General features: G+C 43.3%; 3 protein-coding genes across 5 annotated transcripts; 1 reads left to right on the top strand and 2 right to left on the bottom strand.

The window, feature by feature from the left end:
* The first annotated feature begins 5,203 nt into the window (after nt 1-5,203).
* TCERG1 (transcription elongation regulator 1) lies at nt 5,204-86,525 on the top strand. 3 transcript variants are annotated; one of them, XM_033926918.1, is made up of 22 exons: nt 5,204-5,472; nt 10,779-10,936; nt 12,600-12,825; nt 18,451-18,681; nt 22,629-23,358; nt 29,777-30,010; nt 38,036-38,098; nt 39,474-39,704; nt 41,381-41,496; nt 44,164-44,252; nt 46,303-46,463; nt 54,049-54,115; nt 56,267-56,402; nt 57,438-57,527; nt 61,484-61,602; nt 62,959-63,109; nt 77,306-77,470; nt 78,422-78,604; nt 79,699-79,878; nt 82,347-82,430; nt 85,055-85,155; nt 85,379-86,525. In XM_033926918.1, exons 3-22 carry the CDS (start codon nt 12,601-12,603, stop codon nt 85,578-85,580), a joined length of 3,558 nt encoding a protein of 1,185 aa, XP_033782809.1. In that variant the 5' UTR covers nt 5,204-5,472; nt 10,779-10,936; nt 12,600; the 3' UTR covers nt 85,581-86,525. The 3 variants fall into 3 exon arrangements, with proteins under 3 accessions (XP_033782809.1, XP_033782810.1, XP_033782808.1); XM_033926919.1 differs by having other exon boundaries at nt 10,776-10,936; XM_033926917.1 differs by lacking the exon at nt 10,779-10,936.
* A 5,644-nt stretch (nt 86,526-92,169) lies between these two features.
* On the bottom strand, nt 92,170-93,444 carry GPR151 (G protein-coupled receptor 151). The gene has a single exon (XM_033926948.1). The coding sequence runs from the start codon at nt 93,442-93,444 to the stop codon at nt 92,170-92,172; it is 1,275 nt and encodes a 424-aa protein (XP_033782839.1).
* Nucleotides 93,445-117,803: 24,359 nt separating this feature from the next.
* Nucleotides 117,804-247,142, bottom strand: PPP2R2B (protein phosphatase 2 regulatory subunit Bbeta). Its single transcript, XM_033926831.1, has 9 exons — nt 246,894-247,142; nt 172,202-172,299; nt 165,150-165,315; nt 162,516-162,628; nt 139,572-139,749; nt 135,233-135,397; nt 124,688-124,857; nt 121,402-121,493; nt 117,804-119,181 (listed from the first exon to the last, which is right to left on the bottom strand). Exons 1-9 carry the CDS (start codon nt 246,961-246,963, stop codon nt 118,902-118,904), a joined length of 1,332 nt encoding a protein of 443 aa, XP_033782722.1. The 5' UTR covers nt 246,964-247,142; the 3' UTR covers nt 117,804-118,901.
* Nucleotides 247,143-248,123: the final 981 nt, after the last annotated feature.

The following is a 248,123-nucleotide window of genomic DNA, read 5'->3' as shown; positions in this document are numbered from 1 at the left end:
TACTTTGTATTATATATTTACTTGTCTACCGCTTAGAAAATTTGATAAGCGGAATATCAAATTTTAATAAATCTTGGAAATTTATACATGCCGATGTGTGCTTCACTTCCTGGTCTCTCGTATGCGCAAGACCACAAAACCCCTCTGTGCATGCACCAGGCATGTTCCTTCCCCTTAACTTCCCAATGCTCAACACGAACAGCATGCGTATAATTTCCATGCCATTCATTTTGAGCTTTGGGAAGTTTTTTTTTCCCTGTGTTGTGGTATTTTCCAGCATTGATCCCTATAGAGCTGGAGTTCTAAGCATTTCCCTATAAATGTTGATAACGAAGAAAGTAATTCCAGAGGAAAGATGCTGAAATGAATAAATCAGAAGAACAAGGAGTTCTTGTGGGATAGTAGGGTTTGAGATGAATCTTATGACTTAATACTAGAACTTGCAATGGGAAGGCAGTGCTCTGGTAAGAAAAGATGGGTTACGAGATCAAACAATTTGCAGCGGTGAAGTACGTTAATGGCCATATTGTGAGCAAACTGTAGTCTTGACAGAGCAAGAAAACAAGTGACCTTATAGTGTGCCTGTATACAATGAGGCAGCAGCAAATTACACATATAAACAAGCTCAAGTTGACCTTTTTTTTTTGGGGGGGGGGGAGAGGAACCAGGATTGCATCTGCCTGGTCATCCTAAGGAGATATAGGGCTCCTTTTATTAAGTTGCGATAGTGTTTTTAGCATGCGCAGAATTGCCACACATGTTAACCCTTTCAGGACCATAAGGATCGTAGGCCAATTTTTGTGGTTTTGACGACATTTTTATGGTAAAAAGGGCTTGCAGATGCCAAAAAATTGATTTTTTTTGTGAAATATCATTATTTTTTAAAAAAAAAAAAATCACACTTCTGGCTTATGGACAGTGTGGCAAGTGAATCTTCTCGTCAATCTGGCAACGACGCTAATGAATGAATGTCGGAACCAGTTTGTTTACATAAAGGCATTATCATATGGAATCCGTACATATCAAATTTAGAACTGTAGACTATCCCAATCAAAATTTATAGGATTTTAAAGTTATGGGACAAATATGTCCCTTGGTCCTGAAAGAGTTAAACCCATGCTACGCAGCTAGAACTAATGCCAGCTCAATGTTGGCGTTAGCATCTAGCGCACGGGGAAATTTAGCAAGCGCTACAACCGCTATCGCAGCTTAGTAAAAGGAGCCCATAGTGCAAGAAGGAAGAAAACAGAGGCAGGACATGTTGCCTGTTTAAAGAGAGCGAGATTAAAAATAAAACAAAGGAGGTCTTAAGGAGAAGACAAAGAAACAATATTTGCAGTCACGCTAAATTTCAATCATTGAAACAAAGACATCGTGGAGAGTCGATATCCAAGATGAAGGCTTTATTTAAACAAATAAATAAGCCACATAAAAATGTCCCTGTGGCTTATTTATTTGTTTAAATAAAGCCTTCATCTTGGACATCAACTCTCCACGATTTCTTTGTTTCAATGATATTACTCTCGGTGGAGGGACCAGGGTTGTTCTGTGAAATTTCAATCATTGTTCATCAACTCACAGAAATAGAAAATGATCATGGATTAAGACCCTACCAAGTCCATCCATACCAACTACCATGCTCTACAATCCCTTCCTTTCCCTCGGAGATCCTCTGTGCTTGACCATGCTTTCTTAAATTTGGAGACAAACCAACGAGAAGCAAAAGAAGTGACCCAAGTTTCCACAGGGAAAAAAACAGAAAAACCAAATGAAACTGTGGAAACAACCAACGTTCAAAATCTTCATTTCTGCAAGCCGACGTGCAGCAGTGCCGTCTTTTCTCCACATTTGGCTAGCTACATCATTGGAGGAAGGTGTCTCACCGAAACACGGCCCGTGTTGGGTCCGCTCTATACAAATGTGGACAGTGTTTTTAGTGCAGGGCTGCCCAAGTCCGGTCCTCAAGATCTACTGGCAGGCCAGGTTTTCAGGATATCCATAATGAATATGCATGAGAGAGATTTGCCTGCACTGCCTTCTTGGTATGCAAATCTCTCTCTCATGCATATTCATTGTGGGTATCCTGAAAACCTGGCCTGCCAGTAGATCTCAAGAACTGGACTCGGGCAGCCCTGCTTTAGTGTTTTGAATAAATAAACAAAGATTTTGAACATTGGCTATTTCCACAGTTTCATCTTGTTTTCGCCATTCTTGAATTTGAATACAATCCTCACCTGTTCCACCTCTGCTGGGAAAAAGTTTCACATCTGCAACCACTCTATCCATAGCAAAATATTTCCTTACTCTTGAGTCTATCCCAGGGGTCTCAAAGTCCCTCCTTGAGGGCCGCAATCCAGTCGGGTTTTCAGGATTTCCCCAATGAATATGCATGAGATCTATGTGCATGCACCGCTTTCAATGCATATTCATTGGGGAAACCCTGAAAACCCGACTGGATTGTGGCCCTCAAGGAGGGACTTTGAGATCCCTGGTCTATCCTCTTTCATCTTCATCTTACAATCTCTCATTATAACATTTATGTAGTTTTGCAAGGACGGTAGTTAATTGTTATTACTATCTGCTCTCCGGTACCTTTCTTCCAAAATAAACATATTGAGATCTTTAAGTCTGTCCACATATACTTGTATGATGAAGACCGCTGACCATTTTAGTAGACACTCTAGACCAGGGGTAGGCAATTCCGGTCCTCGAGAGCCAGAAGCAGGTCAGATTTTCAGGATATTCACAATAAATATGCATGAGATAGATTTGCATCTCAAGGAGGCAATGCATGAAAATCCATCTCATACATATTCATTGCCTCTTCTATTTAAGAAGCTATTATAACACTAAAATTATAATTTAATTTTTTTTATTATACCATCTTCACTTCAACATTCTTATACTTAAAAACACACAAGCACTAATACACTTATTACTCATTAAAGGAGCCCTCCCCCCAGTACCATTCACCCTAAAGTCAAAATGCTCTTTATAAAATCAATTTCTCCTTAGCGGCTTCAACACTGAACTTACCATCCTCAGTTACAAAATCTCCATGATCTTTCTAAATTTACCAGCCGTTACTCCATATAGTCAATTACTTCTTGTGTTATCCTGAAAACCTGACCTGCCTGTGGCTCTCGAGGACCGGAATTGTCTACCCTTGCTCTAGACTGACTACATCCTGTTTACATCGTTTTAAAGGTACAGTCTCCAGAATTGTATGCCATATGAGGTCTCAGAGTAGAGAATGACAGGGGGACAAATTTGTCCTTGTCTCTGTGGGATCTATCTCCATCCCTGTGTGGTCCCCGCATGATCCCTGCAAGCTGTGTCCTCATCTGCACAAGCCTTGAACACTTATGATTTTAAAGTGTTTGAAGATTGTGCAGATGAGGACACAGCTTGCAGGGATGGGGCAGAACTCATGGGGACAGGATGGAGACTGACATGGGGACAAATTTGTCCCTGAGAGATCTTTATCTCAGAAACTTCATAAAGGCAGCGTTACCTCCTTTTTCCTACCGGGCATTCCTTTCTGTGTATCCAAAGCATCCTTCTGGCATTTGGTGTCTCACTTTTTCCACCTGTTTAGCAACCTTATGGTCATCAGATATTAACATCACCAGATACTGCTTTTTTTCACACTCTATTGAGAGAAGAGAAAGCACTGCAAACATCCATTTTCATTTTTTATTTGAATTTCATGAATTGGAGTTTTAGCTCCTAAAATCTCACAGTAACATATCTGGCATGTCATGTTAACAGTATTAAGAAAATTCGGGGAAAAGTAGCTGTATCTGTTGTGCAGCAAGAGGATCCCCTACTGTTCAACCAGAGAATTGCAAATGCAATATTACATAAATTAAAGAGCGACAGGTCTGGTATAGAGGAAAATGCTCTCATGCCCCTTCCATAAATGAATTTATTTAAAACATTTATCAACCGCCTATTCCTAGGCGGCATTACAGAAGTAACATACACAAAATACAACAGGCAAGACTTATACAGACATCTTGAATTACAGATGAATAATTACATCTTAGGTAGCCTTAATTAAATAGATCCTCACAGTACAATACACTTGTAGGTTAATAAAAGGAGTGTGAATTGTATATGGATGTGGACATAGCGACCCTGGTGGAATATAAGCCATGCAGCAGCATTCTGAATGGATTGAAGGGGAGAGAGGTTGTTGAGCGGGAGGCCAGTGAGAAGCATATTGCAATAGTCTAGGGCGGTGAAAGGTGATGAGGGAGTGGATAAGGGTTTTTGTAGCATGCTCAGGTAGGAAGGCCAGATTTTTGTGATGTTATAGAGAAAGAAGCAACAGGTTCTGGTGGTCTGTTGGACTTGCGCAGAGGAGAGAGAAGAGTCCAAGATGACATCAAGGTTGCGAGCTGATGAGACAGGGAAGATGAGAGAATTATCCACTGAGATAGAGAGTGGGAGGAGAGATGTAGGTTTGAGCGGAAGGATAAGTAGTTCAGTCTTGTAGACTTCAATCATATCTCCCCTCAGCCTTCTCTTTTCCAAGCTGAAGAGCCCTAACCGTTTTAGTCTTTCCTCATATATGAGAGGAGTTTCATTCCCTTTACCATCTTGGTCGCTCTTTTTTGAACTTTTCTAGCGCCACTATATCTTTCTTGAGATAAGGAGACCAGAACTGAACGCAATACTCCAGATGAGGTTGCACCATGGAGCGATACAGGGGCATTATAACATTCTTAGTCTTGTTAACCATTCCTTTTTTTAAATAATTCCTAGCATCCTATTTGCTTTTTTGGCTGCCGCCACACATTGGGCGGAACATTTCATCGTATTGTCTATGATGACACTCAGATCCTTTTCTTGGGCGCTAATCCCCAAGGTGGACCCTAGCATCCGGTAACTGTGATTCAGGTTATTGTTCCCAATGTGCATCACTTTGCATTTGTCCACAGTAAATTCTCAAATTAAGGAAAACTGAACATGCATGTGCAAACACCTGTCATGCAAACCTAATGAACACATACGTACAAACCCTCAAGTTGAGGATAACTGAACATGCATGTCCAAACCCTGAAATTAAGAAAAAAAAATGGACGTGTGTGCAGAGAAGCCAAAGAAAGCAGCACGATGAGAACGTCACATCAGCTCCTCCTACCAAAGAGCCTCATAAGCCCGTCCCTCCTCCCAGACGTCTCTTCGCCGCCCCGGAAGCACTCCTACTTCAGCCCCCACAGGGCGCCTGCCCGACCCCACGTCCCCCAACCAATCACGCGGGCCCCTCGCGACCCTCTCCCCCCAGCCAATCAGAAGACGGCATCCGTCGAGCGCCCTGGCCGGGCGGAATGACTGACGCCGCTCTCGCCCAATGGGCTTCGGGGTCCGGCAGCCCGCGCTGTGGGCGGGACTTGGCGTCGTGACTGTTCCCGTAATGGCGGAGAGGGGGGATGCTGAGTCGGAGCGCTACAATAACGAGCTGAGGTGAGCGAGGCCCTGGAGTCCCCCGAGCGACGGGGGAGGGGGAGGGGGAGGGGCGGCGGAGGAGGCCGGAGCCAAGGCGGGGAGGGACGGGGGGGAATCCCTGCCGCCGCTGCGGCCTGCGGTTCCGGGCTCCCCCCCCCCTCCCCCGAGTCCCTTCCGCCCGCTCTGCCGAACTTCGGCCCTGGGGATTCCAGCCGCCGAGTCTCGCGCCTGGCTCGAGCCCCTCCAGCCGCTCGTTGGGGCTTCGGCGTGGCCTCCCTGCTCTAGGTGGGGGAGGGCGCTCACCTTTGACCCCCCCCAGCAGGAGGGGAGGGGTGGCCTAGCGCTGCCTGAGTGCCATCTACTGTACACAGCGCTGTACAGGGTGCCGGGGTAGGGGTTACGGTTGGCTAGAGGGTGAGTAAGGTTATCAGTTGAGTCCCTCCCCCCCCCAAAAAAAAATACCCTCGGGAGGGGAGGGGCTGCCTTAGCACCCCCGAGGCCTCGAGTTCCATCTACTGTACACAGCGCTGTACAGAGTCACAGAGGAGACACGTGGGGTGCTTAAATTGCTGGCTAGAGGGGGAATAAGGTTATGAGTTGACTCCCCCCCCCAATAAAGAAGCCCCAGGAGGGGAGGGGTGGCCTAACGCTGCTTGAGTTCCATCTACTGTACACAGCGCTGTACAGGGTGCCGGGGTAGGGGGTTATATTTGGCTAGAGGGGTGAGCAGTGGGGGAGTAAGGTTATGAGTTGACCCCCCCAAAAAAAAATACCCCTAGGAGGGGAGGGGCTGCCTTAGCTCCCCCGAGGCTGCGAGTTCCATTTATTGTACACAGCGCTGTACAGAGTCACAGAGGAGACAGGCGGGGTGCTTAAATTGCTTGCTAGAGGGGTGAGCAGAGGAGGAGTAAGGTTATGAGTTGACTCTCCCCCCCAAAAAAAAAAAAAAACCCCAGGAGGGGAGGGGCTGCCTTAGCTCCCCCGAGACTGAGTTTCATCTTCAGCACTACACAGCGGTGCAGAGTCACAGAGGATGCCGGGTAGGGGCTACAGTTAAATGGCTGGCTAGAGTTGACCCCACTTCACCCCTAAACAGGAGGGGAAGAGTGGTCTAGTGGGTGGAGCTCCCGCCTCAGCTCCATGAGGTTCGGAGTTTTGATCCCAGTCTGTGATTTGGGGCATGTCGCCCGCTGAACCCCTCCATTGCCCCAGGTGCCACGGTTAGACTGGAAGCCCATTGTGACAGTGAAATCGTTTATATGCTGCTATTGCCAACAAATAGTTCTTAATGGATTACATGCATAGAAATCAATTCAACTAAGATATGCATAAGTGACAAGACTTTATCCCATTATTAAATATTAAGATTAAATTTCGGAAACAAAAAATAAAGTTTGAAGCACTTTTTAAGTATTTGAATTGGCAGGATTGAATATACAGAAGCAGCCTGATAAGGAAAAGAGATGGTAAACAATCTTTTAGATACAATTCCTCTTAAACTTGGAAATTGTAATTTTAAAGTTTTACAAACATTCTAATATTGTCCTAGCAATGGGCTGCAAATTAAAATTGTTCATATATTGTGGGGTCAATCCACATAGGGGTCCTTTTACTAAAACGGCTAGCACGCCTTAGTAAAAGGATCCCTAATGTTTTAAATGCCAGTGCGCTAATATTTAGCATGCCCTAAAACGGCTAGTGCGCCTTAAGGACCCCCTAATGTTTTAAACGCCAAACAGCACTACTTAAACATGACTCTAGCCTCGATTTGCAACCAGTGTATAGCTATATATGATAGGGAAAATACCTAAGAGTATCTGATAACTATTCAATGTATTGTAAACAGCTTTCTGTGAATTTCTTCATAAAAAGGCAATTCATAAATCTCTTAAAATAATAGAGGGCTTGTTTTCAGCTTGGATAGCTGTTGTCTAGTTACCTGGGCAAATTCCACAGAAAACTGGCTTCATGTTCTTTTCTCTCCCTTTATAGAAGTTTGTGTTGCTTCTTTCACTTGCTAAGCAGTATGACTTTTAAATGTGTTTACGTTTCTACCCCGATAAGTTTCTACCCGATAAGTCTAGGTTAGTGATGTTTCTCATATTTCATGTGACTTCTCCCCTCTTATTAGCTGTTCCCAGGGTTGGGGAGCACTAAGCTCCCTTTTTATTTCATTTATTTAAAAAATTATATGCTGCATTATCTCAAGTCATGTTAAGGGGCATATAACAAAATACATATGAAACATGTATTTACACAACAGAAATATACAAACAAAACATCAAAAATATACTCACATTTCTTAACCTTCATCCCACCTATTGCAAAATAAAGAAATGCTATTTAAAGTACCTTTTGAACATGTTAGCATGTACCAGATACACACTCAAACAATACAGGAATCCCTTGAAATGTAAAATAATCAGTTCCGTGTTACAGACCAGGTACAGCAAGTACTGCCTGCAGCCTTTACCTTTGTTGACCATGGAAATTTCCAATTGCTTGGGACCAGCAACCAAGGACTCTTTCAAATGCACTGGACCATCTTCCAGCAGCAATATTTATATAATGTAAAACTATTTTGGTAAAATCACAAAATAGCGGTATATCAAACGCATGACTCTTACCCCTTAATATCATTAATCCAAACTTCAACTTATCAGCCAGTGTAGCCGTATCTGCACAGCTCATCAATTATTCATCATTCCATTATTGATTATAATTCATGTATTTAGATTTGATTTCCTGCTGTTGGCTATTAGCAAGACCATGTTTACGCTATCATTTACTAGTTCCTGTTCTCAATGAATTTTTGGCATTGTGAATGGGACTGTGCCTTTAACTTGCATGTGTGTGTTTAAAAACAATCGCTTGCCTTTCTAAAGGTACCTCAAGAAGAGTTACAAATTGTCTCACTAAGTAGATTATTTCTCCAGAGGGTGGGAGAGAGGGAAGGGATTTTGCATTTAACTTATACCTTCTTCAGTAGTAGCTTAAGGCAAGTTACGTTCAGGTACAGTAGGTATTTTCCTGTCCCCAGAGTGCTTACAGACTGTACCTGAGACAGTGGAGAGTTAAGTGATTTGTCTAAGATCACAAGAAACCATAGTGGGATACAATCTAAGGCAGTAGTTCCCAACCCTGTCCTGGAGGACCACCATCCAGTCAGGTTTTTAGGATAACCCAAATGAATATGCATGGGGCAGATTTGCATGCCTGTCACCTCCATTATATGCAAAACTCTCATGCATATTCATTAGGACTATCCCAAAAACCCAACTGGCTGGTAGTCCTCCAGGACAGGGTTGGGAACCACTGCTCTAAGGGTTAGGTAGAAGACATTACAGCTTGCCTAAATGCCTAATAGGTTAATGCATTATGGGCTCCTTTTATGAAGCTGCGTTAGCGGCTTTATCGCATGCAACTTTTTAGCGTGCGCTAACCCCCGCACTAGCTGAAAAACTACTGTCTGCTCAAGAGGAGGCAGTAGCGGCTAGCGCAGCTGGCAAATTAGCATGCGCTATTACACGCATTAAACCGCTAACGCGGCTTCATAAAAGGAGCCTTATGTAAGGCTGGTCCTGCCTTATACAGTGGGATTTGTTTACTAATAATATGCTGCATTGGTATGTGCATTGCTAACACAGTAGCATACTTGTAAATCTAGCTGGAGAATGACATGGGGACAAATTTTCCCCCGTCCCCGCAGAAATTCAATTTCCCCATTCCATCCCCGCAAGTTTTGTCACTGTACCATCCCCAATCCTATAAGCTCTGCCTTAACCACACAAGCCTCAAACACTTCTGATTTTCAAGTGTTTGAGGCTTGTGCAGATGAGGACAGAGCTTGCAGGAATGGGATAGGGACAGGAAAAGAACTTGCGGGGACGGGATGGGAAAATGAGTTCCTGGAGGGACGGGGAAAAATTTGTCCCTGTGTCATTCTCTAAATCTAGCCCTAAGTTTGGATTTCAGAAAGTGACATGACTTGCCCAAGGTCAGAGGGAATGGGGTTTGAATCATAGTGCTCATCTCATGGCTTTAACCACCAGACCATTTGGAATTAATATTTAGTTGATGGTAATAAGTTTTGTTTCAAAAATCACATTAGAGCTATTAGAAAATCATACTATCATCCATAATATGTACTAGCTGCCTATTACTGAAGATGATGTTTTCCACATCTTTATTGCTAGAATGTATGATGCTGTGTGTTCAAAACAATAGTACCAGCTTTTTTTTAATCAATTTTAAAAAATCATGATTACAGATAAACTCCTCAAGCTGCCTTCAGTGACACAGTGCTTAGGAATCCCTGGCATTCTCTTCTTTGGTATAGTACTGCTGTTTTGAGCTGAGATACCCAATGCTTGGTTTCCACCCTTTTTGCATTGGGGAACTTCTTGTTTCCAACGCACCTGAGAGGGCATTCCAGGCATTCACTACCCACTCCTTAAAGAAATACTGGATTTTCCTGGTTTTGCTCTTGATTCTTCCTCCCTCCTTGTAGCTTCATATCATGTTCCATAACTTCCTTTTCTTTGAAAGGGGTTTGTTTCTTGTGCATTAAAATGTTTCAGGTATTTATCTGGCTATCATGTGTTTTAATGTTTATGCATATTAGGAGGGCAAATGCTGTGTTTTCATATAGTAGAGTTTGGTTTTTTTTTTAATGGCAAACAATTCTTTGTAGAAATAGTTACCTTTAAAGGCCAGGTGATTCTAAAAGGAGGAGCTGATGGTGTCCTTACGATAATTATTTATTTTAAGAACTAGGCGGCTTCCAGTAAGCATACAAAGTATTACATATACTGTACAAAACTGCAAAAATTTTCATCTAAAATAATACATAAATACCATTATATGATTGTATATTTTTTGTTAAAGCTTGTGATTTCAGATGACAGTTGGAAATTAGATTTCAGTCAATGCATTGTAATTGGGAAATGCCTTTTTAAAAAAAATATTTTGCTTTCACAGCTGAAGAGGTTAAAACTGTCAGCTTCAGTAGCTAGACATGGGTAAACTGAATTCTGGACAGATTGTTCGTTGCTCAATCTTGGATCCTTAAAGCATAGCAGTGTGGCAATTGTGCTTTCTATAGAACCTTTATAGTACAGTACTCTGATATGTAGAGCAGTGATTCCCAACACTTTACTGTTTGATATCCACTCATACTTGGGCATAATTGCAGAAATCAAACACTTTTGATCTCAACTCCTGATGTATTGAAACAATTTAAACCTGTTTTTGTTGTCTTTCATTTTTATTGGACTTCAACTTGTGATCCGCTTGCAAATCTTTCCTGTGTCATGAACAAGCAGAGAAGCACTGCTTTGGTGCCTTTAGAAGTGCTCTTAGACATTGTGGAAGCAGCCTCAAGAGCTTACGATTGCTCGTTGTATCTCCCCTTCACCCTTAATTGATAGGAGAAGATGGCTCATGGTTAGTTGTTCAGCATTGGACCTTCACAGATACACAGGTACATAGTAGAATTCCCTTTCCCGAGAGAATTTCTTGGTTGTCCCACAGAATTGGTGTGGTGGATGGGTGCAAAGGCCAATAACGTCCTCACACTTCTCATCTGCTTCCTTCCCCCTCAGCCAACTAGCCCCACCCACTTTGTTTTGCTGCTGGCAGTCGGTCCTACACCACCTTTGGAGCAGCACCACATTGCTCTTAGGGGGTTTAGGCAGTGTGGTGCCTTTACATTCATGCCAGTCTTGGAGAGACCATGATAGTTGTGGCAAACTGGAGGACATAGTTTCGGGCTGAGTGATTTGTTGCTTTGTATTTGAGCCATTTTTGTTCTCATAGATTTTAACTTTGCAATCTGGGATACATGAAAAGAGCTCTGAGCTGGCAGCAGTATTGACCTCTTAGGGCCAGATTCTATAAACGGTGCTGAGTGGCGTGGTTATCAATCAAAAAAACAGGACCGTTTATAGAATCACACCAAGTGGCAGATTTAGGTGATGCTAGGCGTCCTAGACATAAGCGCCACTCCATTAGGGCAGCTTCTCACTCACGTAATTTGGTGGTACCTATGTCAGACACCTAACAGTGCCTAAGTCAACCATGCCTATTCTCCGCCCATATCCATGCCTACTTCTTAACATTGTCAGGCATCCTAAGAGTTTGGCGCTGACCTCTTAAATTGCTTAATGTTTGGTTTTTTTGATTGGCTGAAAACCGGCGTAGTCAATTACCAAGCAGATTAAGCCAATTAAAAAATAAAAATTAGGCGCGGATCTTGAACTTGGGCATTGCCAGGCAGCTGCAATTAGGGTGCTTAGCAGTGCCTAATGTAAGTGCCTTTTGTAGATTCTGGCCCTTACTGCTTCTGGCATTTTGGGAAACAGCTGCAGACGACAGATGTGTAGTCATTTGAAACAGCATAGGACATATTTTCAAAATGGGACAGTAGAAAAAATATCTTGTCATTTGGGGTATTTTTTTGTTGTTAGTAGCGCATACTATTTCTACCTTGCATGGTCTATTTATAAAAATAGTGTGTGATAATAAACAAAAAGGATACCTGAAATAAAGCGCTTATTAATTCAAAACTAAGTAAACGGGAAAACATCCACCAGATGATACAAAAATTGAAACACAAACTTTCCCAGTTTACACCTCTTCTATATGGACACTTGACACTTATTGGATTGTCAAACTAGTCCCTGAAATAATGTTCTGAAAAAAAAATAATTTTTTCAACAATTTTAAAATATGCACAATATGTTTAATATTTTAGCAGTATTCACACAGAAATAATATTTGGAATGTCAGTAGAACAAAAGTGACCATACTGAGTGTTGTAAAGTCCCTTTCCTTTAATAATGTTTTATCAATAATTTATTCACTTTCTCCTTAAAGAAATCCACCCAAGATGTTTTACCACAAATGTAAACCTGGCAAAGGCAGTTTACAATTATAGGCCCCCTTTTACTAAGCCACGGTAGAGATTTCTACTACGGACTGGGGTGCTAAATGCTCTGACACTCAAAGGAATTCTATGTAGGGGGGGTTAGTAGACTTTGGTGGAAATAAATACTACTAAAATCATTTTATTGTTATGAAAGTGATATATTTTCTAGCACTATGTATGAAAATGTGAATTGTCTAATGGAACTTTTTTCCCGCAGAATGGCTCAGCAACAAGCACTGAGGTTTCGTGGCCCAGCTCCTCCGCCAAATGCTGTTATGAGAGGACCACCACCCCTTATGCGCCCACCTCCTCCATTTGGCATGATGCGAGGTCCTCCACCACCACCTCGACCTCCATTTGGACGTCCTCCTTTTGATCCCAGCATGCCTCCAATACCACCCCCTGGGGGGATTCCTCCTCCCTTAGGACCCCCACATCTGCAGGTATAGTGTTCAATGCTGTTTATCTTAGTGAGGCATGTCCTAACATAATGGATATAACCTGAAATATATATTCTGAAATTAAGGCCAGCGTTCAGAGGAGGAGCTGTAGAATGCATTATTATATATAAATGTTGTATGTATATATTTTTCTAAAGTACCGCCTGCAAGACCAAAAGCTCCCAAAATGGTTTGCAGTTGGGTACAGTACTGTAATGAAAGCAAGGATTATCACCTAATCAGAAACCAGGGAATGCCTGCTGAGGTTATGAATATTATTTCTTATAAAGGATTATAAACTCAACTTTAGAAAACGTTTTACATGAATCAATGCTGTGTCGTTTTGAAAATTCCTAACTGTTTTCCTGCAGATGCAAACAGCTCCAGTTCTAAACTTAATTTTAAATCATTTCTGTAGTGATAGTTTTAGCTAATCTCAGAGATGTCGATTGCTATTTAAAAATCTCTTCTACTTCCTGGAATTTAAGTTCAGCTGGAATGGTAGAATATTACTTAATGACAAACTTTACAGATATTTTCAGAACATATTCTGAAATCATATTTTATTCAGGTTTTTATTTGTTGCTTTAAAATAGCATAAAATGGGACTTCCCTAGCAACAGCAGCAGATGAATCCAGAGACCAATGGGATAGCCCACATCTACCAGCAGGCGGAGATAGAGAAACTGATTAACAGGTGGTCCTATTGGCTGGGACTCCTCCTGTATCTCCAGTATTCTCTATCTCCCAGCAGGAAAAGGTCGCTATTCAACTAGCTCCTGAATTCTGGCTGTGGCTGGAACTTTATTTTCTCCTGTTGAGGTTTCTCTTCAGTGAGACTGCCATTCTGTTTCTCCTGTTGAGATTTTATCTTCAGTGAGACAGGGGTGTCCGGCTGAACGGTGCCGGCTTTAGAGGTTACACTTGGGCCCCCCCTTGTCCCTGCCTCACCCTCCCTCCATTGCTAGAGGGTCTGACTGGGTCTCAATTTTTTTTCTTCTTTCCCTTCTCTGTAAAAAAAAAAAAAAGAGACCACAGTTGTTACATTCTGCCATGCTTTTGCTGCAAACTGGCTTCAACCGGCCCTAACAACAAGCTGTGAGTATGTCTGGCTTTTACGGTTGTTTGAACTTCAGGTTCTGTTTGGGAGTCTTAGTACTGTGGGTTCGGTCATCATACATTTAAGGTATGGATATTTTATTGAGGCTAAGTTTTATGACTAGAAATCCATGGAGGGAGCCGGGACTTCCCGCCCTTTGCATGCACGCGCTTTGTTTCCTTGTTGGTTACAGCGCAGCAGTAGTCCTGTTTATTATGAGGCTCTTTTTCATCAGTGTTTGTCACGGCCATGTGCAGTTGATTGTGCAGGTGCTGGTTTCTAGCAGTGCGCATGAGATGGAAGGAAGCTGCTTGTTTAATTGGACTCTGGGGTTAGCATTCAAGGGGTTTACCAGAAAGACTCTGACCTGTGCTAGGTCACCCAGTCTCGGTTTGTCTCCAGACTGGGGCGACATACGGCAACTCACGGCACAGTGAGATCAGCAGTAAAATAGTGCCCTGTATTTCACACAGGTATCTCATTGTCTCTCTTGGGGTCCCTGCAGATTGAGCCTTTGTCTATTGGTAACTGTCCTTATTTGGGCCTCTGTGCTGAGCTGCATGTGTCTAGTAGTGGCACAGGATATTTATGCCTAAAGGTAGTACAAGCAGTTTCCAAGTTCGGGCTGTCTCTATGGGCATAATGACACTGCGCATATTCCTGCAGCCAGGACTCTCTTTCTCTATTTCTGAGGGGGCCTGGACTTCAGATTTCCATGCTTATCACGCTGGTTTCTCCTGTCACCATTTTCTCATGGCACATGCTAGACGGGCCCCCCGACCAGATAGAAAGGGTTGTACAGCTCCTTTTAATCAGGAGCCAGTTATCTATTCTATCAAACCCACGGAGGATCACGCACTATATGGCTGTTAGCCTTATCCCTGAAGCTCTCATTAACGATGTGAGCTTTGTCTGATACCTGTAAGGATGCTGTTGTTTTCCACGGGGCGGTAGATGCAGCATCTTGATTGAGTCTAGTACGTATTCACTTTAAAGGACATACGTATTTCGCTCATGTTGCATGGGGTTAGTACTGTTTTCATGGTTCCAGTATATTCCTCTTTACATTGTGAACCTTGATTTTTCCTAGGAGAATCTTCTTGCAGATCCTACAGTCTCATTCTGCCATTCCCTGACCTTCTGCACTTCATTCTGAGGGGATCTTGACTTCTTCCAATGACTCTTCAGGCTTTCTCATGAGGGAGAAGACACTATAATGTCAGGTCAGACGGCTGTGAAGATTTTTCAGGATGCTTGCATCTTTGCATTCTCCTCAGGTTTTCCAGTTCGTTCTTGGAGTCTCTATGTTGTGTTTCCCTTTTCAGTGTTACTGGTCCTCAGGACGGTTCTCGTAGTTCTTCGGGAACTAAGGGACGTTGTTCCACTTACTGCATGGTGCCCGAGATGGGGGCATTGGGCAGGCTGGATCCCATTCTGCTGAATTAGTTTCTCGGGGTTACACATTTCTGCAGACAACCTGGGAGTATATTTACATTTTCTCTATGGACTCCGAATCGGCACTTGGTTTGCCTGCCTCTCTTGGAGCGGCGCTTTCGGGTTTGGCACATGCCATTTCGCCTACCCAAGGCTTCACGAACGTTTTAGGTGATGTGGGCGGTGGTACCGTTTTGGCGCTACCAGGCGATTCATCTAATTTCTTCTTGACATGACTGCTTAATTCGGACAACTTCCAGTCGGGCCATTTGACTGACACAAAAAGGGTGATATCTTTTCCTCAGTTCATTACACGTGCATCTTTGAATTTGCACAGCACTCTTTTCTCCTGTACTATTTATAGGTATATCGGGGTGATGTTTTTATTCATATAGGAGAGACATGTGTTTCTTTCCGGAGACTTGGACGTGGGGTCTCGGTCTCAGATTGGTATTCTTCTTCGCTTACCATGACCAAGAGTATGGGATTCTGTACAGTTTCTGGGATCCATATTGCTGACTCCACTGGGGACTTCGGCTTGCTTTCCCCTTCGTACGCTACAGCAGTCGCTTTTGTTCCGGTGGTTCCCGGTATCTCAGGGTACCAATTATTTGGTATGCTCCTCCTGCATCACTCTATGATTTGGTGGCTCAGCGCGATTTCTCTTTTCAAGGCATGCCTCGGTCTTTGCTGGACTATCTCATGACCACCGACCATCCCGGGCTGTCGGGTTGGGGGGCTCCGTGGCTTCCATCCTCAGCTCCTGGAGTCTGGTCTTCAGAAGCGACTCAGTACTTGTTCATTCTTCTGCTCTTGAGCAGGGTCAGGCTACCTTTCTGGAGCTTCAGATCATTCTTCCGGATTGCCGCTGAGGGTTCTTTTGGTCAGTATTAGGATGGGGGTATTTCTCTACTGCTTGGGCAGTAAGTGTTGTACTCATTGGCAGGTGAAGTTGTTCTGCTTCAATGGGTGGACTCTCATCTTCGTCTTCTGTTGGCAGATCCTTTTATGGATCAGGATAAGAGTTTGGATAGACTTTCTCTCCGCGGAATCTGAGCATGGCCCATTTCTTGTAGGTTACAGTGTACAGCGCTGTGTACGCTCTGGAAAGTGTGCATGTTAGAAATAGTGTAATCTTCTGCATCCTGGATATTGAGATTTGTGGCTCAAGCGTTCTAGCTCTTTTTATGGAAGTGAGATCTGCTTGACCTAGACCTCATGGCCTCGTCTCTCAATTCTAAGCTTCCTAGCTTCTTCGGCGGGCCCAGGGAGTGGGAGTTAGAGGGGGTAGCTGCATGGCTCCTTTCTCGCTTCTGCCTTCTCTTTTTCAGTGTTTTCCGCTGGCTGATGATGGCTTGGATTTGCCACCTCAAGCTCGCTTTCCGGGCACAGTATTTGTAGAATCTCTGGATTGGCGGTGCCATCCTTACTTTGCGGATTTGATGAGTCTTTCGACAGCCGGACTAAGAAGTTTCCTGGTATCTCCGGCTTTGCTCGCCTAGGGTCCGTTCAACATGAATATTTGTACTACGACCTAGTTTTTTGAAAAATCTTGGCTGACTTGTGAGGATTATGCGAAGCAGGTTGTTTCTTCTCTTATCCAGGTGCTCCGGACGTCTTCTCCTGTGGCTTCTGCTTCCTTTTGGAGGTTTTTCCTTTCTTGGGTGCTTCTTAACGTTTGAACCACTCCAGAGTTCCTTTTTGGTACAGGTGTATTGCCGAGGACTTAGCGTTCAATTCCCTTCAGCTTCTAGTGCCATTCTTAGCTTGTTACAAGGGCTAGGTATATTGCTCTTCGCTTACTTCTCAGCTTCATGTAGTTCAGGTCCTAAACAGAGTGCGATATATTCATACGCTTCTTAGAAAGCCCGGTTTGGAGTACAATCTTCACGTACTTCTTCTCAGTATACCGAAGGCTTCATTTCATCCTTGTCTTTTGGGACTCTAAAGGGCTGTGCCGTTGAACATGGGGTTTCTTGTGGCCATGGCTTCAGCTCTGCAGTTTTCTATGTTGCAGGCCTTGTTCAACGGGGATTCCTATTTCTGATTTCCGAAATATGGGGTATCAGTTTGGATGGTACCATTATTTCTTTCTAGGGGGGGTGTCATCCTTTCTTTTATGTCATGCTCGCTTTTCCTTCCTTCTTCCTGGGAGGAGAAATTGGGAGCAGTGCTTTTATTCACTGCATTTTTTGATATGTACGTAGCGTTCTCTGTGAGCTCGGTTTCTAACGACTTTTAGTTGTTTATATCTCCTTTTTGCATTCTTCAAGGGACGCCTCAAACGTTTGGTGGCGTCCGAAGCCTCCATCGCTCAATGGGTCCAGGAGGACATTCTTTATGCTTGCTTGCTGGCAGGGAAGCGGTTGGCGAAAGAACTTCATGACCATTCCGCTGGAGCGATGGCTACTTCTTGGGCTCGGCCCAGAGGTTTTTTCCTTGGAGGAGATTTGTCTCGCGGCTAATTGGTCTTCCGAGCATGCTTTCTCTCCGCATTTCTGCTTGGATGTGGGGGCGCATGCGGTAGGGGCGTTTTGTGCTTCAGTTGTTGCGGAGGCGGTGTTTGCTTCCCACCCAGATTGAGGATTGCTTTGCTACATCCCATTGGTCTCTGGATTCATCTGCTGCTGTTGCTAGGGAAGGAAAAATTATGTTCTTACCTGTTAATTTTCTTTCCCTTAGACGCAGCAGATGAATCCAGAGCCCCACCCTTTCTGGATATTGTCTCTCGGTTTTTTCTTTTGCAACTTTCGCAGTTTGTTATTATGGCAAGTTGTTTTCTGTATTATTGCATTTTGAGATTTGTTATGGGAAAGAAGTTTTTTACATGCTATGCCTATTGCTGGTTACGTGTGCTTGGGCAAGGAGCTATACTGATGAGACAGGAGGAGTGCCAGCCAATAGGACCACCTGTTAATCAGTTTCTCTATCTCCGCCTGCTGGTAGATGTGAGCTATCCCATTGGTCTCTGGATTCATCTGCTGCGTCTAAGGGAAAGAAAATTAACAGGTAAGAACATAATTTTTCCTTTTCTGCAAAAGTAGCATGGTAGGAAATTGGATATCTTGACTTCTTGCTAATTAAATTATTTACAGAGACCACCATTTATGCCACCACCCATAAATACTATGCCGCCACCTCCTGGAATGCTATTTCCTCCGGGGATGCCTCCAGTTGCTTCTCCTACAACTCCAACACCAGCTCCAACCCCTGCCCCAACACCAGCACCAACACCAACTCCATCTCCAACTCCTGCTCCAGCACCTGCACCAACATTGCCACCTAATGAAGAGATCTGGGTAGAGAACAAAACACCGGATGGCAAGGTAAAAATTCAAGTTCAGTTATATCCCTATAAGGATCTTGCTGCATTTTCAAACGTGCTTTTATTATGCAATTGTATGTTTGTTAAAATTTGTAAGACATTGTTCACAAAGGACTCGGTTCTTTTTGACAGATAATGATCCCCATGTCTATAGGGGTTTTATATACCATATAAAGTTTACTGGTACACTTCTCCCTCCATATTCGCGGGTTCAGCACTTGCGACTTTGATTATTCCTGGTTTTTATCTTGCTGGCTCCACCCTCCCGAATGACATCATCCATGAAATGCTGAGAAGTTTGGCGTATTTTTCCAGCACTTGCTTCAGCATGGTCTTGCAAACAGCAGCGTGCAGAAAGAAAATTTCAGCACTTACTTTCAGCTGTTGTTGCTGGGGATGCAGAGAGAAAAGTTCATCAAACCAGGGATACACCCCCACCCATATCTGGTACTGTATTGCCTCTCCTTCAGGAAAAGGTCAGGTCTCCCTCCATATTCACAGTATGGCTACAAAATGTACTATAAATGAACTGTTCTTTAATACTGTACAATACTTGAATTGTACTACTAAAGTGTACAGTACAATGCAAGAACTGCAATACCTAACTTCTTGTTTTTTTTTTTAAACATTCGCGAATATCTAAAATAAGTTTTATTTGTGATTTCACGAGAGATTTAACCACAGTACCGCAAATAAGATAGCAAAAAGTTATTTGTGTTTTTTTAGTATTTGCGGGCTTTAATTGACCCTAATCCCCGCAAATATGGAAGGAAAAGTGTATATGCTTCTATACTGTCTTATTGCTATTTAAAATTGCTTTCTTAGCGTTGGCACCAGACCAGGAACTTGTGGGTTATTTGTCCATCGACCAGCAGGTGCTGATAGAGAGTACAGAATTATGCTATGCCTTATTAGGAACCTGTGCAGTTCAAATAATTCCGTAGTATTCTTTTTCCAGCAGGTGGTAGATGACTGACTTGTACAGCTTTATAACTTTATGGGCTCCTGAATCAGTTGGTGACTGGTATTTTTTCAGCTGGGGGAAGGAATTTTCTACATTGGTATTAATCCTGGGGTAGTATCTGGTTGTGTCATCTCTCCACTCCAGCTCTGAATTTCCTCAGTTTAATTCTCTTAAGTCAGTAGTGCTTTTTAAGAGCAAACCATTTGGATAAGTTATTTAATTTTTACATTTCCTAGAATTCCCTGTTGGGGAGCCTCTGTAGGCAATTTCTGCTCCTCGTATTCTGGATGTTTTCTCTCTTATAGTTTCTGCATGTGTTGCAACCTCTTACTTTTATGTTGGCTCTTGCTGAAAACATTAAGAAGGGGTTCTTGCTGTGAGAGAAGGCGGATGGGATTTCAATTGGCTGTCCCACGTAAAAGAGCAAACAGGACAGCAGAGATGATCCTAGGGGAAGGCACCTCTTCTTTGGGGCTTTGCTTTCCTATCTCTCTCTCTCCTGGAACAACAGCTTATCTCAGAATGTTCTCATGCTTCTCCTCACATCGCGGATTCATTGGCTATTTTGGATAACGGTATAGTGGTGAAGCGGGGCAGCTGCAATCTTCTGTGCTCCTGTCCCATGCAGAGCTGTGAACATAAATTTATTTATTTATTCATTTATTTAGCCTGTCCTGCCAAAGGAGCCCAGAACGGGTTACAAGAGTACATTCACAATGTAGACAGGACAAGACTTAAATGATAATACAGACTTAGTGGACATAGAATAATGCAGCATTTCAAATACAGATATAACATAAAGGCAGTACAGCTTTGTGTTACAGGTCTAAACATGGTTGATAGTATAGCAATTGCGTTCCCATGGGAGCACATTTAAGTTATCCTGGGAGTAACATTTGAGTTAAGTAGGTAGCACATTTATGTTATACTAGGGGTGGCATTTGAGTTACAGTAGGAGTTCATTAGGTTATACTGGGAGATGCCTGTGAGTGCCATCAGTCAGGAGTGGAGGTATTGAGTCACCGAGGTGCTGGTCATTAAGGCGCAGGGTTAGTAAAGAGGAAGATTTCCATGGCCTTCCTGAAGTTCCTTAGTCTGTAGCGATCTAATGGATGGGGGGACAATGTGCTATAATCTAGGTATGAAATGCGAATAGGAGTGCGGACTGTTTTGATCATGAGAGTGCGACCAAGTGGTAGAGTAAAGGGTGGACCCAACACTTAGATACATATATTTTACATTCCTTAGGACCCCTGAGGAAGGCTTTTCGAGCCAAAACATGGATCGTATTGGTTCCGCACCATTGTTTCTATATCTGAATGAGTTTGGGATTGCATTATTGTTGTTCCATGTGGATGAGTTTGAGCCCATAAGTGTTCAATAAACATTTTCATCAAAAACATTCATTCCACAGCTTTTGTTGTGTTTTGGGATGCTCCTTTTTTCTTTAACATCCCTCCAGACCGGCATAGAAACAGTTTACACTCCTCTGCCAGCAGGTGGAAACTGAGACTCTAACTTTTGGCTACAGTATACGTTGGCTGTGCAGTCCCTATTACAATCAGTCTTTTCTCAGTCTCCAGCAGCTGGAGTGGTAAGCTTGTGCAGTCTGTGCTGAAGTTTTGTTCGGGCCTGTTGGATCCGATTTAGGGAATCTTACTTGTCCTTTTTGCTGACAGCTAGGGGGACCCTTTCGGGGGTCCATTCCCCTTATCTTCAAATTGGCGACCATCTGTTAGATGTGATAAAGCAAAGCTACAAGTTGGAGATCATCAGTCATCTATCAGATTCCTTTCTAGTGTCTCCCTGTCATGCTGCAACTAAGTTGGCGGTTGGTCAAGCCATATTTTAAAATGTTTTTGACTTAGGAGCAGTAATTCCTGTTCCCAGATCCAAATTTTTTTTGTAGTTCCCAAAAAGGAAGGACTATTTCGGCCGCTGTTAGACCTAAAAAGGAGTTAGCCAGGCTTTGAAGATGTCTCACTTCAGGATTGAAATACTAACATCAATTATTGCTGCTATATAACAAGGAGAGTAGTGGACGTAGACCTCAAAGAGGTTTACTTGAGCATTCCATTTTGGTCACCAGATCAAAAGTTCTTGATCTGCAGTTTTGGGCTAACATTTCCAATTCCAGGCAGTGCCATTTGGCTTGGCCACAGCTCCCAAAATTTTCTCCAAGCAAGGATCAGAGTGCTACCATACATGTATGACTAGCTAATTCAAGCTAATTCTTTTCAAGAGAGCAAGAAAACAGCCCAGGTACTGTCTTTTACTGTTCTTAGGTTGGGTGGTGAATCTTGAGAAAAGCAAGCTTCTTTTATCTCAGAATTTAGAATATTGGGCAGCAAGGTTTGACACCGTTAGGTACAGGGGTTTTACCTAAACAGAGCATGTGCAAACTTCAGTCTCAGATCCAGACCAAGTTTCAGCAGAGATCATCTCTCTTGTTTGTCACCTCAGACTCAGAATTATGAGGTCAGAATATCTTGGTGATTGCAGGCGAAGCACCGTCTGAAGTGGTAGCTTCTTCCTTCCAGCCTCCTGCGGGAAGTATATCTAGATTGGCATCCACTGTCAGAACTATCTAATAGGTTGGGGAGTTCATTGGCAGAAGAATAATCTAATTTGAAAATAAAATAATTGGAAGAACAAGAGAGCAGAGAGAAGAAGTAAACTCTACTTATACATTATTTACACAATTTTATTGCTTGATTATTCAAGATACTAAGGAGCAAAGCCTACATGATGCCCTCGAAGGGCAAAGCACTCAGGACTTTCTGTCTCCATCTGTTGGTCTATGGCCATAATCCACAGCTTCTGGACTGGTCTGGTAGGACTTAAGGAAAGAAAATTAGTAGGTGAGAATAATTTTACCATAGTCAATATCATTCTTCAGTTTTCATCTAGCAGTCTCACTTAATGAATCTGTACACATTGAGTTATGTAATCTGAAGTAAATCGGTATTCCTCTTCCTTTTTAGGTCTATTATTACAATGCACGGACAAGAGAGTCTGCATGGAGCAAACCAGATGGTGTGAAGGTTATTCAGCAATCAGAACTGACTCCAATGATGGCTGCTCAAGCTCAAGTGCAACAGGCTCATGCTCAAGCTCAAGCTCATGCCCAGGCTCAGGCACAGGCTCAAGCTCAGGCCCAAGCTCAAGCGCAAGCTCAGGCCCAGGCTCAGGCGCAAGCTCAAGCTCAGGCGCAAGCTCAGGCTCAGGCTCAGGCCCAGGCTCAGGCGCAAGCTCAGGCCCAGGCTCAGGCGCAAGCCCAGGCCCAGGCTCAGGCGCAAGCCCAGGCTCAAGCGCAAGCACAGGCCCAGGCCCAGGCTCAAGCACAAGCACAGGCCCAAGCACAGGCTCAGGCTCAAGCTCAAGCTCAAGCTCAGGCCCAAGCTCAAGCCCAGGCTCAAGTTCAAAGCCAGATTCAAGCCCAAATTCAATCACAAGCCCAGGTTCAAAGCCAGATTCAAGCCCAAATTCAATCACAGGCTCAGGCTCAGGTTCAAAGTCAGATTCAAGCCCAGATTCAATCACAGGCTCAGGTTCAAAACCAGATTCAAGCCCAAATTCAGTCACATGCAGCTAACGCCACATCTGCAGCCAGTAGTCCTTCAAGTGTGGTTTCAACATCCATATCAGCTATTCAGGCATCTTCAAACTCCACAACTACCACTGTACCCACTACAGCCTTGCAGACTGTTTCCAGTGAGTACCAAAATGATTTATTTGAGATTGATGCATTGTTTTAGATGGAATCCTTTTATCTTTTTTCCCCCTTACATAAAGCTACATTTATAACAGGTGAATATTAGTAGAGCAGTAATTCTCTAGAGCAGATTTTTTTAAAGGTACAATTTTAACAAGATGAACCAGACATAAGGTTTGGTAGTGGTTGGGGGGTGGGGGGTGAAGGGTTGGAGGGGAAAGATGGTTGATGTAACAGGTTTTTTTTCTTGCTTGCTTATTTAGAAGCCATTTTACTAAACTTAGCACATGCTAAATGCTGTTGGTATAAAATAGGCTTCTTAGCATTTAGTGTGCACTAAATTTTAGTAACGGGGCCCCTGAACTAGCTAGGTAGGGCTATTTTGGGGAGCTGGTCTTTACTACATATACTAAACTTTGAGCCTTCATTCAAAAATATCCTGTTTATTTTCTTCAGTTTTTTAGCTTCTATCCCAGCTAGTCCAGAATTACCATGGCAGTTTTCAGCCAGGATCCCACAGACCATGGCTCTGTCTAGTACACAGCTTGTGTGCATGCAGAGTTTGGCCAGCAGATTAATTTAGAATGACTGAGAAACCATGCTTTTTACATGACCTGTGAGTCGTATCTCTGTAGCATCCCCAAAAGTGGATGCTGGGCTCAGGAATTTCTGCATGGCCATGTTAGAACTGCTACCGAGTCATCTAGATGGCTCAAATTGTGGAAATATTATACAGAGAAGTCCCCTCTTTCTTAGGCACCACAAAGTAAAATGAATACCTGCCGGTGCAACACTCCTGAGGGGGCACTGAAGCTACTGCTTTGAGATCTAGCAATCTGTGAAGGGTCTGGCAAAATAATAATTTTATTTTTATATACTGCCAAAGCCATAGTAGTTCGAGGTGGTTTACAACAAGAAGAGCTGCCCATTTTGGATATAACTCATGCAGATGGGCACCCACCGGAATCAGAGGGGGTGCCGGCTAGGAGACATTGGGCAGGACAGGCAGGGGGGAAAACTGTCGGAGGAAAATCCCCGGCAGACCCCCCAAAAGGACTGCATGCGCTGAAAGACATGGAGACCGGAAAGGAAGTGGCCCCTCAACCAGGGCGTAGTCTGCAGAAAACGCATAAGCACTCTCGAGCAGAGACACCCTGTGCCAGCAGCCTAGTTATGTCTTCAGGCAAAACAAGGTACTTTTAAAATCAGGTAAAGTCTGAACCAACTTGTCCAGATCCTTTCCAAACACGAAAGACCCCCAAAAGAGGAATATCGTCAGTTTAGCCTGGGATGCTGCAACTGCCGACCTGGGTTTCAGGATTTTTTGGTTCTAGATATATTTGACATGGATTATCAAATTGTATATTCTTAAATAAAGCCTGCATCTTCAACATCACCATCTCCACAGAGTTTCATTTTCGCTGGATTTGCATTTTCTGTGGGATTAAGGGTCAATTTTTTGTTTGTATTTCAAAGATCATATTAAAGCCATACAATTGCTGAATCTACAGGGCAAGGAAGAGGCACTGTGGATCAATTTGGAAAGAGGGAATGGTAAATATATTTACATTGGTGTGATATACAGGCCTCCTTCATAGACGGAAGAATTGGACGAAGATTAAATAGTAGACATTCAGAATATATTTGTAAAAGGGGAAGTTTTACTAATAGGTGATTTTAATATGCTTAATGTTGATTGGGGTATCCCTATTGCATGGTCTTCTAGAAGTAGGGAGATCCTGGATTCTCTACAAGAACTGTTCTAACAGTTGGTAATGGAACCCACGTGGGATGGGGTCATACTGGACTGAGTGCTTACAAATGGGGAAAAATGTTTCTGATGTTACAGTGGGTGATCATCTGGCATCCAGTGAGCACTGCATGGTACGGTTTAATATGAAGTTGGGTATAGAGAGGGCTCATTCGAAAGCAAAGATTCTAGACTTTAAAAAACTAATTTTGTTTGGATGGGGAGGATTAGGTCAAGGAATTGTCTGGATGGGAATGTCTGGAAGGAGTAGAAATGCAGTGGGCAAAACTGAAAGGAGTAATTGTAAGAGTGACAAACCTTTTTGTGAGGCAGGTAGGTAAAAGAAGACTGCTTTGGTTCTCAAAAGTAGTAGCTGAGAAGGTAAGGAATAAGAGGTTAGCTTTCATAAGCTGTAAAAAATCACAGAAAGGAAGACAGGCAAAAATATCTGGAAAACAAAGAGAGGGCTGGTCTTATAGTCAGGAAAGCAAAGATGTAAATGGAAGAAAAAATAGCTGACACAGTAAAACGGGGAGAGAAGACTTTTTTAAATATATTAGTGATAGGAAAAAGTGCAAAAGTGACATTGCTAGACTCAAAGGTGAAGGGGAGAAATATGTAGAAGCTGATGAAAGACTGAATTGCTTAACAAATATTTATGTTCTGTGTTCACGGCTGAAACGCCGGGAGTGGGACCACAGATGACAAATGCATGAAGATAACTAGAACAAAGAGGTAATAAAATTATTACCTCTTTGTTCTAGCTATCTTCACGCCTTAGCTTGCTGGGGGGTGTCGATCTCTTTTGTTGATCCATGCTACCTATCTTACTCCGGTACCTAACAGCAGAGAGAGTATTTTTATTGTATTTTTACTGCTTATTTGTATTTGAACCTTTGGCTTTTCTGTTCTTCCTGTTGTTGTACACTTTCTAATAAAAATGATTACAAACCCCCCCCCCAAAAAAAACCAAAAAAAACCAGATGACAAATGCAAATAGGGATGGAGGAGTGGTAGACCCTAATCAATTTTCAGAGGGTTGTGTTCGTGAGGAGGTAGCTAAATTAAAGGTGGGCAAAGTGATGGGGCCAGAGAGTGCTGAAGGAACTTAGGGAAGTTTGACTGACCTTTTTAATGTTTCTCTAGAGTTGAGAGTAGTATTAGAGGAAGGAATTACAGGCCAGTAAGTCTGACTTCTGTGGTAAGCAAATTAATGGAAACACTTTTAATATAGAGAATGGTGAAGTTTCTGGAATCCGGTGGATTACAAAACCAGAGACAACATGGATTCACTAGAGGTAGGTCTTGTCAGACAAATCTGATCCATTTCTTTGACTGGGTGATCAGAGAATTGGATGAAGGGAGTGCACTGGATATGGTGTATTTGGATTTTAGCAAAGCCTTTAACAGTGTTCCACACAGGTGTCTAACCGGGATGAGCCCCAATGTGACGGACTGGGTCAGGAACTGGTTGAGTTTAAGGTAGCAAAGGGTAGTGGTCAATGGAGATCGCTCTGATGAAAGGGATGTTACCAGTGGTGTGCCTCAAGGTTCTGTTCTTGGGCCTGTTCTTTTTAATATTTTTGTAAGCGATATTGCTAAAGGGCTGGCGGGTAAGATTTGCCTCTTTGTGGATGAAACCAAAATCTGCAATAGAGTTGACACCCAGGATGGTGTGAATAACATGAAGAAAGACCTAGCAAAGTTTGAAGAATAGTCTGAAATTTGGCAGTTAATATTTAATGCTAAGAAATGCAAGGTCATGCATTTGGGCTGCAAAAACCCTAAGAAACTATACAGTTTAGAGGGTGAAGAACTTATGTGCACGAAAGAAGAGTGAGACTTGGGAGGTATGGCCGGTAGGAAAAAGGAGGTATTGATGCTCCTGTATAAGACTCTGGTGAGACCTCATTTAGAATATTGTGTGCAGTTCTGGAGGCTGCACCTTCAAAAAGATATAAAAAAGGATGGAGTCAGTCCAGAGGAAGGCTACTAAAATGGTGCTTGGTCTTCATCATAAGGCGTATGGGGACAACTTAAAGATCTCAATCTTTATACTTTGGAGGAAAGGCGGGAGAGGGGAGATATGATAGAGACGTTTAAATACCTATGTGGTGTAAATGCGCATAAGTCGAATCTCTTTCATTTAAAAGGAAGCTCTGGACTGAGAGGCATAGGATGAAGTTAAGAGGTGATAGGCTCTGGAGTAACCTGAGGGAATACTTTTTTACAGAAAAGGTGGTAGATGCGTGGAACAGTCTCCTAGAAGAGATGGTAGAGACGAAGACTATGTCTGAATTCAAGAAAGCCTGAGATAGTCACATGTGATCTCTTAGAAAGAGGAAGAGATAACAAGTCACATGTGATCTCTTAGAAAGAGGAAGAGATAACGATTACCGTATTTTCGCGGATATAACGCGCACCTGTGTAAAACGCGCACAGGGGTATAGCGCGCAGAAATCACGATGATATGTACCAAAACTTTTCTATACCGCGCTCAGGCATATAACGCGCATGATGCCCGACGCTCCTTTCGCCCGCCCTGACTTTCCGTGCGCTGTCCCGACTCTCCGTTCACCCCCCTGACTTCCGTGCACTGCCCTGACTTTCCGTGCGCTGTCCCGACTCTCCGTTCACCCCCCCTGACTTTCCGTGCACTGTCCCCCCTTGAAGTCCTGTCCCCCTTGAAGGTCTGTCCCCATTCTGAAAGCCTGATGCCCCCCCCCCCGACGTCCGATACATCCCCCCCCCCCCGGCAGGACCACTCGCACCCTCACCCCGAAGGACCGCCGACTCCCCAACAATATCGGGCCAGGAGGGAGCCCAAACCCTCCTGGCCACGGCGACCCCCTAACCCCACCCCGCACTACATTACGGGCAGGAGGGATCCCAGGCCCTCCTGCCCTCGACGCAAACCCCCTCCCCCCAACGACCGCCCCCCCCCAAGAACCTCCGCCCGTCCCCCAGCCGACCCGCGACCCCCCTGGCCGACCCCCACGACCCCCCCACCCCCCTTCCCCGTACCTTTGGAAGTTGGCCGGACAGACGGGAGCCAAACCCGCCTGTCCGGCAGGCAGCCAACGAAGGAATGAGGCCGGATTGGCCCATCCGTCCTAAAGCTCCGCCTACTGGTGGGGCCTAAGGCGCGTGGGCCAATCAGAATAGGCCCTGGAGCCTTAGGTCCCACCTGGGGGCGCGGCCTGAGGCACATGGGCCAAACCCGACCATGTGTCTCAGGCCGCGCCCCCAGGTGGGACCTAAGGCTCCAGGGCCTATTCTGATTGGCCCACGCGCCTTAGGCCCCACCAGTAGGCGGAGCTTTAGGACGGATGGGCCAATCCGGCCTCATTTCTTCGTTGGCTGCCTGCCGGACAGGCGGGTTTGGCTCCCGTCTGTCCGGCCAACTTCCAAAGGTACGGGGAAGGGGGGTGGGGGGGTCGTGGGGGTCGGCCAGGGGGGTCGCGGGTCGGCTGGGGGGGCGGTCGGAGGTTCTTGGGGGCGGGCGGTCGTTGGAGGGAGGGGGGTTTGCGTCGAGGGCAGGAGGGCCTGGGATCCCTCCTGCCCGTAATGTAGTGCGGGGTGGGGTTAGGGGGTCGTCGTGGCCAGGAGGGTTTGGGCTCCCTTCTGGCCCAACTACACAAAGGTACGGGGAAGGCGGGCGGGGGTGTCGTGGGGGTCGGCCAGGGGGGTCGCGGGTCGGCTGGGGGACGGGCGGAGGTTCTTGGGGGGGGGGGCGGTCGTTGGGGGGAGGGGGTTTGCGTCGAGGGCAGGAGGGCCTGGGATCCCTCCTGCCCGTAATGTAGTGCGGTGTGGGGGTAGGGGGTCGCCGTGGCCAGGAGGGTTTGGGCTCCCTCCTGGCCCGATATTGTCGGGAAGTCGGCGGTCCTTCGGGGTGGGGGTGCGAGTGGTCCTGCCGGGGGGGGGGGGGATGTATCGGACGTCGGGGAGTCGGCCGGGCAAGAGGGCTTGGGCTCCCTCTTGCTCCGATCGTGGATGCGGGTGCGGGTGGGAGCGCGTGCGAGCGGTCGTTCGGGGTGGGGGTGCGAGCGGTCCTGCTGGGGGGGTGAATCGGGCGTCGGGCGGGGTGGGAACTATGTTTAAAAACTTTTCTATACCGCGCTCAGGCATATAACGCGCGAGGGGTATGCGCGGTACGTAAAATCACGTATAACGCGCGCGTTATATCCGCGAAAATACGGTACTGTGGATGGGCAGACTGGATGGGCCATTTGGCCTTTATCTGCCATCTTGTTTCTATGTTTCAGTATTGTTTCTTTAGAAGTATCCCAGTTCTAGGTACAGTTCTCTGGTAGGGGATTCTTTACTCTCTCTTTGTCTGTATGATGCATTTGGAATGATCTATTTGCTTTGGAATGAAATATTGAAGAGGCACAGGTTTCATAATAGCTTTATAGAACTGATCTGACAACTTTCAAATTTTATTTTTCATCTTAATCCGTTGGTAGAGGAGCAAAATCTACTGTATATATATGTTGGTAGACCTCAAGGGAAGATCACATTTCTCTTTCTCCCAGGGCATTATTTTGAGGGAAAAGAGGGGTTTATGTAGAATATGCATAGAGAAAACATGACTTCCATAATCTATTTTGGACTTGGATCCTATTTTCAACAAACATGAAACTTGGTTTTTTTTGTCTTTTTAACAGCATCTACTACACAAGAGCAGATTCCAGTTTCTTCTGTTTCAGTTCCAGTATGTTCAGTTAGCGTTACATGTACATCTGCCCCTATGGCCAGTACTGTACAAACTGTTCCTCAGGCAATTACCCAGACTCTGTCTCATGCAGTTCCTCAGACAGCTGCAACAATTCCAGCTTTTCCACCAGTAATGGTTCCTCCATTTCGTGTCCCTCTTCCTGGCATGCCCATTCCACTTCCAGGTATGTTGTTAACCCGAGCTTAATGAGTCAGGTGCTCATGTGGTCAATGTATGTATCTTGTGTCCATTCTTTGGATCAAATTTGTTTCTTTAGACTGTTCCAGTATAGTTTGGGGCTAGCAAATAGCACTTGTAAATTGTTTTCATGTCTGGATAGTTTAGTGTTTGGAAGGCTATCCAGAAAAAGCATACATACCGGTAGTACAGACTGGAAAAGACATTTTGTTGGACATGCTTAGGCATATTCACCTACCTTTGCAAATGCTTTACCATGGTTTCACTTCTAATGCTGTGATCACATTTTTCCTGTTTGTAAGAACTTCATTCACTGGTTACCAGATGAATCTCAAATAGCGTTCACTAATATTAATTTTGATATTCAAGGTGTTGCAGCCTCTGGCCCCTTGTAATTGAAAGAGTAGCTTTATATACCTGCCTTGGCCTTAGTTATAATATCTGTGAATAGATTTTCTGACACACCTAAATGTACCTTTTCCTTTATGCTCCACTATTACAGAATGAAGTAATATTAACTTGCTTTGTCTTAAAGAGCAGTGCTTCTCAACTCAGATCTTGGGGCATACCCAGCCAGTTAGGTTTTTAGGATATCCACAATGAATATGTATGAGAGTGATTTGCATACGCTGTGTCTTCATTGTGCATATTCTAAAAGCCAACTGGTTGAGTGTTTCCAAGGACTGGATTGAGAAACACACCTTAGTTTTGCTTTGTGTTACTAACGCCTGATAATTTGTATGAGGTTTTGTTGATTTTGTTAATATTTTGTTCTGTATTGCTGTGTATCTTTTTTTTTTTTTTTTATATAATACTTTTGTGCTCCTATATGTGTCTTCTATTAAAGTGCATTGAGAACTGTGAAGTGTGAATTAGGGCGTGTTAACCACTACTGCAGAAACACACTAACAGGCACCACAGTGGTATCACGGTTTACATGTACTAATCCACATGTTGACATCATATTGAATTTGGGGCATGAAATAGACAGTTCATGGATGGAGAAGGGGCTGGACTGCATAAAGTAGCGTGTGCTTGGTTTTTGATGCATGCTAACTTTCATTTGTTTTTTTCTAATGGTTTATTGGAAATATCAGCATACAAAATCCAAAATAGGACAACAGAACACAACATAATACATGAGAAGCAAAAATATCACTACAGAATCAACAAATAGTTGTGAACTTTTGCAAAAATCAACCTACTAACTTTCATTTGTGCAGTTAGCGCGGCTTCACTTAGCACCATTTCATTAGGAGGTGCGAAGTGTAGTTCTAATTCTGACCAGCAATCATTAATTCCAGAGAACAGTTTTTGCATTTAACTTGCACTTGTGTATTTGTGCTGTTGAGGCACAAAACTTAACACACTTCAGTAAAAGACCTCCTATGTTTTGGTGCCACCATATTTATCTTACTAGAACGTGTTGTGCGGTTTAGTTATCCCTCTTTTGTCTGTTATTGGAATAGTTACAATCCTTATCTGTATTCAGTGGTTGTGAATTGTTATTCTCTTTGCCAATAAAAAAGATTTCGTAATAATAATAATAAAAAAAATTATTTTTGTTTTTATAATTTACATTTAATGCGTGTTATAAAATTGGTGTTTTTATTTGTGAGTATATTTTGCTTTGAGCTTTGTGGATATGGTGGGCATTTCTTTCCGTATGCATGTCGCGAGGCTTCCATTTTACAATAAATGCATTTCTTTAGCACTCTCCAGACCAGTAGAGGTTAACTTTACGAATGGGTATATATCTAATCATGACCAGCAGGTGGAGACTGAAAACAAAACTTTGGGACAGTATATACTATCCTCCCTTCTCTATTTCCCTCAGTCTTCTTTCAGTCTCCAGCAGGTGTTGAGTGATCTGTACCCATCTCTCTTGGTAGGGCTGTTGGAATTTGTTTAGGGGTTTATTGTCCCTGTTTTTAGCCGGACGGAGCTTGGACGGACTCTGTTTGGGGGTTCGTCCGACCTCGGGGGTGTCAAACCCGGCGGGTCACGAGCGGGGTCCCTCCCCCCACTTCCTCCACCTCCCCATATTTTTTTTAGAGGAGCCTCAGCAGTAAGCCTTGCCCCCTAAGTCAAGCAAGGCATATTGCTTCGAGAGCCTGTGGAGTCTGTTCTGTAAAAAAAAAAAAAAAAAAAAATCCTGAGGTAGTGCTGGTCTGAAGGGTTGTTTCCCTTTAAGAAAACTGTATTTTACTGTATTTTTTCATGTAACCAGCACTTTTTTATAGCTAGGTCGCGTATGGAGCAATTGTGCCCTTCTCCGGGGGAGTAGGCCACAATTTTAGTCCAGCCGCGAGGCACTCGCGGCCGGCCTGAACTCGGCGGTTTGGGTCGGTGAGGTGGTGGAGCTCCGTCGGCAGCGGCTGCAGGCGCCCAGAGCTCCCCGCCGATGGTGCCTCGCGAGTCGGCTTGGAGCAGTGGGGAAGCCCGGTCTTCCACAACCGCCCACGGAGGGATTCCCCGAAGGATTCCCTCTCAGCTGATTTTTTGACAGCTGATGCCGACTTGCCTGTCTTAGCGGCTGGGACTGTTCAGTCTTCTCAGCCGCTACAGGCCATGGAGGGAGCATTTTTGGCGGGAACTTCGCCATTTTCTTTGTCTGGCCCCTCCATTTTGTCTGCAACCTCAGGTGACCTTCCCCCTGTATGGCGAACACAGGGGCAGGTTTCAGCATGGACCCCTGCTGGGGCAGGGAGTCCCTGGGGACCCCCAGGGGTTTTTTGCCCCCAATTTATTTTCTTTCTTTGTGCGGACTTTTGGGGGTCCCACGTGCGCCTGGGGGGTTTCGGGGGGGGTTTCCCTCCGCGCCCCCTATGGCTTTGCCTCCCTCTTTTCGTTTGGCGTCCCCTCTTCCTCCTCCCTCATCCAAGCGCCCGCGGGGGGGCTTGGATTGCGAATTGGTGGGCGGAGGAGCGTGTTGGCCTGGTTGAGGACCTGGCTGCTTTGGCGGGCTTCCAGGATCCTCTAGAGGGGACGCCTGTTGGCAGCGGGGCGGCGGGTTTCCCGTCTTCCAGAGCAGATGCGTCCGTGGTGCGCTTTTTTTATTCAGAGGGATGAGCTTTTAGACCTGTGTAGCAGGTCTCCTTGGTGCTGCATTTTTGCAGTGGCGCCGCCGGAGACCCCGCGTATGGGGGCCCCTCTGCTTCAGGGGGTCTGTCCTGGTTCCCGCTCTTTTCCTGTGCGTCAGGATTTGCGGGATTTTGTGTTGGCGCAGTGGCCTATGGGCGCAGTTTCGTTTGGTGTGCGCCTTGGCTCTTGGGTATCCCGTCCCGGAGGGAGGTAGGGCTACCTTAATTTCGCCAATGGGGAACGCGGTGGTCTCGGCACTTCCTAAGCGGCATACCGTGCCTGTTATGGACGGTTCTGCTCTTAGGGTCTCGGAGGCGCGTGCGTTAGAGACTCTTCTTAAGTATGATTTTGATGTCTCTGCCTTTGGGGTCCAGGCGGCTGTTTGTGGGGAGCTAGTCGCTCGCGCCGTGTTTCGGTGGGCTGAGCGTGTCCTGGATCGGGAGTCTGATGACTGGTCTCTAGTGGATCAGGAGGTAGCGAAGATTGCGATGGCTGCCTCGTTCCTCTCAGATGCTCTTTATGACTTGGTGCGGATTTCGGCTAAGTCTATGGCATGGCCGCGCGGCGTATTTTGTGGCTGCGCGCTTGGGCGGCGGATTCTGCGTCCAAAGCTAATTTACTAAAGTTCCCTTTAGGGGGTCTTTTTGTTTGGAGAGGAATTAGATGAGTTGATTCAGACTCTGACGGACTCGAAGGTGCCCCGTCTGCCTGAGGACCGTGCCCGCCCTGCGTCTAGGTGTGGGGCTGCCCGGGGGCGTTTGCGGGAATTTCGCAAGTATCGCCCGGGGCGTGGGGCTGCTTCTTTCCCGGCTCAGGGTTTTTCCCGGGGTCGGTTCTTCCAGCGCATGCAGCCCTTTCGGGGGGCCCGTCGGGGGGCAGGGAATCCCTCCGCCGGTTCCCCCGCTTCCCGTCCTGCGCACTGACTCCTTGCCGGCGCCCCCTTTGGTTCCGGTGGGGGCCCGGCTGCGCAAATTTTTCCCCAAATGGGCCGAGATCGCGTCCGATCAGTGGGTCCTTGAGGTGGTGCGGGACGGTTACGCTCTGGAGTTTACCCGCTCTCTGCCGGACCTTTTCCTCGCTTCTCCATGTCAGACTCCATGGAAGACGCAGGCTTTTCGTCAGACCCTTCAGCGTTTGCTAGATCTCGAGGCAGTGGTGCCGGTGTCCCCTACGGAGTGGGGCACCGGCAGGTACTCCATTTACTTTGTGGTGGCCATAAAGGAGGGGACCTTTCGGCCCATCCTGGATGTCTCGATCTGACGGAGGCCTACTTGCAGGTTCCAATTCGGGCCTCTCATCAGCACTTCCTTCGCTTTGCGATCTTGGGGCGGCACTTTCAGTTCTGTGCGCTTCCCTTTGGTCTGGCCACGGCTCCTCGGACGTTCACCACGGTAATGGTGGTCGTCGCGGCAGCCTTGCGGTCGGTGGGCATCCTGGTTCTCCCCTACCTGGACGACTGGTTGATTCGGGCAAAGTCGTTGCAGGAGAGCTCCCGGGTTACGGCTCGGGTGGTGGAGTTTCTCCGGTCGCTGGGCTGGGTGGTCAACCTTTCCAAGAGTCGGTTGGTCCCGGCTCAGCGTCTGGAGTGCCTTGGGGTTATGTTCGACATCTCCTTGGGGAAGGTCTTCCTTCCAGAGGCCCGGGTGAGCAAATTGCAATCTCAGATTCGCCTGCTTTTGGCGTCCCGGGGTCCTCGGGCGCGAGATTTCCTCCAAGTCCTGGGGTCAATGGCGGCGTCCCTGGACGTGGTGAGGTGGGCGCGGGCCCACATGCGTCCTCTTCAGTATGCTCTGCTCCGGAGGTGGTCTCCCCGGAGGCAAGATTTGGATGTTCCGGTTCCCCTGCGAGGCTTGGCGCGCTGCAGTCTGCGCTGGTGGCTCCGGACCCCTCACCTGGTTCAGGGGGTGGGTCTGGATCTCCCGCAGTGGACGGTGCTCCTTACGGATGCGAGTCTCCTCGGTTGGGGGGCTCAGTTTATGGGCCACTCAGCTCGGGGCACCTGGTCCGCGGAGGAGGCCTCCTGGTCGATCAACGAGTTGGAGACCAGAGCGGTCAGGCTGGCGCTGTTAGCTTTCCACTCCCTTTTGCTGGGCAAGTCGGTCAGAGTCCTGTCGGACAATGCCACGGCGGTGGCTTATGTCAATCGTCAGGGGGGCACCAAGAGCACTCCTGTGGCGCAGGAGGCGGCTCGGCTCATGGTTTGGGCGGAGTCCCATCTTCTGGACCTCTCGGCTTCTCATATAGCCGGGGTAGAAAATGTTCAGGCAGACTTCCTCAGTCGTCACTTCCTGGATCCAGGAGAGTGGTTTCTCGGCGCCGGAGCGTTTCGGTTGATAGTGCAAGATTGGGGGCAGCCCCTGATGGACCTGATGGCCACGAGTGGCAACGCCAAAGTGCCCCGCTTCTTCAGTCGTCGCAGGGAAGGGCTGGCCGAGGGTCTGGATGCTCTGGTCCAGCCGTGGCCAACGGAGGGGCTGTTGTATGTGTTCCCTCCTTAGCCGCTGGTGGGCAGAGTGCTTCTTCGCATTGTTCACCATCCGGGTTTGGTGGTGCTGGTGGCTCCGGATTGGCCTCGACGTCCGTGGTATGCGGATCTGGTGAGACACCTGGTGGCGGTTCCTCTTCCTCTGCCTCTCTCGGACGACCTTCTGATGCAGGGTCCCATTCCCTTGTTCGACCCGTCTCTCTTCTGTCTTACGGCGTGGCTCTTGAAAGGGGTCGCCTTAGCAAGAAGGGATATTCAGACAAGGTGATCGCTACACTGTTGGGGTCCCGGAGGCTTTCTACCTCTCGGGCTTATGTGCGGGTTTGGCGTCTCTTTGAGGAATGGTGTCGGGCGCGGGGAGTGACCTCTTTTCGCGCTTCTCTGCCTAACATTCTAGAGTTCTTGCAGGATGGCCTGGATAGAGGCCTGGCTTGGTCTTCTCTCCGGGTTCATCTTGCGGCCCTGTCGACCTTTCGAGGGTTGGTGTCAGGTCAGCGTTTATCGGCTCTTCCTGATGTGATTCGGTTTCTGCGGGCGGCCAAGTTGCTTAGGCCTCCCCTACGGCCCTCGGTTCCCTCTTGGGATCTTAATCTGGTTCTCTCTGTTTTGGTGCGCCCGCCTTTCGAGCCCTTGGACGACTGTTCTTTGAAGGACCTTACTTTGAAGGCGGTCTTTTTGGTGGCCATTACTTCTGCTAGGAGTATTTCTGAGCTGCAGGCTTTCTCTTGTAGGGCTCCCTTCTTGGAGTTGTCTAGGGAGCGGGTCGTCTTGCGGCCTGTTCCTTCCTTTCTGCCGAAGGTTGTTTCTCCTTTTCATGTCAATCAATCGGTGGTTCTCCCGGTCTTGGGTGGTCGGGAGGGCTCTTCTGAGCAACGGCAGCTGCGCAAGTTGGATGTCGGTCGGGTCCTTCGCTCTGATGTGCAGCGGACCCAGGAATTCCGGAAGTCCGATCATCTCTTTGTCCTCCTGGCTGGTCCTCGTCGGGGAGCTGGCGCTTCTAAGGCTACTATTGCGCGCTGGATCAAGGAGACGATTGCTTCCGCTTATCTTCTGAAACAGCAGCCTGTTCCGGAGTTTCTCAAGGCTCATTCCACTCGGGGTCAGGCGGCTTCTTGGGCTGAGTCGTCGCTCGTGCCTCCGGTGGATATTTGTAAGGCTGCGGTTTGGTCCTCCTTGTATTCTTTTGTTAGACATTATCGGGTAGATGTTCAGGCGCGTCGGGACGCGGTGTTCGGTGAGCGTGTTCTGGTATCGGCCCTTCGGGGGTCCCGCCCGTGAGAGGGACTGCTTTGGTACGTCCCATTCGTAAAGTTAACCTCTACTGGTCTGGAGAGTGCTAAAGAAGGAGAAATTAGGTTCTTACCTGCTAATTTACTTTCTTTTAGCTTCTCCAGACCAGTAGAGGTCCCCACCCTGTCTGTTGTTGTTGTTGTTGTTGGGGCTGTTTTCGCGGGCAGTTTTTGTTTTTTGCTGCGGGTTCTAGTATTTTTCTAGGGCCGGGGAGAATTAAAGAACAGCGGCTGTGGCTCGGCTGGCTTAGCTGGCGAGCTGTGGGGACATTTTCCTTCGGGTATTTCTCCTCTGCATTTTCCAACAGCATTTGGGTATGTTATTTGTTACTCCTGTTCGGAGTATTGTTTTCTTCCTGTTTTCCAGTTCTTGGTTCTGCTTGGCTATTCGGCAGACTGAGGGAAATAGAGAAGGGAGGATAGTATATACTGTCCCAAAGTTTTGTTTTCAGTCTCCACCTGCTGGTCATGATTAGATATATACCCATTCGTAAAGTTAACCTCTACTGGTCTGGAGAAGCTAAAAGAAAGTAAATTAGCAGGTAAGAACCTAATTTCTCCTTATCATTCATCTTTCTACACTTCATATGTTCTAGCAAACAGAACTTGTCAAAGTTATTTTGTAGTTTGAGGCTTGCTTCTAGTATAAGGCAGTGGGAATGGGCCTCTCCTCCATGATATTTGAAGAAAGAAAGAAAAGTTTTTGTTCATCATATGTGGAAGCTTGAGTTTCTGCTAATAAGTTTCTTTTGGTGGGTGCACAGTTAATTTTACTTTAGTGAATTTCTGAGTTGCCCAATCTGAAATACCAGTTTTAACACATTACATACATAAAAATTAGAAAAATGCACGCATATACAGGTTGAAAACATTGTGACAGTTGCAACAAAGGGTAGAATTAGCACAAGTTTGAAACCTGTGAGCAGTCAAACTAGTCATCAAGGCTTCAGCAATTAATTCATAGAGCTCATTCAGTTTATTTCTGTGTGAAGAAATTTGTGAAATGTTTCTCAGAATAATTTGAAAGAAATAACCTACTTTTTATTTGTGCTTTCTTTTCCTTTGGAAGAGGGCTTTGAGTTGACAGTATTATTCTCTGATGCCCTCTTCATCCCAGTAGCAGTTTTCCAACATGCTTTTATCCGTTTTACAGGTGTAGCAATGATGCAAATAGTCAGCTGCCCGTATGTAAAGACAGTCGCTACCACCAAGACCGGTAATTTTAAAAATATAATCTTAGCTTCGTTTTGTCTGTAAGTTGGCATGGTAGTGAATGTTCTTTTTAGTTGCCCAAACTTGTGAACCTTTTTGTTTACCTTCTGCTAGGGGTTTGCAGGGCAAAGTTTTTTTTATTCTGCATAGTTTTCCATGTCATTTATAGCCATTTTTGTTTCATTTTTCTGGTTTTATTCTTGGGGGGGGGGCTGCAATGTTGTTAATAGTGTGCATTATTTGTGAAGCGTTCATATTCTGTGCGACACAAGGAAAAACAATCAAAATTTCTGGGGTTTTCCTGTCATTTTGGGCTACAAGCACCTTGAAACGTCATGTTGGTGATATATTGTTTCAAATGAATGCACATCCCTAACTTCTGATATTATAAAATATGATGATCACTTTTTCTGATCTGGATTAACTCCATATGTTGACAAAAGTTTTACTTGTAATTGTGAATGCTTTCTAGTGTGTGTTTTATTTTGTTAATCTTCCTTTGCCATTTCCATGTGTTAAGCTAAAACAGTTGTGTTTGCACGTTTATATTCTAAATTATTATAAGACCATTGTAACTTTATAATGCTTTTAGAAAATGTGTTGTCTATATACAGTATAGATTGCATCTTGTTTAAAAATTGTAAATACTTTTTTTTTGTTCAAATATTATTGTATGTTGGAGACTTCATATTAAGCAAAGTTAGTTTATTAACTATTAATGATCTTATATACTGTATATAAAACAGTCCAATCTGCATCATCTCCTGGAGGTAGAAAATTACTGAAGTTCACCAGTCTGCACCAGCCCTTATACCATCATGTGACTGGTTGAAATCAGTTTCTCTACTTCCATCTGCTGTTTGGAAAGGGAAATTTTATGGTCTAGTGTGGCAGGATGAAAAAGTAATAGTATAGTTGATGGTTGAAGGATGCTCCAAACCTCATGTAGATTAATTTACCATCATTAAAAAGTTCACTATCTTTCACTTAGCAGAGGTTCCACTTAGCTTAGCTTTGGTCTACAGCAGACATACATCCTTACTTTTTCTTGAGATGAGATGCAAGGATAACCAGCCCATTCAGTAGTGGGGTTTTTTTTTTTCTTCCTTTCTGTGACTTTCATCATTATTCAACTGTCCAGGCCAATGGGTGTATAACAAAAACATAAGTTGCTATATAATGCACTTCACTGTGTTTGAGCTAATTCAGTAAGATTCAAAACTTTGGATATTGTGGATTACATTGATAGCAGGAAACTCTTAAGGCCAATGAGTAAATTTAATTTGTGTTGAAATAATTAAACTGTTTTTTTTTTTTTGTCTTTGCATTTTACCTTCAATAAAGTAGCTTTTGGCATTTTTTTTTTCTTGTCTGTCTAGGTGTATTGCCAGGAATGGCTCCTCCTATAGTACCCATGATGCATCCTCAAGTTGCTATTGCTGCTTCTCCCGCTACTTTAGCCGGTGCAACGATAGTCACAGAATGGTCCGAGTATAAAACAGCAGATGGAAAAACGTATTATTATAACAACAGAACGTTGGAATCAACATGGGAAAAGCCTCATGAGCTAAAGGAAAAAAGTGCAGCTTTTGAATTGAGAACAGACATAGGTATAGCAATAGACTTCTGTATTTTACCTAAAACTCTTCATTTTCAGTGAAAAAAACAAACAAAAATTATATATATATACTGTGATGGGACATATACGCTGGTGTGACAAACCCATACACATGGTTAAGATGGACTGGAGTGAGCTTTGATGGAGATTCCAGTAGATTGAACCTAAGCATACTACTGGGTAGGGCTCTGGATTTCTGGCCCAGAAATATCTAAGAAAAAGGACCACTTAAACTAAATCAATTTATGGAGCATATATAGTTGGGCAGACTGAAAGGACCACATTTACTATGTTACACACAAAAAAGAAACAACAGCATTTAGCTTATTCCTAGAAAAAGCGGCATAAAATCTGTTTTACTACTTGGGATCTAGTCTAGGTACTTGAGACCTGTGTTGGCCACTGCTACCTGCGCTCATGTGCCCATTACGAGACTTCATACACTTCAAATTCATGCTGACATCATTCCAGTCCGCTCTCTCTCTGGCCAATCAAGAAAACTATATCCACTTAACCACAGTCTCAGCTTGTCTGTCCAACATTGCCACCTGGATGTCTTACCGTCATCTAAAATTGAATATGGCTAAAACAGATTTGCTCATCTTCCTGCCTAAACCCACCTCTCTGCTTCCCTCATTCTCCGTCTCTGTGGATAACACTCATCCTTTCTGTTTTGTCTGCTCGTAATCTTTGGGTCATCTTTGACTCCTCTCTCCTTCACTGCCCAGATGCAACATATCGCTAAAACCTACTGCTTCTTCCTCTCTAATACTACCAAAATACGACCCTTAATCTCCGAGAACACTACCAAAACACTTATCCACGCCCTCATCGCCTCGCGCTTAGACTATTGCAACTCGCTACTCTCAGGCCTTCCACTTAGCCATCTCGCTCCTCTCCAATCCGTTCAGAATTTGGCTACAACTCGTATTCCGGGAGAGCCGCTATACTCAATTATCTCTCTCCTAAAGTCACTTCATTGGCTTCCCATCCGTTTCCGAATACAATTCAAACTCATCTTACTGACCTACAAATGCACTAATTCAGCTGCCCCTCACTATCTCTCTTTGCTTATCTCCCCTTGTGTTCTTCCCTGTGAGCTCCACTCAGCTGGTAAATCCCTCCTATCTGTGTCCTTCTCTTCAACTGCTAACTCTAGACTCCATCCCTTCTACCTTGCTGTGCCATATGCTTAGAACAAGCTGCCTGAATTCCTACGGCGGGCTCCGTCTCTGGCAGTGTTCAAGGCCCAGTTAAAAGTCCACCTCTTTGAGAGTGCTTTCAACTCTAACTCTTCTCACCTTGGGTTCTGCATCCCCAACCCTATATGTCATGTCTGACTGCCCAAGCTAGATTGTAAGTTCTTCTGAGCAGGGACAGTCTATAAATGTCAAAATGTACAGCGTTGCGTATTACTTTCAATGCTATATAAGTGATAAGTAGCAGTAGTAGTATTTTTATCTGATAATCAGCATACCACAAATGTCAAATTATTTGAGAATGCAACTGATATGGGCTGCTTCCCAAATTTGTTTGCAGGGCAAGTTTATAGATAAAAAATATTTAACATATACAGCAATATCAGGGACTACATAATTGAGCAAAAAAGCAAACGGAGAATTTTTCTTAGTCGTGTATGTTAAAGTAAATTTGATCACATTGTTGCAGAAAAAGAAGTGGAGAAAAGTAAAGAACCAGTAAAGGAACCAGTTGTGGAGGAACCTCAGCCCATGGAGACAGAGGAAGAAGAGCCAAAAGAAGAACCTCCCAAAGAGATAAAGGAGGTAAAAGACTGCAGCTCATTTCTTGGTATTGTCTTTTTCAATTACATTCTTATGGGGGAAGGGCAGTATGAGGCAGATTGTATAAACGGCGTCCCGATTGTAGGCAGCGGTAGGCATTCAATTATTGTCTAACCAGCCAATTGGGATGGAAGTTTGAAAAAAACAAAACCCAAGGCAGGCCACCGACACTGTAGGTGTTTTTTTTTTGTTTTTTTTAAATTCCTTATTCATTTTTACAACTTACAACAAGTGCACTGTAGGTGTCTGTAGCGGGTGCAGGCAGACGTGTCAGAAAACTTAAACTCGCCCAATACTGGGCATGGTTTCACCCAGAAGTGGCCTTGGGCGAGCCTAAGTGGCCCTAGGCGACTCCCTAGGGCCACGATAGACACTGCGATCAGCTGAGTGGCAGTGACTGTGGCAGGAACCCCCCACCCCGAGACTGTCCACTGCAGGAGGGACATCCAATCCTTCCTACTGCCACCCTTGAAACAGCCCACCAACTGTGCGGCAGGAGGGTTGCCCATTCCCTCCTACCGCTACCTCCGAAACAACCTCCCTACCCAATCGCAATAGGCAGGGGAGATACCCATTTCCTCCTGCCAATAGACCCACCACTCTGAACCCATGATTCTCCCCCCCAATTGTCAATTGCCCCCTCCCTGGCACTCCTTCAGACCCCAACCCCCACCGTATACTTTTTCTAGTACGGCTGGCTGGAGGGATTCCTACTCCCTCCAGCCGGCAGGCCCCCTCGGCCAATCAGGGCCTTAGGCCCCTCCCCGGCACATCCCAGGATGCACCAGGAAAGGGAAGGCCCGCCATTGTGAAGAGACGGGCCTGCTGGTCGGAGGGAGTAGGCATCTCTCCGGCCGGCCATAGTAGAAAAGGCATGGGGGGGTCTGGGATATTGACAATTGGGGGGGGGGGTCATGGTTCAGGAGAGGTGGGCCTTCTGGCAAGAGGAAGTGGGCATCCCTCCCACCTATCATGGTTGGGGTGGGGGTGGGGGGTTGTTTTGGGGGTGGCAGACGGATTGGGCATCCCTTCTGCCGCAGACAGTCAGGAAGAGGTTGTTTTGGGGGTGGCAGCAGGACAGCCTCATTGGGGGTTCCCTGCTGCCACTCAGCCGATTGCGGCAAGGAGATTCCCTTTCCATGATCAGCTGATGGCAATTCAATTCTCAAACAGTGCCTGTGACATGGGCGGTGGTTAGGCCGGGTTAGGTGTCTGTCTCTTAAGATAGACATGATTCTCAGGGGGCAGCTGAGACTGGTGTTCTAAACAGAATCTGCCTCTATGTGTGGGAAAGTGTGTAAGGTCTCAAAACTTTCAGCTATTGGATTGATAGCTTAGACCAATTATGTGGGCTTGATAGGATACGTACTTACGGATAGTTTCATATTTTCCTTTTGTTCTTTTCTTAGGAATTTCTTTTTATATACATTTCAGTTCCTTTTTTAGGTAGTCTTGATTTCTGTTGACAAACAGGATTGAGTCAGGCATACAAATAGGTGACAGAACATCTCTCTCAGATCTCAGAACTAAGTGTAAAATTGTAAGCGTGCATGGCCCTTCTTGCCTTTAGCTGTCTTTGTTTTTATTTTGCAAATTGGATGCAAATCCAAAGCTCTCCCGTATTTGAGAGGTTCTTTTTGTTTTCACTTTTTGTGTTTGAGGTTGTCTCTTTCCTTAACTTTTTTTGAAATTTTATTTTTACTTTATTTCTTGGACATAAATGTTCCAGACCAAGTCAGGATTCCACCTTATAGGAAAACTGAGCAAAACTGAAAACAGTGAATAACATATGAAAAAGTTATTCAGGGTGTTTCTGTATTTGCGGTTTTGTTAATCCCCTGTCACAGCGAATACGGAGGGAGAAGTGTAATTCTTCCTTCCTACATTTTGCTTGAGACCTTATATGAATCCACTTGAAAAGCCTCTCCATGCTTTGTTACAATCAAACTGGTTCTTCTCTCATTGCTAAGGTGGAGCCACAGTATATATTTTAGCCCTCCTTGCTGGACACCACATGCAAAGCAGTGACTTGATCCTCAAATTATACTTCCACCTCACGGAATTGATCAGACCAGCCCATAGCTAGAGACAGTATATTTTGTCAAGCTATGCTAAATAAGCAGCCCTGAGCTTGGAAGTCACTTGTATGCCTAACTGTCCTGCTTGTCCATTAAAAAAAAGAGTAGTTTCTTTAGTGTCCTTCCAGACAAGCACAGAAATGGATGGGTTTACGCTCCTCTGCCAGCAGGTGGCGACTGAGACACTGACTTTTGAGAGGAGGGGAAACAGTGATGTTAATAGTATTATGTAACCAATCTTAATCAGAGGAAGGTAATGTGACATCTTCGATAGATGCTCAGAGTCAATGTTAGGGGGCTTGAAGTCCAGTGCAACCTGTATACATGTGTAACAATGAGAATAAACTTAATGTGTTTGTGAAAGTGCATATGTGCTGATGGTCGTTGCTGCAGTGGAAGAAGTTGGCTAAACCTTAAGCAGATTTTTGTCACAGAAATTAATCAACATTTTCAAGTGACATACAGTGGCATTCACTGCATTTCATTAACAGCTTTAAAGATTAGCTAAAATGGTACATGTGAAAATTTGTACATGTTTGTTGTAACTGGCACGTGGCCTTTTATCCTTCAGGAGCCAAGAGAGGAAGAATTAACTGAGGAAGAAAAAGCTGCCCAGAGAGCAAAGCCAGTGGCTACGGCACCAATTCCTGGCACTCCATGGTATTTATCATCACTAGACCATGTTTTCATGTAGACTGTAATTTCCATCATTTCCAGTAAGTGTTGTAGAGCATTTATAATAACATGTTGTTCAGAAAATAGTCTTTGTCAAAAGGATGTATTCGGAATGTAAAGAGTGTGAAATTTAGTGAGCCTCTATTCAATTCCTCCCATGCATTTCTTTTCAAAGGTTCCAGTTTGCCCTCATCCAAATCACTCTCCAACTGTTAACTTTCATACTCTATAACTAAACTTCATGGTGGCTGTGTCGCAGTATTAGTTTTTATTTAGATCAGCTCTAAGCACTAGAATTTTCCCCAGTGCATTTTTTTTAATGACTGGATTAGCACCCTTTTGAGCCTCTTTCTCATAAAATCATTCTAGAACTGGACATGCCATGGCATTCAAATAAAGTTCCTGTTTCCCTCTGTCCAAATTCTAAGTTTTTCTCACAAAAGTCCAGTGGTTCTGGTTAATTAAGCAAGCGCATGGAGGGAATTCTCCATTTTGCTCCCATCACTCCAAAACTTTGTAAACCAGAAAGGCCACTTGTCTGCCCAAGACTCTTTCTCCACATATACTGAGCTGAATCAAATTTTATCATTTTAAAAGTTATTAGGGTGGACATGCAACCTAAGCTCACATTGGCCTTTAGGGGGAAATTCTATAAAGTCACCTAATGCCACTATAGGCGTGGCTAATGCCAGAAGTGGGGTTAGGTGCTCTAAAGTGCCAAGATATGCGCCGGAAACGTAAGCCTTGAAAACCCTGGCCTACATTTCCAGTGCCTATCTTTCCCAGAAGCATAATTCTCTAAAAGGTGCCGTTGCGTGATTGACACACGATCGGCAGGCGCCGTTTGGAGAATCTGGGCCTTAGTGCTATCTGAGATGCCTTTCTTTGTAGGAAGCTAAAACAAACAAACAAAAACCCCTACCCCTACCTTTTATTTACTTAGTAATCTATACAGTTTTTTATTGAGCGTAAAATGGAGTCGCAAGATAAGTGGAAATGTCCTATACAGACTGGTGGACTCAAATGTATTATAAAAATATCCTTTAATTCATTCAAAAGCAGCTCAATGACTCAACATGTACATGTTTCGGCCAAGATGGCCTGTCTCAAGAGTCTTAAAAATCTTGTGGTGGATATGAATAAATTAGTCCACAAAGGAACATACTCTCAAATCATGAGTGCAGATCATAAATGGCTAAAGAAATGATGCCACATCAAATCAAGCCTAAAATTGGAGTACAATATAAGAAACAGTTAAATGGCTATATAAAACTGCAGTCTATGAACTTGATTATTCTCTGTGGTCACTGTAACTCCCTTGTGGATGGAGCCAGTCTCTGCCATACTGTGCAGATCCCTTGTGGGCATCCTCGGTGATGATTAATACACCTTTGTCAAAATAGATTGTAAAAAAATGTCAGCCCTTTAATAATAGTTCTGCCGCTTTGAAACATGCTTTGCTCAAAGCGCCAGTGTTTTGTCTTCATTGGGGCTGACAGGATTGTGTGAGGTGACGCGAGCCTTCTACGGAATAACCTTAAATACAGAATTAGGAAGGGGAAGTAAGGATGGATTTTGGAGAAGGTCAGCAAAATAGTGCCTGAAAGAGGACAGAATACAATGGAACTTTCATTTTTATCCTGTATTTGTGAAGGATGTTGCATAGATAGTTTTCACATTAGGTGACTTAATGTTCTCAACAGGGAATATATTAGTTAATCTTTTAAACAGTAACAAAATTGATATAAATTTAGACTAAAATTAATAACTGTATTTCAGAAGGTAACCTCCAGATAATCATCCTCTTAACACTTTTTTTTTTTAATAAATCTTTATTCATTTTAAATTTTACAAGAAGTGTACAGAAAATCATTCATATAATATACAATTCCATTTGAATTTCTACAATTCTCACAGAAAAAAGTTTAATCCCTCCCCACCCCACATATAACAATCTTTATATTAGATATCCCATAATATAAGAAAACTAAAACCCACCCACCCTCCTCTTAACACTTTTATTGAAATGTTTTAGGTGTGTGGTATGGACGGGAGATGAGAGAGTATTCTTCTACAATCCTACTACTCGGCTTTCAATGTGGGACAGGCCCAGTGATCTGGTTGGAAGAGCCGATGTTGATAAAATTATTCAGGAACCCCCTCACAAAAAGGGACTAGAAGATGGGAAGAAACTGAGTGAGTACTTTACATCCAGTGCCTTCTAAATGTATACATTTATCTTACAAAGTGCATTGTTAATTGAAAGCGTTCAGAGAAAAGCTAGATTAGTATTGCAGAGAGCAGCATTTGGTTTTGACTTGGGAATATTGATTTACCAGAATAAAATCACAGCAGCTCAAATGAAGTGGAAGATTAATGAAAAGAAAATAATTATAAACAGAAGGCCCTAAGAAGTCATACACTTGGAAAAACCGATATGCTTAAAAGAAAAAAAAAAGACAGGAAGTATGATAGATTATGAGGGATCAAGAGACATGACTGAAGAATGAGAAATAATGCAGTTTACTGTAACACAAGCACAATTCTTTTTTTTTACTTCTTATGTAACAAGCTAATTATAAGCATAAAGCAGTGAAGTAAACCTTTGTGCTAAAATGGAGGTAAAGCATAAAAAACTAGTACTCAAGTCGGAAGTAATGCATTACTTTTGTTTTAGCATTGAAGTAAACTAGTTTAACCTCATCGTTGACTTCAACTTTACTTCCATTTTAACCTTACCTCCATTTTAACTACAGGCTCTCTGATCCAGGGACTCGCTGGCCCGAGCAACCCCAAGCCAGAGAGCCCCACAACCAGAGAGCCCGCAAACCTCCAGGTCCCCTACTTCGTCCCGAAGGACCAGTAGTACTGCAAGGTTCTCCGGTTCTCACCGGTGCCATTGTCCAAGATGGCAATGGTGAGGAGGGTGTCAGAAGCCTCCCTGGGGACCAGGTAAGTAGTATCTGTCCGAGGGCTTCTGGTTTAGGGGTCCAGTGCTGAATGTTTAACTTCCGTTGACTTCCCTTTGTGCAGCTGTCTACCATTGGTTTAGTGCAGATTCTACATCAGAAATAACCAGAACACACACAAGATCAGGGCTAAGTGGAAATAAAGGGTTGTGCTGTGATCAGTGATGGAGAAAACCTTTTTAATGCATGCAAGGCTCAGAATTTCAGAGGAAGAAATGTTCAAGCTGGTTTTACCTTCTGCACATACAACTCATGAGGACCATTTCAACCTGTCTGACTTTCATGGCTCAGCATAATCTCTCTCCTCAAGGCCCTACTTATAGTCCAGTGCTTATCAACTCTGTCCTCAGGGCACACCCCAGCCAGTCAGGCTTTCAGGATGTGCACAGTGAATAGATAGATAGATGCATACATGCACTCCTCCTTGGTATGCAAATCTGTCTGTCTCTTACATATTCACTGTGGATGTCCTGAAAACCTGACTGGCTGGGGATGCCCCAAGGACAGGGTTGAGAAGCATTGCTCTAGACAGCAGGAGTTGGTGCTAGTTCTTCCAGTTTATTTTTCCACAAGACCACTGCTTGTTCTTCTGGTTTTTATTTTTCCATTATTCCCCAGTTGTGACTGGCTTACTTTTAGAGCTTCACCTGGAGAAAGGTTATTTACACATTAGGAGAAAATCTTATTTTCTTTAGCACTCTCCAGACCAGTAGAGGTTAACTTTACGAATGGGTATATATCTAATCATGACCAGCAGGTGGAGACTGAAAACAAAACTTTGGGACAGTATATACTATCCTCCCTTCTCTATTTCCCTCAGTCTTCTTTCAGTCTCCAGCAGGTGTTGAGTGATCTGTACCCATCTCTCTTGGTAGGGCTGTTGGAATTTGTTTAGGGGTTTATTGTCCCTGTTTTTGGCCGGACGGAGCTTGGTCGGGCCCTGTTTGGGGGTCCGTCCGACCTCGGGGGTGTCAAACCCGGCGGGTCACGAGCGGGGTCCCTCCCCCCACTTCCTCCACCTCCCCACATTTTTTTAGAGGAGCCTCAGCAGTAAGCCTTGCCCCCTAAGTCAAGCAAGGCATATTGCTTCGAGAGCCTGTGGAGTCTGTTCTGTAAAAAAAAAAAAAAAAAATCCTGAGGTAGTGCTGGTCTGAAGGGTTGTTTCCCTTTAAGAAAATTGTATTTTACTGTATTTTTTCATGTAACCAGCACTTTTTTATAGCTAGGTCGCGTCTGGAGCAATTGTGCCCTTCTCCGGGGGAGTAGGCCACAATTTTAGTCCAGCCGCGAGGCACTCGCGGCCGGCCTGAACTCGGCGGTTTGGGTCGGTGAGGTGGTGGAGCTCCGTCGGCAGCGGCTGCAGGCGCCCAGAGCTCCCCGCCGATGGTGCCTCGCGAGTCGGCTTGGAGCAGTGGGGAAGCCCGGTCTTCCACAATCGCCCACGGAGGGATTCCCCGAAGGATTCCCTCTCAGCTGATTTTTTGACAGCTGATGCCGACTTGCCTGTCTTAGCGGCTGGGACTGTTCAGTCTTCTCAGCCGCTACAGGCCATGGAGGGAGCATTTTTGGCGGGAACTTCGCCATTTTCTTTGTCTGGCCCCTCCATTTTGTCTGCAACCTCAGGTGACCTTCCCCCTGTATGGCGAACACAGGGGCAGGTTTCAGCATGGACCCCTGCTGGGGCAGGGAGTCCCTGGGGACCCCCAGGGGTTTTTTGCCCCCAATTTATTTTCTTTCTTTGTGCGGACTTTTGGGGGTCCCACGTGCGCCTGGGGGGTTTCGGGGGGGGTTTCCCTCCGCGCCCCCTATGGCTTTGCCTCCCTCTTTTCGTTTGGCGTCCCCTCTTCCTCCTCCCTCATCCAAGCGCCCGCGGGGGGGCTTGGATTGCGAATTGGTGGGCGGAGGAGCGTGTTGGCCTGGTTGAGGACCTGGCTGCTTTGGCGGGCTTCCAGGATCCTCTAGAGGGGACGCCTGTTGGCAGCGGGGCGGCGGGTTTCCCGTCTTCCAGAGCAGATGCGTCCGTGGTGCGCTTTTTTATTCAGAGGGATGAGCTTTTAGACCTGTGTAGCAGGTCTCCTTGGTGCTGCATTTTTGCAGTGGCGCCGCCGGAGACCCCGCGTATGGGGGCCCCTCTGCTTCAGGGGGTCTGTCCTGGTTCCCGCTCTTTTCCTGTGCGTCAGGATTTGCGGGATTTTGTGTTGGCGCAGTGGCCTATGGGCGCAGTTTCGTTTGGTGTGCGCCTTGGCTCTTGGGTATCCCGTCCCGGAGGGAGGTAGGGCTACCTTAATTTCGCCAATGGGGAACGCGGTGGTCTCGGCACTTCCTAAGCGGCATACCGTGCCTGTTATGGACGGTTCTGCTCTTAGGGTCTCGGAGGCGCGTGCGTTAGAGACTCTTCTTAAGTATGATTTTGATGTCTCTGCCTTTGGGGTCCAGGCGGCTGTTTGTGGGGAGCTAGTCGCTCGCGCCGTGTTTCGGTGGGCTGAGCGTGTCCTGGATCGGGAGTCTGATGACTGGTCTCTAGTGGATCAGGAGGTAGCGAAGATTGCGATGGCTGCCTCGTTCCTCTCAGATGCTCTTTATGACTTGGTGCGGATTTCGGCTAAGTCTATGGCATGGCCGCGCGGCGTATTTTGTGGCTGCGCGCTTGGGCGGCGGATTCTGCGTCCAAAGCTAAGTTTACTAAAGTTCCCTTTAGGGGGTCTTTTTGTTTGGAGAGGAATTAGATGAGTTGATTCAGACTCTGACGGACTCGAAGGTGCCCCGTCTGCCTGAGGACCGTGCCCGCCCTGCGTCTAGGTGTGGGGCTGCCCGGGGGCGTTTGCGGGAATTTCGCAAGTATCGCCCGGGGCGTGGGGCTGCTTCTTTCCCGGCTCAGGGTTTTTCCCGGGGTCGGTTCTTCCAGCGCATGCAGCCCTTTCGGGGGGCCCGTCGGGGGGCAGGGAATCCCTCCGCCGGTTCCCCCGCTTCCCGTCCTGCGCAATGACTCCTTGCCGGCGCCCCCTTTGGTTCTGGTGGGGGCCCGGCTGCGCAAATTTTTCCCCAAATGGGCCGAGATCGCGTCCGATCAGTGGGTCCTTGAGGTGGTGCGGGACGGTTACGCTCTGGAGTTTACCCGCTCTCTGCCGGACCTTTTCCTCGCTTCTCCATGTCAGACTCCATGGAAGACGCAGGCTTTTCGTCAGACCCTTCAGCGTTTGCTAGATCTCGAGGCAGTGGTGCCGGTGTCCCCTACGGAGTGGGGCACCGGCAGGTACTCCATTTACTTTGTGGTGGCCATAAAGGAGGGGACCTTTCGGCCCATCCTGGATGTCTCTCGATCTGACGGAGGCCTACTTGCAGGTTCCAATTCGGGCCTCTCATCAGCACTTCCTTCGCTTTGCGATCTTGGGGCGGCACTTTCAGTTCTGTGCGCTTCCCTTTGGTCTGGCCACGGCTCCTCGGACGTTCACCACGGTAATGGTGGTCGTCGCGGCAGCCTTGCGGTCGGTGGGCATCCTGGTTCTCCCCTACCTGGACGACTGGTTGATTCGGGCAAAGTCGTTGCAGGAGAGCTCCCGGGTTACGGCTCGGGTGGTGGAGTTTCTCCGGTCGCTGGGCTGGGTGGTCAACCTTTCCAAGAGTCGGTTGGTCCCGGCTCAGCGTCTGGAGTGCCTTGGGGTTATGTTCGACATCTCCTTGGGGAAGGTCTTCCTTCCAGAGGCCCGGGTGAGCAAATTGCAATCTCAGATTCGCCTGCTTTTGGCGTCCCGGGGTCCTCGGGCGCGAGATTTCCTCCAAGTCCTGGGGTCAATGGCGGCGTCCCTGGACGTGGTGAGGTGGGCGCGGGCCCACATGCGTCCTCTTCAGTATGCTCTGCTCCGGAGGTGGTCTCCCCGGAGGCAAGATTTGGATGTTCCGGTTCCCCTGCGAGGCTTGGCGCGCTGCAGTCTGCGCTGGTGGCTCCGGACCCCTCACCTGGTTCAGGGGGTGGGTCTGGATCTCCCGCAGTGGACGGTGCTCCTTACGGATGCGAGTCTCCTCGGTTGGGGGGCTCAGTTTATGGGCCACTCAGCTCGGGGCACCTGGTCCGCGGAGGAGGCCTCCTGGTCGATCAACGAGTTGGAGACCAGAGCGGTCAGGCTGGCGCTGTTAGCTTTCCACTCCCTTTTGCTGGGCAAGTCGGTCAGAGTCCTGTCGGACAATGCCACGGCGGTGGCTTATGTCAATCGTCAGGGGGGCACCAAGAGCACTCCTGTGGCGCAGGAGGCGGCTCGGCTCATGGTTTGGGCGGAGTCCCATCTTCTGGACCTCTCGGCTTCTCATATAGCCGGGGTAGAAAATGTTCAGGCAGACTTCCTCAGTCGTCACTTCCTGGATCCAGGAGAGTGGTTTCTCGGCGCCGGAGCGTTTCGGTTGATAGTGCAAGATTGGGGGCAGCCCCTGATGGACCTGATGGCCACGAGTGGCAACGCCAAAGTGCCCCGCTTCTTCAGTCGTCGCAGGGAAGGGCTGGCCGAGGGTCTGGATGCTCTGGTCCAGCCGTGGCCAACGGAGGGGCTGTTGTATGTGTTCCCTCCTTAGCCGCTGGTGGGCAGAGTGCTTCTTCGCATTGTTCACCATCCGGGTTTGGTGGTGCTGGTGGCTCCGGATTGGCCTCGACGTCCGTGGTATGCGGATCTGGTGAGACACCTGGTGGCGGTTCCTCTTCCTCTGCCTCTCTCGGACGACCTTCTGATGCAGGGTCCCATTCCCTTGTTCGACCCGTCTCTCTTCTGTCTTACGGCGTGGCTCTTGAAAGGGGTCGCCTTAGCAAGAAGGGATATTCAGACAAGGTGATCGCTACACTGTTGGGGTCCCGGAGGCTTTCTACCTCTCGGGCTTATGTGCGGGTTTGGCGTCTCTTTGAGGAATGGTGTCGGGCGCGGGGAGTGACCTCTTTTCGCGCTTCTCTGCCTAACATTCTAGAGTTCTTGCAGGATGGCCTGGATAGAGGCCTGGCTTGGTCTTCTCTCCGGGTTCATCTTGCGGCCCTGTCGACCTTTCGAGGGTTGGTGTCAGGTCAGCGTTTATCGGCTCTTCCTGATGTGATTCGGTTTCTGCGGGCGGCCAAGTTGCTTAGGCCTCCCCTACGGCCCTCGGTTCCCTCTTGGGATCTTAATCTGGTTCTCTCTGTTTTGGTGCGCCCGCCTTTCGAGCCCTTGGACGACTGTTCTTTGAAGGACCTTACTTTGAAGGCGGTTTTTTTGGTGGCCATTACTTCTGCTAGGAGTATTTCTGAGCTGCAGGCTTTCTCTTGTAGGGCTCCCTTCTTGGAGTTGTCTAGGGAGCGGGTCGTCTTGCGGCCTGTTCCTTCCTTTCTGCCGAAGGTTGTTTCTCCTTTTCATGTCAATCAATCGGTGGTTCTCCCGGTCTTGGGTGGTCGGGAGGGCTCTTCTGAGCAACGGCAGCTGCGCAAGTTGGATGTCGGTCGGGTCCTTCGCTCTGATGTGCAGCGGACCCAGGAATTCCGGAAGTCCGATCATCTCTTTGTCCTCCTGGCTGGTCCTCGTCGGGGAGCTGGCGCTTCTAAGGCTACTATTGCGCGCTGGATCAAGGAGACGATTGCTTCCGCTTATCTTCTGAAACAGCAGCCTGTTCCGGAGTTTCTCAAGGCTCATTCCACTCGGGGTCAGGCGGCTTCTTGGGCTGAGTCGTCGCTCGTGCCTCCGGTGGATATTTGTAAGGCTGCGGTTTGGTCCTCCTTGTATTCTTTTGTTAGACATTATCGGGTAGATGTTCAGGCGCGTCGGGACGCGGTGTTCGGTGAGCGTGTTCTGGTATCGGCCCTTCGGGGGTCCCGCCCGTGAGAGGGACTGCTTTGGTACGTCCCATTCGTAAAGTTAACCTCTACTGGTCTGGAGAGTGCTAAAGAAGGAGAAATTAGGTTCTTACCTGCTAATTTACTTTCTTTTAGCTTCTCCAGACCAGTAGAGGTCCCCACCCTGTCTGTTGTTGTTGTTGTTGTTGGGGCTGTTTTCGCGGGCAGTTTTTGTTTTTTGCTGCGGGTTCTAGTATTTTTCTAGGGCCGGGGAGAATTAAAGAACAGCGGCTGTGGCTCGGCTGGCTTAGCTGGCGAGCTGTGGGGACATTTTCCTTCGGGTATTTCTCCTCTGCATTTTCCAACAGCATTTGGGTATGTTATTTGTTACTCCTGTTCGGAGTATTGTTTTCTTCCTGTTTTCCAGTTCTTGGTTCTGCTTGGCTATTCGGCAGACTGAGGGAAATAGAGAAGGGAGGATAGTATATACTGTCCCAAAGTTTTGTTTTCAGTCTCCACCTGCTGGTCATGATTAGATATATACCCATTCGTAAAGTTAACCTCTACTGGTCTGGAGAAGCTAAAAGAAAGTAAATTAGCAGGTAAGAACCTAATTTCTCCCTATTTCTTATACCTTTTGCAAGACCAAAAGCTATCAAAGCATTGTACATTTAGGTACAGTGGGTATTGAAAATCACCTTTTTTTTTGGACTGGCATATTCATGATCTCTACATTTTTTTTATTTGTTTGATTCTTGTATTCTGCATTGTGAGTTTTAATGTGTGTTTTATTTTATTTTGCCTAGATTTTGAAGGATAGGCAGATTATAAATATATTGAATGAATTCCACTTTTTCCATGAATGTCAGTCCACATAAAATGATTGATAATTATATAGAATCAGCAGTGCATGTCTAGAAAAGGTAAATCTCTTGCACACACTTGTTTTGTGCCAGTGAAACATGAAAATGAGGTCAGGGCTTTCCACAACTGAGTTCTCTCCACTGACTGTGTATTAAACTCTTCTTTTCAGTAAAAGAAGAACTCGAATCGGCAGATGAAGCAAATGATGAAGAACCTATAAAATCAAAGAAACGGAGGTAAATTCAAATGATGATCATGCATACAAATTATTGTGGAGGTTGATAAATAGTTGACTCAGTTAAGGTCAGGGGGCAAAGTAGGAGGATAAGGTTTATTGATTTGATTGCCTTCATCTATGATAACAAAACAATTGTACAAAGCAGCTAAAATGAATATTTGGCAGGACAACATAAATTATGAATCATCTGTAAACACTGCATTCTGTTCTTTGCCAGAGTTCATCAGTGATAATTTCCTGTTTTGGTGGGAGATAACCAGTATTGAGTAGTAATTAATGTTACAGCTTGATAATCCACAACTTCATCTTTGCACTGTTTGAGGCTTAAACAGAAGAAATGTACTTTGTGTGTGTGTGTAGAGACACATAGACAGTTTTCTGCAGCATGTCAAACACTTAATCGAGGCCAGTAGCGTGCCAGATTTTAAGAAAAAATGTGGGATCTCTTCATGGAAGAAATTAGGGGGTGGGGTCATTAGAATGGGCAGACTTGGTGGGCCGTGTCCCTTTTCTGCCATCATTTTCTATGTTAGGGCTCCTTTTACTAAGCTGCGTTAGGGCTTTAACGCGTGGAATAGCGCGCGCTAGACGCTAACGCCAGCATTGAGCTGGCGTTGGTTCTAGCCGCGTAGTGCGGGGTTAGCGTGCGCTAAAAACGCTAGCGCATCTTAGTAAAAGGAGCCCTTAAAATGCAGAACAAACAACTGAGGGGACGCAGTATTTCTTTTTCTCTCTCTCTTATTCACCCAGTTATGTGATTGGGTTTAGATATGGAAGGAGAGGGAGCAGCATTTGAATAGATAAAACGGACTGATAAAGTGGAGTGTTTATGCATAGGCTCAGTCTGCTGGGTTCGGAGAGAGCAAACAGTCAAGTTGCTGTCGTGGCGACCAGCCATTTACGTTTCGTTCTATTCTGCTTCTTTGTGGAGGATATCATGCAGAAAATGGCAAAATGCCTTTAGATTGGTAAAGAGATGAATAATCCTTCTGCTTAGAGCTCTGCGGTTCCAATTTATTAAAAATATTTATGATCCGCTTAATAAACTAAGCGACTCACATTCACATTATCACTAGACAAAACCACATTCATCGGACTTTACAAAACAACACTTTAAAATCCTAGCCTTACTACCCGAAAATAAAATTGCTCTAATCTCTTGTCTTCTAGTTCTAATTCCACCATCTCACTTTAAACATAACTTATCAATATTAAGTAAAAGCTTGGACAAAGAAGTAAGACAGCTTCACAAAATCGTATTGCACCAGGTATCTCATTCAATAAATCTGGACCTGCAACTGAAAAACAAGATTTCCTCGTATTTGCATATTTCACTACATCCCTTTTCTGTACATCCAATAACATATCACTTTCTGATCTTAATGATCTACCTGGTCAGTACATTATCAAGCATTTTCTCAAACAATCGGGTATAATTTTGTATATTCCATGTTGAATTATTTTCAAAATTTTATTCAGAATTTAATAGGAATACAATGCAATTTCTTTAAGACTGGAGTAATGTGCTCAAAACAAGCCTTTCCCATCAAATTTAGTGCAGATGAAAGTTTTTGCCATCCAAAGTTGTTCCAGATCAGTTAAACAAAGCAGTGTAGGATTTGGTGCCTGAAAACCAGAAGGAATCATCCATCAGTGTGATGTGATTGTTGCATATCTGTTGACATATAGTAGTTAGGTAGGATTGGGAGGGGGGAGAGCAACTTTCAAACAATTTATATTTGTGAAGTCTGCAGGTATTTTTTATACCTCGACCTTATATCACTTTTTGAAAAGTACATGCATCTGCCTACACCTAATCTTTGTGTATTTACCTACATACTTTGGGAAATACAAACATATGATTGTCAGTGTATCCCCCCCCCAATGTCCTTTGTCCATCCCAAGAATGTATCCCTGATATGAATGAAAGGTGTTTCCACACATACAACTTATTTTTTTAATGTTCATATGGGCTTTTGAAAATAGCTTTTATTTATGGGAGTTTATGCCACCACTGCCCATGGTGAATTGTCATCTCAGCTGGAAGCCTATTCTGTAGAACAGTCACCTTGGAACTTTTCAATTCATTTTGGATACTAAAGGCAAAGAAAAAGCTGCTCTGTGTTAATCTGTTCTTGTTTATTTACAGGAAAGACGAGAACAAAGACATCGATTCAGAAAAGGAAGCAGCTATGGAAGCTGAAATCAGAGCTGCTCGTGAAAGGGCTATTGTGCCCTTGGAGGCTCGAATGAAACAATTCAAAGATATGCTACTAGAGAGAGGGGTTAGAAAATCATCTTTTAAGATGTATATGAATTTTTTTCATATTTTATACAGTACTGATAAAAATGGAGTTATACTTCTGTCCTACCACAGCATTAAATGTCATTGCATTCAGCTTGCGGATCCAGGATAATGTTGGGTATCATTTCTCTTCTCACCCTACTGTAGAATCAGAATTTTTTTATGCTTGTACAGTATGTGCCTTTTTTTTCTTCTGCCTTTATTGAATTGTAATTTTTAAGCTCCAAATGTATTTGATATGAAAATAATAAGCAAAACAGCCCATCAAATAGCAGATATGCTTACATATGCTGTATAATTAAGTTTGTGGCTTTAACTAAAGAGGAAACAACACTGTGCTCCTAATGATTTCTAAACCTGTTGATAGCGAGGGTGGGAAGGTGGCAAATTTAGAACCTGGAGCAGGCAGTGAGTTTTCTCAGATTGCTTTAGTTGATATGCTCTGTCTTAAGTTAAGTTTATTCTTTGCCTTTGAAAATCCTCAGTTGTAAATTGAATAATGAGCAGGATCTTGATAGAAAGCTACAACTAAACTTCACTATATAGCATTTGCTGGGATCTGTGTAAATTTTACTTTAGTAAGATATAACAGAGCTTGGAGATCTGTATTTTAAAGTACCTGAGACATTTATATTTTTGATAAATGAAACCATTTTAAAAAGGATTGCAGAATGGTAAATCAAGCCGCACAACTTCAAGGCATCCCTCTGATGTGGTGATCTCTAAATGTCACTCAGTGGTGGTTCTTTTAATGAGTAATTAGGTATGTTTTAGGTCCACATAATTATGTCAAAGTGTTCTGAGCCAATTAGTGAGAAAGTTGCCATGCTAACCTCCCACGGCTTGTCATTTATTAGTGATGAACAGTTCTCTCATGCCTTCTTTTTAACAGATGTCCTGTAGATTTCAAGCCAAATTACATAAGTTTTTTCTATTATTTATTATACGGGGCAATTTTAATTACCAGGGAAATCAATCCTTTGTTTTTTTGGATATTCTTATTTCTGTTTTCAAGGTTTCTGCTTTTTCAACTTGGGAGAAGGAACTACACAAGATCGTTTTTGATCCTCGTTATTTGCTTCTAAATCCCAAAGAAAGGAAGCAGGTAAATATTTGCATCGATTGTGGCAATGTGTTTGTATTCAGTTAAAATTGGGTTGACCTCTTCATGTTCCTATGTTGGAGTTAAATTGATGGCATTCTGCTTTCAAGCAGGGATCAGTACTGAGCTTGCATCCTGTAAAGATTTGTTAGATTTAATGGGACCAAAGCTTGATCCTCAGTAAGAGAAGCAGGAGAATCCCTCTGCAACACAGACTCAGGTTATCTCTGCTAGTAGTGGTGACCATAAAGAAACATTTAGTTCCACCCATTTTTAAAAGTATGCAGATATTTTATAAAAGGCTGGCATAAATACAAGCTCCTAAGTATTTGTATTTATTTATTTATTCCCTGCCTTTCTCAAAGCGGGTCACAATAAAGTACATACACAAAAACAAATCGAACATGAATAAAACATAACAGTGATAATGTAAAGCCTCCTAAAATTACAAAGAGGCTACCAGCACCTCGTATCAAAAAACTATAAATCAAGTCCCATATTTTATATTACAGAAGAGGTATTTCTTCAACATTTTCTTAAAACTACTCAAACAAGTTTTATGTCGCAAATATCCCAGAAACTTATTCCACTCCCGAGGACCGACACATGAAAATATGCTACCTCTAGACACAGCTAGCCGCAGCTGTTTCACTGTCGGAAAATGTAGGTCATCGTGAGTCACCGAGCGCAACATGCGCTGTGGTTCATATGGCAGAATGATATCCATCAAATGTTTCGGTGCCTTATTGTGTATACAAAGATGCACCATGATCAGTAATTTATAAAGGATTCGATGATCTAATTTTAACCAGTACAAAGATATATAGCATTCTGTCACATGATCACTCTTTCTTAATCGAAACAGAGCTTGAACAGTCGCGTTCTTGGCTACCTGCTTTTGGAATAAGTACGTTTCAATATTGCTCTGGAAATTTTTATAATCAGTTGAGCTCATTCCAAGACCTCCATATCCAATCCAGCCGCTGTATAAGCTAATTAAGCCTCTAATTTTCCAATCTTTTTTTTTTTTCCTTTAGTGAGGGATTAAAAAAAGATCCTTTGACCCTAGCAGATCTAAAAAAAAACCCTCCCCATTCAAATTGAGCAGCTAGATAGGATGGAGCCAAACCAAACAAGATTTTGTATAATAGTCAATAAAATTTAAACAGTACCCTTGCTTGAACTGGGAGCCATTGAGGCTTTGCATAAACATTTGAGATATGGTCAAACTTTTAGAAAATGATTTATCATTATTATTTTTGGTCTGTTAATAAATACTACTTTTGCATATACATTCACCTCTAGTTTGTTGGAATTTATGTGCATTATGTTTCTTTCTACTGCTACTAATAATTTCTATAGCGCTACTAGGCGTTTGCAGTGCTTGTATGCATTATATGCATGTACGGTCTGTCCTAGTGGGCTCTCAATCTGTTTTTGTACCTGGGACAATGGAGGGTTAAGTTCAATGGGAATTGAAACCCAATAAATAAATAAAAACCTAGTTCCCTAGGATCAAAGTCCACTGCATTAACCATTAGGCTACTTTTCCACTCCTTCAGCTTAAATGCAGCTGCAGCTGCAGGAATAGTTCTGTAAATGCAGCTACAAATATATGTGGCGTTGAACATTACAGGTGTAGCCATATTACGGGAGACCAGTCACTTTATATACAGAAATCATTATTCATTCATGCAACTAGCTTTGAAAATTACCCCTTTGTGAGGGAAAATGCTTATGTTGGGAACCATATTTGTTACTGTTTATATTCAATATAACTGTTATTTTATGGAAATCATATAAGTGTGTCACTAGAAGTGTGTTCCAAATTTATATGACCAAATATTGTGCAATCATGAGAAATTAACACAGATTATATATTATTAAAATCAGAACAATAGAATTGTAAATTAATTCTTTGACTGCTCAACTGCTGCAGATAAAAATCATTATAAAAATTTGCTTACATTTTACAGTATATATTTGCAATCCAGCAGTGTCTTACCTATTCCTTTTGATATTCATCTTGGAGCAGGTCTTTAGCAGGACTGTGGGGCCATTGGCTTTCATTTGAAACTACGCAGAATCTCCCTGTCTGTCCCCCTTCCTCACTTCATTTTTGACTCCACTTTTATCTAGCCCAGCCATTATTTTAGGCTCTGTCAGAGAGGGGCAACAGGCTGAAGTTTTCTCCAGAACATGCTGGGCACGATAGTGGAAACTATTATAAAAAAATAAAACGATGGAACACTTAGACAAACATGATTTAATCGGACAGAGTCAGCAAGGGTTCAGCCAAGGGAAGTCTTGCCTCACCAAGTTGCTGCATTTCTTTGAAGATATAAACATGTGGATAAAGGTGAGTTGGTTGACATAATGTATCTAGACTTTCAGAAAGCTCTTAACAAAGTTCCTCATGAGAAATTCCTGAGGAAACTAAAGTCATGGGATAGGAGGCAATCTTCGTTTGTGGTTAGGAATTGGTTATTGGACAGAAAACAGAGCATAGGGTTAAATGGCCTTTTATCTGAATGGAGGAGGGTGAATAATGGAGTGCCACAGGGATCAGTACTGGGACCAGTGCTATTTAACATATTTATAAATGACCTGGAAATTGGAACAAGTGAGGTGATTAAATTTAGAAATGACACAAAACTATTCAAAGTTGTTAAAATGCACATGGACTGTGCAAAATAGCAGGAAGACATTAGGAAATTGGAAGATTGCACATCCAAATGGCAGATGAAATGTAATGTGGACAAATGTAAAGTGAAAAACTTGAGAAGAATAATCCAATTAATAGTTATCTGATACTGTGGTCCACTTTAAGGGCTAGTAACTAAGAAAAAGATCTAGGTGTCATTGTAAACAATACGTTGAAATCTTCCACCCAATATACAGCAGTGGCCAAAAGCAAACGGGATGCTAGAAATTATTAGGATAGATCATGAATATTATAATTCCTCTGTATCGCTACATGGTGCGACCTCACCTTGAGTATTGCGTTCAGTTCTGGTCACCATATCTCAGAAAAGATATAGCAGAATTAGAAAAGGTTCCAAGAAGAGCGACCCAAGAAGGGGATGGAAATTCTCTCATATGAAGAAAGGCCCGAGAGGTTAGAGGTTAGACTTCTTCAACTTGAAAAAGAGATGGCTGAGAGAAGATAATAATTGAAGTCTACAAAATCTTGAGTTTCATAGAACAGGTACAGGTGAATCATTTTTTACTCTTATCAAAATCTTTAAAACCAATAGGAGGAAATATTTTTTCACTCAAAGAATAGTTAAGCTTTGAAACTTGTTGCCAAAGGATGTGGTAACAGCTGTTAATGTAGCTGGGTTTAAAAAAGGTTTGAGACAGACATGATGGAAGCCACTGCTTGCTCTGGGATTGGTAACATGGAATGTTGCTACTATTTGGGTTTCTGCCAGGTACTTGTGACCTGGATTGGCCACTGTGGAAGCAGGGCTAGATGGACCATTAGTCTGACCTAGTAAGGCATGTTCTTATGCCTCACATGAACCTTGATTTTGTGCTTGCACACTTAACATTTTAATGATATTTGACGGTGTAGTGTGATGACTGCTACTAGTTTTTCATTGATTTTGAACCCCTCATCCTAGGTGGTATGCTTTAGGGACTTAAATGCACTGTGCCTTCCATAGAAGGAGCCTTTACACTGTTGGCAACTATCATCCTTCCCTCTCCAAGATGTGTTTTGCTTCTTGGCCCAATCAGATAGGGAAGACAATTTGAGCATATGTTCTGGAGCCTGAATCATAGATTACATCAGCTTGAAGCTATCCATTCTGTTGAGATTTTTTCAGTAGTACAGTTTATGTAGATTGTAAGCACTTTATTGTGTAAAGGATACGTTAAAATATTTGCTTAAGGTTTTCCCTCTTAGTGACATGTTCATTAATACTAAATGAAAAAAAATGTTGTTACTCTTGTAGGTGTTTGATCAGTATGTGAAAACCAGGGCTGAAGAAGAGCGGAAGGAAAAGAAAAACAAAATATTACAAGCCAAGGAAGATTTCAAGAAAATGATGGAGGAAGCCAAGTTTAGTCCAAGGTAGGTGACCTGGTTCCTCAGGTACCTCAGCTTTTACAGCAAATGTTGCAGTATGTGTTTACTAGATCTCTTCTCTTCTTCAGAAATATTTTCTTTTTCCACCTAGTTCGTTTGCTGATCCAAGTATAGAAAAGAGTGAGGAGTTTTTAGGTTGTGAATGTACCATACAGTGGTGAGCTATGGCGCCTTTCGGAGAATAATTAAAACTGTACTGTTTGACAGATTCATCTCCTAAACAGAAGCCACACTAAATTTATATTTTCCTTCTGTTTATTTCTTGTGTAATATGTTGTACCTTCACTATTTGCATTCTGTAATTCGCTGATTGTCCAGCCCTCTTCGATGTGAACCGCCTAGAAGTCATCTGACTATGGCAATATAGAAGAATAAAGTTATTATAAGTTATTATTACTTTGGGCTGTGTGGGCATAACAGCCAGCAGAACAAGTTAGACTCTGAATTGGATACTGATTTCTGCATCCTAGACATGCAAGTATAGAGATAAGAGCACTTGCATCCATAAAAGAATGAAACCACAGTCTTTGTATTGAGTTTGTTGCCTTCTTTACCTGCTTCGACATTTCTGTGGCCCAGTTGTTTTCTATACAGTCATCCATACAAGTATTTCCCAGTATTGTGCAGTCACTTTAGCAAATATAGCACAGGAACATATGAAATGTCAGGAATAAAGAATGTGAGTTGATGTGCTTGGATTAACTGAAAGCATGAGCACTAGACTCTGCAGAGATTTCATTCTTATAGATTGATCGATTGGGATTTATTAATCCCCTTTACGAAGAGATTCACCCAAGGTTATGTACAGCAGGTATAGCTTGGAATAATCAACTGACACTGTGCTACCAGTGTAATAATGGTAAAATGAGCAACTCTGAGCATAAAATAGAATCCATTAGAGCAGTGGAGTGTGAGGGCAATAAGTTGTCAACTGCACACCTGCATTTCTGAGTGTGGGGCCTTGCTCTTCAGGCACCAGCTCTTTCTGACTTCTCTGCTTGAGACATGATGTGCACTATATGAATTTTGTTTTGCTGCATGCCCGTGGCATATTTTATTGCTGTGCTTATTCTGTTTGAAGCCATTCACTATAAATAAGTCTCATGCCACAGTGATATGGTCAGTATGACCTGCATTTCCTTTTGTCTCATGAACAGGAAGATAAATTGAATAAAAGTTGTATTCTTTTAAGTGCATTTCCCAGGCATTGCTTTAATGACTCAGTGGCCAGCCTTTGACTGTGCACTTCTCTACCCTCCAGCAGAATTGATAACATGTGGCTGTCTTTATGTGGAAGCCTTACGGCTCTACCAAACAGGTATGCTTGCCATTCTGTTGCAGAACTACATTTAGTGAATTTGCAGCAAAACATGCCAAAGATTCGCGATTCAAAGCAATTGAAAAGATGAAAGATCGAGAGGCCTTGTTTAGTGAATTTATCATAGCTGCAAGAAAGAAAGAGAAGGAAGACTCGAAGTCCAGAGGCGAGAAGGTAAGGCAACTCTTGTCTGTGTGGTAAGAGTTCGAATGATGTGGCAGAAAGCACAGTTCCTGTGCTTGATGAGGTTTTGATGGCGTTTAACTTACGGTAGAATATTGATAAAACTCAAAAAGCTCAGTGCCACAGTAGAAAATGCACTGAGTTCCGAGAGCCTTTGCAATTTTAGCATTTACATCTCAAACTTGAGAAAAAGCTGCTTATACTATGCCATTTTAATTGGGGAAAATAATCATGAAAGGTGTGCTATTCCCTTTTTGGCTGACTGACCCTCATATACCTGCTGTCTTGATAATCGTGAGAATTCTTTGTAGGCAAAAGCATTTAAATTTCAAAGATTTGCATTATCCCATGTCCTTCTAAAAGGCAGCATTTTAGTGACTTTATAATCTTTCAGCAAACATATCTTATGTATAAATTACTGCTTATCAGAATTAAAGGTCGAGCATTAAAGATTCATGAACTCTAAATGTCATTTGGCTGAGATGTCATGAGCAGGGAATGAGAGCTCAGCACTGGGGGAAGCAGACTGGTAGGGAGGGAGCATCAATAGTCTTGCCATCAAAACCTGAAGCCACTTTCCTAAAGGCCCCCCTGTATGCTATGTGCATGTGGAAAATCATCTTGGAAGGCTAATCATTCCTGACTTTTTTTTTAATGTATAGATGGTTGTTCAGCAAAGTACAGTTAATTTCATGGACCAAGAAACTAGTGGGGAAAAAAGATATTTCTGCTCAATATTGATGCACTTAGCCATATGCATGTTTCAAAATCTCACTGTAATACTTTCCTTCAGGTTAAAGTTCAGCTCTGGGTGAAAAGAAACATTGGTTTGGAAATATCTTTTGTTTTCTAGAATCCATTAACACCTGCTCTATTTATGAGCATGGATTTAATTTCAGCACTGCTTCTAAAATATTTCTTCTTTAGAATAAGTATGCTTCCTGGAAGAAATTCATTGAATTAAAAGAAAACAGTACTCTGTATGTCTAGTGGTCCTGAACGATAGGGTCTTGTTTCTCAACCAGCAAATTGCTTGCAGGAAGTTAAGTCATGTTTCCCAACTCCTCCTCCTGCCCAGGGAGCTGCTCCTGCCCTCTCAGTTTGTTTTCTGCAGGCAAGTTGCTCAAAAGTGTTCTTGATTCTGCCATTTTATTATTTTGGGGTGTTTTTGCTCTGTGATCTTTGAATGCTCGGTGCCCAGAGGTTCCCACTTGGTGGGACCTCTGCCTGGGAGAAGATGCAGACTCGCAAAGCAGAAGTCTGCTGTTAGCAGGATCAGCCCTTTGTGGACACCTACCGTGTTTCCCCGATGATAAGGCAGGGCCATCAAATAAGACAGCCCCCCCTTTTTAGAAAAAAATGTAAAATAAGGCACCCCCCCGCAAATAAGCCACCCACCGATACCTGCGCTTACCCGAATCGGGTGGTACGGTGGGTGACTCCGTGTGGTCCCTCCGTCTACCGTATTTACCTCCATGGCTGCGTGCCGCGCTTCATCATGAAGTGAAGAGGAGGAAGTGACAGGACTGCAGCGCGCGCACGTGACTCCGCGCAAGGAAACACAGGCAGCTTCCCTCATCCCTCCCTAACGGAGACTGCAGGAGTTTGTTCACGGCCAGAACATCCAATACAGGTAATAAAATTCTGTTTTTTTTTCAACAATAACTGTGTACTGTAGTCTTCTTCATGGGTAAATAAGGCATCCCCCCGAAAATAAGCCCTAGAGCATATTTTGGCCTTCCAAAAAAAATAAGACAGTGTCTTACCATCGGGGAAACACGGTAGCTAGTCAACCCGCTGGAATATTTTTTTGTTGTTGTTGTTCAGAGCTGTGGGGCCATCCCCTACGTAGCTGCTCGCATCTCTGATTCGATCAGGAGCCTGAGCGCAAGCTATGTGGGCTCCTTCCCAGCTTGACTGGGACTAATGGTGGGCTGGCTATGTGGTCCTCCTCCTTTTCGCGGCACAGTTTTCAGGGGGTTGAGGTTCAGCATGACCTCTGTCTGACTAGTAGCCATAAGACCAGGTTTGTCAGTGAATCTGTGAGGTATATTTCTTATCCCCTTGATTCCAGCTGAAAACCTATGCTGAACTGTTCTGAGCTCCCTGGGGAGAACGGTATAGAAAATTTAACAAATAAATATGCTATTGAAGCCTATGGGGAAAATTGGGGGTTCTTTAAAATTTGAATTTGAGGGTTTCTGACTCCAAAACCCCTTTCCCTGTGATTTTTTTTTTCTTTTTTTTCTTTCAGGGAGGTCTCCATGGGCTGTTTTGGCACAATTTTCTGGCAACAGCCATCTTGGATTTTAAATGATCTTTTGCCTTTATCTTCCTCAAAACCCCTCACTTTTACTTACCCCTACATTATATATTAGCACAGGCTAATTTCTTGTTGTAAACCGCCTAGAACTGAAAGGTATTGGCGGGATAGAAGACATCAATGTAATGTGATGTAATATCATGCCAGGTTTGCACTGGATGGTCGATTGCGGAGCATACGGGGGAGGGGAGGGAGCCTCAGGCTCAGCCTCCTTTGAGTCTTCCAGGATCTGCAGGAGGTGCATCACCAGGGGAAAAGACCCCTTCCGGGACCCTCCGAATCTGTATTGACAGAGTGCAATCGCATGGAGACTGCGAAGCCCAGAAGGTTCAGCAGGGATGGAGAGACCCCCCAGTAAAAGGCTTCATGCCAAATTTTGTGAGCCTTATGTAGAATGATTATTTATACTGCCAAGGGTCCTCAGTGGCTGATAGCAGTGCACCAGTGGCAGTGGTGCAGGAGTTTCCCCTGCAACAGGTGCCCCAGCCAGATGAAGAAACAGACTTAGAAACATAGAAAAAAGCAGCAGAAAAGGGCTATAGCCCATCAAGTCTGCCCATTCCAAGTATCCCCTCCCCTGAATTTACTCCCTTAAAGATCCCACGTGAGTATCCCATTTTCTCTTAAAATCCGTCACGCTGCTGGCCTTTATCACCTGGAGTGGGAGTCTGTTCCAATGATCCACTACTCTTTCGGTGAAGAAGTACTTCCTGGAGTCGCCATGAAACTTCCCTCCCCTGATTTTCAGCGGATGCCCTCTGGTGGTCGAGGGTCCCATGAGCCAGAAGATATCATCTTCTGACTCGATGTGTCCCATGATGTACTTATATGTTTCAATCATATCTCCCCGTTCTCTTCTTTCCTCAAGTGAGTACAGCCGCAATTTTTTTATTCTTTCTTCATACGTGAGATCCTTGAGCCCCAAGACCATCCTGGTGGCCGTTCGCTGAACCGACTCGATCCTCAGCACGTCCTTTCGGTAGTGTGGTCTCCAAAACTGGACTTGGACCAGGAGGTTGTTTGTTACGGCGTGGGAGGATAGCAAGTCTGATTCCATGCCATTTTTATCCCAGTATGAAGTTCCCTGGCAGAATCTGCTTCCATGCAGGACGACAGCGGTAATGAGGTGGTGGCGACAGTGGATCAGGGAGAAGACCCTTCAATGTGCCGGTTATTCAGGGCCGCTGTGCTTTTGACTGTTATTGCCACCTCGCTGCAAGAGTTAAAGCTGGAAGTTCTGTGAGCTGCTTCTTCTCAGTGCTCATTTATGAGCAGTTCTGTGTCTCAGACTATGTTTTTTTCCCTCACATCCAGACATCACTAAGCTAGTCACCAGAGGAATCCCTTCGAGTGACTAAAACTGTGGCCATGCTGTGTCCTGTGGTGCCAGATTTCTAGCAGCTGTTCAGCTGAAAGTGGATTCTTTGGTGGTGCAATGCAGGTCATAAAATTAAGCTCTTTTCCTAGTGAAGGAGAGATGATATTAGAAAGATCCCTAGGACCGCAAAGTGGATTTGCTCCTCAAGCGTCAGTTTGAAACTTTGGCCAAGGCATTAAGGCGGCAGCCGCATCTTACTTTGTAGCATGCGCTTTCCACACTCGCCCGACTTGGGCCTCTTACACGATAGATGGAGGAAGATTCCCAGAAGCTCTTCTCTGGGGTAAATTATATTACTGATGTTCTGTATGATCTTATCAGAGTTATGAGCAAGGTCTTGGTCTATGCTATTTCTGCCTGACAGATACTCTAAAGCTCTAAAGCTAAGCAGGCTTCCTTTTGGCAAGGGCCTAGATGACCTAAAGGCCAGTGTCACCCCCAGAGAGCAGACCCCAATTGGTCTGGCGTTTGGGTCAGGGCAATTTTCGAGGCTCCTGAAGATTTCATATGCATTCGGGAGGCCAATCAATGCAGACCCTTTCAGGGATCGCATCAGAGATTCAGCGGGGGCAGGAGGCAGCAAGCCCTGGGCTCTCACCCCTCACCAGCCACTAAGAAAGCACAATGAAGCCAGGCCAGAGGCTGAGCTCCCCCAGATAGGGGGAAGGCTGTCATCCTTTTGATTGGTCTGGTCTCAGATTGGTGCAGACTACTGGGTTCTAGATGTAATCCGGGAGGAGTGCAAAATCGAGTTCTGTGCCCCCCTGCCAGACTACTTTGTGATGTCTCCAGCTGGCCGGAGAGAGCCTTCAAAGTTCAGGCTATGGTGAAAAGGCTTCTGGCTCTTTGGGCCATAGAACCGGTCCCGGACGCAACCTTGGGCTTGGGCAGATAAGTCATATACTTTGTTGTGCCAAAGAAAGGCTCAGCTGACTGCATACCGATTCTAGACCTCAAGTTGGTCAACGCAGCTCCGAAGATATCATGGAGACTGTTCAGTTGGTGGTCATAGCAGCTGTGAATCCGGGGGAATTTCTTGCCTCCCTAGTTCTGATGGAGACCTATCTTCACATTCTCGTTTTCCCAGTCCACAAAGTAGTCTGTGATGGAGCGCATTTCCAGTTCTCCGCGCTCCCCTTTGGCCTGTCCACGGCACACTGCACCTTTTTCCAAGGTGATGGTAGTTGTTAGTTTTAATACGGTTAATGTGGATATATTTTTTAACATTGATTGAAGAAACAAAAGACGGTCAAGAACATTGTGTTTCTTCCAGTTTGTTTTGTTGTTGGATTGCTCCTTTTTCTGTGTAACATTGGGTGTTTCTGCTTTTGTTCTTCACAGTGGTAGCAGTGCACCTCCACAAAGCTGGGATACAGGTGCATCCATATTTGGACAATTGGCTCATCAGAGCTCGGTCCAAGGAGGAAGGCGAGCTAGCAGTTTTGAAAGTGGTACAAGTCCTCCAAGACTTGGGCTGGATAGTAAACTTCAAGAAAAGTCAGCTGGAACCGACTCAGCTCCTGGTATACCTGGGAGTCGTCTTTGACACAGCATTGGGCCAAGTGTTTACTGAAGCTGCTCCAGAGATGGGCTCCCACGGCATGGCATTATCTGCAGATCCTAGGGTTGAAGGTACAACCAATAGAGGTGGTTCCTTGGGCCAGAGCACACATGAGACCTCTTCAAGACACTCTCCTTTCTCGCTGGTCCCCTCAGTCGGACTCGCTGCAGCAATCGCTCCCCTGGCAGCCTACAGCGAAGAGCAACATGAGATGGTGGCTGAGGCCAGCTGCCCTTTCCAGGGCCATGCCTCTTCACATCTCCTCCTGGAAGATACTAATGCTGATGCCAGCCTTTACGGTTAGGGGGGTCACTATGATGGACGCCCAGTCCTGGGATGTTTGACCCTGGCTCAACAAAATCTTGTGGAACTCGGAGCCATTTGTCTAGTGCTTTAGGCTCTAGAGAAATCTCTAGAGGACAAGGCAGTCGGAGTCTTTTCGGACAATATGACGGTGGTAGCATATGTCAAGAGGCAGGGAGGCACCAGATGTGCCCCGTTGCGTCTGGAAGCTCAACTTCTCTTTTGGTGGGTAGAGGTGCACTTGCAGACTTTCTCGGCCATGCAAGTGGCAGGAATGCAAAATGTGCAGACCGACTTCCTCAGTCGGCAGACTCTTGACCCTGAGATATGGTCTCTGTCTCCATAGGCATTTGACTCCCTAGTTCGGCAATTGAGGCCTCCACAGATGGATATGATGTTCTCAGCGGTGAACACCAAGACACCTCATTTTTACAGCTGAAGAGCCAAGCTCAGAAGGGAGGGGTTAGATGCGTTAGGCCAACTGTGACCAGAGAATGAGCTTGTTGTATGTGCTTCCCATGTGGCCCATTCTTGGTTGAATCATTTACAGGATTGCAATCCATCCCGATTTGTTAGTCCTAGTGGCGGCTGATTGGCCTTACAGACTATGATATGTGAACCTAGTTTGTCTCCAAAAGGATGTTGGCCTCAGACATCCAGTCCAAATGGATCTTCTCACTCAGGGACCAGTCCCTATTGAGAATCCGGAACACTTTGGGCTTATGGCTCTTGAGTGGGCAGCTGTGACAAGCAAGGGTTATTCGGACGTGGTTGTTACCATATTGCTCAGAGTGAAGAATCTGTCCACAGTGGCAGAGAATCAGAGGAAAAAAAAAAAGAAGTTGATGTATAAATATTTCCTCATGACCATACACTCTGGTTTAAAGCTCTGCTTGTCAGTAGGGCATGCGAGTAGCTACAAACTCTATACACAGTTGGTGCTAGTTGCACAAGTTTGGATGTTATAATATTGTTTCCTATGATTGTTCCAAAGAACAAAATTGTGGTGTCAGGAATCTTTGTTCCTATTTCCCTCCTTCCTGTTTTGTTTTTTATTACAGTGCTACTGGATTGCTTTTGTACAAACTGATGGGGCAGGAGCAACTCCCTGGGAAGGAGGAGGGGTTGGGAAGCACGATTGACAGCTTTCTGCAAGTAGCTTGCTGGTTGGGATACAAGATGCTTGTGTTCAGAACCACTAGGCACATCTACAAGAAAGATTACCGAGTTAAGAGCCTAATCTTTCTTTAAGTGCATTTTTCATTAGGACCTAATTGTTAGACTAGGTGACTGTGTTCCACTGGAGGGAGGGTGGGGCGTTTCCTCATACAGAGTGAGTTGTTTACTATTGTTTTACTAATGAATTATTTATTGAGCATTTTATTATTGTCTCTTTTATTACACTGGTGTTCTACAGTTGCTAAACGTTGCTACCTAATTTCAATAGGGGGCTAAATTCAGCTGCAGAAATAGTTGGTAGCCCCGGGGGTTGGGGGCTAACTTTAGTTGCTGACTCAGATCTAAACCTAGGTGAGCAAATTTTGTCCATCTAGATTTAGAATTCATGAGCTGAAAATTATACTAAATTAGTTTTAGATGCTCAAGGACAGAGCAAATGTTTTCCACAAAGTTTGTATAATGATGATGATTACATTAATAAGTAAATTAAAATTGTTACATGCTTGACCTTTATTTAATTTTTTGGGAAAATAAAAATGTAAATGTGTTCTATTGCATGACCTCGCTAAAGAAAAAAGTTTTTTCTTTTTTTAAAATTTGTTTGCATTTGATATTAATGTTCTTTTTTGAAAATTTCCTTTTGTAACAATGTTATGTATTCTGTTTTATAACAAGTGGCTAGTCTTTACAGTTTTGTGCTGTGCGGGCCTGTCAATCAGTTCAGTCTGACAGCTGTCAATCACTGACACGCAAAGTGTTATGGGATTCCCTAGTGAGGAAAGAAATGATATCTCTGTGTGGTGACTTTAGCCTCCCGCAGTTCCGGTACTTTACATTTTTTCAGTTTTTTCCTTGTGAAGTGATGAGACTTGTGCCCAGAATGTGTTTACTGGAAACAAAATATTGTGTCTACTTTAGAACTAGAGGAGTTGTACAATTTATTGTGCTTAAAAAAAAGAAAGCAACAAAGTTAAAATAGTAATATTGACGATCAAGCATTAGCAAAATATATATGAAGGTGGTAAATTAAGTGAAGCTTTCTCAGCTGCTTTATTTCAGTATTTATTAAAAAAATTCTATCCACAGAAATCTTTAAAGGTGTTAGCATAGTAGAAGGCTCCAACATGTTGAGATGGGCCAGTTGTTGTACAGTACTATATGAAAGATCTGGATTTGATTTTTGGGGGGGGTTCATCTTTCACTTTCTGCAGAGGCAGTGCTCACATCCCCTGAAGGAAGTGAGGCCTAGCTGTTTACCTTTTTTGTGTTAATTTTGGTCATAGGCCTTAGTAAAAGAGCCCCTTAGAGTAACTTCAAGAACTTTCTAGAACTTTCCATCAGTATACACTTCTCCGCGAAGTGTGAAAAATGGCGAATAACTTTGTGCTGGCTCTGACCCACCCCCGGACCTTACCTGGTGGTCTCCGCCTCCGATCGCCTCCCTCCGTGTGTGTTGCATGTTTGCGGGAGGGCCAGTGCGGGTGCTTCGGTCTGCTCTTTTCCCGCTTCGGTGTCGGGGCAGGGGGAGCGAAGAGGTGGCGGCGGGAGGATGCCTTGCTGGGGTGGGGGGAGTTGATAGCCGGGGTTATAGGATGCTGAGAGCAGAGATCATCCCTCTCTGAGTGCAGCCTGTGTCAGGAAAGGCCGGGGAGTGGCTGGAGCCTGCTTGCGTGCGTGTGTGTGGCCTCGACTGCTTTCCAGGATCCAGATCCTCGGTGCTCTTGAAGATGAACTGGTCTGTTATCATGATGAGGACTCCCTACTCGCCCCGATCCAAGTCCCAGAGCTGGTTTTTTTTTTTTCCAATTCTCAGGGAATGGGAGGGCTGGGGGAAAAAAAATCGCAAATAAGCGAAACCGCGAATATTGGAACCGCAAATAGGGAGGGGGAAGTGTAAATAGTAGTACAGTATAACTATAGCGATCTTAAGCCCACCAACTCAATTTAGTTCCAACTGCCTAAGTGCTGCACCATAATGGGAACAAATACCTGCCTCTTCCACTGGCTCACTCAGTGTACCTCAAAAGACATTTACATCAGCATCAAGCAAGACCTTCCTAGATGCCTTGAAGTATGATGAGACTTCAAAATGGCGGGATTCTTAATGGGTCTCCAAGGCGGATTTACCAGGTTTCCCTGTTGTCCTGGTCACAAAAGCAAAGTTTTATGGAAACAAGACATTTTCTATACTTTTTAGGCATGAACAATTAGGAAATTACACTTACTGCCCAGGAACAAAAATTGTGTTGATGTAGTGTAATCGATTTTTTTGAATTTGACCTAACTAACCGAGGAGGGACATAAGATGTCAACAAGCTAGCTAAATAATATGGAATACGTTATGAATTAAGCAGAGAACTTCAAAACGAATCCTAAAAGAAATAGTAAGCCAGTGTTCCAATCGCAAAAGATGTTCATACTTCCCCAGATTATTCAATGGCCTCACCACTGCATTTTCAAGTAATTGCAAGTGTTTGATCTCTGTAATGAAAATCCCATTACAAAGAGCATTGCAGTAATCAAGCTGATAAATCACAAAAAATGAATCAATGGCTAACGTAGTAAATAAGATGCAATCGATAAAACTCAGTTGAAGCACATGGGAAATCTAAGCATGAAAATTCACACTCTTAGGGCCTCTTCTATTAAACTGCGCTGGCAGTTTCTAGCGCGGGGAGCAGCGCAGGCCATTCAGCGTTAACAACTGCTAGCGCAGTTTAATAGAAGAGGGGTTTAGTATCCTGACTGTAGAATGAAAGCTGAGCCAGTCAAATTACAATTAGCCACAGGATTTTGAGAAATGCTTGTTCCACTGTTGCATGTAAAATTCTGAAAGTTTAAAAAGTAACATTTTACTATATGAATAAACATACTATAGTTCTATGTTTTATAATATATTAAAACCATGCATTATGGAAGATATAGTGTAAGTTCCACTGCTGTTCCATATGGCAGAGGCCTATTTATAATTTTAGCATACACTACATGTTTTAGTATGTACAGAAATGAAACAATGAAAAATGTGATGCCGGTATACCCCTAAAGCAGGGGTCTCAAATTCCCTCCTTGAGGGCCGCAATCCAGTCGGGTTTTCAGGATTTCCCCAATGAATATGCATGAGATCTATGTGCATGCACTGCTTTCAATGCATATTCATTGGGAAAATCCTGAAAACCCGACTGGATTGCGGCCCTCAAGGAGGAACTTTGAGATCCCTGCCCTAAAGAATCAATATGACAGGGGAGCCGATAAATAAGGTACATTTAAATGTGGCATCAAAAATTTAGTTTGTTTAATGACAATCATTTCTATAAGTGGATTGGCATAAAATCTAGTTAGGCATTCATATTTCTACACAGTTGGATTTGAATTTAGAAATCCAAAGGTGATGCTGTTTTAAAGTAGTTATAATTGAGTATTCAGATGAGGGTGGGACTGTGTTAGTGGATATTGTCATTCCTTGGATGCATCAGTTCCCCATCAAGAGCCAATATCCTATAAAACAATTATACAGTGATTTAGAATTGCTTAGATAAAATCTGTAGGCTGGGATACCATCACGGAGCACAACCTTCAGCAGTAATCAGAAATGTTTTTTTTCCTACTAGGCATAATTTACATAATTCAGTTTTATTTATTAACAGAGGTTACTGCTAGAATATGGTCAAACGTAGGTGTTGAAGCATAGTTTTGGTACAAAATATACAGTGATAAAATCTTAGACATTTCAGAAGTCTTTTGGGTTACCTCACCATTTTCCAAGTGCCCCCTCCCCCTTCTTAGGAGTATGTACCTCCCAGAGAAGAAAAAATGTTAACCCTAATGTTACATACAATTCAGGGCTTCTTTATTGTTCAGTTAGACCAGTCCACTATAGTGACCAGCAGACGGAGGTAGAGAAACAGTTTCTAGTAATATCATCTGTATAGCCTGGATCTAGTCAGTATTTCTCTACCTCCAGCAGATAGTTAGCTCATCACATGCCAAAGAAGTGGAGGACAGACAAATGATCATTATCCCCCCCCCTAAAAAAAAAAAAAAAGTTTCATTTATAGCACTGTGTGATGATATTTTTGTATGGTTTGAGGTATTTCTGCTTGATGTGTTTGCTGATCATGAGTCACAAAAGTAATCCCAAAAATAACATTGAAAAAGCACAAAGAGAATTGTTACCCCACCCCACATCATCATTATTAGCAATTTATATATGGGAGGGGGGGGGAATCAGGTTTTTTCAATGTGACCAAGCATCAAATGACAACATTTCAAACTGTATTCTGGATGGTAGTAAAATTGATGCAAATTTAGGAAGACAACTTCAGATTTTTTTTTTTTAAGTTTTGGAAAAAATGTCCTTTGAATTTTTGGTCACATAGAAAGGACAAACTTATATAGTGCTGATGTGGCAGCAACTGACCAACATAATTGTGAAAGTAGCAGTACAAGATAGGACAAATTAAAATGCCCCATTAGTTTATATCAGTGGTTCCCAACCCTGTCCTGGAGGACCACCAGGCCAATCGGGTTTTCAGGATAGCCCTAATGAATATGCATAGAGCGCATTTGCTTGCCTGTCACTTCCATTATATGCAAATTTCTCTCATGCATATTCATTAGGACTAGCCTGAAAACCCGATTGGCCTGCTGGTCCTCCAGGACAGGGTTGGGAACCACTGGTTTATATAGACCACCACAATATGCCATTCTAGCTGACGTAGTATACAAGACATTTGAAGACTGGGAAAGTGACCTAGACTTATTTATTCATGCCTTAATGGAAGGGTAGAAAGAAGCCAGTTTTGTGACTTTCTCCTGTATATGTACCAGACTGATGTGATTTATCTCACTCTTGTTGCATAAAACATCCAACTTTAAAGATTTCTGTGTCATAGGCATAATTCTTATTAATTAAGTTATGCTTTTTTCTTGAAGAATCAAGTAGAAATCATTCCAGATTGCCAGTGACCTTTTAGTGCTCTGTTGGTCTTCTTTTTTAATATTATTTTAGATCTATAAAGAAATCCAGCTAATGCAAAGCCTGAATAGATTTCTCTTTCTAATTTGCTTCTTGGCTTAGAAAGCTTCACATTTTAATAGTGGCTGAATGTTTTAGTTTACTGTTTAAAAAAAGACAAAGTAATGTGAAACAAAGGAACTGGTTTACTAATTGTTAGTGTTCTGTTTGCAGCTGGGCCCAGCTGTTTGCAGCTGGCGTGGTATCAAATAGTACACAGAAATGCATGACAACAAGCACAAATGTTAAACAAGCTGCAAAGTGTTTGTTTTATACATTAAGTTGATTTAATTGAACTACTGCAGAGTTAATCCAGAGAAGTCAGGTCACTCGAAAGCTGGGAAATGTGAGACCGTAGTTCAGGAGTTTTCATTTGAGTTTATGCATCAGTACCATGCTTAAGACTCTTAAGAGTAAACCTAGATAGACCCTGTTTCCTAATATGCCTCGCTGTATGATGCGTAATTGGCATTGGCCCTAGAGAAGAATTCCTCTTGGCACAAGCGGTGAGAAATCATGATCCTGGCGCTCTAGAAAGGCAAACAAGGTGGCTACATAGGTGAAAAGCATCTAATTTCATCTTTATTTTCTCATTTTGCACCGTCATGGGTATATGGTGATTACTTCTGTCAAAAGCTGAATGTTGTCTTCAGCACCTGCTGGCCAAAGTTTGGCAGAAATCTAGAAGGGCTTCCACATGTTATCGTCACCATTCTGAACTCTTCTGGGGGGACGGGTATAAATCCAGATAAACGACTAAACAAAAATACCTTTCCTCATTGGAATGTATTTCAAGATAACCTGATTTTGTGTTTGTGCATTAAATTAAGCTTCCATGATGAAAAATGATTTCTTGGCTTACAGTGGTCATGTTGAAATCAGGGTATATGTGCTGGTTCTGGTTTTAAATGCCACCCAAACCTATTTTTCTAAAGTTCAAAAGCCAGCCTTGCATTTGGTGCCTCTCACTACCAGTCTGTGAGCACAGCCTTGAGAAGTGACCATTTGTACATCAACTGTTGAAAAAAATGTGCCACACATTTTCTCTAGTAAAGATGGAAGAAAACATTCTTTGTAGGACGTGTTTGGGTCCTCTCCCCTTCAAGTTTCAAGTTTCAAGTTTATTAAGTCTTGATGAATCGCCTATATAATTTGCTAGGCGATGTACAATAAAAATGACATGTATTAATAAATGAAACAAGTACAATGTTAAAAATGACTTAAAACAAATTTGTTGTGTAAACATATAACATACTTTACAAACTGATCAAAAACCTAATTTCACAATAATGTGAGGGTAAAACATACAAGACATGTGAGGATAAATGGGGAAATATTCAGAAATTTAGACTGTAGGGATTTTATTGGCTTTTCATTTATTCATTCATTCTCATATTGGTATCCACTTCATCTTCTGACTGACAGAAAGTATTGGTGAAGATTGTGTGATTTTTCTGTCCATCTCTAGTAGATAATAACCAAAATTCAGTCTTTGTCCATAATATCCATATTTTTCAGTACTCATTCTAAACCAAACACAAAAACATGAAGGACCCTCAGAGTTAGGGACAATCAAGAGGAGTTTTATTGTAGGACCCGACAGGCCGTGTTTTGGCGAGATAAACCTGTGTCAGGCTCATCCGATGGTCACAATGTATAAATGAATGAATAAAAGCGCCTCTGATATAAACTGATTTCGAGGTAGAAATCAGATCTTTTAAAAGTATGATATAAAGCTGATGTGTTTTCCAAATAGCTGCCTCTTCAATAAAAGTCCTCTTGATTGTCCCTAACTCTGAGGGTCCTTGGTGTGTTTTGTGTTTAGTTTTGTTTAGTGCACTTTTCAACATCTCGGTACTCATTCTAAACACTTTTTTTCTTTAAAATACAGCAAATGTAATTATATCATTGGCTTTAACAGAATCAGTAAAAACAAAGGCCTAGTTTTGAACATAGTAATCTAAATTAGTAATGTGGTCAGAAACTTTTTAAATGTAATCAGTGAGTCCAAAACATGGAATTTTATGAATTTTGCCAGAATAGATGTTCTGGCCTGCAAATTCTTTGAATGACTTGGCTGTTTCCTAAGACAGTACTTCTATGTGTTTTCTGAAAGGAGCATGTAGTGTTTTAGGAAGTGCATTTTGTAGGACTTTATCATGCTAGTCCCTTTATCCAGACCACAAAATTTCTCACTATAAACACCAGTAAATTAATAAAGCATACTTCGACCGGACTAGACTTTAGAGGTTACTATTCTCTAAATCCAAACTATTATTTACTTATTAAAGTTTAAAATTTAGCATTTATACAGTTGTCGTATGAGGTAAGTAAATAGTTATTCATGTTTCAGATATTTAGCTCACAGGTTTGTTTCGAAAAGACAAAACATCACCATTTTTTTTTCTTTGTCCTACCTTAAATTGTAGGTGAGACTGGATTTCTTTGACTTGCTGTCTAATCACCATTTGGATAGTCAGTCACGCTGGAGCAAAGTGAAGGACAAAGTAGAAAGCGATCCACGTTATAAAGCCGTAGAGGGCTCATCATTGAGGGAAGACCTTTTCAAACAATACATTGAAAAAATAGTCAAGGTATGAGTGTTCAACATTTCAATATCTTGCAACTACGAGGGTGGTTTGAAAAGTTTGGTAAAAATAAAAATGCAAGTTCCACAATGTAGTCTCTCCATCGGGGGCTATACACTTAGTCCAGCAAGTTGATAGTTTTGTCATAAGCTATTATTTCCTATGACACAATAAAACTGGAAACATCTAATAGATGCTGGCATTGTCATGGAGATATTGGGACACTGGATCATCTGCTCTTCTTCTGTCCTTTGATACTCAGCTTCTGGGGACAGATTAATGAAATACTTGATTCATCTTTTCCAATGACATGAGATGGTCATATGTGGCACCTTGTTACATATCAAACCCCCAATGAATCGCTATAAATGTTGGCTGTTTTTGATTATGACAGATGATAATACGAAATTGGAAGAACTCTGATCGTCTCAACTTCCCTTTCTGGTGGGCTAATCTATGCTCTAGTTACAAATATGAAAAAATGAATGCGGAATTGTTAGAGAATAATAAGGTGTTTAAATTAGTTTGGGGCCCATTGGCAGATTTTACTGCATCTATATAATTGATATCTTTCTTTAATATAGGTTTGTTTATTATACACATGCATATCCAGGAGGGTGGAGAGGTGGGTGAAATTTTATTGTATTATGAATAATTTTGTTTACATCATTGATTAGTAATAGGGTTGGGGGGGAAATGATGACTTTAAATTCTGTAAGTTAAAGGTGCTTCTTTCTGTTATTCTTTCTGTTCATATTCTGTTGAATATTAATAAAGATTAAAAAAAACAAAACCCCAAAACTGGAAACTTGCTGGACTGAGTGTATAGCCCTCGATGGAGACTGTTGTTTTAACTTGCTTTTTACCAAACTTTTCAAACTGCTCTCATATGTTATATGTAGTGAAGTGTTTCATACAGAATTGGTAACGAAAAATCAAATGCTTATCCTTCACTAGAATTTAGACTCTGAGAAAGAGAAGGAACTTGAAAGGCAAGCCCGCATAGAGGCAAGTTTGCGTGAACGAGAGAGAGAGGTTCAGAAAGCACGCTCGGAGCAGACGAAGGAGATTGATAGGGAACGAGAACAACATAAGCGTGAAGAAGCCATCCAGAATTTCAAGGCTTTGCTGTCTGATATGGTAACTAGATTTTACTCTTCTGTCATAGTGTGCTAATCTGCTGGAAAGTTGCTTCTTCATGCTAATATAGTTATTGAGGATTGTTTTACTTACTGTATGAAGGTTTTTTTTAATGCATGCTTGTGAGCATAGTAATTGATGGTAAATCTTCCAGGACTACCCAGTCCTCCCCACTGTCCTGCATAGATTAATTGGTTTTTGGTTATAGTCTTGCTTTTCCATCCTTAACAATGTTATGTGCCTTTCTTATGCCTAGCCTACTGCAAATTGGTTTTAAAATAAGTTTAAGATATCTGTATTTTACAAATCAGGCTAAAGGGCAAGAGAACAAGGCACCTAAAAGTATGAATGTTATCTAATCGGTGAAGATTGGATTATGGCCTCAGGAACTGTACCTTATCCCAGTGGTTCTTAAACCTGTCCTGGGGGACCCCCAGACAGTTGGGGTTTTTAAGATATCCCTAATGAATATGCACGAGGCAGATATGCATATAATAAAGGTGACATGCAAGCAAATCTCTCTCATCCATATTCATTAGGGATATCTTGAAACCCTGACTAGCTGGAGGTTCCCCAGGAGAAGTTTAAGAACCACAACATTAGCCTATTATTGCAATTAATATTGTTCATGAAGTGTAGTTGCATTTTTTTAGGGACAAATATGTTTAATATAGTGCTATCCTTATGTACTGACCATTTCTGAAAACAATAAATTTTGAGGTAAAATTGTTCTAGAAGTTCAGACATAGAAAAGTGCCTGATGGGATTAGATGCCTCTAATCCAGTGTCCCACAAACTTTTCAGCACCACAGTACACTAAACCCAGTGCGGTGGCCGGAAGGCATCTGGAATTGTGCGGACATCACACGGAAGCCCGACCACGATCCTGAACCTGAACCTGTCACTTCGCTGGTGGGGGATCCTGGAGGAGGAGAGTCATCAGCGCTGGCTGACTGCCTACAGGATGTGCTTCTGGCTGCGAGAGGTACATCCTGTAAGCAGTCAGCTGACGCCAGCGCCTCTTCTCTTTGCCGGCATCTTGTGGCGTACAGTTTGTGATACACTGCTCTAATCCATGAATTTATGTACATTAGGTTCGATCTTCAGACGTTTCCTGGTCTGATACGAGAAGGACGCTGAGAAAGGACCATCGGTGGGAATCTGGCTCCGTACTAGAAAGAGAAGAGAAAGAAAAACTTTTTAACGAACATATTGAAGCACTTAGCAAAAAGAAGCGGGAACATTTTAGGCAACTCTTAGATGAAACATCAGCAGTAAGTCTCTCCATCTCTATTCCCTATGATTGGTACCCCAGGGCTTGGTTCTAGGACCTCTTCTCTACACCTCTTCCCTCGGTGCCCTGATCTTCTCCCATGGCTTCCAGTATCGCTTGTATGCTACCTCTGTACCCCTGAGATTCACTTAAAATCCAAGAAAAGGTCTCAGCCTGTCTGGCTAATATTGCTGCCTGAATGTCCCACTGCCACCTAAAACTAAACATATCCTCTGCTTTCTCTCCATTCTCCATCTCTGTAAATAATGCTCTTATCGTTCCTGTCTCCTCTACTCGTAACCTTGGAGTTGTCTTCAACTCAAACCTCTCCTTTTCTAGATCTTTCTTTATCATACAATCACTATACTTCATTGCTCAAAGGTCCTTATGGACCCCTTTGAAATCTCATCAAATTTACTCCTCCTTTCTCAAATGCATCTTGGTCTTGTACACAGGATATTAGGAACAATAGACACCTTCTTTATGAATGTTTTTATGATAAAAATTATTGGTCAAAGATTTGGGTAACTATCAGTAAAATTTTAAAAATAATAGATTCTATTTTTTTTTTTTTTTTAATTAATCTTTATTAATTTTCAAATCAATAAAAAGTGCAGAACACTATATATCCAGTAGCCATAACAGTAAGCACTTATTTTCAATCAATAAAATTACATAAAGAATACCCCCCTTACTATTACTTATGCATGTATATATAAACAAAGAAATAACCCTCCCCACCCAACCTCCCACCCTACCCTGGATGTGTATAGAAATTCACTAAAAGTAAAAATAAGAGACAATTATGATAAAGTGATAAAAGACTTCAAGGGGCCCCACACAAATTTAAATGCATTACTATTTCTTATAAAATTATCCTATTGAAAGACATTTCTTTTCATTCATCTATGACAGAATATGGTTCTTTATTAGATTCTCTTATTGCATTTGTTATAAAAATTGTTTGTGCCTCTTGGATAGACCTCTCTAAAATAAGTTATAATAAATGGCAGCATGACTTGCTTAACTTTCAGGTATGAATGTTATATTGCTAAAAAAAAACCAAAAAACATTTTGCTTAAATATTTTGATAAAAACTACTACTACTACTAATTATTTCTAGAGCGCTACCAGATTTATTTTGCAGTGCTATACAGAGTCACAAAAGAGACAGTCCCTGCTCGAAATGAACTTACAATCAAGACAGATAAACAGGATGAGAGGAGATTGTTAAATTGCTTACTAGGGTGGTGAGCAGTGGGGAGTAGGGTTATGAGCTGAAGGCTGTCTCAAAGGTGGGTTTTCATTCTACTTTCGAATAAGGGAAGGGAAGTGGTGTGGCAAATGGACTCAGGTAGTTTATTCCCGGCATACGGGGCAGCGAGCTGAAGGGAATGAAGTTTGGAATTGAAAGAGGAGAAGGATAAAGATAAAAGCAATTTGTCTGAGGAACGGAGTTCTTGAGGTGGTATATAAGGAGAGAGAGAAGAAAGGAGCTGCAGAATGAACACCCTCGTAGGAGTTTGAGCTGTATGCGAAGGCAGATAGGAAACCAGTGAAGTGATGAGCTAAGTGTAGTGAGGTTGGCAGACAATAAATCATGCAACCGCGTCGAGCTCTACGAACGTGGAGATGATGCGGTATACAAACCTAAGGATTAGATTAGATTAGATGCAACAGAGTTTTGTACAGATTGCAGGAAGGAGAGGTGGTTCAGCAGAAGACCTGTTAGAAGTAGATTGCAGTAGTTTAAATGTTGAGGTTATGAGAGGGTTTGGGTCGTGTTCAGAGAAGGGGTGAATTTTGGTGATTTTGTAGACAGAAGCGACAGGATTTAGCAGTCTGTTGGATGTCTAGATGACTTATCTAAGGAACTTCAAAATAGGTCCCATTCAGAGTCAGATATGGTTTGATTTATGTAAACCATTAAGGTTTGGAGAGTTCAGTTTTTTAAGAAAATTATAAAATTGAGATGCAGCATGAAGAAATTTTGCTGCATAAATTATATGTCAGAAGATTGTTGCAAAGTGGAATATGGAATTTTGCTTTGGTGAATTACAGATCTTAGCTGGAGCCAAGCAAAAAATTGAGAATTATATAACTGATAATTTGTTTGAACATCAGAGAAAGTTCTCTAGTTTTTCATTACAGGATCTATAAAAGAGCTAATATCCCAAATATTATGTTTTTGCCTGTGAGGCCAAGAAATTAATTTCTTATCTATTAAAAGAAGTGGATTGTCCCATAAAAGTTGAGCAAAAAACTTATATTGGGATACTAAAATTAGAATCAAGTATTTAAGTAACTCATAAGTATGTTTGATATTAGGATTGTCTCTACCTGTTTTAGGAAGGGTCATTCCAATCAATCAAGATAAGAGGATTGACCTCATGCAATATTCTGTTCATTTAAAAAAAAGAAAGTTCTAGTAATACAGTAATAAAGAATATTTTTTGTTTCTTGTTTAAGATTACCTTGACATCAACGTGGAAAGAAGTGAAGAAAATAATTAAGGAAGATCCACGATGCATTAAATTTTCCTCCAGTGAAAAGGTAGAGATTCAGTTTTGCAGCTGTTCTGGTACTGCTAATCTTTTGTCAATATTCTGGAAAATAGTTTGTTTAAATAGAGAATGTTCTAAAATCCCTACAGTAATATTGATTGAGTTATATGGTTCAGTGTAATTCAGACCTGCCTTGTCTGAGTCTCCCATGTAATATTTATTTAGATGGGCTCTGATGCACGACAGAGATGATGGGCAGTAGCCTAAGGAGGAAGAGAAAAAAATGGCTTAGCTTGGACGTCCTAATTGACAAGACATCCAAGTGCTGATAAGCAAAACCTGTTTCCTGGACTTCTAGTGAGAGGTTTCTCCCACTATGCATCCAGAGCATGTTGGGAGGAGTATTATGGGTGCATTTGGGCGGGCTCTGGGCAGGTTTAGACGTCCTGCAGGGATAATTGAATGTTTTGGCAGACATCCTTGATGGTACTTGTATGTTTTGAGTTAGACCTGTTTTAAAAGGGTATTAGTGTTAAAAAGGTACCTAAAGTAACCACATGACCAGTGCACAGATAAAGAACCCCACACACTTCCCCTGAGCTCACTGACCCCCCTCACACCCCACAAAGATCAGAATACAAAAGTACATACCTGTCTCCAGAACAGCAGCACCTGGTATAGGAAACCCTAGTAGACCTACACATAAGTGTCTTAAGTAGCCTGGTGGGTGGGCTAGTGACCCATAGAGAGGAGTAGCAAGTCTAACCACTACATTTATGGTGGAAATTGTAAGCCCACCAAAACACAGCCAAAACCTACTGTACTGCCATATAGGTGACGCAGCCATAAGGGCTATTGGGGTGGTAGGTAGGTGGATGCTATAGGTTTTGGAGGGCTCACCATACACTAAAAGGGGGTTCTGGTGAAATATGTACCTGGCATCTGTGAAGTTCAAAGCAGTGCCTTCTAAGGTGCCTCACTGCCCTGTTGGTATGTCTGTGTAGCCAGTCCATTAAAATGCTAGTCACTCCCACGTACGTCCAAATGGGCTTGATTTGGATGTTTTGAAAATGGACGTTTTTCTATTTGATAATGATCAAAAATGTTGCATGTGCTAAGGATCAAAACATCCAAAAAGGTCATTTCCCCCCAAAAAAAACATGCACATCTAGTGGTTTCAAAAATGGATGTTTCCTGTACCAACATTTGGACATCTTGCAAGAAACATCCAAAGTTGGACTTAGATGCACTATCAAAAATGCCCTGCACGTCTTTTTGGAATCCACAAGAAACAGTTCTTTTTGTTGCAATGCTTCCTTCGCAACTCCGTCAGGAATTCTGATATCCCAAATTCTGTTCAGCCGTAAAAACATATCTATTCCAGAACACCTTTGATGCTGTGGTGATACTCCACAGGTGTTCTTTATTTACTTATTTGTTATGCTTTAAATGCCCCTGACTCTTCCCTAATTCTTGCATTGTATGAATAGTTCTATCCTATCTAAATTAGCGTTCGTTTCATTTTGATGATATGCTAATTTTACTATACTGTTCACCGTCCTGTTATGTTTTTAATAAACCATAGTAGTCTGCAGTGGATTTTTTCTCTAGCCATCAACAAGAGAGGGAATAGGAGTTGGCCTTATTTTGTTTTGAATCATTTTTTCCTCCTCTCCCTTCTTCAGGCTGTTCAGGTTCCTTTGTGTATCAGGTGCCAGAGGGCAAGTCTCTAAGTCTAAATCTCATCCGTACTATTTTTAAACCAGAAGAGGTTAATCTTGTAGCGAGTAACCCCTCCTTTTCTTACTCTTAAGTTTCACATTCATTCTACAGTTTTGATCCCCTACCCTCAAAAAAAAAGGACGGTATAAACCAAGGGTGGGCAACTCCGGTCCTCGAGGGCCGTAATCCAGTTGGGTTTTCAGGATTTCCCTACTGAATTGAAAGCAGTGCATGCAAATAGATCTCATGCATATTCACTGGGGGAAATCCTGAAAACCCGACTGGATTCCGGCCCTCAAGGACCAGAGTTGCCCACCCCTGGTATAAACTCTAGTAAAAAGTGCTGATCTAAGGATACTGGGTCATTTTTTTAAATTTGGAGTCAGAGGTAACTTCAGATTCAGATTTTTTGTTTTCGTTTCTGTAGCATTTCTGATGGTGGAACTGGTTTGACGTCTTTTTGGGGGGGATATATTTTATCTTTTGTGATTTTCCCATATGTTACTATATATGTTTTATCTGTACTCTGCCAAAGATTGTAGATCACATAGTTTCAAATTGGTAAATAAATTAGTCTGTTTATTGCCTTCTGCGGGATTGCCTGATAGAGAAAACTGTTAAGAAGAAGAAGGTTGCATTTCATGAATCTTTGGGCTTCTTTCAACCTAGCTATAGGTGGACATTTTATTGACCTTTATAGGGCAGAGACAGAGAACTCTTCAGCCCCTTGTAGGTTTACTTCTGTTTATGAAGAAATCATCTGCATACAGTGAAAATAAGGCAGGGTTCCCCTTATAACAAATACATTCAGTAACATTTCCTTTCCTTGATATGCTGAGGGAATAAATTGCTGGTAGACTCTAGAATTTGTAGGGCCATGTAGTTCAAATGGGGGTCATCCTGAAGTTGCAAGCCATCTTTTACAAACTGTTAATTTTGTATTATGTACAGAAAAAACAGAAAGAATTTGAAGACTACATTAAAGACAAATATATTACCGCCAAAGCTGATTTCAGAACACTTTTGAAAGAGACCAAATTTATAACATACAGGTATGTTTGGTTTCATCTGGGTTGTACTGTTGGATTATAATAAATTAATTTTTATCTTCTCATGCCCAGAGATGCTGGTAGCCTTGCCTAATTTGTATGCTCATCTTGGAGCTTGTTGATAGCATCTCACTAAATTGTGAGTGGATTGAAAAATGGGAAGGCTCATTAGGTGGGATAGAAATATATTGTGCATGGTTATAAAATCTGTATGCTTTTTTTTCAGATCTAAAAAATTAGTCCAGGAATCTGACCAGCACTTGAAAGATGTTGAGAAGATTTTACAGAATGATAAACGCTATCTTGTACTTGACTGTGTGCCTGAGGAGAGACGCAAACTCATTATGTCATATGTAGATGATCTAGACCGTCGAGGTCCCCCACCACCACCCACAGCATCAGAGCCTACCAGACGATCGACGAAGTAACCAGTGAAATACTCAGAGCGCAAGAAGGATGCACATAATTTAAAATCCTTGCATGAGTCACCTGTCAGATTTTATACATGTGCATTATAGTAATCCAACTTTTGAAAAGAAAATCAGGAAGGAAGCAAAGCATATGGAGCAGCAGAAGAAGCAGGACTTGTGAACCTAGTCTCAGTAGAGAGAGACCTGAAATATTTATACCATTCTTTGTGTAGCATGACCTGCATAAACACTCAATATTCTAACTTGTGTTTTAAATTCCTGACACAAGGAATAGTTAAACTACTACAAAGCAATGTTACAAGTCCTCAGGCCTGGATTCTGCCAGATTTGAGTTATTCAGGTTGGCAGCAGAGGTGGTTTTTTTTTTTAATTTCTCCTTCTAAGGCTGTAGACTTGTACACAACTCATTCCTCAGCTTCGAATTTCACAGAATTAGGCCTAAGGGTTTGTTAACTCTTCATAGCTTAACAGCAAAGAAAGGAAGTGCTACAGAAGAACCAATGTCTAAATAAATGTACAAGGGAAACAAACGGGCAAAATACTATTTTGCCCACTGTTTAAGGCTGCAGAGACTAGTTTGAGTGTATAGTGTCTGGGTCTTGTTCATAGGCTCAGTTGGAGTATCTCCTCTGAAGGGTAGACAGTCAGGTGACTTTGCTTTTTGAGAATACTCGTCCTGTCGTCGTTGCTCAGAACTGGGTATATTAGGTAACACAGGGTTACCAAACACTGCACGGTTGTACAAATACATTTCTATTTTCCATGAAGTGATCTTCATTGATTTCTGTATTAGACAGTGAATTGCCCTGCTGGATAACTCTTGTAAACAGTATACTCCTGTCTGAATGTTAAATTTGTGTTTCTAAAGTTTAATTTTGAAACGTTGGAAGTGTTCAGTTTATGTATTTGAACTACAATAAACCAACCCTTTTTATACATGAATGATGAATATTTAGCAGACCAGATTCATTATATTAAATTTTTGATATATAATAATAATAATAACAGTTTATATACCGCAATACCATTAAGTTCTATGCGGTTTACAATAGATTAAGCGAGGTACAAATTGATTGAATTTAAGAGGGGGGAAGATGAGAGTTAATAGGACTGGAAATGCGTTGTTGAGGAGAAAGAGATTAACAGGACAGAGGAAACACTATGGAGGAGAAAGAAGATGAGTTTCTCTTCCTGTGCCAATAGCAAATAATAGCAGCTAGGGTTCAAATTATGCTGCTCTCACTGACACATTTTTTAACCCTCCATAGCTGAGATTGTACTGTATCTCACTGTAACTTGCCCTGAGCTTGGATTTAGAAAGAAAGGTAAATAAGCAAATCTAAAACCCAGATCTTGAAACACTGAATAATTTGCATTATTTATTCCTCTTGGGTGATTGTACTTTTTTTTTTTTTTTTGTAGTTCAGACAGCACAAAATGTTTTGGATAAGAAATAGGTTTGATCCTTTTATCATCCCTCCAGAGACCGGCATAGACAGATGGGTTTATGTTCCTCTGTTAGCAGGTGGAGACTGAGAACACACTGGATTCTTACACTACAAGTGGGCTGTGTAGTCCCTCATAGAACCAGTCTGTTTTCAGTCTCCAGCAGGTGGAGTGGTAAGCCTGTGCAGTCTTCTTTTTAGGCCTTGGCAGGGTCTGTTGGAAAGGTTAGGCAGTGGCCTTTTTTATATCTGCCCCTATTTTCTAGTCGGACTGAGCTGGAATCCCACAGGACCATTTCCACCTTGGAGCTATCATACTAGGGTGGTCAAGTCCCTGCTCTCATTTCCCCCATTTTTTCTTTAGAGGAGCTTCAACTTTACACCTTGCCATGGTCAGGCAAAGACTGCAGTTTTGAGTGCCTGTGGGATCTGCTCCTTCTAATTTAAAGTTTCTTTAAAAAACAACAACAAAAACACTCGCAGTGCTTTTCTTTCTGTGTCAGTTTGCAGGACTGTGTTCATTAATATTTTTTTCTTCCAATCAGTTGCTGGTTTCATTGAGCCTACCTCGCGGTTAACAATGAATGAGCACTTCTCACAAGCTGAAGCAGTGCACAGTGTGTTTCCGCCAAGGGCTTTGTTATTTCCGGCCTTTGTTATTTTTGTTCGCGGCTGGAAGGAGAACTCTTGCTAGCTTCAGAGCCGGTTGGCTTGAGGGTTTCTTTAGCAGCCGCAAAGGGTGCGTCGGCGGTGGGGAGGCCCATGATTCCCTAACTGACAATGCTGGAAACTCCCCAGCCGTTGCGGCTGCCAGTGAGGGAAGACCACTGAAGGTACTGGAGATTCCCTTACCGTGGCTTTGATTTTTCAGGCCTCGGGGATGCTTTTTTTAAGCGGGCTTTTCCTTTTTGGCGGAAAACTCCATCATTTTGGCTGAGTCTTCTCAGGAGCTCCCACCTAGATTGGAGAGGCAGGAACAGGTCTTACAGGCCTCTTCCTCGGCTGGGGAGCGTGATTATGTCCCGCCCTTGGATTTTTCCCCAGATTTTGTTCTCACCATGTACAAGGCGTATTGCATGCACGCGGCAGGTGGCCCTATCTCCTCTTTGGTGGCTTCAGCCTTGTCTGGGGGGTCGTCTTTGTTGGCACCAGTGCCTCCGCTCCTTCCACCTCCTCCTCCCCTGCCTAAGTGGCTGCCTGGACAATGTTTTTTCTCCTGATGAGGACCTGGGTCTCTCTGGGGACCTGTAGGACCCTCCGGGGAGGGGGGGGGGGCAAACAAAGCAGGGAGCTCGCTGTCTGAGCCGCCCACAGGGGAGGATTTATCTGTGGTGCTCGTTTTTTACTAGGAAGAGCTCCAGGAGCTTTACTTTAGGTGTCCTCTGTTTTAAGGACACCAAAGAGGTTCCGCGGGTGGTGGATCCTCTTCTTAAGGGGATTCAGAAGCCTTCCCCTTCCTTTCCCTTGCATCAGGATCTCCAGGATATAGTGCATGCTCAGTGGAAGACTCCAAACACCCTTTTTCGGTTGGTGCGGTCCATGTCTCAGTTTTATTCTATTCCTGACCCTGATGAGGATTTTTTTTGGTTTCCGGTTGTGAATGCTGTGGTTTCGGCCATTGCCAAAAGACATACTGTTCTATGGAGGGGGCTTCGGCACTGAAGGACCCCCAGGAGCGGAGAATGGAGTCTTTTCTGAAACAGAGTATTGATGTGGCGACTCTGGCAGTCCATGAGGTGATCTGTGGTGGTCTGGTTGCCAGAGTCCGTTTCCACTGGGTCGAGTATGTGTTGGATCGGGAATCTAATGACTAGTCACTGGTAGATCAGAAGGTGACTAAGATTGAACTGGGCTCTTCTTATCTTTCAGACGCCATGTTTGACTTGTTGCGTGCCCCAGTGGACAGTTTTTCTTACCGAAGCCAGTCTCTTCAGTGGGGGAGCCCAGTGTCTGTCGTTCAGCTCAGAGTAATTGGTTGCAGGTGGAGGCCTCCTGGTTGATCAACGTTCTGGAGACCAAGGCCATTCGGTTGGCGTTAGTGGCTTTCCAGTTATTGCTGGAGGGCAAAGCAGTGCGAGTTCTCTCGGACAATGCCATGGCAGCTTATGTCAGTCATCAGGGGGGGGGAACTAAGAGTCATCAGATGGTGCAGGAAATAGCTCTGCTCATGGAGTGGGCAGAAGCTCATCTTCTGGACCTCTTAGCTTCCCACATAGTGGAGGTGGACAATGTCCAGGCAGATTTCCTCAGCCGTCATGTTCTGGATCCCAGCAAGTGATGTCTCGAGATGGTGGCCTTCAACCTGATAGTTCGCTCGTGGGAGCATCTGATGATGGATCTAATGGCCATGCAATGCAATACCAGAGACGCTATGCTATCTGACACTACTGAAAACATGGTGTGGACCTTGCAGAAATAAATAAATCCTGATAACATTTGTTGTGACATATTTGACAGTACTCCCCCTACACCAGTGGTTCTCATCCGACCTCAGAGCACACCCAGCTAGTCAGCTTTTCAGGATTCCCACAGTAAATATGCATGAGAGAAATCTGTCTCTCATGCATATTGATTGTGGATATCCTGTAAACCTGACTGAGTTGAGAATCCTGCCCCATACCCATTCCTCCTTCCATCTTATATCCCCTACTGATTCCACCACACACACTATATGATTTCTGACTCGCAGCCCAATTTACATTTCCCCAGTTTCCTCCCCCTGAACAGCAGAAGTCAATAGGCCCCTCTTATCCAAAGCCCTGCCCATATTTGCCTTTCAAAATCCTCCCCAGCTTACAATCACACTTGCACTATAGTTGGAGGTGATTATAGGTGGTACTGTGGGTTGGGATGGCAGCGTTTCTCCCCTCCCCCTTGCCTATTTGACTTTGGCTCTCAAAATGGCTGCAATGACTCTTAGCAGGAGGCTTGGGTACTTATGACTAGGGCAGCGGTTCTTCTCATCCCATTCTGCAGGACATATCTAGTCACTCAGGTTTTTAGGATATCCATAATGAATATGCATATAGTAGCTCCTTTATATGCAAATATATCATGCATATTCTCTGGCTGGGTGTGTCCCAAGGACTAGGTCGAGAACCCTGCACTGGGAGTGGGGGGGAGGTGGATTCTACTTATATACTTTGGTACTTTGAGGCTACCACTAGGGGTCATGGTGGCCACTTTGAGAGCTGTAGCTGGATGGGCAGCAGCAGAGGGTAACGAGTGTACCAGCTGCAATCACCTCTAGGTAAGGCCCAGGGATGATTGAGGGTGAGGAGGATGGGGAAAGGGATCTAAAAGGCAAATGTGTGTGTGGAGGGGGAGTATTGGATAGGAAGAAGGGCCTACTGTTCTGCTGTTTTGGGGAGAATTAGGGGATCAGAGACGTAGAGGAACATAATAGAGTGCTAGGACATAGATTAGAGAAGTGATAAGGCTGGGGATTGAAATGGGAGTGTGGAATTAGATGGTGGTGGGCATCAGTAGGACACTGTTGAAAGGGCCATGACTGGAAGTGTAGCTACAAGCACCTCTTAGGTTGCAGTAAATGCAGCTGCACTCTCGATGGTTGTGAGAGCTTGCATGAAGAATGGCCATGCTTCTTAGCCATGCCACACCCACTAATTGCAGTAAGCAGTGCAGATTTTTGACATGCCAGCTGTTTTACCATGTATCAAACATTAATGTGGGTGTACACTCGTGCAATGCATGCCTCTTTGTCTTTTGGTAGCACCACCCAAGATACATTATGGAGAAAGGTTTCCAATTACGTATTCTGAAAAGTCTGTGGATTCATTTTACCTGCTGACTTTGCTCCAGTGTTTAGAGCAGGGGTGTCAAAGTCCCTCCTCGAGGGCCTCAATCCTGTCAGGTTTTCCCCAATGAATATGCATGAGATCTATTTGCATGCACTGCTTTCATTGTATGCTAATAGATCTCATGCATATTCATTAGGGAAATCCTGAAAACCCGACTGGATTGCGGCCCTCGAGGAGGGACTTTGATACCTCTGGTTTAGAGCAAAAGAAGTTATGTTCTTTGACACTCGCACCTGCTTTTTCCGCAGGTACTTTCTGAAAGAAATATAACTTTTACGATTTGAAATTGTCAATCCATATACAGTACATTATAGTCTTCCTCCAATATTTCCTCCAATTATGGCTAAATGTACTTGTATTTTACAAGTCACTTGAACTGATGGAGGACAATTGTCAGACAACTAATTTACATACATAAATGGCTTTGACCGTTATCTGCTCTATTCTGAAGGTAGCTTTTCTGAAAAAGTAGCTTTTCTGAAAAAGTAATTTCATGCGGGCATTGCCTTAATCAAATGATAATTTAAGTTTTTGAATTTCTACCTTCATGTCAAGTAAATTAAACCTACAACTGGTTCTGCTGATGCTTTGAAGAAAAGGAAAAGGTCAGCCAACATGAAGCTTCTTAGAGAGAGTGGGTTACCTGATCTTTAACAACTTGGGATCCCTCTTACAAGAGAACTGCTGTCAGAGTTCAAGAGGGTCTTCAGCTTGTAACCTCTTGAAAGAAAATGTAGCGTGTCTGTTCTTAAAGGTAGATTTTTTCCTTGTTTAGGATGTAGAAATCGATCTTTTAGTGGGTATACTGTTTTGTTTTTATTCTTCACAGGTGCAAAAAATCATTCAATATGGTTATTAGATATTTTTACAAAGTAAAGCAAAGTCAGTTGAGCAAAATATATGTACAGTTTGACTTGGCCTTTAAAAGTACAGAAATTCTTGGAGGATAATATGGGTAATCTTTCAAGAGTAAAACAAAGGTTTTGTTCCGTCTTGTATTTTCTGAAACGGTCCTTTTTCTAATACTACCTTGAAGTAGTCAGAGGTTCCTTTGGTAGCACTAGTTGTGCTTGGCTATAATTCAAATAGTAAAACATTCACAAAATGTCTGAACATTTCTAGCAAGCATAACACAGATGAATGCACTAATAAAATTAAAGTATACAATTATTTAAAACTATACAGAAACTTTCTATACAAGTTTGATTTAGTACAATATAATTTTTTTTTTTTAATGCCTGGAAATAATGAATCTTTACTGACAACAAAGCAATTTACAGAGCTACCAGTTTTGGGATCCTAATATATGTGTGGGAGGTTTTATTTATTGCCACCTACTGTTTCTTGATCTTGGTGTTCCCAAGGAATAGGGTCATTATCTTGATCAGATGGGAGTGTTTCTCTCTCGTGCCAAAACTGCTCTACATCTGGAAGTACAGGCATTTCTTTCTTGTCATCTGAGCTGTCAGGATTCTGCTGGGAACACGGAGACTCTGCTTCAGGTGTAACTGCCTGCTCCTGCTCCTGCTCCGGAGGCAACTGGTCACACTCTGGTACACCATCTGAATTGTCAGGTTGGGGTTGAGGACTGTCGGGGGCCGCTGTAGGCTTTTCCAGTGCTACCCTTTTCCATAGACCTTTAAACCCTTCCTTGAATTCTTCCGACATAACCAAGATGATCAGGGGATTTACCGATGAGATGGCAAACATAAGAACTTGCGCTGCAGCCATGAATTCTTGTGGCGGGGAAGGACCAGGTTGTTGTAGATGCCAAATCCATAGCCAGGATATCCATTCAGGCAGCCACATGATGCAAAATGTTACCGTCACGCTCAGCAACATTATAGTGAGTCTTCTGGATCGGATCTGATTTCTTAGGTTTTGTGTTTTGGTCCCTCTGCGCTGGCATTGACCATAAGCCTTCCAAAAATAAAAGAACGCAAGTATGAAAGGAATGCAAAAAACAAGCAGAGGGTATAGTTTCACAAAAGCTGACATGAACTCGTCGGCATAGGCTGGAATGTCCAAAATGCAGACAGGCGACCCTCCTATCTTCTTTGTGGTAGTAAAGAACCACTCCGGAAGGGGTAAAACGACAGCGACTAACCAAACAGGGAACAGAATTGCGCAAATAGTTTTGTGCTTAATATTCACCTGTTTGCTTGGATTGCTCGCATACATGAAACAAGCTTTGGCCACCACGGCGACGGTAATGCTTTTAGCAGTCATGCAAGCGTGAACGAACCAGTCGGAAGTTTTGCAAATAAACCAGCCCAGGTGCCAAGTGGCTCGCGAGTAAGCTGCAGCTCGGAAAGGGACGCCAAAGGCCAAAACGAAAAGATCCGCCACGCTGAGATTGAAGATTAAGTAGTGGATCAGGGAAAGTTTGCTTTTCTTGGCGTTGTGGAGAAGAATTCCAATCACACAAAGATTTCCTGCGACACCAGCTAAGCAAATCACTGCCAAAAGGGCTGGCACCAGCATTTTCCCTTCCTTGGAATAGCAGGGCTGGTAACCTCCGCCATAGCGCAACTGCTGCAAGAGGGAGCTGTTGGTGGTGCTGAAATTACTGGCTTCCTCTGACACCTTCTCCATCGGCTTCTCTGAAGCTCCACACAGATTTCAACACTTGCGTACTGAAGGACAACCCAGCCTTGATGAGCAACTGCAAGCAAAAATTGCATGACAGTCCTGTCTGACCTAAAGCTATATACATACACCTACTTTGATTGACAGATCACAGCCAGAGTGCATTGGACACTGCTTATTAACCAATATAATCACCTCCTTTCCCTCCTCACCGATAAAGCTGTTTTCTTTAAAATATACGTCATGCAAGCAGCAGCTGAAGAAAATCAGTACACACAATTTGTGAAAACTTTTTAGAAAAATTTGAAACTCCTATTGGACCAACTGCCATCCATCGTCTTCCCCCTGCCTTTCCTTTCTTGCTTTTATTGCAAACCGTGTAGTTGCCATTTGCGGATCACATGAGGTTTATCAAGCTTTTGGGAAATAAATACATTTCAATAAACCTGTACTCTGCATAAAGATGTATTTTTGTCTTATAGCATTAATTTCTTTAACCCGCTTAGGTGATAGGAGGGCTTTAAATGCATCAGATTATAAATGTAGCAAATTAACCTGCACCTTCATTTGCCACCGATCTCTCTTTACTAAGACAATATAGTCTAGAGACATGAAGTTTAGAAAATTGATAGACTTGTATTTTAATACCTAATTGGTTTTTTTTTAAATTTAAAACAGGAAGAATAAACGTTATTATACAAAAGTACTGGACAGCTTTTCATAATTTTTCATCATTGTAGATTTTTGCATGATGATTTAATTTCGCTGTAGACTTAAAAGGCTCGAAATGCTGCACAAAAACAGGGGGGGAAATATACTGCAAAATTTCTAACATCAAAGGTAGTCGGAGAATGCATTGCATGTTTCACACAGCTTTTGCATTCAAATTTAATAAAACATTCCTCTAGGTCTTATAGTGGAGTAACAGGTTCTTCCACTAACCACTAACCTTCCGTTCTTTATAGGTTCTCCGACATTTATGGCATGCTCTCTGAAATACATAAGCAAGGCTCTTTTCTTATCTTTAAACGATTACGGTAGTAGCCAGGAGAAAATCTGTTTGAAGTGTTATGGGAGGGGGGTTATTCCTGCTGTTTCAATTAATATTCACAATGTTTGATATGGAATAAATATGAATCATTTCAACCATTTAATTTCCCGATTCCAAGGTGACCATTATTTTGCAGTGATTCATTTAGCAGTTTGAACACTTATCAGGTTGTCTCAGGATTCAATGAAATAAATACATCGAGAAGGAATTTCCAACAAAATAACATATATAAATATGTTTTAAAAATACACTAGCTTCATTTTTTTCTAGCAGCACTTAAATATCTGATCTTGTAGTTTCTCCTGTAAATTAAAAATAGACTTGCAGTTGTATTACTTACTAAAATGCCCCTATTCCCTTTGAATTTTAAACTGAGAATAAATAGGATATTCGTTTTAAAGAGAAAGAACAATCATTTAACCATCCTACCTAATGGAGTTTCATGGCATTGTTTTACTGAAATTGGGTGGCCTGCATATTCTGTTTTATCAGAAATATAAAATCAACCATTGTCTAGTCTAATAATGATGGTAGGCTTCCCTCAGTGAGCTCTTTCTTATAGTTCCTTCTCTAAAGATTAAAATTATGCATTCACTTATCACTACTTGACAAATTTGATTTTATGTCCTGTATAGGTTGATCAAGGGCTGCTAGTTAAAACTCTGAAACCCCTCCCCTTAAACAAAACTGGATCTCTTTCTTGGTTTTGTAATAGATGCAAATGGATGATGTTCTCTGTTTTTCAAGAGAATGAAAGTTAAGGAGTAATATTAGCTTCTTTTTTTTAATTGATGTCTATCTTATTGTAGAAATAGCTATTTATACTTTTCTATGTTAACCACTCTGAACCAGTTTTTGGGATTGGACGGGTTTGTACTGGGTAATATGATTGTTTTTTGTGCATTTATAAGTGGGACACAGTTGGCACTCTCATAATCCATGAATTATAGGAGTTTTTGAATTTATAACGTTGCTCCCTCAGGGTGAGACAACTGGCCAGGTCAGAGCATCATTTGGAGCAATCAGCTGTTTATAATGAATCAGCCTAAAATAGAGAAATGTATTAAGCCAGATAATATGATTTTTTGAACTTATGTAAGTACTTTTATAACACATGCTGGGATCTCATAGTTTATTTCTGCAGAATTTTAAACAAATCCAAAAAAGGTAGAACATTTTATGTAATGATGAAGTACTGAAGGTTATCTTTCCATGCCACTAAGCAGAGGAGTAAGATTGCATATAGTGAAATTTGAGCCCAAAAGGTTGCTTTTTTTATTTGTATGGATATACTGATTAATAACGAGGAAGAATTTTTTAAAATTATTATTAGAATTAGAATTTTCTGTAACTATGTTTTGAATTTATATACAATGTATCAAATACAGAGGGAAAAAAGCAACCCCCATGGGCAAGCTCTAGAAACAAAACAAGGAAGTGGGGAAGGGACACCAGTGTCCCTTCCCCACTTCCTTGTTTTGTTTAAATTTATATACATGCACATTAAAATGTTATAGAGGACCTATTTATCCAAGTTTCCAAGTTTATTATAAGATTTGATTAATCGCCTATTCTAGATTCTAAGTGATGTACAGATAAAAATTACAAAGTTAGGGGAAACACATGACTAATAAAATTAATATTAAACATTAAAATATCGTAAAAATACATAACATAAAATAACATGACTAAACATAACTAACAAGACTGTTTAACATACATGATCAAATAAAGGGAAAGTTGTAGGAAGAAATACAATTAAATATAAAAGAAACAATTAAGGTAAAATAACATTGGGAAAAGGGGAAGAAATTTAATATAAAATATTAAAAACGAAAAGAATTCAGTTAATCACTAAAAGCATCTTTAAAAAGGAAGCCCTTAAGTTTGCTCTTAAATTTGTCAAGAATTCTTTCTTCTCTTAGGTAAATTGGCAGGGCATTCCAAGCTAGGGTTAAGTGTTTAGCATAGGTTTTGCACTAGGGGGCATGGAATATGGAAAGAATGGGTGGGTGGGAACTATACCTTGAAGTTAATGTGTAGGTCATTATTGCAATGCAGGTATGTACATCTCCAGCGGTGCTATTAATAGAGACCACTGCCTCATGCAGCACCTCTTCCTTCCTCTAAGTCTTACAAACCCCAGATCTCCAACTTACGAAGAAAAACCTTTTATAGCATGAGACAACTCAGACTGATCAGACCCTTCTTCCACAGGCATCACTTCGCAGTACTGACACAAATGCTAATACTGTCTCAACTGGACTACTGCAATTCCCTTTATGCAGGTATAAACAACACCCTCCGCAAACTTCAACTGATTCAAAACACAGCAATATGGCTGATCTTCAAATTGGAAAAAATTGACCTCATATTGCCCTATTTCAACAGACTTCACTGGCTGCCAATCTCCGCATGCATTAAATTCAAAATATCACGCATAATGCTTAGCTGAACCTCTCATAAACCTTTTCACCAATTCCTGGTCCAAATCAACCAGAAACATCAAGAAACTTCTTCTGATCCTCCCGTCTCCTAAAGGAACTAAGTACAAATGCATATTTAACACAATTATCACCTACATCAGCGCAAAGACCTGGAACAGCTTCCCGATAACCCTCAAAACCAGAACCTTGTTATCTCAGATTTTGAAAGAAATTAAAGATTCTTCTCTTTGAGACCATTTTCTCCATTGACAATCTGTAGCTTGTTTCACCTCAAAGATCTCCCCCCTCATCCAATGTGATCTGTACTTCCAATGTCTACTCATCTCTTTCCTGTAGAAGTCTCCTCACCATCTCAAGTTTTAAGTTTATTTAAAAATTCTTATACTGCCCAATCAGTCTTCTAGGCGGTGTACAAATGTCTAAAAACAAAAGACAAACTTTAAATAAAATAAAAGTTTGAAGTTGGCACTGATTTCTTTAGGTGACATATATAGAATTTGGACCTAAGGGCATAATTCTATAGGGAGTCACCTAGTTTTAGAATGCATGTAAATGCAGGTATTCTAGTCAATTATGGGCATATGTGACCCTTCCTTTTTATGGTCTACATGTTAAGGACTTCATGTCCTTTAGTAAAAGGACCCCCAAGTCTCCATATTGGTCTAAAAATCAATTATGAGGGGCCACAAAAACATTCAGTCCAACCAAGAAGAGAATGATGTGGAGTTGTGAAACTTACAAGTTATTCCACGCTGCTCGTGACACTTTGTTTCAATGAGGCAAATGCATCTAGTGAATGTGCATCCAAGCCATTGTGACATCACCAATGAAGTTAGCTCTTAGGCACTGGTGGAATGAGACATTATGACACCACAATATGAGGGGCCGCTAAAAATTATTCCACACTTATCTCGACACTTTTCATTTCATGTCATTGAAATAAAAAGCATCAAGAAAAGTGTGGAATAACTTGTAAGTTCCACGGCTCCACATCATTCTCTTCTTGGCTGGGCTGAGAACTTTTCAGCAGCCCCTTGCAATCCTCCAACATTTCAAATTTCATTTGGAAGAACATTCCGCAAATCCAGAGTAATCGGGGAAAAATACAAGTTACTAATTTTATCATTCCCATTATTTTTACTGATGACAATTCAAAAAAAAAAGTTCCTCTTCTGAACATAATACTTATAACAGAGTATAGAATTGCAACTTTTTTCCTCCAAAATATCACAAGTTTATTTCATATAAGCTCTTATACATCGTAGTCAGATGGTGATTGCATCTATTATTATTTTGGTTTAAACCAGTGTGCTCCACTCACAGATTTCATGAGTTCACGCCCCAGAAAGTTTAGTCTGAGTAAGTATCTGATACAAAGAACGATGAAATGACTTGTCCAAGGTCACGCCTTATGTCTGCAGCAGTAGCAGAAATTCAGATCAGGTTTCTTGGTTTTACAGCCTATGATTCTAATTACTAGTTTGCTAGGCTGTAAATTTTGACAAGGTGGTGGTGAAAGTCAAATAAATATAGGGTGTACCATGAGTGGAGCTTCCAGTACAAAAAAAATATGACTCTGCACAATTACTGGTGTGTACTGTATCCACTTCCGAAAAGCACATCTCCTTAAAGGTGTGGAGATAGATTTTAAAAAGGTATGTAGAGGTGAAAACAAACGTTCAAGACAGGATGTGTGGAACTGCCACACTATTTTAAATAATAATAATAATAACTTTATTTTGTATACCGCAATACCAGAAGCGGATCAGAGCGGTTTACAGAGGAAGAGACTGTACACAGAGAATATTGTCAATTACTTTGATAGAGTAGTCGGATATGCGATAAGTGTATCAGAGAACAACAAGGCAGGGAGGAGTCGGAGAAATTTGTCAAAGAGGTAGGTTTTGATTGATTTCCTGAAGGCTTGGTAGGAGGGTGCGTTAGGAAGGAGGGATTGCCAAATGATTCTTGTGGCTATCCATTCAAGCTTCTTCATGTCCAGAGGAACAGTTATTTAACAAATCTGGATGCAGGGAAAAAATGTACTTCTCCTTCCCCCCTCCCTCCACATAGATGTGGGAGTAGCTTTCTCAAATCATTGCTCCTTGATCCCAGTATCTTCTCCAACCATCCCCACTAACATATCACCTGATTCCCCCAACAGCATAACTAAGCCCCTACCTACCATCATCCAACCCCTGACAAACACAACAATGCCCTCATCACCTGAACCCCCCAACAGCCGAAAGAAAGTACCCCTCGCCCTCACATGATACTTCCTCCAGCACAGACTCTCCTTGGAGGCCTCCACATGTGGGCATTAGCCTCATATGTAGCAGCATCCCCCAGACCAACCCTCTCCCCCTCCCCTCTTGGGGCCCAAGACTCTCTAAAATTGCTTTAGGACTACAAGACTCCCTACGCTCACTTTCCAACTCACTCTCTGGCTTACTGGGGGGTCCCTAGTGTCTATTAGAGTGGGAACAATGTCCACTCGTTCCTGCCTTGTGGCAGCTATGTCCTGAAAATGGCTGCCAAGACGTGTGTGACAAAGAAGGGCTCTTTTATTCTTGGGCAGTGTGTCCCTCAAACTATGGGTTGCTACCTCAAAAGACAGTCATAAAATCAGTAAATGTGAACACGAGGAAAAGACTGCTTTCCTCATATGGATGTACTCTTCCTCCCTCTCCTATGAATCTCCACCCTGACTAGTAACTGGTTGGAACAATCAGTACGGACTCATAGGCTTCCTTTTCCTCCTCCTACAAAGATTTCCTGTTATACCAGAACCCCACCCTATAGCTGGGATCTCTTAGTGCATATTGACTTGGGTTTCATTTTGACTATTGCTGTAAGGAGGATGAGTGAAAGTCTACCGTGAGAAGAGGGGACACTATAATGTGCTTCGGTCGATAAGTGGATTTTCAAGCCTTATATTGGATTTAAGATTGGGAAGGATTGCTGGAACTTTTTCTGTTATCCACCAGATGGTGCAAAATTGCCATGTAAGAGTTTCAAAATCAAATTATTAGCAAGGCCTCATATGTTATCTGGCATCAAGGAAACAGCTACACAAAAACAAGAAAACACCCCCCTCCCCCCCAAACAGAAAAAAAAACAGAACTCCGAGAATAAACTAGCTTCTGACGGTTAGGATTTTGGCTATGCGGATAAGTAAATATTTGTAATCTATCACCAACATAGTCAGATGGTGATTCCATCAACAATGACCAAGCCGGGTCACAAGGACCTGGCAGAAACCCAAATACTGTAGTAGCAACATTCCAAAAAGAATAGCAACTTCTAAGAATCCCAAAGAATAACAGCATCCCATGCCACTAAGCTCAGGGCAAGCAGTGGCTTCTCTCCATAACAGACTGTGGACTTTCCCTCCACAAACTTGTCTAAATCTTTTTTTTTTTAAACCCAGATATGCTAACCGCTGTTACTACATCCTCCAATGAGTTCCAGAGAGCTTAACTATTATATTCTCCCCATCTTCCTTTCTTGAGAAACTGGAAAGAGCACATGAATCTCCAAAAGTCTCTGTGTGGGACTTCATTGAACGTGCAGGAGGACACATGTATTTGCAAGCGTGCACAGCTGAAAAACATCCGTTTCAGAAACCTACACATGCAGAAAAGAGCAGCATTGATTTGACAGCACTTGAGTGCATATGAGCTGCATTTTAAAACCCTGCTGACAAGAAGAGAACCAAAAGAACCGTTTATTGAATCAGACACCACACAGGCCAGAACAATTGTCCCCTGAACCACTGGAGGACTCCCCAGGCCCAATGAGCCGGTTTGCTGGTGCATATGTAGTGTTACATCATACCTTATGAGCTGATCTTGTTAGGCAGATGGTGAAAGGTCACTTGGACACACAAAGTCAGAGGCGTGAAGAAAGTACAAGAGATTTATTACGGTATACCGGACTCTAGTGCAGTTAATAGCCTGCCTACTAGAGTGTCAGAAACAGGAAATACACGGACTTTTATGCCCTTTTTGCAAACTAATATATGCAAAAACTACAATTTTCATTTGTTACTTCTATAACTTTTCTACAATTATTATTGGTCCTAAGCTCACACTAGCAGGTCACTTATCTAACTCTTACAGTTCTAAATGTTAAATGTACAGAAGGACAGGGTACATCATGGCTCAAACTCTTATCTATTTAGCTTACAATGTGATAAGGTAGGGACATACATTTTAGGCAGATGAAGTCAATAGATTGTACACTATGTAGACCAGAGCAATATTTTAAACAACAGTTAACCATTTCATGACCCTACATTGGGATGGACCATACAGGTCTTTTATCTGCCATCATCTACTATGTTGTGTGTACAGCAGGTTTAAAATCTGTGGTGGAAATGTATCAAGCGAAACATGTGTTCCCACTGAAATGGGAACCACATGCAATAGATTTTGACCCACCCAAACTAAGCCCAAACCTTGAGATCTCCGCATCCGGGACATCTATCCAAAGACTTAACAACTTTATTGCACATGTAGAACAGACCCATGCAAATATCCCTAGGTCAATGAGCTCCTACATGTGCAAGGGTTGGAGAGAAATGACTCCTTACCGTCTGCTCATGCAGGATCTCCCCTCTGGACCTCAATTTGACAGGTGTGAAAAGCCCAGGTTTGACTGAGACAGTGGCTGAGCCCCCGCCCGCCTTTTCATCCAGCGCTTACACCCCCTCCTGCTCTCCCTCCACCCCCGGTACCTTTTTTTTTTTGGTTTATCTTCGGCGCGAGCAGCTACTTGCCGCTCACTGACGTCACTTCCTAGGCGCGGATCCTGGAAGTGACGTCAGAGCGCCGACGCGAGCAGTTAGTTGGCGCTGCTTGCGCGGAAGGTAAGAAGGGAGTGAGCGAGGACATACCACTTCCGGGGTGAACCGCAGCCCCCCCCCTCGGTGGATAATAGGCACTTGGCTTTCCTTTGGGTGAGTCTTGCAATACATTTCCTCTTCAACCTCTGGGGTATTTGGTTTAAGTGAGATAGTTGTGTTGGGGTTTTTTTCCAACACATGGGCTTCTATAGGGCAAATTATGTTCAATTGTATATGGTACGTTTTTTTTTTTACAGGATAAAGAGATTCTGTCTTTCCCTATCGTTATAGCACTCTCAAGTACAGGCAACCTCCAGGGGCAAAGTATACATACATTGCATTGCCCTTTTAAATATTAAATTTAATTAAGTCCAGAATAAGATTATGTGTCCACAAGCCAAGCTGTATTCTCAGGAACTCAATGCCTGGTAGACTACGACTACTGAACGATGTGAGCACTCAAAACTCATCTGTTTGTGCATGCATTTGGGCTGCTAAAACCTGAGGGAATGGCACAGTTTAGGGGGTGAAGAACTTATGTGCACGACAGAAGAGTGGGACTTGGGTGCAATTGTATGCGATGATTTTAAGGGTGCATAGGGAGAGGTATGGCCAGTAGGAAAAAGGAGGTATTGATGCCCCTGTATAAGACTTTGGCGAGACCTCATTTAGAATATTGTGTACAATTCTGGAGGCTGCACCTTCAAAAAGATATGGAGTTGGTCCAGAGGAAGGCTACTAAAATGGTGTGCGGTCTTTGTGATAAGGCGTATGGGGACAGACTTAAAGATCTCAATATGTGTACTTTGGAGGAAAGGCGGGAAAGGGGAGAGATGGTAGATTGAGAGACAATTAAGTATCTACATAGCATAAATGTCCATGAGGTCAGTCTCTTTCATTTGAAAGGAAGCTCCAGAATGAGAGGGCATAGGATGAAGTTAAAAGGTGATTGGCTCAGGAGTAATCTAAAGAAATACTTTTCTACAGAAAGGTTGGTAGAGGTGTGGAAGAGTCTCCCAGTAGAGGTGGTTGAGGCAAAGACTATGTCTGAATTCAAGAAAACATGGGATAGGCGCGTGGGATCTCTTAGAATGGAAGAGATAATGGTTCCCGTGGATGGGCAGACTAGATGGGCCGTTGGGCCTCTATCTGCAACTGTTGAGTTATTGATAATGGAAAAGAGAGATGATGTTTGATACTGTTTTTATGTTTGTCTGTTGATGAATTATGTTTGTTCAGCTGTAATCCGCTTAGGTGTTAGGCATCCGTTATGATCCAATTATTGGAATTTGCCCCCGTTTTCCCTGTAGCGATAGAGTTATGCCTATGTACAGTGGCGTACCAAGGGAGGGGGGGGGCGGTCCGCCCGCCCTGGGTGCCAGCCATGAGGGGGTGTTCCCGGCCTGGGAGTCATGGTTCAGGAACTTCCCTTCTCACGGCCCGCTGCCAAGGCTCTGGATCGTCCCCGTGGACCAGCATGTTCCCAGCCTTCTCTCCCTTTACCTTGCATGAGGCTGAAAAAACTGCCGGCCTTGGCACTGATTCAACTACGTCGACCGCGGCTCCCCTTCCTGCTTTCCGCATCTGCCAATGACGCAACTTCCTGTTTCCGCCCGGGTGGATTGTAGAGGCAGACACGGAAAGCAGGAAGAGGAGCCGCGGGCGACGTAGCTGAATCACTGCCGAGGCCGAGAAGGGAACACCCCCTCATGGCTGGCACCTGGAGGTAACATTACTAAAAATATTTTTTTACATGGGGGGGGGGGGTGTCAAAAAACAATGGGCCCCGGGTGTCACCTACCCTAGGTCCACCTCTGCCTATGTATTTTCTACTCTTTTATAAAAATTCTCATGGACTCCTAGGTCTGTTTGGGACCAGACAGTAAGCAGAGAATTGGCAAATCAATTATCACTCCATTAAAACAGGAACAAGGATGGGGCGGTGGGAAGCTGGGAACCAGAGCAGGCATTTCAATTCTCAATGCCCTGGGGTAAGATCAATTGGTTTTGGTTTTATGAGCCAGTATTGATCTGTTCAATTGAACATCATAGTTTCCTTATTTTCTACTGTATAGTGCAAATAAAAACTCTGGATACAGAGCAAGAACATTAGCGATAAATCAGGCAAAGGCCATAGTAACGGGAGAGAGATTTAGGGTTCCTTTTACGAAAGAGTGTTAAGCTTTTGTGCATGAAAACAGATTTCTGCACAAATGTGTCAGTGTTTTTGTGGTATTTTCCTTCTTTGTGTGCATGGGTTATGGACCTGTGATAGTGGAGGGAATGGTGCTTGTTTACATCTCATATTCCTAGACATAGAAATATTGATGGCAGATAAAGGCCAAATGGCCCGTCCAGTCTGCCCATCCGCAGCACCCACTATCTTCTCCTCTCCCTATTGGCTAAAGCTCTTTACAGCTGCATTATGATGTCATAGAACTTTATGTTTATAGAAACATTGTAACATGATGGCAGATAAAGGCCAAATGGCCCGTCCAGTCTGCCCATCCGCAGCACCCACTATCTTCTCCTCTCCCTATTGGCTAAGGCTCTTTACAGTTGCATTATGATGTCATAAAACTTTATGTTTATAGAAACATTGTAACATGATGGCAGATAAAGGCCAAATGGCCCGTCCAGTCTGCCCATCCACAGCACCCACTATCTTCTCCTCTCCCTATTGGCTAAGGCTCTTTACAGTTGCATTATGATGTCATAAAACTTTATGGTTATAGAAACATTGTAACATGATGGCAGATAAAGGCCAAATGGCCCATCCGCAGCATCCACCATCTCCTCCTCTCCCTGTTGGCTAAGGCTCTTAACATTTGCATCTCCTCTCCCTATTGGCTAAGGCTCTTTACAGCTGCATTATGATGTCATAGAACTTTATGGTTATAGAAACATTGTAACATGATGGCAGATAAAGGCCAAATGGACCATCCACAGCATCCACCATCTCCTCCTCTCCCTGTTGGCTAAGGCTCTTAACATTTGCATCTCCTCTCCCTATTGGCTAAGGCTCTTTACAGCTGCATTATGAAGTCATAGAACTTTATGGTTATAGAAACATTGTAACATGATGGCAGATAAAGGCCAAATGGACCATCCACAGCATCCACCATCTCCTCCTCTCCCTGTTGGCTAAGGCTCTTAACATTTGCATCTCCTCTCCCTATTGGCTAAGGCTCTTTACAGCTGCATTATGAAGTCATAGAACTTTATGGTTATAGAAACATTGTAACATGATGGCAGATAAAGGCCAAATGGACCATCCACAGCATCCACCATCTCCTCCTCTCCCTGTTGGCTAAGGCTCTTAACATTTGCATCTCCTCTCCCTATTGGCTAAGGCTCTTTACAGCTGCATTATGAAGTCATAGAACTTTATGATTATAGAAACATTGTAACATGATGGCAGATAAAGGCCAAATGGCCCATCCGCAGTAACCATTATCTCTTCCTCTCTCTAAGAGATCCCATGTTCCTATCCCAGGCCCTTTGCCAGTCAGGTTTTTGAGATATCCACAGTGAATATGCATGAAAGATGTTTGCATAGAAAGGACGCAGTGTATGCAAATCAAGTTTATGCAAATTCATTGTGGATATGCTGAAAACCTGACTGGCAAGGGGGTACTTCAGGACCGAGTTGCAATTTTGATCCTAGCTTGCTTCTTGTGGGCAAGATACCACAGTTAGATTGGGAGTCTCTTGGGACAGATGGATATAATCCTCAAGAGAACCTGATTACTATATAGTGGTCCCTCGGAATCCGAACGCCCCAGAACTTGAACGCTTTGGAATCCAAACTTTTTTTGTGGTAAATTTTGCCTCAGAATCCGAGCTCTGCTTTGGAATCCGAACGCCCTGCACATCGTATGTGTGTGTTTGTGCCCCAGAATCTGAATGCTGCTTTGGAATATTTGTTAATATTTTACCTTAAAATCCAGTGTATTTCCTGTTAAAATTTGAGTTTTTGGGACCCAGGAATGGATTAATCCAGTTTCTATTATTTTCAACAGGAAAAATTGTCTTGGAACGCGAACGCTTTGGAACTCGAACGGGGTTCTGGAACGGATTAAGTTCGGATTCCAAGGTATCACTATATCTATATATATCCGGGTTTGCTCATGTACTGAATATTTGATTGTATAGTTGTTGTTTTCTTGTCGTGTCTGTGACACTTGCTCTCGTGCTGCTCCCTGCCTTTTTTGGGGGAGGGGTGGTTTATTTGGTTTTTGAAAATTCGGTCTATGCTGCTTTGCAGTTGTGGTTTTCAATTGCGCTTTTGACCAAACCATAGGCCACCTTCTTTTGATTTGCAGTGAATACTATAGATGCGAAAAGAGATGAAGCGGATCGTAAATCAGACACTGAAGGCAAAAGCCACAAAATCTACTGTTGATAGATGATGAATGTACCAAAAAGCAAACATTTTCTCCCCTGAGTCATGCATTTCATTTTTCTTACTTCTTGTCACGTCACCTATTGCATCTCTGGTAGTCTCAGTGCATGGTAATAAACATCGGGCCTCCATCAGACTCGGGGAAATGAGTGATTGTACAGGCTGCTCCGTGGATTCACTTTTCTCCACTTGGAATAATGAAAATTAGATAATGTGAGAACCCTCATAGGGAGCAGAATGGGGCGGATTACAGGGGCCCTAGCTAGGCCAATGTTTATTCCCACATGGCTTTATCAACCAGAGAGAAGAGGTAGAGAGATGGGGTTCAGGAATACAGCTTGATATGGTTGGCCCTCCCTAGTGAAAAGATGTTGTACTGCCCTGAGAACCCTGAACATATCTTTAGTGGAAGAATTCTGATTGACACAGGAATTGTAGATATCCTACAAGCCTGACTGGCTGTGGGGATCCCAGGTCAGGCTTTGGAAAAGCTCGGCTTAGTGGTTAGAGCAACAGGCTGAGAACGTGGGGGGGGGAAGTCAGGATTTCTGCTACTAATGCATCTTGTGACTCCGGGACAGTTAATTTACTCTCAGCTGCCATTTTAGGGACCATTATACAAATATGCATTATAATGAGGGCGGGAGTGTTTTCCTGTGTTGGTCCTGAGGCATGGAACAAGCTTCCGTAGTATATACGACAAGGGGATCTAATGAAATTTTTAAAATTGCTAAAGCGTCATCTTTTCTGTGTGATGAAATATGGTTGAAGGTGCAATGCTGTGCACCTGATTCTTTGGGTTTTGCTGTATGGGACATTATTTTATGCTCAGTATTTTATTGTTTGATCTATTTTGCTGTTTGTATGTTGAAATTCATTATGTATGTTAATCTGTGATTCGCTTTGTATAAGGCGAACAACAAACAATGCAATAATCTGGTCTTAACGCTTTTACCTAAGTCCAGATTTGAGATGGTACTATTTAGAGGTTGGGTTGTTTTTTTTGTTGGTTTCTTTTTATGTTCCCACATAATTTTTTTTTTTGCAAGCCCCAGGTGCTAATGGAAAAAAAAATAAACTTACCTTCTCCTATTTAGGAACTGCTAAATGCTCCAGGAATAAGTAGTGTGTGCTTCTGCGAACATGCTCATCATAGGGTTACCAAAATACCCAACAGAAGTAAAACCCGGATGTCTCAATCCATCCTCCTTTTTCTGGAGCCATATGGTAACCCTACGCCATTCCCCACCCGTGACATGTGCCCTCCTAAAAATAATTTTTAAAAACTACCCCTTCCCCTTTTTTTAACTAAACCATGATAGCGGTTATTAGCGCAGGGCACCGCGGTGAATGCTCTGCACTGCTCCCTACGCTCATAGGAACTCTATGAGCATCGGGAGCAGCGTGGAACATTCAGTGCGGCTCCCTGCGCTAATAACCACTATCACAGTTTAGTAAAAAGGAAGGGGGGGGGGTAATGCACAATTAGTACGGGCAAATTGCCTTGAAATGCTCTTAACGCACTTTTCAGTACAAGGAACCCTTAGAATATTAACCTTCTTGGGCAGGGAATTAACTTGAATTTGGATTTGGAGTAATTAAACATGAATATTGAAATCCAAATATTCCACATCATAAATATTTCTTCTTTAGTCTCAGCGAGTTTATCTGTATGTTGGGCAGAACAGCCTCCTTAAAAATATAACGCTACATTTTCGAATTCCCTGAAACCGAAGTCGCATTTTTAAATTGTCGCTAAAATTTCCGATAAGCTTTTTTTTATTGATTGCTTTCAAAATGCATCACTGTAATAATTGTTATTGGATATTCAGCAGCCTGGATGCATGACTTTTTTTTTTTTTTTAAAGAGGAAACAAACAAATCCTTCCTTGATTAAAAATCAAAGGGCCTAATTAAAAAACAAACAGTATAAAATAGCGGCAGATTACAGTTGAGCAACAGGGAAAAAAAAAAAAAATGCATCAAAAAATGCCGACACATCAAAAAGCAAATTACGAGCATTTATCAGTAAATGGAGCAGAATATGCAGATGTGCTTATGATAGGGAGACACATGGAAAGCGGCTGCTTAAAGTACAATTCATTAAAGGGTGAGCAATGGCTCTTGGGTGAAGTTGATAGAAACAAAATGACTTTCCACAACACATGTTGTAGATTAGCTTTGCTGGCACAGGTCGTTTATCTCGGAAACCAGCTGCTCCTGTTTTAGGGAACATTAATAAATTGCCCAATATATATATATATTTTTCATGTTGATGAAAGGCATTTCGGTTTCATTGGTTTTGCTTTCTTAGCGTTCTACCTTCACTGTTTCTGAATTTATTTTGGCTAATACCTTCCAATGGGTTGGTTGTACACATGAAGAGGGAAGCAGGTCTGAAAACAGTTGTCCACCTGATACAGGTCCTGCAACACGACCCCTAAAAATAAGCCTTGGGACTGTCAAAATTTACTCATGGGAGGGAAAGAATGGGTCTTGATGTCTCTTCTATTTACTATAACTATTGTATTTCTCCCCTTTTTACCTTGTGTGTCTTTTGTTCGTTCGTCCACAACAACTTTGTATGTATTATGGTTCGTCTGTAGTTTTCTTTTTTTCTTTAAAAAAAGTATGTATTAATTGTAATATTGTTTGTCTAAAGGAAAAAATTTTTTTTACTCTGTACAACGCTTTGTAGAATCGATAAGGCGTTTAATCAAATAATTAAAATAAACAATAAACAATAAACAATACTACTGCCTTTCTGTGCTTACAATCAAAGTAGTTTGCATATTATATCCAAGGACTTATGGAGGCTTAAGTGACATGACGCTGCTGTGGGAATCAAAGCCAGTTGCCCAGTTTCTCAGGCCTACACTAACCATTAGGAAAGGAGGGATAGGGAGGACATGAAAGCAACAGGAGGTGAGAAATTTGGGATTTTTGAGAAGGAAGAACTGCCCCTTCACTCACTCAAAACCTCAGGTAGAAATCGATGACATCCATATGCACCTGCAGAAACTTTTTAGAGGTGTTTGTCCTTTTCCAATTGAAGATGATGAAATACATGTGTTCTGAAGCTCACCTAAACCAGGCCCAGCACCTCCCCCCCCCCTCTTCAAGCTTGTGGAGGTATTTCTACGTGGAGGGGCATAATCAAAAACATACATCTAAGTCTGATTGGGACGTATAGCTCTAGAGTCTAGATGCCCAAAGTCGGCAGTAGGAAAATGGCCATTCTCGAAAAATACGACTAAATTGTTTGTTTGTTTATCTGGACATCCGGTACATCTATCTTTATACCACATTCTCAACCAAAATTTCATCTAAGTCCCAAATGCCCAGAACAAGAACATTTGGACATGAGAGGGGCCAACATTGTGATGGACTGGCCACCCAGATATGGCAACAGAGCACTGGGGCACCTTACAGAGCACTGCTGTGAACTTCACAAAAAGGGTGCCAAATAAACATCTTACCCTTATAGGTTATGATGAGCCCCCCCAAAAAAACACTCCCCAAATCCACTAAACCCACCTGTCTACAACCCCAATAGCCCTTATGGCTGCAGGTGGCATCTATATGGCAGTAGAGTAGGGTTTGGGGGATCTTGGTGGGCACACATGTTCCACCATTAATGTAGTGGTTAGAGTGGCTTACGGACCTGGGTCCTTCTCTCTGTGGTTCACTAGCCCACCCCCCAGGCTATTTAAGAGACCTGTGTGCAGCTCTACTAGGCTTTCCAATACTAGGTGCTGATGTTCTGGAGATATTTGTATTCCAATCTTTGTAGGGGTGTGAGGGGGGTCAGTGAGCACTGGGGGAGTGTGTGGGGGTCTTTACTTTGTCTCTGCAGTGGTTATCTGGTCACTTTGGATACCTTTTGGGCACTTATACCTGTTTTTACATCGGCTAAGTCACAACGTATAAGTTCCATCAGGAAGTCTCGTAAAACCTTCGATTATCCTTGCAGGACGACTATTCCATGCATCTACCACCCTTTCAGTAAAAATGTATTTCCTTAGGTTACTCCTGAGCCTATCACCTCTTAACCTCATTCTATGCCCTCTCACTTTGGAGTTTCCTTTCAGTAGAAAGAGACTCACCTTATGTGTATTTATGCCACATAAATATTTAAACATCTATCATATTTCCCTGTCCCATCTTTCCTCCAAAGCATACGTACCTATTGAGATCTTTAAGACTGTCTCTGTATGCTTTAGTTGCCTTCCTCATGATTGACTCCATCCTGTTTATACGAGAAAGTCCAGTCTCCACAATCGTATACAATATTCTAAATGAGGTCTTGCCAGAGTCTCATACAATCAATAGCTCCTTTGTCCTACTGACCATTCCTCTTCCTATGCACCCAAGCATCCTTCCAGCTTTTGCCGTCACATTTTCAACCTGTTTGGCCACCTTAAGATCATCACATACTATCATACCCAAGTCCCACTCCTATTTCATGCACAAAAGTTCTTCACCTCCTAAACTGTACTTTTTCCTTAGGTTTCTGCAGCCCAAATCTTAGCTGCCAGACTATTCCTCGAGCTTCGCTTGGTCCTTCATGTTTTCTACACTATCAGCGATGTCTACTCTATTGCAGATTCTGGTATCATCCGTAAAGAGGCAAATCTTACCAGTCAACCTTTCAGCAATATCACTCGCAAAAATGTTAAAAAGAATAGTCTTAAGAATCAAACCTTGAGGCACACCAATGGTAACATACCTTTCTGTCATAGGGGAAAACACCCTCTAGGGATTCAAGACAAAGTTAGACAAGTTCCTGCTGAACCAGAACGTACGCAGGTAGGGCTAGTCTCAGTTAGGGTGCTGGTCTTTGACCAGAGGGCCGCCGCGTGAGCGGACTGCTGGGCACAACGGACCACTGGTTTGACCCAGCAGCAGCAATTCTTATGTTCAGAGTGATCTCCACTGACCACTACCCTCTGTCGCCTTCCACTCAGCCAGTTCCTGACCCAGCCCGTCACTTTGGGGCCCATGCCGAGGGCACTCAGTTTATTTATTAGACACTTGTATAGAGGAGGAGTGTGTGGCGCAGTGGTTGGATCTACAGCCTCAGCACCCTGGGGTTGTGGGTTCAAACCCCGCACTGCTCCTTGTGACCCTGGGCAAGTCACTTAATCCTCCATAGCCCCAGGTACGTTAGATAGATTGTGAGCCCACCGGGACAGAGAGGGAAAATGCTTGAGTACCTGATTGTAAAAACCGCTTAGATAACCTTGATAGGCGGTATATAAAATCCTAATAAACTTGAAACACTGTTAAAGACTTTGCTAAAATCTAAATACCTTATTATCCAACCAACTGTAATTTGTCATTGAGGGGTGGGAATTGTTTGCTTAATATTAAAGCTGATTATAATAATTTAAGCAGGTTGATGACCTGCTGCGGTAGTCACGATTTTTGGTTCATTTGAAGAGCAATAGGTCCTCCTGTAGGTTCTAGTATGGGTCTCTGCAACTGTGTCACCAGCCAACTGCTTGCTTAAAACTCTGTCGACATATTAAGCATTCCAGTTGGAAAGATAATTCTGCCAACAACCAAAACTTGTCTGGCTCTCTCCAGCCACCCTGAGATTTAAGTTCTTCTCTCTAAAGATCCACACCATCTGCGCACTGGAAACTAAAACTAATGAGGGAGAATGGAGATGCCTGCCATCACAAAGCCAACATGTCATATTTAGAAAGCAGAGCATCTATCAATCTATTGGCCTCCTGGCGGCACGAGTGGGAAGAAAAGGAACCAGGAAGGGTTTTCTAATAATACACATTTTAGTACATTAGGAGCATTCTGGCACAACACCCGAGACTCCAGAGAGAATTAACAAGATGCCGCCTAGCCAACGCCATTGAAACTCAGCCTGATTGGATACTCTAATTTGTGCCTTCTCTTCCCCAGGCTATATGGGGGTGCCTTACACTTCTGGATTGATTATATCCATGCATGCAGTTGTATTAAGATTGATAGCCCAACAGTAATATAGATCTTAATATATGTTATGTAGTCTACCAATTACTCATTTTACAAAAGCACCCCTGCACTAATAAATCATTCTGAAATAGCTAACTTTACACTTTCCAAAGGAAATATTTACTGCATTCGTTTACTTGTTCATCAAGTTAATAGAAAAATGCCAAGAAAAAGCAACCTTGGGAATTTAGAGAACAAATAAGTCTGTTTTTCTTTGGGGGGTGGGGGGGGGGGGGGGAGGGTTCAATGTCTGTTGCTGATGCAAGGAATCCTCAAAAGAATAATAATAATAATAACAGCTTATATACCGCAATACCGTGAAGTTCTATGCGGTTTACAAAAGATTAAGCAAAGGTACAAATTGACTGACTTCAAGAGGGGAAGAAGAAAGAGAAGTAATTAGACAGGAAATTCATTGTTGAGGAGAAAAGTGATCAAAAGGACAGTAGGTCGCTATTGAGAGGAAAGAGATAAGTGGATCAGTTGTCAAGATGTTTTAGGAACAGGTGTATTAGGAAGGTATATCCTGGAAGATAATGAATAGCACGGAACCAAATGGCCACTGGGAAAAAAATGGGGACACAGTTTTGCAGGTGAAATTAGATTTTCTGCACGTCGGGCTCTCGGAGACGCAGACATTTTCCCAAAGATTGCTTACGAGGGCGGTTTCAAAAATTTGGTAAAAGAGCAAGTCAAAGTTAAACAGTGTAGTCTCAAAGTGAGTTTACAGGGTTTTTTTTTTGCAAGTTGGAAACTCACTGAACTAAGGGGGAAATTCTGTTATTGGCGCCAGTATTGGTGGCTGGCTAAGAAGTGGCCGCTGATAGTTTGTCAATCATGAATTGGCATTGATTATAGAATTTTGCTGCTTTTTTTTTTATGCCTTATAGAGGCCTACATTTAAGGTGCCAGTGTCACACTTACAGAAGTGCCTAGGAATGCCTAAGGATGCCTAAAACCACTTCTTGCACAAGCTACACCCATGCCAGCCTTAGGCATCCTTACATGCCCCTAAGTGCATCAGTAAGCATGACACTGGCACCATAAATGAAAGCACCATTCAGCACCTCGATATTTTTTTTTTTTTTTTAGAAAATGTGCTTCTAGATTGGTTGGTTAGGCGGTGCTTCTTCGAGAAATTCCTTCTAAGGGTATAGCTCTCGATGGATACTACGTTGTTTAATTTGCTTTTTAGCCCAGTGTTCTTCAACTGCCGGTCCGCGGACCGGTGCCAGTCCACAAAATAATTATTTTATTTCTGCCGGTCCATAGGTGTGGGAAGGTTGAAGAACACTGGTTCAGCAGGAACTTGTCTTGAATCCCTGGTGGGTGCTTTACCCTATAACAGCCTCTGGAAGAGCGTTCCAAATTTGGGCTGCAAAAACTGAGGGAACGGTTCTGTTTAGGGGATGAAGAACTTATGTGTATGACAGAAGAGCGGGACTTGGGTGAGATTGTAAGTGATGATCTTAAGGTGGCCAAACAGGTTGAAAAGGTAACGGCGAAAGCTAGAAGGATGCTAGGTTGCCTAGGGAGAGGTATGGCCAGTAGGAAAAAGGAGGTATTGATGCCCCTGTATAAGACTTTGGTGACACCTCATTTGGAATATTGTATGCAGTTCTGGAGGCCACACCTTCAAAAGATATAAAAAGGATGGAGTCGGTCCAGAGGAAGGCTACTAAAATGGTATGTGGTCTTCATAATAAGGCGTATGGGGACAGACTTAAAGATCTCAATCTGTATACTTTGGAGGAAAGGCGGGAGAGGGGAGATATGTAATGCGCATGAGTCGAGTCTCTCATTTGAAAGGAAGTTCTGGAACGAGAGGGCATAGGATGAAGTTAAGAAATGATAGGCTCAGGAGTAATCTGAGGAAATACTTTTTTACAGAAAGGGTGGTAGATCCATAGAACAGTCTCCCAGAAGATGTGGAGACAGAATGTGTCTGAATTCAAAAGGGCCTGGGATAGGCAGGTGGGATCTCTTGGAGAGAGAAAAAGATAATGTTACTGCGGATGGGCAGCTCTATGACCTCACAATGCAGATGCACAGAGCCTTAGCCTATAGGAAGAGGAGATGCAAATGTTAAGAACCTTAGCCAATAGAGAGGAGATAATGGTTACTGCGGATGGACAGCTCTATGACCTCACAATGCAGGTGCACAGAGCCTTAGCCTATAGGAAGAGGAGATGCAAATGTTAAGAGCCTTAGCCAATAGGGAAAGGAGGGTAATAGTTACAGCAGATGGGCAGACTAGATGGGCCGTTTGGCCTTTATCTGCCAACATGTTTCTAAATGCGGAAAGCACTTCTGATGGCCTATTAAAAGGGCTTATGCTAAAGCTAAAGCTGATTTATATTGTTTCACTTCTATTTATATCTGTAGTTTGTTGACACTGATAAGTGAGGAAGGTATTAATACTCTATAAGAGCAGAATGTCGAATTTTATTTGTAGTGAAGCTTGAGGCCTCTTAGAATAAGCTGCAATGTGTTTATTCTATATGTAAATCTGACCCTGTTCCTTGGGGTAATATGAAGGTTAGTGAACAGGAGTGAGAAATCAGTTATGAAATAGTAGGGAAGGTAGAGGGGCTGCTGTGCAGAGACATTTTAACCAGATTAAGTTGGATGGGGGAGGGAATGAGGGATATTTTTAAGAAGTTAGATTTATTTGCTGCCGAGAACCTGACAAGAATGATAAGGTTTTGGCCATGTTCTGAAAAATATTTTCTGTGCAGAGAATAGAAATCCCGAGAACGGCAGGAAGAGGAATAACTAGGCATGATAGATTAGGTGGGAGTTGAAAGACAAAGTTCTTTGCCCCAAGGCCTGCTCACAATGGCAGCTCTATGCCAGATGTTAGCTGACTTGTTCAATTGCTGTGATGCTTCTTAAATCAATGCAATTTGTAAATTTCATGGCTCTTAGGAGACGTTTCTCAACCATTACCTGCTGCCGCCTTGGGCTTGCAATGTCAGATGACCTCCAGCAACAGTTTAACCATTAGTGCACTGATTGGGTCCCTATAAATGAATCTCATTTGGCCTCGGTGCAAAACACTCAGCACCTACGTGCACTTCCCACCTCGCCTCATGTTGTTAACTTGTCTAATGCCTTTCAAATGCCTGGTGTGAACTCAAGAAATATATTGAGGCTCCATTTTTATTATTTTTCAGAGAGCCAAGGCACAATGGCTGGAATATAGCGATACCGATTGACTGCTTTTCATGATAAAAACAACCTCTTAACATTTCCCCTCCAATCTGTTATTGTGTAAATCTCTCTCACTCTGTTGCTAACAGTATGAAAGCATAACAGGCAGTGGCGTAGCGAGGGGAGTAGCGCCTTTCCTACCTCCGGACCTTTTTGAGCAACAGCATGAACTTGCTGCCCGCATCATGTTGGCTAGCCCTCTGACATCACTTCCTTGGCACGGGTCCCGGAAGTGACAACAGAGGCGACACCGATGCAGGCAGCAAGTTCGTAATGGTGCTCGTGCAGGGAAAATTAGAGAGGTACGAGGGAAGGGGTGCACGTGCGGGAGGGTGGAGAGGAGGAGTGCTCCCTGCGTGCCTTATAAAGACCGTGCCCGGGGCAGACTGCCCTCCCCACCCTCTTACTACGCTACTGATAACAGGACATGTCTGGCACCATTGTGCTCTGCTTTACTTTACTTGTATTGCGTACTAAAGGAAGCCATGTAATAATGGCAGAGCACAGACACTTTGGGGGAAATTCTGTAGATGACATCTTAAAAGATGGGAGGAGCCTATTGCACGTCAAGGATCTCGGCTTCTCTGCAGAGTTGCTTTCCCTTTTTTTTTATTTCCTGCTGGGTTTTTAAAATCTTTGACCTATTATTCAATTCGCCCTCTGTTATTTCCAGTTGTCTACCTCTTCACCTTTGCTTTGCTTCTACTCGCCTGATTTTGGTTCCCCCCCCCCCCCTTTTTGTCCTTCTTTTCTATCCATTATTGTATTTCTTACCCTCCTCTCCCTTTGGACAACAGTAAGTCCTGTACGTTTTTTGTAAGTCTGTCATATGGTTCCCTTTGAATGTTGTCAATTTTATTTATTTATTTTTTGATTATGTTACTAATCACTTAGCATTTTGATTAAGCAATCTATCAAATTTTAAATAAAACTTGAATCACACTTAGGCACCAGTTACAGAATCATACCTAACTTAAAACTTATGTTCCACTTCCCCAAAGATGTAATTTATAGTTTAAGCCCGATGATTGCGCAATCCTACTCTTAGGGCTCCTTTTATCAAGGTGCGGTAGGGGCTTAAGGCGCGGAATACCACGCGTTAAACCGCCTGCTGCGCTAGCCGCTAACGCCTCCATTGACGAGGCGTTAGTATTTTGGCTTGCCGAGGGGGGTTACGCGTGATGAAATGTCCGACGCGCTAACCTACCCCGTAGCGCACCTTGATAAAAGGAGCCCTTACTTTACATTTAGGAAAAAACTTATTTATTTGATAAACAAGAATGTTGATTTTTAATATTTCTGATGAGGGTCTTAGTTTTTTTAAATCATTTAAACTCATGCTTTAATTCTTAACAATATTTGAAATTATATTTTAACTATGCTATATTAGATTGATGCATGTAGCAGCACTTTTTTGAAAATTGTATCGTGAAGAAAAGAACTTACCATTTTTAAAATTTTTTTTAAAAACTTACCTTTTTAAAGACGCTGAATTATTCAATCTTTCACGTTCTGTCTATTGATCAGAAGTTTCAAGTCTTGAAGCTATTCTACCCTTCCTTTTGTCCATTCCATTATTGTTTTTTTTCTCGCTAACAAAGAATTGTAACTTTTCCCCCCTTTCCTCCATGACTCATGTAAGTTTTCACACCCTGTTTTTTATCAAGCTGTACATCGCTTAGTAAACTAAATAAGCGATCCATCAAATATTAATAAAAACTTGAAAATGTCTCAGTTTTCCTGTTCTGAACCGCCTAGAACTGTTGGCAGGGCGGTATACAAGAAAATAAATTATCATTATTTTTAGAGGCAGTTATTTCACAATCTTCTCACAAACACCTCTAAAAACCCATCAAAATTCTAGCCAGCCTCTTAATCTTTCTTCTTATTCTGCCTACATAAGCCGTTAGGAAAATCGAGCCTGATTTAACAGCTCAAGTATCTGAGAGCTCTTTTGTAAAGAAAAACATATCTATATCGTAGATATTTTGTATACAAGTCCTGAATATAAGTGGACTTATTTCCATTCTGATACCTTTTAGTGTTTCTGTAAGGTAGCCAGCCTTTGGCCAACACAGCCATCCATCTCTTTCAGCCAGTAAATGAGAACACTGACATTATTTGGTTTATGCCAAAATGACCCCCTCCCCCTTGAAACTTCAGGGGCATTTTTGCCTCGCTTTATTGCAGAAACAATACATCATAAGAAATATCCTTACTACCTCTTATTCCATTTGAAACATCGGCAGCATCCTATGGGTTGAACCATTACAACATACCAACCTGTCTTTCTACCGCTGGTCTAACTTCAAGTTTTCTTGAAATACGCTAATCACCAAATTTGACAAGTTTAAACTTTTATTGATTTTTAATTTTCTTCTTTCATTAATTTATGGAGAAGAGGGTTGGAGGACAAGGAGGGGAGAAAGAGAGACCAAATAATTATTATCTGGGTTACGATAGAAAAGGAAAAAAGTTAGGTCATGCAAAACGGGAAGTTGTCGTGGGTTGTCCGCTGAAGTCCGTGAAGAACCTCTTCAAAGCAGTCAGGTACGCTAATAACAACTGAGGCCTTTAGGATGTGCGTAGTGTAAATTAACAATGCTTTCTTTCCCTTTCCAAAATAAATAAGTCGTGCAGAAGGTTAAAAATTGAGGAATTAAATTACTATAGTAAGTTACAAGGATCAGTAACAAACCCAAAGTAATTTTGGTTTGTAAAAAAAACGTTTATGGAAGGACTGGGCAGGTATTTGCATATACCCAAAAAGGCACCACAGTTTTATAGTATATGATCCCTGTAGATTCTCTGCAGGACATGAGGTGTGAATGCCAATGAATTGGGATACGATATTCCATGGATACTGCTTCAGAACCCATCCAATGCAACCGGTCTTGTTGTAGGGTTAGTTACACAGTCCCACGAAAAAAAGAAAACATTACTTCAAAAAGCACCAAAATAGAATGAGCCTAATTATTTACTAAAGACACTTGGAAAACATTTCTGAGATGGTCACAAAATTAAACAAAAAAAAAAAAAAAAAAGTGAATTCCTTGCAACACATGACAAAAACGATGTATTTTATTGTTGAAAATATGAGCTTGGTTCGGTTTTGTGGGTTTGTTTGTTTTTTTTTTAATTCCTTGCTGTTTTCTTCTGCATGTTTTCTCTTTGTTCAGTGCTCCACTGTTCCGGGTTTAGATATCAGGAAACACACAGTGTCCCCTCGTCCCCCCCCAAAAAGCCCTAAAACAATAGGTGAGGACTTTGGAAATCGACGGTGGCTTCTGAAGACCTAATATTAAACCTTGTAAACTCTCGGTTCTCAAAACGATGTGGTGCCTGATGTCTTCTTAAGGTCAAAAGAACATTTTGGAGCCTTGGTTACTTACCTCCCACCAGTTTTTTAATATGGAGGTACCAAGAAAATAAACAACAGAAGAATCCCATTTAAAACCTGGGTTTCCAAGTGTTGCATCCATGAGATTACAAAATAGCTGTGTCTTCCTAGTTAACCTTGTCCTGAAATATATACAGGTTATTTGTTGCAGCTACGGTGATTATATTTTCTGAAGGATGCCAAGCTGTATGCAAGATCTTTTTACTAAAGTCCAGACTGTCCACGCTTATTTCATCTTTCCTCCGCTTCCCGCCCACACACACTTTCCGGGGCTTTAGAATGGCCCTGGGCTTGCTGTTCTCTCTGGAAGCTTCTAGCGTCACATCACGCTTAGTGTTGCGGTCAAACATCCTGAAGAAGTTGTTGTAGGACCCCGTCATGATGACACTGGAAAACAAGATTTGGTTCAGTTGGCGCAACATTTTATCTTGGCTCTACACTAATGTTCAATCCTCCATTTTCTAAATTTCATGTCTTATTAACTTTTCATAACAATTACAAAAGGAAAATCCCCAGTGAAATCTTTAAGCAAAGAATGACTAATGGTAATGGAGATAAGTTTACAATCTGGAAAGAGAGCCACCAATAAAATAGGATATTTTAAAAAGAACGCAATACCCAAAACCGAGATCAGTTCATAGCCCCCAATGATGATATAGAGAATAGCCATTAAACCACTGATTTAGTTATTCCAGATTTAGAAAACACTATTCATTGACAATGGAAGGCTTCTTATTTTGGAGAAAACTTCCAAAATCTTCCTCTATGTCATGATACTTAGTTTGAAACTCACTTGGGACGTTCCTTCTAGAAGCATTTTTTTCAGCATTCTGTACATTTGGCAGGCCTTAGAATCTTGGGAATGGGCTCCAGGAGTAGAGAAGGGAATTTGAACTTACAGTGGGAATTAGAAAAAGTGATCTGAGGGGCCTTGAAGTTATAATAAGGATTAGGGGAGGCTTGGTGCTAAATGGAGGAGTCTTGTGATAGAAGGGAGTCCCTGTTTGGAGGCCAGTCTACAAGGGGCCACTGAAACGTTCTCAGCCTGGCAAAGAAGAGAATGATGTACAGCCATGAAACTTATGAGTTCTTACACACTTTTCTTGACGCTTTTTGTTATTCCACACTTTTTGTTTCATGACTCCACATCATTATGTTCTTGGTCGGGCTGAGAATTTTTCAGCGGCCCTTCCTATTGTGATGTCATAATGCCTCATTCCACCAATGCCTAAGAGCCAACCTCATCGGTGATGTCACAGTGGCTTGGTTTCTCTCTACTTGTGCCCATTTACTAGATGCATTTGCCTCATTGAAGAGAAAAGTGTCAAGAAAAGTATGGAATAGCTTGTAGTTTCATGGTTCCACATCATTCTCTTCTCAGTTGGGCTGAGAACTTTTAAGCGGCCCCTTGTACAAAGGTGGAATTTCAAAAGGATTTCTCCTTTAACCCGGTAAAGGGTTGAGCTCTTGCCCTGGATGGAGAGCACTCATCTTTACTATAAAGGATGAGGACCAGTAAGAAGCAAATCCCCAACTTTGTGGTCCAACTGGAAAAAACTTTCATTAAGCTCTAGTACAGGGGTGCCCAAAAGGTCGATCGCGACTCACATTGCCTTCGCATTCTACCTGCTTCCCAACACGGTAAACAGAAGCGCCGGGCCGACCAGCTTCCCCCCCCCCCCCCGACATCAATTCTGACGTCGGAGATGAAGTTCCGGGCAAGCCTTCCTCTCCAATGTCAGAATTGACGTCCGGGGGGGGAGGGGGAGGGGAAGGCTGGTCAGCCTGGCGCTTCTGTTTACCGCGTCGGGAAGCAGGGCAGGAGAGGGAGAAATCTGTTCACTCAACTTCAGTCCAGGCACACCCAAAACGGGTGTCTGGCTACACCCCTGCATGGGACCATTTACTGCCTCCTGTAAAGGAGATGCTGAGTGTCCCTTCGTTAACTCTGTGTCAGCCAGTTAGCGCATGGTAAGTGCACTGCACAAGCCGGCTAATTCTTCTAGTCCTGCTCTCCACCCAAGCCACCCCCCTGAGAGAAAAATTCAGAATAATCCAGCAACATGTGGGCAAACTACCACCAAATCCACTGTTGCGCACTGGCCTGTTTCTGGGTGATAACCGTTCATTAATCCCTGGATTCAATATAGGGTTCCCAGATCTGTGTGCCTAAGTTTGAGCATGCTCCCAAGAGGCGCATGCAAATTAACTGAATAATGAGCTGTTAACTGTCCATAACTGGTTGCTAGCAACCAAATATCGAACTTAATTGGGACGGACAACTGGCTGCAATCTATTCTATAAGGCAGTGTGTGCCTAACTCCCATAGTATGATTCGCAAAAGGGAGTGAGGCCACGGGTGTGTCGGGAGCATTCCAAAAAGTTGCACGTGTAGGTAGAGAATACTGGCTCAATGTCCCCATCTTAAGTGCCAGCATTTACATCTAGTTTCAGCAGACGCAAGCCTGGGGCATTAAAGTTTGGGTGTCAGTTTTTGGTGCTGATTGCTAGAATCTGGTCCTAAGGGCTTGGGGGACCCCCCTTAATGTGACCAATAACAGAGGTACCATCAGTGCAAAGCCCAGAGGAAGTAGCAGCTTATCTCACCTGTCCGATCCGTTCCAAACACATTCAAATTTATCAAATATGCAGTCATTCTCGTACAGCGAGCACAGCTTGCTTCGGAGGTAATCGTGAACCTAGTGCCAAAAGGAGAAGGAGACACTGAGTGGGACATATATTTCCAATGCATGCATTTATACGCCATTAGCAGATGACTGCGGGTTAGTAGAAAGTCACCAACCATAATCAAAAGCCAGCAACAAAATATGTTCTGGGCCAAAACACGGAGCAGAGAGGGCAACAGAAGAAAAAGGCAAGGGAGATGTGCTAATCAACCAATATATAATCTAATCTAATCTAATCCTTAGGTTTGTATACCGCATCATCTCCACGTTCGTAGAGCTCGACGCGGTTTACAGTAGGAGAAATAGGAAGGAACTACAACAGAGGGTTAGAGGTAGAAGTGCTATCTCCTCCTCTCCCTATTGGCTAAGGCTCTTAACATTTGCATCTCCTCTTCCTATAGGCTAAGGCTCTTTCCACCTGCATTGTGATGTCATAGAGCTTTATGGTTATAGAAAAAGAGAAACATGATGGCAGATAAAGGACAAATGGCCCATCCAGTCTGCCCATCCGCAGCATCCGCTATCTAATCTAATCCTTAGGTTTGTATACCGCATCATCTCCACGTTCGTAGAGCTCGGCGCGGTTTACAGTAGGAGAAATAGGTAGGAATTACAACAGAGGGTTAGAGGTAGAAGTGTGAAGAAAATTTAGAGGACTTGGGATGCCAAGAGATAAGAGTTTCCTTGATTTCTATAGTATTTATGATGAAAATATCCCAACAAAGATCCAAGTTTCGGCATCTACGATGCCTTCATTAGGGGACACATAGATGTAATCTCTTAAATGCGGATGGGTATAAACAGAGTTTATAACTGAGTCCGAAACTATATATTGGCTGATTGACACATCTCCCGTGCCTTTTTCTTCGTCGTCTGTGCCAAAACACTACATATCCCTAAATAATGACATAAATCTGAGGGTTCTTCAAAAGGTTTTCCGCAGGAAATAGTTGGGGCGGGAGGCGTGGTAAGAGAGCGTGTGCCGTAGAATGTCATGTGACTAGTCACGCAAGCCGGCTCACTTTGCAGGTAGTGATACATTTTGCTTTTGAGATATTTAATAAACAGTGTTCAAAAAATTAAAAGTGCGGAAAACAAACAAACGAACATATTTAGCACTTTAACCAGCCAGGTGGACCCACATACAAGCGCTGGTGTAGTTAGGGCGATGGGAGGGTGGGGGGCAGTCTTCCTTGGGGCACAGGCACCCCCCCTGCTCTCCGCCCCCCTTCCCACTCCTCCCCCTGACGCACACGCGCCTCTTCCCTTCCCCCCATGAACCTGCTGCTTGCCTCAGCGCTCTCTCTGACGTCACTTCTAGGACCCCACCTAGGAAGTGACATCAGAGTGCTGATGCCAATGTAAGCAGCTAGTTTGTGGCTGCTCTCACCAAAAATAAAAAGGTACAGGGAAGGGGCGCACGTGTGCGGCCAGGAAGAGGGCAGGAGAGGGGCGCCACTCATTCCCCGCTATGCCACTGCATGTCGTTTTGAGGTAACTAGTATTCTATTAACAGCTTAGACCTGCCCAATTGCCATTAGAGAATCGGTGCTCAGTGCGCCCCCTTGTGGAACCTACATCAAGGTATCAAGTTACAGAATTGTCCCCTAAGCTAATGTTTCTCAACTCGGTCCTGGAGTCCCCCCTTGCCAGTCAGGTTTTCAGGATATCCACAATGAATATGCATGAAAGAAATTTGCATATAATGGAGGCAGTGTATGCAAATTTCTTTTTGGTACAACGAGTGAGGTGATTAAATTTGCAGATGATATGAAGTTAGAGTAGTGAAGACACAGGGGGATTGCGAAGATCTTCAAAGTGACATAATCAAGCTCGAGGAATGGGCATCGACATGGCAAATGAGGTTCAACGTGGATAAGTGTAAAGTGATGCATGTCAGGAACAAAAATCTCATGCACGAATACAGGATGTCCGGGGCGGTACTTGGAGAGACCTCCCAAGAAACAGACTTGGGAGTTCTGATCGACAAATCGATGAAGCTGTCCACGCATTGCACGGCGGCAGCAAAAAGGGCGAACAGAATGCTAGGAATGATAAAGAAGGGGAGTCACGAACAGATGGGAGATGGTTATCATACCACTGTACCGGGCTGTGGTGCACCCTCACCTGGAGTGCTGGTCGCCATACATGAAGAAGGACACGGTACTACTCGAAAGTGTCCAGAGAAGAGCAACTAAAATGGTTAAAAGGCTGGAGGAGTTGCCGTACAGTGAGATATTAGAGAAACTGGGCCTCTTCTCCCTTGAAAAAAGGAGACTGAGAGGGGACATGATCGAAACATTCAAGGTACTGAAGGGAATAGACTTAGTAGATAGAGACAGGTTGTTCACCCTCTCCAAGGTAGGGAGAACGAGAGGGCACTCTCTAAAGTTAAAAGGGGATAGATTCCGTACAAACGTAAGGAAGTTCTTCTTCACCCAGAGAGTAGTAGAAAACTGGAACGCTCTTCCGGAGGCTGTTATAGGGGAAAACACGCTCCAAGGATTTAAGACAAAGTTAGACAAATTCCTTCTAAACTGGAACGAATGCAGGTGAGGCTGGACTCATCCCCTGCAACACAGATAGGCCAAGCGATGTTGCGTGATCACCTGCAGCCAATTATGGACAAGCAGGGCGTATCATCACGAACCATAAGCGCTTCGTTCACGTTCAATCATCTATCAGTTAAATCACAAATTTTGATCAGGAATTGATTGATGTATATAAGGCGTTAGTTATAGATTGATAGACCTGGGGGCCGCCGCGTGGGCGGACTGCTGGACACGATGGACCACTGGTCTGACCCAGCAGCGACAATTCTTATGTTCTTATGAGTTTATCAGTTCTTGCGCTAAGCTGTTGTTGGAAATGAAACTGCCTCCTTTTGGCATTTTAGAAAGATAAAAATCATTGGCTGTTTTATGCTGCTGTTTAGGTTATTGTTTCTCAAGTTGATACTGGAGTACCCAATAGCCAGTCCCAAACAAATACGCAAGAGACAGATTCGCATGCAGTGCTTCCATTGTATTCAAATTTATCTCATGCATATTCATTGTGGATATCCTGAAAACCATTCTAGCTTTGGGCTCTTCAAGGACTGGTCTAAGTGAAGGCAACCATCATGAACAATTACAGTTATCTCAAATAAGTGTTGTAGTAATTTTCCCATCTTTTTCTTGACCGTGTTGAAATGAAATGCCTTGTACCTGGTAGGTCTCAACTGGCCTGTTCTCCATGTTCAAGTCCCAGACTTTAACGGTGAGATAATCCCTGGTCATGATGTACTTCCCACTATGACTGAATTTCACATCTGAAATTGAGGAAATGATCTCCGAAAAGAAGGATCTGTTACTTGGATCTTCAGGTTCTTCAAAAACTGCAGGACAAAGAAAAGGCTGGTAAGTTAAGAAACCATCGGAACAAGGAAAAAAAAAATCAGATTCTCTTTTCCGCTTGTTGATTTTTACCCGCTATTACAGAACGAACGGTTACGTGAGAAAAGCTTCCAGTACCAACGGACGGTGTGAACTTATGGATCACTCAGCTTGAATGTCTCAAAATCTCCAAATAAAACATTTTTGCTTATTTCAGCCAAAAATTACTTATCTGAAAACAGTGTTGTTTTCGTCGTCTTCAAAACCACCCAACACCAGCACTGAAACACTTATAGACAGAGTCAATGGACTTTGGAGATTTTGGATAAATACGGGACTTCACCATAATATTGGTGTTGCATCTGACGCACAAACTGAGTGGGGTGAACAGATGATTTGACATAAAAAGATGATTTTAAAAAAAAAAAAAAAAACAGCCGCCTTTTACCCACCTTTTGTTTTTCCCTTTTATGTTTCTTCCTCTCTTCTATCAAAATTGTAACTTTTTCCCTATTTAGCCTCACATGTCTTGTATGTTTTACCCTCACATTATTATGAATTTAGGTTTTTGATTAATTTGTAAAGTAAGTTTCTTGTCTATACAACAAATTTGTTTTTATGTCATTTTTAACATTGCACTTGTTTCATTTATTAATACATGTTATTTTTATTGTACATCGCCTAGCAAATTATATAGGCGATTCATCAAGACTTAATAAACTTGAAACTTGAAACTTGATACCTTGTTAGAGAAGTCCAGACATAAATTGAGCTTGGTGCCCTTTTCCGTAGAAAAACCTTTGAGGTCCCCAATTGCATTTCAAGGTACCTTTGTGGATTTATTTTTTTTTTTTTAATTTAATCTCTTAGATAGATCTCCTTTCTTCATTTGACATAAGGATCTGTCACCTGTTTATTTATTTGTTCATTTTTATAGCCTGTCCTCCCCAGGAGTCCAGAAAGGGTTATAATAAAATAAATTTAGAACTTCCCTAACTGTCCCAAAGGACCTGAGAAAACAATTATTAAATAGTAACGATATAACAAAATTCAATAATAAGAAATAGTATAAATGACAAATTTATAAGAAATAAAAAGAATACATTTAAAGTAAAGCACAAAACCCCTCAAAGTCTCAAAGCAGTTCAAGCAAGACAGATGAGGTGAAGTCGTGCCAGCAACAACACGATCTTCAACTGCAGGGAGCAATCATAGAAACATAGAAAATAACGGCAGGAAAGGGCCACAGCCCTACAAGTCTACCCACTCTAATGACCCAACCCCCCTAATTTCTTCCTTGAAGTGAACCCACATGCTTATCCCATTTTTTTCTTAAAATCTAGCACGCTGGCCTCAACTACCTGCAGTGGAATATCATTCCAATGATCAACAACTCTTTCGGTGAAGAAATACTTCCTGGTGTCCTCGGCACCAAAACATCAGCACCAGACCACATCACCAACGGGCCATAGCACTCTGGCAAGTGGGCAGAAGACCAGCCGCAGGGCCCAATGGTCAGCCCCTCCCAACAGCCAGGATCTCTGATATCCGTCATACCACTTTCGGCCCCATCGGCTGTTCCTCTCTGCCCACCAGACTCCCTCCATCAAAGGCCTCCCTCCTCCGCCGCTGCTGCTCCCAGGGCTCCGTGTCTGCGGCACTGCTGTTTCCAGACTCGGCTCCACTCCCACCGTCCTCCACGGCCCGTCGCCCTCGTTCTCCTGCGCTTTAAGGACTTTTACAAACAACTTCTACTTCGGAACTGTTAATATTCTGTTCTATTCTCGATATTTATATCCTGATGTTTTAAATCTGTGTCTGATAGCTTCAGTCCCTGTTTCTCTTAGGTCACCACCTGATTTAAGTATACAGAGGGAGGGAGTGGCCTAATGGTTAAAGCTACAGCCTCAGCACTCTGAGGTTGTGGGTTTGAGGCCAGCACTGCTCCTTGTGACCCTGGGCAAGTCACCTAATCCTCCAGTAACATTACCCCAGTTACATTAGGAAGCTTGTGAGCCCACTGGGACAGAGAGGGAACCTCCATTGTTAGGTGGTACCACTTTTCCTATTTGGTTTAGACCAGTGGTTCTTAACCTGGGTTCGACCGAACCCCAGGGGTTCGGTGAGTCAGTCTCGCGGGTTCGCGGAGGTCAAAACACACCTCCGACTCATATAGCGCTTCGGTCACGTTCAATCATCTATAAGTTATTCAGTGATTTTGATCAAGACTGATCGTGTACTCGGTTTCTTGATCTATCAATCTGTAACTAACGCCTTATATACATCCATCAATTCCTGATCAAAATTTGTGATTTAACTGATAGATGATTGAACGTGATCGAAGCGCTTGTCCATAATTGGCTGCAGGTGATCACGCAACATCGCTTGGCCTATCTGTGCTGCAGGGGATTTGATGCGCACAGTAGTCGAATTGTAACTGTTGTGATGGTACGTCGTGTGATACCTATCTTAAGATTTTAATCCCTTACTAACTATGTCGAGCAAAATACGAAAGTGGTCGGACGAATATGTACAATATGGATTCACATGTATAACGGAACGTGATGGGAGTCAGCGTCCTAATTGCATGATTTGCAATGCCAAGTTGAGTAATTCTAGTCTAGCTCCGGCAAAACGAAGGGAATAAAGAAGGGTTCGGTGAACACGCATATGAAACTGGTGGGGTTCAGTACCTCCAACAAGGTTAAGAACCACTGCTTTAGACAGTTACTTTTTTGTACGAGTCATAAGGAGCTGCAGTGGGAATTGAACGCACAACCTCAGGGTGTTGGGGCATCTGCTCTAATCACTGGACCACTCCCTCCACTAACTAATAATAATACGCAACACAGGGCCAGGATTGTGGCAGCCAGCCGTTCGCTCTCCTACAGTGGGCTAAAACGCTGAAGACAAATAGCAGCGGCGTGAGCTTAGCTTGCAAACTGTCACACTGCGTGCACTCGCTTGTCCTCTTTTTAGCATCGATCATATTGTCGTACCATGAAAGCCAGACAGCAGGAGAAATGCCTGAAGTTGCTGGTTATAAAGAAGGATATAAAACTGCTGGAGAGGGTGCAGAGACGAGCAACTAAACTAGTGAAGGGTATGGAGAAACTGGTATATGAGGATCGACTTAAAACACTGGGATTGTTCTCCCTTGAGAAAAGGAGACTGCGGGGGGATATGATCGAGACCTTCAAAATACTGAAAGGAATCGACAAAATAGAGCAGAGAAGATTATTTACATTGTCCAATTTGACACGGACAAGAGGACATGAAATGAAGCTAAGGGGGGACAAGTTCAGGACTAATGTCAGGAAGTTCTGCTTCACACAGAGAGTGGTGGACATCTGGAATACTCTCCCAGGGGAGATTATTGCGGAATCGACAGTCCCAGGCTTCAAAAGCAAACTAGATGCATATCTCCTTGAGAAAGGCATATAAAGATATGGTGGCTATAAATAAACCAGGTGTATACCTGGCGGGGCCTCCGCGTGTGCGGATCGCCGTACTTGATGGACCGAAGGTCTGATCCGGAGATGGCGCTTCTTATGTTCTTATGTTCTTATAACTCGCAGTATGAATTGGGTTGGACTTCTGTAAACGGCAGGAATTCTGCCGACTTGCAGATTGCGAAAAGGAAGAGTTAGAAATGATCTTCCCTGGCCTGCTGAGAACCTCTCTCAGCTCCAAGACCTGCCATAATGTTTGACACCAGCTGGGCTGCCTCATGAGGCCTCGTAATGGTTACATCATTTCAAGAGCATTTGTCATGGTGTCCAGCAATAAAAGTGCAAAATTAATTAACACTGTAGATTGGGGAAATTATTATTTATTTTTTTTGGGGGGGGCTGATAATTTTCCTCTTCCTTTCTAGGCTTCAAGTAGAGAGCTGCACGGGGACGACGGGGACCCACGGGGATCTCGCGGGTTTCCCCTTTGGGTCGCGGGGATCCTGTGGGGACGCCTCTGAGGGTCACGGGGTTCCTGCAGGGTTGGATGCGAGGCTCATCTTCTCCCTACCTGCCCTGCCGCAGCACACAGCCGATCGGAACAGAAGTCTTCCACAATGTCAGCACTGACGTCGAAGGGAGGGCTTAAGCAAAGCCCTCCCTCCCTCCGACGTCAGCGCTGTGTGCTGCGATCGTCAGAGGCATACCGAGGGGGGGCGGGGAGGGCGGTCCGCCCCGGGTGCAGCCATAAGGGGGAGGGGGAGTGCACAGCCGGCCAGGTCCCCTTACCTTTGTGGCGTTTCCTCCGACTGACCGACCGACAACAGGCCCGGTCCGACAAATCTCCCTGCCCTGTAGCCATGAATCTAAATTACTTTCTTACAGCAGCTTCAATACTCCAGCTGCTGTAAGAAGGTAATATAGATTCGCGGCTACAGGGCAGGGAGGTTTGTCCGACCGGGCCTGTTCTGTTGTCAAGTCGGGCGGGGAAGCACCACAAAGGTAAGGGGCAGGGAGGGAGAAAGGGAGGAAAGGTGGAGTGGAGAGGAAAAGACGCTTAAGATAAAACTGAGGGGGGAGAAGGACGCTGAAAGGACATGGGGAAGACGGAGGGGGAGAAGGACGCTGAAAGGACATGGGGAAGATGGGGAGAGAAGGACGCTGAAAGGAAATGGGGAAGAGAGAGTGGGGAGAAGATGCTGGCAGGGAAGAAGACAGAGATGCCAGACTATGGGGGGAGCGGAGGGAAGAAGATGGGTGCCAGACCAATTTGGAAGGGGGGAGAAAGGGAGAGGCACAGTTACAGAGAAAATGGAAGACGCAGAGAGAAGAGAGATAGTGGATGGAAGGAATTGAATGAGAACATGAGGAAAGCAGAAACCAGGCAACAAAGGTAGGAAAAAAAATTCTATTTCTTTCTTTTTTTTTTTTCTTCAGGATAAAGTAGTATATTAGTTGTGTTGATAAAAATTTATAAACATTAGAGGCTCTGGTAGAAACCCGTTTACAAAGTATGTATTCTTCCCAAGTAATATTTCCAAATTAATAAAGTCTTTTTGCTTATTTGTAAATAGGTTTCTACCAGAGCCTTTAATTCAGTAGCATAATTAAATGAAATAACTATTTCTGTAGTTTATAGGGACGGGTGGGGATGTAGGGGATTCCTTGTGGGGACGGAGGGATTTCTCACGGGGATTGGTGGGACTTTAGCGGGGACAGGTGGGATTTCTGTCCCCGCGCAACTCTCTAGCTTCAAGCTCATCTGGAAACTGCTGCACCTTTCACACTGCTATACGAAGGGGTGCTGAAAAGTTCTCTGCCCTCAGAAACAAAATTCTCTGTTTTGACAGTTGATTGAACCATATCCACATCATTCTCTTCTTGGTTGGGCCGAGAACTTTTCAGCATCCCCTTGTAGTGTGAAGAGTTTCAGTCTCTGGTAACCAGAGTAGAGATTGTGATGTCATAATGCCTCATTCCACCAATAAGAGCCAGCCTCATCAGTGATGTCACAATGGCTTGATTGTCCTAGACTTGGCTCACTTTTATTACATACGAGGGGGTGCTGGAAAGTTCTCAGCTCAACCAACCAATTTCCTAAATTCTGAGCGTTATTATGCCACTGTAGCTGATTAAGGGCTCCTTTTACAAAAGCGCGCTAGCGGTTTTAGCGCACGCTAGCCGCTACTGCCTCATTTTAAGCAGGCGGTAATTTTTCGTCTAACGCATGCTAAAAACACTAGCGCACCTTAGTAAAAGAAACCCTAACGGTGTGGTTAAATAAGTTATACATATTTACATATCATATTTGCAGTCCTTAATCATTGCACTGACATACTAATTGTTGAAAGAACAGCTGAAGCGCTTAAGATTCAGACGTGCAAACAACCGGGCTTTGCCCCGTGGTCTGGTCTGAGAATAACACCTTCTGAGCACTGATTTACATAATCGATTTTAAGTGCGTTAAAATACTGCCAGTCCTATTTATTTTTGTATTAATATTTGTCGACATTTGCTTATTGCCGATCTGAAGAAGAAAAGTTACCTTTGAAAGCTAATCAAAAAATGTTGGTGATAAAGAAGCCTAACTCGGGTTCATACAAGGGGGGCCTTAATTTGTAATAGATGGTCCCTGCTCAGAAGAGCTTACAATCTAATATGGACAGACATGATGTATGGATTGGGGAGTTTCTAGCAGAGAGAATAAAGGATGAACATAGGTGTCACACAACGAATGGGGGTTACGAGTTAAAAACATAAGATGTAACAAACATAGCCAACTTATTGAGGTGTGTCTGAAAATCTCTTTTAACCCTTTCAGGACCATAAGGATCGTAGGCCAATTTTTGTGGTTTTGACGACATTTTTATGGTAAAAAGGGCTTGCAGATGCAAAAAAAATTGATTTTTTTTGTGAAATATCATTATTTTTATTTAAAAAAATCACACTTCTGGCTTATGGACAGTGTGGCAAGTGAATCTTCTCGTCAATCTGGCAACGACGCTAATGAATGAATGTCGGAACCAGTTTGTTTACATAAAGGCAGTATCATATGGAATCCGTACATATCAAATTTAGAACTGTAGACTATCCCAATCAAAATTGATAGGATTTTAAAGTTATGGGACAAATATGTCCCTTGGTCCTGAAAGGGTTAATCAAGCCTGTAGCACCCATCATGATGGGATATATTTCTATACTTTTCTGCCACATTTTCTTGGTTTCAAACTGCATCACTTGAATTTGAAGATCTCTTTCTTCACTTGATGCACAGAATAATCACATTGCACCGAGAGCTCCATTATCAATGCTATTCTTGTGTTTTTCTCCTTTCCACAATGTGAAGAATTTACAAATGTCTCCTGCGAGGGAGCAGACACTTAGCATTTGCCACTGCTGTTACATTTATTTTACATGAAAATCAAGTAGAATTAGGAAAGTACTTGTTCTTTTTTTTTTAAATTCCAAATAAGAAGTCCTCCCACAATTTCCCCTCTGAATTGAAATTAATGCATGCTGTGAGGATGAAGATTTTAAGTCAATCACTGACACTTTCTATTGTTCAATGAGAGAGTAATTATCTTAGCAGAATTGCTTTTGACAAAGTAGCTGAGTGGCATATGCACGGTCTGTCTCTGTTCCTGTTTTGTGGAACACAACACATTATCCAAAATGCATTGCTTTCCTGGCACTGTTCCCTTGTGGAAGTTGAGTATTACCGACTGTATAACTTGTTCATGAAGGAAATTAAAGCCCGATTAGCACAGAAAGATTCCAAATGATGGAAAATGTGCTTTAATGCTGAAGGTAAGTAAGGGGAGAGGCTCTTGCAAGCCATGGCGTGGTCTGCTATGGTGCATCAGCGATGTCACTAGTCATGGAAACCTGAAACTCATGAAAAATGTGAATTTGTGGCCCATCAGCCAACAATTATGAAATCAGGAACATGGCTTTTTCGGTATCCACTACCATAACGCTCTAAGACTACCTATTTTTGTTCTATTTCTATCATTTAAATTTCTCCAGAATTTTACTGTTCAACGGTTCCCCCTTCTGCTTCTATTCCTTTCTCTCCTCTCTTCTACCTTCCAAAGTATTTAGATCAATGCTGTCTTGTTAAAATGTTTATTTTTCCTCTAACTCTACTTTTCACTTCTCTATTACCCTCCAGGTACTTTAGTTAGATTGTGAGCCTTCGGGACAGTAAGGGAATTTTTCAAGTACCTTTCTTATTTCTAATCTTAATGTATATTTTCTGTAAACCGCTTAGAACCTAACGGATGGAGCGGTATATAAGAAATAAATTACATTACATTACATTACATTACATAAATAAATGGATAAGATGGGAGTTTCTGTGGGTTGTTTTGGGGAGTTTTTTTTTTTTTGGGGGGGGATACGGGGGAAGGAGAGAAAGGGAGCAGATTATTTAAAATTTCAATTTTTTTGGAGGAGGGTAACCGGAAATTACACGGTTACAAACTGTATGGGGCCCTCCACTTGACACAGCCTTCCCATTCCGGCCTCTCTGGGCTCCATGGCAACCAGCTCCATGGCGATTTCCATCATCATCTAATAATGGACCGATCACTCAGCTTCCTTTGACAGGGAGGTGCGTGTTGAGTAAAGGTCATCTCTCAATGCGGCTCTAACCCAGAGTCTCCACTGGGAGCAAATTATTTCTATTCAGGTAAAGAAGGGTTGATTACAGAAAATCAGGGCGAAGGTAGAGAAGGGCAAACTTGAAGCATAGAAAATATTTCCCATTTCAGAAACTTAACTGCAAAGTCTTCTCTCCTTAGGAGTGGATGGTAATACGCTCAAATTTCGGTCAAAGCAATCAATATTTGGCAAGAAATATGCAATTAGACTCCAGAGAGAGAAATAGTAGCTTTCAATAGCTGGAAAGAAAACGGGGACTGAAGCCTGTTTAACTGCACCAGATGCAGGATACGCCAACATGAAAGAACTCATGAAGGTTAGAGGCTGGCTTATGACATATTTTAAATGTGAATTTTCCTCATGGCACATATTAAAAGAGGATGTGTATTCATGAGCAAGTATTCACGAGCCTAAAAATTTAAAGGGCACAGAAATTTCTTGTAAACGTACATACACCTATGAATTAACCTACCTAGAATTGATGTGTGCAGAAATTGCATGCCGAAAAGCAGATGAAGGGAGAAGCTATCAACATGGGCTCCTGTTAAGATGTTATTTTACTGTTAACCCTAGTTTGTTTGTTTTTTCCAGTTTATGTTTTATTGTTAATTTCATTCATTGATTTGCCCCTTGTTTTGTTTTATTTTTTTAACATTTAAATTTCTCCAAAATTCTATTGCTCAACGGTTCCTCCTTTCTGCAGCTATTCCTATCTCTCTTCTTTTCTACCTTTCAAAGTCCTTAGATCAATATAGTCTTGTTAGAATGTTTATTTTCTTATTTTTTTCTTCTATTTCTATTTCTTACTTTTATTACTCAATTAATTGTTATTTTTCCAGGTACTTCAGTTAGATTGTGAGCCTTTGGGACAGTAAGGGAATTTCAAAGTACCTATTCTTTATTTATTTATCTTATTTTTATTGTATCCTTTAATGTATATTTCTCTGTAAACCTATATTACTTATAATTTTAATGCACACTATTGTCTATTTTCTGTAAACCGCTTAGAATCCTAACGGAGTTTAGCGGTATATAAGAAATAAATTACATTACATTACATTATTAATAACTAGTTCTCATTGCAGAAAATGGGACCTGTTAGTAGTACTTCAGACCTGTTAGACCTTTTACTTCAGTCAGCTATATATTTATTTTGTTTTCCCATCCATTCTGTGTATTTACCCTTATTTACCCCTCCTTTCCTATTATAAATTGTATTTCTTCCCCCTCTTTCCCAATGTTTCCTGTCCAGATTTGTCTGGTTTGTTTTAAATTGATTTTAATATTTTATTATATTATTGTTAATTTTTATTATGTATTTTCTGTAAATGTAAATCGCTTAGTAGTTACGATAGGCGATTAATCAAATATTGAATAAACCTTGAAACCTTGAAACCTTAAAATACCATCTTAACAGGAGCCCATATTGATAAATTCCCTCTGTACAACTGGAAAAATGTATTTTAATTAACAACTTATTTGGCCATAAACACCTCTGATGTCAATCACTGATCATGAACATAAGAATTGCCATACTGGGGATCCAAGATAGCTTCTGACTAGACCGAGCGGTGCCCCGCTAACAATTTACCTTTCCGGGTGGCAGTGCGAGCCCGCCGGTTTAAAGCGGGGCTGCATGCCGCAGTGCAGCCCCGCTTTAAACCCGTAGACTTGCACTGCAGGGAAGGCTGCAAGAGCAGAGCTTGGAAAGGGAGAGCAGGAGAGTCGGAGTGCATGAAAGTTAAAGAGAAAAAGAAAAAAAGGTTGGGTCTAGACGCATGCGCAGACCATCTACAGATGGTCTGCGCATGAGTTGGGATTGCAGATCTGCGATCCATGGCAGCAGATGGAGGCGTTCCTCCGATCGCCCCCCATCTGCATATTTGAGTTTAGGGAATTCATCGGACCTGTCCGGATCGGAATCTAGCCCTATGTCAATTTGCACTTGCTATATAATTAGCACTGATAATTGGCAAGTAACACCTAATAGGGAAAATGCTTGAGTACCTGATTGTAAAAACCGCTTAGAAAACCTTGATAGGCGGTATATAAAATCCTAATAAACTTAAAACTTAAACTTAAACTTAAACTTAAAACTTAAACTTAATAATTAATGCTAATTGACACTAATTTGATGACATGCAGTTTTGTCAATACCTGGAACCTGGCACCATCTTTCAGTTTGGAATTTAGCCCTTACCAATAACTTAAGACCACAGTTAAAACAAATAAACTAGAAGCTCAGTTTTGGGAAAGAGCTTACATTTGGCGTGCTTGTCACACAGAGCTGATGATCGCATGTCACACAGTCTAATTGTCCCTTTACTGCTGCTGTACACGAAAGTGTTGCAGTGGTGTGGGTGAAATTCAGCGGCTGTGATCACTTCAGTCAGTTCTTCCATATTGGCTGGCTTAATATCTACAATATCTGGAATAGGAGAGTCAAGGATAAAGCCTCAAACTGAGCGCTTGGATTGTAAAGTGTTTGTGGGGGGGGGGGGGGGAGATGTCCTTCCTGAGTGGGAAGAAACCCACAAACCTTATTTCATTACATTACATAAATTCTTATATTCCGCAACAACCTTGCGGTTCAGTGCGGTTAACAGCTGCGAGATACTAACCATTTGTAGTATGATCGTAATAGATTAACCAAAATATTTACCAAACGAGTGGGTTGTCAGTGATTTTCTAAAGACTAGATAAGAGGTTGAGATTGATATGTAAATACTAACTTGTTTGCCCCATGTAGCTGCCAAGTATGCCAAAGTTTTACTACGAAATCATTTATAAACACATCTTTTTACAGAAAGTCAAAAAATCATATCGACGCAAGTGTTTTCGAGTAGTAAAATTGAAATGATCCAAAAAGTAGCTGGGTCCATTCAAAGCCTTAAAACATACACAACCAAATTTGAAAACTATTCTGGCTTCTATTGTCGACCAGTAATACTGCGATAAGTGATCTGATCTTTTCAATCCGAAAATCAGCCTTACCGCAGTATTTTTAATAATCTGCAACCTTTTTACATTTCTATTTTCACCCTCCCAGTTTCATACTTCAGTGTGTCTCAATAGTATTATTTCTACAGTATAATCTTAGCCTGTAAATGGCACTTCTATTTAGATACTAAGGGCCAGATTCTGCGAACGGCGCCGTCATCAGCGGCCGCCTACAAAAGTGGCGCTATTCGCATGTCTGTCACGCTACGGCACCGTTTGCAGAATCGCAACCGTGTCAAAAGTAGGCCCTGGAAATGTAGGCCAGGGTTTGATTTTCCTGTGACGGGAATCACGCCGACAGACTAAGGGGGGAAGTTAGCAACATAGGCCACTGAGAGTGGAGGAGTGGCCCAGTGGTTCGAGCAGCTGCCTCAGCACCGTGAGGTTCTGATTCTATTCCTTGAGACTCTGGGCACTTCATTGCCCCAGTGACAAAATAAGCACCGGTCTAAAATACGGAAACCATTTTGATTGTAACCACACAGAAAAAAGCGTTATATCAAGTCCTTTACCCTTTCTGCCTGCAGTACTGTGGGTACATCAATAAATATTTCTAAATATTACAGCGACATATGTATGTATAACACATAAACATGCTATGTAACATATATGTATATACATGTAGATGCACGGTACAGAAATATGCTATATAACACATAAACATGCTATGTAACATATATGTATATACATGTAGATGCACGGTACAGAAATATGCTATATAACACATAAACATGCTATGTAACATATATGTATATACATGTGGATGCACGGTACAGAAATATGCTATATAACACAGAAACATTCTATGTAACATATATGTATATACATGTAGATGCACGGTACAGAAATATGCTATATAACACAGAAACATTCTATGTAACATATATGTATATACATGTAGATGCACGGTACAGAAATATGCTATATAACACAGAAACATGCTATGTAACATATATGTATATACATGTGGATGCACGGTACAGAAATATGCTATATAACACAGAAACATTCTATGTAACATATATGTATATACATGTGGATGCTGGAGACCTGGTAGCTAGACCGAGGCATGCCTGGCAAAACCACCTCACCTAGCTGTTGCTCCCTATCAACCGCCAAAGGGTTAAAAGATTAGGAGGAGTTTGCCAAGCCGATAATAATTTGAAAAACAGTAATCCCATCTTATTCTCTAGAGGGCCTATTTTTAACAAGTTAAAAGCAGGTATCATAAATTATATAAGAGATACAAGGAATGGCAGGGTAAGGGAAGGTTTTAGCCGGCTCCACTGTAAATAAGGGCTGAGTGCTACCATTAACATAATAAGGTATGATTTTTTCTTTTTTTTTCTTTTTAAGGTCTGGAATTAAAGTGCTGCATGGTTGCTGATCCTACAGTTCCCACTGACAGCAGAAAGCTGCTATTAATTTAATCCTGAAAGTGCATCGGTATTCATATTTCTTTTGTCTTTTAATACCATACAGCCAATTCAACAGTGGAAGCCCAGAAAACCTGCTCTTTGTTCTCTGCTGAAAGGAGCATTCTTACACGTCAAGTGGGGGCTGTGCTTTTCCACAGGAATCTCTCTTCCACTAGACTGCCTCTTTCCTTAAAACACCCAGGGGAAACTACTCTATACAAAGAAAGAAAACCTCAGTGACACCCTTGCAATGACATACAAACCAGAGCTGGAAAAGCGGAGAAAAATCTACAGCCATCCACTCCGGGAGGAGGAATGACTGAAAAAGACGCCCAGCTCCACCAAAGGTGGTTATTCAGTGCAGAAAATATGAAGAAAAGTGCTATACTGGGGAGACAGGAGAGATGCTAAAGGCAAGAATCAACTCCCTACATCAGACACCACAAAGAAAGCCAAGGTGACACCTCTGAGTGAGCTTTTCCAGGACCAAGGCACTGCATCGATGACCTTATGGTTAGAAATACTAAGAGGATACTTTAAAACAATGCAGGAGTGTAAGACCTTGGATGAAATACTTGGAGACCAGCAAGAAAGGACTTGGAAACATAGAAACATGATGGCAGATGAAGGTCAAATGGCCCATCCAGTCTGCCCATCCGCAGTAACCATTATCTCTTTCTCTCTCTGAGAGATCCCACGTGCCTATCCCAGGCCCTCTTGAATTCAGACAGTCTGTCTTCACCACCTTTTCTGGGAGACAGTTCCATGCATCTACCACCCTTTCTGTAAAAAAGTATTTCCTTAGATTACTCCTGAGCCTATCACCTCTTAACTTCATCCTATGCCCTTTCATTCCAGAGTTTCCTTTCAAATGAAAGAGACTCAACTCGTGCACATTTACGCCACATAGGTATTTAAACATCTCTATCATATCTCCCCTCTCCCACCTTTCCTCCAAAGTATAGAGATTGAGATCTTTAAGTCTGTCCCCATACGCCTTATGACGAAGACCACGCACCATTTTAGTAGTCTTCCTCTGGACCGACTCCATCCTTTTTATATCTTCTTGAAGGTGCGGCCTCTAGAATTGTACACGGGATTCTAAATGAGGTCTCACCAGTGTCTTCTACAGGGGCATCAGTACCTCCTTTTTCCTACTGGCCATCCCTCTCCCTATGCACTCTAGCACCTAGCGTTTGCTGTCATCTTTTCAACCTGTTTGGCCACCTTAAAATCATGGGTCTTAGTGATCTTCACACAAATACAACAACATCCCCCTGATATTCAGCAGGTGCCAGTCAGCACTTTTAATGTCTGCCACCAGCGTTGAACCTGAATATTCAATAGCAGGCCATATTCAGCCTCTGGCATTGAGTATCCATTTTTTTTAAGCTGGTTAGTGCATGCCTGGTTAACTCAATATTCAGAGCTAATCAGCTATGCATTAGCTCAAAAACATAGGCAGCTATTTAGGCGGTCCTATCTTTGTTGCTCTCCAGTCATGGTACATGGCCTTGTCGTGCCACTGGGGCTTGCGCACATCTGAGAAGGTGAAAGCTGCGCCGTCAGTAGTTTGACTACTAGTAGGGCCTCCCAAGGTGGAGGGCTTTCAACGGAGATGTCAGACTAACGATGTACCACACAGATGGGCAGTGTTGGAGGCGGAAGATTGCGTTTGATGCAACAATGGTGACAACATCGAATTTATACTGTACAGAAGAAAGGCCCGGCAATCTACTTCTGTATTCTGCTACAAAAACTTGATGATGTTCATCAAGTCAGTAAGACTCAAGCACGAATCGATGTCACTTTTGTTGCTAACACTAGTTGATTAGTTCTGAATATTGGCACTACCTGGACTCTGCCCCCGAAATGCTCCTAACATAACTGGCTTGCACTTTGGTGCTAACCAATCATTTCCAATGAAAATAACCACTTAAAATCTGTTGAAAGCCACTGATAAGCGAGTTAACTAGTTGGTGGCCATTTCCAGCCAGTTAATTCACTTTGGTCACTTTACCCCATTCCTTACCCTCTTCCTCTTCTGGCCTAGCTCGTGTTCACTTCCCCAACTTTCAACACTACTGAAAGTTGAGAACTCAATGGCTTAGACATCTCTCATAAAAGCAATCCTCTTTGGACTGGGTGTTAAAAACCACATGAAAAATGTTTGGAGAAGGATACTAAAACTTCTGTTGGTTATTTCAAGGTTCCAAAGGTTTATCCGCAAGTCATCAGCTGACATGTAGGTTTCATAGTCACTGTTCACCGATATTGAGTTGATATGATATGTGTGTGCATTCGAGAATACTCTTCTGGGCGTGGCTTCTACCATTAAATCCATGGGTCTCAATATGGGTACCTGTGGAGAGAAGCAAAAAAAGCAGTAGCATTAGAAAAATTTTAACAAACAAGAAATTTGCGCCATGTTCAAAGCTGAATATTACTCAACCTAATTTTACCAATTTTAAATAGATAGGAAAGTCTATTATTGGAATGGTCTGGGGTATAATTACTGTGTGATGAATTCACAGTGCATTAAATAGTGTGAAACTTCACCTCAGCTTCTGCTGCTAGAGTTTGCCTAATTAGAATCAAAATGGCCTCTTTCTCCACTGATGTCTTATTAAAGTGGTTGATGGGTTCGACTTAAGTTAAAATTAGCTCTGCCATTCTTGCTAATGCCTGGACTGATTGGACTGCATGTCATATGTCATTAGAAAGGCAACAGAGGAGGTGAGCGGGGAACACTGTGGTATTAGCTTGCAACACCAGTGTAATAAAAAAAAGTGTGACACAACAGAGCTACAGTAGTAAAGTGTTAATGTTAACTCACCTTGACCTTTTCAGATGTAAGCAGGGCCGCTGCAATAAATTTAGGCAACCAAGGGGAATCTTCACCTCTCAACACCAAGATTCAGGACTAAGTTCACATGCCTCAGCTACAAAACGGTGTTTGGTCTATCCCCAAGCTACCTCATCCCCCACTTTAAATTAAATCACAACATTAAGAACTCTCGCAGAATTCATCTGTTCGCCTTCCCCTCCCTAAAACTATGTCATCTCAAACGATCCGTTGACAAAACCTTCTTCTTCCAGGCGGCCAAACTAAACTCATGGCTTGCCCAAATTATACTTGACGCCCCCACTTACCTGGACTTCAGAAAAAAGCTCACTTATTCCACCGACAGAATTCCTACTCCCTTCAATACACATGAACCTCCAAACCAATTAATTTCACTGATCGGTATCTTTTTTCCCTCTAAAATAAAATAAAAAAATAAAAAAAGAAGCTACCCTCCTATTGTACTCTATTGTATATTCTGTCAACTTCATTGACCTGTACACTCCAAAAATTGTTAATTCCTGTCAACTTCAATGACAAGTACATTCCAAAAATTGTTAATTTCAATGTTATCTTCGTCTGTAATCTTATTAATTGTTGTGAACCGCCTAGAACTCTCTGGGTATGGCGGTATACAAAATAAAGTTATTATTATTAAAGTTATTATTAAGTACTCCCCGCTCTCTCCCACTTTTATTTTGATAATTCACTTAAATCATCATGATGATGCCTCTACAACTCTCTCGGAAAAATCCAGTAAAAACTTCTAATTAGATATGATACTTTTTAAATGTTAATCCTAAGGAACTTATTTTAACCCTTTATTTGGCCTTGTTGCTCAGAAGCAACATGAGCCTTCTATGGCTCTTATGGGAGATCTGCTTCTCCAAATGCCTGTTACCTTGGCACGGTTGGTCTCGTTCAACATCAAGTTACGTAAAGCAGCCGTTTCACCCTTTGCCAATCAAAGGGTTAAACAAGAAGTCTTTATTGAACAGACCAAGGGAGGACAAATACAACGTCCATGCGATATCAAACAGGTACAAAAGCAGTACCAGCAGCGGTGAGAACTCCCAACTATTTTAACCCTTTATATGGCCTTGTTGCTCAGAAGCAACATGTATCTTCTATGGCTCTTATGGGAGATCTGCATCTCCAAATGCCTAGTACCTGGCACTGTTGCTCTTGGTCAACATCAAGTTACATAAAGCAGCCGTTTCACCATCTGCCAATTAAAGGATTAAAAACCTGTCTGCATGTAAATAACAGCCAGGAAGTAAATACTTTAGGGGGCCTTGGGTGGAATGGATGGGCTCACGCTCCCACTCCCACCACCACCACCAAACATAATATCTTGGGTGGAGGGAACTCTTGGGTCAGAATCTCCAGATCATCAGAACACTGCGGCAGTCAGCTGCTATGCAACCAGTGGCCGATGCCAGCACCCCATCCATGCTCAATTCTGCAGGACTCCAAGGGCGTCTGCCTGTTCCTCATGACTGCAAACTCAACACTGACGCACTCAGAGGCAGCAGAATGATTTTTTGTTTGGGGGAGCCCAAGGTCTGTTCCCAACCCCAGCTTCTCCACCTCTCATACCTACCAGCCCAAAGTCTCTCCCATCCCCCCCAACACTATGAGCTCCAGCAAATCTCTCCTTTCCTCTCTCCCATCTTGTTTTGACTGCACTGTTGTTATTGCAGGAGAGGGAAGTAAGAAAATAAACACCTTAGGGGGGGAAGGAGGGAAAATTTGGAGGTGCCATTGCACCTGTGGAACTCCCCCATTCTGACACCTATGAACATACTACTCCCATGGGCGGGGACAACCTTGACGCATAGGGCCAGCTTTTGACACAGTTAATGACACCTAACTCGTCTCAAATATTTTCTCTTGTGCCTGAAAGCAAATATTTCCGTTGGCTAGAAGCTACCAAACCCTTTCCAACTCTCAAAGAAAGGTAAAGTATCATGCTGGTTTGAGATGCAATCTGATATACCAGCCAATGTGTTCACACCATGCTTCGACCTTTGCCTTCACGTTGCTCCTTCACAACGGAACAATAAAGGTCAACAAGAGAGCTGCTACAGAAGATCAGAAAAGATGTGGTGTGGGGAGCCCAGGGACCAAGCTAAGAAACAAATTTTATCATCTATGACGCTTCTCTAAATTGAACTGCTCAGGAAAGTGCTGGCGTTCGCTTCGTGCGACGGACAAAGATAAAACGGTATAGCTGCTTCCAGTTGACCCAAAACAGTTGACATCCAGATTCATCCTCTGCTCATCTACTTCTCCAAATTGATTCAAAAGGCAAACATAGATATTGGGAGCAGATAGATACAGTATAAAACGGAAGACAGAAACGACTTGGCAGGTGCAGCCTTTGGGCAGAGTGTCAAATGTGACTCGGCTTTGGGGAGGGGGCGGGGCAGGTGGTGTTTCTCTCTGACCCCGAGATGAGCTCCTGCAGTGCTTTATTCTGGCATCAGTCATCTGTGTATTTCCCCCTAGAACATTTTCACGGCGGTCAGAAAGGAGTAGGAAGAGAGAGTGTGCACTGGGGGCTGGGTGGGGGGCTATGACTATGACAGTCAAGAACAAGTGACTCCATGACACAGGACCTGCCAGATTGGAGCCAGGCTTAATGTGATGGGCCTGCGCTCTAATTCAAGCTGACACATTCAATGATGCTTCGTTTGCTGGTGAAGGAGTGTGTGTACCATCTGGGGGCTTGGTTTAGGATTTTGCCAGAGAGGCAGGAAGCAGACTGACATTTCTAGCTTGCTGTCACAGACAAGATGTTTTGGAATGATAAAGGGTTCAGCCGTTTCCTCCGCATGAAACTCTTTTTCTCTGAATGCCACCTGCTACACTGCTCACACCTACTCATTTCTGTTCAGAAGCCTTGGGTTAATATACAATCATCACAATAGAAGTGGTTTTCATCTCAATAGCTCTGCATTAATACAGTACGACTGATATTCCGTTTCTCCATCGCACATACCTAGGCAGGCTCAAGGCGACTTACAAAGAGAGGAGTGGAGAGGGAAGGGGAGAGAAAGGGGGAAAATTTGGGCAGGGAAAGATCTAAGAAGTTCAAGTGTCAAAGAGGTTGGCTTTCAGTTTTTTTCCGGAATGCGGTGTAGTTGGGTTCTGTTCTGGTCGTTTCAGTGAGGTCGTTCCAAGTTTTCACTCCTAGGAAGGTAAGCATGGAGTGAAAGATTCACTTGTATTGGAGATTCTTTGTTGAGGGAAGGTTTAGTAGGATCCTGTTAAGGGATCTGTGGGAGGTAGACCATGCCTTTGAGAAGAGTTGGATGAGTGGAGCTGCTGAGTTTCCGTGAATTATTTGGTATAAGATGCATAAACTTTTAAATTTTATTTGAGATGGGATGGGTAACCAGTGTGGTTACCTGATGAAGGCTGATATCGAGTGTGATTCCCAAGGCTTACATTGTTCCCTCTAAGCCAGTGGTCTCAAACCTTCTGCAGGGCCACATTTTCGATTGGAGGGCCTCAGAAAAAATAGTTAATGTCTTATTAAAGAAATGACAATTTTGAATGAGGTAAAACTCTTTATAGTTTATAAATCTTTCCTTTTGGCTAAATCTTAATAATAATATTGTCATTTATAGCTAAAGAGACATATGATCAAGAAACTGTTTTATTTTACTTTTGTGATTATGATAAACATATCAAGGGCCTCAAAATAGTATCTGGCGGGACGCATGCGGCCCCTGGGCCGCGAGTTTCAGACCACTGCTCTAAGCTGAGCAGGAGATCTCCAACTGCATTGCTGCCAGTGTGTTTTCAGTTATTAGGGACAGGCAGGATCCCTGGAGTGCTGCACTGAAGAGCTTGCCTGTCCTTCACTATTGGAAATGTGATGGTGAAACAGCACCCCCTACTGGCAGAACTGTAGATGGAGGTCTCCTGCTCAGCATAGAGGGAACAGTGAGGATGAAAGGATGGATCCTACAACATGGGTCAATTTTACAACTGGGCACCTCTATCTATGTGCTCTGAGGACGCATGGTAGGAACTTATATAACAGAAGTTGGGCACTCAGGCAGGGCCCGTGCTAGACATGATGAGGCCCAAAGCAGATGCTCGGGAGGGCCCCCCCCCCAAAGCTTGCTTGTAGGTATTCAGACAGGTTTGGAACTCCCAGTTACAGGGGCTCCAGGGCAATTGCCCTGTTTGCCCACCCTTAACGCCTAAACCCAGTATTGACACTCCAGGGCATCTACCGATACAGGAAGGATCATGGGCGTGCTTTATTTATTAACTTTTTTACAGAAAGGGTGGTAGATGTGTGGAATAGTCTCTGAGCAGAGGTAGTGAATACAAAGACTGTGTCTGAATTCAAGAAAGCCTGGGAAAGGCATGTGGGATCTGTTAGGGAGAGGAGGAGATAGAGGATGCTGCGGATGGGCCATTTGGCCTTTATCTGCCATCATGTTACAATGTTTCCATAACCATAAAGTTCTATGACATCACAATGCAGCTGTGAAGAGCCTTAGCCAATAGGGAGAGGAGGAGATAGTCGATGCTGTGGATGGACCATTTGGCCTTTATCTGCCGTTATGTTTCTATAGATTTTGACCTCTTCTATATCAGTTGATCCAAAGAGATTTCTTTTTCTTCTGCCGTTATTTAAATCCATTTATTCGTTTAAACAATCCATATAAAATGGAAGAAACCCCTTCACAGGTGTCGTCCATGTAAGTTTTGTTAGGCCCCATCCTAGACAGACTCAATTGATTATCAGCCTGACACAATGCAGCAGTCCAGTTTTAACCAGGAATGGAAAACATGGCCTCTTCTGGACTGTCATAAGTTTGGTGGGATTTTAGATGTTGTTGCAGGATTTGGGGAGCTAAGTGGGACTCCTCTGTTTAATTTTACGTCTGTTTTGGGTGTCATTTATTAACCATTCGTAAAAACAAATTCCCCTTTAGGTAGGAAGGGAGTGATTTAGGACTCTAGTGTTTAACTAGTGTATGAAAAGGGATAGATTGCAATGTTTATTCATTTTGTAATGTGTCGAATCTGGGTTTTACCAGCAAAAACAAATCATCCAACCAATGCTTGGTTCAGTTCAGAAAGTAATTGATCTCTGATAGAAGCGTTATGCAGCTGTACACCAGAACCTGCACAGGACGGCTGCTACCAGTGGAAACATCCAGCCCAAACGACCTGAAATGAATCATTTTAATACACAAGCTACAGAAGTCTGGTCCTTGGGCAGGGGACACATTTCATCATATAGCCAGGCAAACCGTGAGCAGAGTGGTCTCTAAAATACGTCCCTTGCTCCATTTCCGAAGGACCCTGCGTGAAAGTATCTGGCACCGTATGCCAATTATTAAAGGCTAATTTTGTGCAACTAGCCAAATCACCCCCATACGAAAGCTGTCAGACAAAATATATCACTAACAAATTAAATTATGCTCCAGGTTGTTGGTTTTTTGGGGTAGAAAGAGTGGCAGTTAATTTTTTAATATTATTTTCTTAAATAAATGGCTACATCTTTATGCAGCAAGGACATTTAAGTGCTCAAATATCTTTGTCTGTATGCGATATTCAGAATTTTTCCTTTTTACTGAAGGCTTACATTTCAAGAACTAATGAGGTGTAATTTCCCTTTGCATTACAAACTCTTCTCTCTGCGGGGGTTGGCTGTGCTCAGAAAATCATGTTACGTTACTCCGATTGACCTTGGTTATTCTACCAAATCCCTGTTACTTTTCTTTAAAGCTCAGATAGTGTAAAAAAAAACAAAAACAAAACATAATCACAAATCAATCAGATAATCCCAACATTTTAAGATTTTATATGGTCCTGGGACACAAGTTCCCATCTTGTGTAGTTAGGCAAAGGTTGAGTCCTCGCACCACTGTCTTTCAGAAAGAACAGTGTGGAAATTTGGTCTTGATAAATCACAAAATTATAAATGGTTAGAACTGAAACAGGCCATTCAGGCAGGGTTCCCTGAATGGAAAAATCTTAATAATCAATGTAGTTTAGAGTTCTTATGCTTTCAGATGGACTTCCTGGGACTCCAGGCTGCGCAGTGGTACAAATGAATATCTGGATTCATGAATAAAAAACCAAAGACAGGTCTTAGAGACATTTGGAGCATTGAGATTAAGCATCAAATTTCTGCTTCTCAATGGCCACGAATTTGGTCTTGGAGGATGAGATGTACAATGTCGGCATCTATGAGACAAACATGGTTCTTACTGTTGCATAGAGCATTCTGGACCCCTGTTCATTTAAAAAAATTAGATAGCTCTAAGTCTGATAGATGTTGGCATTGTCATCTTGAAGCAGGGACTTTAGACCATTTATTATTCTATTGTCCATTTATTATGGAATTTCGGAAATAAATTTGGAGTCAAATAAATTGTTTATTAGAAAATCATGTGGCATTATTTGGTATGGAGATGAGAGCTAAGAGTCAAATATCCTCTACAAATAATAAATTATTGCTCATTTTGACAGGAGTTGCCATACAACAAATAACACTTAATTGGAAAAGTTGGAATAGATTGAACTTTAGTTTTTGGTGGAATTCAGTATGCCATATTTATAAAATGGAAAGAACATTAGCCATTCGAAAAGGGAACTTTAATAAATTTCAGGATGTGTGGAGGCCATTATCAGATTATTGTAAAGAATGAGTGTATATTTTTCTTCCCTGATTAGTACAAATGGAAATTGGGCGGGGGGAGGGGGGTATTTATTATTGGAAAATGTTTTTATGAAATATAAAAGGATGGGAGGGAAGGGGATAAATTTAATTTGATAAGATTAATTGTAGAATTTCAAGTGATATATCTATGTTAAAATGTTAAAACCAATGTTGATGTAAATTATAACATGAATAAAGAATTAAAAAAAATAAATAAAAAGAATATTGTGGACCAAAACCCGGGACGAACAAAGGCCTGGCACATCACTTTTGCATCAGTTGTTAAAGGGAGGACACGATCCATTACAGATCAGTCTGTTCACGTTTTCTAGATGCTTCCTGGTGATATTACCAAAGGTCGTCTACAGGGTACTTTCTCTGTCCCCAGTGGGCTCATGATCTAAATTTTGGTATCTGGAGCAATGAAGGGTTGAGAACTAGATTCAATTAATGGCACCCAAAGGTTGGCATTGGGCTGATCTGTACTAAGCAAGTAGTCTATAGAGGGCGCTGTGCATCGAGGGTCCTTTACAGCAGCGTTTCTCAACGCCGTCCTTGCCAGTCAGGTTTTCAGGATATCCATGTTGCATTTGCCTAAACTTGATTTACATACCCTGCCTCCATTATATGCAGATTTTTTTTTTCATGCCTATTCATTGTGGATATCTTGAAACCCTGACTGGCAAGGGGGGACTCCAGGACCCAATTGAGAAACACTGCTTTAAAAAAATATTAGCTCAGTGCATTTCACGCCTAATTCTGGATGCACGCGTTGACACTAGTTTCATGGGAAACATGTAAATGCCTAATTTCTGGGAATACTCCTGACCTGCCCAGCCCCTTCCCCTCTTTGGATGAGCAGGTATAGAAGAGGTCAAAATCCATCTAACTTGTTTCTCACGTGTGTTAGAAGACGTGAGACTCTCTGTAGGGGGACCTTGTTGTGTCTGTATGGTGGGTGGGCATATGGATTTTTTCCTTCTGGTAATTTGGTTTTGTGTTCACCTCCTTTCAGGAATGAACCATTGAATGGGCTAAGCAGATTGCATACAATGTCTGACAAGCTGCAAAGGAATAGCATTCCTAAATGGTCTCCTAAGTTTTCGGGTCTTAAGTGTAAGTGAATTTTCAGCTGAAAAACTGGGCTCTGAAATATAGGTGAAATTAGGCATTGAGAGGGGATATTCTATAAATGGTGCCGAGAAATGCTGTTTGAAATGGCAAAAAACTAAAAATAAAGTGCCTACTGGTGCTGAAATCACGTCTAAAGAGGTGTTTTAAGCTGAATGCTAAAGTAGGTGTGGCCAATGCCAGAAGTGGTGTTAGGCAGCCTGATTCATGCAAAGATAGATGCCGCAAATGTAGGTCTGGAAAGCCTTGGCCTACTTTTCCAGCGGCTATCTTTGCCGGGGGATCCCAAAAATAGGGCACAGTTTGCCATCAGCCGATCGCGGCAGCTGATCGGGGATTCCCCTGCTGCATTCAGCTGAACTGGCAGGGAGATCCCCATTTCCTCTCTCACTCCCCCTCCCGCCCACCGAATCCCCCCAGCCCCCATCCAAGCCTGACACCCCCCCAACATTCCCACAGCCCCCCCCCCCCTTCTGACACGAAGCACACGCCCCAACACCCCTCCACACACACCCACAAAACCCGGCCTAATTTACAGGCACCTACCTCTACGACACCTGGCAACTCCTAGGCGCTACTAGGCAGGATTCTAAAAGTGGCGCCTCGCGGTTGTTTCACAATCTCACCAAGTGGCACCTACAAATGCAGGTACGCTTAGGCAATGTTTATAGAGTCTGGCCCTTGGCTCTGAGTGCCAAATTCTTCGTCAAAGCCATATTATTGGGTTAAACTAGGTACGAGATAGGGTTCTTTGAGCTAAATTGCTTTGACCTGCAGGACCTCAGTTCCTGTACAGGGCGGTAAGCTTGACATACAGAACTGTATAATATATGCAGCTTAATTGGGGACATTGATTAAGCCTGGGGAGGGATAACTCGATGCCACTGATTTATATTTTAGTCTGATTGGTTTCCTAGGGGAGGATCCCTCAGCTGAGGTTTGGCTGAAACGGTTGAGGATTTATATTCTAAAGCCGACCCAAGATTAAAAAACCAGCAAGCAATTCCTTGGCAACCGTTAATCGAATGAAGCAGAAGAAGGTGGAACAAGAGGTCATGGCATCTTAAAAGCCGAGGAAAAACAACATTTTCCACCAGCGCGATCTCTATGTGGTAGGAAAAAAGTGGTGGGGTGGCACATGAAAGTGATTCAACCCTGTCCAAAAACAAAGGTCATATTGTAAGAAAATCTAAGTACAAATGCACCAAGGGCTGCTAATAACCTCTGTTGTACAGGGGCAAAGTGAAACAGTCCGTTACGCCTTGATATTTTGTATTTGTTTAATCTGCTTTTCTGGCTTTCTCTCTGCCTCTGACACAGACACACAACAATAAGTAAAAGTCCTTACAATATAATTCCCTAATTCAGTGGTTCCCAACCCTATCCTGGAGGAACACCAGGCCAATTGGGTTTTCAGGCTAGCCCTAATGAATATGCATGAAGCAAATTTGCATGCCTATTACTTCCATCATATGCAAATCTCTCTCATGCATATTCATTAGGGCTAGCCTGAAAACCCGATTGGCCTGGTGTTCCTCCAGGACAGGGTTGGGAATCACTGCCCTAATGAATATGCATGAAGCAAATTTGCATGCCTATCACTTCCATCATATGCAAATCTCTCTCATGCATATTCATTAGGGCTAGCCTGAAAACCCGATTGGCCTGGTGTTCCTCCAGGACAGGGTTGGGAATCACTGCCCTAATGAATATGCATGAAGCAAATTTGCATGCCTATCACTTCCATCATATGCAAATCTCTCTCATGCATATTCATTAGGGCTAGCCTGAAAACCCGATTGGCCTGGTGTTCCTCCAGGACAGGGTTGGGAATCACTGCCCTAATGAATATGCATGAAGCAAATTTGCATGCCTATCACTTCCATCATATGCAAATCTCTCTCATGCATATTCATTAGGGCTAGCCTGAAAACCCGATTGGCCTGGTGTTCCTCCAGGACAGGGTTGGGAATCACTGCCCTAATTGACCGATTAAAATTTTGTTTGCCAACAATGTAATTACAATATGAACCTGCAAATTAAAAGGCCATTGACTTGTCTCTTCCTAATCTGCTCAAGAAGTTGGAGCGCAGACGAGACGTTAATACGGGAGGAAGGTAGCGAAATGATACGTGCGCCCACGTTCTCGGAGAATTTAAAGTTTTACAGAACAGCTCATGGTCGGGAGTCCCGGATTAAAAATTCCAGAGAACATGGACCAAAGCCTCTGAAGCTGGGCCTTAGCACTCATCCAGATTAATAAGGGGCTACCGAACCATTCCTTAAATAACTGCTGAATGACAGCACGAGAAAAGCTATTCTTGACCAAAGCCTGATCGATCATTTTGTAATGCTGGCTGGAATGGAGTAACCTGTGCTTTCAGAAGCTTAGGCATCTTTCCACAGTATCTGTTTAGATAAAAGCATACTTTTTGTAACCTTAGGATACCAGGCGAGCATCGACGGGCTACACAAATATATTTTCTTGGACTGGTTTGAAGCCAGAGCTGGAACTAGCAGGGACACACTTCAGACCCTCAGCAACCTTCTCCTAGTCAATAAAGCAAATTTACACAATAGGTATCTTCAAATTTCAAATGTTTTGCTTAAAACTTGGCTACTTTATCATGTCAAAACAACTTACAATCCTTGCATATTCCAATAAAGATACAAAGAAAAGTCACACTTTACAAACCCAGTCGATTAATAGAAACATGATGGCAGATAAAGGCCAAATGGTCCATCCAGTCTGCTCATCCGCAGCATCCACTAAGAGATCCCAGGTGCCTGTCCCACGTTTTCAGACACAGCCTCTCTCTCCACCACCTCTACTGGGAGACTGTTGCACACATCTACCACCCTTTACGTAAAAAAGTATTTCCTTAGATTACTCCGGAGCCTATCACCTCTTAATTTCATCCTCTGCCCTCTCATTCCAAAGCTTCCTTTCAAATGAAAGAGACTCGACTCATGCGCATTTACATTCCATAGGTATTTAAACGTGTGTATCATATCTCCCCTCTCCCGCCTTTCCTCCAGTCAGGGCCTGATGCACCGGAAAGGGGATGGACCACTATTTTGAAGAGGTGGGCAGCTCTCCTGCCATTTCTTTCTAATAAAAGGTACAGGATGTGGAGTCCCCGAGCTGGGTGGCTGATCCACGAGGGATTTTTTGGGGGGTGGGTGGGGGGGGGGGGAGTTTCAGTGGTCCCATGGGGTATTGGGAATCCCGGGGGGGAGAGCTCTTTTGGGTGGGGTCCATGGAAGGAGGGGATCGGTGGGAGAGAGAGAGGGATGAGGATCTTTTTTTCATCGGTCATCGGGCTTTTAATGGCAGTCTGCTGTGACAGCCTCACTTTCCTGTCAGTATCTGTCAATCAGCATTCAGACGCTGCCAGAAAAGTTTGTATAGGAAGCAACACGTTTCCTTGCTGTGCATTACAGGGAGCGCTCTTAGAATCCGTAATGGATTTGCATAGGATTCTCGGTGGCTGCTACGAAGATTGGTAGCAGCCACAGAGAACCCTTACGAGCACTGGCAGAAGAGTTTCCTTGCAAGTAAGACTGGTTAAAACCAGTGTAAATTGCAAAGAAACCTTTTGTGCATCGAGGCCTTAGAGTTCGGAATGAAATGCAAAGATCCCTGGAACAGAGGAGAATGTTCACCTTCTGTTAGCACAAATGGGGGCCTCCCAGTTCCACAGATGTTCACCTCCTTTTCCTAAACTGCAAACCAGTTGGCATCGAAACCTTGAGCATCTGAAACGCTCTTTCTTCCCCCCGTCTTTAACTCATTACATGCACCATGGTGCTCACCCTGTCAAATGGCGAACCTGTGCTGCAGCGTGAAAGGGTAAATGGGTTTACTTTAATAAATACGCTTAGCTGCTCTTGACAGGACTGTCGGCAGGAACCCCGCTGAACTTTTCACTTATCGTTTAATTACCAAGACGAGTCTTGGCACAAACAGTCACTCAGGCTCCAGCACAATTAGGGCTATTCATAGCGCCTTCAGAAACAGCAGCCGCTCGTGCTATTGTGCGAAGCTTTGTGCCGCGCAGGGTGATCTAAAAAGAGCATCGTTGCCTGCGACACCAAACTTTGCGTCTGATGCTAAGCTCTGGCAGTTTCTTCTTCCCCTTGCTGTGTATTTTATTGGAGTGCTTTTCCTGGTTCTGTTTTCAGCCAGTCGCTACGCACCATGGGCTTCACGTTTCTGATCCCCTGGGGCAAAGAGAAAAAGAATCTCATTTTCCTGCTTTCTTCCTCTCTCCAGTCCTTTTCCCCTCCTCCCTTGATCATTAATTTATAGCGTGAAACAACCATTGCTTTAAGAAGTGAAAATCTCTTTCCTAAAGTGCTGGCTCTCTCTGTCTCTCTCTCTCTCTCTCTCTCTTTTGGCGCAAAGCACCGATGAAAAGGAGGAAAGGGAGTTATGTTATACAATGATGTGGGGGAAAAAATCAATAGCTGTTAAAGCCTGGACTACTGTATAAAAATATCCAAATTACTGCCACTCCAGCGAGAAATTGCAGTTCAAAATGTGTTCTGTGGAGCAAAGCATTGTGTTGCAGGCACTGTGGCCAGGGGATTTTTGTGATTTAGCAAACGCGGGCACTGCGGCAATTGGGTTTAGGTATGGTTTGTGCCCTGTGGCTTGGCTGACACTCTGTGTGCTCCAGTATAGGTCGGAGATGCGTTTCTTTTCTCTTTCTGGCACACCTGGAATGCGCTGCAGAGGCGACGGACAGAGGGTGAGACCTAAACATTTCAACCTCCTTACAGGTTTCTCTCCCAGCCCTCATAGCAGGGAATTCCAGTGTACCCAGTATTCCAGTTGGAGACACTATGGAATTGGTGATTTCCTTTATCCCCTCAATTTATACCCTTGTGTGCCCAATTTTATGCTGAGTGTGCGTAATTGTGCACACAAGTTACAGAAGACCTTAATTGACTAGTTATCTGCTGAATGGCACTAGTGATCAATTTTTTTGGCAAAAATTGGCATAAGAACATAAGAACATAAGAAGCGCCATCTCCGGATCAGACCTTCGGTCCATCAAGTCCGGCGATCCGCACACGCGGAGGCCCTGCTAGGTATACACCTGGCTTATTTTATAGCCAACCATATCTTTATATGCCTCTCTCAAGGAGATATGCATCTAGTTTGCTTTTGAAGCCTAGGACTGTCGATTCCGCAATAATCTCCCCTGGGAGAGTATTCCAGATGTCAACCACTCTCTGTGTGAAGCAGAACTTCCTGATATTAGTCCTGAACTTGCCCCCCCTTAGCTTCATTTCATGTCCTCTTGTCCGTGTCAAATTGGACAATGTAAATAGTTTTTTCTGCTCTATTTTGTCGATTCCTTTCAGTATTTTGAAGGTTTCGATCATATCCCCACGCAGTCTCCTTTTCTCAAGGGAGAACAATCCCAGTGTTTTAAGTCGATCCTCATATTCCAGTTTCTCCATACCCTTCACTAGTTTAGTTGCTCGTCTCTGCACCCTCTCCAGCAGTTTTATATCCTTCTTTAATGTCCCTTGGTCGGTATTCTATAACCTTAGTGGAGAACTCCGTTCCTCAGATCAGCTGCTTTTTTCTTTACCCTTCTCCTCCACTTCCAATTCCAGACTTCATTCCTTTCATCTAGGTGCCGAGTTATTCCATCAAGCCCCTTCCCTTACCCACCTTTTTGATATAGCCTTCAACCCATAACCCTACTCCCCACTGCCTACCAACCCAGCCAGCAGATTAACTGTTCCCCTTAATTGAATCCATGACATCTTGTTTGTCTGTCTTGCCTGTTTAGATTGTAAGCTTTTTGGAGCAGGGACTGTCTTCTTTCTGACTCTGTACAGCGCTGTGTGCGTCTGGTAGCGCTATAGAAATAATTCATAGTAGTAGTGTGAAGAGTTTCAGTCTTTGGGAAGCAGAGCTGAGATTGTGATGTCATAATGCCTCATTCCACCAATAAGAGCCAACCTCATCAGTGATGTCACAATGGCTTGATTGTCCTGTACTCCCCTCTGGCCTCCAACCCATCCAGCTGATTAACCGTTCCCCTTAACTCTATCCATGACATCCTTGTCTGGTTAGATTGTAAGCTCTTTCGAGCAGGGACTGTCTCCTTCGTGACTCTGTACAGTGCTGTGTACATCTGGTAGAGCTATAGAAATAGTAGTAGTAGAGGCAGGGGAGGGACATGCCCGGCAATTATGCGCTAAGATTACAGAATATTGTCATTTGCACAAGTAACTGACAGCATTTAGCCGGAGCATTTATACCAGCCAATGAGCTAGCAGTAAGAGGGAAATTCCAGAAATAGTGCCTATATTTAGGTTCTGGTAGGTGCCCTACTGGCGTCTAAATAATACACACTGGAATCGCATAGATTTGCATCTCAAGGAGGCAGTGCATGCGAATCCATCTCATACATATTCATTGTGGGTATCCTGAAAACCTGACCTGGCTCCGGCTGTCGAGGATCGGAATCGCCCACCCCTGGCCTAGGTGGTTTACGTTCAGCTTCTCAAGCATTTTCCCCCTGTCTGTCCTGGTGGGCTCACACTGTACCTGGGGCAACAGGAGATTAAGCGACTTGCCCAGGGTCACAAGGAGCGGTGTGGGATTTGAACCCACAACCTCAGGGTGCTGAGGCTGTAGCTTGAACCATTGCGCCACACACTCCCCTTTGCAGGAGGCTTCAGATATGGTAGGTGCTTTCTTGACGTTTAATGCCAGCACCTCTTCACAGAACTGCCCTCACACCGACTGCATCCACTCATGCATTCAGCTCTAAAATTGCTTGCATAATTTGGAAATGAATGGGTGACTTCCCTTTGTTATCCATCATGAGGTAATAAGCGAAGTATCACGGCCCATTGCACGGCTTGTGAATGGAAAATAATGGAGGGAAGTTTTCTTCTTCACATTTCCTGCACATTATCATTTTTGGACTAGCCGTGATCTGTGCTACGTTGCTCGTTGTCATAAATATTCTAGCATCGGTGATTCTGAAACCCGTCCTGGGAGACCCCCCCAGCCAATCGGGTTTTCAAGATATCCTTAATGACTATGCACAAGGCAGATCTGCACGTCTGTCACCTCTGTTATATACAAATCTGCTTCATGCGTATTCATTAGGGATATCTTGAAATCCCAGGACAGGCCGGAAGTGATGTCAGAGGGAGAACCACTGGGGTCGCAAGGAGCACTTTAAAGTTGTAACTCGTGGTGGTGTACAACGAGGTATGGGGGGAAAGGAAGGGGGGCGCACGCAGCAGGGGCTATCGGGGAAGGAGCAGGGGGCGGAGGAGGGGCACCTCCCATCCTCGCTACGCCACTGCTGTGTGTGCTCAGCTTGAACTTAGGGTACTATAACAAGGCCAGGCCCCTTCCCACAGGTAGAGGCCAGTTTAGCTTTGGAACAGGACAAAGGGAGACGAGGATAGCGTAAAGTGAGTTGGGGGGGGGGGAAGAGATTTAGGAAAGGTGCTGGAGGGGTCAAAGAGATATAGAGCTGCTGAAAATTCATGGATCGTGGGCGCAAAACTATTTAAAGACGTCAGCCTTCAGGTGTCAAAAATGACTGTAAATGACCAGAATAGCCTTAGTCGGTATTCTATAAGATCTCGTTGATGCGCATCAGCGACGAAAATACCACCATTTACATGCCTTAATGCTGCCTAAAATCAGGCAACCAACCCCACGTTCTATAAATGGCACCTAAGGTTGGGTTTGCCATGGCAGACCCAGTTATGTGCATAACATAAGAGTCGCCTTACTGGGTCAGAACATCTAGCCCAGTATCCCGACTTCACGGAGGCCAATCCAGTGCCTGGCAAAAAACTCAAAGAGTATCAACATTCCAGAATCTCAAAGAGTTGCAGCATTCTGGAACCCACAAATAATAGGAACATTCCATGCGGAATCCCTAAACGTGCGTCGTTAAAAGCGGGCTTAGTTGGGGGGGGTGGATTGTTGCCATGTTTTCAAGTTAGGTGCCTGTTTTTGACTTAGGCGTGGGCATTTAGGCCACAAAAACCCTGACATAAACACGGTGCACCTAAGAGCCTGTGGCCACCTAGGTGGTGCTATGCACGATTCTATGAGCGTCGCCGCTACCGGCACTAAAACCCGCGCTACGCGCTATTTCCCGATTTGTTCAGACTATGTCAATCTTTTCTGTACAAGACTTAGGGCTTGGTATGAATAACTGAAAACTGATAAATAAAATAATTTTTTTTAAAAATAGCTGTGCTCCACTGGGTAGTGCTGAATCGGCCGCGATGAATCGTCCAAGACTCGAAATCCACATATTTTAATAACAATATCCACGTAATGAAAAAAATATCCCCGTATCGTGCACATATGTAAAAGCCAACAAGTATCTGCCACTGGCGTCTCGACACGGCCATGTTTCGCGCAACAGCGGCTTGAGCTGTTTCCATTTCCTTCTGCCCTCAGACATTGCTGCAGGAACAGCTAAGGCTCTTCGTCGACCTTCAGACTGCACATTCTCTTAAAACTCGAAAAATGCCCACTGATCTTTGTCAAGTTTCAAGTTTATTCGTGGCTTGATATACTGACCCTCACGTGTATCTGGACGGTTTGCAGCTCGGGCCTTGGTTTCCACTTTTCTCTGCCTTAATAATGGAGGCAATCCTGTTCAACGTTGAACCTGAAGATTTTTTAATACGCTTCTACATTGTTACCCGTGATGGTGTTATTTTCCAACCGTGGCAAAATTAAAGGGATGATGAATACGATTCTTGATTTTTTGACAATTGCCTCTCCAGTGCGTCCTCTCAGCTGTCCCATCTCCAGAACTAATCTTCAACTCATCTTCCCTTTGTGTAATAGCAAAGTGTCGGCTTCCATGAGTCAGTACACAAGTCAATCAACAGCACGGTATTAACCTTGTATCAGAACATCTTGGTCTTTTTTTTCCCCGGGGTTCAGGCCTATTCGGCAACATTAGATTGATGACCATGCCTGGTGACCTCCTGTGACCTAATTTATTTTTGTTAATTGAAAATGTACATATCCGTGCAGGGGAGTCATGTCAGCCCTGCAATGCCTTCCCTAATAGGAAGAAATCAATGGAGCAGGTAGACTTCTTGCTCTCCCTGTGTGGAAAGGAACTAGTGCAGAAGACAGCTCCAGCTTTCTGAAAGATAATTATGAGTTGCTCTCTAAAACGGTGTCAGGTCAAAAGCGCGCCGGGACAAAGGTGCGCCCAGACAATTGAGCACAGCGCGGAGGTGCGCGCCGCTCAAAATTACTGTTTTTAGGGCTCCGACGGGGGGGGGGGTGCGTGGGGGGGACCCCCCACTTTACTTAATAGACATCGCGCCGCGTTGTGGGGGCGTTGTGGGGGGTTTGGGGGTTGTAACCCCTCCCACATTTTACTGAAAACTTCACTTTTTCCCTGTTTTTAGGGAAAAAGTTAAGTTTACAGTAAAATGTGGAGGGTTACAACACCCCAAACCCCCCACAACGCTGACGCGATGTCTATTAAGTAAAGTGGGGGGGGTTCCCCAACAAAACCCCCCCGTCGGAGCCCCTAAAAACAGTAATTTTGAGCGGCGCGCACCTCCGCGCTGCGCTCAATTGTCCGGGCGCGCCTTTTGTCTTTCGCGCCGTTGTCTATGAACCTCTAAAACTGGGGTCTAAAAACGCAGGATTCCAGGAAGGTGGGCCACCGGGAGTGGCTCATTCTTTTCCAGGAAGGGTGTCATAGGTATGGAATCTGGTACAGGACAAGTAGCTGGTTTTTGGAAACAATAAATGCCTTTACTGTCTGCAAGCTTTAAATCTGCAACATCTTGTAGGTCGATCTACGCTGCTTGACGGTTGCTACTCTATAAATATTAGGATTTATTTATTTAAAATTTTATATACTGTATATTAACTATACGGTTTACAAAGATTACAATCATAACAGGTTAAACACCACATACAGGCAGAATTGCAGACGGCTTTCATAAAAAAATGAAGAAAAAAAGAAAAGAACTAACCCAGGAAAGCGCCAACAAAGAATTGAGTTTTCTGCATTTTCTTAAAATTCTTGTGTTATTTTTTTTTCTATCGTCAGGCGGCAGAACCGTGGGCAGCCCTCACTTAGGGCCGTATTGTGCATCTGGCATCTCCAAAACCGGCACCGGTTGCAGAATCGCGGCCACGTCAAACATAGGCGCCAGGGCTCTGAAGGCCTACATTTCTGGGTGCCTAGGTTTGCTGGGAATCACGGTTACGGAAGCACAGAAGGATGTCTAAGGTGTTGGCCAAGCCTTCCTCGACTTTAGGCATCCCGTAGGCACCTCTGTGGCTGCAATTAGTGTGCTGGTTCGGGAGGCGGCTACATTTTTTTTGTTTTGGGGGCTTTTAAGGTAGGTTTGGTAACTTAAGTTAGGTGTTGGTGCAGCACTTACCGCTGGGCCTGATTCTATAAACAGCATCTAGGTTGGCCTAATCACAGATGCCTAGTGACGCCCAACTAAAATCTGTACACAATCAAAATTGACTTAATTGGTATGATCATTAACCACACCATGAAAAAACGGTTAAAAACATAAAAAAAAAAAATAGTTAAGTAGGGCTGCGTGCAGAATACTGCACGGCGTCTACCAGTGCCTAATGTCCTGGAGAAATCCACTGCTTATTCCTAGGTTAAGCAGCATAGAATCTGTTTTACTACTTGGGATCTAGCTAGGTGCTTGGGACCTGGGTTGGCCACTGCTGGAAACAGGATACTGGGCTTAATGGACCTTCAGTCTGTCCCAGTATGGCAGCTCTTATGTTCTTCTGTGATCCAAGTATATAACAATCAAGCGATCGTGACATCAATGGTGAGGTTGGCTCTTAGGCATTGGTGGAATGAGGCATTATGACATCACGATCTCAGCTCTGGAATGTTGCTACTCTTTGGGTTTCTGCCTAGTACTTGGGACCTGGGTTGGCCACTGTTGGAAGGTGGATACTGGGCTTGATGGACCTTCAGTCTGTTCTAGTATGGCAGCTCTTATGTGAGCCAAGTATAGCACAATCAAGCCATTGTGACATCACTGATGAGGTTGTCTCTTAGGCATTGGTGGAATGAGGCATTATGACATCACGATCGCAGCTCTGGAATGTTGCTACTCTTTGGGTTTCTGCCAGGGACTTGGGACCTGGGTTGGCCACTGTTGGAAACAGGATAGTGGGCTTGATGGTCTCAGTATAGCAATTGTTATGCTCTTATTAAAACCACAGTTCAAATCCTGTCTCCCACTAATGTTCCCTGTGACGCTGAGCAATCCTTCATCACTTGAGATTAGAAATCGTTAAACATAAGGGCGAGCCTAATGTACTTGAATCTGTAACTACCCTCGAGCTTGAATTTATAAAAACAAGCAAACATATCTAAAAAAAAAAAAAAAAAATCTGAATCCAAAATGGCAAACTCAATTTTTTTATTACAAAGAAACAAATAGGGACCATTTTTCATGGTACATTACAGGGATTTTTAATTGCTAAAATCCAACTGTTCCCTGCAGTGAGATGTCACTTCTGCACTTTGACAGTCCTCACTTATTAACCGACTTGAAATACATCATTAACACCTACAAGGAATGGCTCAGAACTGGTTACGGACAGTGCAGAATTGTTATAGATGGGCAACCCTTATATATTTGGGTTCCCCCCCCCCCCCTTATTCCTAGCTTGAGAAACTATTAAACAGATGAGGATGTGAATGTGATTGGTTATGAAACGTGAGGTGTTGCTTGTTTTTGATCACTCTTGGCAGAACGGAGCTGTCTCAGTTCTGTGAAAAAGCCTTTTTTGGACTGAAAGATGGGAAGCAAATGACAAAAGTGTTAAACACAGCATCTGAGCAGGGAGGGGGAGGTGAGACAGCCCAAGAGACTGAAAGACAAAGAAAGATCATTCGTGCCCATCTTTCTAGAAGGGCGTACCAAGATGGAATGCCAACAGCTTGGACAAAAGAAGAATCGGAAAGAGACTGTCATGGAATAGAGACAGCTGGGAGGGGAGGAGGGTGGGGTGAAAGGCAATTATACACAGGCCCTACAAACTGGGACCTAAAAATCCTTCTATTTTTTCTGTGTGCTGCCTTTTTACTCTCTTTTTTTTTAAATTCTTTATTGATTTTCAAACTACAAATGCGCCATAAATGAATCACATATATGTACATTGTATAATAAGCGCAGCAAACTTTCAAATATTACTGCAACAAAGAAATGTCCCCCTCCCTCCCAGCTAATATACAAACAAATAACTCAAACCTTCATGAAACTATTCATAAAATCATAAAATTCTATTCCCTTCCCTACCCCACCCCCCCAGGATGTGTACATTTACTTGCTTATAAAATAAAAACATAAGAAGTTGCCCCCGCTGAGTCAGACCAGAGGTCCATCCTGCTCAGCGGTCCGCTCCCGCGGCGGCCCATCAGGCCTGAACAGTGGTCCCTGATTAATTTTGTAACTTACCTCTAATCCCATCCCTATAATCTACCTCTACTCTTATCTGTACCCCTCAATCCCTTTGTCCTCCAAGTACCTATCCAAAGCTTCTTTGAACTCCTGTAGCGTGCTCCTGTTTATCACATCCTCCGGTAGCGCGTTATTCCTCTTTACAGTATTTAGTCAAAGGCTCCCACACCTCTATAAAATTCTTCAATCTTCCCTGTTGTATAATAATAACTTTATTTTTTCTTTACCGCCACAATCTTGCGACTTCTAAGTGGTTTACAGTGAAGAGAGCTGGACAATCAGCGAATTTCAGAATACAAATGGCGAAGATGTCACTGAACAGAGTACAATTAGTGAAAATACGCAATATCAACATGTTGAATAATAGTTTTATAAATAAAGGGGGGCATCTGACTAGGAGATAAATCTATCGAACAGCTGTCCCCGTGTCATTCTCATATATCCCTCCTAGTGATCAAGCAGTCTATTCAGTCTGCTCATTCCATGCCAACTTGTAAACTCCACATGTCCCCTCACCCTGCAACACTGAGGATCTCTGAGGAAGAGGAACGGGAAGAGCAGGTAGGGTTTGTAAAAGGTGTCGATGGCTTTAGGGTTGTTATCTGCCGTTATCTCTCTTTTATGAAAGATTGCCAATGAGATACCAGGAAGCAATTCACACTAGAGCCATGGGTAGGTCTTGAGGCAACTGGTCTAGTAGAGTTTCCTGGACCTCGTGTCATAGTGGATATGACCAATGAAATAAGTTGTTATTTCTGTATGAATATCAATTAATGGTGCCAAATGAATAATTAAAATTAAGAACATAAGAATAACCTTATTGGGTCAGACCAATGGTCCATCAAGCCCAGTAGCCCATTCTCACGGTGGCCAATCCAGGTCACTAGTACCTGGCCAAAACCCAAGGAGTAGCAACATTCCAGCATCTCAAAGAATAGCAAGATTCCGGAACCCCAATGAGAGCAACATTCCAGACCTGAGACTGCAATGTCATAATGCCTTCTCCACCAATGCCTCAGAGCCAACCTCATCAGTGATGTTACAATGGTTTAATTGTCCTATACTTGGCTCACGTAAGAACATAAGAATAGCAATACTGAGTCAGACCAATGGTCCATCAAGCCCAGTAGCCCATTCTCACGGTGGCCTATCCAGGTCACTAGTACCTGGCCAAAACCCAAGGAGTAGCAATATTCCATGCCACCAATCCAGGGCAAGTAGAGGCTTCCCCCATGTCTTAATAACAGACTATGGACTTTTTCCTCCAGGAATTTGTCTAAACCTTTCTTAAAACCAGCTATGCCAACTTCAGTCCTACGGCCCTGCAGGGTCAAGATTTATCTGACAACACAGCTTAACACAAGGGTTACTGATGGTGGATTTGTACCTTGGAGTGGATCACTCCAGATATGTCAACTTATCTAGTTTCAGGCTAGAAATTTGGGGCCAGTCCTGGATTTCTGACCTCTCCAGCCAGTGCATTATGGAACTTGCAGCACTGATTTCAATGGACCGGATCAGGCACTACAAATCCCAAAATACTTTGAGGTGCAATTGTAAAACCTGGATTAGCCAAAAAGTCTCCAGCCTGGAACTGGGTAACTTGGCGTCTCCGTAACGCAGGGGCTGAACATGGGACGTGGTTTGATGACGCGAGTTTGTTAAACCATGGAAAATCATTGCTGTTCTCACTGACTATCTATTTTAGCAGCAAGGATGTTGGAAGGGGTTTTTTTTTAGCAAATCTTGTTTTTTTTTTTTCATTCATTGTCCTCACTTCATGGCTTTTCTATCTAGCTTTGGAATTACTTGGTTTCAAAGTGCTAGCTCGTTTCTTGCAATCTATCACTTCTTTCATTCCATTTCTTGATTGGAAGCTGCTTGATCATGTAATGTAATAAATAAAACAAACAAACATAAAAAACAGAATAACCATTTTCATCTGTCTTAGGCTTACCCGCAAGGTTGTAATTGTGCTAGGGTCTCGCAGTCTACCATCCTCATCTTTCAGGTTGTAGCCCTCAGGTCTCTTGTCTCTTTCACTGACTTTCCAGAGCTTCACGGTTTTATCTATGCAGAGGAGACCCCCCCACACACAAAAAAAGCATATCAATAACACTCTTTGAAACAAAAGAAACGATGAGGATCTATTATAAACAAAGCAGAAATCATATGAAAGGTCGTGCCTACACTGTTTCTGCCAATGGGAAGCACGTTAGTTCATACGATACCTTGTATTTCTTGACTATATCTAGTGTACTGAACTCCCCTCCCCCCTTTTACAAAACGTAGCGCAGTTTTTAACGCCAGCCATGGCGGTACCAGCTCCGACGCTCATAGGAATTCTATTAGTGTTGGAGCTGTTACTGCCGTGAAGGATGTTAAAAACAGCACTAAGGTTTTGTAAAAAAAAAAAAAAAAAAGGGAGGGGGGATTGTTTTCAAATCTATTGGGCTGAAATGGTTTTCATACACTGTCAGTAAAATTGTAATAAGACAGTACATTTAAAAAAGTCATTTGTTGATCTCTCACTGGCATATCAAATGTCATCCCAGATAATGTCCTTGTTAATCAAAAACTGTTTTAAAAACTCAATTAACAGAACATTACACCATGTAATTAATCTTTAATCAGTTCCAATGATTCTTCTCCCCCTCCAAATGTGTTTAAATAAGTCTAGGAATTTTATTAGATTGATCAAGGAGACGGTTTCTTATTACCAGGTAAGCTGATTAGGGTAGGGGAAATTATGTCCTCGCCTACTGAAGCAATTACAGCATGATTTATCATAACTGGTAATTCAGTCACACTCGGATCTCGTTTCTTTAATAGAATTTACAGTTGCTCGGCTGTGGAACGCATCCGTGCGTCTGTCTTATAACAGACAGGATCATCCGCAAGGTTTTAAGGAAAGAAACAGATCAACAGATCTGTTGTAGAATTCTGCTGCACTTGTCCAAGAGGGCAGGGAGTTGGAATTTTGTAGGCAAGGATGGAATAAAATGATGCCAAGGATGCCGAAAGGAGCAGAGGTGTTCGGTGGTGGCAGGATTCAGGAAAGTCACAGATGGAGACTAATTACTGGCCTGTAATGCGCTTAGTGCCGTGCTGTTCCATCACATGACCTGTCATGCGCCTCAGTTTTTAGCTGGAGAGAGTGGACTACAGCTTCCAAGAATTTGTGGCTGGATTATTCTTTTGAAAATGAGGTGTTTCCACCATGTGGGTTTCAGCCGGTGATCGTTAGGGTTACCAGACATCCGGAAAAACCCGGACATGCCCTCTTTTTAGAGGACTGTCTGAGCTCCTGGATGGACTTTCCAAAATCCGGCATCTGACCATGCGCTGATAATGTCGAACACATCTACGCATGCTCCAGGTCCTCCAGACGCAGCTGGAGCTCGTCTGGAAGAAGAGAGGAGGCTTTGTGGAGGTGGGGCTGAGATGGAACAGCGTGGGGGTCATGTGTCCAGGGTTTCCTGGCAAAACATATGGAAACCCTAGTGACAGTCTCTTGCTAAACAGTGGCTAGCATAGCCATGGTGTGCTGCGTTGGAAGGCGTTTCTCCTGACTTCTAGAAGAATGGCTTCCAAACTTGTCATCAGGATATCTACAATATGCACAAATATACACTTCTCCCTCGGTATTCGTGGGGGATAGGGGCAGAGCCAGACTGCAAATTGAGAAAAAACGTGAATAACTTCTCATCCGGCGTAGGAAGATTGCTCCTGCCCCGAAAGCCCGCTAGACCACCAGGTAAGGCCGGGATGTCGGGAGGAAGGCTGGAGGGATGCGGGAACGTCTAAAACTATGGGTTTCCTCCCCTCCCCCCCAAAAAAAATCACGAATATGTGAAACCGCAAGTGTCGAAACCGTGAATAGAGAGGGGGAAGTGTACACTAACTCTGCTGTATGCAAATGTAGCTCATGAATATTCTTGATGAGTTTGCATATTCAGGATGGATAGCCAGAAAAACTAACTGGCTGGGGGTCTGTGAGGTCAGGAATGGGAACCACTGCTCAGAAAGACTTGCCATTTTCTGCAGTTAGTTTTCCTATAAGGCTACACCATACAAATCCCCCTCCCTGTTTTAGTAACAATTTGGCTCATTTCATGTCATTGTCAAAAACGAACTGGGAATGGTTAATCTCTTTGTCTATAGTTGTGTCTCACAAACTTTGTCAGGCCGCGACACACTAAATGTAGTGGCTGCGGCTCAAGGCATTCGGAAGGGCGTGGATGTTGACACGATGATGTCATGGGCATGCATGACATCATCACCTCGCTGTCCGTGCATGTACGAAGACCCTCCAGATGGGCCCGGAGACACCAAAGGGGGGTGCCGGAAGACACGCAAAGAGAACAAGAGGTGCTGATGCAAGCTGATTGTTTACAGGATGTGCCTCACCACACGCTGTGGAACACAGTTTGCGATACATTGGTCTGGCCTATGCCTATCCACACAACCGCTCTCAAACCATATATAAACCAAACTAAAATCTAACTATAAATATAGAATATAAATATAAAATACACCCCCCCCAAAAAAAAAAAAAAAAATGGCGTTCAAGGGCATTTCTAGTCATTACCATTTGTGGAGAGAAGGAAGTAGGCTGCATTCTGCTGTGGGATCCACCGTATTTTATTGATCTTCTCCTCGATCTCTAAGCTCTTCAGGTAATCGAACTCTGGTTCATGGCTCTGGAAGGTACTGTAAACATTGTATTCACCTCTGCGATGAGGCTGGTTTTTGCTCTGGAGGAAGGAGAGTCAGAAAAACGATGCAATAAAGTGTTTCCTTAACTGATCTGTTAAAAGAACGGAAAATCTGACGATGCAATTTCAGAGCAAATTTACCCCCTCTTTTACTAAGGCGCGCTAAACGCTAACGCAACAATTATATTCTATGGACGCATTAGCATTTAGCACGTGCTATAATGACTAGTGCGCCTTAGTAAAAGGACCCCTTAGTTTCTATAGCAATGTGGTAAAATGCTGTTTTTTTCGCTTGCGCCTAATCCGTTCGATGTCTAAATTTCTGGAACCTAAATCATTGAATATTTTAATACACTCTTTGGTCATGTCCAAATTAGACTATTGTAATTCACTCTTATTAAACATTACACAAAAAGAAAAAAAAACGTCTACAAATAATACAAAATACTGCAGTTAAAATCATTCATAATGGCAAAAAATACGATCACGTAACACCCTTTTTAATAGACTCACACTGGCTCCCGATTAATCAACGAATAACCTATAAAATATCACTTCTAACTTTCAAAGCTCTACTCAATAATGAACCTTTATTTATAGATCAACTATTAATTCCATATAGCTCGTCCCGAGCATTAAGATCAACTGCTTTAGGAACACTTACTGTACCTTCTCTAAAGATCATCGGAACCAGACGACACGACATATTCTCAGTCATGGCTCCCCTTACTTGGAATGCCCTTCCTTTATACATTAGAGAAACCAAAGACCTGAACTTATTTAAATCTAATCTAAAAACTTTCCTTTTTAAAACTTCTTTTAATATTTAAAACCTTCTCACTTAGTACTATTTTTTAATCCTTTTTTTTAATTTTTTTTTTTTTTTTAGCAATTTTAAATAATTTCTATTTCTTTTTTTCTCAACTTCTCTTAATATGACTTTTTAAACCCCCAACCCTAATGTTTTTTCCTCTTTCATATTTTCCATTTCTTCTCCTTTGAGAAACGCAATATGTAACTTTAACCTACTTTATCCCTTCCCATTGTTTCTCAAGTTTGTCAGTATTGTCTGTCTGAAGTTTTTATGTACCTCTTTTAAAACTATGTATAGTATTTCTTTTTAATTGTTGCTCGCTTAGTACAAAATAGGCGATTTATCAAAATCAATAAAACTTGAAACTTGAAACTTTACCACATGTATTTTGATGTTGGGTAGGGTTACCATATTTAACGATGGACAAACCTGGATGTATGGCCCCTGCCCCATTCTTCCCCCAGCCACAACTTGTTCTGCCTCCAGCCCTGCCCCCCAAAAGCCTCATCTCTTTATTTCCCAACCTCCAGGTCATGTCTGGAGGGCCTCCAGCTTGCGTGAATGCGTGCGACGTCATCCACGCATGCTTGCTGAAGGCTCTCCAGATGCGGAGAGAGCTCAGGGCTTTCCATAACCTGGACAAACTGCTGGGTTTTGGAAAGTCCATCCAGGAATCTGGACAATCCTCTAAAAGGAAGACATGTCTGTGTTTTCCCGGATGTTTGGTAACCCTAATGTCGTAGCCAAGTCAGGTACTAACAGTGCGTGTATGGTTGAAAAATGTGTCTAGGTATGATGTTTTCCTTCCAAGACCTAAATCTTTGGTCTTCCCTTTTAGTCCTTGAGGGTCGTCATCAGGTCAAGCTCTCAGGAGGTGTGCAAGCCTCCTAGCTCTATTGTTCACAAATAGATTTTCAATTGAATCATTAAAAAGTTATTTTCAAGTTCACCAATTTATTTTTGAAAATTGGGGTTCCTGAAAGAACAGGGTGGGATATCATTTGGCCTACCAGAGACTTCTCTGGCCCTGACCTGTGCCCAGCAAAGAGTCTTAGTTTTGTAAGCCCAAGCCTGGACTGTAGCCGAGAGATGAATTAACATCTTGCTGAGGCTAGGGTTCCATGCAGTTCCTCTGAAATTTGGAAAGAATGATTATAAAAACTTTGCAAGAGCTAGTGCGATACCCCGTGCTATGATGGTATGGAATTAGGTAGGTGTCTTCTGGGATGGAGTAGCCAGGAGTTTTGGGGTTTTTTGTTTTTTTTTTAGCTGTCTTGTTTGCTTACTAAATTCCTGCCAAATTACGAGAATATGTAAGAAATTACTGTATAACGGACAATGGGAAAACACAAACCACAAGCCTCTGTTGGATTTAGCAGAGAACTGGGTTGGAGAAGGAATAAGCTGAGAAACACAGCCATAAAATAACATACGGACTGAAAAACTGACTTAAAATAAATTCCACATATCTATAATTTCAATTACTGCAAATCTTGCTTTGAATAAAAAAAAGAAAAAAATAGCTAAACACAGCATCATCTGCTAAAAGACAGCTCGTGCGTGATGGCTCTTGGAAATGAAAGAGCACGCTCGCATCTGCAGCTGCATTTCAGCCGACATCGTTATGTTATCTTAATAAGCGATGAATTGAATAATCCCATGTTTTCAAAAGTGAAAAAGGAAATGCTCACACAGCTGACTGAGCCACTTGAGGACCTCAACCATTTGCGCATGGGAAAGATAAATGTTCAAAGCTATTTACATAGGCACGGTATATAGCAATTTCCTTGTGTAAACTGCCCATCTGAAAATTGCCTGCTCTCAGGCCCCCTAAAGCACATAATCCCCCGGATTCCATATAGGTTGCTCAAAGTTGGATATTGGAATTTGTGCGTGGATTCAAGGGCAATAAGCATCAATTAGGCATGTAATTGGTTTTAACAAGCACTTAATTGAATATGACCCCCGCCACTGAATTTCCAGATTCCCCACTGACCGCAGGGGGTAGCCAGTCTGCTTCCCATGATACGAATATGGGCCCCCTTCTATTCATTCACTACCAGAAAATTTAGCTTCATAAGGTGTGTTTTGCAAGCCAAGTTTTCCTTAGTAAAGTAGCCTGGAACTAATTAGAATATGAATGCTATAAATTGAAGAATTAAGGCATGATCTGAGTCCCATATACGACAATTCAGTTTAGGATGAGCTTGGGAGGGTGTCAAGTTTCAAGTTTATTAAAATTTTGATTTGAACGCAATATCAAATAATTCAATGCGTTTAACAATAGTAATTTTGGGGGGACAAATAACCATTTAAACAATAAAAACATACAATCTTATCTATAGTTATTTAAAGATACATAAGGAATAGAAGGATAAATTACATTTGTTTAAAATAAAATAACCAAAAGAAAAAACATTTAGGGAAAAACAACATCAGGAGGGATATTAAAAGGTTTTACAGAAACTTGGTCTAAAAGTTATTGGTTTGTTCATTTTTTTTTTTTTAATGAAAGACTTGATCTAAAATGATAATAGAAAATCGAAGAGATTATCTAATCTAGGTTTCATAGGCATCTTTATAAAGATAGCTTTTTAGTTTGCTTTTAAATTTTTCTAAGGAAGTTTCAGCGCGCAAAAGAATTGGAAGTTTGTTCCAAAGCTGGGGTCCCAAGATGGAGAAAGTGGTGGTTCTTCTAGTGCCAATTACTTTCAATGATGGAATGGACAGCAAATACTGATCAGCTGATCTAAGAGATCTAGATGGGGAATAAGGTATTAAATATCGATATAAAAATATAGGAGTATTAGTTTTCTGAATTTTAAATGTCAATAGCGCAATTTTATATGTTATTCTGTGTGAAATCGGTAGCCAGTGGGCTTCTTGCAAGAGAGGAATAATAATAATAATAATAACTTTATTTTTGTATACCGCCATTCCCAGAGAGTTCTAGGCGGTTCACAGCAATTAATTAAGATTACAAACAGTGAAAAAAAGCATTGGAATTGCAATACTATAAGTGTACAATAGTAAGGAAAAACCGGTCGTTGACAGTTAAATTGGTTTGGTGGGCACAATAAGAGGGGACGGTGGAGGTTCAGGTGGATTGAGGGGTATTAAGGAGGTGAGGGTGTGTTAGGGGTTCTGTTCGTGGAATAAGTGAGTTTTGAGTTTTTTTCTGAAGTCAAGGTAGGAGGGGGCGTCAAGTACAATTTGGGCAAGCCATGAGTTTAGTTTGGCTGCCTGGAAGGAGAAGGTTTTATCGAGGAACCTTTTGAGGTGACACAATTTTAGGGGGGGGGGGAAAGCAAACAGATGAATTCTGCGAGAGTTCGTATTGTTGTGATTTAGCTTGAAGTGAGGGTTGAGGTAGTTTGGAGATAGACATGATCATATTTTTTGGAATTAGTAATCATTTTTATTGCTGTGTTTTGTATTATTTGTAACCTTCGTATTTCGTATGTCAATGGGAGCCCCAGCAATTGGGATCAAGAGGACAGGCTTTCACGGTCTGAATCCCGCAAACGATGAGATGGTTTGAACTGACTGGATTGAGCTTTGACGGCAACTCCAGTAGCTGGAACTTACGGACTTCTAAGGTCTATGGCCCAGAAATAACAAAGAATAAAGACACTTTAATTGAATCATAAAATTGTAATTCATTTAATTATAGGACAGACTGGATGGACCGTTGGGGTCTTTTATCTGCTGTCATTTACTATGTTACTGTGTTAGTGAAGGATTAACAAAATTTGGAGAATATAAAGTGGAAAAGAAATCGAAATAATACACCCACATTATGATCCATTATTTAGACAAATACGCCAATTATAAGTTCTATTTGTTGGAATTAGTCATTTTAACAAACTTGATGGAAGAAATAATTTCATTTAATAGAACTTAACTTTCATTTCACATCAAAGAAGTTATTTCCAAATCACACCAGTACATGTCCTAGAGAATTCTAGGGTTGTGGTCAGGAGTGTGTGGTGCAGTGGTTCAAACCCCGCGCTGCTCCTTGTGACCCTGGGCAAGTCACTCAATCCTCCAAAGCCCCAAGTATGTTAGATAGATTGTGAGCCCATCGGGACAGAGAGGGAAAATGCTTGAGTACCTGATTGTAAAAAACCACTTAGATAACCTTGATAGGCGGTATATAAAATCCTAATAAACTTGAAACTATATCCCATTTATTCACCAATTTACGGACCTCGTTTCAAGTTTGTTTATTTTTGATATACCGTCTATCAAAACAAATGTCTAAACGGTGTACAATATAAAAAAATAGTAGAAAACTGTTAAAATGGGTAAATTCAAAACAATATTTTGTCATATATTAAAATACTAGGCAAATTCACATTAACGTACATGAGACGAAAGGGAAGTTGGGAAAGGAGAAGTTGTTTAAAATACATCGAAGTAAAATTAATAAAAAAGGGGAGTGGCAAGGCATTAGGGAGGGGATCGCTTCAGAACGGAGCGTTTGATGTTTCAGAGCTTCACAGAAATGAGAAGTTTGAGAAGCGGAAGCTGGTACTAAAGAGTAAAGGCGTCTTTAAAGAGAAAAGTTTTGAGCTTGGTTTTAAATTTTCCAAGCAAATCTCCGTCGGTGTTTGATCTTGCCTAGACTTTGCTCTACAGAAACGGACAAGCACAGCATGCAGAATTGGATGCCAGAGTTGAAAATCAGAATTATGGCTCTCTGGTTTCATCTTTCACTTGCGATCCGGGATGTACCATCGTGTTTGCATGGCAGACAGTTAATGCCAGGAACGGGCAACCTGTGGCCCTCTATTGAAACCTTGGGAAATATCCGTAGAAGGTGTCATTAAGTTGTGGTTATTTTGCGTACTCTGTAGTAGTCGTTGTAACGGTTTGTTTCTCTCGTTTTTAGTTAAACTTTTTACTTATCGAAGGTCTATGGAGCGTTGTGCTTTTCCAACTATGACATTATGTAATGTTGCGGCACACCATGGATAGTGTCGACATTCACATGACCATCAAGGTTGCTCATCCTTGGCGCTGGGGAGTGGAAACGCCGCCGAGATAAACTGCCATTCGTGTCTTATTGATTGCGGGACTGGATTAGAGGCTACAATAAGCAGTGCTACAGATCCCGAGGAAGGGGGGGGGGGGGAGTGTCCTCCGAAACGGAGTCCCGTTGGACTCAAACAGCACACAGATTTATTGAGCTAAAGCATCTGACATACTATCCAAGATAAGTACTGCACTTTTGCTTTGAAATCTTCCAGCTATTCTTTGATGATTCAGGTCATAACCATATAATTACCAATGGCATCCTTTTCGGATAATCAACGCCGATTTGCTGTATTTAATATCAGATCGTAGCGGTTGAAGAATTTTGAATTTCGCTCACTTCAAATTATAGGGTCCTATTACTAAGGCGCGTTAACTGATTTAGTGCACGCAAACGATTAGCACGCGCCCATTGTATTCTATGGACATGTTAGCGTTTAGCGCGTGCTAATCGTTTGCGCTTAATCGATTATCGCGTGCTAAATCAGTTAACGCGCCTTAGTAAAAGGACCCCTATATGTTTTTAGGCACCATATTGATTAGAAATGCTTCTACACATTAAGTCACATTTTTAGCTCCAGTTTAGGGGTTGTCCCCATCTGTGAGTTGCGAATACTAAGGACTCTAATTTTATTATTAATTTCTCTACCGCTTCATTTCCTATTTTTGTGGTGAAAAAAAATCCAAGAGTTTACCTTTGTGACAATTTTTTTCTCTCTTGGGTTATTTTGTTTGAAATTCTTAAACTAATGAAAGCTGGAAGAGTTGACTGCAAGGCCAGAAAAAGATCCTTTTGGTATGAACGGGACTTCCGGAACCTCAGTCCTCCCTTCTAATTTCTCCTTTCATAACTCGGTCTTTCTCAGACTGCTATCATATGATATAGCATATACATTTTGTAACTCCTTATATTGTGAATTGCCTTGAACCAATTGAGAAATACTGGATTAGATTCTGCATTTTTTTTTGGGGGGGGGGCTCATGAGTTGCAAGGAATGCGAGAGGCATGCGGAGCAGTAAGCAGATTCTTGTGAAGGGGTGACATGCAAGGCAATTGCAATCAGCAGAACTTACCTCCTGTTCTCGCTGAAATATTACCACCCGACCCCCTTTGTCGCCTGTCGCTAGTAATTCTCCCGTGGGGTTGAATTCTACTGTAGAAATAATGTCAGCTGACGAGAGAAAAAACAGAGAGAAACAAAAGCAAGATTAGAAAACCAAAAAAATGTACTCTTTGGGAGATCTAAGACAAACTTTTGCAATAATATATGCAATGGGTAAGAAAAAAAAAATGTTGCCAAAGAATCAGCCTTCCGTGGTAGAATCTACGTAAAAACCTTGGGCCTAATATTCAAAATCACACTGGTTACATCACACAGAGCGACTGAGGAGGGGATATTCAGAGGCACATAACCAGACAGGGTCACTGAATATCCTTCGATCTCCACTGCACTGTCCAGTCCAAGGGAGGTCATCCACAGCCCTTGAAAGCCATAACCCAGTTGGGTTTTCTAGATTTCTACAATGAACATGCACGAGATGGATTTACATATGCTGGCCTTGATTCTACAAATGGAACCTACATCCTAGCCAAATTCTGCACGGAAGATCATTTTTAAAAAATAGGCTTAATTGGCCCAATAATTGTAAAAGCCATTAAATACAAATTTTTTACAAAATGATTTAGGTTTCACGTGCAATTCAGTGCGGCACCTACTCAAAGAGAGGGCATGTTTAGGGACGGAGTATAGGTGTGGTATGACTTAAGTGCCGGTATTTTAGGCCAGGAAAACCTTGGCTTTAATATATTGGCACTTGAGAAGAGAGCCAGGTATGAATCTCAACGACGGAGAAGGTGAATCCAGAAAGGGGAAGTCGTGAGGAAAAGGATGTCAAACACTCGGCGATGGGTTATTCCAAAGTTCACTTTATTGGAGAACAGCAGGGATCAAACAAAGGACTCGACAGTGGCAATGTTTCGGCAATCCTGACTTTGTCAAAAGTCTAATGTTGCATCAAAAAAACAAATACGCGTCTAGAAAACAATGAGAAATATACAATACTAAAATACGCATAAGTTAAAACACCAAAATCTGCACAGATAAGAACATAATATGCTTGAATACAATGATGCTCTCACCAAGATATATACCAAACTCAGTCTATATCTCAAATTCCTCACCTCCAACATATAATCCCCAACTCCTCAGAAGTACCACCTGGGCTCAAAAGTTGATAGCGGCTCCAGTGAGGAGGCAGTACATAAAGCCTAGGGCAGTGAAAATTTGAGCCCAGGAGCTGGGGATTATATGTTGGAGGTGAAGAATTTGAGATATAGACTGAGCTTGGTATATATCTTGGTGAGAGTTTGATTGATGATCCTCACAAGAACATTTATATATAAAAATTGAGTGCCGTTTGGATAAATTGAATGCAATGATACACACGTATAAAGTAACGATGAGAAACAATAAAATATTACGCTATTAGTCTAAAAACACACAAATACATTACATTACATTAGTGATTTCTATTCCGCCATTACCTTGCGGTTCAAACACAGCAAAAAAAAAAAAAAAGTGTGTTAAAACACACGAAACGTAATTCAGACACACTTGACACAAGAAACTTAACTATATCTCAGGGAGTTAAGATTTCGTAGAAGTCCTTTCATGCACTGACATTACCATGTGTGCTGGCGCATACCTCATTAACACTGGTGATTAATGTGCATATTAATGAGGTTTAGCATATCAGCCCCTTAGAGATAACCCATGCAAATTGGTAGGCTATCATAATTTAGCTAAATGCAATGTCAGTTTTCCAGGCTGAAAACCTTTTGCAGTATTACAACAAATAACGATACACACTCTCATGATACGCTGCATCTAGATTTATCCTCCCCAGAGGGAGCAAGAGATATTATCTTCTGGGCCCAGTGCGATCCTAGTGGAAAGAGGGGAGGGATGAACAAATGATTAGCTCAATTTAGAATATTTTTAGCTATATGCTAAGAGAGTTAATTCCACTGGAGCTATTTTCCTCCTCAGCACTCAGGGGCTTTGTTGGTTATGATAACTATAAAGCCGGGTGGATGTAAGGTAGAGAAAAAACTTTGGGGGTTCAGTGCACATCATCTCAGTGACTAACTTTAGCAATTTATAGAGAACTGCTCCCTAGATCAGAGGTGGACAACTTCGGAACCTCTGGGGGGCAGCAAGGCTGTTAGGTTTTTTGGATAAAAACATAAGGATTGCCATACAGGTAAAGACCAAATTTCTATCAAGCCCAGTCTCCTGTTTCCAACAGTGGCCAACCCAGGTCCCAAGTACTAGGCAGAAACCCAAAGAGGAGCAACATTCCAGAGCTGAGATTGTGATGTCATAATGCCTCATTCCACCAATAAGAGCCAGCCTCATCAGTGATGTCACAATGGCTCGAATGTCCTAGACTTGGCTCACATAAGAGCTGCCATACTGGAACAGACTGAAGGTCCATCAAGCCCAGTATCCACCTTCCAACAGTGGCCAACCCAGGTCCCAAGTACCAGGCAGAAACCCAAAGAGGAGCAACATTCCAGAGCTGAGATTGTGATGTCATAATGCCTCATTCCACCAATAAGAGCCAGCCTCATCAGTGATGTCACAATGGCTCGAATGTCCTAGACTTGGCTCACATAAGAGCTGCCATACTGGAACAGACTGAAGGTCCATCAAGCCCAGTATCCACCCTCCAACAGTGGCCAACCCAGGTCCCAAGTACCTGGCAGAAACCCAAAGAGTAGCAACATTCCAGAGCTGAGATTGTGATGTCATAATGCCTCATTCCACCAATGCCTCAGTGATGTCACAATGGTTTGGTTCACATAAGAGCTGCCATATTGGGCAGACCGAAGGTCCATCAAGCCAAATATCCTTTTTCCAACAGTCAACCCAGGTCCTAAGTACCTAACTAAATCCCAAGTAGTAAAACAAATTTTACACTGCTTATCCTAGGAAGAAGCAGTGGATATCCCCAAGCCATCTATGGACTTCTCTTTTAGGAAATTATTCAAACCTTTTTTAAACCTGGCTAAGCTAACTGATTTTACCACATTCTCCGACAACGAATTCCAGAGTTTAATTGCATGTTATGTAGAGAAATATTTTCCCCAATGACTATGCAAGAGAAGATCTGTTTGCATTTACGGCACTGCCTTCATTGTATGCAAATATATCTCATGTATATTCATTGAAAAAATCCGGAAACCTGAACGCTCTCAAGGACTGAAGTTGCCCTAGGTGTATGCAGTTTAAGACCCCCAGATTTAAGCATGATGAACTGGCAAATAATATCCTTGGGTGGGGGGATGGCACCCATTTCTGTTTCCACATCAGTGCTGGTGCCACAGCATTTCCGAGGACCCATAGAAAGCTGAAAGGTAATAGGTATTTCTGTACTTCACTTTTCTACATTCTACAATTGACAGACTGTACCACGTCCTCTTATCTACACAATGACCGATGTCCAAATGCCAGCCGATTAATTTAAAAAAAAAAATCTAATTGGTTTCCTGGGTAATAAATAAAACAAATACAGTTCATCTGTTCGCAACATAGATTAAGGGTAAGATCAAATTATAAACGTTTGTCTATCTCTTTCTGTTGTGGGGCTGTTATTACCCTTTTCATGTCTCCATAGCAACTGCATCCAACTATTGCAAGCTTTTTTCGTTTTTTCTCCATCCTTTATTTTGCTTTCCCTCATCCTCTTTTTTTCCCCCTCATTCTCTTACACGGGTCCCTGACGCCAAGCGATAATCCAAGTAGGCGTAAGTCTCCAACTTCTAGTCTTGGCTATTCATCAGCACTCCTACAATGCAAGAGTTTCTCAAAACCTTTCCCATGTCCACTTGTCATTTCTCTCCATAGAAAGTGATGGAGAAACAGCCATGAAGCAGGTACAGGGAGCCCAAATGAATGAAACCCATAAGGCAGAGCTGTCAAGACTGTTTCTAGGGAACCATGTACTCGCCAGACTTCAGAGGCAACCAGTAAGATCATTGCGTTCGGAAAACTCTTGTCAACCCAAAATATGTAGAAACCAAGGCAACGACCTTCTCATGGGAAGGGGTAAAATGCGGACCTCACGGACCTGACGGACCTCGCAGATCTAAACCCGTACGGCCTTAAAAATCTGAGGTCCGTGTCGGTCCATGTCCCTGCCGCTTGTACTTTCTGTCGCTGACAGATCTTGATTGAGATTTGAGCACTGACGGATCCGTCTCAGCATAGGGAGGGAAAAGTGTTAGGATCCGTCAGCGCTAAAAATCTCTTCAAGGTCTGTCAGAGCCAGAGACTAGTGCTGGAGTTTGGAGACTTCTTTTCCCCGCTCTCTTGGCTTCTGCTCTGCCGCTGCAGCACTAGTCTCTGGCTCTGACAGACCTCGAAGAGATTTTTAGCGCTGACGGATCCTAACACTTTTCCCTCCCTATGCTGAGACGGATCCGTCAGCGCTCAAATCTCAATCAAGATCTGTCAGCGACAGAAAGTACAAGCGGCAGGGACACGGACCGACACGGACCTCAGATTTTTAAGGCCGTACGGGTTTAGATCCGCGAGGTCCGTCAGGTCCGTGAGGTCCGCGTTTTACCCCTTCCCCCTTCTCATGTACAGGAGTAAAATTATGGAATTCTCTTTTAGGGCAAATTTGAAAATGCAGCGATAGGGGGGCATTTAGAAACTTACTTAAAACAAATGTGTTGCAAATGTGTTGCAAATGTGTTCCTTTTTTCGAGAATGGACATTTCCCTGATGCCTGCTTTATACGCCTTGGGCCTTAGGCCAAAAAGGGACTTAGATGTTGTTTTTGATTATTCCCCTCTAAGAGTCTATTATTTTTATTACTTCAAGTTTCAAGTTTAATTAAATTTGATGAATCGCTTATTACATTCTAAGCGAGTAACATTGAAAATATATGGCATACAACATTAAAATATATATTGTACTACATTAAAAAAAGGGGGGTAAGCAACAGACTGACATTACAGACGAACTAGGATACATTAGGGAAGAACAAAGGAAGGCAAAAGTTACAAAATGTTGTTTTCCTAGAAGGAAAGAGAGGGAATGTCTAGAGGGGGGGGAAAACATTGGGATTGGGGTAAGATTGGTAAAAAGAATTATTTTAGAGATTGGAAATTGGGAAAAAAAATGTAAAAAGAGTTATTCTAGAGATTAAAAGAGGCTTTAAAAAGAAAAGTTTTTAGATTGGTTTTAAATAAACTAAGATCTTTGACTTCTCTAATGTATAAGGGAAGAGTATTCCAGGTAAGGGGGGCCATGACTGAAAAAATATCATGACGTCTGGTTCCTATAACTTTTAAAGAAGGAACCATAAGCAACCCTTGTGTAGCAGACCGCAGGGAACGGTTCGAAGTATGTGGAACTAGTAGCCGATCTATGAATTGTAGTTCATTGGTGGATAGTGTTTTAAATACTAAAAGTGCTATTTTGTATATTATTCGTTGGTTTATGGGAAGCCAGTGTGATTCTATTAAAAAAGGTGTTATTTCTTTCCATTATGAATTATTTTAATTGCAGTATTTTGGATTATTTGTAGACGGTTTTTTTCCTTTTGGGTGATATTTAACAGAAGTGAATTACAGTAATCTAATTTGGATATAACAAGGGAGTGTATTAAAATGTTTAAGGATTGTGGTTCTAAGTACTTAGTCATAGAACGGATTAAACGCAGACGATAAAAACAGCATTTAACTACGTTGCTGATGTGCTCGTGATAAGAAAATTTATCATCGATGATAACTCCTAATAACTCTCTAAATACATTTTCCCCCTCACTAGAAAAGAAAACTTCAGAGATAATTTTACAAACCCAATCGTAATTTCTTAAGAGATGTTTCCAGCACTAAGGAGCCCTCATCCTAAAATGGCAAATCAAGGCAGAATGCCTTTAAACGCAGGATTCCCCCAGATCTAAGGTGACAGTATTTAGAACTATTAAAATATTTTTGTTTTGCAGGCCCTGTGACAATTTTTCTATTAGCACATGGGACCTGCAAATAAAATCACGGCCCCTTCTACGACGACTCAATCACTAGATTTGTTAGCAAGTGACATGTATGGCCAGCTCATTCCTGTAGTTTCTCTGCCACTCTTGGAAGAGTACAAGATAAATTTTTCTTCATCTTACATCCAGCCTGATCAATAGCAATCACAGCCACACAAAAACCTTTTATCAAGGTGCCCTAGAGGTTTTTATCATGGGCCAACGAGGTAAGTGCGCCAACGCTCATAGGAATTCTATGAGCGTTGGAGCATTTAAAGCTCTGGCTTGTGCTAAAAACCTCTAGTGCAACTTGATAAAAAGGGCCTTAATCCTTTTCTACCCATCTGGGCAGTAGCGGATGAGAAGTTTTGGAGGTGGAGGATCGTGTTTTATGCGACAAGATCAAATTTATACTACACAGAAGAAAGGCCCGGCAATCTACTTCGCCAATGGCATCTGACAACAATCTTTTCCCCCATGACATCAGTCACATGGAACTCCTTCTTCAGTCCATGTTATCATTACAATATCATTAATATGATAGCACCAACTCCTATACCACTAATGACGCTTGACCCTCTTCGTAAGTTTGGTATGAAGAACGTAGGATTAACGCAATGGAGAGCTTTTAATGGCTCCACGGTGTCCAATAAGGGAAGGGGACATTTTATTGCAATTCACCCTTTCGCCTTATTCCTGCACCTAAAATTAAAAAGCATGCAATTGATATGAGATAGGCAAAAATATTTAGCTTGCCTCAGGGGCCCAATAGAAATTTTGAATGACTGTAATGGTTTTCTGTCTGTGAAAATTCCCTCCAGCTAGACGAGCAATTCAAAGGCACCACTTGTAAAGGCTCTTGCTGGGCCCAGTCTCTGTCTGTCTTTAACGGTGACGAGCTGATTTCTTGGGAAATAAAATTCCAGTTTATTCTGGAATAGATTTCCACGCCTTTCTCTCTCTCTGCTGCTGGCTTTAATGCTTCTCTAGCAACATTTTTTTTTTTTTCCTTTTAATTTTTGGTCCTCCAAATCAAACACCCTTATTTATATTATGAAAGGCATCGTACACGGTTAGTAAGAACAGGGTCAAGGAATATTCTCAGGCGTAGGCTTGGAAGGCTGCACAACTGTTACCCCTACAGAACCATCCTGGTCTCTGAATAAAGAGGATTCCTCTTATCGCTTTAATTGTTCCACCCAGCCGTTCCTTTTTCATGCTTCTCTGAGCTCTGGCTCAATCAGAAATGGAACAGATTTATTTTAAAGCCTAAGATATAAAAGTACAAAAACATAAATGAAATAGAGTGATACCTTTTTTATTGGATTAATTTAAAAGCTAATCAAATAATGCATAAGCACACCCGCCACACACAAACATACACACTTTTTTTTTTTACTATGCCCAAGAGCGCGGGGCGATGCAGTAAATGCTCTGACACCCAAAGGAACTAAATGGGTGTCAAGAGCATTTGCCGCAGTCAGCTGTCCGGTTTAGTAAATGGGGGCCTAAGTTAGTTACCCCCCTGATGGGGGTGGGAGGGGTCTAGGTTGGGGAGGGGGTGATCTTTTTTTATTTTTTTTAATATCTTTATTCATTTTTAACACTTTCATTAAATGAATACAAGAAAAATTCATTTTACACTTTATACATCACTTAAAATCCTTACAATATATAAATAGATCAACACATTTTTCCCATCAAAAATTATTATATAGTTATTAATGAAATATATTCATATCCTTCAAAAAGTGCAAATAGCCTATTTTTCATCTTTATAAGGAAATAGTAAGCACCTATATAAATATTTAATTATTCAAAACCCAAACCAATCCAACCCACCCCATCAATCAATAAAAAAAAATTCAAAAATTAAATTCAAAGATGGGGTGGGGGTGATCTTTTGAGGGGGTGTTGGCAGGAGGGACTCGGCATCCCTCCTGCCTGCAAACTTTTGGGGGAGGGGGGTGTCGGCAGGAGGGTCTGGACATCCCTCCTGCCATGACGCATGCCGGAGGGGGGGGGGTGTTCACGGGGGATCATGGCAGGAGGGATTGGGCATCCCTTCTGCCGGGGAAGTTGAACATAAGAATTGCCGCTGCCGGGTCAGACCAGAGGTCCATCTGATCCCGTGGAGGCCCATAGGTGGTAAAACATATAACCAAATCAAACAAATGTCCTAAGACAGAAACAAAACATGAATAAACCATTTCTGATAAAGTAAAATTGGCATACTTAAAACATAATAGACAGTGTGCATAAGCCAAATATATATATATAATAAAGCATATTGAAAAATAAAACATATAGCCAAAAGGATAAACTGATGTCATAGACAAAATCCAAGAACTGATCTCATAAGTCAAAAGAACAGATTAAACAAAGCAAGAGTAAAAACCAAAAAGGAACCATTGGTGATGAAATAAGGAAGCCATTTTTAGAACATAAGAATTGCCGCTGCTGGGTCAGACCAGTGGTCCATCGTGCTCACGCGGCGGCCCTCTGGTCAAAGACCAGCGTCTTGAGACTAGCCCTACCTGCATACGTTCTGTATTTATAACAATGTGCACTTTATTTTTGGTTGAAAAGACATCATCCGTGCCTTTTTTGTTTGACTGTCTGTACTCTAAGGCGAGGTGTTCTGTGTTTCTGTTTCTCCATTGCCTGGACAGCCATTACGGTTCTTCCAATTCATAGTTAGTGCTGAATCTGGTTTCCCTTTCAACCCCTTAGACCTGCATATCTTTCACTTCACTGACCTCGCCCGCCCTCCTTCCCATCTGTTTGGCTCAGATGCTCTGGTAGACTCATCGTCAGAGAAGGGCTTAGCTTTCCTACCCAACCCAATTGCCCGTTGAGTTGGCTTCCCACAGTGAACCAAACGAAGTATTCTCAAGAGCTTCTGCTGGTCAAACTGCAGCCAAAACTCGATCCGCGTGAGATGGGGGTTGCGCCCTCCCACCTCGGATTTATTCAGCGTGACCACTGTTTTGTTGCTGATGAGAAAGATCTCGGAACACTCTCTTTAAGATGCCATCTCTTTCAGATAAAGTGCTCTGCCCACAGCGTCTGCTGGGCTGTGACAACCAGATGGCGGCAGGCAGGTGAGTAATGAACGCACTGCTGTTTCTATTAATATTCACATGCTTCTACCACATTGCAGGCCATCTCTGGCAATAAGGATATTTGGCACAAGTTCTCGTTTCTGAAGCTGTGTCCCAGTGAATTTGTCTGGTCGAACACTGTCCCTTAAGACACGCATCATGGACTCAAGCAAGTCAAAAGTTACAAGATTTATAGCCTGACAAAGAGAAGACTTTTTTTTTTATTTTTTTAATCCAGCTAGGTTCTGTTTTTTTGGCTCACTTCCTCTATGAAATCAGATACTTTTTTTGACCCTTAGTGGAAATGATTACGTTTAATCCCGTCAACTATGGGTGCGATTTTCAGGGTGACAAGTCAAAAACGCGGGGGACAATCGCACGCCGACAAAGCTGCTCGGTCAAATGCACGCAGGATGTCAGTGTTGCCGCTGGGGGGTGGGGGGGGGTTCACCCCCACTTAGAGAGGAAACTGTAATTTTTGCCTTAAAAAAAGAGGGAAAAATTACACTTTTCTCTGTAATTTTGGGGGGGGGGGGGTTCCCCCAACAGCAACGGCAAAAAACCCTCGAAGCGTCTTAAAGTTAACATTTAATCTGGGGCACTGACGTCCTGCGTGTATTTGTCCGAGCGGTTGTCCCACATGCTTTCACCTAGGTACCGATTTTTCAGGCAATGTTTAATTTTGTTTCAATTAAAAGAATCTAAATTTTGATTTAATACGCACAATATCTTTCCTTTCATATCCCCAAATAAGACAATCAGCAGATGTTTCCTGACTAGCACTTTTTTCCTATAGAGTCTATTCACATCCTCCACTCTTTTTTCTGCTCAAGATTTTCTCTATCTTTCTTTTTGTTAACAAGGACGAACTGTTCCTTCGTGAAAAGGTTAGAGACTAATCAGAAGTCTCGAGAGAGACCCAGGATAAAATGTAAAGCTTTTTTGACCTTTCTTTCTAAAGTGACAGAGATAAGTGGAGAATTTTTCCTGCAATTGGTCGGGGCTTGAGGTGACCAATGGACTTTCCTGCCTCATTCACCTCAAGCCCCAACCAAATGGGTTTGAGGACCCACTATATATAAAGACAAGCTGCAGACCTTATAGCATACCCTGAAGAAAGCCGCATAATGATGACTGAAACGTCGGTTCTACCTGACCAGATGCGGCGAGACCCAGAAAACTGCAACAAGCACAACCGCAGCATTGTTTAGTGCCCCCCTCATTTCAATCAGTTCACTATTTCCAAAGAGTGCACCCTCATTTCACTTAGGGCCCCAAGTCTTAAAACGGCGACCTAAGTTAGGCGGTGGTTTTAATTGGTTTAACTGGTGCAGTAATTGGCTCTGCCAATTAAAAAGTTATTTAAAAAATGGAGGCACCCCCATGCCTACGGAAGCGCCTTATGATGCGTAATTCTACTGTAGACGTGGTTAACGCTGGAAGTGGTGTCAGGCATCATACGGCGTCTCTGTGAGCGCGATTTTTGTGAAAGGGAGGCGCCAGTAAAGCAGGCCTTGAAAACCTTGGCCTACATGCCTTTCACGTAGCCGCGATTCTGTAAACCAGGAGTGTCCAACCTGTGGCCCGGTGAAGTATTTTGTGCGGCCCCGGTCGAGGGCTGTCCCCGGGTGTTTACCGTCTTGCCGGCTCCTTCTTCTGTCTTGCTGTAGCATTTGCGCAGCCCCAGAAACATTTTTTTGGGGCCAATGCGGCCCAGGGAAGCCAAAAGGTTGGACACCCCTGCTGTAAACGGTGCCATTGTGTAATTGATAAGTGATCAGTGGCCATTTTTTAAGGCAGCGACTGAAAGGGCACTGATTACAAAATCCAAGCCATAGTATGCACACGATAAATGGTAAGACACCTATTACAAGGGTCATTTCATAAATAATGCACACTATTTTTTTTTTTTTTTTAATTTACTTGTTTTATTTTATTTTTCAAGTATTTCTTTACAGTCCTTCAATATAGTCTCCCTGCTTTGCAATGACCGAGTCCCAAAGTCCGGGAAGCTTCATTATTCCATCCAAGACACCGTTTTAGTCCTACTGCTGTCTGGCAGCCAATTAGGATGCACTTTTTTTTTAAACTCCCCGAGGCAGGACGCCTACACCGTAGGCGTCTGTCGCAGGTCTAGGGAAACACATAGGGATAATTTAAGCTTGCCCAAGGCTTGGCACAGGCGCGACTTCACCCGGAAGTGGCCTTTAGTGAGTTTAAGCGTCCCTACGCATCTTCCTAGAGCTGCGACAGATGCCTGAAATGCAGCCCTGCAAAATCTTGGCCTACATTTCATCCTAAAAGTAGACACCGCTAATCACGGCAAAGGAATCCCCAAAGCCACGGTGAGTGTCGGGGTTCAGAGGATCGACGAGGCCTGGCGGCAGGAGGAAGTAGACATCCCTCCTACCGCGGCTTCAGGAATTCCTGCTGGCTCAGCTGATCAGGAGAAAATACCCCTGCCGTGATCAGCTGAGCCGGCAGATGACCCCCAACACCCACATCCACGTGGCAGGAAGGATGCCTACTCCCTCCTGCCGCCGGGCCTTGTCGATCCCCTGAAACCCCAACACCCCTGGCCTACATTACCAGTGCCTACCTTTATTTATTTATTCATTCAATTTTCTATACCGTTCTTCCAGAGGAGCTCAAAATTTACATGAATTTATTCAGGTATTCAAGCAGTTTTCCCTGTCTGTCCCAGGGGGCTCACAATGTATCTAATATAACTGGGGTAATGGGGGGATTAAGTGACTTGCCTAGGGTTACAAGGAGCAGTGTGGGTTTGAACCCACAACCTCAGGGTGCTGAGGCTGTAGCTTTAACCACTGCACCACTCTAGAAATCAAAATGTAGTAAAAGTGAGCCAAGTATAGGACAATGGAGCCATTGTGACATCACTGGCGAGGTTGGCTCTGATTGGTGGAATGAGGCATTATGATGTCATAATACCAGCTCTGGTTATAAGAGGCTGAAACTTTTCATACTATATTTATTCAGTTTTCTATACCATTCTCCCAGGGGAGCTCAGAACAGTTTTACATGAATTTATGCAGGTACGCAAGCATTTTTCCCTGTCTGTCCTGGTGGGCTCACACTCTAATGTACCCAGGGCAATGGGGGGATTAAGTGACTTGCTCAGAGTCACAAGGAGCAGTGTGGGCGTGAACTCAGATCCTCAGGGTGCTGAAGCTGTAGCTTTAACCATTGCACCACTCTAGAAATCAAAATGTAGTAAAAGTGAGCCAAGTAAAGGGCAATGAAGCCATTGTGACATCACTGATGAGGTTGGCTCTGATTGTCGGAATGAGGCATTATGATGTCACAATAGCAGCTCTGGTTATAAGAGGCTGAAACTTTTCACACTATTTATTGATTCAATTTTCTATACCATTCTCTCAGGGGAGCTCAGAACAATTTACATGAATTTATTCAGGTACTCAAGCATAACTCCCTGTCTGTCCTGGTGGGCTCACAGGGCGCCGCAATTCAGCAGTTTTTATAGGTGGCTGCTGATTATGGTGCCGCTTGCAGAATCTGGTCCCAAATGTATTTTCCTCGGTTTTGTTTGGTAACGATATGCAACGCCATGGGATATGTGGACTACTGCAATATCCTCTATCTACCATGCCCTACAAACATGATCAAAAAACTACAGACCGTTCAGAACACAGCCCTCAGACTAATCTACTCCCTCGGAAAATTTGACCACATCACCAATGCCTACCTAGACTCACATTGGCTACCGATTCGAGCCAGAATTCAATTCGAACTATACTGTCTAATCTTCAAAGTAATCAACGGTACTGCACCTGCCTATCTAAACGATCGCCTAAACTGTAACCTTCCACCCAGAACAAGAAGATCACTGACACCATTCTCATACCCACCACTCAATGGCACTCATCGTAAAAAGCTTTACGATAACCTCATAGCAACGCATGCAGCAAAACTCGAACCCTCCATTACCAGGCTATTAACCTCAACATCCGACTTCAAAGCATTCCGTAAAGAAATCAAAACGCTGCTATTCAAAAAGTATATACAAACTACCTAACCTCCCTCTCCTCTCCCCCTAGAAATCAAAACACTACTGTTCAATACCATTACAATCTTCCTAATCTCCCTCTCCTCCTCCACTTACACCGACAAGGTTCTACGCACTCCCTGACACCATACCCTCAATCGACCAATAAAAAAAAAAAAAAAATGGAACCTAAATCATCTTCCGAAACCGATTACCTACCAACATATGGAAACAGACAATCTGCTATGTAATGTAATGTAACCAGATTTACCTTCCAATGTTATTATGTCTATACACTCATTCTGTTATTAAGTCTATACCCTCAACCTGTATTCTCCAATGTCATGTACCCTCCTGGAAATGTCCAGTTCTCTTCCTGTGTAATCCACTTTGAACCGCAAGGTACAAGCGGAATAGAAATCAGTAATGTAATGTAATATGTCGCTGATATTTCCTGCGATGTTGCAAACCACAGCCCACCCCTAATAGACCTCCCTTATCTAATATTCTTACTGCTTACCAGACAACATAGGAATTAATTAAAACAAACTTAATGATAAAATAAACCCACAAGTAAAATTTTTCTGAAGGTCTACTCTTATGCACACACATCAACTTGCGCAGTAGAACGCTATTTGACGAACTCAAGTTGGTTATCAAACGCCAAAGCCTACAGCTGGAGGAATCTATTCAGTAATGGCCTTCATTTAAGGGATAAATATTCTGAAATTAATAATTCTAATTCATAAATATAATATTTGCATTCATATGATCAATTATTCACAGACTTTGCTTCTAATATTCCAGCTGTAAAGTCTGAGAGGCACTTACTGTGGGGAGCGTAAAAAATGTAAAGAAAACCGTTTCCATGGTGATTTCCACCTCTAAGGATCACGCTTCTGTCTCCTTCCTCAAGCACATTAATGATCCTTATTTTTTCTACAATAAATATATTGAAAATTAGATTTGATTTACTCTGTACAAATACATTTCTGGTCAGCGCTAATGAAAAAACGGAACCAGGCTTTAAAATCTCTCCCAGGGGAAATGAAAAGCCTCCAAGGTAAAAGTAACCATTTAAGGGGAAATTAAACAGATGCCTGAAGGCCATTCTTGAATATCATGAATAGTCAGAGCTGATTACCCCCAAAATTGGTATGTCGCATGTTAACAGTTTCAGAGCAGAGAGAGATGAAACCCAGGAGAGTTAGCTATATATGTGATAAGCAGGAGCACGCTACAGGGCTTCCAAGAAGGTTTAGATAGGTACCTGGAAGACCAAGGGATTGAGGGGTATAGATAGGACTAGAGACAGTACAGAATTAGTCAGGGACACTGTTCAGGCAACTAGGCCTGATGGGCCGCCGCGGGAGCGGACCGCTGAGCGAGATGGACCTCTGGTCTGACTCGGCGGAGGCAACCTCTTATGTTCTTATGTACACAGGACTGAGGTTGGGCGGGCACACTGGGACCCTGAGAGGACGCAAAGGATTGGCCAGGCACCCTAAAACGCTGCCTCAGTGACATTATTCAGCTTTGCCAAGGGGAAGCTTGTGGCAGGTGCATATCTGGCTTGCTGGCTACCTGGGGCGGAGTACTCCCTCCTCCAGGCAGCAGGGGGGGCTGTGGAGCGGTTGCCGGGGGGCCTCCTGTGTGTGGCTGTCGGCTCTAGTGGTCCCTCATCCCGGAACAGGAAGTTGATGTCAGAGGGGGCGCTCGCACTCCCGCTTCTTGCACCAAGGAGGACCACCCTCAATGCCCCGCCCTTGGTACCCTGGAGGCAGCAGGGGCATATCTGGCTTGCTGGCTACCTGGGGCGGAGTACTCCCTCCTCCAGGCAGCAGGGGGGGGCTGTGGAGCGGTTGCGGGGGGCCTCCTGTGTGTGGCTGTCGGCTCTAGTGGTCCCTCATCCCGGAACAGGAAGTTGATGTCAGAGGGGGCGCTCGCACTCCCGCTTCTTGCACCAAGGAGGACCACCCTCAATGCCCCGCCCTTGGTACCCTGGAGGCAGCAGGGGCATATCTGGCTTGCTGGCTACCTGGGGCGGAGTACTCCCTCCTCCAGGCAGCAGGGGGGGCTGTGGAGCGGTTGCGGGGGGGCCTCCTGTGTGTGGCTGTCGGCTCTAGTGGTCCCTCATCCCGGAACAGGAAGTTGATGTCAGAGGGGGCGCTCGCACTCCTGCTTCTTGCACCAAGGAGGACCACCCTCAATGCCCCGCCCTTGGTATCCTGGAGGCCTGTGGCGCTGCCCCTCCTGCTAACACTGCTCCTAGCTACAAGTATGAAAATAGAGCTGAGGTAAGAAACTCTCAGGGAGCAATTCTACAATGCAGCACCTAAATGAAGATATGACAAACAAGTGTGCTTGGTGCTAATTCTCTTATGATGTCACGATGCTCTTATCCTGTTATAAAATGGTGTCTCAAAGCAGCTTTGGCGCGCTAAAACTTAAGATGCTGCAGCTTACACTATGTCAATGGCAGGCATAAGTGCATATCCGACGTTATTCTACACGGTACATGCATTGTTAGGCGGAACACCCAGGCCACGCCCATGATCCGTCCACTGGTACAGCCCATTTGCCGATTCTCACCATGCAACTGGCGCAAGAGTTTTCTAGAACGGCACCCAGCGCACGTGCATATAAGGGGCTGATTCTACAACCCGAAACGACAGGCGCCTGGAAAAATGGCACCTGCCGCGGGTTGAGCGCCTTCGAGCGCCACTTAAGAGAATCACGGCTACCGGCGCCCAACGATGAACTCGGGCGCCAGTAACGTAGGCCAGGATTTCAAAGGCCCACATTTCCGGCGTCTGGGTTCACTGTAGAATCGCACCTAACAGCGCTTCGTGACGCCTAAAGCCCAGGGTTACCAGACGTCCGGGTTTACCCAGACGGCGTTTCAAAACCGGGCACTTTGTCCAGGTTTTGAAAAGCTTCTTCTTTGGGACCACGTCGGGAGGGCATCACGTAACATCGTCGCGTTGCATGCGCGGATGTCCTCCCCGCCGAAAACAGGTTGAGGGGGCATGGCTGGGGCGTGACGTGGGCGTAATAGGGTGGAAATGGGCGGGCCTGGGGGACGGGGTTATGGGTTTGGATTTTATTTAACTAAAATCTGGAAAGCCTACTAAAGCCAACTCCGCCCCTAAACACGCCTACTTAGGTGTGCATCGTCACTAGGCGCCTGGGTGCAGCTTTTTAGTAAACCCGGCCCTAAATGCCAATTTGTGATGTCATTTGTGCCCACAAGTGCCTAATAATAAATCATTTCATGCTACTGGCACCTTTGTAGACCTGTACGTCATGTGAATCGAGTTTTGTCAGGTCATCAACCTAGCTGTAGCGTCTGTTACCCCAAGGGAGGTGCAGAGGGGGCAGATAAGGGCAGGTGGAACAGCCTGTCTTCAGCTACACTTCTCTCTACGAACATTTTCAGGGTAAAACACTGAATGCCAGGGCATAGGCTGCAGCCAATCTACGCACATTTTTATGCATGCATATTCGTTTCACTGAGTTACGAAAGATATGTATGTTTCTTTTTTTTTTTTAACTTTAGTTTCTTATAGAATATATATTCAGGGCCTGTTTTACAAAGCCGTGCTGCAACAGCCCCGAAGCCCTTTAAATCTCTATGGGCTTCGGGGCCGTTACCACGCAGCAGCTGCTAGCGCGGCTTTGTAAAACAGGCCCTCAGTCTTTTACATTTACCCCCCCCAAATCCACCTGCATCTTCCAGAGAACCTCCTTTCACTGGACATGGAAGGCAGCCTTTCAAACTGTCCTTCCTTCGGTCATTCTCAACTCCAAATAAAACTTCTTTTTTCTTAATTCCCGGACCTGAACGACAACCTACTGGTGAAATAATCATAAAGCTGGCAAACACAGCACCGTACACATTGTATACATAGTAGCATAATAAATGGCGGCAGATAAAGACCTGAACGGTCCATATACAGGCACTATCTCTGTCCCTAACGGGCTCACAATCTCAGTTTTGAACATGGAGCAATGGAGCGCAAAGCGACCTGCCCAGGGTCACCTCTCATCCACTGTCCTATAGATCAGAAGTTTCATCTTCCATTTCCCCAGCCACACGTGGCATTTTTGAGGGACAGGTTCATTTTTCCACACCGAGGGTAGCAGAATGGATGGAAGCGGTGTCCGCCATATTTTCTGTGGACATTTCCGGCCCTTTCCCCGATTGATAGTTCTGTTTTTCAGCTTCCCATGCATATTAACCTCGGCTTCCCCTCCCTATATAGTAGACTGTTAAGACATAAAATATTTTGTTAATTTTGCTGATGTGTTAATTAGTTTGGGGCTCCTTCAATCTAGAGAGTTGTACGGGGACAGGAATCCCACCCATTCCCGCCCGTCCCCACCAGGATCCTCTCCGTCCCACCCATCCCCGTCAGGATCCTCTCCGTCCCCACCCATCCCCGCAATGGAATTACCTCCATCCCCGCCCGTCCCCATAAAAAGCAGCAATTCCTTCTGACAGGATCATCAATTCCACAGTTTCTTTTGCTATTTTCCTTGTGGAATCTCTTTGATGGAACCCTTTTTTTGTTTTCTGTTCAGGTAATTAACTTATAAACCCCCTCTTTTACTAAGGCTGGCGTGTCTATTATATTATATGGACGAACCCTGCTTCCAAAGCCTTCCATCCCCGTGGGAGTCCCGTGGGCTAGAGGGGGGTCCCCGTGGGAGTCCCGTGGGTTAGGGGGGATTCCTGCGGGACCCCCATGATCCCCATTCCCGTGCAGACCTCTACTTCAATCGAGCAGCGGCAGAGCGTTTTACCGCAGGCCCACGAGATAAATGAATGAACGTCGGTGCATTTACCTCACTTGTCCGCGATAAGACGCTCTACTGCTGCTTGATAAGGAGGTCGTAGTTCTTTACTCTTTCCGAATTTCTCTTCTTCAACGGTTTAGGTGAAAAAAGGAGAAAAAAAAAAAATCATTCAGAAACATTAAGGCCCTCTTTTACAAAGACGTGCTAAGTGTTTTAGCGTGCGCTGAATCAACGCATCCACTAACGCGTCCATAGGATAACATGCACCTGTTAGCGTAAGAGAAGGGGGTAAGACCTGGTGTAGAAACAACCTCCACTCTTTTTATTCCTATCTTCTCTACTCTCTGCCATTTTGTCTGTTCCACCCAGTACCTCATTCTTAATTCATTACCCATAATGCACTTCTGCACGATGCTCCCCACCTACTAAACCTCGCCTGTAAGTTTAGGAGCTGAACAGAAAAATCTTCCTCAAAAATGGAAGAGGCAGCTGCAGAGTCCCTTATATTCTCCTGTGGTGGGCTGCACTAATGCTGCAAATCCTTAAATGCCCCCCAACTCATTATACTCAAAAACACAAATATCTTTTAGTCTTCAGGTATCTGGGTAATATTGACAGCTCCAGGCCCTTCAGGGCTTTTGTTTACGGCTGGACACAGACTTCATACTGAGCCTAATGGAATGGAATTATTTTCTGTTTACTGCTGTGTATGTTTCTTCCAGGGTAAAAATCAATCAGGGTCAATAACATGTGATTCCTCTTGTCATGTGATCCATCTTTAATCTCGGTAATCCCACCTGCAGACGCTAACAATTTAGAGCGAAGACTGAGTGATCGATTCATGTTTCTTCCTCTCGTGTGACCTCATGAGTTACACATTAATCTGTTTTGCTGTATTCTAGTCAGTAATTGCTTGATTTGCCCTGGTTTCACTCTCTTGGCTACTTGCACCCCCCCCCCCCCCCATCCTCATTATCTTGGGATGGCACAGGCAGAGGTGAAGATCTGCGGTATACACACTCCAGTTTAGCTCCTGTTTTATGAAATCTGTGCACGAGTGAGGAGTCCAGAGGGTAGAGAATGACCCAGGGACGGGTTCCCCAGGTTAACCATGGGTTGGGTTGCCGGACATCCGGATTTCCCCAGACTTGTTTTCCTTATCGAGGGCATGTCCGGGCATCAGGATGGCTTTTCAAAACCCAGCACTTTGTCTGGGTTTCGAAAAGCTTCTAGCAACGAGCAACGTCGGGACGGCATCTGTGCATGCAACGCGGTGATGTCAGGCGCATGCGTGTGATGTCAGCACATCACACCAGCGCATGTGCAGATGCTGTCCCAATGAGCAAACAGGTCGAGGGGGCAGGCGGCAGGGCCACGGGTACAGATTTTTGTTCCCAAAAATCTGGTAACCCTAACCATGGGACAGGAACAAGGATAGAGCCCACAGGGATAAGGTGGGGATAGGGACAGGGACATACTTGTCCTTCTGTCATTGTCTAAAAAGTTGAGACTAGTATCGATATGCACAAACTTTACACATCTTAGGCAACTGAATGCAATGATTTTAAAAAAAAAAGAACTGCAAAAGCTGCTTTTGGATCTCAATGAATTTGTCTGCCATCTGCAATGTCCTTCCCTCATGTGCCCAGCTGTTCAGGCATCTTACTGTTACTGCAGCAGATTCATCCATTGTCACTGGCATCAAGGAACATTTCTAACATTTAATAGACACTTATTTTCCTGTTCATCCATTGTGATGTCATAGAACTTTATGGTTATAGAAACATTATAAGACGCTGACAGATAAAGGCCAAATGGACCATCCAGTCTGCCCATTCATAGCATAGGAAGTGATGTCAGAGAGCGCCAAAAGTGACGCAAATTCTACTATCTATTATTCAAAGCATTAAACGGCTCCGCCCCCCCCCTCCCATCTAAACAACCGCCTAAACCAGATCCTCACCTCAAGACAAAGAAGAACTCCGAACCCTTTTGCCTTCCCTCCACTCAAGGGCACTCAGCGCAAAAAAATGTTTGATAACCTTCTGGCGACGCAAGCAGCAAAACTTAACCACTCCATCTCCAACCTGTTGACGGCAACGGGCGACTTCAAAACTTTTCGAAAAGAAATCAAAACCCTGCTTTTCAAAAAATTTATCCAGATATCTTAACCCAACCCTTCCCCCTCCTCCTAGATAAATTCTCCCCCAAAACCTCCACTTAAATAATCTCTTCCTCCCCAAAACACCAACCAAGTATTCAGATCCCTGAAATATAACGTAATCTTATTTGTACTCTAACTGTAATCTATTTGTTATATCACACAGTAACGTACAGTCAATTTAATATCCAATTTGCAAGTTCTTCCGGAATTAATCCAGGTACCTCTCCTCCCTTGTAACCAAAAAACAAAACAAAACTGTTGTAACTTCACCGGAAATGTCCAGTTAGCTCTTTTGTAATCTGTCTTGAACTGCAAGGTATAGGCGGAATAGAAGTCCCTAATGTAATATAATGTAATGTACTCTGTGGCTGATTGCACCAAAGATGGGGGTAAAGAGGGAAGGGGCACGTGTGGCGGGGGGGGGGGGGGGGGGGAAGCAGGAAGGGTGCGAACGCCGGATACAAAGGTACAGGGGAAGGAGGCGGGAAAAGGACGCTGCTCACCCCCGCTACGCCACTGGCACCTAACTCATTCCACGCCCAAATTCCACCCCCTAACCACACCCACTTTTCAGGCTCCTCCCACCCAAATTAACTTTTAAAACTGGTTTTTAATAACGCTGATCAATTAACGGTGCCAACTGAATCAATTAAAAAATTAAGTTAGCCGCCCCGATCCAGATGCCTAAAAGTAGGAGCCATTTATAAAATTAGGCTCAAAGGCCCAGATTCTCTAACCGGTGCCTTTGTTGGTGGCCGCCGATTGCCTGTGAATCACGCAAAAGTGCCGTTTAGAGAACCGCGCCTCTGGCAAAGATAGACAGCGGAAACGGAGGCCAGAGTTTTCAAGGCCTTAATTGCCAGCACCTATTTTTTTTTTTTTTTTAAGTTTCAAATTTTATTGAAAAAGTACCAACAGTACAGAGCTCGCAAAATATACACTACAAATGCTCAAGCCAAAATCAAACAGAACCCAACAGAAACTAACTACCCTCCCCCCGCCTTCCCAACCTCCCCCTCCCGCCAAAGAAATCCAATTCGAGTCCCAACCATCCAGCACCTGTCTTTGACATGAATCGCACCTACGAGGCACTTTATTGTGCCCTAACGCCGCTCCCTAGCATTAGCCACGCCTATAGTGGCATTAGGCGCTGGTCGGTGCCTCTGGAGGCGCGATTCCAGAGCTGTTCGTTTAGGCACTTTGAGTTTTCACTTACGTTGCATTTCAAACGGCGTTTCCCTCTTCACTTAGGCACTGGTAGGGCTCCTACTGGCGCCTACGTCAAGGCGCATTTACAGAATTTGCCCCACAGTGTTTTTCAGTAAATAAAAAAAAACAAAAACCAACAACATTTACGAGCAGCTGACGGATACAGAAAATCCCGTTTTATTAAAGGTTTTGTTTCCCCATTCTGCTGTTCCTGTGCTCTAAGGAAGAATAATTAAAAAAAAAAAAAAAAAAAGCGTTTCCTTATCGAGGAGACAGTTCCACCTGAATCCTGCCATGAAAGATACAGAAATATGTTACAATAAATATAATATCTGTACAGGTTTTAAAATGCTATTAAAGCCAACATTATGGAACCACGGAGATCTCCGTCAAGATGCGAAACTCGTTAGAACCTGGATTAATGGCAATTTTTAATTGGATGGACCATGAAAATCATATAGAGCTATTATACGGCACACCTGTGCTAGCAGAACAGCGGGTTAATGATGACAATTAGCCTGGGGGGTGGGGGTGTCTCCTCTCTCTGTGCTACTGTGGATAATCCTTCTCACTCCAAGAGAAAATTAACAGCTGCTTTCTGGTATATCACATTATCCCACTTTGTATGAGAACGCAATCAGACCTATAGCAGATCATGCAGATATATATCATTTATGGTAGGAAGGAAAGACAGCTGTTGAGATGTTAGGCCTCAAACAAATGCCGGCTTTTAAAGGTTTCATATATTTATCATGCGGTTTTCCATGGACAAAAGCAACATGCTGCTAATGACCTAAAAACCGCTGAATAAATTCAACAGCGCATCCACTGTTTTGCTCGCGGCTCATTCCCCAAACAGAGCAAAGAATCAGGGACTAATTAGTCAGGTTTGCAGTGGAAACTCTTCACTCCTGGCAAAAGGCAGCGAGGTCTTCATTGCAGCCGAGAGAATTCTTCCGCATGGGGGTGATGCAGCGTAAATTCTCATCGCAGCTTCGTGCGCTGAATTTTAATGCTCGAAGAGCTGAGATAGTAAGGGGGGGGGGGAAATAAAAATGCATGCAACAGTGTTGACCTCAACTATTTGATTCTGGCGCCCCTGAGCGCCCGCTTGTTACGATGCGGACTCGGTGCACACCTGGGTATCTCGGGGAGCGGTAGATCTGGCTCGAATACAGGGGTCTGGACATAACTGAGCTGCTGCGGCTTGAACCAGCGTAATTGTTTGCCGTCCTTTGCTCACCATGCAAGGTCTCACCATATCATGTTTTGCCATGATCTGTTAACTATGGGCTCCTTTTACTAAGCTGCGCCAGCAGTTTTAGCACGCGCGCTAGATGCTAACGCCTCCATTGAGCTGGCGTTAGTTTTTCCGCGTAGCGCGGGGGTTAGCGCGCGCTAAAAACGCTACCTCAGCTTAGTAAAAGGAGCCCTATGTTTCGCCATGCTATCTTCTACCATACTATGTCTGAGAGCTTGGTGTTGGGGTTAGAGGTACAGCCTGAGGTTGGGGGTTTAGACCCACGCTGCTCCTTGTGACCCTGGCCAGGTCGCTTGATCCCCCATTGCCCCAGGTGCACTGTGAGCCTGCTGGGACAGACAGGGAAAAATGCTTGAATACCTGAATAAATCCATGTAAAATGTTCTAAGCTCCTCTAGGGAAACGGTATAAAAAATTGAATAACCAGAGCTGGTATTGTGACATCATAATGCCTCATTCCACCAATAAGAGCCAACCTCATCAGTGATGTCACAATGGCTTGATCGTGCTATACTTGGCTCACTTTTGCTACATTTTGATTTCTAGAGTGGCGCAGTGGTATCCTGAGGTTGTGGGTTGAAACCCTGTGCTACTCCCTGTGACCCTGGGCAAGTCACTTAATTCCCCCCATTGCCCCAGGTTCATTAGATAGATTTCTGAGCCCACTGGGACAGACAGAAAAATGCTTGAGGTACATTGTGAGCCTGCTGGACAGACGGGGAAAAATGCTTGAATACCTGAAAATCCATGTAAAATTTCCCCAATAAATATGCATGAGATCTATTTGCATGCACTGCTTTCAATGCATATTCATTAGGGAAATCCTGAAAACCCCCCAATGGGTTCCGGTCCTCGAGGACCGGAGTTGCCCACCCCTGGTCTAGCTTTTAGCAGTACTAACCAGAAAAATTTGTCCACCTAAGTGTGACAAATACCTGTTGATCCTACCACACTTCTGACTTTTAGGTGTTAGCTGAAACAACATTTGGACAGTGTAAATTGGATAAAATGGACCAATTAACTTTGCTGTTCAGTAAATCTTTGAAGATATTCCTCCACTGGCAAGTCTCAAAAGAAGAACTCAAACCCAAATGTGTTTCTAATCAAACAATGAAGCCACTTGCAGTGATTTTTCTCCAGTGAGCATGCAACACTGGACCTTTCGGAACCCCCCCCCCCCCCCCACACACACAAGTTATTTAAACGTGCATGCAAATTTAAATCAGAGATAAAACTGATTGCGATGAGATTCTACTTTCGAGAGCATCTGGAACTTGTTTCACACTGATCCTCCTCAAAACTGATTAGAAGGTCAATTTTAAGTTCCGTTATCCACCCCCAATGGCTGCTCCTGTGTCGGTTAAGAGGAGAAATATTGAGTTTAATTCACTGCGTGATAAATCTCTCATTTAATGTCTGAGATGGAGGGTCAAGGGTCATCCTGCTGTTAGGACCTGCTAGGCAGTGATAAGAAAAATCCATCTTTAGCAGCTAAAGAGCAGAAGCACTTCTTTATAAAGAGCTTGGGCTCTGGCGTCAAACCTTTGGAAGCCCCGTGACATTTGGAACAACGCATTGCAGAGCAGGTGGAAAGGGAGGCGTCGCTCACTGAAGCAAACCTGGAAAGTCACTAATTACAGTAACCGGAATTCAAGCAACCAGCAAAAAAATAAAAACAAAATGAAAAAAAATCCATTTCTGGCAGAAATTTAAGTGTAAACTTGGCACGCCACACCTGAGTACACCCACGCTTTGCCTACCACATGTCTGGAACAGTTTATGGTATGGCACAGTATGGGGTATAGTATTAGGGCTCCTTTTAGAAAGCCGCGCTAGCCGAAAATCTACCTCCTGCTCAAAAGGAGGCAGTAGCGGCTAGAGCGCGCAGCAATTTATCGTACGCTATTCCACGCGTTAAAGCCTTAGCGTGGCTTTATAAAAGGAGCCCTTAGTCAGGCCCGTTTTTCATCGTGACTCTCAAGCAACCAGAAGCTATGTATCTGGCATCTATAAATCCCCATGGGTGCCGGTTAACTGAGAGTGTGCTGTAAGTTTCCAAGTTTCCAAGTTTATTGATTTTTAATATCCCGACCATCAAACAATTGTCTGGCCGGTTAACAATCAGCTTAAAAAAAAAAGAATAGATAGAAATAGGTTGTGAATGGAAATATCTTAAATTAAACATAAATGACAAAGACTTGACATACTTGAATGTGAGGAAATTGTGGTGGAAGGGAAAAAAGTTACATTGTATAGAAGAAATGGAGAGAGTGGGGAGGGGATGAACATGAGGAGGGGGGAACGTTAATGTAATGAATAATGGATACTTGTCTAATGAATGAAAAAGAGCATTTTTTTTTTTTTTTTTTTTTTAGGTTTGGTTAAACGCATCCTGAAATAAGAATGTCTTTAAATTTATTTTAAATTTAGCAAGTTGTTGTTCATCACGGAGATGTTGTGGCAGTGAGTTCCACAATGTAGGAGCGGTAACAGCGAAATTGGTTTTACGAGTATAATAAGAGTCTTTTAGGGACGGTATAAAAAGGAGCTTTTGGTCTGAAGATCTCAATGTGCGCGGGGAACTTTGGGGTATAAGAAGCTTATCAAGAAAAGTTGGTTGATGTAGAAGTTTGATTTTGAAAGTGAGAAGAATGATTTTGTAAGTAATACGGTAAGAGATGGGAAGCCAATGAGCTTCCTTTAAAAGAGGGGTGACGTGGTCATATTTGCTTTTTTTATAGATAAGTTTTATAGCGGTATTTTGTATTAGCTGGAGGCGTCGTAGTTCTTTTTGTGAGAGGCCGTTAAGAAGGGAATTGCAGTAATCTAGGTGAGAGATTACCAGAGAGTGGGTCAAGATAGTGATAGAGTCAGTGTTCAGAATGGATGTTAAAGATCTGATAATGCGGAGTTTAAAAAAACATACTTTTACTACAGAGCTGATATGCTCATGGAAGGTGAGATTGCTATCAATGATGACGCCGAGTAATTTAATTTTTGTTTCCATTTGTAATGGGGTGGATTTAATAGAAATAGTTCCGAGTAATGATTCTGATTTTTTGATGGGAAGTAGAAGTACACGAGATTTATTTATGTTGAGTGCGAGTTTGTTTGTATATAGCCAATCATGTATGGTATCCAGTTTATTATTTATGTCTTTTGTATCTGTAATATTAGTAGTATTGATAGGGTGGAGGAGTTGAATATCGTCGGCGTAGGCGAAAATGGTGAATCCGATGGATTGGGCTAGTGTAAGGAGGGGAGAGAGAAATACATTGAATAATAAAGGCGATAGTATAGAACCTTGTGGTACTCCGAAAGTTTGTGATTTGGCTGAGGAAGTTTCATTTTTTACGCTGACTATAGAGCTGCGTTCATGAAAATAAGATATGAACCAAGAGAGAGCAGAGTCAGTTATGCGGCAGTCTTTTAATCTTGAAATGAGGAGAGAATGGTCGATAGTGTCGAAGGCAGCAGAGAGGTCTAGAGAGATTAGAATAACAGATTTTTGGTGTTCATGGTAATATTGAATGGTTGAAGTGAGACCTAGTAAGGATAGTTCAGTAGAATGTGAAGAACGAAAACCTGTTTGACATGGATGTAGTGCGTGAGTTTTTTCAAGAAATTCGGTTAATTGTGAGTGGATAATTTTTTCGGTAATTTTGGAGAGTAAAGGAAGATTTGCAATGGGACGGTAGTTTTTGGGGAGAGAGGGATCTAGGTTACCTTTATTTGAAAGTATTCATGAAGTCAATTAGTTGGTACAGGCAAACAGAATTGCTTGGCACACTGATATTTTGCTTAAGTTTCTTTTTTTTTTTTTTTTTTTTGTTCTGTGGACTGTGTAGCTTTTCCTATGTTTTTTAAAGCTTTTTTTTGGAACAGCACCAGAGCGCACGGCGGAAACTTATTCCCAATGCCCGGGTGGTGAGAATTGAGTGGTCTCTAGGGCGCTAGAATTTTAGGGGAAGCAAAAGACCTGAAATGCTCTGGAACCATCTGCCCACCTTGAAGGCAGGCGTAAGCTTTTTTTAAAATTCATGGGCTGGAACTTTCTGCTGTCCTCATGCGTCGTGCGATGTGCTGGCTCACAAACTTTTAAAAATGTACACAGTGACTGCATGAGGCTGCTGGAGAAGCTGCACCCCCCCCCCCCCCCAGTAACTGAACGGTAGACTCACCCTCAAACTGCCGAGAAGCCCAGAGCTCTATCATTAGACAGAGAGAGAGATGGACAGCGAAAGTGTGGCAGGTAGAGGGATGGTGAGATGAAAACAGAGAATGGGGTTCAATTGGGCAGGTGAAGAGAAGAGGATGAAATGCAACCTCGAAAGGAGTGATGCCAGGGGGAGAGATGCTGAGCATTGCGGACAAAGAAGAGGCTTGCTGGCTTGAGAGAGAAGGAGAAAGTCAAACAGCTGAATGTTGTGCCAGAGTCTCCGCCAGTGGACTGAACATTCGCCAAGGCTTTTAATAGCCTTGCATTGACCGAATGCCGATTATACTGCAAGGGAAATGCATTTCTCTTTTCACACCTATGGATTCTCAGCTGAGGCCTCATCTGGAATACTGCGTACAATTCTGGAGGCCTCATTACCGCAAGGATGCACTGAGGCTTGAGTCGGTCCAGCGAATGGCCACCCGGATGGTCTCGGGACTCAAGGATCTCCCGTACGAGGAACGGCTGGACAAATTACGGCTATACTCACTCGAGGAACGCAGAAAGAGGGGAGACATGATCGAGACGTTCAAATACCTCACGGGCCGTATCGAGGTAGAAGAAGACATCTTCTTTTTCAAAGGTCCGACGGTGACAAGAGGACATACATGGAAAATCAGGGGCGGGAAATTGCACGGCGACACCAGAAAATACTTTTTCACCGAAAGAGTGGTTGATCGCTGGAATAGACTTCCACTTCAGGTGATCGAGGCGAGCAGCGTGCCTGATTTTAAGAAGAAATGGGATCGTCACGTGGGATCTCTGCACAGAGATAAATAGGGGAGGGTCATTGGGGTGGGCAGACTAGATGGGCCGCGGCCCTTATCTGCCGTCTTTTTCTATGTTTCTCTGTTTCTATGATCTGAAACCAAGTCTGGGAAGCAGGGAGGCCTACCATTACCATTTCCAGTATCCCTGCCAGCTTGGATCGTGGCGTTATGATCTGTGTCATACCCAACAGCATATATTAAACGACTGGTTTCCCTTTGATAAGCTCACTCATTATTACTGCAGTGTGCATTTACACTGGTGGCACTGGAGCATGCACAGAAAAAAAGATAAAATCTAATTAATAATTTCCATGGAGGCCAGCTATATTACAAGTAGGTTCCCCACTGCTTCCCACTGACCCGACAGCTAATAAGCACCCCAGATCCGAATGGCCGCAGCTCGTTCCAAGCTCTAATTTATTCCATGGGCTGTAAAAGTCATAATTAGCAGAATTAGAACGACGTCTAACCTAAATCTGCCACTAGAAACATTAAATTTTTATAGAAAGAGACTGTAACAAAACGTACTGACTAATTTCCCAAGGGTTTGTGCCTCATCATTTGAAGGGCAAATCAAGAATTTCTCTGTCTTCATCTTTGTGAAGTAGTGTTTATTAGAGAGAGAGAGAGAAAAAAAAAAAAAAAAGCCAAAAGCAATGCTATGACCTGGGATGAGCAGACTCTGTAGCTAAAACAGGTCCAGAGCTCCGGCACATTGGAGGCTCAATCTGCCGTTGCCCAAGCACGTGGGATGGAAGGAAAGGGAACTGAACTCGGAAAAGTCAAGAGCAGGGTTATCCTAAAACACTCTATGTGCGCCATTAGAATAATGATCCGATCTCTTAATACTTGTGTACACCGCTAATAATATTTACGTAACGATCTTCATTAAACATCTCTACTTAAGAACATAAGAAGTTGCCTCTGCTGGGTCAGACCAGAGGTCCATCGCGCCCGCGGCGGCCCATCAGGCCCATGACCTGTATGGTGATCATTGTCTGAACCCTTAAATCCCTTCTAGAACCTAAGTCTTCAGATGGGCCTCCAAGCGGTTATTTTTGCACCGTCTGGAAATGATCACTCATCATCGACCAGCTGTAGCAATTATTCTTATCTTGATTTTACTTATATTCATATATAAACATGACGGCAGATAAAGGCCAAATGGCCCATCTAGTCTGCCCATCCACAGTAACAGTATCTTTACTTCATCTTTATAATCTGTATAGGTCCTCTTTTACTAAGCAGTGGTAGAGGTTTCTACCGTGACCTGGGGAGCCAAATACTTCGACGTTCATAGTAATTCTATGAGTGTCAGAGCAGCGTTGAAGCATTTAGTGTTCCAGGAACCTCTACTGTGGCTCAGTAAAGGGGGGGGATAGTTTTTAAGAATATAAGAGTATAAAAATTGCCATACTGGGACAGACTGAAGGTCCATCAAACCCAGTATCCTGTGGCCAACAGTGGCCAACCCAGGTCCCAAAGAGTAGCAACATTCCAGAGCTGAGATTGTGATGTCATAATGCCTCATTCCACCAATGCCTAAGAGCCAACCTCATCAGTGATGTCACAATGGCTTGACTGTCCTAGATTTGGCTCACATAAGAATTGCCAAACTGGGACAGACCGAAGGTCCATCAGGCCCAGTATCCCGTTTCCAACAGTGGCCAACCCAGGTCTGTCATGTTTTGTCATCTAATGTTCTACCACACTCTGTCACACTGTCCGCCATCCTTGTCCTTTGGGGGGGTGGGGGTTGTCATCTTTGTCAGATTTGCCCCAGGTACATTAAATAGATTGTGAGCCCATCAGGACAGGCAGGAAAAAACGCTTGAGTTCCTGACTGAGCTCCCCGGGGAGAATGGTATAGAAAATTGAATAAACAAATCCCTATGAGCTTTGGTGCATTTGCTGTGCCAGTCTGCGCTAATTTGTTTGATAAAAGAGGCCCTTAGATTGTAAGCCATCTGGGACAGGAAAATACCGACAGTGTGTTTGCAACTCACCTTGAGTTTCCAATGAAAAACATGAGCTAAATTAAGATTCAAGCAACAGACAAAGATAATGGATCTCCACAAGGCACTGCTGGTAATTGGTGGCAGGTTGTACATAGCATTTTATGTGTGCAAAGAGAATTAAAACAAAAGAGAATATAGGTGACTAACATTCAGAAAGGCATTAAGAAACAGAGAAAGCAAATTAGAAAAACTGTTAAAGAGGAAAAACATATGGTGTATGGGGACGGAAATCAATTTATTGATGAGAATCCTTACTCTGGAGAATGTACGAATGGCAAATAGTGAATCAGAGCTCTGAACTACCTACTAGTCAAATGTCAATAGCACTTAAGTTACAATTTTCAAAACATACATTTTCATCTTTAAAATGATTAAAAATATCAATATTTGACTCAGCAGTGCAAAAGAAGATGTTTAGAACTGCTACCGTGAACACTCTGACCATTACAAACAACTGACTTCAGCTAACGGAGCACGTGCAGGGCAACCTAGGCAAGTGCCTAAGGCCCAGGGTAATTCTGCATAGGTTGCCACATTCTAGACACCTAAAGAATTCCGTAATGGCAATTAGGGGCCTAACTGCTGTAATAACAGAATGCTAGTATGAGTAGGGTTACCCCGGACATGTCCTCCTTTTGAGGACATGCCTGGGGCTCTGGACGGCTTTTCAAAAACTCGGCGCTTTGTCTGGGTTTTGAAAAGCCTCCTCACATCGCATTGAGCGGGGAGGAAATCCGCACAGTGGTTCAAGCTACAGCCTCAGGACTCTGAGGTTCAAACCCACGCTGCTCCTTGTGACTTTGGGCAAGTCACTTAATCCCCCCCATTACCCCAGGTACATTACATAGATTGTGAGCCTGCCAGGAGAGATAGGGAAAAATGCTTCAAAATCTGAATAAATTCAAGTAAACCTTTCTGAGCTCCCCTGGGAGAACAGTATAGAAAATTAAATAGTGTGAAAAGTTTCTGTCTCTGGTAAACAGAGTTGATACTGTGATGTCACAATGCCTCATTCCACCAATCAGAGCCAACCTCATCTGTGATGTCACAATGGCTTCATTGTCCCAGACTTGACTCACTTTTACTACATTTCAATTTCTAGAGTGGTGCAGTGGTTAAAGCTACAGCCTCGGCACCCTGAGGTGGTGGGTTCAAATCCCATGCTGCTCCTTGTGACCCTGGGCAAGTCACTTAATCCCCCCCCATTGCCCCAGGTACATTAGACAGATTGGGAGCCCACGAGGATAGACAGGGAAAAATGTTTGACTACCTGAATAAATTCATGTCAACCGTTCTGAGCTCCCCTGTGAGAACAGTATCGAAAATTGAATGAATGACATGTGTGGATTTCTGCCCTGCCCGACAAGAGCAGGAAGCAGAGGGGGAAGGGGGGCAAGGACGGGACTGGGGGGGCGGGATTAGGGTATTACAGTATGGGGATGGGTGGGTTGGTCTAGGGGGGTCCAGATTTTCCAATTGGAAAATCTGGCAACCCTAAGTATGAGTCCATATGTGCAGGCTTAACTTTACACAGGACCACCTATGTCAGGGGTAGGCAATTCGGGTCCTCGAGAGCCGGAGCCAGGTCAGGTTTTCAGGATATCCACAATAAATATGCATGAGATAGATTTGCATCTCAAAGAGGCGGTGCATGCAAATCTATCTCATGCATATTTATTGTGGATATCCTCAAAACCTGACCTGGCTCCGGCTCTCGAGGACCCGAATTGCCTACCCCGACCTATACCATGTAAATGTTCCATCCTAAATGCTGACGGTTATATATGTAACAGTATTCTATAACCTTAGTGTACATGTGCTGGCTCCGCCCCCTAACTCACTATCCCCTTCCCCTATCAGTTACACACTGGATCGGTAGTATGGAATGTCGCTACTATTTGGAAATTCCGGAATCTTGATGCTCTATAGGATTCCGGATTCTTGATGCTCTTTGGGATTCCGAAATCTTGCTATCGGATTCTGTATGGAATGTTGCCTAAGTCCAATGTAGATGCCTACATGCAAAACACGCCCAAGATCGCTCTTAACCACGCCCACTTTTTAGTAGGTGCCTTGAACAAGATGCCTACCCAGAATGAGCCCTTCCAATTCCCGCAAAGCCTGATTTTTGTCCTGGTACGAGAGCTGATGGCACTGCGGCATCTCTTGGTGCTGAAGTGGCAGGATCCTTCCTGTCTAAACTACAGTCATTAGTGCACAATTAAATATTCAGTAGAAATGAGTTGGAAAATGCAAAAAAAATAAAAAATATACCCATTTAGGTTGTTAATAGTATTACAAGGCAAAGGTACAATTTATGCCTATTAATTTGGGAAAGCAGATTCTCAAAACGTAAGGTTGCCTTTAACGCAGTCGCTAAACCGATTCCAGCCTGTTTAGCATGCGTGTATTTTAGCAGCGGATTGTCAAAACGGCTTACCCCTGGTCTTTGCCGAGCTTCCTAGCAGGCTCCAATTCTGCCATGCAAATGAACTCATCGATATTTAAATGAGCACTCTGGTCAATTCTTCGTCATCTCCAGTCTTGACTGTTTTGTTTTTATTTTTTCACTTTCTTTTTAGTTTATGATATTTTATTTTAAATCTCATTCATTGTTTTGCCACTTGTTTTTTGTTTCTTATTTTCTTATTTAAATTTCATTCAAATTTCCCAAGAATTCTATAGTTTCAATGGTTCTCCCTTCTGCTTCTATTTCCTATCTCCCCTCTTTTTTCAACCTTTCAAAGTCCTTTAGATCATTGTAGTCTTATTAGAATGTTTATTTTCTTATTTTTCTCATCTATCTCTATTTTATTTCTTCATTACTCTACTAATTGTCATTTTTCCAGGTACTTTAGTTAGATTGTGAGCCTTCGGGACAGTAAGGGAATATCTAAGTACCTATTTTACTTATAATTTTAATGCACTCTATTGTCTATTTTCTGTAAACCGCTTAGAATCCTAACGGAGTTTAGCGGTATATAAGAAATAAATTACATTACATTACATCTCCGAGCGGCTTTTGGTGACCAAAAATCAACGACTGGTCCAGGAGGGCCAGTACTGTGAAAAGCACATCTCTGGCGTGTATTCTGAGTGTGGCTTATGAAAATATAAAATAAAACCTACATGATTCACATAAATTATAGTCTTTTTTTTTGGGGGGGTGGAGCGGAGGGGTATGTGGATAAAAGCATGCTTCTTGAGGGCGTGTATTATAGCTGGCTGTTATGTGTTTCTGGCTGTGGCTCATGATAATAACAGATTACAAGATCTACATGAATTATAGCGGTTTGAGGGGGAGAAAAGGCATGTCATGCGCACTTGTTGAAAGCTGACGTTGCATCTCCCCCTTCCCTTCACCCAGTAGCTCTGACCACGCCTATGATTGACACACTGCTTAAGGCGTTGCTTTTCCCGGCACATGTGCATATTTACGCCTCTTTCGTGGTGTATTCTGCGCATGTGCCAATCACCAGCGACTCATCTCGTGTAAATTTAGCAAATCTCCGCCAACTTCATTTGCATGTGCGGTTTTTTGTTTGTTTGTTTTTAGAATGACTCGCCTTTTTTAAATCGTTACAATAACGGCTGTGACAGCAGCCCATCGATCTTTACCGCGAAACGTTGAGAATCTAGCCCAGAGTGTGACATTCCCCAGTTGGCCCTGGGCCTCGTAAGAATTGCAGCGATACATCTGGGGCCCTACTTCACTTGCGAAGATAGACCATCAGGTTTAAGCCTAAAATGTATGCCAAACCAGCCAGTTCTCACATCATTCCCCCTAAGAACGATAAAAATGGAAAATGTCAATTAGCCTGATTCCCTGGGAAAACGCCCTGAGGGAGCAGGACTAGGAAATGGGTTGGAAATCATATCCATGGGGGGAAAAACAGACTCTGGGGACACACACAGTGATTGCAGGAAATTGTTATTCAACTGGCTTGTTCACACCTCATTAACATATGCATAATTTGGCAAGGAAAACTGCGGGGGGGGGGGGTGGCGGTGGGAAGAAAAGCCATTTATTTAGAACATAAGCTGCAAATCAGAATATATTCTGGGATATTTTCATTTGATCAGGAAAGCTCATTCCAATAAACTCAATTTAGGGGACCCACGTGCTATAATTATCGGAAACAACCATCCCTAGTAGGAGCAGCAGAATATCTCACCCCAATTCTACTTGTGACCTTAGCAAGCCACTTGACTTCCTTCCTCACTCGGGTACAAACAGAGGGTACTATTCAGCCAGAAGCAATCAGTGGGCAGTGTCAGGACTTATCCAGGTACTGGAGTATGAGGTGAGAGTGTGGTGCAGGGGTTAAAGCTACAGCCTATCAATGCCTGTGTGTACTCTTTCCTTATCCTGCTTCTCCATCCCTTTTCCAGTACTTCCCCCCTTTCTCTACAGCAGACCAAAGACAGGAAGCCTGTCTGATCTACTTATTTATTTACCTGTGTATGTTCAGGTACACAAGCACTTTCCCTATCTGTCCTGGCAGGCTCACGCTCTATCTTATGTACCTGGGGGCAATTGAGGATTAAGTGATTTGCCCAGGGTCACAAGGATTTGAACCCACAACCTCAGGGTGCTGAGGCTGTGGCTCTATTGACTGCTATGAGCCTATTGCTTGGGGAAAGCAGAACCAATAGCTTAGGAGACAACAACTTTCCATCCAGTTTTACCCTATGATCTATTGGCCTCCAGGGATTCAAGACAAAGTTAGACAAGTTCTTACTGAACAAGGACGTACGCTGGTAGGGCTAGTCTCAGTTAGGGCACTGGTCTTTGACCAAAAGGGCCGCCACGTGAGCAGACTGCTGGGCGTGATGGACCACTGGTCTGACCCAGCAGCGGCATTTCTTATGTTGGCTTGCTAAGGAGAGTCTGACCAATGGTGGTCCTGGCTCCTTAGTAGCTTATTGGCTGGCTGAAGAATACCTGACCAATGGACTGCAGGGAGAGGTGGAAGCAATAGCTTCAGAGACACTACCTTACTTCCTTCTGCAGCTCTACATTGGGAAGATTTCAGCTCTGGCGATATCTAAGCAGTTCTGGAAAGATTATTGGGGGTGCTTAAGCACCCACAGATCTGGCACCTATGCCATAAGCTAAAAAGAGACTAAATTGTGCTCTAATGTAGCATAGGGACCAGAAAACAGACACATAAACATGGGCCTCATCTGGGGCAGCCTCCTTGGAGCGGCTGGGGCACGGGCAGTGTGTCTGGGAGGGAATGCATGGATGGGAGAACATCGCAGGGGAGGAGACATAGGCATCCTGGGACTGTCGGCCAAGTCTCTTCCCTGAAGAAGCCCTTTCTGGAAACGTCAATCGCTCCTCCTAAACTTACTTGCTCCACTTCATCACTGACGCTGAAACCGTGGATTGAAGCAAAGTTTTATTTTATTTTTCTTTCCAGCTTATGATTTATCTTTAATCTTATCTATTGTTTTGCCTTTTGTCTTTGTTTTGTTCTATTTCTATCATTTAAATTTCTCCAGAATTCTACTGTTCAACGGTTCCCCCTTCTGCTTCTATTCCTTTCTCTCCTCTCTTCTACCTTCCAAAGTATTTAGATCAATGCTGTCTTGTTAAAATGTTTATTTTATTTTTATTTTTCCTCTAACTCTACTTTTCACTTCTCTATTACCCTCCAGGTACTTTAGTTAGATTGTGAGCCTTCGGGACAGTAAGGGAATTTTTCAAGTACCTTTCTTATTTCTAATCTTAATGTATATTTTCTGTAAACCGCTTAGAACCTAACGGATGGAGCGGTATATAAGAAATAAATTACATTACATTACATTACATATTTATCTCTAAAAAATGTGTAGTGCAAATTTTGTGGAAAAAACAGGCACCCTAAAATTTGACCTGTGAACTTGGGGATCAGATCATCATAAGATATTTTCAGATATGTGGTAATAAAAAAAATAATCAACGCTAGCCACATATTGATTAATTGGCAATTTTAATTTTTCTCTGTTTCAACAGATGTTGTATTTAGGAACCTTTAAAAGGATTTTCAAGCTGTGAGTAATGCCTGAGGGAAGCCCTGAAATATTTCTCTGTATGATTAACCGACCGTAGGCCATTTGTTTTATAAAAGAGCTGTTCAATGATCCGTACTCTGTGATTTATAGGGATCCATCTATCGTAATGGCTCCTCTTTCATTAACAGTTCAAGATCATCTGAAAGACTGGATTGTGGGACTAATTTCCCACTACTCCACTGGATGGTCCATTAGTTGACAGAGTACTGATCTGATGGCAAACTACAGAGACTGAAATTTAAGTTATTAAAAAAAAAAAAAAGTTAAGAAATTAGGTTCAAGAACAAAAGAGCTCCTATCTGATGAGGATTTTTGTGTGTGTTTTGCAATAGAGAATGAGACGGTGGCTGTTACCCACGGCTAGCCGCGGGTAACCCGCCGAAACGGTGGGGGGAAAAAAAGTGCTCACTGCGAGTATGGGGACAAAGCCATCCATCGCCCCGTGGAGCGGTGAATGGCCTTGTCTCTGCAGTTAAGGGAGGGAACATGCACGGTCACCAATCGCGTTCATCCCCCTCCCTCCTTCCTACCTACCAGCCGCATCCATCTCCCTCCCTCCCCCTTACCTTCATGGCGTGTTAGTGTAATTTGTGCAGCCGCCGCACCTGCCTGAAGTCACGTGCGTCTGCGGGCTTCTCCTCTGATGCAACCGGAAGTTGTGTCAGAGGAGAAGCCCGCAGATGCACGCGACTTCAGGCAGGCTGCGGCAGCCTGTACAAATTACACTAAAGCGCCATGAAGGTAAGGGGAGGAGGAGGGAGATGCTTGGATCATGCGAGGGGTGCTGAAGGGGAGTGGCGAGAGGGAAGGGTGGTGGTGGAAAGGAATGGAACAGATGTTGAAGGGGGGTGGGGAGGAACAGAGTGGGGAGAAGACGCTGAAGGAAAATGGGGAACAGAGGTTGGGGAGAAGATGCTGGAAGGAAAATAGACAGAGATGCCAGACTAGGGGAGGGAGCAGAGGGAAGAAGATGGGTGCCAGACCAGTTTGGAGGGGGGGGGGGGTGAAGGGAGAGGCACAGTAACAGAGCAAATGGAAGACATAGAGAGAAGACAGACAGTAGTTGGAAGGAATAAGATCAGGAAAGCAGAAACCAGACAACAAAGGTAGAAAAAAAATTTCTATTTCTTTTCTTTGCTTTAGGATAAAGTAGTATATTAGTTGTGTTGATAAAAATTTATAAACTAGGTTCTGATGATGACAAATCATTTTCCCTTTGGAAACGAGCTGCCTAATGCGAGATGCTACCTCAAAACACACCCACCCTTACATCAGTTCAAACTGCGGGTCAGATTTTTTTATGGTCTCTGAGAAGATTAGGTTTATTGGAAGTAAGGCATTTAATTACAGGCAACGATTAGGCAAATGTTCAGGTCAATAATGAACAACCATTGTGGTATTCTCTGGGCTAGAAGCAACAAGGTTTACCATTAAAAGCCTGACGAGAGCAAAATCACGTTCCTTAGAGAGGCAGCTTGGTTTTAAAGAGGATCAGCGGGGTCTCTGCCTGCTCTAAAGCAGCAGGTTTCTTGCTGCAGTAATAACAGCGTGCCGACTCGAGCTATGTTCAGAACAGCGTTTCCATACAGCCTGCGAACAGCAGGAGGCCAGAAGTAGCAGTTCAAAGACGCGGAATCTGCTTTGCAGTTTCTCGTTTAAAGATATAAAACCAGGCAGAGCATACTCTCAGCTGCCAGTTATCAGTTGGCAAATAATGAAACTGTACCACGTGTTCGGTATCACCAGAGAAACCACGGGCCAGATTAAAAGAAAATCAGACAATTCAGAATTAAGCTGATCAGCACTGAAAATCACACTTCTAACCTCCTTTTTTGTTTTTACTTTAATGGGGGGGGGGGGAAGAGTGACTAAAATGATTAAAGTTAGACTTGAATAAACTGTCACTTAACAAATTAAAACTCATGATTTTTCCATTAAAAGAAGGAACATCACTCCAGGCTCCCCTGAAGTTCGATTCGCTCTCTATTAAAACCGTTCCAACGTGATGGAATGTGAAGTTATAAAATTTGCGGACGACACTAAACTCTGTAGAAGGGTTAGAACTACGGAAGAGTGTGAGGACCTACAAAGGGACCTAAACAAACTGGAGGAGTGGGCGAATAAATGGCAGATGAAATTCAATGTAGGGAAATGCAAGGTCATGCATATAGGGAGAAAGAACCCGATGTTCAGCTACCAAATGGGGGGATTAGTATTAGAGGGAAGTAACCTTGAAAGAGATTTGGGTGTACTGGTGGATACAACAATGAAGTCAACGGCGCAATGCGCAGCAGCCGCGAAGAAGGCAAACAGAATGTTGGGTATTATTAAAAATGGTATTACGACCAAAACAAAAGAAGTCATCCTGCCGTTGTATCGGGCAATGGTGCACCCGAACCTGGAGTACTGTGTTCAGTATTGGTCACCGTACCTTAAGAAGGATATGGCAATACTTGAGAGGGTCCAGAGGAGAGCGACACGAATGATTAAGGGCATGGAAAACCTTTCATACACTGAAAGATTGGAGAGACTGGGGCTCTTCTCCCTGGAAAAGCGGAGACTCAGAGGAGACATGATAGAGACCTACAAGATCATGAAGGGCATAGAGAAAGTAGAGAGAGATAGATTCTTCAAATTTTCAAAACATAAAAGAACAAGAGGGCATTCGGAAAAATTGGAAGGGGATAGATTCAAAACAAATGCTAGGAAGTTTTTCTTTACTCAGTGGGTGGTGGACACCTGGAATGCGCTTCCAGAGGACGTAATAGGGCAAAGTATGGTACTGGGGTTTAAGAAAGGATTGGACAATTTCCTGTTGGAAAAGGGGATAGAGGGGTATAGATAGAGGATTACTGCACAGGTCCTGGACCTGTTGGGCCGCTGCGTGAGCGGACTGCTGGGCACCCTGGACCTCAGGTTTGACCCGGCAGAGGCATTGCTTATGTTCTTATGTTAAAATTATTAGGAGTCACCTTCGATTGTAAATTTTCTTACCGTCCTCACATTAGCACAGTTGTTCAGAAATGCTTTCATCGCCTTAGAATGATCCGTCCTCTTGCCAAGTTGCTTGAACCAGCCTCTTTAAACACACCGATCCATTCTTTAGTAATCTCCTGCATAGACTACTGCAACGCCCTTTATAAGGGCATTACAAAAAAGGAAATCAGGCGGCTCCAAATTGCGCAAAATACTGCCATTAAGATTATTTGCGGGGCAATGAAATACGATCACGTCTCACCTCTTTTGTTCAACGCACATTGGCTACCAGTTGAACATAGAGTTAGTTATAAAATCCTACTTCTATCATTCTCAACAAAATCAACCAACCAACCCGATTTCATCAACAGACTTTTAATTCCTTATAGTACATCAAAACCTCTTCGTTCGATGTCACAGAATCTCTTCGCTATACCTTCCTTAAAAATGATTAATACATTGCGCTCTAATAATTTTGCCGTCACAGCCCCTATTCTTTGGAACTCGATGCCTAATTATTTGCATAGTAAGCTAGACTTAAAACAATTCAAAGCAAAACTGAAAACATTTTTGTTTCACGACGCCTTTGGACAATAACTGTCCTTTTAAGGGCATATTTTAATATTTCAATGTTTTAATATTTAAATATTTTAAAATTTCAAAAATCTTAAATTCTTAAAATTTTGAAAATTTTAAATATAAAATAAACTGCTATCTTACCCTAGCCTACTGTACTTTCCTTTTATGTTTTACCTTTTCTATAAAAATTGTAGTTCTTCCCCATTTCCCTATTGTTTGCATATGTCCGTACGTCTTTGGGGGGTTTTTTTTTTGGTTATTTTTTTTATATACTTGGATTCTCTTCCAGTACCCCCTGTTTTTATCTGTTTTTATACTGATGTACATTTTTTTACGTCTTACTACATTGTAAACCGCTTAGATATTTGATTAAGCGGTCTAAAATTTTTTTTAATAAACTTGAAACCTGATTAAGGGACTAGAACTTCTCTCATGTACAGGAAAGGCTTAAAAGTTTAGGGATCTTCATCTTGGAGAAGACACAGTTGAGGAGAGATACGACAGAGGCCTACAAAATCCTGAATGGCATAAAATGGGAGCGACTCTGGAGGGCTCTCTGTAAGATCAACCAAAGTTCTAGGTGCCATGACTGAAGTGCAGATGGGGGAGGGTTAATAAGAACATAAGAACTGCCGCTCCTGGGTCAGACCAATGGTCCATCTGAAATACATCCTTGAGGAGCCAATGGAGAAAGGCTTCCATTAGAGCTAGCATATAGTAAATGACAGAAGATAAAGACCCTAATGGTCCATCTAGTCTGCCCAACCGTACACTCTCTTTAAATTACTGATTTAATTTAAATTGTTCTTTTTCCTAGATATTTCTGGGCCAGAAACCCAGAGCTCTGCCTAGTACTGTGCTTAGGTTCCATTTACTGGAGTCTCCATCAAAGCTCACTTCAGCCCATCTAAACCACTGCGGCCGTCAAAGCCCTCCCCAGCCAATCCTCAACTGAATGTCCATATATAGGACACAGACCGTGCAAGTCTGCCCAGTACTGGCCTTAGCTCTTCAATATATACCCATTATTTTCTGATTAGAGATCCTCTGTGTTCATCCCACGCTTGTTTGAACTCTGTCACTATTTTCCTCTGACCCTCTTGGACCAGAACCAGTTGATGCATCTTTTATGCAGTTTTTCAATAGCCATAGATTTATCACTCTCTCCACCAGCTGTTCAGTTCTCCATTTACTGACTGTACTAACTTAGAGGCAAGGCAAGCAGAGATGCTCCAGACACCCACAGTAGACCTCATTAAAAATTTAGGGCTATCTCTGCGTGGTTCTTATATTAAGAGCCAAGGAGCATTTGTCAGCGGATCTAAAAAGAATTGCTCTGCCGTTGAAAAACTGGGCCAGCAGTCAGCTACCGTCGTTAAAATCTCAGCTTGCTTCCTTCATCTGGCTTTAAGACTCCTTTCTGTTTTGCGTGATCCGACTGTGAAATTCAACCGATGGCACGCAGTGTTTTGCCGACCGCAGCTGGCGTTATACCTAGAAATTCAACGCCGGGCCAGGTCTGGGCTCCGGTACTGAATTTCCAGGTTTATGGAGCCAGTGAAAGCATAGCCAGTTAGCTGCGATTTCCGCCCTCGACCAACCATGGCAAACCACATAAAGACAAGACTGACTTTGATGGGGACTTCTTTATGCAATTAACCAGGCTGGTTAAGTGCTGAATGCCATCCCTTAACCAACTAAGTGTTGACTCTGTCCTTGGAGCTCACCCCAAATCGCTCCTGCCTCTGCTGGACCTCTTCCCGGTAGTCTCGTGAGCTTACCATAGGAAGTCTTGGGGGTCATTCCTGCCTCTGAAGGCACCAGTAAATCACCAGGATTTCCTAAGGTAGGCCCAGGGAGGGTCTACAGGCGCGATGGGAGAGTTTTGGTTTTCAGCCAAAAATGCATAGTTTTTTGTGCCAGATCCAAAACGGAAATTCAGTCAGCCTCTATGATTAGTGCAGGAGGTTGCACATCTGAGAGGACCAAGTTCCTGCACAGCCTTTCATATTTGGTGGGAGCGCACGGTCTTGAAACCTTTTTGAAAACAGGTGGTGGGATGTCTGTCTCAATTGCTGCAAATTCTTCTACCCTTTACTCCGCAGGGCTGTTTGTTGGGTCTTTATACCGGAGTACCGGAGTACCGGAGCCCAGACCTGGCCCGGCGTTGAATTTCTAGGTATAACGCCAGCTGCGGTCGGCAAAACACTGCGTGCCATCGGTTGAATTTCACAGTCGGATCACGCTCAAGAGGGAATACCCCCACAGAGTACACACAATTCTGAGTCTGGGTTAGCCATAAACTGTAGTTCTGGGTATGGGGAGTCCGGGAAAGGTGCACATTGCAGCTCTGGGTCTAGGAAGAATACGAGACATGCAAATAATGCTAAAGGTGGCCTAGTTGCTATAGCAGGAATGTCCCCACTGAGACATAACAAACATACAACATGGAGGGCTATGTACGTCAACGCCCACAGTCTGGGAAACAAGATCCTGGAACTGGAAACAGAAATGATAAATGCCGACTTGGATGTGGTGGCGATATCTGAGACCTGGCTCACAGACTCCCACGGGTGGGACATGGTCATACCGGGTTACAACTTGCTTCGCCGGGACAGGGAGGGCAAAATGAGAGGAGGTGTAGCATTATATACTAAAGATGACATTAAAGTCACCAGAATCACAGATGTACGGTACACTGGAGAATCCCTTTGGGTAAATTTGGCCAGAGGGAAGGACAAATGCTTGTATCTTGGCGTAGTATACAGACCCCCAAGACAACAGGATGACCAAGATATGGAATTAATCGGAGATATAGAGAATATCACCTTGCGTGGGGACACAGTATTGTTAGGTGACTTCAACATGCCTGATGTGGATTGGGTCACGCTTTCCTCTGCTTCATGCAGCAGCAGGAGGCTATTAAATTCCTTGAAGGGAGCAAGACTAAGGCAACTAGTGTTGGAACCAACAAGGGATCAGGCAATCCTAGACCTGATACTTACCAATGGAGAAAGTGTCACAGAGGTCTCGGTGGGCGACACATTGGCCTCCAGCGACCACAACATGGTATGGTTCAATCTCAGAAAAGGTTTCACTAAATCTACCACACTGACCAAGGTCCTTAAATTCAAGGACACAAACTTCAAAGAAATGGGAGACTTCGTTCACCAGGTGCTACAAAGCCAAACAGAAACCGATAACGTGGAAGAAATGTGGTCAACTATAAAAGCCACCATACAGGAAGCAACAAACCGCTATGTTAAATCGGTAAGTAAACGGAGTAGGAACAATAAGCCACAATGGTTCTCTACGGAGATCTCGGACCTCATCAAGGAGAAGAAAAAAGCATTCATCTCTTACAAACAATCAGGGAAACAGGACTCCAGGGAAATCTATCTGACCAAGTCAGAAACAGTCAAAACAGCAGTTAGGGAGGCCAAATTCCGCATGGAGGAGTCTTTAGCAAGGAACATAAAGAGAGGAGATAAATCCTTTTTCAGGTATATCAGTGACAGGAACAAGAACTCAGGTGGGATAGTACGCCTCAGGAAACCAGGGGGAGACTATGCAGAAACGGACTCGGAGAAGGCCCAACTGTTAAATGAATACTTCTGCTCAGTCTTCACCCGCGAGGCGCCGGGACTTGGTCCTCAGCTGCAGACAAGGGTTGACTCAGCTGATCCATTTAGTAATTTCGAGTTTACGCCCAGCAGTGTCTACTGCGAGCTGTCAAATCTCAAGGTTAACAAGGCAATGGGGCCTGACAACCTACACCCCAGGGTGCTCAGGGAGTTGTGTGATGTCTTGGCGGAACCGCTATCCGCACTCTTCAATCTCTCCCTTAGTACAGGTGACGTCCCGTTGGACTGGAAAATGGCTAACGTCATTCCACTTCATAAGAAAGGCTCCAAGATGGAAACAGCAAACTACAGACCGGTGAGTCTCACATCAATAGTGAGCAAACTAATGGAAACTCTAATCAAATGCCAATTGGATACGATCATGAACGAGGAGAATCTACGTGATCCCCGTCAACATGGATTTACTAAGGGGAGATCCTGCCAATCCAACCTGATCGGCTTCTTTGACTGGGTGACGAGAAAGCTGGATGTTGGGGAGTCCCTGGACATCGTATACCTGGACTTCAGCAAAGCATTCGATAGCGTACCACACCGCAGGTTGCTGAGCAAAATGAGTTCTATAGGATTGGGCGACACGCTGACGAAATGGATTGGGAACTGGCTTGAGGGTAGGCTTCAGAGGGTAATGGTGAATGGCACCCCCTCCGAAACGACGGAGGTGATCAGTGGAGTGCCACAGGGCTCCGTCCTGGGCCCGATCCTGTTCAACATCTACATAAGAGACTTGGCAGAAGGTCTCCGAGGTAAAATAACACTATTCGCTGATGACGCCAAACTAAGCAATGTAGTGGCCAAGAGTACAACAGACAAAAACTCAATGCCCGACAACATGATGCACGACCTACTACTACTGGAGCGCTGGTCTAGGTCCTGGCAACTCAGCTTCAATGCCAAAAAATGCAAAGTCATGCACCTGGGCAGCCATAATCCATGCAAGACTTACACCCTAAATGGCGAGATCCTAACAAGAACTGAAGCAGAGCGTGACCTAGGGGTGATCGTCAGTGAGGACATGAAGGCTGCCAATCAAGTGGAGCAAGCTTCCTCCAAAGCAAGGCAAATCATAGGTTGCATACGCAGGAGTTTCGTCAGCCGTAAGCCTGAAGTCATTATGCCATTGTATAGATCCATGGTGAGACCACACCTGGAGTACTGTGTGCAATTTTGGAGGCCGCATTACCGAAAAGATGTGCTGAGACTAGAGTCGGTGCAGAGAATGGCAACCCGGATGATCGCTGGTCTCAAGGATCTCCCTTACGAGGAAAGGCTGGATAAGTTACAGCTCTACTCACTCGAGGAACGCAGAGAGAGGGGAGACATGATCGAGACGTTCAAGTATCTCACGGGTCGCATCGAAGTGGAAGAAGATATCTTCCTTCTCATGGGTCCCACGGCAACCAGGGGGCACCCGTGGAAAATCAGGGGAGGGAAACTGCACAGTGACACCAGGAAATTCTTTTTCACTGAGAGAGTGGTTGACCGCTGGAATAATCTTCCACTTCAGGTCACTGAGGCCAGCAGCGTGCCTGATTTTAAGGCCAAATGGGATAGATACGTGGGATCTATTCACTGAGTTAGGTGGGGAAGGGTCATTGCGGTGGGCAGACTGGATGGGCCGTGGCCCTTATCTGCCGTCTATTTCTATGTTTCTATGTTTCTATGTTTATAATGTGTGCTTACATACCTTGCAAACTAAGCTTCGTCGATGGGGTCTGGCAGCAGCTAAATGCTTGATTGCCAATCATTGGCGACAGACAATGCCGCCTACTATATTGGATTGGCCTTTGAAGCTTCAGACCGTGAGCGCCATGGAACATTCGATTGCAAAGAGTCATGGATATTATTCGTTGCATAACCGGACTTGGTCTTTGATAATGGACAAAGTGGACTCATTGACTTAAGTTTATCAAGGGGGGGGGGATTATATTGTTGGGGTGATCTCCTGAAGAACCAACAGGAGGTTACCTCTCATTGAGTGCTCATGTTCAATGAGATTGAGGGAGGGGGGTGTTGGGTGATGTTCGAGAGTGGGTATCGGGTTTATTGCTATTGTGCTGGGAGGTGCATTTTGTGTATCTCTCAGGATATTCAGCTTCCTTTTCCAGGCTGCCTGCTGAGCTTCTTACGTTGTGTTAGCAGCTACCCCTCCCCCAAGACTCGTATCTTCAATGGCTATGGTGGGGGGGAGAGGAGGTATAGTTACAAGACGTCCGGCAAAATCCAGACATGTCCTCTTTCTAAACGGAGTGTCTGGGACTTTCCAAAACCCAGCAGTTGTCCGGGTTTTGGAAAGCTCTGGCCGTGTGTGGAAGGCCTCGGAACATGCGTGTCACACGTGTCCGAGCATCTTCAGAGGCTCCTGGACACAGCCCAGAGGTCAGGAATAATGAGACCATGTTTTTGGGGGCAGGGCTTGGGGTGGAACAGGGCGAGGCTAGGCATCCAGGATGTCACCGAGAAAACTATGTTGCACCTTAGAAGGCACTGCTGCGAACTTCACAAAAAGGGTGCCACATAAACATCTCACCAGAGGGGCATAATCGAAGCATATGTCTAAGTCTGATTCGGATGTATAGCACTAGATGGCAAAGTCGGCAGTGGAAAAATTCCCATTCTCGAAAAATATGTCTGAAATATTTTTTTTTCAAAAATCGCATCTCAGTACATCCAGACTATACCACGTTCTCGGCCAAAATTTCATCCAAGTCCCAAACACCCACAACAAGACCTTTTGGACTCGGGAGGGGCCAGCATTGTGATGGACTGGCCATCCAGACATGGCAACAGAACATAAGGTTCAAGGAACCTAATGCGCCTGCAACCGTGACGGCGTTCCCGGCTTCCCAGACTGAAGCACTTTATGCACGATAACCAAAAACTTAAACCGAATCCTCAAATAAACTGGCAGCCAGTGAACATATCGGCCTCTTTCACGCACCAGATGAATAGCTACATCTCGTACAGTCTGGAGCTTTGCGAAGCTCCTTCTTGAAAGCCCTAATAAGGTCACATTCGCATAATCCAGAAAGAAACCCACCCCCCTAAAACCTAGCCCAGAAACAAAATGTGGGGAGGTGACTCCAAAGAGATGGCCCAGGAATGATAAAATGTAGAGTGATGGATGGTATCTAATCTTCATTGTTTAAAGATGGTACAATTCATAAATTCATCTGGAGAAGCGGAGTGCCCTAAGGGGGAAATAAGATACAAAAGAGGGGTATGCCAGTCTAAAAGGTTTTATGAACCACAATCAAAATTTGAGAGTACCTACATATCCTCCCAAGTTATAGAAATAAGCGCCAATCACTGAAAAGCACGAAGCAGTGGGAAGTGCTGGCTCATCACCTGCCATCCTAAAAATAACCCAGTCCGAGCCTCAGTCCTTCAAAGATTTATAGCAGTAAGGCCATTAGTGCTTTTTTACTCAGATTAATTCTCCAGCTAAATATATGTCCTGTTAAAGCACTCTCTGGGAGCTAAAAAAATAGACCAATATTATTTCAGTACTAGCGATAAATCGGCCAAGGCCTTAGACCCGGCTTTCTTTCCAGTGTATTTTAGTCTGCACTTTGGAAACCGCTATCCAGTGACTGCTGAGTTATGACGCTTGAATAATTCAGGCACATGGTATCCAAAGGGATTTAACCCCCGCGAAGCCCCATTTTATAGAGGAATTGAGATGTCCAGGTCAGGACATGCTCAATCCTGGCAGTATTTTAGAAAAACAATTCGCCAACACGAAGCCTTTGGTAAAACCGCAGAAGACAAAGGCGCGCGCGGACAACTGAGCGCAGCATGGAGGCGCGCGCCGAAGAAAATAACTGTTTTTAGGGGCTCCGACGGGGGTGTGGTGTGGGGGGAACCCCCCCACACTTTACTTTATACAGATCGCGCCGCGTTGTGGGGGCGTTGTGGGGGTTTGGGGGGTTGTAACCTAAAAACAGGGAAAAAGTTCAGTTTACAGTATAATGAGGGGGGTTACAACCCCCCAAACCACCCACAACGCCGCCGCGATCTGTATTAAGTAAAGTGGAGGGGCTCCCCAACAAAACCCCCCGTCGGAGCCCCTAAAAACTGTCATTTTCTTCGGCGCGCGCCTCCGTCTTGTGCTCAGTTGTCGGCGCGCGCCTTTGTCCTCCGCGGTTTTGTCTATGAACCAAAGAACATAAGAATTACCGCTTCTGGGTCAGACAAGTGGTCCATCGTGCCCAGCAGTCCGCTCATGCATGCATATTTTACAAATAAACGCACTAATAAAATTAACAGCTTTAATGTGGAATTGGTGATTTTGCAACCTCAATATATACGCACCCCAATTTACAAACCTACATGTGTAATGTCAATTCTCCTAGGACAAGCAGGATGAGCTTGCAGAGATCCAGGAATGAGCGTTGTCCTTGTCCATGGTGATGCGGGGGTTCCTGGAGTAGAAACCCCTTGGTGATCTCCTCTGTTCGTCACCGCCTCTATTGATTCTGCCGAAGCAGGTCCTCTCCTTGCTGCAGGAAAATTGGGTCGTCAGATGGAGGGTGCCCCGCCCACTCGGGGGGGGGGGCGGGAGTGGAGACGAATTCGGAATCCCTGCTTGATGATGCTGAGGGCCCACTGGTTGGTGATCCTGGACCAAGCCTTCGCAGACAATTTGATCCTGCTGGGGATTAGGGGGAAGCAGGGGGAAATGGGTGGGGCTCGGGCATGCCCAGTGGGGCCCGGGCACTGCACGTGCTCAGAGAAAAAAAAAAAAAATCTCTCTGAGCTATTGGAGAGCTTATCCGCAAATTGGGAGCTGTTGGGACAACACCCATATGTGGCTGACTATCCTGCTGTCCACGGAGAACCTACGTTACAGGTAAGTAACTACACTTTATGTTTCTTTAAGAACAAAAGAACAGCCATACTGGGTCATCTAGTCCAGTTTCCTGTTTCCAACAATGGCCACCCCAAATCACAAGTCCCTGGCCAAAACCTAAGGAGTAGAAACATTCCTTGCTACCGATCCAGGGCAAGCAGTGGCTTCCCCCATGTCTTTCTCAATAACAGACTATGGACTTTTCCTCCAGGAACTTGTCCAAACCTTTCTTAAAACCAGCTACACTATCCGCTCTTACCACAACCTCTGGCAATACGTTCCAGAGCTTACCGGTAACTATTCTCCGAGTTCATCCGTCTAAGAGGCAGTTTGATTTCAAATGCATACGTGTCCCTAAAGCACGTACACGCTACTCTGCTGTTTAAAACCAGCCCCTCCCTGTCATTTCTCCTCATTTCCATCTGTGCCTTGCGGGGAGGAGGGAGGGATAAAAATTGTAGTGGACAGACAGAGCAAAGAAAAGCTGCTTTCTTATCCATCCCTTCTGCTCTTGGCACTCCTCCTCATGGAAGATCTTATCCAGGCAAGATACTGGTTTTGAAATGACAGATAAGAGCTCTGCCTCTCTCTTTTCACTCTCTCTCTACATACACATACACACACACTTACACATTAAGGGGGGAAACTCTATTAAACAAGCTGTTTTGCTGAAGATAAAAATATGTCTTAATCCTGATAAAGGAAGCAAAAAAAAAAAAAATAATATATATATATATGAAAAGCTCCTCTGCACATTAATATGGAGCGTGAAGGGTGCATTCAGTCCTCTAGAGAGAAAAAAAAGGCACCAGATGTGATCACAGTTGCTTTTCTAAGACACATTAGGCTCCTGTCTCCAAAATTAAAAATAAAAGTATTTGATCTTCCGCAATGCTTCTCTGCTGCTAAGTCGTCTATTTGCAAAATCCAGGAGGGGGTTTTTGTGCCCCTTGAAGAGGAGATCCTTAGGCATGAAGATGACAAGAAGCAGCAAACCCGAGAATCTCGTTACGCCTAAAAGGTCCCAAGTGGCACCTGTACTTTGAATACCGGACATAGTCCTGGTCATCCCATCTCTAAAAGGATATAGCGGAATAAGAAGAGGTTCAGAGAAGGGTGATAAAGGAGGTGGAACATGGTTTTTATGGAGAGAGGCTAGGACAGAAATTTATAAACCATGAGTGAAGAAGAAAACCTAAGTAGGGAATGGTTGTTTAACCTCTCAAAAAAAACAACAACACAGAAACAAGACAACACTGCATGAAACTAATGACAAGCAGATCTGTAGAAAGCAAATTGTAGGAAGGTGTTTTTTGATTTTCTTCCAAGCAACACATAATTAATCTGTGGAATATGTTGGAAGAGGATGACGTGAAAATATCTGTAATGTTCCTGGAGCTAGAGTCCATAGAACCCTATAAATCAGTGGTCTCAACCTCAAACCCTTTGCAGGGCCACGTTTTGGATTTGTCGGTACTTGGAGGGCCTCAGAAAAAAAATAGTTAATGTCTTGTTAAAGAAATGACAATTTTGCATGAGGTATAAAACTCTTTATAGTTTATAAATCTTTCCTTTTGGCCAACTCTTAATAATAATATTGTCATTTATAGCTAAAGAGACGTATGATCAAGAAACTGTTTTATTTTACTTTTATGATTATGATAAACATACCGAGGGCCTCAAAATAGTACCTGGCGGGACGCATGTGGACCCCGGGCCGAGAGTTTGAGACCACTGCAATAAATGAATCACAAGGCGTAGATCTACAGTTTGGAAAGAGGCATGGCCTCTGTTGGAGACTGGATGTTGGTTTCGATGTATGATCCTTCTTCTATGAAAAGGGTAGGAGAGAGTACAGAAGAAAAGTGGCAACCCTGCAAATAAGGGAACTGTGAGGGAATCGGGGATTCTCCCCTCACAAATGATACTATTATTCCATCAATGGGCAGCAGAGGGCACTGGCCCATTAGTGGGTAAACTACAGGGACCAGGATGCACTGAGCTCTGTAGCTCAGAGCTCAACTTTCATCCAACAGGTGGCGCTAGATTGCATGAACAGGCTACCTTGCCGAGTCATGGGGTGGAACCTAGGCATGGGGAGATTCATATGCTCAGTCTGAAATTCATTAAGGGGGGGTCCCTTGGGAGGAAGAGTCCCAAAATGAAGAGGCTTAGTGTGCTCAGTAAAAGGGAACTCTCCCCAGCTAAGGACTATGAGGAGCCCTGGGGAAAGAATAAAGAGAGAGAGGTCCTTGGAGGAGAAAGGGACTCTTGGGCTTTCCCCTGGACGTGGCTAAGACAACAGCCCTGAGGGAGCTGGCAGCACTTAAAAGAGAGAAAGATGGGCTGTACCAGGTGAAACAGCTGTTGATAGCTTGGCTGAGGTAAGCTGAACTTCTTTTTCTGAAAGCTGCAACATATATTCCTGGGTCTGGCTGGGACTGTTTATATGAACTGGGCCGTGAGGGATCCTGTAAATAAATAAAGGTTTTGTGGCAGTGAAAAGTGTGTTCCAGTGTGTGTGCGCGCAGACTTTACCTCCCAAAACCAGGGAGGTGAAACTCCAGTCAGTCACAGGCACATGAAGATTGAGGAAAAGCAATGGAGGAGTAGACGTTGACCAAAAGAATCCAGAAAGGTGGTTCAAAAAAACAATAAGTTTGCGCAAACTTCACCTTTAAAAGGGGTCACTAAACATATTACCATGACTACTAACAAAAAGAGAGGTTGGAGAGAGGTACAGCTCACAGAGAAGGGCAGAGATTTGCTTTGAGAACCCAACATGTAAATAAACAGTCGTTCCAAGTTGGATGAAACAAAACTTGACCACACTTGCAATGGTATCAACAAGACTTTTCACACAGGAAAAGCAGAACTCTACCTCAGGAGACAGTATGTTCTCCTCTTGATTCTTCTGTTCAAAAATCCCTGCCATATGTATTTATATTAATAGCAGCTAAGAATGGGATCAGTCTCGTTTTTAATGCCTCCGCTGCCTGTATCAATTCCAACCATCTGCTGTAACAGAATATTGTAAAACTGTTCCCCTAGATGCCATATTTCTCAGTAACTTCAAAACTTTCGATGTCATTCTTCTGCCTTTCTTTGCCAGTTGTCTGTCTGGGCAAGCCATGCCTGATCAGTTACCGTATATACTCAAATAGAAACCCATCCAAATATAAGCCAAGATCACATTATTGAAGTAAAGGGTACAAAGAATGGTTCTGTATACTGCTTTTTCTGTGTGGTTTACACAATCAAAGTGGTTTAAATATTTTAGGTAATTAATTTGTACCTGGAGCTACAGTGGAATGAAACTCAGAACTGCAGCTGCTTTAACCACTAGGCCACTCTACCCTCTCCCCCCCCCCCCCCCCCATGGTGATTGGTGCATCTCTCCCTCTTCCCTGTCCCTCCTCCTCTTGCAGTGACCAGTATTTCTCTCTCTCTTCCATATTACTACCCTTGCCTTCCCCCCAGTGACAGGCATCTCTCCCTCCCACCCGCAGTGACTGACACTTCCCTCTTCCCTCCCCTCCCCCTGAATTTTCTCTCATGTTTCTCTCTTTCCCCCACCTACCCCCTGAAGTTATCAGCATTTCTCCTTATCAGTAAACCTAGATGCTGACACTGACACAGCAGTAACTGCAAACAGAGTCAGTCTGGGCCCTTGAGCATCGGTGTATGCTCAAAGCCTGCCAGCTCCCACCTTCAGTGTTAGTTCCATTTCTCTTTCGCTTTTAAAATCCACTGAGATATAACAGCCATAAATATTATTTCAAAACAGGAAGAAATCATCATTAGAAATGTCACCTGTCCCTCCTTCCCCCCCCCCCCCACCACCACCACATACAGGACTTCAATTCTCATGGCTCCCCTCATGCTCAGGAGCTCTGAAGACATCAGTGAATGATCACAAATTAAACTGAACGTGGTGAGAGAGAAACTCTGCAAATTATTTGTAATTATGTGCACATAATACTGCATTGTAATTAAATTACAGGCAACAACTTAGAAGATTTGTAGGGGGGCGAACAGAATTGTAAAAAGGAAATACCCAGTTATTATCCAATGAAACCTGAATCCATTAAAAAAAAGTCATTTTGGGAAATATGAGTAGAATAATCAAACTACTCAAATTCATGCCAAGTGCGTGGGTGGTATTTATTCACCTACTGGCTCTGCACCAATCAAATTGTAAATTATATACTGTACCTATGTGAAAGACATTTCTAGAACTAAGCACATGTTGCAATTTTCCCCTTATGCTTTCATTGCTGCCCCAGCAAAACACCCATGGAGAGCTGCATCTGAGGGGGGGGGTGTTCTTTTTTTTGTGGGTATCTTTTCCCTTGGAAATAATGCTGCAGGGCTGTCGGGTAAGACTTGCCTCTTTGCGCGTGATACGAAAATCTGCAATGGAGTAGACACCCAGGATGGTGTGAATAACATGAAGAAAGACCTGGCGAAGCATGAAGAATGGTCAGAAATTTGGCAGCTAAACTTTAATGCTAAGACAATCAAGGTCATGCATTTGGGCTGCAAAAACCCGAGGGCACGGTACAGTTTATGGGGTGAAGAACTTATGTGCATGACAGAAGAGCGGGACTTGGGTGGGATCGTATGTGATGATCTTAAGGTGCTCAAACAGGTTGAAAAGGTGACGGCGAAAGCTAGAAGGATGCAAGGGAGAGGTATGGCCAGTAGGGAAAAGTAGGTATTGATGTCCCTGTATAAGACTCTGGTGAGACCTCATTTAGAATATTGTGGACAATTCTGGAGGCCGCACCTTCAAAAAGATATAAAAAGGATGGAGTCATTCCAGAGGAAGGCTACTAAAATGGTGCGTGGACTTCGTCATGGGGTCAGACTTAAAGATCACAATCTGTATATTTTGGAGGAAAGACGGGAGAGGGGAGCTATGATAGAGATGTTTAATTACTCCAAAAAATGTTATTAGCCAAGTGGTGGAAATACCCATTGAAAAACCATTTAAGTAAAGTGGAGAAAAAGCCTCAACTTAATTTCATATGTTTAGGGTGCCCTTGTGCGATTCTCAAAAGCCATTGAGATCGTGCATCCTATACAGAATCAGAACCTTTCTGTTTAACCAACCAAAATCATTTTCAGATATCACTGCCAACTATTTAGGCTCATAATTATAATGTGTTCATTGAGAATCAACAGCTGAAGCCTTTATTAGGCTAATGAACATTTAAAGTTGCAAGCTTTTGGACTAAAGTACCTTCTTCAGGCAAATAATTAAATTGTGAAACAAATCTTTTCTTTTTGCAACAATCCAGGTCACCTCTAGTGTTAGAAAAGCAGTGAATGACATTTTACAATCAAAACTGAAGAGGTCGCCAAGGTAAAAATTGAATCCAAGCAGCAGAAAGACCAAATAAAAATGAATCCATTTAAAACTTCCTAAATTCACATATGGTAATCACAGTAGCTAAAAATACTTATAAAAAATCCAAACAAACCACAACCTCATTAAAATGCTGGCAGCTTCCAGATAGGGAGCTATTAACAACCCAGATTTTTTTTTGACTGGAACACTCAAAAGCTACACAATCATTGTTGCCAGGGGGGGGAAAAATCCTAAAACCCAACTGTATTACAAAAAAAAATTATAAAATTGTTAGTGGCATCAAATAAAAAAAGTAATTAGCTTCAGTAATGTGAATATAACCGTAAATCCAGTAATAAAAAAATTCCACATTATGAGAGACAGATAAAGAAGTCGCAAGAGACGACCACATTTATCAAGAGCTTTGTTCTGTAAAGAGAAAAAAGAAAAAAATGCAAAACTCAGGCTGTTCTTCTGCCATGAAGGATTTCTTGCATCTCGCCTACTGTGGAAGTGACACGTTGCAACGGTTTTTCATGTCTCGCAGGCATTCAGATGTCCAGCCAGCTCAAGAAGAATTAGCTCTAAATACATAATGACAGGTACGGAGAAGCTCTAGAAAACCTTCAGTCCAGGCCAGAAAAGAAATGTCTTCTGTAGCGTCAGAACCAGCTTTTCTGAACAGATGCTTGTGTCTAAGCCACCTACCCAGGACTGCATACAGTGGCACAGCCAGGGCGAGCAGGGTCTGGGGTGGTGGCACCCCTCTCCCGTCCCCCTGCCACGTATCTTTTTATCAAGACAGGGTTTGGGAACCATTGCTTTAAAGCATTTTTGGGGATGGTGATCTGAGCACTTTATAAGCACTTGTGCTAAATATATGATGACATTTTGATCAGGGCTGCCCAAGTCCGGTCCTCGAGATCTACTGGCAGGCCAGGTTTTCAGGATATCCACAATGAATATGCATGAGAGAGATTTGCATACCAAGAAAGCAGTGGATATCCTGAAAACCTGGCCTGCCAGTAGATCTCGAGGACTGGACTTGGGCAGCCCTGCTTTAGATGAAAAACTTTTGTATTTCAATATACATTGCACCAATTCTGTATCAGTAACATCTGATTTTGGCTGCAATAACAGGTCTCGATTATTAAACAAAGCCCACATTTTCTCTATGTCCCCACTTTAATAAATCTATAAGGTTTGCTGTGAGAGCTGTCGCACTTTAAACGTGTAACACGTTTTACCGCCCACTTTTTTTCTTTAACCTTTTTAGTCACCAGGCAACAAGCAGCCCTACTTGCTGCATTAAAAAAAAAAAAAAAAAGATTTTTATTATCCATCCTCGTCCTCTCTCTGCACAGCTTCATGGTTCGTTAATGCCTGTGTCAGTCTAGCAATCTATGTTTGAGGCAAAGAAGCAAATCGATACGATTAAATCAACTGCAAGCCGAACCATTATTTTATTTTTTTTTGCATTTTCTGAGAAACGACAGCAAACATTTGTACTTCTCACTTATCCAAGCAAAACGCCTCAGATCTAACATGGCCAGGGGAGAAGGTGGTAAGCGCATACCGCTTCAGAATCCACCCTCAGAACAATAAAACAGCTTACGCAAATGATGAAATCCATCCTCTGTTCCACAGGTTAATCATACAGCAGGGAGCCCCTCAATTAAAATACTTCCGAGATAAAACAAATGCCATCTGTTATCGTGTGGGATTAAGAACCATTTGTCCCCAGAGGATCAGGAGAGAGAAAAGCACACGAGGATTGCCTCTGCCATCGCAGTCCACGAATCCCTTGTTCATATTTCTACTACGACTATTTCTATAGTGCTGAAAGGCGTACACTACATACAATAGACAGTCCCTGCTCTGAAGAGCTTATAATCTAACTTAGACAGGAAATTTCAGGGCTGGGGAGATTATGGTAGAAGAAATGATGCGCTGAGTTGACAGCAGTAAGTGGGACTTAAGAGTTGAAAACAGATTCAAAAAAGTGGGTTTTTAGCTTGGATTTGAACACTGCCAGGGACGGAGCATGACGTATTGATTCAGGCAGCCTGTTCCAGGCATATGGCGCCACATGAAAGAAGGGACGGAGTCTGGAATTGGCAGTGGAAAAAAAGAGTGCAAATAAGAGGCGCATGCCTGATGAATGGAGATCACGAGGGGGGGGGAGCATAGGGGGAGATCACATTCTAGTTCCTCTTGTCACAAAATGAGAATAATTATTTGTTGGCACTGGATCTATGGCCATTAAAACGTGGTTCCTGCTGCCAGCTGAAGCCACGATTAATGTGCTGATTGCTTATTGCTGCCGTGAGAGGATCTACTGAACAGTGCTTTAGGCAGCTGTAGTCCTATGGTCATGGCTGCCCCTGGAGGCTAGGCAGAGATGGGGGTGGGGGGTGCCTAAGTTTTTCAACTGCTCCCAGGAGACACTGGGCTGAGAGGCGCCTACAGCTGCTGGCTGCCCTCTGCTAGCGTACAGATTCTGGCGCTGCCGTCCACTTTGAAAACCCTGCGGTCTGCTATTATGAGATTTCAGCTTTTCCTTCCTTGCGCAAGCAGCTTAAAAGCAATAATGACTGCAAACTTTACGGGGCTAGGGCATAGCCCAGGGAAACTGTGATTTCAATAAAATGTAATGTAATGTAATGTAATGTAATTTATTTCTTATATACCGCTACATCCGTTAGGTTCTAAGCGGTTTACAGAAAATATACATTAAGATTAGAAATAAGAAAGGTACTTGAAAAATTCCCTTACTGTCCCGAAGGCTCACAATCTAACTAAAACCGACTGAGTGGATAAAACGGTGCCCCTAAGATTCAACAGAGGGAGGTTCACTCTCTGAATACGAGTCTAAGAGCCTCTTAAGTATTTTTCCCATAATCTCTTCCAGCTAGTGAAAGAGACAATGCTGCAGATGTCTTAAGTCAGCAAAACCTGGACTTCACAGTCTATGACGTATCTCCACTCTCTAAATTCTTGAAGAACACTTGAAAATCAGTGAGATTGGATGTAATAACTGCACACCACAGAGTATCTCTCACTTATGTAATCTACAACCAGCTTAATCTATGGAAAACGCAAGTAATAATATCTCAGAATTATTATACAGGATGTAAACAAGTGTGTGTGTGTGAGGGGTGGGGGCGGATAAGTCAAACAGCGAGAGCCTTTAATGTTACTAAAGCCAACATAAAAAAAGAGAAAACATGGCTTCCTAGTATCAGTACATAAATATAGTTTTGCTTGTACAAAGGAGAAACCATGAAACCACAAGCAAATTATTTTCGAACCTCTGTACTCCTTCTCTGCTTACATCCTAAGCATTGGGTTGACACTATAATGTAACATAATATGCCATACTTTGTATTGTAATCTGAATATTTTTTAATGCTGTAATTGTATATTACTTATGTTTGATTTATTCTCACTGTATACCATCTTGCGTGAACTTCTTAAAGGCGGTAAATAAATCACTAAATAAGAACATAAGCACAGCCATAGTGAGTCAGACCAATGTAACATAGTAACACAGTAGATGACGGCAGATAAAGACCCGAATGGTCCATCCAGTCTGCCCAACCTGATTCAATTTAAATTTTTTTTTTTTTTTTTCTTGGTCCATGGTCCAAAGGTCCATCAAGCCCAGTATCCTGTTTCCAACAGTGGCCAACCCAGGTCCCAAGTTCCTGGCAGAAACCCAAAGAGTAGCAACATTCCAGAGCTGACATTGTGATGTCATAAGGCCTCATTCCATCAATGCCTAAGAGCCAACCTCATCAATGATGTCACAACGGCTTGACTGTCCTACATTTGGCTCACATAAGAACAGCCATACTGGGACAGACCAAAGGTCCATGAAGCCCAGGATCCGGTTTCCAACAGTGGCCAACCCAGGTCCCAAGTCCCTGGCAGAAACCCAAATAGTGCCAAAATTCCATTCTACTGCTCCAGGGCAAGCAGTGGCTTCAACTCTCAACAACTGTACAAACATTTCTTATATTAAATATGAAACAAACTAGCAAAACTTCACAGGTTTTGACGTGTTTCTCATCTAGCTTCCTCAGAAAACCCGACACTGATTCTTTTGAATGCTGTGTATAACTTCCTCATGACTCTCTGGTTCATTTAAAATCTACTACTTAGTAGTTTCATCGCATGCCCCCTAGTCCTAGTTATTTTTGGAAAGAGCGAACAAGCGATTCACATCTACCCTTTCCAGTCCATTCAGCAAATTTTATTATTTCACTAGTAATTCCCATCTCGAGATCATTGATAAATGTTAAAAAGCAGCGGTCCCAGCAAAGACCCCTGGGGAACTCCACCATTTACCATTCTCCATCAAAAATATTGACCATTTAAACCCACTCTCTGTTTTCTTTCAACCAGTTCTCAATCCATAACAGGATATTACCTCCTATCCCATGATTTTCTAATTGCCTCAGAAGTCTTTCATGAGGTACTTTGACAAATGCTTTTTGAAAATCCAAATACACAATATCAACCGGTTCACCTTTATCCACATGTTTATTCACCCCTTCAAAGAAATGCATTAGATTGGTGAGGCAAGATTGCCCTTGACTAAATCCATGTTGACTTTCTTGCATTAATCCATACTTACATATATGTTCTGTAATTTTGTTCTTTATATAGTTTTTACCATTTTGCCTGGCACTGATGTCGGACTCATTGGTCTATAATTTCCCAGATCACCTCTGGAACACTTTTTTAAAATTGGCGTCACATTGGCCACCCTCCAGTCTTCTGGTGCTATGCTGGATTTTAACATTGTTTACATCCATAGAAATAAAAAAGTAAAGAAAAAATATACAATAGGTTTTTTTATTGGACTAACTTTGTATATTTTTTGACTAACTTTTGGGAATTAACTCTCCCCTCCTTCCTCAGATCAGGATAGAATGGGCTACAAATGGAACTACTAGAACATTCAATTGAATAATTAATCAATCCAATCACAGGAAGGGCAGGGGAAGACAGCTGGTGACCTGAAGATGACAAATCAGGAGAGTTTGGTTCAAAAAACTCACACAACAGGCCTTACATTAAGGATTCCTTTTTACCTTTTGTTTGGATTTTTCCTCCCCTTTCTTTTATTTTAAGCAATGTATCCTCCCTATTTGCTCATGTGTATCATGTTGCATCTGTATTGTAATTGTGTATTCGTTCCCTTTACAGTATGTTATGTTTTTATATTTTAAACTTTTTAACGCTTTGTATTAATTGGAAACCGCTTTGACTATAAAAGCGGTATATCAAGACTTAAATAAAACTTGAAACACCCCGATTTTTTTCTTGTCCATTTCAAAGTATCTGATCACTTTAACTTCAAGCATTAATTTCCTCTGAATATTGACCATAAGGTCACTGATGTGGTGCTCTGCCCCTGGAAAGTCTTCTCCCCGGAGGTGTCACCTTGGTCTTCTTGTGGCATCGGATTTTATATCTAAATGAAGTGATTTTTGCCTTTAATATCTGGCCTGTATCATTCTTTACAAGGTCTGACAATTAAGTTCACAAACTTATCCTACAAAAAGTGCTACATACCTCATTGCTGAATACCACTATGGTCACCTTTGAAGAACTCCCCTTGGGAAGCTATGCACCGATGCCAGCGCCTAGTCCACCCTTCAAAACAATTTTGGAACTGTTTTTCTTGAATGTCCATCAAATCTGTTGTATTACTATTACCCTGTCATCAAAATGTCTTCCCTTCCAATATTTTATTTATCTTCGGGTAAAGAAAAAAGTCAATGGAAGCCAGATCAGGTGAGCAGCGAGGTTGTTCCAATACAGTTATTTGTTTTCTGGCTAAAAACTCCCTTACAGACAAAGTCCTGTGAGCTAGTGTGTTGTCATGATGTAAGAGCCATGAGTTATTGGTGAAAAGATCAGGTTCTAACTTTTTCACGCAGCCTTTTCAGCACTTCCAAATAGTAAATTTGGTTAACTGTTGAACAACCCTTTTTTTATCAAAAATGGTTAATAACATCGTTTTGACTCTTGATTTGGACTGGTGGAACCTTTTTGGTCATGAAGAATTGGCTGACTTCCATTGTGCACATTTGTTTCAGGGTCATATCGGTACACCCATGTTTCATCACCAGTGATAACATGGCCTAAAACGGTTGTCAAAGTCCATCCTCGAGGCCCGCAATCCAGTCGGGTTTTCAGGATTTCCCCCAATGAATATGCATGAGATCTATTAGCATACAATGAAAGAAGTGCCTGCAAACAGATCTCATGCATATTCATTGGGGGAATCCTAAAAACCCAACTGGATCGCAGCCCTCAAGGAGGGACTTTGACACCCCTGGCTTAAAACATCGTCTTGCCTCTCCAAAAGGTCTTGGCGAACTTTGACGCTCCTTTGCTTTTGTTCATCGGTGAGCTCCTTTGGGACAATTTTTGCACACACCTGTCTAATGCCAAGATTTTCCTGTTTCTCTATTAATGTTTACTTGGTCTGTTATGATTTTGATACACAATTTGATTAATTTTTAAATGTTTTCATCAGTTCTGCTCGTTACTGGTCGCTCTGAACTTTCAGTGACGTATTCTCTCCCCTCAGAAAAAACGTTTAATCCATTTGCACACCGCCGTTTTTTTCATGGCATTAGCCCCATAAACTTGGACTAATGTTCCCGATTTCACTTCCACTCTTGCCAAGTTGAACATGAAATTTACGGCCTCTTTTACAAAGCCACCCTAGCGGCTGCCGCGCAGCAACAGCCCCGAAGCCCTTTAAATCTCTACACAGCGCAGCGGCTAGCGTGGCTTTGTATAAGAGGCCGTTAATGTTTGTTCGTTGCTCTAATTCAAGCTCCAACATTCTTGCCAGGGCACAAAAAAAATACCCAACAATAATAATGACCACCGCTCAGCAAGACACCGCCACATGTCGACACAAACACAGCTGTACGATGCCGATATAGCCAGGTTATGAAACCTTACCGAGTTATTTGTACAGTGTTGCCAATGTTGTACAATGATCTTGAAGTGTTCTTTGGAAAAGAATTTTCTTATTTTTCTTAGGTTTCGCATGGTGAAGAATGCTTTTTTTATGGTTTTGTGTATTTGTGTTTGCATTGTGCAGCCTCTGTCTAGGTGTGTTCCCAGAATTTTGAGAGTATTCTGTATTGGATATTTGATTGTGTTTACATCTAGTTCTGTTAGGGATGGTTTTTGTTCCTTCTCTAGTAGTAGGAATTTGGTTTTCTCCGCATTCAGTTTTAACTTGTGGTTCGTCATCCATTTTTCTACAGTTTCTAATGTTGTTTTCAGGCGTCCGTTGGAGGTGGGGTCTTGGATGTCGAAGGGGAGGAGGATGGTTATATCATCCGCGTAGCTGAAGGATGTAATGTTTAGGGCGTCTAGGGCCGTGCCTAGGGATGCTATGAAGAGGTTGAAAAGTATGGGCGATAGAGGGGATCCTTGTGGAACTCCGCAGGGGTTTGACCATGAGTCGGATAGAAGATCATTTGACTTGACTCTGTATGATCTTGTTTTGAGGAATCCTTGGAACCAGTTGAGAACATTACCTGATATTCCTATGGCATCTAGTATCTGGAGTAGTATGGAATGGTCAACTAAGTCGAATGCTGCTGAAAGATCGAGTTGGATGATTAGTAACTTATTTCCTTTGCTGAGGTGCTGACGGGCTATGTCTAGTAGGGAAACCAGAAGTGTTTCAGTACTGTGATTGGTTCTGAATCCGGATTGAGTAGGGTGCAGGATGTGGTGGTCTTCTAGGTAATTGGCGAGATATTGTGCTACTAGACCCTCTATGAGTTTGACGTATAGAGGTATAGAAGCGATTGGTCTATAATTTGTTGGGCTGTCTATTGGGCCTTTGGGGTCTTTTAGTATGGGAGTAATTATGATTTCGCCAAGTTCCGGGGGGAACTGACCTTCCCTTAGGGTAGTTTGCAGCCATAGCGTGAGACCAGCTGTGAATTTAGTGGACGCTGTAGCTAGTAGATAAGGAGGACAATTGTTCAAATCACATGAAGATTTGCTGTATTTTTTATACAGCCGGTCTAGGTCTGACCATTGTGTCGTTGGGAAGTCGGTCCAGATCCTATCTGCTGAGGTGGCTTCGTCTTTTGTGGGTTTTGTTAGTATCTCTTCTAAGATGTTTCGAGAGTTGTTAAATGTGGATCTGATTGTGATGATTTTGTGTTTGAAATGGTCCGCTAGTTGGGAGGCTGTTGGAGTTTGGTTTCCTAGGGTGGCGAGGTGGGGTTTGGTATCAGTGAGATTTCTGACAAGGTTGAAAAGTTTTTTTGTGTCCGGTTTATCGGTGCCAATGAGTTTGGAGTAGTAGTCTGTTCTTTTTTCCTTCAGTTTGATTTTGTATTGTTTGATTTGGTGTCTCCATTCTGTTTTGGTGTGGTCTTGTTTCTGTTTTTTCCACGTCCTTTCTAATTGTCTGCATTGTCTTGGGGTCCTGTGATATGCATTGGCACAATTTGCAGCTTGCTATATCACAAGGGCTGGTGCCGTTCCCTTCTTTCAGAGCTTCTGTTGGGACCTTGCTTTTCACTCATTTTTGCTTCAGGAATCAGAATCTCTCTTTTAGTGAGCCTAACTGGACAACCGCATTCCTTTATTCTGCATGCGTTCACTATACACACCAGTCACTTTAAACCATCCATGCATTTTTCCCATTACTACCTTCATTACTATTTATAAAGGCTGGTAGCCTTTCATCTGCTAAGAAAGCAGATAATCTCTTATGCCTATTATGCATAATTCCTCCAGGACTTTCCAAGGCCTGTGTGCTGTACAGAAGCCACCATGAGAATGAATGCCTTACGTCAAGCAACTGAACAATGCTCAGGGTGTTCTCCGACTTATCTCTGCAGTATTTATTTTAGGAGAGCAAAAATATTCTTAAGCTGATGTCAAATCCTAGTTCTACATTTTAACTGGTTACTTCCCCACCCCCATAAAGTCACACAAACATAAGTCTTAGAAAATCAAAAGGTTACACATACAACAGGGCCTCGCAAATCAAAATTAAACTGCTTCCTATGATGTACGGTCTGATTGGTATTGGACTTGTCCTATGTGAGCTATATATCATTGCATTTTCACTCTGTGATCTTCCCAGGAATGGACAGGAATCCTCTGCACTAATCTCTTTTAACCCTTCATCTACTGGCAGCTATTGTTTGCTTCGTTTTCTCCTGCATTTTCCTCAAAACGCTGGCAATTATGGTATCGGTCTGTAGTGTAGCGTCTTTTTTACAATTCACTGAAGAACATGAGCAAATCCTTTCCCAAAATTAAAACATATCCGCTACTCTGCTGGTGGGGGAATTATAGCGGGAATGATAAGACAGATGGTGCTTAGAAGGTGAGTTGGAATTTGGATTGAAAGCATCTTCAAAGAAGTGGGCTTTGAGTTGGGATTTGAATACTGCCAGAGATGGCGCCTGATGTATCAAGTCAGGATTCCGGAATGCTATTGTTCATCAAGATTCTGGAATGTTGCTGTTATTTGGAATAGCCAAAGAGTAGCGAGATTCCAGAATCTCAAAAAGTAGCAACATTCCATGAAGAATCTCTAAACGGTAGCAACATTCAATGCTACTACTACTGATAATTTCTATAGCGTTACTAGACATACGCAGTGCTGTACATCAAAACATAGAAGAGACACCCTTAAAATTTCTAGGACATGCTGGAAACGCAGCAGTTGCAAAATTACTGATCTGGGTCTCACCTGGAAATGAGGTCTCCTCCCCGGGATCCTATGTGCCCTTTCTATTTCCAGTGGCACTTTCAGATTAAGGGGGAGTATTTTTGGACTTATGTCCTCTAGGAAAGATACCATATTTTTTCCTTCTGCCCCTTCTTTTAAACCCAGGACTCTTACATTATTCCTCCTCGCCCGGTTCTCATAATCAGTCATCCGTTTGAAAATGGAAAGGATAATTGCCATGCAGCAGGGAAATTTTAAAAAATTTCAGGTTATTTGGGAGCCATTAACAAGATACTGTAAAGATTGAAATTACTGAATAGAATAAATATTAATTTTTTCCCTTTTGTTCATACACGTCCAGGGTGGGGTGGGGGGCTAGGAATATTTCATGATTTCTTTTTCTTATGAATAATTTTTGGGTATAAGGGATGGGGGTTATTTGATGTGAGTTAGAATTTGATGATATATTAAGTGATGTTAAAGTATAAAATGATTGTATTTTATGTTACACTTATTGTGAGTTTTAAAAATGAATAAAGATTTATAAATAAAATAAAACATAGAAGAGAGTCCCTGATCCAAAGAGCTTACAATCTAGTCAAGACAGACAAACTGGACCAGAAAGTGCATCAATACACAGGCCACCACTGGGTAACTTATTTTGTCTTACAGGAAACAGTCACATTACACTGGAGGCTTTAGCCAAATTGCTTCTCCGGCATTCCATCTCCTTCTTCCCTCATCCTTGCAGCTGGCCCTTGTATCCGTCTCAGGCATGCCAGACTTGTTTTGCTTCCTTGGTCTTATTGACAGGCTATTCCAGGTACCCACCACCCTCTCAGTGAAGTAGTATGTCCAGTTTAACCTTGCCAAGGATATACCCTATGTGGAGTTGCCTTTTACATCTACTGACTTAAAATAAGCAACTGTGGCTCTAACCTTCACAGACTTTTCTCGCAGACTCCTTCCTTCCAACTTGACTCCAAGTCAACATTCAAAAATGAGGTCTCACGGCTTCAGAAATCAGAGCCTGCTGCAGACAGCTGTGATAATTTTCGTGCGTTCAGCATCTCCTGGGAGAAAAGCTTTGAGCACAAGAAAGAGGGGAGAAGGAGGGATCCTTGCCTAGCTGCCTCAGTCACTAATGAGGACAGACAGCCCCTTAAATACGACATGGTTCAGACACACACACAAAAAAATGCATTGATGGTTCTGATCTACTTATTTGAAGAGGGAAGGCAGATTCCAGCAGGGGTGCCAGTTTTAAAGATTCCCCATTGCCCCCCACTCCCTCCAGCACGGGTATAATTGACTGAGACAGGAAGTGAAGCTCTCCCTAAGCCGCCACATGATTCACTCAGTGTTGGAAAGCTTTTCTCTTTGACTTTCTTCCCAGCTCATTTTGATCTCTTTTTATTCTTTGTAAATGCTGTTTTAGTTCACAGATATTTCTCAGGGAATAATCCTGAACATAAATCACTAACCCCCCACTCTCCCCCTTTCCCTTATTTTACAAAGCCGCACAGGCGGCTGCCCTGTGGCAAAAGCCCCAAAGCCCTTTAAGTCCCTATGTGCTTTGTGGCAGTTACTCCAGCTGCCCACAGTATCGGGCCTTGCAAAAGTGGGGGTAAAAATTAAGCTCAGGGTTAAGCACCTAACCTTAGCTGGCTAGTGCTCAGAACTGGTGCCAGTTTGCCAAGGGCCAAGTCCAGTTATTTATTCATTTAAAACATTTTTAATCCGCCTTTATCCAAGGTGGCTCACAATATTACACACACATTTCAAGACTTGCACAATTATAAAGATCCTCGACATCAGCAAAAATCTTAAGATTATACCATCTCAACCTGTAAACTACATCTCAACCGCTCATCTACTTCAATCAAGCGGCACAAATCTAATAACCTGCAAAAAAGATGATATTCAAAAAGTAAAAAATTAATTCAAGAAGCAGAATATTAGCTTAGAAAAGCTCGAACAAACATAATTAGGTCTTGAGCAACTTTCTAAATTGCAAGATTTCTACAAAACCGTAAAGTACCAGACAATGCATTCCACATAAATGGTCCAGCGATAGAGAAACATTAATTTTTGTTCCATACATATCGTAAAACATTCCCCTTTGATGTGTCTAACAACCAACAATTCTGTGACCTCCGCGTCCTTGGCGGAGTATATAGTGTTAGGCATATTGGCCAAATAATTCGGCAAGATGTCATAAACACCTTGCTGGGCAAGTTTCAATACTTTGAATCGGATACGAAACAGAATTGGCAACCAGTGCAATTTTTTAAAAATAGGTGTAATATGTTCATATTGAGATACTCCAGCCAGTAGTCAGGCATCATTTGTAACGCTTAAATGCATACTTGAGGTAAACCTAGATAGATACCATTACAGTAATCTATCTGGGCTAGTACCTGTCTCAAATCCTGGGTGAATCTTCAGCTTTGTGCTGCTCTCAATCAACCCCCTAGAGCAGTGGTTCCCAACGCTGCCCTAGAGGACCACCAGCCAGTCAGGTTTTCAGGACAGCCCTAATGAATATGCAGAGAACGCAGAGAGAGTGGAGACATGATAGAGACGTTCAAATATGTTACTGGCCGTATTGAGGTGGAAGAAGACATCTTTTTCCTTACAGGACCTACGGCAACAAGAGGGCATCCGTTAAAAATCAAGGGTGGGAGATTCCATGGAGACATTAGGAAGTATTTCTTCACTGAAAGGGTGGTTGATCGTTGGAATGATCTTCCACTTCAGGTAGTAGAGGCCAGCAACGTGCTCGATTTTAAGAAAAAATGGGATAAACATGTGGGTTCACTTCAAGGAAGTGCTTAGGGCAGGGGTGTCCAATGTCGGTCCTCGAGGGCCGCAATCCAGTCGGGTTTTCAGGATTTCCCCAATGAATATGCATTGAAAGCAGTGCATGCAAATAGATCTCATGCATATTCATTGGGGAAATCCTGAAAACCCGACTGGACTGCGGCCCTCGAGGACCGACATTGGACACCCCTGGCTTAGGGGAAGGGTTCTTCGAGTGGGCAGACTTGTTGGGCCGATGGAACCTTTTCTGCCGTCATATTCTATGTTTCTATGGGGCAACTTGATTGATTAGTCGCGTTTGCATGCAAATGATTTGCACCTCTTGCAAACTTGATAGCGCATCGATCGTTGCTGGAGAATCGGCCAACAGCGATCCAGTCGTTCTCTTTAGTGCATCTAGCCCCAAGTCTGTTGTCTGTGCCACACTTCTAAACCTTTTATGTAACTAGGTATCTCGTATAAAAAGTAAATTAAAAAAAAAGAGTTCTGATCATGTGAAGTGGATTAATGAAGAACGAGGGCGAATGAATTGTGGAGGCCCAGGTTCTAACTTTCACACTGCCAGGTCATTTCCCCTGGAATGCATGAAGGGCTAAGTTGCAACTGAACACAAATGAAGTCCTGGGAGGTTGTTACCTGCTTCAGCCGTGTCTGAACTCAAAGAGGGCTCCATCACTGGCACGGGTTAAAAAGCTCAGAAGCCCCCTTTCAGGCTATAAATAAACTTGGCGTCCCATCACTCAGCAACCTGGAGAACCAAGGCCTTTGTGCGCTTCAGTATTCAGCAGTAGACAAGGAACTGCCATCGTAGCTATAGAGAGCTCTCGTTAAATCCCTCTGCGGCCTGACTCCACATTGAAAGCGGATGGTTTTCACATTTCTGGCACCATGAAAGCCAACTGGATTAAGAAGACTAATCTTCAACAAATAATTCTGTAAGGATAAGGAAAATGAATTCCCTTTTTGCTGGAGAATATCCTGGAATGTCTACCGGCAGCCAGCATTAGATACAATACGGCTCAACCAATATAACTGGGAAAATCAGGGTCAGTCAGGACTTTAGTTAATCCATTATTGAAGATTTAGAGGGCTGACATTTATAGGAGGCCGTTTTTCTTATTTTTCAGCAATATCAATCCACAAGAAAGTACTGCTGTTAGGTAAATCTCTGATATTTCTAGAGTGTTGGACCTTATAGGACTGTTTACGCTGATCAAGTATCCCAGTCCCTTTGAAGCTAGAGGCTGACTATTTCAGGCCATAGACAAACAGGGCCGTTTCATAAGCATGCACCTGGCGCAATCCACCACTTCCGCATGTCGACAGGGCCTTTAATCCGAAGTTTCATGCACTAGTACACCAGGCACTGTCCTAAGCGGCATCACGGGTAATTTCAAGGTGGACATAAACATAGGCAGACCATAGGCGTGATACCACATGATGTGTGTAGCTTATACAATACTATCAACGATATGTATCACTTGGCAAACTCCTTGACATGGCGTAAGGGGCAACGCCTAAGTTTTGGCATGCCAATGTAAGTTTGCACTAACATTTTATAACAATTTAGGTGCGCCTAAGTGCTATTATAAAACTGAATCGCTCCATGGTGCGACCTCATCTGGAGTATTACGTGCAATTCTGGTCGCCTTATCTCAAGAAAGATACAGCAGCACTAGAAAAGGTTCAAAGAAGAGCGACCAAGATGATAAAGGGAATGGAACTCTTCTCGTATGAGGAAAGACTAAATAGGTTAGGGCTCTTCAGCTTGGAGAAGAGAAGGCTGAGGGGAGATAGGATTGAAGTCTACAAAATCCTGAGTGGGGTAGAACGGGTACAAGTGGATCGATTTTTCACTCCGTCAAAAATTACAAAGATTAGGGGACATAAGAACATAAACAATGCCTCTGCTGGGTCAGACCTGAAGTCCATCATGCCCAGCAGTCCGCTCACATGGCGGCCCAACAGGTCCAGGACCTGTGCAGTAATCCTCTATCTATACCCCTCTATCCCCTTTTCCAGTAGGAAATTGTCCAATCCTTTCTTGAACCCCAGTACTGTACTCTGCCCTATTACGCTCTCTGGAAGCGCATTCCAGGTGTCCACCACACGTTGGGTAAAGAAGAACTTCCTGGCATTTGTATTGAATCTGTCCCCTTTCAACTTTTCCGAATGCCCTCTTGTTCTTTTATTTTTTGAAAGTTTGAAGAATCTGTCCCTCTCTACTTTCTCTATGCCCTTCATGATCTTGTAAGTCTCTATCATATCCCCTCTAAGTCTCCTCTTCTCCAGGGAAAAGAGACCCAGTTTCTCCAATCTCTCAGCATATGAAAGGTTTTCCATCCCCTTTATCAGACGCGTTGCTCTCCACTGAATCCTCTCGAGTAATGCCATGTCCTTCTTAAGATACGGCGACCAATATTGGATGCAGTATTCCAGATGCGGACGCACCATCGCCCGATACAATGGCAGGATAACTTCTTTTGTTCTGGTTGTAATACCCTTCTTGATTATGCCTAGCATTCTGTTTGCCTTCTTAGCGGCCGCTGCGCACTGTGCCATCGGCTTCATTGTCATGTCCACCATTACCCCCAAGTCCCTTTTTTGGGTACTCTCATTTAATAACATTCCTCCCATCGTATAGTTGTACCTCGGGTTTCTGTTTCCCACATCTAATACTTTACATTTCTCAATGTTGAACTTCATGTGCCATCTCGTCGCCCATTCCCCTAGTTTGTTCAAGTCCCTTTGCAATTCTTCGCAGTCTTCTTTAGTCCGAGCTCCACTAAATAGTTTGGTGTCATCCGCAAATTTTATTATCTCACACTTCGTCCCTATTTCTAGATCATTTATGAATATATTAAATAGCAGCGGCCCGAGCATCGAGCCCTGCGGGACCCCACTCGTGACCCTCCTCCAGTTCGAATAGTGGCCCTTCAGTCCTACCCTCTGTTTCCTACCCGCCAACCAGTTTCTGATCCATCTATGTACGTCTCCTTCCACCCCATGGTTCTTCAGTTTCCGGAATAGGCATTCATGGGGCACCTTGTCAAAAGCTTTTTGGAAATCTAGATATAAGATGTCTATGGGGTCTCCCCTAACCATCCGTTTGTTAATTCCTTCGAAGAAGTGCAATAAGTTCGTTAGGCACAATCTCCCCTTGCAGAAACCATGTTAGCTGGTTATCAGAAGTTTGTTTCTTTCAAAATGTTCATTGATGTTTTCTTTTATCAGTGCTTCCGCCATTTTCTCTGGAACCGAGGTCAGACTCACCGGTCTGTAGTTTCCTGGGTCACCTCTTGATTCCTTTTTAAAGATGGGCGTAACATTGGCTATCTTCCAGTCCTCCGGGATCATGCCTGTTTTCAGGGATAGATTGCAGGGAAATACTTTTAAAACCAATAGGAGGAAATATTTTATCACTCAGAGAATTGTTAAGCTCTGGAACGTTGCTGATTTTAAGAAAGGCTTGGACAATTTCCTGTTGCCCTGGATCGGTAGCATGGAATGCTGCTACTCTTTGGGTTTTGGTCAGGTACGGGCAAATGGGCTTGATAGACCATTGGTCTGACATCATTGTCATGCCTACGGCAAATCAAAGGGCCAAGTTATTCCTCCAAAGTGGTCAATAGAGAATTCGGAACACAGGCTCCAGGGACACAGTTCTGGGCTCTGGTCATTCAGACTACTTGACTGCCAGGGGCAGAGACTGACCAAAGAGCGAAAGACAGAAAACTCCACCCAGGAGGCCCCTATGGCTGGTGTGACACTTTAAATAATTGTTATGGATTCGTTTCAAAATATAATGCGCAAATGCTCTCTGGAAATGCCTTAAATATGTAAAGGAATTAATCCACCGAGGGAAGGGAGAAGGTTAAAAATGCCATCCATCTAAAGTGTCTCGGTAAGCAAAAGGTTTTCATTACTAATGAGATCACGATGCTTGGCTGAAAGAGAGTAGACTTGGGAGGGTGGGATGTGAGGAGAATAGAGAAAAAACCGTCTGCATTGTTATGCTGCTGTTTGAAATGTTGAGGGAATACAGTCAAACCTTGGTTTGCGAGCATAATTCATTCCAGAAGAATGCTGGTAATCCAAAGCATTCATATATCAAAGCAAATTTTCCCAAAGGACATAATGGAAACTCAGACGATTTGTTCCACAACCCAAAAGCCTTAACCTTTTCCTGTCGCGTGTCCGGGATGACGGGACATTCCAAAAATGTCGTTGCCATCGTATGTCCCATGGCATGGGACATACAGTACACCTACCTATCATTTGCCCCATCTATTTATTACCAAGTAGTTCGGAGTCTGAGATGGATAATGATTCGGACTTTGATGCAGAAAATGTAGCGGGCAGTAGCGATAATTACGATTGGAACCGGAGTAACGTAAAATTTATTACGATAGGAAAAGGTTAATACAAAATACAAGTACACTTCTCCCTCGTCATTCGCGGGGGATACGGGCAGAGCCGGACCGTGAATGCTGAAAAATCGCGATTATCCGGCTCTGACCCACCCCCACCTCCCTGCCGCCTTCCCGGCCTTACCTGGTGGTCTAGAGGGCTTTCGGGGCAGGAGCGATCTTCCTACGCTCCTGCCCCGTGCAGATCGCCATCAGGAAATGGCTGTAGGGAGTTCCCGACGTAGTCTCGAGAGACTACGCCCCACAAGGGCATCCCATTTGCTCTTAAATTCTTGCACGCTGTTTGCCTCGGTCACCTGCCGGCGAGCCAGCTTAAGTGCAAAATTGTAATTGTCTGGTGGGCCACATTTCCCGCGGGCCAGAGTTTGACATGTCTGGTATAGACAGAGCAGGAGGAACGTAACTGGCTCCTGGAATCTGCCTTGACATCCGGATCAAGCAAAGGTTGGGAAGCAGTAGGGCCCAGAAGGTTTTCTGAGGACTTGAAGGACCACTAGACCCTTTAACCTTCACTATGTCTCAGGTCAATTTCCCTGGAATGAAATATAACAAAAAGGAAATAAGGTGATACCTTTCCTTTTTTGTTTTATTTCTCTATATTACCTTTAAAAGCAGGCTACCACACCATTTTACCCTGGAATGAAAGAAATAGACTTGCAACTGAGCCTGAATAAAGTCTCATAAGAACATAAGCTGTGCCTCTGCTGGGTCAGACCAGAGGTCCATCACGCCCAGCAGTCCGCTCATGCTGCGGCCCATCAGGTCCAGGACCTGTATAGTAATCCTCTATCCATACCCTTCTATCCCCTTTTCCTTCAGGAAATCATCTAATCTGTTCTTGAACCCCAAAACCATACTCTGTCCTATCACGCCCTCTGGAAGCACATTCCAGGTGTCCACCACCCTCTGGGTGAAGAAGAACTTCCTAGCATTGGTTCTGAATCTGTCCCCTCTCAATTTTTCCGAATGCCCTCTCGTTCTTGTAGATTTTGAAAGTTTGAAGAATCTGTCCCTCTCCACTTTCTCTAGCCCTTTGTGATCTTGTAAGTCTCTATCATGTCCCCTCTAAGTCTCCGCTTCTCTAGGGAAAAGAGCCCCAGTTTCTCCAGTCTTTCAGCGTATGAAAGGTTTTCCATACCCAGCATAGGTGGGAAGAGGCTACGGTTCTCCCTGAAGGGCCTACAAGTGGCTAATTTCCATTGGAGAGAGGCTGAGATGTCGTTCTGAGTTATTTGCCTAAGGCAGTGTTTTTCAACCGCTGTTCCGCGGCACACTAGTGTGCCGCGAGATGTTGCCTGGTGTGCCGCAGGGCCGCCATCAGGGCAGTACTACCAGTCCTGCATTCAGGGGCCCGGAGCTGACAGGGGGCCCGAGGCAGGGGCGCCAGTAGCTCGCCAAGGCAAAGTGAGTCGATCACCCAGGACTCACTTTGTCTTGGCAATCTAATCTATCGAGCCGATAAGTCTTCTTCTCCCCGACGTCAATTCTGCAGTCGGAGAGGAAGTTCGGGCCAGCCAATCGCTGCCTGGCTGGGCAGAACTTCCTCTCCGATTGCAGAATTGACGTCAGGGAGAGCATGCGTCGGCGTCGGCTTTGGGGCCTGTTATCCATTGGTGGGTCCTGTTCCCCGATGGCAGCGGCAGTGGCTTGGGGAACGGCAGGGAGAAAGAAAGAAAGGGGGCAGGCAGGGAAAAACAGAAGGAAAGAAGAGAAACAGAAAAAAAGAAAGAAAGGTCAGGGAGAGAGGAAGAAAAAGTTGGGGGAGGGAATGAGGTGTGGAGGAGAGAAAGCATACAGGCTGATAGAAGGGAAGAAAGATTGGATGCACAGTCAGAAGAAGAAAGTGCAACCAGAAATCACAAGACAAGGTAGGAAAAATGATTTTATTTTAAATTTAGCAAAGTGGAGGCAGTATTACCACAGTTTTCAAAGGAATTTGCCCAAATAACTTAATAGTTAACTGGGTAAATTCCCAGAGATGAAAACTTCCCTTCACTTACTATGCACAGTTCTGAATGTCTATATTTTACAATATGGTCACTTTTTACTAAACCGCAATAGTGGTTTTTAGCGCAGGGAGCCTATGAGCGTCAAGAGCAGCGCTGGGCATTCAGCGCAGCTCCCTGCGCTAAAAACTGCTATTGTGGTTTAATAAAAAGGATGGAGGGTATATTTGTCTATTTTTGTATGCTATAAAAACCAAATACAGAGAGAGAGTGAGAGCTGTTGACGAAGAGCTACGTGTGTGTCTTTCTTCCATTCCAGCCAGAATATCAGCTTTGTGTTCAGCCAAACAGGCCCAGGTTTCGCACTGAATAAAGTATTTTATAATTTTTCACTATTCTGTTTACTTAATATTTCATAATAAAGTAATTATAAAATACTTTCTCTGAATTTGATTCCTATTCAAGAGAATTACTTTATATATAGTCAATATAGGCACAGAGTTAAATTTTTTAACGGTGGTGTGCCTCGTGATTTTTTTCATGAAACAAGTGTGCCTTTGCCCAAAAAAGGTTGAAAAACACTGGCCTAAGGTGCTAAAGTAGTCAACATTGGGGAAATGATTCATTACGTAACAGAGACACGACACTAGACCAGGCAGTTCTTGGCATCTACGGAATGAACACATTGAGGTATACCGCCCAAATATCACAGAATAAAGTTGTGTTTTCGGGATTAAGACTTGTGATAAATAGCCTTCTATGTACCAGCAAAACTACCTTAATGGTTAGAGCAGCGGGCTATGACCCAGAAAACCTAGGGTTCAAATTCCACTTAGTCCAACGAAATGAAAAAAGTGGAAAACCACTAGACTAAGCATTGAGCTGGTGCTAGTTATAGCCACGTAGCTTGGGTTTAGCGCGCGCTGAAACCGCTATTGCAGCTTAGTAAAAGGAGCCCTTGATGGAGGCTGCCCCGACTTTGTTGGCTGGGTTGAGAACTTTTCAGTGGCCCCTCGTGGAAACTCTCTGTGGCCAGGAAGGTACGTTCTGCAAAATTTCTCCCCTCCCCCCCAACCTCCCCCCACCTGCTGATGCATTCCAAAGAGTAAATCTTTTTTTTTTTTTTTGATGACACAGCAGCTAACAACCAGGACAAATTATTATGGAAGCGAGGACAGAGGACGTGGCTCTTAGATCTTAGCCACGCTCTCACTCACTACTCAGCCTCCAAAATCGGTTCAGCAAAACCCAACACAAATACCATATTCTCATAGAAAGCCCAGACACAATAGCAATTTCTGTCAATCACATGCTATTAAATATATATTATTTGTCACAGTGAGGAATTTATTTATGGTGGAGAGGTTGCATGGCTTTGCGTTACGGTGGGAGAGGTAAAGATGAGCAATTTGATTGTTTCTGACAGACCATTCTCACCCCAGACAGTCTGGGAAGAAAAACTCGGCAATGTGGCAACACCTCCAGGCAAAAGCTTCACCCAGGAAAACAAATGCCATCACCCTCTCTCTTATGCCTTTTCAATATAAGGTCCAGCCTTTATCTTTCCCATTCAAAGACTTTTTTGGGGGGGGATGGTAATGTCATTTCTGTGCCATCTTGATTAAGGCAGACGCTGTGTGGCAAAAAAAAAAAAAAAAAGTCTCAATTATAATTATTTTACTGATGTTTCACCATCCAAGCCTGTGATTTTGTACCTGGGCTATGCATTTTTAATATCCACAAGCTGGAGAGCCTCTCCCTTTTTATTAAAAGATGGGATCAGAGCTACCTGTAAGCTTTTCATTATTATCACTTCAATCAGAAATCTATCCATGACAGAAGGGCTCAAATGAACAGGGATAATCTTTTTTTTTTTTTTTTTTTCTGTACTCACTGAAATCCAGGAGGCTTTTCATGGGGAACCTTCAACAATGCTCTTCGGAAAAATCTCTCTCAATTTAGACACGAAATACGAAGAAATAAATAAACTCACAATAGGCGCAGGTTATGCTCCCATTTTCATAGCTTCGAAATAAAGGTCTCTGAAAATACCACCGACAGCAGACAGACATTCTCCCCCCCCCCCCTCCTACATCTCGCTTGCATTTAACATCCCCCCCCAAAAAAAAATAATAAAGATATGCAAAGCCTCCCGAATTTGACGGTGCCCACGGATCTCGTTCAGCATAAATGATCACCGGGCACAGTCTCCGGGGACGTGGGAGTCGAGGGGTGCAGCCGTCAGAACTGGCTTTTGCCAGCCCCGTTAACTCTTCATATTCTCCATCAACAGGAGGGAAAAAGCATCAGTGATGTGGACTATTTTGCACATCTTGGGGGAAGCCATAGCTCTGCTCTCATGGCAAGCACACCTGCTGGCTACCTCTCTCTTTTTTTTTTTTTAATCTTTATTGATTTTCAAACTTTGACAGTGCAACACAATTAATTGAACCTAAACGCTATTAAAAACACAATTAATACATAAAACAACCATTTTCTCCCCCCTCCTCCCAATTATTAATACAAGAAGACGTACTATGTTATTAGAATATTATAATTAATTCAATCATTTCAATAATCAAAATACATTTGCCACCCCATGCAACGAATGCAGTCAATGGGCATACTTCTCTCAAAGCATGCCACTGGTGCCCTGCTCATGCCAACCTTGAAGCAGAGCAGCGGCCCCGCGCTCCACCCCCGGCCAAGCCCCCGTGCCGGATGGCTACCCCGCGCAATTACCTTCGGTTGCATAGCTGTGGTCGCGCAGGAAAGTGCTGTTGATCTTGCGGGCGTCGAGGTCCTCCTCCATCGAGAGCGGCGGCACTTTCTCCGGGGGCTACAGAAAAGCGGCGAGCAGCCATGCTGGTCGCCCCGGGCACGGCATGCTCCAGGCCCCCCCCGGATGCGGGCACGGCAGCTTCGAGAGCCTGGCCCCGGGGAACGCAGGAGACCCGGCGGCTGCTGCTGCTGCTGCTGCTGCTGCTGCCGCTCCTGCAAACCGGGCGACTACTGCAGCAGCCCGGGCTCCGCCCCTACAGCTTGCCGCCGGCCAATCGCAGCTGCTGCTGCGGTGACAGCAGCTCGCGCCCTCTGCTCGGGGTGGGCGCGCGCTGCTAGACTCGCTGCGCGTCTATGTGGACTCTTAGCCCTCGCCAACGGACTTGAAGCAAGCACTGCTGTCTGCAACGGCCACGGCACTGAAGCTGCGAGCCGCCGAGTGACGTTTCGTAGCTCTTGCAACTCCTCCCCACAAAATGCATGCGCATCTGTTGCAGCAAATTAGCCACGTTGCACGTGCAAATGGCGCACATGTTAATAAAATTACAATGTAAGGGGGATAATACAATAAATAAGACTAACAAGATTATTGACAAATTTGATAAGACTAGAAACATAAGGGAGGAGATGGGTAAGAATTACAATTTATATAAAAGTTAAAGAAACAAATAAGGAGGACACATAAGGAAAGGGAAGAAGAAAAAAAATAAAATAAAATGATTACTTAAAATTTTTAGAAGGAAAAAATGATATTGGTTCAAAGACTAAATGATTAATTTATAAAGAGAAAACTCTTCAGTTTACCTTTAAATTTTTCTATATTGGTTTCTTCCCTTAAATGGCTAGGGAGAGAATTCCAGGTTTGGGGAAAAGATCGCATCCCGCAAGAAAACCGGCTCCACAGAGTTCCTTCACCTTCTCAACAAACTTTCTGCCCTTCACTGCCCACCGCAGCTCCTGTCCCTGCTTTTGTTCTGCCATTGAATATTCTATGCGGTTTACACTAAGTGACTTGCCCAGGGTGGCAAGGAGCAATGGGGGTTTGAACCCACAACGCCCAGGGTGCTGAGGCTGTAGCGTGAGCCCAAATCTAGGCACCCAACTTTTGAATTTGGGAGTAAATCCCTTTTGTTGTTTCACAGATGACATTAATCTGTAATGGTCGTCTCCAAGACCAAAACACAGCAACTC

This window comes from Geotrypetes seraphini, chromosome 18 (assembly GCF_902459505.1).
Source record: "Geotrypetes seraphini chromosome 18, aGeoSer1.1, whole genome shotgun sequence".
Lineage (NCBI taxonomy): Eukaryota > Metazoa > Chordata > Amphibia > Gymnophiona > Dermophiidae > Geotrypetes > Geotrypetes seraphini.
The sequence above is the reverse complement of the archived record's forward strand: the minus strand, read 5'-3'. Positions and strand labels throughout refer to the sequence as shown.

Excerpts from the sequence above, each read along its gene's own strand:
- GPR151 (XM_033926948.1), bottom strand. The coding sequence starts at position 93,444 with ATGGAGAAGGTGTCAGAGGAAGCCAGTAATTTCAGCACCACCAACAGC.
- TCERG1 (XM_033926917.1), top strand. The coding sequence starts at position 5,360 with ATGGGCTTCGGGGTCCGGCAGCCCGCGCTGTGGGCGGGACTTGGCGTC. Across the intron at positions 41,497-44,163 it reads CTCCCAAAGAGATAAAGGAG|GAGCCAAGAGAGGAAGAATT; the intron begins GTAAAAGACTGC and ends TTTATCCTTCAG. Across the intron at positions 85,156-85,378 it reads ACCAAATTTATAACATACAG|ATCTAAAAAATTAGTCCAGG; the intron begins GTATGTTTGGTT and ends CTTTTTTTTCAG.
- PPP2R2B (XM_033926831.1), bottom strand. The coding sequence starts at position 246,963 with ATGGAGGAGGACCTCGACGCCCGCAAGATCAACAGCACTTTCCTGCGC. Across the intron at positions 165,316-172,201 it reads TATTTCAGCGAGAACAGGAG|AGCAAAAACCAGCCTCATCG; the intron begins GTAAGTTCTGCT and ends TCCTTCCTCCAG. Across the intron at positions 121,494-124,687 it reads GGCCAGTTGAGACCTACCAG|GTTCACGATTACCTCCGAAG; the intron begins GTACAAGGCATT and ends TTTTGGCACTAG.